The sequence below is a fragment of the Lygodium microphyllum genome, chromosome 22 (genome assembly GCF_053477565.2).
Source record: "Lygodium microphyllum isolate KBCC chromosome 22, Lygodium_microphyllum_v1.1.10, whole genome shotgun sequence".
In the NCBI taxonomy this organism is placed as follows: domain Eukaryota; kingdom Viridiplantae; phylum Streptophyta; class Polypodiopsida; order Schizaeales; family Lygodiaceae; genus Lygodium; species Lygodium microphyllum.
In genome coordinates this window covers 39,665,539-39,953,896 of record NC_141156.1, presented here as the reverse complement: position 1 = coordinate 39,953,896, position 288,358 = coordinate 39,665,539, and the positions used below count along the sequence as shown (strand labels likewise).

Sequence of the window (288,358 nt, the reverse complement as noted above, 5' to 3'; positions counted from 1 at the left end):
TGGTGGAGATCAATGAAGCATTCCACCAAATAGAAGTTCCAAGAAAACAATGTCTGCAACCACTGACCAATGGACTGCCCATTGTGGCTATTCTTATTACCCTTTGGGCAATTAGCCCTCATGTGCTTGTGAACCTATGTGTACATGGGGTCCTTTATCCCACATATGATGTCACTCCCAATTATGACATAATCACCCACAATGGCAAAGCAACAATGACCACTACCAAATGGCAAAAATCATAGTCATGTTTCAACAAAAAAAAAAAGCAAAAGTAGCAATCTTTTTGGCCATGTGTGTATCTGCTATCGTGCCTACACATTCATCAGTCAACAACCTTGCATCTATGAACAAGCCAGAAAAAATAGATAGTCAAACTCACAATGGAGATGCTCGATCACATGCAATGAAGTCATCCTCATCATTCATGTTGTTGGTCATATCATGTGAAACCCTCTTTGTATGACCACAATCTTATCATCTTGACACTCCTTCACATGCAGTGCAACATAACCCCAAAACCATAATAAGGATTCTTAATATGTCCTCCCAAAGCCAAATGACAACACACAGAAGCAACAACAAATTCAAGTTATCTCTCAAAGCTAAGGTCCTCTCCTCATTATCCACTCCACCATTGTCTTGTTGCACGTGTATGAAGTCATCATTCTCTCTCCAAAAACTGCCCTTTGCTCATATCAATCCACCATGGATAGTTCTCTAGCTCCCACTGTGAGAGAGACTACATAGCAAGAATGTAGATTGTTGTTGCTTCATTGACAAGTGACACTCGAGTCTTACATGCCACTAGAAAGCAAGGCAAGTGGCCATCTTCCCTCAAGAATGTGAAAGACCTACCACAAAGAAGGAGGTCTCAATAAAAACCAAGACCAAGTTACGACAACAAATATAACTCACCTATGTATAGCACTCTTTGGATAGCCATCTAAATAACATCAAACTTTTTCAAGTTCTTAATCTCATTACTCCTCACTCGTGCCCCAAGATGCACAAGGATAGGGAAAATATGTTTTTTCTTCTCATTACGAACCTCATCATAGGATATCCTCAGAATACTTAATGGGCACAATCATACCATTTGGTTGCTCAAAAAAAATCCTTGAGGACCTCAATAACCCTTAGAAGAACCCTCTCCATGATAGTCCCTCTTTGTAGCCAACTATTAGTACAAAGGGAACAATCATTCCAGCAAAGCATAGAAAACATAAACTAAACTTAGCAAGGCTATGCAATACCTGCCGTGAAAGTTGTGGTCCCCCCTTGGCACTCCATACACTGCTCTTGTCACCTGATTTTCCTCCAATAATGAAAACCAAAAAATCTTCATTTCCACAAGCACTTGATGGCAAAGAACAATTAGGTTCATCTTCTCCAACATCAAAGCTCTTAATAGTCCATCTCAATAACAGAACTTTTTGCCACCAACCATTACCATGACTTGGGTCCACAATATTTAGGATCTTCATTGTAGAACGGCAATATCCAAACATCAACATGGAAGGAAACGACAAGGATGCTTATTTTAGAAGCTAGTCTTATGCAGATTTATTGGTTGCAAGCTTCTTTCAAATCTAGTGCAAGTGCAGATTTATTGTGGTAGATACTCAAGTGAAAAGCAAGCCTAAAGGACAACACATCATCTCACCTTCTCAATTTTATCACTATATTTTGGAGACAACTCTTTTGTCTCTTTTACCTCCAATTTTTGAAATTCAGCAAGTGCTGTAGAGAAATAAAAGGGGATCCAACTTCTTTTGAAGCTCACTATCCATTTGGACCTGTAGATCAAATGGGGACTATGCCTTCACCACACATGCCATAAAAAGTCAAACATAATGTTAAAACTTAGAGCAAAGAAATCCACATCGTAAACCAATTTTGTTATGTACTTGTCAAGGGGAACCAAGTCTCAGCACCTTTTGTGTGCCTCATTCGATCTTGTTGAAATTCTATGGATTGATCACTATGGAGAGCACTCGCACATGCTTTTCTCTTCGTAGAAGGAATCGCTCAGAGAATGCCTACATCCAAGCAACCATGTAGTGATCTCCTTTCCACATATAAAGCATATTGTTAAACATATAATTCAAGGAAGGGTCTCTCAAAATCTCTTGCTCAAACTCCTTGTTCACTTCCTTCCAAATAGGATCCCATCCTACTACAACCTCATCAATCACCATGTTACCTCGCTAGCCTGGGTGAAAATGTAGACAGCGAACGCTCGCTTCTCAGGGACATAACCCTCCTTCCCAAAGACTCTCTTTAGTCTTGAAATGTCATCCCTTATATCACATACCTTGGTATAGGGAAGAAGTCTGTACCCTTAAGGGTACAGGAGGGCAATCATAACAACTAACTATCTCTGTCTTCTTCAGTATGTCCTCATCCTAGAACATACTCATACCATCATTGCTTTTCATGTTATCCTCATTTACCCCCTCAACATGCACCACCTATGGTACAATTTGTAGTTGTGAATCCAAGGCATCAACAATAGGATTTGCATGTACATGCTCCTCATCAGGATCCACTTGCTCAACCATCACATTAGTCTCATGCATATCCTCCAATATCATATCAAGGGAGGCTCTCCCTCCCCCCTTCTATTTTGCCCCCTACTCTTTGTAGCAAAGAGAGAGTCAAACTACAATAAGCCAAGACCCAAGCACATGAAGGATGGCTTAAAGTTTGTATTGATAAACATACTCAAAAAAGAAATATATACAGTCACCAAGTGGCACCTTCTTTGTGGAGTCATTGAACAATGAAACCCTTATGACTTGCAAATCAAGGAAAAAAGATATTGTCAACCTTTCCAAATCCACATCCTTGTCAAAAAAGAAATCTCAACAATTGACATTTGAATTATACTAACACAATAAAAGGATCTATGTTCATATTCCAATAATCGACAATCTCTCTCAAAAGGGTAAATCTCTCTCTCTCTCTCTCTCTCTCTCTCTCTCTCTCTCTCTCTCTCTCTCTCTCTCTCTCTCTCTCTCTCTCTCTCTCTCTCTCTCTCTCTCTCTCTCTCTCTCTCTCTCTCTCTCTCTCTCTCTCTCTCTCTCTCTCTCTCTCTCTCTCTCTCTCTCTCTCTCTCTCTCTCTCTCTCTCTCTCTCTCTCTCTCTCTCTCTCTCTCTCTCTCTCTCTCTCAAAAGAAGTCCATTGACATTCTAGTGATTGTAGGATTTCTAAAGGAGTCCATCGATGTTATAATAGGTAGAGGGGCCATTAGCAAAGAAGTTTAAAAAATCAAACACATTGTAGCTAGCACTATGGTTAGAATTTTATTGGTTTGTTGAAAGGTATCAAATTACTAGCCCACCCCCATATTGAAATATATATATTGGCCGAGAGAGGCTACATTCAAGAAGCCCAACAAATAATTATCATTTTTTCCATTAATTAGAATGAGATAATTGCAATGCATGCCTATCATTATTTCCCCTGATTGTACTAAGGGTGCAAATATTTAAGTGAATAGGGGTTGGTTTTTTTGCAATTGAAAGGCTCGCTTATGACTTGTTGCAAACTAATCTCTTTTTTCATTCCATTGTTCCCTAGCTTGCTACATACTTCTATGACCTTGCATCATCCTCTCTATCTCTTTGCAACCTTAAGGTTGCTATATACCTCATAGTCTGATCTTGCATTACTTTGAAAATATGTTTAAGAGTTAACTATATATGGCCCATCAATCGGTACTAGACTTGTCATTTGCTCCACTGATAGATTCATTGAAGTTGGAAGACATGAAAATATGTTTAAGAGTTAACTATACATGGTCCATCAATCGTACTAAACTTGTAATTTGCTCCACCAATAGATTGATTGAAGTTGGAAGACATGCTTAAGAGTTAACTATATATGGCTCATTAGTCGGTACTAAACTTGTCATTTTCTCCACTGATAGATTCATTGAAGTTGGAAGACATGAAATCATTGAGCACTTTGAGATTTCAGGGATTCCATTTTCTTTGCTTCCTATCACACCAAAATTGGAGTGTATCAAGCTAGAACCAATGACTCTAGAGGATGGTTTTGAGGGTTTTGTTATAGCCTCTAAAAGTACATCTTTCTATAAGATAAATTTGGCACCCACAAAAATATCCTAGTCATAGATAATAAGGATGTTGAACAAAGACTCAAAGCTACTCTACAAGAAGATGCCTACTTGATAGCTTCACAAAGAGTCTTTGACCTCATTCGGGTTAGCCAAAAGGCAGTAGTCTCCAATATACTAGGATTGGAACAGGCTTGAAAGAATTAAAAATTGCTTTCTCTCCAAAAAAGGGGAACCAGCTTTAACCAAGAAACTCATTGGCTTGACCCATAGTGCAATGAATGAGGTTGGAATTTCTAAATAGAGAACTGTTGAAGAGCAAAGGTTTGTAAGATGTAAGCATCGAATGCTTTAAATATGTGGAGTTGTGCTAGATGATGATAGTCGCAGAGACAAGGGTATGTAACAACCACAATGAGCAAGGAGAAAACAACAAGGCTAGTTGATGGACTAGCATCTTCAATACCAACCATCAAAGAAAGGGAGGGGACCAAGGCTATACATGCAATTAGAAGGATAAACCCAAAATTGAAAGTACTTGCCATGGGTTTCCTGAGGAGTCCAAACAACGATGTGGTGCTTTTATTAGTCCCCAAAATGATTCACAACAAACTGGGGTTCTTACACCATGTTTGTGGGGTCGACATGCCTTTCCACCATCTACAAATGTCCCTACGGGTGTTCGTGAGGGGCTCATAAGGTTTTGTGCTTATGTTGGTCTACATTGCTAGAGTGTAGACAACACTTGGGTAATTGGATCACCTGGGCTAGCTCCCGGTGTATGACTTGTTGCTACGGGTACACATCCATCATTGGAAGAGGCTGTAGATTTGTAGAGGATGGGATTCTTATTGGAGAGGGATATGGTGTCCCCTATGACATCTCCTACTACATTGGGGGTATGCCCTCCTTAGCAAGGCATAAGTTCTTCTAGGCCTAATTATCGAGGGGAAAATATAATTATTGGTGCTCTAAGCTAACCAAAGATTTTAGAGGAAATATAGATAAAGGTCACTCCATTATTGTATTTTTTCTAAGATTGGAGATTTCGCTTTGCTCTTGCCTAGATTTTTAGAAGAGAGAAGCAAAGCATGCAGTGTATCTCCCCTACAAACACATGCATTACATCTTCTTGCAAATTTTAAAGCTTGATGAGGTTGTCCATGATTTCGTGCACTAGCATAATCTGTCCTCTTCTAGAGCTATCGATATCATGCAAACTTACCAATGTCATGATGTTTTGTGAAGCTTTGCTACATTGTAGTAGCAAGGTTACCACTAGCATGTTACTTTTTGTTTCAGTTTTCTTGCATTTGAGAGTGCTCGTGTTGGTTTGAACCTTCTAGAGATATGGTTGCCTCCTTAACATAGATAAGATGTATGTGTGAGATTTTTTTTATCTACATCTAGGAGCAGACATCAACTATTTAGTGAGAAGAAAACTATCTACTTCTCAATGTGCTAATATATTCTAGTATTTTTCCTTCTGATACTTGTCCTATGTTTCTTCAATTCGTCGATTCAAGTTTGGATTTTTTGTGCATGGAGCACTTACTTTTTAGTGTGATTCTGGAGTTCCTTAGTTGATGTATTTGGTCTTATAGTTTCTATTCCTAGTTGTTCTCATTCTCTCTTGCTCATGAAATGGGAATTCTCTTAAAATTGAAAGCGGGAGTTGTGCAAAGCTAGGTTGCTTGAATTTCTCCTTGGACAAGTGGTCAATCAACAAGTTGGCATCACAAATCATAAATTTGTCAAGCCATAAACAACATACTCTAGGAAAATGAGTAGAATCCTTTCGTTCCAATAGTGCCATAAAAGATTAGCATCAAGAGGATGTCATTCATTCATGCCAATGGATTCCTCTCTAGAATCCAATTTGGAGAGGAGATAGTATAAGAGAGGTTGTAAACCTAGATTTTCAAACCATAATGAATTCCTAAAATAATAAATCATATGTGAGAGGCATTAGTGGTGGGATTTTTCCATTTGACTGAATAGAGGAGAGTGGAATAATCTACATGGAAGAAAAATGATTTGCCCAACTGATAGTGACAAAGTTTCTTGGATCAAATCAATTCGAGGTACTTATTGTGTGATAAAGTAGTCATTCTCTTCATTGGAGAGACACCTACTAGTATAGAAGATGGAGTGGCACTAGCTTGAATTGGTTTCCTATCTGAGCACATTTCCAATAGCAATTTTAGAACCGTTAACTAGTTGGTGCAAATCTTATCATAGTCATTGGTCATTCACATGTGCTAAGGATTGGAGATGTCAGGCATGCCATTGGGACTTGCCCTAGGGATTGGGAAACCATAGTTGGGGAGAATAGCCACTTTACTACTATACAAAAATACCATTCTTGGAAAGGATGTGGACGAGCAACATGTCACGTTTTACTGGGAAAAACTCTAAAGCCGATTTAGACTCAAATTGGCCTCCTCAAATTAAGAAATCATAGAGTTAGGAGCTCCAAATGTGTGAAATATCCCAAAAACCACTAAAATCATCCAATAATATCATAATAAAGTTGGTGAAATATGGTCAAAATTTTTAATTAGTCAACGAAAGGAAGATGATGCATATATAAGACCAAAGATGGTGCATATATAAGACCAAAACGTGTGGAAATGTAGAGAAAAGCACCCCATGCAGCGATAAAGATCATATTGGCATGATCTTTAGCCATGTGAGCCTAGTTAAAGCCATCAAGAAAGGAGTACATCTCATGGGTGGCAACCTCATCTAGGATTCCATTGAGCTAAGGCAAAGGAAAGGATTCAAGGATGGTTGTGTCATTTAGCTTGCAATACTTAACACTAATGAAGGGCTTCACATTTTTACTTGAAACATTCATAATGACATCAACATATAGTAATTGGTCTAAGTTTTGCTCTGTCAAGTACACCATATTTTAATTCATGTGGTATTGCTATTGCCAGCTCGACATGGCACCATCAAGCTTAAGAGGAATGCATTTCTTAGAAATTTTTTATTTGAAGCCTTTCATCTTAGAATAATCCTAGAAAAAGATGAATTTAAACTGCTTTGAGAGGCCTATTAATGCATCATTAAACTTAGAATCCAAATATGCACTCCCTTTTATTGGTATTAGATTGCCTTTGGGGGGCAAATTCATAGCATTGAATATGTCTCCTTTAAATTGAGTGACTCTTTAGAGATGGTGCTCATGTTTGCATCCTTGTGTAGTATAGTGGTGTGGATTTTGTGAATCGAATGTGGCCATGTGGTAATTCATGAGATATATGGATCCACTTTGACCATGTGCATCATGTGGTGGGATGGTCGACCCATGGGAGCTCATGTTTACAATCCATTTCTTCAAGAGTTGCTCACATGCTTTCTATAAGATACATTTGGCACCAAAAATATCATGGCCATAGAGGATAAGGATGTTGAACCACAACTCAAAGCTATTATGCAAGTAGAGGCCTACTCGATAATAGCTTCATTGAGTGTCTTTGACCTCATTTAGCTTAACCAAAAGGCAGTAGTCTCATGTTGCATTCCAAAGCGTGCAAAAAATTTTATGTTTGTTGTTGAGTTTTCGGCAATTTACGATGGTTACATTGCATTTGAGTTGCTACGTGATAGAAGCTTATCTTCAATTATTGAAATTGAGCATAGATATGATGGGCATGTTTGGGATGACTGTGTAACTTGTACTTATGATTGTTTTCTAGAAACAATATGTCTAAGTTGTTGTGCTAATCATTTTCACTCTTATATTTGGATTGTCCATATTTGGACATGGCTATCATGACCCACTTCCTCCATCTCCACCTTTGGTATCATATGGACCTATGTTTGTTTGGTACCTCTACATCAATCAACACTAATTGGACATTAATAGCCTATTTCTGCCTATCCACCATTACCCCCTCCTACTTGTTATCCACCACCATCTTATCCTCCACCCTACCCCACTTATCCATTTTCATTGACACCTCATGGTTCTAGCTCCCTTTCACCAAGCATGCTTTTAATGACAAAACTTGTTTCAATGGGTCAAACTACACCACTTGGTCAAATTTAATGAGGCATGTCTTAGACTTTCAAAACCTATGGGATTTAGTGTAGGGGTTGGAATCCTAACCTAATCTGGCACTTGTTCCATACAAGGTTGTCTAGTCATGGAAGGCACGTAATGCCTCTGCTATTGGCATGAGCTTATCCAAGGCTTATTGCTTGAATTTCACTCTTAGCTTCAACATTTTGACTTAGCATCCAAGAATTAGGCACACTTGACTGATCACTATGCTACTCAAGGTAGGACCTGTTGTATCAATTTGCATCATGAGCTCCAAAACTTTAAAATCCCACACAAGGATAGTATCAATGTCTCCTTGTTGTTGAGTTATCAACCACCAGGGCTCCTAAGTCCTCTAATTATCAATTTACATTGTTCCTTAACAAGCTATTGAGAAAATATTTTCATTTTTTGTAGTAGGTGATTTCACAACCTCAAATGCTCGCATTTTATGAGTTTGAGTGTCAGCTATTGCATTATGCACGATTTTTCAATCAATTTCATAATACATCTTTGATAGAGGGGGCTCTTGTTGCATCTTCTTAGAATGGACCACCACATGGAAATGACAAACAAATTTGAAATCAAAATCAAAATTCAAACAAGGATAGTGAATCCCAAGGAACTACATTATCAACTCTCAAACTAGGATGGTAGAAGTTACCTAAGAAGAATCAGTATTGTCAACATTGGTTGGTCATTACAATGATGAGTGTTGATCTAGAGCAAGAGAAAAATAACTAAAATTGAAGAATCGGACCCATTAGGGCCAAAAGCACTTCAAAAAAGGCACTTGTAAAAAAATGATTAAGTTACTAATTAGTTGAGTTTTGGATAACAAAATTGCCAAATTTGTTACTCAGATGTGATTAATGAGAGAATATTTAGTTCATTGAAGGGGTCGACTATTAATTTGCCCTTATCTTTTAATTTATATCAAGGTCACCTTTTTGGCCTTTTTTGGTCTTGAAACTTGGGAGGTTTTGTCTTTTTGAGATATATGCACCAAAATCACGTTCGTTTGCTCCCGCATTTTCTTTTCACACACCAACCACTCTTTCGCTAGTCTCTTTCACCATTCTCTTCTTTGTGCTCACTTCCTTATTACTATGAGATTCATTTGTGGTTGATCTGCTAAAATTTTTAGCAATGCCTCTTCAAGTAATACAAATGTGAGCACATGCAAGTACAAACTTACCATTCAACTTGATCCAATTTATACATCTTGGAGAAGTATACATTGTCAAGTACTAACAAATGAGATGGAGGTTAATAGATTATGAACACAAGGAAAGAAGCATATAGATTTATGGGTGGATAGAAATATTCATCCCAAGGATCCTTCCACAATTAAACCTCCTATTTTTTTTAATATTCATGACTACATAAGATATGTTGGTGAAGGTTATAATGGGATACTTGGCTATTATACAATGTTATGCTCTACATCTTGCATATACATGGCTCAAATGCATGAAATGAGAAAATTATTATTAATTGCACAGACAATCACTTTTTAGCTAACGAATAAGATAGACATTTTTAAAAATGCTAATAAGTCATTACAAGACAAGCTATTACACTTGAAGGAAACTCAAATAGAATTCAGAGAGAAGAAGAGACCATTTAAAAATATAACTAGCTTGTATGAGGGAGTAAAGAAAAGAAGACTAAATCTTGCAAAGAAATATGTCTCCAACATATCAAGCATTAATATTTGAGAGAGTGAGAAGAGAATCAATATTTTAAAAGAGACCATGAATAAGAAAGATATTTTAAAGATTCTTAAGTCACCTAAGAATTTGGATTTTAGAGGCCCAACTCTCAAAGAATTGATAAATGACTTAAAAGACATACTAAAACCACTTAAAGATACAATAAAACCACATGAAATTATAGAGACATGTGATAATGTGGGTATGTTAGTCAAAAAGGTTATTATGCTATCTCTAGATTATGGTTTAAATATCTTAAACATAATAGAATAAGTGCATTTGGGTTGCCTCAGGCCCTTGCAATATATGTTGCAAGGACTATTATGATTCGTATGATTCCACATGTTTTTGGGAACATGTTCATATTGAAGGGTCTATGCCATATGAAAAGGCAAAAAGAAAATATATTTTTTAATATAATGCATTTAATAATATATGGGTTAATCTAAGAAGATTGTGAATTGCAATGGTTCACATATATAGACTCGAAGCAGAGAAATGTCATGGTATTTTGAAGTTTGCCTTGAAGTGGTAGACATGAAGTTTAGCATAAAGCACATGGGTGAGTCTTTGGCTCTTATTCACTCAAATATATGTGGTCCCATGCCCTATCAATCACTAGGTGGTGCAAAGTACTTTTTCATATTCATCAATGATTACTCATATAAGGCCTAGGCTTATCCTATTAAGCAAAAATCAGATGTTTTATCTACCTTTCTATGTTAGCTTGCTCTTGTTGAGAACCATTTTAGGTATAGGCTAAAATGCCTAAGATCTAATAATGGGGGTAATCATGTCTTGAAATATTTTGAGTAATTTTGTGATGAGTAGGGTATTAAGCATTAGTTGACCACCCCCTACACTCCTCCCCAAAATGGTATGGCTTGCCAAATGCATGAACATGACAATTCAAGAGAGAGTTCGTAGTATACTTAGCCAAATAGGCTTATCCTAGTAATTTTGGACTAAGGTAGTTACTACTATGGTACGATTGATTAACAAGTCTCCTTGCATTGCTATTGAATGCCAGGTTACAGAGAGGAGGTATGGAGTAAAAAACCTCCATCATATATGCTCATCTGCACATCTTTCGTTGTGAGGTATTCTGCCATGTTTCCAAGGACAAGTGCAGTTAGCTGAATCCCAAGTTTGTAAAATGAATCTTTCTTGGTTATGGGAATGCACATGAGATGGGCTATTGCCTATGGAATCCGCATGCTCGCAAGGTTATCTACAACCATGATATCGTTTTCCATTATGAAAAGATATATAAGCATCTTGAGCAAGTGGTTGAGATACGTAGGGTGATCTTTCAGGAGGAGCCTCATGCCCCCATATAGCCAACTATATAGCCTATAGTAGAGTTGATGCTCCAGTGGCCCAAGCCCCACTTGTTGTGCAAGATTAGCTTGCTTTGAGACACTCTACTAAAGCTAGGTCTACCTCAATTCTTTACACCCTCCATGGATTATGGTATGGTGACAGATATTGGCAAGCCTCTCTCTTATGATGAAGCTATACACAAAGATTATAGCCACTCATGGGATAGGGCTATGCAGTCAAAGTTTGACTCCTTATAAACTAACCATACATGGGATTTGATCCCTTTTCCTAGTGGCAAAAAGGCATTGCCATACAAGTGGATATACAAGTTGAAAAGTATCCTTGGATGCCCCAAGCTTGCTTATACGGCTAGATTGGTAGCTAAGGGTTTCAAGCAGGAATATGGTATTGACTTTGATAAATTCTTTTCTCCTATGGTTAAAACGGTGAACCTATGCTTGATACTAGCACTTTTGCTTCGACCTTTATTAGATGGATATAAAGATGGCTTTTTCACATGAGGATTTTCATGATGAGATCTATATGCAACAGCCTAAGGGCTTTGAAGAAAAAGACAAGGAACACCTAGTGTGCAAGTCGAGAAAGAGTCTTTATGGCCTTAAGCAAGCACTTAGTGAATGGTACCACAAGTTTATGCTTTTATGTATTCGCAGGGATATAGTTGTAGTGCTATAGATCCGTATTTATACACAAAGAAGGCTCATGATGGCAACCTTATGGTTTTGGTACTCTATGTGGATAATATGTTTATTGTTAAAAGTGCTCATGATGAGTTGGATACCTTTAAAAATCATCTCAAGAAGAGCTTTGAGATGAAGGATATGGTACAAGCCTTGCATATTATTGGGATGTGCATCACATGTAATCGCTTTAAAGGGCTCCTTTATATACCATAAAAGGAGTATATCCAAAAAGTCATTTAGCAGTTTCATATGCAAGATGGTAAGCCTATTGGCTTTCCTTTACCTTCTCATGTGAAGATTAGTCGGGTTGATTGTCTGCAATTTGATGAGTAGAAGGCCGAGACGGCCAAGATCCCTTATGCATCCACCATGGGCAATTTGATGTATGCCATAATAGCCACTCATCTTGACATAGCATTTGTAGTGGGAGTTATAGAATACTATATGGCTATGATGCCATTAGGATACCATCAAGGGTATCATAAGGTACCTGAAGGACACATCATCTATGTGCATATGCTATGGTGGCCAAGATATAGGAGTCGTGGGGTATACTAACTCCGATTATATAAAACATGCAGATAGTACAAAGCCCACCTCTAGCTATGTCTTCACCTTTGTTAGAGGTGTTGTTTCTTGGATGTCTAGGGGGCAGAAATGCATGGCCCTCTCTACTATCAAGGCCAAATACGTTGTTGCCATATTAAGGCTTGCAATATGGCTCTCTGGCTAGTCCATCTAGTGGCAAACTTTGCTATTATTGATTTGGTCCTTGTCACGCGCAATTTCTTTAAGGGACTCCTTTATCTACCACAGAATGATTATATCCAAAAAGTCCTTGAGTGATTTCATATGTAGGATGATAAGTGTATTAGCTATCCTTTTCCTCTTCTCATGTGAAGACTAGTCATGCCAATTGGCTATAGTCTATGAGTAGAATGCCAAGATGGCCAATATCCCTTATGCATCTGCCATGGGTAGTTTGATGTATACCATGATAGCCACTCATCTTGACATGCATTTGTAGTGGGAGTTATGGTACACTATATGGCTACACCTAGCAAACAGTATTGGGATGCCATCAAGGGTATCATAAGGTACTTGAAGGGCATAGTATCTACGTTATATGTTATGGTGGCTAGGATACATGAGTTATAGGGTATACTAACTTTGATTATATAGGACATGCATATAGTAGGAAGTCCACCTCTTGCTATGTCTTTACCTTTGATGGAGGTGTTGTTTCTTGAATGTCCAAGATGCAAAAATGCATGGCCCTCTCTACTATCGAGTCCAAGTATATTGCAACCACCACTGAGGTTTACGAGGAGACTCTCTGGTTAGGCCATATGGTGGTAGACATTATTATTACTAATGTAGTCCCTACACTGCATTCAAATTCTATGAATGCCATCCAATTAGCTAAGAATTTGGTATTCCATGCAAAGACAAAACACATTCAGGTGTGTTATCACTTCATTAGAGAGGTTGTTGAGAATAAGGCCATTGATCTCAACTGACCAAAATCCTACAGAGCTACTCATGAAAAGTCTCTCGGCGAAGCATTTTGCCTTTCTTAGAAAGTTGATGGGTGTTGGATGAGATGACATCTTTTCTTAACCTGTTATACTTATGTACATTTGTAGTTTGTCGCTTTTTTCTTGTTCTCTCCTTACTAGGGGCACATTTTTCTTTAAGTGGGAGGTTGCTGGGGGTAAAGGCGCATGTGCCCAACCACCCACGTATTACTATACTAACAATACCTACAGACCTGTACATTGTAGGTGACGCTCATCAAACTATCACTTCATTCTTTATTCTTTCAATAATATTTTGAATAAAGGGAAGGACAACTCACACATTGTGATTGTTAGAGTTCCCACATCTTGTGTCTCTCTCTCTCTCTTTTTCTCTTTCTCCTTCTACCATAGCTCTTGCTTCCACTCCAAGCTCACTCCCTTCACTAACTCCCATGAGCTATCGATCCATTCCCCACCTTAAGGCTTTTGAAAACACCCTCTACACACACAATGCATCCTAGGTGATTGCAAATAAGCTAATGTCATGTAAAAGGGGACACTCAAGTTACCACACAAACATTGGGCCTAAGCTCCACTCACCTTCAAGAGGACCTTCCTTTATATGCTTGGATTGATTGGAGAGAAAAAGGACTTATCTACTCTTAACTGCAAATTATTAAGGGTTATCATAGTGAATGCCTCAAGTGCTCAACATCAAAACATGAAGGGAAGGGTCAAAATGGGCACATATGTAGAATCGCATGCAAATACCTCTTAAACCCTAATACTAGGTCTCATATAAATAGAGCTCTTTTAGTTCATTTCTTATTTCATACTTCTATTGTTGTCTTCTCTTCTCCTCTTCTAATCCACATCATGGCCCACACCAAGTAAACTACACAACAACATCCACTACTAGGCCAAGACGAAGGGCAAGTATTCACTTATCCACCATGGTAAGGCAAAAAGATTCCCAAGTTTAGCTAGCAAGATGACTCCAATAGTAGCACAACCTCGTCGTCTCCATATCCTCTCCCCCTCGCTAGGTCCATCCAATAGCTCGAAGACCCTCCCTAAATTAGCCGCCTTGGAGACATTGAAAAGAGCTCACAAGCAAGAAGACCATTTTGAAGAGCAAGAAGCAAATGAGGATGTGAAAGCTAACAACAACCAGCTAGAGAACAATGAGGGTGATGCTTCTACAAATGAAAAATGTGGAAACAATGATGACAAGGAAAACACTAATGACAAGAGACTCCACAACAACATAGAATGGCCTGAGACTAGTGTAGATGGAATCAAGGGGCACTCAATAAGTGGTAAGGCCCCATGAGATGCCCCAAGCTACCCAACAAATTGAGCCAAACCACTTCCTCCTCCTCATCCTCCAATAGCCCTGCTCCCTACTCCAGAACTAGACCCTACCAAAAAACCTGCACCCAAACCCCAACCTTAGCCCCAACAAGCATAAGGATGATAACCATAATGAGGTCCAACTAGAGGAGTCCCAGGTAAAAGGCTAAAGTGGAGAAAGAACTATCACTTGGTAGCTCTCATAGAGATCCTCAAGTAACAAAAGAGCATAAACTTACTTATCAGGAAATTGCCCTTTGTGCACTTAGCGAAGGAAATCCTTCACTCTTATGAATATCAATTCCCCATACAAGGGATTGCAATGGAGGCTATGTAGGAAGCTATAGAAGCATATCTTATCGCCCTTTTTAAGGACACATGTATGTGCGCAATGCATGCCAAGTGGGTGAGCATCAAGTAGAGAGTCATGCAATTAGTTAGATGGATAAGAGGAGAGAGAGATTAGAGATGCCAAGGGCCTAGAGCTTTTGCAATACATATTACAATGTAATGTACTTGTTAAACTTCGACATGTAATAAAAAGTCTTTGCTTTTAATTGTGCCTTAGATATCGTACTATACTTGTATATAATGGTCTAACAATTGAATTTATAATATCAATTGAAAACTCGACGATTAAGTAGAATGAGCAGTCAATTATCAAGGCAATCATCTAGTTAACCTTTCTACTTTGTCGAATGATAAGTTACCATGTGTCATACACGTGATGAAGTACATGGAAATTTTTAAATATTTTTAGTCAAATTTTATGTGGTTTGACAAGCCATATAGCTTGGTTTTGCCTCAAATTGCCAAAAAATAGTCAAATGATTTTAGCAATATGCTTTCAATGCTATTGTCATCCTACTCATTCACACAGTGTAGCATCTAGGGCATGCTACTTAGCTCATTTGACCATTTTTTGGCATTTTGAGGCAAAATTAAGCTATATGGTCTTTAAAACCACAATTTTTTAATTATATTTCTTATTCTTTTATACTCTGAAAATATTAATACCTATACCACGTAATTTTGGTTTGTAAAAGACTTCGATCTTATGATAGTTAAGCATTAAAAAATAGAAAATATGCTCAAGAGATAGATTGCAAGAAAAATATGTATTACAGTGAAAAGTACAAGGGGTTTTTTCTTTACAAGACTATACTTAAAATCCTGAGGCTCAATACAAGTTTTAGGCCATTTTTAGGTGCTTGTTTTTCTCATGGGCTTACTTAAAAGTCTCTTCTTGGCCTTTGGTAGCAAGCCAACCTTGACACTCTCCTACATGGTGGCCTTGTTGGCTCCTATGGCTTTGCAAATCCCATAGCCTATAGTACTCTTCTGCATAAGCATGTGTAGCAAAAACATGCTTCGCCAACTCCTTTTTAACAAGAATTATGTTATGTACATTCAGAGCAATGGTGGATGCACACAACACTTTTGATAAGGCCTTCAAGATAGAGAGTTGAGCCCACCCATCTGGGGTGAATATGGCATGGACAATGGTTGTATCACCAGTGGGGATCAAACCAATGTAGTTTCCTATCAAGACATCATTTTTTAACACTCCCCGACCCTTTGGTGACTTGCAAAATCATTGATGTCAAGCACAGCCTACATTGATATGAAGTTAGCTCAAAATAGTATCCATAGTAAAACAAAGTTTCTAGAGGGACTATTGATAGATACACTTACCTTCTACTCGGCAGCATCAATGGGGGCAATGTCTAATGGTTTGGTTGAGTCCACATGATTTAGACTCATCGATCGGGGGGGAGGGGGGTTGGGAGGAAGGGCTTGCTAATATTCTAAGGATACCTATCCTGCCATCAAGCTAGCCTTGAAGGGAGGTGAGCCTTGAAAAATGGAAGCACGAGCAAGAGCTTTAGTGGAAGAAGCAAGAGTAAGAGAGAGAGACACACACAATGTCGGAACTCCAACAGTCACAATGTGTGATCAGCCTTCCTTTATTCAAATGTCACTGAAAGAATAAAGAATGAAGTGGCAGTGATGGGCGTCTGCCACCTGTAGTGTGTGCAGGTGCGGGTACTGTCAATGTGTGTAGTAAGAGCCCCTTCACCACCAACAACCTCCCACTTAAAGGCAAATCTGCCTCCAGTGAGGAGTGAGAAGAAAAAAAGATAGTACAACATGTACATAGATACAAGAGGATGAGGAAATACATCATCTCATCCAACGCCCACCAATTCCTAAGGAAGGCAAAACGCTCTGTAGAGAGGCTTTTTGTGAGCAAGCCTGTAGCATTTGCAATACCAAGGTCAACAACCAAACGACCCAACCAAATGGCCTCCTTGCAAGCCTTAGTTGCTGTAACATACTTAGCCACTATAGTAGAAAGAGCCGTGTATTTCTGCACCCTAGACATCCATGAAACAGCACCTCCAACAAAATTGAACACATAGCCAGATATGGACTTCCTACTATCTGCATGTCCTGCATATTCAGAGTCAATGTATCCCACGACTCATGTATCCTGGCTGCCATAACATATGCACATATTAGCAGTGCCCTTCAAGTACCTCATGATACCCTTCACAGCATCCCAATGCCTCTTGCTAGGTGTAGCCATATAACGTGCTACAACACCAACTGCAAAAGCAATATCTGGATGGGTGGCTATCATGGCATAAGGCTGCCCAGTACAGATGCATAAGGAGTCTTGACCATGTTGGCCCTCTGCTCATCTGTCTGCGGGCAATCGGCCTGTGATACCTTCACATGAGAAGGCAATGGACAGCCATTAGGGTTTACATCCTGCATACGGAAGCGCTCAAGGACTTTATGAATGTACTCTCTCTATGATAGATAGAGTAGTCATTGATGCCTATCATACCAAGAATATGAGAGGCATGTCCTAGATCTTTCATCTTAAAGCTCTTCTTGAGCGAAGATTTAAGAGCATCTATCTCATCATGAGCTTTTCCTGCCATAAGCATGTCATCCACATAGAGTACCAAAATCAATAAAGATCCATCATGAGCTTTCTTCGTGTACAAGCATGGATCCATAGCACTATGGCTATAGCCCTATGACTGCATAAATGCATCGAACTTATGATACCATTCCCTAGGTGCCTACTTCAAGTCATAAAGACTTTTCCTCAATCTGCACACTAGGTGTTCCCTGCCAGGCTCTGCAAAGCCCTTAGACTACTCCATGTAAATCTCATCATGCAACTCCCCATGTCAGAAATCCATCTTGACATCCAACTGATACAAGTCCAAGTCAAGCTATGCAACCAAAGCCAAGACTAAGCATAGGGTGGTCATCTTAAACACAGGAGAGAAAACCTCATCAAAGTCAACACCATACTCCTGCTTAAAACCTTTTTCTACCAATCTCGCCTTGTATGCCGGCCTGGGGTGTCCAATGGTACTTTTCAACTTGTACACCCACTTGCAAGGCAAAGCCCTCTTGCCACTAGGCAAGGAAACCAAATCCCACATATGATTCTTATGCAACAAGTCAATTTCAAACTACATAGCCCTCTCCCTTGAGTGATTCTCACCCCTGCGCATAGCCTCATCATAGGTGAGAGGCTCTCTTGCATCTGTAACCAATACATAATTTATGGAGGGCTCATAGTGGTTAGGAGGTCATCTATCTCTAGTAGAATATCTCAATGCAGGCTATGCTATCTATCCAATATCCTGTCTAATATCCTGGCCATGACGATCAACTGGTGTAGTTGTCTAGCTAGCTGTGCAGGAGCAAGAGGCTCCTCTTGAAAGATAACCCTGCATATCTCAAAACCTTTCTCAAGTTGCATATGCATTCTGTCCTCATGGAACACAACATCATGGATGTGGATCACTTTCTAGGCCTCCAGATCCCAAAGATGATATCCCATCTCACCTGCATCTCCATAGCCAAGAAAAATGCATTTCACACTTTTAGGATCGAGATTATTTCATTTATCCTTGGGCACATGGCAAAAGGCCTCACATCCAAAGACACGCAAATGAGCATATGAGGGAGGCTTTCCTGTCCATACCTCCTCTGCAACCTGGAAGTAAATACCACTAGAAGGTGACCTATTAATGAGATGCACAGCAGTAGAGACTGCCTCAACCCAAAAATGATGTGGTAAGCTTGCTTGGCTAAACATAATGCGGACCCTCTCCTGGATAGTCCTATTCATACGCTCACCCATACCATTCTAGGGAGGGGTGCAAGGGGCGGTCAATTGACACTTAATGCCCCGCTCATCACTATCTATCCTTAGGCATTTCAACCTATGCCCCCAGGTAAAGCAAGCCAAGGTTGAAATACTATCAAGACATCAGACTTAAGCTTTATGGGATAATCCCAAACCTTACGTGAAAAGTCATTAATAAATGTAATGAAGTACTTCGCACCCCCTAGTGATTGACAAGGCATGGGTCCACAAACATCAGAATGCACAAGTGCCAATGGCTCACCTATGCGTGACATAACAGACTTCTTATGCGAGTTCCTAGTCTGCCTGCCATATAAACAATGATCACATGACGCAAAGTCAAAAGAGGCAAAAGGCGGGATATACTCCAAAGCACGAAGCATTTTCATTCCTTTAAGAGACATATGCCCCAAACGAGCATGCCAAAGAGATACATGTGGGATAGAACCCACTGCCAAAACATGATCAAGAGTAGAACCAGATACAAGCAAGGGGTACAGGTTTCCAGACTTGGCACCTCTTGCAAGAACAAGCCTACCACGAGTTATCTTCCATACAAAATCACCAAAGCATATATGATAACTTGCATCATCAAGCTGCCCATAAGACTTTTAGTCAATGCGGGTACATGACGTACATTATGTAGAATAAAAGTACTACCTGAGCGAAACTATAGAGTGACATCACCAATGCCAACAATAGCAAGAGATCGATCATCACCTAAGCGCACAGTACCGGATACACTACGATAGGTATGAAACCACTCACGATAGGGGGTCACATGAAAAGACACACCTAAATCCAAGAGCCAACATTGTGCATGTATAGACTGAGCCTCAGTCAACTGAGAGACATCACATGAAGAGGCTGCTAAGATGTAGTCACCATCGAACTCCTCAGGTTGCATGACATTTATCTCCTTAATCTTTACGTTGGACTTTGCAAGTGATCATTGGATTTCTCTTACACTTTTTCTACTCCCTTTTCTTTACACTTGTCATCATGCATCTTATGGCACTACGGACGTATATGTCCTACTTTCCCACAATAATGGCATGTAAGATCAGACTTACGTCCACGGGACTTGTTGCATCCACGTGACTTAGACCGGGACTTCTGAGAGTGCTTCCCATGACGATCATTATCTTTCTTGCCACTTCTGCCACCTCTAATGGATAAAGCATGTGAACTGCGAGAAGCATCATTATTTTTCCTATTAATTTATTTAGTCAAAAGAGCACTCTCTGCATCTTGCAATTTCAGCCCATCAAGTTTGTTAGTACAGATCGCAGTGCAAAATACATCCCAAGACTCAGGTAAAGTGCCAAGCAGAAACAAAGGGTGCAGATTATCCTGAAACTCAATACCGTGTTGAAGCAAATTCTTCATGATAGAATGAAACTGGCTAAAGTGAGCAGACAATGGGGTCCCCTCCTTCATGCGGAGATCCATCAACTATTTAAGCCACCATATCTGTGACGCAGGGCTCGGCTTTGCATAAAGTTCATGAATCTTTTTCCCACAGATTCCATGCACTCTAGTCTTCATCTTCAACAACATTATTATGGACCTCTTCAGAGAGTGATAAAATGATAGTGGACTTGCATATAGTGAATCTAAATTAGCCCAGCCACCATCATCCATATTCTCGAGTTTAATACCTTTCTTTCTTAGTGGCTTAATCTGCAATTTCTTCACCAAAACCTACCATATTTGAGACTTCTAGTAGCCATAGTTGGTGCCATCCAACTTGGCAATGCTAAACAAAGCCGTATCTTTGAGATGACTAGCCATAATTAGTCAAACAGAGGCAGACTATGCAAAAAATATCCTGCTGTAATTAGCAGTAAACAAGTTAAAACCACTGCCAAAACAAGATGATGAAAATAAAAGAAATTGCTAAAATAACTAGATGTCTACCAAATAGTACCAAAAGTACATCAAAAATACATGATTAAACTCAGTAAATTCATCACATCCCGCATAAAACAGCTTGATGTAATAAATAACAGCAGTGAGTAAATGAGAGAAAATAGTGAGCTAATAGAGATCCAATGATAATAGTGACTGCCGAGTCCAACCCTACATCAACCGGGCATAACAGAGGCACTATGACAGCCAATGAACATGAGCTAAACACCCAAATGTGTCAAGAGATTCCGTTAGTACAACCGATACATCCCTTGAGTAATAAGTAACATGTACACACCACAGGCAACTCCTGACAAAGGTCGGTGTATACTCAATGAAGACGGATCAAATCAGCTCATAAGCATTTAAGAGCACACATGGAAGCATCTACCAAGTAAATATCATAGTCAAGGATGTGTAAGAGATCCACGTCTCAAATCTCAAGTAATAGCTTAAATCCATAACCCGCAAGCTCTAGCTAAATCCAAGACCATAAGCATAAAGCTCCCACTGGCACAAAAGTCAATGGCAAATGAGCAACCAAGATTAGAAATAGCATGTAAATGCATAAGACATTCATAGCCAAGACCATACATCATGAGAGCACCAAGAGCATGTAAGCAATCAAGCATCTGATAGCATCCAAGTACATCATGTATGAACCCAAGTCAATCTCTAACAAGCCAAGAAACATCCAAAAGAGGTTCCAAAGTATCCAAGTACAAGCCCAACTGAAGCTCCAAGTGGCAAAGAAGCTCAAACAATATAGGTATCATGCATCACTGACATATGCTTCAAAGCATGTATCAACGGGTCATGCATAGACCATAGGTATAACCTCTATCACAAAGCATGCTAGTGTAGTCCAATGTCAAGTAAGTGCCAACCAATACGGAGCACAAACGAGGATCAAAATACATTCCATAACCATCCAAGACATTTTTCAACCTTCGTATACATCCATGTAGTCATATGAGTCACCTGGGAAGCACCGATGACCAATAGGTAGAGCATACACTGACCAGATAGGCTTCAGCCCCGGTTATTACAACAATAAATTCATTGTCAAAACTGAGTAAATCAGTCCTCAAATGAATCTCAAATCCACCTCAAATCATGGGCATATGATATGCCAATGTACTAGCATCAATAGTACATAGTAGGAGTGCATATAGAACACCCGAATCATGGCCAGAAGCAATAGGCACATAAAATCCCTATTAAAAGAGGTTCAGCCCTGCTTTATACAACAATGAATACACTGTCAAAGCAAGATATTTCATTACCAAAATCGGCTCCAAATCCAACCCATAACATGGGCATAGCATTCCCATACATGTAGACATCACTTCAGCATAACCGAGCATCATAAGACCAACAAAGCTGACCATAGATGCATCAAATAGAGGGTTGCCCTGTATTTCCAACCAAAAAACCTTAGCCAAAACAAAGTAAATCAAGTGGTTAAATCAGTCCAAAATCAACTCCAAGTAATGACATAGCATCCCCGAACATATAAGCATCAACAGGGCATAATCAACCAATGGCAATGAGTGTAGACATCAAAGATAAGTGTTGCCCTGTTTTATGGCAGTTTGTGGACTATTATACCAGTACAAAACTGAAGCTTATCGCTCAAATGGATACCAAGAGTGAAAAGATCAATGCCAAGCATCAAAACCAAGTGTATAGGTGCTTGTATAGCTACCCAATGAAGAAGATATGCTGTAGGAGATGAAAAACGTGAGCTGCTACTAAAAAAAGGGTCTGTTCTACACAATGTGATGCTACACCAACAAGGTGAGGGTTACAAGGTCATTTCTATGCAAATCTCACATCCACATTCTTCAAGCACCTTACTCCTCAATAAGCCAGGGAATATGATCAGCCTAGCACTACCTCCCTCTCCTAGATGGTCACTTTCATTTTGTTACTCAGTGAAGGACCCCCTTGCAATTACAATGGATACTAAATAACACATTGGAGGGTTGCTAAAAGATGTTCCCAACCCAAAGCCTTCACTAGTGGACAACACTAGAGAGGAAGCGAAGGCTATAAAAGAGGTAAAAGCTCTAGACCTTATGGTCTATAGAGCTATAGTTGTTGTGGACAACACCTTGGGAGGCTCAGGTGAGTAGGAGGACGCACCCTCTACTATGGATGCAGACGATCACACTGATAGCATGAGTGAAGTCTTCATTGATGATAATGAATTTGTGTTTCTCTATGATGTGGGAATTTTTTTGAAGGAAGGATGAGGTGTTGTCAATGCTAGCAATTGCCAATGAGTTCCCCCTCATGTCTGATAATCTACTTGTAAAGTACAGTGACCTAAAGCTAGAAGACATAGATGGCATGCTCAAAGCTCTTCGAGATGCCATGGACTTGGCAGAGCATGCCATGGTTGGCATCCAAGAGTTTGAGGTAGTGTAGGCTTGTTGGGATAAAGGCGTCTTTGCCTAGCCGCCCGTGTATTACTACACTGACAGTACCCGCACCTGCACACACTACAGGCGGCGGGTGCCCATCACTGTCACTTCATTTATTATTTCAATGGCATTTGAATAAAGGGAAGATCGGTCACACATTGTGACTGTTGAAGTTCCAACATTGTGTGTGTCTCTCTCTCTTGCTCTTGCTCCTTCCACCATAGCTCTTGCTCCTACTCGTGCTTCCACATCAGGGCTCACCTCCCTTCAACTGGTACCAAAACCTTCTTCTTCGAGCTTGAGCTTGGTCGGCACACTCTCAACTTTCATTCAAATCCTTTATACAATTGATGTACTTCAAGAGATTACACAACATCCATTCATTGATAGAATCCTCGAAGTCAACAGTATACTCTTAAAGGTATGTACTTATGTATTGATAAGGTATTGCAAGCTTGGACCATGCCACAATACCATATTGTAGTATTTGATATTGGGACAAAAGATCTAGTCGAGATCTAATCTTATGATGAATTCTTTTCCCTAAAGGAATTGCATGAAGTTATTAAAAGTGTGATCCATCATGGGAGGAGGGGTGTAGAAGGAAAGTGCAAGGGTACTTGAGACATGAGAAGTGGTTGGAGAGTTAGAAATTAAAAATAAGGCTAAGTGAATGGTTTTTATTGGCCATGGACTTTTTTTTTTAAATTAATCCATTAAATTTTTTAATAGAGTTTTGAAAAGTTAAAAAAATAATATCACAAAACAATCCAAAATATACAATGTTAGAATATCTAAAATGCATATAAAGAATTAAGAAATAAAATCCCTCTTTTTCTCCATTCTCTTACCTATCTAAAAGAGAAAAAAAATCATATAAGGTTTGAAATATTGTGTCTCAACCAAAATAAAATCATTTCAGCATTAAATAAGATCCCCTTTCTACCATTGATACAAAAGATAAAGCTCTCTATATGAATGCTTTCCATCAAGACAAGATGCTCCCATAGATTTAAAAGACTCCAACAATCACTCACTAAGATTGACTCAATCATTCCACCCATCATATAAATTTGAATATCAAATGCTTGTCCCATGTCTTCAATGGACTCCAAGAGAATCTATTGGCTTGCTTTCTTCATCCAACTTCAGTAATAGAAGTGCACATACAATTATGAATGTGCAATCAAGTAACAGAAGGTAACACTAGAGACCATCACTCTGCATGAAAACATGTCACCTTTATGCACCCAACCCACCTCATTTCATCCTTCTTCAAATTTGAAATTAAGAAAGTCATATATTATGTGTCTACAAATGAGCATGGAGGGACATTGATGTATATTAGTTCTTTTGAAGATATAAGAAAAAATGTCTATTGATATAAACCATGAAAGATCCATTGATCTCAATTGAAGCTTTTCAAAATTTTAGCAAACTATGAATGCCCATGTACAATCTTCAATTTTAATGTCTAAAGTGTCCACTTATCCAAAATAGGCCATTCCAATGAATTGAAAGATGGACAAGAAAGTAATTCAAGAGAACCATACTAATCAACTGGTGTATACATGAACTTATAGAAGAAAATCTTGCATGTAAAAGATATTGCGATGACTTTCCCATCGTCATTGTCTCATCCACATCCATATGTAGAGCTTTGTATGTCCCAATCAAGCTTCTCAAAGGCTAATCCTCAATAAGATTCAAAGGAAAAATGTCCAATATGAGAGAATATATTAAAGCCTCAAAAACATAAGAGAAGTTAAGAACATAAAAGCAATGACTTACAATTCAAGTGAAATAATTGTCAAGTAGTCCCAAGAGGTAGCTTCAAGTTCTTCCCACCATCTCAAGCCTTCTGAAACCCAAGCACTCTACCCTTCCAATGATTTTGCAATACACCACAACAATGAACATGATGAGGCCCTATTGTTGAAGGCTGGATGTAGGCCCATGAATCCTTCTTGAACAATGCTCTTTCCTATTTGCCATGCTCATCTTTTGTGTTGTATACATAGATAATAGATATGAAATCGTGGGGTCACCTTTACTGACATGTAGATGCCATTAGAATGAATTTGAGAAGAATATTACTTAGAAGGAGAGGAATGAAAGTAAGGAGTGTTGTGTGGCAATGGTTGTGTGAGTATAGAAAGATGGTAAGTTTTGTGTAATGGAAGAAAGAGAATGACCATGGAAGAAAAAGAAAAGTTGGGTTTGGGTGGCTATGGCTAGGAGAAACTAGGGGCTATGCAACTATGGTTGTGTGAGGATAGAAAGATGAGAAGATTTGTGGAATGGAGGTAAGAGAATGAACGTGGAAGAAAGAGAGAAGCTAGGTGTTGTGTGGCTATGGCAGCTAAGAGAAAATGGGTGATGTGTGGCTATGGCGGTTGAGAGAAACTGGGAGCATAGAAAGCTAAGAAGATTTGTGAAATGGAAGTGAGAGAAAGACTAAACTGCAAGCATATCTTGCAAAAAGACACCAAAAATACTTTTTTGACTATACATGATATAAAAAAAGGTTTTCGGGAGGAGAAAATCCATTTTTGGAAGGGGGAGCATTCTCAAATTTTATCTCACTTTTTTGGACACCCTGTGGAACCACCTGACATCGGGTGGTAAAAGTGGGGGGAGAGGGGGGATAAATGGGGACATGGTGGGACAAGCCTATAAGTGGTAGAGACAAGTGAAAAAAGGGAGTGAATAAAATGTGCACACCACCCCCTCTCCCATTGGTCCACCTCAAAACTCTTGTCATTAGGAGAGTCATTCACTCTTAAGCTAATGGACCCTTTTTAAGTCCATATTCCCCCTAATGAGTCCAAGTCTGGAACATGTATGGCTTCTTAAATGGAGCTTGAGGATGGGCTGGAAATAATGCAAAGTGTCAACACCATTAATAAGAATCGAACAAATATCACCAATAGTGACAAGTCTCTCAAATGGACAAAGATGCTATAGCAAATCATCTGTTGGAGTCATATGACTCAAAGCACCATTGTTGATAAGCAAAGGCCTCTCAAAATGCAAGGCATCTAGTGACGTAGGCTCCTCCAATGCATGGATATAAGGGAACATGCACTCATGGATAAAAGTTGGTGTAGAGGTAGAGGAAGACTTAGATGGTTGAGCTCCATCCTCATCCTTTGGTCCCAGACAAAGATGAGGATACTTCTTTCAATCCTTCTCCTTGGGATGTATCCCCATCCCACATTGTGGGCATCTAGGCTTCTTTGAATCTGTGTCAATGCCTAAAGAACTCTCATGTTTCTAGTTCTTGTGCTTGGTCTTTGATTTCTTATTCTTATTCTTTCCCCCCTTAGAGAGTATGAATAAACTCCTCATCTGAGTCATCAAAGCGTGACAACCAATGATAATTCATATATTTAGGCCTAGAAACACACTAAATTTGCTATGTTTAGTTGTCGAAGAGGTAGAACGAAGAGAGTAATCAACTACACCTGTAAGGAGACAATTATAGATGTCCCGCCTTTGTTGTAAGCACTTCTAAAATGCAAAAGATCTATGTTTTTTGCATTAAATAGTTGGCTGAAATTTTGTGTTTTTATTAGTAGGGTGGTCTTGTTTGAAGGAAACGTTTGTGTCCTCACTTGGGTGACAACAAAAGAGGACATGAACATGGAGAGAAAAGGAGAAGAGAGGATGATAAGAGTGAAAGAGAAATTTACACTAATTCTGGAAAGAATCTAGAATGCAATAATGGATTGTTCCGTCCTTGTACATAGCCCAAAGCATCAATGAGGGCAACAAATCAAGTTGGAAAATGATGGTAGCACCGAAGATGATGACGGTGCAATAAAGACGAAGTGTGCACCCAATAGTCCTCACACAAGACGGAGAAGAATACTGTAATTTGGTTGAAAACCTACATGAGTAAGAAAAGAATGATCTTTCCCAAGTGGAGGGCTAGCTATATATAGCCAAACTACCTTAATACTAGCTAATCTACCAAAAACACCTCCAAATATGCAACTGTCTAGTATAAAAACAATTTGATTAGCACATGCTTCTCATGCAAATGATCAACATGGGCTAGAAAGGAAAATTGCAATATGCAAGGGGTGCATAAGCTATTTAGCACTTAGTAGCACAAGGAAATGCACACTAGAAATGTGGTTGGTGAAAGGAATGCAAAGAAATGCATGCTCTATATAGACCTACCTCCCCCGTCAAAACATATGAGACATGTCAAAGCTCCTAATGTCCCCGTTTGACTCAAACTAAAACTCATAGGAAGGAGATGACAATGCATGACCAACATGAGTACTAGCAATGACTGTATAGGTTAGGCTAGTTGTACATGTACACATACGTAGGCATAGGTCGAGCCAGCTATAGACCACATCGTAGCGTAGGCATATGCTAGGCATATCTCTATGCTTTCCCTTGAAGCTAACGTTTAATAATCCAAGTACAAATTATATCCTGCAAAGAAGAGATGTCTTTGATGAGAGGAACACCATGCAACCTTCTACACCAATAGATCCCTCTACATCCATCTCTCTTAACTATAATTCCTAATATTGTGTCATGTGAGCGTAGTCTAGTCCTAGCTATTGACCTAGTTTGAGAGTCTTTGACTCTCAAGCCTCTTGCTATGGACCCATTACAATGTTCATACTAGTAGACCATGCAAGATTCGAGGATCCTTCCACAGAATGTTGTCTTGGAGGGACCTAGAAATCTGCTAAGCTTAGGTTTATACCGTCATCCACACCTATCTTTAAAACAAATTATACAACCCATTCTAAGCTAAATAGGTGGTTGGAGGTTCTAAAGGATCGAGAGTAGTGATCAACCATGGAGAAGGAGCTACATAGCATTGAACAAAATGGAACGTGGGCATTGGCGGAGCAGTCAAGCCACATGACGATCATTGGGACCAAATGGATCTTTTGCACTAACTTGAAAGCTAATGAACCTTTGGATAAACACAAGGCTCACCTTATAGTACAAGGTTTCTAACAAAAGCATGGCATTGATCATGAAGAAACCTTTGCATCAACCACATGGTTGACTTCATTTTGTATATTATTAGCACTGCCCTCTTACCATAGATGGCCTATATATTAGATGGATGTTAAAAGTGATTTTCTTTAATGGGTATTTATATGAGGAGATCTGCGTGGAGCAATCTCTTACATTTAAATAAGATATTTCATTTGTGAAAAGCTCATTATTAGCTAAAGCAAGCACCATGCTCCTAGTTCCATAGAATGGATGATTTTCTTAGGACACATAGCTTCCACTCTACCCCTTGTGACCCACATTTATACATCAAAACCACTCCAAAGAAGGCCATCTATGTGGTACTTCATGTTCATGATCTATTGATTATGGGCTCATGCCCCTATTAAAATCTTAAGATACTACTCTTCTCAACTTTTGAGATGACCAATCTTGGTCACTTATTATACTTTCTAGGCATGAAGGTCATCCACTAAGGTGGGAGAGGAGCTTTGTATCCCAAAAAAGTTATGTCCTTCAATCAATGGACATGTATTATTCACATGAGATGCAACAAGTGAACGCTTCTCTAAATCTCACAAGGGACTAACCCTACAAGGATACATTGTTTCTTACTATGCAAGAGACGTAGCCACTCAATATTCCCATGGTGGCTATATGTTTACCTTGGGCTTTACTTTGATTGTTTGGTCAAGCCATAAATATGACATAATTGTTACATCTTTATCCGAGGTTGAGTATTGGGCTCCCTATGATGGTACCATTAAGTCCATCTATCTAAGGAGTTTATTGATATAACTACAATTTCCACGTGTCATCTTGGAATCTATGATTCTATTGTGACAACGAGTGTCATAATACTTGTTGGCAACCCCATAAATAGTCAAGAACATTGAGGTCCACAATCATTTTATTGGAGAGCAAGTGGAGCTAGGCACCATTTGTCTAAATTTTGTGCCTTCATCTGTCAACTTCATCATCATACTGACTAAACCATAGTCAACTACCCAATCCTCTAGTACCTCCTTCCTCCTCAGACTAGCATTGGTACTTCCTTTCATCAACATGATGGGGAGAGGGAGTCCTCATAGCTTCCCCTTCCACCATTTGGTGGTAAGAGGGGGTGGCTATTTCTCTTGGTTCTTACAAGATTTTGGTCATCATCATTTCAATTCGATATACACTTGTAGCATTATCCATATGTGCCTTGATCATCAAACTTAAAAGGGTTCATGGACAAGCAAATGATTTTGCCATGAGGACACTATCCAAGTGGCACCACTACACTTTGCATAGCATTCTCTTTGAACATAGCACGTTGCATAAAATCATACATTGGCATAGTGTTTTTACACAAATGATGTGCTCGAGATGAGGAAATTTCATATTTGCATGTGCCTATCCGAGAGTGAAAACTCCTTGCGTCTGTGTAGCATGCTTCCCTACCATTCACAATTTACCCTTACCACTCCCCCTCACCATTTACCCTCATCACATACTTCTTCACTCATGCCTTTCCTTGCATGGCTTCTATTTATGGAGAATAAGAAATGTTCTAAGTCAATATAAATAGCAACAGATCTTAAGCAACACCATGATTACACAAATTTTTGTTACTTAAGCAATTTATATTAGTTGAAATATAAATATACCATATGGTCTAGTTAATGGTACTGATCATTTTGCAAATATGATATGAACATTGCAATCACATTGAAAGAATCAATCACTAGATGCCACTACAAAAAAATAACAAAAGGATTTCAGATTAGCTAGATAACAACAATAATGTTTCAAGAATATGATTCCTAATATAATCACATGTAGCTCATACAACACATAACCTTATCAATGATGGCATTCAATTCTTCTGACGTAAAAACCCATTGACTAATCTACACAGCACTATCTCAAACCCAACTAATTTATGCTTTCTAAAACCACTAGAAGCTAAACCCATACACAAGTAGTCATTATGAAAGCCAATAGATCAAACAATGAATCACCATTAGCACATTAGCAATGTTATAAAAGCAACAATAACTATTTTGTGTTTTCTAGAGACAATACAAAAAAAGCACAAACACTTCCTAATTTCAATGCCCATACTTTCCAAATAGTTATGGCTTCAAATAGTCATGGTATTACTCTATATTCCAACAAAGTACAAACATTAATCAACACAAAGCATGAACTCAATAATAACATCAATATACTTCCAACTACATCTCAAACAAACCTAATATTCATTTACAAATTACCAACTACACCATTATAGCCTTTACTACAAAGGAAAGCACTACAAAACATGCAAGCCATCAAGAATTCATTGTGGAGAAACCACCAATCATCAAAAAGTTTTTAGATATAGCTATTATACCTAAATATACTAGAGGAAAAGTAAATCCTTTCACACAACTCAACAAATTCCTCCTCAATCAACTAGACTTTAGCATCCAAGCATGGATGCTAGTGTTCTAATGGCATCTGGATCAAGAAATGGAGGGGAATTGGGAGTATGGAGCTAGTGATGGTTCACAACAAAGATCAACACCAAAAGGCTTGAGAAGCAACAACACCCAAATAAATCTAGTTCAAGGGACATGGTGTCATAGATAGTGGACAAAGGATATGAGAACTTGCAAAATACTTGAAAAGACAATGGTAATACATGGCCAACTAACGCTTGCTATATATAATATACAACGAATTAATGGCAACATCAAGAAAGCCCTATTTTAGTAATGAATGCAAGTCCAACATAGACTTTGTGTGTTCTTTTGTAGGTACTACTACTAGCACATCAAGATGCATGACAATAGTAAAATCATGCTGGAATACCAAGCTTAAGTACGAGTCAAAAAAAAAAAGAATTCTAATTATCTCAATGGATTGGGAAGCAAAGTCTTTTGATCTAGTCAACATACATGTGCATAATGATTCAAGAGGGAGAGACAATTATGGAGAGTCAACATACATATGCAACATTAGGGGGGAATTAAAGGATTGATGGAAGGTGATTTTAACACAATCCAACAAAAACATGACGCTTCCCCTTTCTACCTACTCAAGGAGGAGCTACAAGTGTGGGAAACACTATGAAAGAACTCGACTTAATAAACACGTACTACTTGCAAGAAGACAATCCCATGCTGGCCTTCCATTCTTTTAGTCATGGAGGTGCTTGGGCTTGGCTTGATAGATGGTATAGCACCCACTATGAAAGCCAACTCCCATAAATTATTTTGCAGCTAAAGATAAGACTTTAGTTGCCTCTTGTCTGACCGTTCATCATCTATCTATGCAACATTAAGGGGTTTAACGAATTGATGGGAGTGGTTTTAACATGGCCCAAGAGAAACATGATGCTTCCCACTCCTCTTCTTGCCTATTGGGGAGGAGCTAGAAGTGTGGAAAAACACTATGGAAGAACTAAACTTAATAAAGGACTACCTATAACACAACAAACCCATGCTACCTTTCATTCTATGAATCTCGCAAGCCATTGGGCCCAACTTGATGATGCTTAGAGCGATTGAGAGAAGATATAAGGGAGAGCAAAAGCTACTCATAGCAAACCCAAGGCACTTCAAGCAAGAGGCCTTTAAGTACATAGTTGGAGAAGCGCACAATCCAACAATCAAAAGTGGATATATATAAGGCAACCAGACCACTCATGGGAGCCGTTCATCAATACATCAATACAATGCAACAATGAATGCATGAATTACCTAACTCAAGAAAAGGAAAGCATTATTACTTTGGTTTTGAAGCAATAGCGAAGCACAAAATTAAACCATTGGTGGCCTATCTAGCTTTGGGGAAAGCATTATTATTTAGGTTTTGAAGCAATTGCAATGCACAAAATTAAACCATTGGTGACCTATCTTGCTCTAGGGACCCTCAACAAAAACATGGCAAAGGCAATTACTCTGAAGACATCATGCAAAAATGTGAAAGTAAATACTAATCCAGTTTCATTCAACCCTCAACAAAAACATGGCAAAGGTGATTACTTTGAAGTCAAATCTTGCAAAAACATATAAATGAACACCAATCCAGTTTCATTTAAGTAAAGACGTACTTCAATCTAACTATGGCAACAAAAAGGGCAAAAGAATCTAAGGCAATAAAACTGCTCTTCAACTAGACATTGAGAAGGCTTTAGACAAACTAAAATAGTCATATTTATATTCAAGTTGTAACAAATACGGGATTTAATATTAGATTTCCAAATAATCCTACATAAAGCTAGCTATAGAATCACAGGTCCCTGCTCACACCCTTCAAGTTATGCTGACGGGCCACGCAAGGGTGCCCTCTCAGTTCCCCTTTATTCACGACACTTACTCATCCATTGTTTTTATGATGGAGTCTAAAGGAGGGTTTACAGGTAATTAGGTATGGAGACAAAAAGCAATAGCAAGGCTTACCACTTGTATCTTGATGGCAAGAATCTAGATTGGGAAAACAAGCTGCTGAACCTCTATAAAGCTGTAGCCAATTTTACAATTGATTGAGTAATCCCTCATGAGTGAATCAAAGGAACCTTAGATGGAAAGGGAAAACGGTTGGCAGAGGCTGCCTTTATAGATAACTCAGAATGCCAATGGTAACTGATGTCTAGGAATCAGGTAGGTCTCGATGGGTCTCATACAACTTGAAGGTGTTAAACAACATGACCATGTTAAGCTCAAGCTTATGCTGCTATAAGATTTTACATCCAATATCTCACTACAATTGTAACAAGGGGCATCAAGACGTGTGCCGAGAGTCCCTTGAATGATAGATGTGCATGCATTTATTGAATCTGCAAGAGAGGAGTAAATTGCATGCCAAGCTTTTGGGACTAGGTAACTCCGAGGCTACAAGTTGACTGAATTTATTCATGGTGACAAGAATAGCAGGACTGTTCCCAAGGATGACATTTTAAGCCATGAAATTGTTACAAAGAAAAAGCAACCTCCATATTAGGTAGCATCATTGGCTTTTGGAAAAGAGCATTCGATGGTATACATTGGGATGAAGGTAGGAAAATATGGAAACCAAAGCATTCCAATAAAGTTTACTAGGAACTCATTACAGTTAGGCCTCACCTAGACCTCAAGAAGCAAAAGCAAGTTCCCTTGCTCTTAATTGCATAGCAGGGTCATTAGAAGTATGGTCTACAAGCAAAAGAAAAAAGTGAGGAAAGTATTTCCCCCTTGAAGGTATGTTCATTGCAGAATCACAATGGGCTCTATATTTATTGTGGACTAGGAAGAATTCCTTATGATTCAGAATACAATTTCCCATGGGAAAACTGTCAAATCCATTGGGTCTCTGAATCTGCCTTCTCAATAAAAAATTTGCATGAAACATCACATTCCCTCAACCCCATTTAAGAGTAGTACATCGCTTCCATCTCCAACAGAATCCTTTTGCTTGACCCACAATATTCTGGGAATTTCACCTCATCACAACGTCCATCAGTCTCCCTCTCTTACTTTTCAAACCCACAACAGGTCCTGGTTTGCCACACTAACAAGCAAGAGTTTCTCATATTTCAGATGCAACTTTCCAAAATATAACATCTAGTTCCCTTCAGTATCCACGTTATCATGAAAAAAAAAATCAATATGGGTGCATGAAATATCATGCTCCCTCAACCCTATGCAAGAGATACATCATCCCCTTCTCCATTTGAAGGCTTAGTGCCAAAATTCTCCATTTGAAGGCTTAGTGCCAAAATTCTCCATTTGAAGGCTTAGTGCATGAAATATCATGCTCCCTCAACCCTATGCAAGAGATACATCATCCCCTTCTCCATTTGAAGGCTTAGTGCCAAAATTCTACACGAGTAAATTCCATGTATGAAGATGCCTGAACCACAACATATCAGGAATTTGGCCTCATCACAAAGCCCAATCCACAGTAGTTCTGCTTTGCCACACTAACTGGTATTTCAAATGCATCATTACACAAGGTAAGCTGCCAATTGCACTTCCTGAACCAACTTTATCAGGAATGCTCTTGTCCAAAGGAGTAAATTCACTGAGAATGCATCATCCCCTTCCTCGATAGCTGGAAGCCAACTTTACACATGAATATAAAAATTTTGGAAATTTTATGACAAATCTCCATCTTTGAAGTTACTTCAACTGCAACATTCTGGAATTTTGCCTTACCTTTTAATGTTTATCTTATTTCCCCCCTGCCCTTAATATTATCATTGTTCATGGCAAGGCCATAGCAGCATAGCATCATTTTTTTTGCTTTCAATGGATATATCTGGCACACTGGCGGGGATCTTCCTGAACCTATGGTAAGCACAAGAAAGTAACAGCTTCCACCCAGCCATATGCAAGATCCAAGCCCACATGTAGAACCATCTGCACACATCTCACATAAGCTGCACATACTTCAGCATGCTATGACATCCCTCTACTGGCTGCAGAGGCTTGAGACTAGACCATCGAGCTCTCTTAAAAGCAGCTTGTTGGAGCTTATTGTCTACACAATCTCTCTGGTAAAACGCTATAAAAGGATGTATGGAATGTCATATGCTGTAGACTCCTTTAGCTAAGATAGCAGCAGAGCTTAAGACTCGCTTAGATAGTGGTGGAGATTAAGACTCGCTATAAAGCCTGTAACTTAGGGCTCCACAAGATGCAGGTTGAATTTCTCACCAACTTCTCAGCACATCGAATTACAAACTATCCAAGATACCTCAGTTTCAATTAGAAAGGCAAGTTGAAGAAAGGCCTAAGAAATTTACAAGTCAGTAAGGTGACCTGGAAAATGAAGAATGGCCCACCATCAATAAAGTAAAAACTATCAAAACCTTTGCAATCTACATGCCAAAACCAACAGTCACAATGAAGTAAAAGGACTGGCATGGAAAAAACAAGACTACTGTCATAAATATTAACAAGTTACACTCATCAGAATTACTAGTATCAGCCCACTAAAATTATCAAATCAAGATTAGTGTCAGTGCAAGAAATGGTAAAAACGCCCACGAAACTGCAAAAAAGTAACTCATGATGCGAATCCGAAAACTCCACAACTGTGTATCCATTATATGGCCATATAAAGCCTACACAGAGATTAATAACAGAAAACCATCACGAGCAGCTCCTACATCTGCCAAAAACTACCAAAATTGGTAACTGGTTGTCTTGGCATCAACAACCCACAGCACAAGGCCTTAACGGTTTGCCTTAGCAACTCTCTCAATTTCATCCTTCTTCTTGATGGCATAACTGCAGGAGAGCACAAAAAAACTTAACACTTAAGACTAAAGCCGCGACCTGAGGTGGCATTCAACTAAAACCAAGCCTTGAACAAATATAACTAAATACTTATACACAAAAAAGTAGCTCACCTATTTGAAGATCCTTTGGCTGCGTTGATAAGTTCATCAGCAAGACATTCTGCAATGGTCTTGATGTTTCTGAAAGCACTTTCACGAGCCCCAGTAGTCAACAAGTAAATTGCTTGATTGACTCTTCGCAGGGGTGAGATATCCACAGCCTGTCTTCTCACAACACCAGCTGACCCAATACGGGTAGCATCCTCACGGGGACCACTATACAGAAAATGTCAGCAGGCAAGAAATGATCAAAAAGTTACAATGATCATACAAAGACCAACGTCTATGACTGACTATTGTGCAAGCCATGCCTCAGAAATCAAAGCAAATCATTGGTGACCAGTACCTGTTGATGATAGCATCCACAATCACTTGAATAGGATTCTGGTCTGTAAGCAAGTGGATAATTTCCATTGCATGTTTGACAATTCGCACAGCCATTAACTTCTTCCCATTATTACGCCCATGCATCATGAGAGAGTTTGTCAACCTGACACTCAAAAACATTGTCGTCAGATAATTGATACCTATAAAATGCAAGCTTGACATAGTAAATTACATATATATTCTGACCTTTCCACAATTGGACATTGAGCCTTTCGAAAGCGCTTCACAGAGTAACGGCCTGCTGTATGTGGCACAAATGTAGCATGCTTGTCCACTGACACGGCAATGTAATCAGCCAGAGAGATGTCGTGGATCTGGTTCATTGTTCATAGGAAACAACTGAGAAGTTGAATGGGGCTATGTATGATGTAAATCTACTCCACTAGAATGTTTTTGAGATACTGAGTCTAGTCTGCCCATTTACAAAATAGATAGATGTCAAACACACCTCAACATCATCAAAACTCCAGCGGCCGAACAACTTAACTTCAGGATTGACAATGGCATCCACCACCGCCATGGTAATATCTACAAAAGAAAATACAAAATGTTCGTGTCAATGCAGAAATCTGCCTCTTGTAAAACTACCCAAGGAAAAACGGCTAGTCCAACATGCTTGCTTCAACACGGAAAAAGGTTTCTGTCCTGCGAAATCGAAACGCAAAAAGCATAGCAGGCCTCACAATGGTAGGATCCCCGCCTTGGCAACAAACATCTAGGCGTAACTCGTCCGTTCTATCACACGGAAGCATGTCGCAGAGAAGGGCTGCATTTGCACAGAGCACGGGAGAGGGAAAGCACCACATACCTCAAGCGATAGAAGACAGCCGCGCTGCTCTGCTGCTCCGATGGATTGCCGGCAATCTGAAAACCACCTGCTTGCAACCCTCGGGTAAAGAGGAAACAAGACGAGGGTCAAAGAACCCTAAAAAACCCTCTCACTCCATTTTTCCATCCGACGTATTTTAGTCTTTATTCTTGTTTTCTTTTCCGCTTTCACAAAATTGGCTTCATGTGTTAGGGTTTACATCTACCTACCATCTTTTGGGTTTTTTCTTGTGCTTCTAGCGGAGTGTTGTGACACCAATCTTGCACCCGTTAAATTTTCCCTTTCTCATGAGGAGTACTCTAGTCACCATAGCTCCTTGTTTAGGTCTTCATCTAGTTATCTTGATTGCCATCCGAGCTTCATTATGGAAGTGCATGGATGGACACAAGCATCATTATATGCTTTGTTTGCAAATAAATAAATATTAGTTCTGCTCTAATTTGTTGTATAATCCTTATTATTTGCTCAGATTTTGTTTATTGCATCATGGAATTTTACACAGTGATGTTCTTGAAGTGGAGAAGACAAAGTTGTTGAGCTAGGCATGTCTCTTGTGTTTGCTAGTCCTTCTTTGTTTATTAGGGCTACCATCTTCCTAAACCTCCTAATAGCAAGCATGTGATGATTATTCAAGAACTAGTAGCAAGCATAATGATGATGAGCTAGAATGGAAGATAAGAAGATGTTAGAAGGAAGCTAAAGTTCAAAGTTCATAAGTCCCATCTCAACTCTAAGTGAAGAGGACGATATGTTTTTGCTAATTCCTATCTACCATTGATATCACATAATACATCAACGATATTACTTTCTTCTACTAACACTCCATTGTTCTTTTTGCAACAATGAACCACACTTTCCACAATTGCTATCTAACACATGGACTACAAGTAGTAAGCCTTATAAGGCTTCACCCAAAAGGCAATTGTATTTTACAAGTCCTATCTTGAATTGAAGTCCTCCCTATCTTTGAGTGAAAGATAAGCCAAGGGAAAACCCCACAAAAAGGGCACATCACTAATCTTTGTTTAAAGGCTTAAAATGTTGCACAATGCTACCTTATTCACAAAATGAAACCAATCAAAATGAGGCCTCAATCTTGTTTCTTAAATAGAGCGTCAATTTGAGCAACTTTATTTCCATTGTCTTTGTACTCAAAACTACCCTATTGACACGAGCTCATTTTGGTTGGTATAATGTGCGTAAAATTCATCAATTTCGTTTCCATCTACTTTGAACTTAGGCCAATTGCACATAGGGACAAGTTCACACAAAAAAAAGTGTCCATAAGGCTACGTGCTATAGTATAATGGGCTTCTTAGTTCATGCTTGATGTACACTTCTAAGTGAGGGTTCTCCCCCACCCATAATATTGTTCGTGCCCATAGCACAAGAAGACAATATTTTTCTCTCAAAAAACCAATACATGTAGCAAGTAGGAGTTGAAACTCTGCCAACCAATTTCAAGACAATCTCAATAACCAATATGCCAAATCACCTTTTTCGCCAAGGGCGGACATGCTTGGTGCGTAATTCAATGAAAGTGCCATGTAATTTTGAGGGTGGATGGGAACTCTCGCTTGGTGTGTAGCTGGCCTTAAAACTACCCTATAAGGCCATATTAAGGGGACTCATTTTGGCATGTCTAATGTACCTAGCAATACAATGCTATTGTTGATTTAGGAGAGATGATGTTTTCAATCTCAACACCTCAAATAAGTCCTTGAGTTCATATGACCTATGTAATGTCCTCGTTACTCAGTTCACCTTAGTAAACAATGTGCATACACATTATATTAAGATAAAGCAAGGAGCAAAATATTTGCTTCAAAAAAATAAGTTATTTTATGTTGAAAAAGAAATTGTTACGTAAAGTTGTCACATTCACACACATCGTGCTTAGAAATATTAAATTGTAACATTAAATACATACATTTTAAACTAGCACTAATCACTTTTTAATAGCACTAACGAAGCCTTCGTAACCCGTTACCAAGTTTGCTAAAGTTTATGCATTGGTCGCCACAATGTGGTGCCCATGCCCTTACCTAACCATAAAATCTTTTCTTTTTCTCATAGAAAAAAAGAGGCCACATTCAAAAAATAGAACCCCTACCCTAACATCATTGATGATGCCAACTAAAATGTTAAAGGCGTACCCCCCTCCCTCCCCCTCAAATATTATATATATACATGGGTAGGGGGCACCTTGAAAACTAGTAACTCTTGTAGAGACTCCATCCTATTAAGTGTGACAAATATGCTCTCTCCTTTGCAATTACACAAAAAGCCATGCGTGAATCCTCCAAGCTCTTCCTCTCTTCTTCTCCATGATGTGGAATCTCTACTCAAATCCGTCAAGCTTCTTTGCTATGCTATGTAGGCTCCCATGCACAATAAAGGGGTCAATGGTGGTGATGTTCAACCTGAAGATGAAGCACACCCTAAAGTCGTTTCCAAACTTATCCAACCCATAGAACCGATCATCACATGGCAACCCAAAGTTGTGGTCATACCCCATAACAATGATGGCTAGCCTATGGAGAATAATCAAGTTTGGAAAATGAAAATAAAAGAGCTATCTTCAAATCCTTAAATTTACCTCAAAGAATTTCATAAATTCTTCAATCAACTTATGTGGTTACTTCATCATAATTAAAGAAGAAGCACTTGACATTAGAAAAGCATGAAGGACAAATTTTTTGCTTCATATTTGTGTATGGCTAGAATTACTTAAATTTACTACTAGGACATGGAAAAATATACAAGAATCATGGTGTGCTTTTAGGAAAGGGTGCAAGAACAATAATCGATGAAAGGATAGACTTTATGCATTGCATATGTTAAGAAGTATATTGAAAACAATGTTTCTATGGTTATGTCTAATTTTGGATTTGAGAATGATGAGATGTGACTCTTATGGGTCTTGCTTGTAATTAGACATGTTATGCAATATGGTGGTTCAAGATGTTGAGATCCCTAGCCCAATGCTCATTAGCACTCTGCTGAGTGTGGAAAAATTCACTTGTGTGGGAATCCTACGCTTCTTTTTGGAGCTAGGTGTTTGCTTTATTTTGATTGCTTGAGCACTTGAGAGGGCAAAAGGCCAAATGATAAATGCCCCTATTATGTAGGATGATTCTTGAGGCTCTAAGAAGCTTAGAGGGGATCTAAGCTAGTAAATTTCCTATTGACCATACGAAGTGTGATCACATATAGCCCAATCGTACAGGATTGGAAGGTCCTATCCTAGGCTAGATAGTGTCTTTATTTGAAAAGATAATTTTGTATCACTTTGTGGAGTGAAGGTTTTGATTACTTATGAAATAAAGTATTTGATTTTTGAATTGTTACCTTGTTTAATGAAATAATAAAGGAAGTTAATTTTATATATTCTCACAATGTAATAGTATACTCTACTAAAATATCAGCGAGGCTAGAGGTATTCTTCCTAGCTTGCCTAGAGGTTATTCTTAGCATATTTTCTCCATACCCCTTCAGAAAACATAGTCTTTTTGAATCCCTCATCATCTAAATGGCTCCAAGTGTCATCTTCTTGCTTAATGATGTAAGCAAGCTTGACAAAACACTATAATGCATGAAAGTTAAAGATGCAAACTTCATAAATGATTAAGAATATGTAGGAGATTGTTATAAGTGAAGAAGGAAGGCCAACTCATGTAGGTAAACAAAGAAATGATTGGGATAGAAGAGCAACCCAAGCTCAAGGCTTCATCAGCATGAATATAAGTAATAGCAAGGTTGGCTATATTTAGAATGCAACAAGTGCAAAAGAGGCATGGGACATCTTAGTAAAGATATTGAGAGTAAGAGAACCATTGGAGTAACACATTTGAAGTCTAAGCTAAATGAAACGACAAAAAACTTAAAATGAAAGTATGTATGATTACTTGCTTCAAGGTTACATACATTGAGGATGAACTAACTACATTGGGTGTGAATGTCAAAGAGGAAGAGATCTCACATGTTATTCTTGTGGATGTGAAGAAATATCATAATCACTTTGTCACAATCATTACTATAAGGGAAAACTTCCAAGTTGAAGATCTCAAAGCCCTTCTTATTCAAGAAGAATAAAGGTTCAAGAAAGCCACACCCATCTCCAACAAACAAGAGGTTAGCCCCTGCAATGCTATAGACATATGGGGGCTAGTCCAAACAAAATATTTCAAAGGTTATAAGTATGCTAGGTTCATGTGAAATGATGCTAAGCTTACAAATTCTTATTCGCTAAAGATGTGAATTCTTCAATGTATCTCACGAATAGAAGTCTTACAGAAGCACTTACTAACCTTTACTCCATAGGATGCATATACAAGTAGAAAACCAATTACATCTCATCTTGAACTGTTTGATTGTGCTGCATACATGCATATTGATGATGAGTTAAGAAGGAAAGTTGATCTTAAATCTAAAGGATGTATCTTTACTAGCTCAATTCAGTCCAAAGGCATCACAAATTGTATGATCCTAATTTTAAGTTTTTTGCCTCAAGAGATATTGCCGTTAATGAAGATGACAAAAAGTGGTATTTGACTGCATCAAGTTCCTATCACAAAGATGACCCACATGGCAAACAAGCATATTGCACATATCTTCTACTTTAGCTCATGAAAATGTTGATGTATGGTTAGAGGATGAATCATAGAATGCAACTAAAAGCTCAACACAACCAACCTATGGACAACAATATATGGGACCTTGTTGATATACAAAAGAGTAAAAAGGCCATTGGATGGGATTGACAAAGTTAAATTGATTGCTAATGGTACAATCAATAGATACAAATCAAGGTTATGTGCTAAAGGTATTGCTCAAATATATGGTAAGATTATGATGAAATCTTTTCTCCAATTGCAAAGATGACAAGTGTGAGACTCGCTATTGTTCTTCCTAGTCATTATGGATGGCATATACACTAAAAGGATGTAAGATTTTTTATTTTTTATTTTTTGAAATTTGCAAGAAGAAGTTTACATGCAACAACCACTAATATATGTAGATGTCAAATATCTACAAAAGGTATGTAGGTTAAAGAAGTCTCTATATGGGTTAAAGCAAGTCATTAGATCTTGGAACAATATTGTTGCCCACTCATAGATTTTGGAACAATAATGATCATTCTAATCTCTATGTAAAGTGGGAAGGTAAGGACACCACACTAGTTATTCTGTATATTGATGATCTCATACTTACCAGTAGTGGTCTTGCAAGCATGGATGCTATCAAACATCAATTGGAATGATCATTCTAATCTCTATGCAAAGTAGGAAGGTAAGGACACCACGCTAGTTATTCTCTATATTGATGAACTCATACTTACCGGTGGTAGTAGTCTTGCAAGCATGGACACTATCAAGCACCAATTGGAAATGAAAGATGATATGAAATATTTTGGTTAATTACAATATTTTCTTAGGCTTGAATTCTTAAGAGATACAAATCAAATTTTCATTTGCCAACATAAGTATGCTAATGATACCTTGAAGAGGTTTAACATGAAATCCTATAACCTAGCCTCTACTCCAATGGAAGTAGATCTCAAGTTTGTGAATGATGATGAATCCAAACTTGCATATGACAATCTATATAGGCAATTAGTTGGTTGCCTAATTATGTAAGTGTTGTCAATCAATTTATGCATGAAGTTGAGAAAAGTCACTAGATTGCAATCGAGTGGATTCTCAGATACGTTAGGGGCACTTCTAACTTTAGGTTATGTTACAAGCCCACTTCAAAATTTAAGTCATGTGGATACACAAATGCTAATTAGACTAGGAATATCGATGATAGAATGTCTATTTTAGGATATTGTTGCCCTTGGAAAGTATTATGACCCATTGGTCAAGTAAGAAGTAGCCCACAATTGCATTATCATTACTAAAGGTAAATATAGTTGATGTATATCTCTATTCATTGTAGTACTTATCTTCTACCAATACATCAGCTCTTTGAGTGTGCCCAATCTCCTATATTCCTATTACATTGTTTGCTTCTTCTACAATGTACTCGATTGTGAGTTCATTTCAATCAAATAACTATATTATGTCCTTATTATCTCCTTTCAATTGAGCTAGTTGAAGTGTTGGGCATCTCATACTCAAAAATTTATTACTCGCTACTTTTGAACATTTGATGAATAAAATGATTATTGATATATTTAAATTGTATCTTTTGATGACATTATGGTCTTTATAGAAAATTAGAAACAGAGCATAAAGAAGACATTGTACTATTTTTTTTATACCCCACAGCAATCATTTTAATGCTAACCTTGATAAAAGTTCATTTTTAAGGACCTAAACAGAGTACTTGGCTACATTCTCTCAAAATAGGAATTATGGTTGACCCAAAAAAATTTGGACTATAAATGAGTAGCCTAGCCCTAAAAATGTTCATGAACTTTGATCATTTCTTAATCTAGTTGGGATTTACTAAACGTTGCTCAATCCAAATGGTGTGAATGAGAACTCATAATAGCCATAGTGAGTATTGAAGGGCATCTTTGAAATATCTTGCTCCTTGGTTCTGATTGGACAGTATCTTACCATTTGATTTTGATTTGATAGTATATTGTCTCATGTGTATATTGGACAAGACTTTGGTCTCATGTAGTCCTAGGGTTCATCGATTCTAGGAATAGGACATCGATTCTTGATAATTAGCTACCTTAATCCTCCAAAGTTAGACTTGTTGGGCTAAAAAAGCACTCAACATATTTGGGACATTTGGACACACTCTTATTATTTCAAGAGCTTCAACCAACCACTTCATCAACGATTACCTCTCATGTAGCCTCTTACACATGAGCATGAGATCCATAACTAGTGAATGCACAAAGCATAACCTCAACAATGAAGGATGTTGTAGCACACTTCATGATCCAAGATGCACCTCCTAGATTTTCAAACCCTCTACGGCCTTCGTCATGCTAGAAGAGAGCATGCTAAGGCATGAGAGAGCATGAGAATAGATGGAGGATTCACCCTTTTAGATCCTCACCCTCACTCTTGCTCTTTTTCTCTTAAACTCACCTCTCTCTCTCTCTCTCTCTCTCTCTCTCTCTCTCTCTCTCTCTCTCTCTCTCTCTCTCTCTCTCTCTCTCTCTCTCTCTCTCTCTCTCTCTCTCTCTCTCTCTCTCTCTCTCTCTCTCTCTCTCTCTCTCTCTCTCTCTCTCTCTCTCAATGCAAACGTAAGAAGGCAAGAACCAAAAGTTCGCACACACATTATACAAAAAAGTAGGGTTAGGGTTTTTCCCTACTTGGGCATCCTGCTTATCTTTTGGACCAAAGAGATAGATCTTCTCCCTTTGCATGTACTTAAATCCATATTCCTATGTTGAGTGCTACCAATTTTATTACAACTTGCACAAGAGAGAGCTTGGATCTCATCTACAACAAATGATTTCTTTTATCAAAGCATAATAATTTCCAAAATTTTAAGGCTTCCATCTTCTTCTCTTTCATCACATCTTCAAATTGGTTAACATTTGCCTCCTCCTAGTGGAGTGCTAGTCCCATGGCACTTATGTTGAAGGTGCATGATGTGGTTGGCAAGAAGTGATGGGTTAGTCAATGAAGAAAACTTGGAGGGCCAAGTTTCTATGATAGTATAAGGGAAAAAGATACAATGTGTGGTGAAGAGAAAGATGGTGGTTACTAGAGGTGGAGGAAGTCATAGGAAGTAGGAAATATGGGCCACTAATGTCGATGGTTCTTCATGGACTTCATGTACCTATCATGGTGCTCTCCCTAAGAGCGTGACTACTGATCCTAGTGATATGAGTTGCTCGCGTAGTATAACTAGGAGATCGGTCGAGTTCCAAGTAAACTTGGAACATTGTCCCACACTTGAGGACCCAGTTTGTAGAGGCTAGTGTGATGTCCTATCCCAAGGTGAAAAGTCTACCAAGCAAGCTTGGGTTGTCCTACTCTTGACAGGCCCTAAGGTTGTGATGTGGGGGAGTGGGCTAGGGTGGCCCCTAGATGTTGTGAATGTGATATTGTGCTTCTCTTTTTTTCTTTTCTCACCTTTTTTTTGGGTGAATAGTTTTGACAAGCATTTCCACTACTCAAGGATTGGCTTGAGTGCATGATAAAGGCATCCTTTATTGATCATATACTCTTCTAGTGAGTTGCATAGTTGTAGGCATGATTCTCGATAGAGCAAATGTTTCAATTTTGGCTATCCTAGCAAGGCTTCTGAGGATTCATAGTGAGATATCTACTTGCATCCCCTTAATATGATGGATTCTTTGAAGGCATCATTGTCCACTTGGCTAATCCACTTCTTTGCTATGCTTCCGGTTGCTCCGATAAGTACTCTAACTTATTTGTCGGTTAAGAGCTTCTTGAATCTATTGACCTCATCACTCATAAAATAAAATACTACCTCGCTTGATTCTTCTTGTGTCATGTACCTCTAAAGTTTATCCTCTAACTTCTCTTCTGTATTTCCCTCCTTTTCATTCTTCATGAGCTCAAATAGAATGGGGTGATCTAACATTTTCTAGCATTGTGCCTTAAGCTCTTCTACCATGATATTGTAGTGTAGGCCTGTTTTTGCTCATCAATCTACTCTGCAATGGGTTTTGGTTTGAAGTAATTAAAAGGTGGTAGATCAAGAAGATCTATTGATAGTCTCATGTCAATAGGTGGTCGCAAATCAATAGGGAACCTAGGCAAGGAAGACTCATCTTCTAGAAGCCCCATTGCTTCTAACTTGCAATCCTCGTATCCTTTCTATTGTAGGTATCATATGAGGTCTTGCTTGGTTGCCTCAACTATCATTAAACATAGTTCCTTGATCTATTCCATGCTATCTAGATGCTACATATGGTTCCAAGCTATGCCTTAAAACTCATTCTGTCTTTTGTCTAGGTCGTTGGATAGCTTCAAGATTGTCTTTTCATTCAATCATTGTGCTTCCCTTTCCACAGATTTCACAACTTGGGCTAGTTGGTTGGCTAATGTCTGCTGTAGGGTATCAAATGTGATCTTCCGTTGTTCTCTCCCTTGCAGGTGCTGCTTGGAGCAAGAGAGAGAGAGAGTGTGTGTGTGAGAGAGAACGTGGAAACTTCAATAGTCACAAAGTGTGATGGGTGCTTGCCACCTCTCATATACAAGTGTGCGGGTATTATAAGTGTAGTCAAGTCTAGTGAATATACAAGCACCGTAAGCATAGGTGCCTTTACCCCCAACAGCCTCTACTTAAAGATGAATTTGACTCGAGTAAGAAGTGAAAAAAAAGAGGAGAAAAGTACAAATGTACACAAAGGATGAGGGATAGATGTCATCTCATGCAATGCCCATTATCTTCCTAAGGAAGGCAGAATGTTGCTCTAAGAGACTTTCAATGAGCTAATCTACATGATTTTGGTTAGTTGAGATCTTGATAAGCTCAATAAACTTATTCTCAATGACCTCTCTGATAAAGTGGTAATGCACCTCAATGTACTTGGTCTTCACATGGAAGACCAGATTCTTGGCTAGTTAAATATCATAGAATCCAAATGTAGCGTAGGGACCACGTTAGTAATACCAAGGTTTTTTGCCACTAGACGGCCTAACCAAAGAGCCTCCTTACAAGTCTTAGTGGCTGCAACATACTCTGCCTCTATACTAGATAGGGCCATGCATTTTTGTACCTTGGACATCCAAGCAACAACACCTCCAGCAAAGGTGAAGACATAGCGCCAGAGGTGGACTTCCTATTGTTTGCATGTCCTACATAATCAAAGTTAATGTACCCCATGACTCCTGTATCATGGCAACCATAACATATGCACATATCTATAGTTTCCTTGAGGTATCTCATGACACTCTTCACAACATTCAATGCCACTTGCTAGGTATAGCTATATAGCATGCCACAACTCCCACTATAAATGCAATGTCAGGACAAGTGACTATCATAGCATACATCAAACTACCCACTACAGATATATAAGGGATCTTGGCCATCTTGGCCTTTTGCTCATTAGACTATAGACAATTGACTTGATTAACCTTCACATGAGAAGGTAAAGGACAGGTAGTAGAGTTAATATATTGCATATGAAGCCACTCAAGGGCCTTTTGGATTTACTGCTTTTGTGACAAGTAAAAGAGCCCCTTAGAGCGATCATGTGTGATGCACATTCCAAGAATATATGAGGCTTTCCATGTCTTTCATCTCAAAACTATTCTTAAACTAACTTTTCAAGGCATGTAGCTCATCATGAGCTCTCGCAGCAATCAACATATCATCCACATAGAGTGTCAAAATCATAAGGGCTACCATCATGAGCCTTCTTTGTGCATAAACATGGATCCATATCATTGCATGGATATCCCTCTGAATGCATGAAAGTATTAGACTTGTGGTACCATTCCCTAGGTGCTTGCTTAAGGCCATAAAGGCTCTTTCTTAACTTGCATGCTACGTGTTTCTTACATTTGTCCTCAAAGCCTTTAGGCTACTGCATATAATTCTCATCCTATAAGTCTCTATGTAAGAAAGCTATCTTTACATCCATTTGATAAAGGTCCAGATTTAACTAGGCAACCAAAGTCAGTACCAAACCAAATACATGATAGTCATCTTTACTACATGAGAAAAGACCTCATCAAAGTCAACACCATGCTCCCACTTAAAATCCTTAGCAATTATTATGGCCTTATATGCCACCATGGGGAGTCCAAGGGTGCTTTTCAACTTGTGCACCCACTTGCATGGTAACATATACTTTTCATTAGGCAAAGGAACCAAATCCCACGTATGATTTTTTTGCAATGAGTCACACTCTAACTACATGGTCCTCTCCTAAGAGTGATTATTACCTCTACACATGGCCTCATCATAAGTAAGAAGCTCACCACAATCTGTCTCACCATAACATAGTCCATGGAGGGCTCAAACTGCCCAGGAGGATGCCTATCTCTAGTAGAATGTCTCAAAGCAAACCATGGAGCCTATACATACTATCTAACATCATGGTCATGGGCCACTAGAGTATAAGCTCTACAGGCTATCTAGCTAGTTGTATGGGAGCAAGAGACTCCTCTTGAGATATCACCTTGCATACCTCAACTACATGCTCATGCTTCTTATGCATTTTCTCTTCGTGGAAAAAACATCATAGTTTTGGATGACTTTATGAGCATGCATATCTTATAGGCGATAGACCATCTCACTTGCATCCTCATAACCAAGAAAGATACATTTCATTGACTTAAGATCTAGCTTATTGTGCTTGTCCTCAGGAACATGACAAAAAGTCTCACAATCAAACATAATAAATGAGCATATGATGGAGGTTTTCTAGAGCATACCCCCTTTGCAACCTAATAGACAATAGTAGCACATGGGGATCTATTAATCAAATATATGGCAACAGTGACTACCTTAGCCAAAAAATGATGCGGTAAGTCTACCTGGCTAAGTATACTACAGACTCTATCCTGAATTGACATGTTCATGTGCTCACCCATGCTATTCTAGGGTGGGGTATACAGGGTAATCAATTGAAGCTTAATGCCCTTTTCATGACAAAACTGCTCAAAGGCTTTAGATACATACTCACCCCCATTATCAGATCATAGGCATTTTAGCCTATATCCAAACTAGTTCTCAACAAGAATAAGTTAACACTAAAAGTAGCCAATATGTCCAATTTTTGCTTTATTGGATATACTTTGACCTTACGTGAGTAATCATAAATGAAAGTAACAAAATACTTAATGCCACCTAATGAATAACACGACATAGGTCCATAAACCTTAAAATGAATAAGAGCCAAAGGCTCACCCATGTGCATAATGCCAAGACTTTTTATGCGAACTATGTGTCTGCCTCTATTATAAATAAAAAATTCACAAGAATCAAAACAATTATAATTAAGGGGCAAAAGATAATGCAAACAAGTAAACATTTCATTTCCTTTAATGGCACGTGCCTAAGGTGACAATGCCACAATGATACATGTGGTAATGTAGCCATGGCCAAAACATGGTCAATACACCTAAATACAAGTAAGGGATAAAGAGTGTCAGCTTTAGCACCTCGTGCAAAGACAAGATTCTCACGAGTAATCTTCCATGAGGAATCACCAAAAGATACAAAGTAACTTGCATCATTCACTTGGCCAATAGAAACAAGACTTTTGGTTAAAGCTAGAACATGGCATACATCATGCAAAGTAAAGAAGTTGTTTGAAGCAAAGGGAAACCATAAATCTCCAATACCAATAATATCCAATATCAAGTCATTAACCAATCTGACAAATCTTGTCATGTTACGATAAGAGTGGAACCACTCTCGATTAGGGCTAACATGAAATGAAACCCCTGAATCGATCAACCAACACTGAACATAAGCAGACGAGGCATCAATCAACTACAAAACATTAAGAGAGAAAGTTCTAAGTATGTAATCATCATTCGAATCAAGCTACACTACATTAGTCTCTTCAATCTTGATGTTGGACTTACTAGGGACAATGTTGCGATCATAATTCTTTTCTTGCATTTTGCCCTTTCCTTTTTCCTTGACTTGTTATCACGCATTGTATGGCAATGTTGCCAAATTAAACTTGGCTTCCCAGACTAATGACAAGTCAAAGTGGACATATGGCTATAGGACTTACTACAAGATTGTCCATGTGACTAAGGATGAGACTTTTGAGAGTCTCTCCCATGGTGGTCATTATCTCTCTTAGTATCCTTATTGCCTTTAACTATTAAAGTACGAGAGTTGAAGGAAGAATCAATATTCTTTGTGTTAATTTCTTCATTCAATTGCATCCTCTATATCTTGCCATTTTAGCCCATCAGTAGGCATATTTGCACATATAGTAGTAAGGAACGTGTCAATAATGAAACCTTTGGTAAGGTCAAATAACTTCGAGATAGGACACTCCTTCAATTTGTCAAAGCCCTCTTGCTCTCAATTATTCCAAGTTATTTGAACCTACTTCTTGGAGTAGCTCGATAAGATGAGTTTTAATCAATGCATAATCCTTGGTGAAAATGTGGTACCATTTTGTAAGCCTAAGAAATCCTCAAATCTCCTTGAGGTTTTGAGGAGGTATCAATCTTGGACATCTTATATCTTGGCAAGATCAATAGGTATCCCTACCTCAAAGATAATGGAATCCGAATATTTGTTTTTTTTTTTGAAAGATGGTGCATTCGCTCTTTTTGGCATAGAGTTTGTGCACTCTTTCTAGGACAATTCAAACATGACATGGGTCTTCTTTCATTGATTTGAGTAGGCCAATATATTATCGAAGAATATAAGAACAAACTCGTCTAACTAAGGCTTGAAAATATATTGCACTTACCTATTAAAGGTAGCTAGAGCATTGGTTATACCAAAGGACATAATAAGAAATTGGTAATGTATGTGCCTTGTATTAAAGTTAGCTTCTAAAATATCTTCCTTACTTATTTGGCTTTGGTAACATCTAGATCTTAGACCAATTTTTGAGAAGACTTGGCACTTCTAGCCTATCTAGGAGCTTATCAATTAAAGGACTTAATTCAATCCTCAATAATCAATGCAGAGCCTTAAAGGATCAATACTTCTTTCACTAGAAGAGGACAAAGGCACCCCATAGTGAATTTTTGGGTTAGAGAAAGCCATGACCTAATAGTTCACTAAAGTTCTCATTTAATTTTAGGCTTTCTAATTTAACCATGGGTTTGGACTGTGCCTCTATATAGATTCTAAAAGTGCTTGGACCATCCCCACAATGTATATTAGCTTTCTTCATTACTAACAAGTCCATTCCTAGTAGGAAATCATATAGCCCAAGTGGCATGACCCTAAAGTTGGTTTTCATCAGCTTAGCTTCTACTTGAAATCCTACATTCTTAATAGTTTGAGTTGAGAGAACTTCCCTTTCTTAATTGTACTTGGAATTTTTTTAACTAGTTCTAATTTTAATTGGGGTCTTTTAGCATAGATGGGCAAGGCAAATAGATGAACACTCCCACAATCAGTTAAAATATGGATGGGTGCAACTTTGCACAGGTGGTAAGAAATGGGATAATAGAATAATTTTGGCCTACTTGCTGATTCTCAAAAAAAGCATGAAAAATGCCTATTTCAACCTCCTCTTTGAGAGAAGGGTCTATATTTTCATTGTTGATAGCACATGCATGATCTTCAACTACTCAACATGCTCCACATCCATAGCTATGGTCATTCAAATTTCCCCTCCTTTTCATTATTGGCAGCACAAGCATGAGCTTAAACAACTCAACCTACTCCACATTCACATCTATGGACATTCAAATTTCCCCTCCTTTTTAGGTTCTTAGGAGGATTCGCATTAGTGTTGACACCCCAAATTGGACATCAGGATTGGAAATGGCAAAGTTGGTTACATTGCAAGCATATCCTTTGATTAGCTTGAGTATTATTATTGTTGGTTTGGGTGGAAATAGTGTTGGCATAATTGTTGTAGCCTCTCTTGTGCTTGTAATTCTATTGATTAAGTTATGCCCTCTTACAAAATGCTTTTATATCCATTCTCTTTTAGGAGAAGCTGGAGTTCAAGTGGGAACTTCCTCTATTGATAACCTTAGCCAATAGTTTGGCCCTTATTAGAGCATCTTCTAAGTTTGTAGCCTTCATTGCTTTGATCTAAAAATCCAATGGAGGATTCAGCCCTTGGAAAAAATTGGGCTACCTATTATGGATTGACATGGGTGGAACACACTTTTTTAAGGGTCACAAAGGAAGAATACACTTTAAGGGGTAGTTTGAGGCTAAATAATTCATTCATATTTATAGACTCGAATGAGGGAGATAGATATTACTCTTGATAGCTCCCTTCATTTGCTAAAGTTTTGGATGCTTTTGTTACTACATTTTCATTTTCCTCTCTAGTTGAGTAGTTATGTGCTTTCATGGCATGATTATCGACATTAGTTCAAACCACTAAATGATGGTCTCCCATACTCTTGGCTGAAGCCTTTGCATCTATCTCATGGAGGTAGCTATAACATCAACTCTTTCAAAATTCGAACAAACAAGAAGTCAAAGTTCTTTTGTCTAATTCAAAAATTTACATAACAGGGGCTCAGAGAGCTAGTAGAGAAATTCATTTATTGGCTATTCAACCATGAAAGTCTAAAATATCAACCATCTGATGAGTAGCCAATTGTTGAAAAACTTTGAGCACCCTTGCAATGTAGGTAATTTAGGAAATCCGTGCATAACATAATTCTTTTGCCTACATCTTCCATACACAAATATCCCATCGAGGGGATAATATCTATTATGTGCTTATATAGAAGGTAGTCTTTGGGTATTAGGTTGGCTATTAATGCATAGTGTAGATTTGATTTTCTTTTCTTCAAATAGGAATACACACTAGTTTGAGCTCTTCCATCTAGCACATGTACATCAAATTTTTGTCTAGATAACCTAGCTTATCAGCATCAATGAGTTATATACTCTAGTTCAATTCCATCAATGCTCAACAAAAAGGGTCAATACAACTGATAGACTCCTTCAAGGATTTTCATGAAGGGGTCTCACTAGTTGTAGTGACACAAAACTAGCATGGATACATACATGAAGCAAAACATAAGAAAGAGTAGCCAACTAATTATTGTGGACTTAAATACAAATATATCATCATTCTAGTAAGTCATCTTTGGTTAAAGTAACATAAAAAAATCATTACCTTTTTATTCTAAATAACTTGTACAAGGGTAGGTAAGGGAAACAAAAAAGTATATCAAAATCAAGATAGTTCATAAATACAATTGTAGTTGACGATGGGATTGCATCAAGAATATGGTGAAGTAAGGTAGGGGGTTCTTATGGGCTTTTCAACCTAAGGTACTTATCAAGTGGATTTGGAAATTCATCAATCTAAAAGCTCTAAGAAGGTGACTGGTCTTCAATCTGATGTGTAAGATGACCTATGTAACTTAGTAATAGATCCATTAGTTTAAGGTGATGGATTTACCTTCATGGTCCACTATGGAATTCATGAGTGATCGATGAAAGATGAAGAGTCAACGGAGGTTGAGTTTCTCAACCCAATGCAATTTTCGTAGGTCGAATTCTATGTTTTTAATCATGTTGGCATGAATGTAATCATAGGATATTGACATATTTGGATAAACTATCATTAAAAAACCATTATATTTTTATAACAATATGTTTGTACAAGGGTAAGTAAAGGAAACAAAAAAGTACATCAAAATCATGATAGTTAATAAATACAAGCATAGTCAACCATGGAATCACACCAAGGATATGGTGAAGTAGATAGGGGTTCTTCTAGGCTTTTCAACTTAAGGTATTTATCAGGTGGATTTGGAATTTCATTGATCTAATAGCTATGAGAAGGTGAATGGTCTACAATTGCTATATCTAATTAATCATGGATATGGTGAAGTAGATAGGGGGTTCTTCTAGGCTTTTCAACCTAAGGTATTTATCAGGTGGATTTGGAATTTCATCAATCTAATAGCTATGAGAAGGTGAATGGTCGACAATTGCTATATTTAATGAAGTAAGATGACATGTGTAGCTCAGCAACATACCCATTAGTTTAAGGTGATGAATTTTCCTTTATGGTGTACTATGGGAGTGATCAATGAAAGACGAAGAGTCAAACAAGGTTGAACCTCTTAGCCCAATGTAATCTCCATAGGTCATATTCAATGCTTTTAATCATGTTGGCATGATTGTAATGATAGGATCTTGGCATCATCCTGCTCAACTAAGTCCATTGTTTCTCAAGGGAAGACTAGATGGTGATGAACATAGATACTAGGGGTTATTGTTAACTACTTGAGGATTTCTCTAGGGTTATTATAATGGAGAAACCTTACACATGACATATTAGTAAAGTTCAAAATAAGCAAGCTGAAGCCTAGAAATAGTTTAGTTGTTTGAATTGAACTCGTGAGATGAAATATTCATTGGCCTAAACTAGGAAGCTAAAGAGGAGGAAGTAATTTGATTTAGAAAGATTTTCCCTTCAATACATGAAGTGGTTAGAAGCTTGGGTAGCTATCTATTCCAAGAGGTAATCTTCAAGATTGTGAAAAAAATTTATATCCCTCCAACAATTTGTATGTCCCCCAAGAGGATATGATTAACCTAAGGTAACATAGTTGGACACATGTAGGAATCTATGCGAGCCAAACTTATTATCTCTAGTATGACTTGTGGAGAGTCCATTGGGATCCTAAGTTGAAGATAATAAGCTTCTTCTATCTCCATAATTCATATGAGAATTTGTTACTTGTCATTGACAATGAATTGCTACTCCATACTTCTGGGTCTATTAACTAACAATTAATGCCTTCATAGGATCTATCACTCCAGCTGCTCAATATTTACAAGCTCAAAACATTATCATAGTCATAGCCAGTACTTACTTTCTCTAGGAGCAAGTCATTTCATGCTTTGGATGCCCCATCGAGATCATTACTTATCAAGGGACACACAACAAAGTGATTTAACATCTATTGTCCACCTTCTTGGTTATCTATAGAAAGTCTAGTCCTTATCATCCTTAGGGAAACAACTAGCTAGAGGCTACAAAAAAAGTTACTGTTAGTGTCTTGACAAAAAACTATCAACATCATGCTTAGATTGGGATCACAAACTCATGGTAGGTTTTTGGGCTTATCCCACAACTTATAAGATTGCTATATGTCAAACTGCATTCTAACTTACCTATAGCACTAATGCCATCATGTTGATAGAATTTATTATCCCTAGTCTATGAATCACTCTCAAAGAATGTTGGGAAGGTATTAAGGCATGGCAACATTGCCCAATGAAACTAGAGCATTTAACAAAAACCTAGCTACTAGCTACTCATGGCCTACTTGCAAAGAAAGCTTGATGTTAGGCCCAGTTTGACAAGTATGTCAAATAAAGATCCTTCAATCAGGGGGATCTTTTTTACTCTTTAATTAAAGACAATTAGCAAATATTAAAGTTAAGAGGCCTCTAACAATCATGTGTCCTATCATTAGCATGATGGAGAATGTTGATTTAGAAACTTTGGATGACCAATCCATTAGCCGTTTCAATGGCAGGATTAAGAAATACTATCCATCTGGGCATCCCTCACCTGAACCACCCATGGGAAGTATAAATAGTCCCTTGCTACTATGAATAGAACAAAATTTCTACAAGTAGTCTAGGCAACAACAACATTGCCCTTCATTAGCACTTTTTAGAGCTTTTCCCACCACCATCCATGCCAGATTTGTTACTATTAGCATTTTTGAAATGGATGGCAAACTCATTATCCCAAATGCATACCTTTATCTTTGCCTCACCACAGCTAGAAACCTTATGGTTGATGCATTGATAGATGAGGGCTTCAATTACAACATTCTTCCTTATTGCTACTAGAGTAAGCTAGGGCAACCACAATTGCAAGCAATTGATGCAAAGTTGAGCCCAAATGGGGGATGCCCTTATTCCTTGTAAGGAAAATGTAAGTTGACAATCACTATTGAGAATGAGAGCACCTCACTCCTCTTCTAAGTTCTCTCAAACACTAAGGGCATTAGCATCGAAATCCTTTTAGGTTGAACATTCAAGTTTATCACCAACTACACTATCAACTATGTTGACAAATGTATCCGCCTCTGATTTGCATACACTTGTGTGATAACAACTTTTTGCTCCAAGAAGGCATTGTTTGCAAACCACCCATAACCCACAACCTTGCCCACCCCTTGTGACCACAATGCTTGTGACCCAGCTCTTGATAGATCACGCACATCCATTGCGACCACAATGCTTGTGACCTAGCTCTTGATAGATCAAGCACATCCCTTGCGGCCACAATGCTTGTGACCCAGCTCTTGATAGATCAAGCCCACCAAAAAACCCCTATCAATATACCATTAGAATGGGAGTGGAAGCTGAAAGCCCATTTGGATGCTTCTCAGTATCACACCCCTAGAGACCCATAGGCAAAGTCCCCAGAGACCCACAGACAAAGCCAATCATGCCGATGCCACTAGTCATGCTACCACTTGCACATCATATATTGTTGGGTCCCTAAAACATTGATAAAGACACAAGGCTATAATGAGGGTTGCTACAAGCTTTGGTTGCCTAAACTGCCCACATGCATCCCTAGAGTAACATTAGGGTGCATTCTAACTCAAGCAGGACATCTTGTAGCATACTAGTACCACTTGTAAGCAGGACATCTTGTAGCATACTATACCACTTGTAAGCTCAAACATTATGAGAAGAACTACAAATGTGTAAGTTGGAATTATTGGTGGCCATACATGCCCTAGAGCTCTTGAGACTTGGTAGTCATTTTACATTAGTAACTAATAAGAAAAACCTTAAAGTAGATATTCTCTCAACTTGACCTCAACATGAGGCAGAGAAGATGGATTGAAGTGCTGTAAGAGATAGACTTTGAAATCAAGTATCAACCATGCAAGGAGAATGTGGTTGTTGATGCTCTTAGTGGGAAGGCTATCTAAACTCTTTACTAATAGAAGAACCCCTTTCGCATACATTTCTTACCAACCTAATTTCCATGCACAACAATCCAATTCTGGGAGCAATAATTAAAGGAATACTTGAAAACCTATAAAATCTAAAGACGTTAGAGTTAGTCATGGTTGAAAGGAAGACCCCCAAGGAAAATGTAAGATTTAAAGGCTATTGCCTAAACAAGGAATGCCTATACTTCCACGGCAGATTGTGCATCCCTAGAATTCGAGAATTTAAGAGAAATATTTTATGAGAAGCACATGACATTCATGTCATTGGATACCCAAGTTATGCAAAGACCTTTAATGTGGTTAGAAATAGCTATTTCTAGCTACGTATGAAATTTTGCTTAGATAGTGTGCCTAAAGCTGCCAAAGAATCAGACCAAATGAATTAAGTTTCATGGAGAACTATACCCTCTTCATATCCCTAAGATAAAGTAGGAATATGTCAATGTGGATTTTATCATTAGCCTTCTCACTAGTGTAAGGAGGTTACAACTCCATACTGGTCATAGTGGATATGTGGACTAAAGTTTCCCACATCATTCTCATCAAGAAGAAAAATATGTTGGACATAGTCCACCTATTCATCAAGGAGAATTTTCAAATCACATGGGCTCCTTAATAGGATTGTTAGTGATACGAGCTACTTAAGAGGATTGTTAGTGTGATAGAGACACTCTCTTCACCACCAAAATTTGATATTAAACTTGTCTCTTCTAGGTTATTGACACGTAGTTATGCTTTAACATGGCCTATCACCCTAAACTTGTCTCTTCCAAGATATTGGCATAGAATTATGCTTTAGCACAACATATCATTCTCAAACTAATAGTAGGAGAGCCAAAATCAATTAAGTCCTCAAAGATATCCATAAGGTTAATATATTTGTGAACCTAAGAGGGGGATTGGATACCTTCCATTATTGGAGTTCTCATACAATGCATCCTATTGTCAAAGCATTGGAATGCACTCTTCTAGCCTTGCACTCGAACTTTTAAGAAAGAAGACATGGTTTTCTTGAGAGTCTAACCCAAGAAAAGTTTGTCGACTCTCAATCAAGAAGTTAAGGTTTGAGGTTAAGCTAGAGCTCCATGCGCATCTCAAGTTTCATGACATATTCCATGTAAGCTCAATCAATTATTATGACATTACCCCATTGATTATGTGTTAGATGATGAGCGGATTGTAATGCCTACGTAATGTTCCCTTTAGATGTAGCACAAAAGGGTACTAGATGTCAAGGAAAGCCACTCAATAATTGGACACTTGGAAATACTTAGCTTATTGAAAATGTTAGCTAGAAGAAGATGTCACATGAATCAAAGAATCTCCTTTACAAAATACCTTGACTTTTTCTCAAGATGAGAATATCTCTATTCCTCTAAGAGGGAGAGAATGTAATGTGCGCAACTTTTTCATCTCTTAAAATTATAATTTGGACATCTACAAGACTCCTAAGTTGAATTTTGGTGTACCCCAATTATCTTTCATAATGAATGGACCAATGTAACTATACACTCAATTTTAAGGTACAAATGACTTAATTAACTCTAACCTTGAGACATGCATTATGCTACTTTGGAAACAATGAGAACATGCCTCTAAGAAGGTACTTTTGTTAAGTTTAAGAGGGCATGTGAATCTTTGTAAGGCCCTATTTAATCATAATATGTCAATTGTTGGGGGGTAAAGGCGCCTCCGCCTAGCCGCTCGTGTATTACTACACTGCAGTACCCGCCACTGCACACTACAGGTGGTGGGCGCCCGTCATAGTCACTTATTCTTTATTCTTTTAGTGACAGTTTGAATAAAGGAAGGCTCGGCCACACATTGTGGTTGTTGGAGTTCCCACTTTTGAGTCTCTCTCTCTCTCTTGGCTCTTGCTCTCCATCCACCAGACCTCTCACCGCCAAGCTTCTTCCTCTTGGGTTCCACTTCCCTTTCAACTGGTATCAGAGCAAAGGCATCGGAGCTTGCCCAACATTCTCTTTAGCTCAGATTTGAAGAGCTTCAACCTGAGCTTCAATGGCAACCATGGCACCTTCATTTGTAGGTATGTTTTGATCTCCTGCTTCCTCCCCGAGCTTTCGGACCTTCATTCGCTACTTCCCGGGCTGCATTGGAGCCCCCTCGACATTGCCAAGTGCCCCCGAGGATTGTTGAAGACCCCCCAGCCCCTAGGAACAACCAATGCAAATTTCAACGCATTTTTAGGGGGCTGGGCTGATCTGCTCTTGGCATTTCCTTGCTCTTTCTTGGCTTCCCGGCACTCTTGGCAACCTTCCAAACCATTGTTGGACTCGTTGGCATTAGTGCTTGGATCTCGATGGTCAATTTGAGTGCTTCCCCCTTCAGCCCTTGTTTTATGCATAGTGCTAGGACTATCAAAATGGGGCAGCACTTGACATTTACTATTTGATGCTTCTTGGCATTGCCCGTTTGATGCCTATTGATGTTCAGTGATGCCCCGATGTTATGGGATGCCATGTCCATGCTTTGGACTGATTTGGAGCATATTTGAGCACCGTTTGAGCTTCATTTAACAGTAAATTGATTGTTGTAATACAGTGGGCTAAAGCTCATTTGCTTGGTGTATGCATTGGTTCATGGATACAGGGTGCTTACTGGAGGTTTGAATGATCATATCGATGTATTGGGAGGTTATCAAATGCTTCTTCTTGGTTTCGGAATGCTTTTACACTTGGAATAGGCTCCACCCTGGTCATCATCACTAGCATTTGGCTTCAGTTGGCATGCTTGGACCGGTTTATGCCTATTGTCACTACTTGACATTTAGGCTTCTTGCATTTATGCTTTGGTCAGATATGGATGCCACTTGGTTTGCCCATGCTTGAGAGTTACTTGGAGCTTCATCTTCAAATGTCTTTTAGCATTTTGGATCTATTGGGAATTACATTTGGTTGATAGTTACATGCTCTTTGAATGCTTTCAGGCTTATGCTTTACAGGTCTAAGATAGCTTGGGATTTATGCTTCGGATGTACCCTACTGGGATGTGGCACGTTTGATGCTATGTATTCGATGTACTAGAGCATTGCTTGCTCTCTTTGCATCTGACTTTACTTCCAGTGGGAGCCTCTTGGTATATTTGGATGTACACAGAGTCTTATTTACACTTGAGCTTGAGCTTGTGGGACAGTTACATGCATTTGCTCTCTTGAGAGCTTTATGTTTGTAGTTAGTCAGTAATGGGCTGATTTGATACGTCTATTGGGGCAGGCACCTATCTCTATCATAGGTTTATCAGTTTTGTATGCATCTTTGATGGTTATGTATTGACCTTCTTGCTCTATTAGTTGTGCTTGTGCTTGGTCTCTTCTCTTACCCCGAGACCCATTACATGCATGACTTCTAGACCTATGAGATGTCTCTTGCCTGACAGGTGATTGGTTTGATAGTTCTTGGTACCTTCTTGCCCCTGGACACTCACTGTTGGATGTATCTTGCTACCTGGCAGTTGCAGTGACATATGTATCAATGATTGCTTCATTTTGGGATAATTTTACATACTGCTGTCATTTATTACAGCAAGCTGAAATTTATAGATTTTGAGCACTTTTATGAGGGTAATGCTTACTATTTGATGTTATCTTGATCATATTTATTTGGTGGACAGGTGCTTCTCTTGGTGATATCCACCCTTTCAGCTAGTTTTAGCAGTGGTTTTAGTGCATTTTCTGCTAATTACAACAACATGCAATTTTGCTTTTTTGCTTTGATTTGGGACAGTATGGCTAGTCATCTGAAAGACAAAGCTCTCTTTAACATTGCCAAGTCAGATGGTACCAACTATGGGTATTGGAAGTCCCAAATATGGCATGTTTTGGTGCAAAAATTGCACATTAAACCCTTGCATTTCAAGGGCGTTAAACCTGAGGATATGGATAATGATGTTTGGATGGAAGTTGATGAGCTATGCAAGTCTACCATTATTTTATCACTCTTAGAAGAGGTCCATCATAATGTTGTTGAAGATGAGAATCAAAGTGCATGGGATTTATGGGAGAAGATTCAGGAGCTCTATGTGCAGTAGAGTCCTACGTCACATATGTATTGGCTGAAGTAGTTAATGGACCTTCGCATGAAGGAGGGGACCTCCCTTTCATCTCATTTTAGTCAGTTTCATGCTATCATGAAGAGTCTGTTGTCACAGGGTATTGAGTTCAAAGATAACTTGCACCCGTTATTTCTTCTTGGCACCTTGCCTGAATCATGGGATGTCTTCTGTACTGCCATATGCACAAACAAGCTTAATGGGCTGAAAATCAAAGATGTTGAGAGTGCTTTATTGACTGAGAAAATCAACAGGAGAAATGATGATGCTTCCCACTCTTCACATGCATTGACTATTAGAGGTGGCAAACATGGCAGGCATGATAATCCCAGAAGTCCAGGTCCAAGTCATGTGGTCGCAGTAAATCCCATGGATGGAAGTCTGATCTTACTTGTCATTATTGTGGAAAAGTAGGACATATTAGGCCACAGTGCCATAAAATGCACGATGATAAGTGCAAGGAAAAGGGTAAAGAAAAAGTGCAGGAAAAGTCTTCTGAGTGCAGTATTGTACCTGCAAAGTCCAGTGTGAAGATAAAAGAGGTTAATGTCATGTAGGCCATTGATTCAGATGATGATTACATACTTGGAGCTTCTTCATGCGATGCCTTACATGCTTCTGAGATACATTCTATGTATGCACAATGCTGGCTCTTGGATTCGGGTGCATCCTTTCATGTGACACCTTGTAGAGATTGGTTTCATACCTATCCTACCATGTCTGGTTCTATGCGTCTTGGTGATGACAGGTCTCTTGACATTGTGGGCATTGGAGATGTTAGGCTGCAGTTTCCTTCTAATAGTTCTTTTGTTTTGCATGATGTACGCCATGTACCTGCGTTGACTCGCAACCTTATGTCAACTGGATAGCTTGATGATGCAGGGTATTTTGTGTCTTTTGGAGACTTTGCATGGAAAATTACTCATGGCAGGCTTGTGCTTGCAAGAGGTGCAAAGTCTGGCAGCCTCTATCCCTTACTTGTATCTGGAGCTACATTGGATCGTGTTTAGTCTGTGGGTTCTATTCCCCATGTATCCCTTTGGCATGTTCATTTGGGGCATATGTCTCTTAAAGGTATGAAAATGCTTCGTGCTTTGCAATATCTTCCGCCTTTTGACTCTTTGCATTTTGATTCTTGTGATGATCATTGTTTGTATGGCAGGCAGACTAGAAATATGCATAAAAAGTCTAGTAAGAAATGCATGGGTGAGCCCTTGGCTCTTGTGCACTCAGATGTATGTGGGCCCATGCCCTGTCAGTCACTTGGTGGGGCAAAGTACTTTGTTACTTTCATAGATGATTACTCACGTAAGGTTTGGGCTTATCCCATAAAGACAAAATCTGATGTCTTAGACACATTTCAGCATTGGCTTGCATTGGTAGAGAACTAGTCTGGAAAAAGGCTAAAATGCCTAAGGTCAGATAATGGGGGTGAGTATGTATCACGTGCTTTTGAGCAATTTTGTGATGAGCGGGGTATTAAGCATCAGTTGATCTCCCCTTACACCCCTCCCCAGAATGGTATGGTTGAATGCATGAATAGGACCAATCAGGAAAGGGTCCATAGCATGCTTAGCCAACCTAGCTTATCGCAGCACTTTTGGGTTGAGGTAGTTACTATTGCAATGCATCTCATTAACAAGTCACCTAGTAGTGGCATTGACTTTCAGGTTGTAGAGGAGGTATAGGTAGGCAAGCCCCCCTCTTATGATCATTTGTGTGTCTTTGGATGTGAGGCATTCTGCCATGTGCCTAAGGACAAATGCAATAAGTTGGATCCTAAAAGTGTCAAATGCATTTTCATTGGCTAAGGAGATGTAGAAGAGACGGGTTACTGTCTATGAGATCCGCAGGCGCGAAAAGTGATCTACAGTCATGATGTCATATTTCATGAGGACAAAATGCATATGTAGCCTAAGAAAGTGGTTGAGGTACACAGAGTTATCTTTCATGAGGAGCCACCTGCTCCCGTTCAGCCCGCTCCATGACTAGCTAGATAGCGTGCAACATCACCTGATGCTCTTGGCCCAGATACTAGACATGTTGATGTTAGATAGGATGTCAGTCAGGCAGCAGAGCTTGGGTTGAGGCGTTCTACCAGAGATAGACGACCTCTTGACCATTTTGCACCCTCTATGGATTATGTACTTGTTACAAATGTAGGAGAGCCTCTCACTTATGATGAAATTATGCACAGGGGTGATTGTCACTCTTGGGAGAGGGCTATGTAGTCTAAGCTTGGGATTGACTCATTGCATAAGAATTAGACTTGGGATTTGGTTTCCTTGCCTTAGGGTAAGAAGGCTTTTCCATGCAAGTGGGTGTACTAGAGCTGAAAAGTACATATGGACACCCCAAGTCGGCATACAAGGCTCGATTGGTTGCTAAGGGTTTTAAGCAAGAGCATGGTGTTGACCTTGATGAATTCTTTTCTCCTGTGGTCAAGATGACCACCCTATGCTTAGTCTTGGCCTTGGTTGCACAGCTTGACCTAGACTTGTACCAGATGGATGTCAAGACAACTTTTTTACATGGGGACTTGCATGATGAGATTTACATGGAATAGCCTAAGGGCTTTGCAGACCCTAGCAGGGAACACCTAGTGTGCAAGCTAAAGAAGAGTCTATATGGCTTGAAGTAGGCACCTAGGAATGGTACCATAAGTTTGATGCATTCATACAGTCACAGGGCTACAGTCATAGTGCTATGGATCTGTGCTTGTACATGAAGAAAGCCCATGACGGTTCTTTACGGATTTTGGTACTATATGTGGATGACATGCTTTTAGCAGGGACAACTCATAAGGAGCTAGATGCTCTTAAGGCTCAGCTTAAGAAGAGCTTTGAGACGAAAGATCTGGGACATGCCTCTCATATACTTGGTATGCGGATTATGCGTGATAGATCTCAGGGACTACTCTATCTGTCAGAAGGAGTACATTCATAAAGTGCTCGAGCGCTTCCATATGCAGTATGTTAAGCCTATTGGCTGTCCATTACCTTCTCATGTGAAGGTTTCACATGCCGATTGTCTGTAGACAGATTGAGCAGAGGGCCGAGATGGCCAAGATTCCCTATGCATCCACCGTGGGCAGTCTTATGTATGCCATGATAGCCACCCATCCAGATATTGCTTTGGTAGTTGGGATTGTGGCATGTTATATGGCTACACATGGCAAGCAACATTGGGATGCCATGAAGGGTATCATGAGGTACCTGAAGGACACAGTAGATATATGTCTTTGTTATGGCAGCCAGGATACAGGAGTCGTGGGGTACATTGACTTTGATTATGTAGGATATGCAGATAGTAGGAAGTCCACTTCTAGCTAGGCGTTCACTTATGCTGGAGGGACTATCTCTTGGATGTCCAGGGCGCAAAAGTGTACAGCCCTTTCTACTACAAAGGTCGAGTATATTGCAACCACAGAGGCTTGCAAGGAGGCTATCTAGCTAGGCCGTTTGATTGTAGACCTTGGTATGACAAATGCTATGCCTACATTGCATTCAAATTCTATGAGTGCCATTCAATTGGCCAAGAACCTGGTCTTCCATGTGAAGACGAAACATATTGAGGTGAGGTATCACTTCATTCACGAGGTCGTTGAGGACAGGTCTGTTGACCTTGTCAAGATTCTGACTGAGTAGAATCCTGCAGACTTGCTCATGAAGAGCCTCACTACCGAGCGCTTTGCCTTCCTTAGGAGATTGATGGGCATTGGATGAGATGACGTCTTTTTCCTCATCCTGTTGTACATGTGCACATGTTGTATTGTCTTTTCTTTTTTATGACTCACTAGGGCAGATTCGCCTTTAAGTGGAAGATTGTTGGGGGTAAAGGCGCCTCTGCCTAGTTGCCCGTGTATTACTACACTGACAGTATCCGCCATTGCACACTGCAGGTGACGGGTGCCCGTCACAGTCACTTATTCTTTATTCTTTTAGTGACAATTTGAATAAAGGAAGGCCTACCACACATTGTGGTTGTTGGAGTTTCCACTTTTGACTCACTCTCTCACTCTCCTCTTGCTTTCCATCCGCCATAGCTCTAACCGCCAAGCTTCTTCCTCCTGGGTTCCACTTCCCTTTCATAAACATGCCCTAGAAGCATTCTAACATGATTGCATGCAAATAGACCTTGAGACATTGGGGCTAAGACCATAAAGTGATAATTAAATTAAGATGTTAAGATGAAGATGGCAGAGTGTAGACATGTGGAAGTTGTCAACCCATCCTCAACCACCAGTAGCAACTCAAGGGAGCCCCATGTTACCTAAGAGATCTCGATTCGAAAGTTGCAATTTAGCTAAATCACTTAGCAATAAGCATTTAGGCTCCACAATGGTTGATAAGTTTGAGTATAATTAATTCACAATCTTATTGTATGCTTAGTTCTAGTTTATCATCTACTTGAACCATGAAAAATATTTAAGTTGATTGTAATTGAATAGAAAAGTTAGAAAGCTCAAAAGGATTATTAAAGGTTAGGGCTTCCAAATTCATGCTCAAACATTAGTCATACATTATTGAAACCTATTAGGAAATTTAGTTGGAAAAATAATCAAAGAGATATTGTGGATAAAAATTAGGTAATCTACATGAATCAAGTTATGCAAGAAGACCTTAGAATTGAATGATTACTAGTCATGCTACACTTATCAATGCTTCATACTCTCCATCATTTGGTCAAGCCTTGAGATAAAACCTCTAGACTCAAATATGGAAATATTGATAAGCCAACTAACTATTTGAACCATAAAAGGGAAGCATAGGACAAGAGAAATTGGACAACAACATTGGCTATGATGCCATCTTATGGGTTAAATTTATAGAAACTTAGTAGCATTGCAAACTACTCAAGGGTGACTGTATGAAACTATTATAGGGAGAAATCTACTCAAGATACCCCACTAGTAAAGCCCTATAAAGATAAAGTTGTATTATAGTTTAAAATTTTGGATAAAAAAGACCACAAATTTCCTTATGGAAAGGGATTTTGGAAAATACATTAGGGGAAGGACAAGAAGCGAGTTTTTTGAGCAAGCTTTTGAGCGAGTTTTTTTTGGCAATCCCTCTATTCTTATTCCACATAGTTCACTTATTCCAACCTTAGATGTATCCACCACCACCGCCACCACCACCACCATTGCCGTTGTCGCCGCCACTACCGCTGTCACCATCACTGCTGCCATCGCTAGCTCTACCACCATCACTACCTTTTCCACCACCTTCACTCACTCACTCACTCACACACACACACACACACACACTCTCTCTCTCTCTCTCTCTCTCTCTCTCTCTCTACATGTAAGTAGTTCGTTCTCTTTCTCTCTCTCTCTCTCTCTCTCTCTCTCTTTGTGTCTCTGTGCCTCTCTGTCTCTCTGAAATTATGCCACCTATCTCGCCATCACCATCACCACTTCCTCCCTCCCTCCCCAGGGCCCCCTCCCTCCCCCTCCCCCTCCCCCTCCCCCTCCCCCTCCCCCCTCTCTCTCTCTCTCTCTCTCTCTCTCTCTCTCTCTCTCTCATGTTTGCAATATAGAAACATCATTGCAAGCAGTCCAAATCGATAGAACTTGTATTACATTATTGGATTGTTACATGTGTTCCAATGAACAATTCTCTCTTTACCGATATATAGCCCTCTCTCTCTCTCTGTCTCTTCTCTCTCTCTCCCTCTCCCTCCCTCCCTCTCTCTCTCTCTCTCTCTCTCTCTCTCTCTCTCTCTCTCTCTCTCTCTCTCTCTCACTCATTTGCAGTACAAAAGTATTTTTGCGGGTACTCTAGGTTTGATAGAATTTGTTTTACATTGGATTATGACATGTCTCGCAACAAATAGTTCATTTTTTACTTGTAAATAGTTTTCTCTTTCATATTTACAAAACAAAGCAATTTTTGCAATGTAGATTCATATTATGTTGATCTCTAGCAAGTGTACTATTGTTTCACAAATTGACAAATAATGACAGTATAAGATTATTATAAATTTAATCATAGCTAACCAAAGCAAGATATGTCTGTATTTTCTCAACAAAATAAAATTCATTTACTTTAATAATTGGCAAAGTCTTTATTTTGCTGGTCACACTATGGGCGACGTTGGAAAAGTTATTCTCTTTCCAAATATGAGATGTAAGTTTTCTTCGGTAAGCATAGGTTGATGTATAACATATCTTCATATGCATCCATTCTAAATACTCACTAAACATTTTTATTTATATATGGCTCTAGCAACCTTATTAAACGTTGGTTAAAAAATAAACACTCATTATTAAAGCTTGCACATTTTTGGATTATTTATTATGGTGGCAAGAAGGGATATTGGTTGGTGAAAACAAGTATAGATTTGATACTCAATCAATATGCTTAATGAGAGAGAGAGAGAGAGAGAGAGAGAGAGAGAGAGAGAGAGAGAGAGAGAGAGAGAGAGAGAGAGAGAGAGAGAGAGAGAGAGAGAGAGCATCATCTTGGTCTCTCATTGTGCATATCTTTGTTAAGTTGACATCATGTTGTTGAAATATTAATATTCATAGGTTATAAAATATAGTTATACTTCTTTGAACTAGTCATATGTGTGTATATGTGTGTGTGTGTGTGCGTGTGTGTTAAGACTTTTAATATACACATATAAATACATGCACACACACATATGTATATATATTAATGATAGAGATAGAAACAAGTTCTTAATGAGATACACACATACACACGTGCATGCATGCACACACACATACACATTGAGAGAACAAATAAGGTAGGTTTGTCTAGTGTATATTAGAGAACTAAAGACATAGCTTTAAAGATTATTGCTCATATAAACTCTAATCCACCTTAACTAAGTAATTCATCAATGATTTGCGTAGTCTTTAAAATAAAGAATATATTCTAGATACTTTGAATGTAAGGAATTTTAGTGGAAGGGCTTTAGGACTCAATGGAGAAGAGAGGGATGACAGAGAGATAAAAATAACTTTTGGATGAGAGAGAGAGAGAGAGAGAGAGAGAGAGAGAGAGAGAGAGAGAGAGAGAGTGTGTGTGTGTGTGCGCGTGTGTTTTTTTTTCTTTGGATAAAATCCAAAGCTATTAATATAGGAGAAGTTCAAAGGTAGTATTGTGATGTTATAGGAGAGAGTTGCTATAATTTTTTAAAGCCACATGAGAGAGAGAGAGAGAGAGAGAGAGAGAGAGAGAGAGAGAGAGAGAGAGAGAGAGAGAGAGAGAGAGAGAGAGAGAGATTCTGTGTGTATGTGTGTTTTGATAAAAATTCAAAGCTACTAATATGTAAGAAAAGTCCAAATATATTATTGTAGTATTGAGAGAGAAAGAGAGAGAGAGAGAGAGTGTGTGTGTGTGTAGGTGTGTAAAGATCCAAGGCTATTAATGTAGGAGAGGGTCTAATAGGAGAGAGTGCTAGAAAATTTGAAACCAAAGAACAAGGAGCTAGCACCCCCTTCTTTGGCTTCAAATTTTCTAGCACTCTCTCCTATAATACTACACTACTACCTTTGAACTTCTCCTACATTAATTTGAAAAAGGTACCTCTCTATCCAAACTACTTTTCACATTTCTTTCTCTTCTCTCTTATCAATGATTTTTAAAAAGACACATCTTTATTGTCTCTCATCAATAATTATTTTTATCTCCTCTCTCTCTCTCTCTCTCTCTCTCTCTCATCCAAAGTTATTTTTATCTCTGTGTCCTCCCTCTCTTCTCAATTGAGTCCTAAACCCCTTCCACTGAAATTCGTTACATTCAAAGTATCTAGAATATATTCTTTATTTTAAAGACTAGGCAAACCATTGATGAATTACTTAGGTAAGGTGGATTAGAGTTTATATGAGCAATAATCTTTAAAACTATGTCTTTAGTTCTCTAGTATACACTAGACAAACCTACCTTGATTCCTCTCTCTATGTGTATGTGTGTGTGCATGCATGCACGCGTGTATGTGTGTATGTCTCATTAAGAACTTGTTTTTATCTCTATCATTAATATATATACATATGTATGTGTGCATGTATTCATGTGTGTATATTAGAAGTCTTAACACATGCACACACACGTATACACACATATGATTAGTTCAAAGAAGTATAACTATATTTTATAGCCTATGATTATAATATTTCAACAACATGATGTTAGCAAAGACATGCACAATGAGAAACCAAGATGATGCTCTCTCTCTCTCTCTCTCTCTCTCTCTCTCTCTCTCTCTCTCTCTCTCTCATTAAGCATATTGATTGAGCATCGAATTTATACTTGTTTTAACCAATCAATATCCCTTCTTGCCACCATAATAAATAATCCAAAAATGTGCAAGCTTTAATAATGAGTTTTTATTTTTTAACCAACGTTTAATAAGGTTGCTAGAGCCATGTATAAAGAAAAATATTTAGTGAGTATTTGGAATGGATGCAAATGAAGATATGTTTATACATCAACCCATGCTTACTGAAGAAAACTTACATCTCATATTTGGAAAGAGAATAACTTTTCCAACTTTGCCCGGCAAAGCAAAGACTTTGCTAATTATTAGAAAATACAAATATATATTGCTTTGATTAGCTATGATTAAATTTATGATAATCTTTTACTGTCATTATCTGTCAATTTGTGAATAGTACACTTGCCAGAGATCACCATAATATGAATCTAGATCCAGATTGCTTGTAGAAATTGTTTTGTATTATAAATATGAGAGAGAGAGAGAGAGAGAGAGAGAGAGAGAGAGAGAGAGAGAGAGAGAGAGAGAGAGAGAGTGTGTGTCTGTGTATTATTGAGGGGAAGGAGGAGAGGGAGATGCATGTTGTGGGTCTCCAAGATACGAGAGAGAGAGAGAGAGAGAGAGAGAGAGAGAGAGAGAGAGAGAGAGAGAGAGAGAGAGAGAGAGGAGAATGAATTGTGGTTCTGATGAGGAGGAGGAGAGTAAGATGTGGTGGTGTAGTGGCGGGGCTAGTGATGGTAATGTTATTGAAGGGGAGTGAGATGTCGGTGGTTGGTCCCCAGTATATGAGGAGAGAGAGAGGAGAATTAGTTGTGGCTCTAATGAGGAGGGGGAGAGTAAGATGTGGTGGTAGTGGTGGTGGTGGCATCAACGGAGGAGCAGCATTGGTGCTTAATATATACCCAAAAGAAAAAGAGGACCAAGTGGACTATGTGGAATAAAAGTTGAGGTTGCTAAAATTTTTTTTGCTTAAAAGCTCGCTTCTCGTACACACTCATACAATAGGACCCCCTTAATATTACATCCACCTTGACCCTTAGAAAATGTAATCAAAAGGAAAAGGGGACATTGCGAGGAGTTGGGAAGCTCAATAATAGTCTATTAGCCATCTAGACTTTTAAAGAAACGAGATGGCTTAAACCCAAAGATAGGAATGAAGTATCCTAACTTAAGGAGAAGTAGTCAAGTAAATGGATGAAAATAATAGTTTTCTTTGTTAAGATGAGTGTTAAAGGCATTGTCTTCAAAGGATTGTATATCAAGGATCCTTGCTAGCATTGACTGCTACCTATTCTTGGTTGTTGAGACACTTTGTAATGGATATCTATGCATTCAATCTAGGTAAGCACTTTGATGTTGTGCCTCCTCAATGTTGCAGTCTTTACAAAAGTAATGTAGGGTACTCATTGAGTGGGTTTCTTCATAACTTGATTTTTATTCAGATATGCATTCCATCTAAGTAAGCACTTTGATGTTGTGCCTCCTCAATGAGATTTATTGATTATAGCATTGACTGATACTTGTGGTAGATAAGGCCTTCACAAGTGACAGATTCACTCCTATGATAGCTAGTGAACTAGTGGGGCTTTTTTCTTAATTGTAATGTCCCCATTACTTAGTTTATTTTAATAAATAATGTGCGTATACATTCTAAAAATTGATTTATGTTGAAAACAAAATGATAAAGATTGCATATTTTTAAAACTAGCTCTAACTATGAAGATAATTGTTATTATCAAATGAGGTATTATATGCCAGTTCACGGAAGGAAGGCTTGGGAAACCCTCCCAAGACAAGCATATTAAAACTATGTTTGTAGTATAGAACAACAAAAAGAACTAGCCTAGTGGATAGTTCACTTGGCAGTTAAGTGCACTTGGGTGACCACACTGTCAGGATGGGTGACCTCCTAGGAAGTTTTCCTACAAGCTAGTAGGAGCTTCTCGCACATGGCTAACAGCGTCAACGAAGCCTTCGTAGCCCGTTGCCAAGTATGCCAAGGCCAAGATGCCAAGGTCTATGCCTTGGAGTGACGCCCGCCCAACAATGCGATGCGTGGTGCTCGCCATATCTTTATCTCCATGTTATATTCCAAAAATGGAGCCCCTCTCTGACATCATCGATAATGTCATTGAAAATGCTAAAAGCAAGTGTTCTCTCTTTTACCCCCCCCCCCCCCCCCCCAATTACTATATAAATAGGGATAGAGCGTCACGTCAGAACAACAACCCATGCAGAAGTCTCTCTGCTCTATTGACGCGACGAAGCTCTGCTATAATCAGTCGAGCCTCTCTCTCTCCATAGCTACGCGGAAGCGTTGCTCAAATCCATCAAGCTTCTTCCATGGCTCCCAAGAGATGTCGAGATGCTGAGGGAGGTCATGCTTGGAGAGCTCCCCAATGCAAGGAAGTAGTCGCTTGAGGGAACTCAACACGAAGTTGAAGCGCAAGTGGAAGTTACCCCTGAATCCTTTCAACCCGAAGGACTAGTTATTCCACAACAAACCGAGGTTGCGGTCATATCCCGTAATCACAATGGATGACCGAATGGAGATAATTAGGTCATGCTCAGAGAGCTCCCCAATGCGCGGAAGTAGTTGTTGCTAAGGAAACTCAACATGAAGCTGAAGTGCACACGAAAGTTACCCTCGAATCCATTCAACTTGAAGGACCGGTTATTCCACAACAAACTGAGGTTGCAGTCATACCCCATAATCATGATGGATGGCCGAACGGAGATAGTCAGGTTTAGCACATAAGAAAATAATTACTTTTAAGCTATTAACTCTATAACTTTCTAATTTTTCTATTTTATGTTATTGCTTTTTTGCATCTTACGATAAAATGAGGGATAAGTTAGTGGAAAAGCCCATAAGATAAGTCTATTATATAGATTACGATTAGTTAGAATGTACTCAAACTTACAAAAACATGTTAGTATTATCAATTGCTTTTTAGGAAAGAATACGAGAATTGATGAGGGGGATAGATTCTATGCATCACATACATTGACAAGTGTGTTAAAAATATTTTATGGTTATGACTACTTTGGATTTGTGAATGATGAATTATGTATCTTATAATTCCATGCTTGTAACAGTTGGACGAGTTGTAGATTGTGGTGGTTTGGGACACTAGGGTCCCCAACCCAATGCTCCCTAACACTCTGCGGAGTGTGGAAAAACTCACATGCAGGGTGGGGGTCCTATGCTCATGAGGGAGGTAGGCGTTTTTGATTTTTGATCACTCTAGCACTTGAGAGGGCAAAGGGTCGAGTGATAAGTGCCCCTGCTATGTAGGATGACTCCTGAGGCTCAGGGAAGCTTAGAGGGGCTATGATCTAGTAAATTCCCTATTGACTGTGGACGGAGTGCGATCACATACAACCCAATCACGAGGGATTGGAAGGTCCTATCCTAGGTTAGACAATGTCTTTTTAGGGAAAGACAAGTTTGTACCACTCTGCGGAGTGATGGTTCTTCTTGTTATTATGAAATAAAGTATTTGATTTTCGAATTGTTTTTATGTGCTAAAGATTGAGTTTAGCAAACCCAGTTTAACTGAGTAAAAAAAAGAAGCTATTTTTAATGTGTCCAAACAACGTGGTTGTATGATTTGCTAATTAGAAAACTAAAGCAAACCCAATCAAGGAAAGTGGGGGGCTTCGATCCTGGCTAGGTGGACCTGATAAGTCAAAGAGCTGATTAAATCGCGACCCTCCCAATATTGGTAGGATTAATTACTAGGTTTAACATCATTTTAGGGGGCCAGAGCTAAGAGTTTACCTTATGGTTAGGGGGATCAAGTTACACTCTCCCCCGTCTCTCACTCTCTTTGAACCAAGTGCAGTGTTGACCTCACTTTTACCTTTGATTGATTACAAAGTGGTCTTCCTTAGGTGGGCGTTAGATTGCTGTTAGGGGTGACTTATCTAGGATTCCCATACAAAGTAAAAATGAGATTCCCATGCTCAACTACGTCCTAGGTTAGCCATGGGAGACTGGATGGTGATGTGCATGGATATGAATTTTGGTCGACTACTAAGAGGACTCCTCTAGGTTTGTTAAAGGAGGCACCTCACACGTGGTATCGGAGCCTAGGTTTCAAAAGAGATTTTAGTGTAAGGTTAAGTAGTCAACATATAAAAAGAATTAATAAAATAACCACACTTATTTGAAGAAAATTGTTGTTGATTATCTTGCACTAACACTAGCATACACATTGTGCCCACATGAACTTAGTGATGAGGAAGCTACGTGTTTGCGGGATATTTTTCCCATCATGTATCAAGTAGCCTTAGGGTCGAATAATTTCTCATACTGCAAGGCTATATTTGAGATAATGGAAATTATATTTATTCCTCAAATTATATTGCAACCTTATTCTAACTCTTGGTACATGAGAGATTTTTGGCCAAGGAATAGGTCACATATGGGGACATATTGTGGGCGTAACATCCTTCTTTATTACAAGCTATGGATGATTCGATGGGTTGAACAACTAAGGATAGTTAAGATATACCTTTTGTTTAGTGCCTTTGTTGAATGGCTACTAGACATTGGGAATGAGCTTATACCTGAAACCTTGTGGGTATATCAAAAAGTTCTACAAATAGTACCACCCACGAGAATTGTTGTAGTGCCAAGAAGGCCTTATTTTGGCACGGGATGCTTTGCTTACCCCCAAGAGCCACCATATTATGTTGTTTTCCATGTATATGAGAATCCACCAAGATATGAGAGTATAGACCCTGATACTTTTCATGAGGAAAGGATCCATGAGATGGCGTGTTGGTAGATCATAGTATGATCAATATATATTTGTAAATACTTTTCATAAATATAAAGTCTTGTTATTATTTTTAAAGAGCATGAGTTATGAGCTTATGCAATTGATTTTTGAGATCATGTATTCCACTGCTTGCCAGTCAAACATGTTGGAATTAAGAGAGAGTGTAATGGCTATCTTAGAGAAGACTCGTCTATGGAAGCTTATGAAGGGGCTACAACTGGAGCCCAAGACAACCCTTACTTTTACTTAGACTCAACTCTATACGAAGATATGAAAGTCTATCTCAAGTTTTTGAAATGGCTTGAAGAATTAAAACTAGTTTGATGTTTCTTATTTGAAGGGCAGAGGGTTAGTAATACTGTGACAATTAATGAGGAGACAATGAGCCTACATCATTGGGTGTATGAACAAGTCATCCACTTTATACCTCTTGACCGTATAGTAGTCCACGCGAGACATGCCCAAAATGGCTACTCTGTTAGAGGATACCCTCCTTTACCCTTAGTTTATAGAGCCTTAGAGACATATAAGAAACCCCCTTACTTTGTAAATGTATCATAACACAAAGTCCATGACTGGTCTCCATTGTATTTCTTCTATTGATAAATAAATATTATCATATTTTCTAAAGTTGATAAAGAGAGAGTAGGTACTTTAACTCTTGGAAAACCAAATCTAACATTCAGCCTGTGTGGTAATCAGAATCGCCAACTAGTGCGAATTGATGAAACATACAAGGAACTCAAAGAGAAGAAGTTTCTTCTCAAGTAGACACCACCACCTAGATTTAGTGGTGAAGGACCCAAGGTGGAGCAAGATGCAGAAGCTTGGATTGAGGCTATGGACGACTATTTCCTAGCCGCTAAAGCTACAGCTACAAATCAGTCCATGGCTGCTCGTGTTCATCTTGCTAGCGAAGCTAAGCTTTGGTGGAAATAATTTTACTGAGATAAAGGGGTAACATAAGCTTCCCAAACTTGGGAGCCAATCAAAGAAGTTGTGAAAGGACGTTATCTTACCCCATCTTTTGAATCAATCAAGATGAATGAATTCTACAACTTACAAAAATTAAACCTAACCTTGGAAGGATACTATTCTAAGTTTGTGAGTCTGTACAAATATGCACCCCCAATGACAGCATCTCAACAGATTGTTTTGCCAAGGACTAAATCCACCCTTGGACACTCACCTCGAAACAATGAGACCAATGACTCTCGAAGATGCTCTTATGCAAGCAAAGCCTATGGCTAAGGAAATCGCTCGAAATGGCCAAAGGAATTGCCCAATAAACAACTATGGAAGGGGCTACCCAAACCATGGTATCGACATGGCCAATGCCAAAGGGAATGGTAGAGCTAATGCAATGACCCAAGGCAAAATGGGAGCAATAGGCAATGGTACACCAGTGCAGAAGGATTGGACACCTAAGGGAAAATTGTCCTAATTGTCCTCAAAATCCGAACCCAAACTAGGTTGGTGGAAGAGGCCGAGGGAATGGCAACAACAACCTAGGCTGTGGATGTGGAAGTGTCATGAAGGAAAATACAACATTAATATTTGCACCTTGGATTAATTCCAACCTTTGTAAATTTAGCCCTAGCCTATGTGTACATGTGTGAACAGCCCTTAAGTTTGGAAAGAGGGTTAGAATAAAAAGGGACTAGAGGCCAAAGGCAAGACATCTTTTGATCATTCAATAATCTTGGCTTTACCATTTTTCTTGGAATTAGCTTCTTCTTAGCTTATGAAGCACTTAGCCATGGCCGTCATGTATTCTTGAATTCCCAACCATTAATACATGATGAGGATGTCTTGGTGCAATAGATTTGTTAATTCTTTGTTGTAGCTTAGTTAATTTTCAATTTCAGTTAGATTTCATTCCATGGTTGATTGCTTTCTTACATTGGTATCAGAGCAGTAGCTTAGATCCTTGCAGAAGTCATTTTCAAGTACTAGATTCAGTTTCTTAGGCTAGGGAGAGCAAACCATAGTTAGGAATTTGAGTGACAGGACTTGACAGGACATGAAGGCTTCAAACCGGAGTTACATGTGAAAGTCTGCTACAAACAGGGATGAAGATGGTGATTCTTGGCATTACTAATGGAAGAAATGGAGGGCTCTAGCCAAAATAGCAAGACGTGATCAAGATTTGAGCCAAAATTTGGGGTAAGTGGACAAACTAATGGTTACAGGATACTTTAACTGTGGTTACTTTTGAGAAGGAAGGGTTTCTTCTTCTCTTTCCTCATTCCTTCAAGCTTCCCTACAAACTGCCATGGACATTTCTTCTCAGATCTTCTTCCCATGACCTCTAGTGCTCAAATGGCTTATGTAAGAATTTTGTATGGGTCTCAAGCTACCTATTGAATACCTATATGCTTCATATCCATATCGTTTTCATCACGTGCTGTAAGAAGACGTATTGCAGCAGTTTGCGCTGTTTTTACAGCCCCCCCTCTTGATCAACAAAACGTGTTGCATTTGGAGGTTATACTCTTCATAGGATGATCAAATGGAGTGCAACTATGGAGTATACATCATCTTCTACTTGATCTTCCACTCTTTTTGAAGATGGGAGCTTTCTCAAACCCTAGGTATGGAGTTTTATGACAGTTTTGGACAGCACTAAAATTTCTCAAATTTCTTCATCAAGATCAAAGGGTTTTTGCTCTATTATACTCCCTGAGGCTTCTACATACATCCTAGTACCAACATTGATTGATCTTGAAGCTTGAAGCTTTGATGGAGCATGGATATGGAGATTGCAAACCCTATGCATAACAGTTTGGGACAGCATCAAAGATTCCTGAAATTTTTGAAGCAAATCATGGGGCTTTTGTGGGCAAAGCATCTTTGAAGCTTCCTCAACCATTTCCCCTCAAGAATCCATCAACATTGGACCGCCATTGAAGGAGATTGAAGCCAATGGAGGTCTAGGTATTCAATGGACAGCATGAAGCTTTTATGCCATTAAATTTTGGCATTCCCTCTCAAATTTCGGGATCTCTTGGATACATTGAAGCCTTCTCTATTACCTATTGCAACCTACTTCAAGTAGAGAAGGTAATCGGTCTTCATCAACCCTCATTTGGAGCATTCATGGAGTCATGGAGCTTTCATGGGATTAATGAAGCTGAAGCTTACCAAGGAAGGGATTATTCTTGAAGATTGAAGATCTCTTGGACTGATTTTAGAAGGATTATCAAGCTCAACTCACCTATGTCAAGCATTATGGATTGATGGTCATTCCATCAACAATGCTCTTCTCCAATCAATTAAATGAGGTACTCTAATCACTCTTAATTTCTCTTTACATCCAATTGCTGATCTCATTTCCAATTGTTGAAGAGAAATAAGAGGATTAATGAAGCTTTCATTCATAGCTTAATGCACTACATGAAGCCTATAGGTTATGTCAGTCATTGTCTTTACTAAACCTCTTCAATTTACTGAAATGGCCATCTCTAAATGTCTCAAACTCTTCCTTAAAGAATGAGCATTACCCATCTACTTCCATTCACTGAAATCAGTAATTTCTTGAGCTTCATTACTCAATCTTTATTGCCTAACCCTGACATCAAATTGATTGCCTATTTTGCCTCTTGATCATAAGAAAATAATTACCCAATTGGTAAGTGAGAAAAGCTTTGTAAGCAGTGAGTCACTGTTGAGGTAAATACCTCTCCATTTCTCATTTACATTTCAGCCTTTTCAATTCCAATCTTGCATACCATGAAAGGGAAAATGAAAGGCAATTGTATTTCCTTCCTATTCCATGCATATCATACTGATTTTTAGAGCTAGAATTCACTTGCCGTGTACATGCCCACGAGGAAAAGTGGATGCCGGGCGAGTCGGTAGGACAAAAGAGAGGTGACCCTCCCCTATCGATGATGACCCTGAAGGGGAGCGCAACCCGGCTCGAGAGGGAACTTTGCAAACCCCTCGGGTCTCGGATCCCACGCATTTTCAAATTTAGGTGCAGGTACAAATCTCAAAGGCACTTGAAATCAGCCTACAGCATGAGTTTATGGGCAGTGAGTTCTTGAGATATTGGCAAATGTATGGTACTCATGAATGTATGGCAAATGTATGAAGACATATGGCTACAGTAAAATGTATGCATCCTATGGTAAAGACACTATGGTTCAGCATTAAAGTTTGGGACATAGTATGTATGCATACCCTCATTAAAGATTGCAGTCTACATTGAGTTAGACAGCCATTTTACTAATTACAGAGGTCATTTTCAGTATGGGCAGATGTATGAGACTTTCCTATAGGGTTATGAAGTTGATACATGCTGGGTATTGATGGTACAAGTCATTAATTGACTAGAACAGGGTATTCACTGCCTGCATGAATTTTCTAGACAGCAACAGAAAATCCCTTACAGAAATTTCTGTACTCATTCATTTTCTACACTTGATAGCTCGTTGGATAGAGGACTCTTTAAACTTCGAATAGAGCCAAAGACTTCGTAATTTGGAGCTCTAGAAGTGAAGATAATCAAGTTTTTCTACTGCAGGAAATTCAGGACAGAAATCAACCCATGGCTAGGAATAAGAAGAGAGACCCTGTTTTGGATACTATCAATGAAGAATTGAAGGAATATCAACAGGAAAGGGGTGAACATCAACATGAAAGAGGTGAACATGACACTTCTCAAGATGCCATTTACCGAATGCATTATGAGAACGAAGAGGTCGATGCAAGTTCCACCCACTCCCCTACCAATCAACCCATAGAGATGTCTCATATCTCAATGAATTCAAACAGTTTTCAACAATTGTCAAATGACATAAAGGATATGAAATCAGGTTTCGAGGGTATGAGGTTGGGTATTGACAAGCTTGTAGCACTTCTTGGTGAGAAAATGTTGCCTACAGCTGGTCTTAATGTCCCACATCCTCATAGGGCTGAAGAACCACCTAAACCACCTACTCCTAAGGTGGTAGGTCAATTTGAAGTTGGAGAGTCATCTAAAGCTAAGGATTTTGTTCAGCCCACTTCACTTTAGCCACAATTCCATCAACAAAAGGGTCACTTTCAGCCACATGGGCAGGATCCTCAAGAGAGAGTGCAAACAAACTCAAAGCATGATGAAGACATCCATGGGTGTAACTCTTTCTACAAGCAATTTTACCCTCAAGCAAATGTTGGTGGCTATGAGCAAGGGCATGTTAATTCAGCCCCAAACTCTTATGGGCAGCCACATGGACATGTGAATTCAGCCCCAAATGCTTTTGGATAGCCACAACATAATTTCTCTACTCAAGTGCAGCCCAATAGGCTAAGTCCCATGTCAAATCATGGTTGGAATCAGCAAAATAATGGGCAGCAACCACCTTTCAACTCACCTATGCATGGACAACCTCAAGGGAACCATGGACAACCTCCCAATGTGAGCAACACATACTTTCAGCCTCAAGGACATTATTTCCAGCCACAAAGTCATGGTATGCATTATGGACAGCAAACTCCTTATGCACAAGGGCATGGAAATAATGAATATCCTAGGCAAGGACCTTTTGGCAATTCTTTTGGGCCACAACACCATAGTGGGCAGCAGCACCATAATGGACAACCTCCTTAATACGAGAGAGAGTACAAGGAGAAAATAATTATCTCAAACTTCAAGGGAGAGAACCCTTCACCCACGGAGTTGGAGGAGTGGTTTGACAAGTTAGAGATGTATTTTTCCCTTTACCCAAGGCCCGAGAATGCCAAAGTAAAATTTGCAGCCCTTCATCTAGAGGGCTATGCTCACACTTGGTGGAGATATATGGCGAGGATGGGACATGACTTCTTGTCTCGGGATGCATTGAAAAATGCTATGATTGAAGTCTTTGTTTCCCCTATTGAAAAAGAGCGGTTAGAGAAGAAGTGGTATGCACTTGAGCAACGTGGTCTCTCGGTTAGAGAGTACTCAAATCAGTTTTTGAACCTTTCGATGTATGTTCATGGGGTCTCCGATAGTGCCAAGTTGAATAAATACATATTTGGTTTGGAACCTATTCTTTCTTCCGAAGTTGGAGCCATGAATCCTACATCCCTACAAGCTGCCATTCAATTGGCTGAACGTTATGGGCAGAAATACAAGGGTTTTCAGCCAAAAACAGGGCATTCTTTTCAGCCTACGCAGCTCCCAAGGACATCAGGCCATTATGGGCATGCTAAAACTGATTTTCAGCATATTGGGAAGCCATCAAATACTTTTAGTAATATCTACAGCAAGATACCCACTTTTCCTACTGTTTTTGGGTCAAAACAAAGTAGTAATTTCAGACCTAATGCTGAAAATAGATTTGATGGAAAGAGGACTGATATAAGTGCCAAAACTTCAGCCCCTACTCAAGGCAAACATGTATCAAATGACAAGCTCAAAGATATGTATGCTAAAGGACTATGCTACAAATGTGGAGAGAAATGGTCACCCGATCATAAGTCCAAATGCAAGGCCAAAAAAATGAAGATTAGCATGATCATTGAGGATGATTCCGATGTTGAATCTATTGAAGGAAGCTTGGCTCAGCTTGATGTCACAACAACTCAAGAAGAGGCGCATGAAAATGAAGAGAATGTCCATGATGAGTTCTATGATCCGATGGATGGGTTTCCTTTCGACCCGGGCGGTCATTATTTGGATGATTCATGGACTGATTTACATTCATTGCTATGTGCCATATCAAGTGATGCATGGAGTGGTTCAAGAGGGGATAATACCCTACGCCTTAAAGGTCAAATCAAGGGAAGGACCGCTCATATACTAATTGATATGGGAAGTACACATAGCTTCATTAATGCTAAGTCACTCAATGAGCTGAAATTGGATACTCATGAAATGCCTACATCACTCAAAATCCAAGTGGCAAATGGAAAATTTGAGAAGAGCAATCAATGCTGTCCAAATGTACCTATCACCCTTTCCCCATTGTGCACTACATCGGTGAGCCTAATTGCATTAGAAATGGGTCCCATTGATATAATACTTGGCTGCAATTGGCTGAAATCTTTGGGCAGATTTACCATGGATCTCAACAACATGGAAATGGAGTTTAAATGGTGTGGAGAACAAGTAACACTACATGGATTTGAAAAGAAAAGAATGGAGATGATCAGCCCCAAGAAGGTTAAGAAAGAGATAAATGCAAAGGCATGTATGTTCACCATTCTTCTTTCCAAGATTGAAGAGGATCAGCCCTCTTCTCCTACCAACAATTTGGACCCATGTCTTTGTAAATTGTTGAAAGAATATGATGATATTTTTCAGCCACCTACCTCTCTTCCTCCCAAAAGAGAAGTGGATCATCCCATTGACTTGCTGCTCAATACAAAGCCCATCAACAAACCACCATATCGCCTCTCCAAAGTGGAAAGAGAAGAGGTAGAACACCAAGTCAAAGAGCTTTTGGAAATGGGTCTCATTAAGGCAAGCCAATCACCTTTTGCTTCTCCAGTCCTTCTTGTGAAGAAGAAAGATGGTTCCTTTCGAATGTGCATTGATTACTGCGATCTCAACCTTTCGAATGTGCATTGATTACCTTTCGAATGTGCATTGACAAGAGCTTTAATGAGCTGAAGCAATTGCTTGTTTCAGCACCCATACTAGTTTGCCCTGACTTCTCCAAGACTTTTACCATTTATGCAGATGCCAGTGGTAGAGGTTTGAGAGCAGTTTTGGTACAGGAGCATGGTGTCATCGCATTTGAGAGCAGAAAATTTGATGACAAAGAGAGAGAGATGCATGTTTATGAGCAGGAGATGCTTGCTATCTTACATGCAATCAAGAAATGGCACCACTACCTCTATGGGACACACTTCAAAGTCAAAAGCGATCATAGGGTCTTGAGATATTTTCTCTCGCAGCCCAATCTTTCTCCCAAGCAAAAGAGATGGTTGGCCACTTTGCAATCATATGATTTTGAAATATCATACATGGCTGGCAAGGATAATGTGGTGGCTGATGCGTTATCAAGAATGTGGGCATGCAGTCTATCTACTGTGTCTACCATCTATAAGGATTGGATTGAAGACATTCAAGAGGAATATGTGCTTGATGAGCATGCTGCCCATATTTTACAGAAATTACAGCAAGGGTGTGATGCTGAATTTCCTAATTTTAAAGTGCATAATGGCCTCTTATGGTTTAAAGGTAAAGTGTACTTGATTCCCAGCAGTAAATTCAAGCTGAAGGTGCTTCAAGAGATGCATTCATCGCCAATGGCTGGTCACTTGGGCCTTTTCAAGACGTTTGATAGAGTTCATCAAAGCTTCTATTGGAAAGGTCTATGGAAAGATGTTAAAGAGTATGTATCTCAGTGCTTGGAGTGTCAGCAAAATAAGGATTCCACTCTATTACCAGCCGGCTTACTTCAGCCTTTACCCATACCTACGGGCAAATGGACAGATATTTCCATGGATTTCATAACGGGATTGCCTACTACCAGTCATGGATGGAACAGTATCTATGTGGTAGTTGATAGATTGACCAAATTAGCCCACTTTATCCCAACTAAAGTCCAATATTCAGCAAGGCAAGTCGCCGAGCAATTTATGGAAGGTGTGTTCAAACTACATGGTATGCCTATGAGAATAGTATCAGACCGTGATTCGAAGTTTATGGGCAACTTCTGGAAAAGTCTATTCTCCTCTATGGGTACTTTCCTCACTCCTAGCACGGCCTATCACCCTCAGACTGATGGGCAAACTGAGAGAGTCAATCACTGGGTGGAAGTGTACCTTAGGCATTATTGTCACGACACACAAGCTTCATGGGATCGTTGGATCCACCTTGCTGAATTTTGCTATAATAACACGCATCACATGAGCATTTGGATGTCTCCATTTGAAGCTCTTTATGGGTATAAAGTCCAACTTCCATCAGTTTTATTCCATGAAGACATCAACCCACAAGTAAAGGAAGAGTTGGAAAGAATGGAGTTGCTCATGAGGCAATGCAAGGACAGCATAAGGAAAGCACAAGAGGTAATGAAGGTCTATGCAGATGAGAAAAGAAGACATTTAGACTTCAAGGTTGGAGATTGGGTATTTCTCAAAGTGCCCAAGACGCATTATGCTTCATTAAAGGGTGGGAACAATAAGCTTGCTCATAGATTTTATGGGCCATACTTGATCTTGGACAAAATTGGAGAGCTTGCTTATAAACTTCAGCTACCATCTTCCACTAGAATACATGATGTATTCCATGTTTCACAGCTGAAGAAGTATGTTGGGCCCGATGTACAAGTATTGGAAGAGTTACCACCATTGGATGAGGCAGGACTGATCATATATGAACCTGAAAGCATTATTGGAAAGAGAGAGAAAGTTCTCTGAAATCGTACTCTCATTGAGTATCTCATTAAGTGGAAGAATTTGCCCATTGAAGAGTCTTCTTGGCAACCATCCACTTATGTCAGTAACTTTCCTTGGTTATTACAGGATGATATTTGATGCAATATGCAGTGATTGTGCAGAGATAGCTTGCTGTATGAAATTTTTGCAGACAATAAAACTGTCCTGACTTCATCAAAATTTGATTCTGATGTTGTGGGGTGATGCTTGGGAGTGTATACTTCGTTTCTACACCTCATACGCCTCAGTTGGACCAATATATCAAAAGTTATGGCGGTTTTAGTGAATCAGCCCTGTTTGGACAGCAGCCAGTTTTCTCACAGTTTGGCATGCAAAAAGGTCTTCTTTTCATGGACAGTGCTTTCTTATCACTTGGAAGATGAATGGGCATGATTACTATCATCCTTGACTTGGATTTAGTCCATTACTTCTTGGTTTTGAGGACAAAACCATCTTCAGGATGGGATGGTTTGTCATGAAGGAAAATACAACATTAATATTTGCACCTTGGATTAATTCCAGCCTTTGTAAATTTAGCCCTAGCCTATGTGTACATGTGTGAACAGCCCTTAAGTTTGGAAAGAGGGTTAGAATAAAAAGGGACTAGAGGCCAAAGGCAAGACATCTTTTGATCATTCAATAATCTTGGCTTTACCATTTTTCTTGGAATTAGCTTTTTCTTAGCTTATGAAGCACTCAGCCATGGCCGTCATGTATTCTTGAATTCCCAACCATTAATACATGATGAGGATGTCTTGGTGCAATAGATTTGTTAATTCTTTGTTGTAGCTTAGTTAATTTTCAATTTTAGTTAGATTTCATTCCATGGTTGATTGCTTTCTTACAGGAAGAGCAATTGGTGCCTAGGTAAATACCATGATTGGATAGCTCAAGGAATGCACATTAGGTGAAGAAATTGAAATAGGATCCATTCATGCTGCCATGGAAAGGAAAGGAGTGGACCACCAATGTTCAGTAATTCAATCTCTAGCTACTTACAAGGGTACATCATTTATAATCTTGATTGGTTGTGGTAGCACTCATTCCTTTCTTACACCCAAAATAGTGAAAAGATTGCATCTAGAATCCAGGGGATAAGGAAAATGATAGTAGAATTGGCTAGCGGGAAGGAAATCATCTCAATTAAAACTGTAGAAGAACTTCAATTTGAGTTAAATAGCATACAACTAAAGCAGAATTCCGAATCCTACCACTAGGATGCTACGATTGCATTCTGGGAATGGGTTGGCTCAAGAAGAACAAAGCCCAATTTCTATGTGTTGAAGAGGAAATAATCTTTCAAGACTTGGAAGGAGAAACCATAAAGGCACATGGAAAAGGTAGAAGAACTAGAGTTCAACCAGCCAAGGCAAGCCGACTCAAGAAAGAATTGAAGAAAGGTCAACCAATCTACATGATCCGGTTGAATAAGGTCAAAAAGACTAATGAAGGCACCCTATCTTCCTGGATCAATGACTTCGAGGATGTCTTTCTAGAAAAACTGATTCAATTGCCTCCAAATTGTGAGGTTGATCATGAATAGAATTCGTTCCCGGAGCCGAACTAGTATCAAAATGACCGTACAAAATGTCCATTCCTGAAGCTATTGAGCTTAAGGAGCAACTTAGACAATTGATAGAGCAAGGATTTATCCGCCTAAGTAATTCACCTTGGGGAGCACCTATCCTCTTCCAGAAAAAGAAGGATGGAACACTTAGACTCTGCATTGACTTCAGAGGACTAAACTAGGTTACGGTCAAGAACAAGTACCCCATACCCAAGGTAGATGAACTTTTAGATTGCCTATGCAGAGCCAAGGTTTTTTCCAAGATTGATCTAAGGTTTGGATACTATCGAATCCGAATCAAGGAACATGATATCCCAAAGTCTGCCTTCAGCACTAGGTATGGTTATTATGAATTTTTGGTCATGCCATTTGGATTGACTAATGCCCCAGCCACATTCAACTGTCTAATGCAAGACATCTTTAAACCATATCTAGATGATTTTGTGCTAGTATTCTTTGATGATATACTAGTGTACTCTAAATCAATAGAGGAACATGAAGGTCACTTAAAGATCGCCCTAGTAACACTCCGTGAAAATCAGCTCTATGACAAGATGAGTAAATGCATATTTCTCACTGATGACAAGATTGAATATCTTGGATACATTGTTTCTGCTAATGGAACCTCAATAGATCCTGCCAAAGTAAAAGATATCCTAGAATGGCCAATACCTAAGACAATAAAAGAAATCCGAGGATTTTTGGGATTGACAGGATGGTACCGAATCTTCATCAAAGATTATTCTATCATTGCTGCACCCTTGACAAATCTTTTGAAGATAAATACAACAATCATTTGGATCATTGGGCATTAAGAAAGCTTTGATAAGCTTAAAGAAGTTGTAACCACTGCACCTGTACTACTAAAACTCCCTGACTTCAGTCAACCATTTGAGGTGATAACTGATGCAAGTGGACTTACAATCGGTGGGGTGCTAGTATAAGAAGGAAGACCAGTGGCCTATACTTCCAAAAAATTGAAGCCCTACGAGTCCAACTATGCCAGTCATGACCTTGAGTTACTTGTAGTAATCCATGCCTTGAAACTATGGAGACACTATCTATTGGGAAGGAAATTCACTTTAGTGACAGATCATAAAAGTCTTTGGTGGATCTTCACCCAAGTTGACCTAAACACGAGGCAAAGAAGATTGATAAAGATACTGCAAGAGTTTGATTTTGAAATCAAATATCGTCTAGGGAAGGACAACGTTGTTGTAGATGCCTTAAGCCGAAAAGCCTTTCTTAACAGCATTGTCGAAGTTCGAAGCTTAAGAATCGTATCCATACTTGATAACCCTGTACTCGAGCTTATACGCCAAGCTATTTCTCAAGAAGAGAAAAATAGACTTGTTTATGCAAAACCTAACATGTTTGAGGACAATTGTCCAAACTAAGCTTGATGCCAGGAGGTATATTCCACGGTGGATTCCGTGAGGTTTTGTGGTGGATTCCGTAAAATTTTATTTATTGTTGAGGCTCATACACAAGGTGGATTCCTTGTGCGAAAATTCGATGGGGACGCTTGTCCTTTTCGGGCATCCTGTTAATTTAATATTTAAAGTAATAGACATTTATGGGTTTAGAGTGCGCACTCGTAATAAATTAAGGTTAGGATTGAGTTCTAACTGATTTATTTATTTTGTAGCTGAAGACTGCTAGGTATTCACTTTTGTCGCTTTAATTTTATTATTTTCTAACAATTGTAAATGCTTCAGTTGATGTGTAGAGCAAGCAGCGGTGGAGTTGGGAAGCACTGGGTGATAGCGTGTATTCAAGTTATTTAGAAGAAATTATCATTTTTGATGGGTGCGCATATTAGGCGTGGCGCCAATATTTATTTTGACACGCTTATTTATTAAAGCGCTTGACATTTATTTATTATTTTGCATGCGCATGGATGCACGATTTAAATATTTGTATTGGACATTGTATTTGGGCACCGCCCGACTCTTTGGGCGCCCAATAGCTTTAATTCTTTAGTGGAACAAAAGCAAACACAAAAGCTAAAGCATGATAATTGTAAATTGGGCTATTTTTTTAGCTTGGAGATGAATAATATATCAAATACATGCTTTGTGGAGTGCTCACACAAGGCATGGGGCGAGATTGTATCCAATTAGTCTTTTGCTTCATGTCGTGCAAGCCTTCTCTCTTGTTTTTTGTGTAAAAGTAGAGTTATTTTGTTCTTGGGGACCTTCCGACACTCACTATGCGCGCATACAACATCCAATCTGTGCACCAAAGCTAGTGGAATAAGCAACACCGATAAAGTTGCCAAATGGCATGGTTCTCATCAGCAAAGAATCTTGAAGATTAACTTCATCAAGCTAGTGTTTGAATTTGGCCCATATTGGCCTAACATGGGGCATCCCCAAAATAAGTGGATGACTTCTTTGTGTTTTTTGCACCAAATACAAAGAGAGGAGACCTTGATAAACTTAGCCAACCTTCTTGTAGACTAGTAGTCTATTAAGGGTGAATCTCCAAAGGAGTGGATTCAACTTATGTGATTTCGTATCCTTCAAAGTTCTTATGACTCTCTTCCTCCAAGTAGAGGCCTTAGCTAAGGGATATCTCTTTTTCCAAGTGGCCCAAGTTTGAATGACTACCAAAGGTGACATGCCAAATATATATTAATTGCCTTCATTCAAAACCAAAGCTTCTTGCTTGTTTTAGTGATTAGCCTTCACAAGCTGCACTAGCTTAGGGATGAATGAGGAGGTCAACCACGGCCTTTTAAACCTACAACCAACATGGTTCAAACAATCTAGCTCCTTGTCAAAGAGTCCACAATTTTGCTTGACCCAGTCAAGATCCTTCTAGAAATTATTGTTGCTATCCCATAAGTTAAGTTAGTTTCTCAATCCTTTATTGTGGATAGCTTTAGACAACTTAGGACACTTGGTTTTCAGAGGGTATGACGAATTGTATGCAAAGGAAAAGAGCCAAATGTTTAAAGAGAGGGAGGGGTCACTACCTTACAGCAATTCTATGGGCCATTTAGATTCCTTCATTATCAAGCTCCATTCCTTCACTAAGCCTTGCGCCATGCGGGATTGTAGCAATTTAAGAGAGAGCCACCACACAACAAGTCGAAACAATTATGCAAGGCCAAATCCCACCAAAGTCAACTGTAGATTCCATTCAATACCCTAACAGGATAGCTTATGTTGGGTATCGTAACCCTTTTGAAGAGGCCGAGAAGAAATTTAGTAGACTATGCATGGATGTTTTCTAGACCAAACTCATCTTCCTTTGCTGGCCATCAAGGTAGGCCAAGCGAGTTGACTTATAGTCCTCTTTCTTGAGATAAAGGCTAATGCCCAATAACTAGGCAAGCACCTCTTGTATAAGTGCATGCACTATATAGTCATATATAAGTGAAAGTACACTCCATAGCTTCTACCTTGCATCCCATCATTGCTTCCCTAGTATTAGAATGATGTTTGTGGGAGCTTGTTCTTGGAGCGGGGAGTGTGAGGAATGAAGCTTTGTTAGGAAGATTGAGGATTTGAGCTTCTTATACAACGTCTATGCTTACTTTCCATATCTTAATAGAGGTATTATTCTCATAATTGAGTTTTACATCTAAGTTAAATATGTGTCCTAGCTTGAGGAGACATTGAGGCGCACTTGGAGCTTTGATAGCTTGATTTGGTTGCTTTTAGGTGGCCATTAGTGGTTGGAGTTGAAGTAGAATAACTTGGTTTTGAATGCTTAGGAAGAGGGTTTGGTACATGGTTTGATGTATGCAAGTACATGGCCTACTTAAGGAGGGGGACAAGCAAGGAGACTACTTGCCACATAGCTTAAGTAGGGGCCTTAAGCAAGGGGCCTACTACATTTTGTGTAATAGAGAAAAGGAAAGAGAGAGAGACTTGATGGTTATTGAGATAGCATTTTCTATGGGCTATGCTACTCATGCAAATGCTCAGCTATATCTTGGTTTCTTGATGTGCACTTGTCTCCGTTTTGGGTCTTCATGCTACTTTAGCCATTGTTTAGCTTTGCAAAGCACTCATATTGTTGTCAATTGATCTCTTTTGAGCTTACAGTTTTGCATATCTTGGTATTTTGATGTGTAGGATAGATTACAAAATGAGTATGGCTTCTTCATCCACTTTTGAAGATGCATTGTTTCATATTGAAAAATTGGATGGCACTAATTTTTCTTATTAAAAAGAGAAAATCTTATATATTGGTTCAAAAGAAGGAAAATCAAATTATGGTGTTAAGCCTAAGGGCATAAATATAGATGTGTGGGAAGAAATGGATGAGTTGACACATTCCACTATTATCTCAAAGTCTTTGTATTTTAATATAAAAGATATGATGGGTGGTGCATATACAATGTACGGAAAAAGCTTTGTGACTTGTATGAGAAAGAAACTATTGCTTTGCAACATGTATACTAATTGAAGAAACTCATTGATCTTTGCATGAAGGAGGGGACTCTGATGTCCAAACCATCTCAATGAGTTCAACACTATTTTTAGCTAGTAGGTCACAAAAGATCATTTTCCATGATTTGGTTAAGGCTGTGTTCTTGTTGGTCACCTTGCTTGAGAGTTGAGACACTTTCAAGACAACCACCATTTGTAACTCCTCACTTGCAAGTGGTCTTATGAGTGCTAATGTTTAGAACAGTTTGTTCACTAAGGAGGTGGCCTTATGAGTGCTAATGTCTAGAGCAATTTGTTTACTAAGGAGGCAAATAGAAAGAACAGTGTAGGGTCAATAAGCTCTAGTGCACTCATTGTGAGAGAAAGGTCAAATACTATTGGAAACTCTCGTGAGAGAGACAAGTCAAGGATGTCTTGTTAGAAGAGGAATGTGGAATGCTTATTTTGTAATAATAATAGGCATATAAAGAGGGATTGTTATAAGTGGAACAACAAGCAAAACGTGAAAAAGCATAATGAGGATGAGGACAAAAAGGAAGATAAGGGCAAGGCAAAGATAGAAAAAATTAATGCATGTAGTAGTGATGATGAAGATATCTCATATCTATTCTTTTTTGATGATGTATTCTTGGTTGCCATGGATAATGTTATGTTATTGAGCTGACTTTTGGATTATGGATCGTTATCCCATATTACTCCATATAGAGAATGGTTTTCCACTTATGATGCTAGGAGAAGAGGATGTGTTTGTCTTGTAATAACTATGCACATGACATTTTTGGTACATGGATACACATTTTTCATTATGTAATGGATCTTCTTTTGTCTTGTGAAATATGTAGCATGTTCTAGATTTAATGAGTAGTTTGATTAGTATTAGACAGCTTAATATTAGAGGTGGCGGTAGTAATAGCCTTCAAAGTCAAGAGCTACTAGCGGCGCATTAAGGAGCTAATGGGTGCAGAAACAATAAAGACTACCTAACACGACACATGGGTGGAGAGAATGTCTTGCTACAAGCAAGAGCCTATATAAAGGAAAAGATCAAATAATTGTTGTCATTGTTCAAGCATATGCACAGCCTTAGAGGTCAAGTATCAAAGGGTTCTCTTACTTCACTACCATATCCCTTCTGAGTTCCTTTCGTCGGTCTCTCTTGAGTAGTATTCTGAGTGCTCTCTATCAATAGAGCCTATATTGTTTTGTCAACAAGTCATTACATTCAAGAGAGTAGTACTACCTTGGTATTGTATCTTGCAATTGTTTAGTACTTATGATCCACCACTAGCTGCTCCCGAAGTCTTGTGTTGTGACCATATCTGTTCTTGATATTTATATTGTCCTTATTTCATCAATATGTTTTGGATTGAACTTTGAGTACATTTGGTATTTGATCTCTTTGTTGTGATTATGCCTCGTTCTGCAACTTAGATGTTGATTGTTGAAAGTAATGTCAATGTCAGCTTATGTTGGTTCTAAGTATGCTTGTCATCTGTCCTGTGGTGGAAGTGCTTGGGTAATCGATCAAACATGGCGACCACTATTACTTTTCCTTCATGTGCTACTCTGATTGCATACATGCTCACATGGTCCACCTATTGAGGTAGTATCAATGTTAGGCCCTACATGGTGGTCCATGTCTCAACAATGCCAAATGATATCACCTTTTGAGACTGTTTTGATTCTCAATGAGGCTGTATCCAAAGCACAACAAGCTTCTTCAAAATTTTTGAACCATTGTTCACGTTCCACTTCTCTTATTGGCAACAAACCTGACCTTTCTATCATTCCTCCCACTACACCCATAAACCTAATAAGTTGGTTCCTAGCTTCGCTCAACTCGATAGGTGTCCCAAAAATCACCCCGACTCCACCCTCACTTTCGATCTTAAAGGCACACCAACTAAGTGTATCCCTCCCCAAGTTCTCTGGATCTTTTAATGACGATCTAGATGCTTTTATCCGTTAGTTCAATGTGGCCTACATAGTCAGCTACCCTAGTTAGGTCAATGAAGCCCACAAGGTCGTCATATTCGAATCCTCAATGCAAAAAAAGGCTACAGCCTAGCTAGCAATAGAGCATGGTTGGCCATCATGACATGAAGCACTAAATGCCTTACATATCTCGTTCCAACTAGATTGAACATATGCACAGAAACTTTAAAGACTCTATCACCTTAAGCAGGGTGATAGATCTATCTAGGCGTATATTGCCAAGTTCACAATATTGAACATTCACATTGATCCCAATGCTCAACCAAAAGATAAAATGTTGAATACCCTTTATGTTCAAGGTTTTAATAAACCTATCCAAAAAGCATTTGTTGTTGATGATCTATCGGGTAACAACATTAACCCATTTTATAAGAAAGCTCTCATGTTAGAGCAGTTCTTGTCAAAAGAAAAGTCACAAAAAGAGAAGAAATCCACTAAGTCCACCCCAAAACATGAATGCGATGATGGCAATGCATCCACTTCTAATTTTGATCTAGAAGTAGAATCCAACAGTGTAGAATCTAACTCCAAAGAGGAAGAAGAAAAAAATCAACCTAAGAGTAAGAAGAAGGACAAATGAAAGAAAACAGTGAAAAACACCAAGAGGAATGAGGTTAAAAACCTTTGGTGCACATAATGCAATAAATTTCAGATATGTTTAGGTTGAATGCGGCCTAAACCAAATATGGTGCAACATTTGCAACATGGATGTGCACAACACTGAGTACTATCGGTACAATGGTAGGTACTAGATGGCTTATCTTGGAGGATGGTGAGGGACCGGAGCAAACACTTTAGCCCATGGACAAACATCCATGCCAATTTGGTTCCTACCTTGGCTGTGGCATATACCGATCAGGACTACGAGCAATCCGACAATGGCCGTGGTGGGCATGGTAGAGGTGGAGGAAGAGGGAAATTTTTGGCCCTTTGCTAAACATGTATTCTTTTGTATGCAACAAGGATACTAGCGATTTGAGTATTCGGACACCCAAGCCTATGATGCTTAGAAAAAACAGGGACAAGGCCTTGCACATATGCCCGATGCTAACATTGCGGAGATTAAGGAATTGTCCAAACCGGATGTGCATGTGATTATCTCATCTAAGAAACTTACAAGGATGTTGCACTACGACCTACGGGTACTCTAGGGATGCTTTCATCTAGAGGTTAAATCCAAAAATCGGTCTTGTCGCTCAAAGCAGCCATAGTCTACTCAGCATATCACACCTTGTTAGGGAATGCACCAGTTTATGAAGACTCATCACCACCTGGCATGGCAAAACCCAACCCCCAACTTGATCCAAAATTTGGAGATTGTGCAGCTCAAAGGACTTTGCCCAAAGACTAGCAAACCTGACAAAATAGAAAAACAAACAAGTTTCACGAGAAGATCCACAACCAAGTGGAGTGAAGAACCTCAGGAGTTGCCCTGGAGTTCAAATAGGAAAGCAGTCATAAGCTCATACTAGCAAGCAAAAAAGTCACATTTCGGATGCGAACACCGAAACTGTCATAAGAAGAATCCAATGAAAGGTGAGAAGGATCGAAGCTTGCTTGGAAGAGCTATGGCGGGAGAGCAAGAGCAAGAAAGAGAAAGACACAAAATGGAAACTCCAATAGTCACAATGTATGATCAGGCATTCCTTTATTCAAACTATCACTAAAAGAATAAAGAATAACGTGAGGGTAATGGGCGCCCGCCACCTGCAATGTGCAATGGCAGGTATTGTTAGTGTAATAATACACGGGCGGCTAGGCAGAGGTGCCTTTACCCCCAATAACCGTCCACTTAAAGGCGAATCTGTCTTAGTGAGGAGTGAAAAGAAAAAAGAAAAAAGATAGTACAATGTACAAATGTACAAGAGGATGAGGAAAAACGTAATCCCATCCAACACCCATCAATCTCCTAAGGAAGGCAAAGGGCTTAGTATAGTGAGGCCTTTCGTTAGCAGATCTGCACGATTTTCGTCAATGGAGATATTGACAAGGTCAACAAATATGTCCTCCACAACCCCACGTATGAAGTGATACCTCACCTCAATGTGTTTTGTCTTCGCATGGAAGATCAGATTCTTGGCTAGCTAAATAACACTCATAGAATTTGAATGCAACGTAGGTATAGCATCAATCCCAAGGTCATGAACCAAACAACCCAACCATATGGCTTCCTTGCAAGCCTTACTGGCTTCAACATACTTGGCCTCAGTGGTAGAGAGAGTCGTACACTTCTGAACCTTGGACATCCAAGAGACATCACCTTTAGCATGGGTGAATACATAGCAAGAAGTGGACTTCCTACTATCTGCATGTCCTGCATAATCGGAGTCTGTGTACCCCACAACTCCTGTATCCTAGCTACCATAGCAAATACACATATATTCTATGCCCTTCAGGTATCTCATGATACCCTTCACCGCATCCAATGCTTCTTGCCAGGCGTAGCCATATAGCATGCCACAATACCAACTGTAAAGGCAATATCTAGACGAGTGGCTATCTGGCATACATCAAACTGTCCATGGCTGATGCATAAGGGATCTTGACCATCTCAGCCCTTTGCTCATCTATCTGTGGACAATCGGCCTATGAGACCTTCACATAAGAAGGTAATGGACAAACAATAGGCTTCACATCCTGCATGTGGAAACGCTCAAGGACTTTATGAATGTACTCCCTTTGTGAGAGGTATAGTCCCAATGCATGTCGCGCTTAATGCGCATACCAAGAATGTGAGAGGCATGTCCCAAATCTTTCATCTCAAAGCTCTTCTTCAGCTGAGATTTAAGAGTATCCAGCTCATCATGAGCTTTCCTTGCCATTAGCATATCATCTACATAAAGTACCAAAATAAGCAATGAGCCATCATGGGCTGTCTTCGTGCAAAGACACGAATCCATAGCACTCTTGTTGTAGCCTTGTGACTGCATAAAGGCATCAAACTTATGATACCACTCTTTAGGTGCATGCTTCAAGCCATAAAGACTTTTCTTCAACTTGCACACTAAGTGCTCCTTGCCAAGTTCTGCAAAGCCCTTAGGCTGCTCCATGTAAATCTCATCATGCAAATCCCCATGCAAGAATGCAGTCTTGACATCCATTTGATACAGATCCAAGTCAAGCTGCGTGGCTAAGGCCAAAACCAAGTGTAGGGTGGTCATCTTGACCACATGAGAAAAGACTTCATCAAATTCAACTCCATGCTCCTGTTTAAAACCCTTAGCAACAAGTCTTGCCTTATAAGCCGGCTTGGGGTTTCCAAGGGTACTTTTCGGCTTGTACACCCATTTGCATGGCAAAGCCTTCTAGCCCTTAGACAATGCAACCAAATCCCAAGTCATATTCTTATGCAAGGAGTCTATCTCAGACTGCATAGCCCTCTCCCAGGAGTGATTGTCACCCTTGCGCATTGCCTTATCATAGGTGAGAGGCTTTCCTGCATCTGTTACCAAGACGTAATGCATCGAGGGCTCAAATTTATTAGGGGGACATCTATCTCTAGTAGACCGTCTCACTGCATGCTCTGCTACATTTCTAACATCGTGTCCAACCCTGTGTATCTCGACGACCTTCTTAGGTTGCCTATGCATCTTATCTTCATGAAAGACTACATCATGACTACAGATGACTTTCCGTGCCTACGAATCTTGAGGTAATAACCCATCTCGCCTGCATCTCCATAGCCAAGGAAAATGCATTTGACACTCTTAGGATCTACCTTACTACGCTTGTCCTTGGGCATATGGCGGTATGCCTCACATCCAAAGACACGTAGATGTGCATAAGATGGAGGTTTCCCAGTCCATACCTCCTCTACAACTTGGAAATCCAAACCACTGGAATGTGATCTATTTTATGATATGCACAGGTGTACTGACTGGCTCAACCCAAAAGCTCTGTGGTAGGCCTGCATGGCTAAGCATACTACATACATGCTCTTGGATGGTTCTATTCGTCTGCTAAGCCCAACCGTTTTGGGGTGGGGTATAGGGGGCGGTCAATTGATACTTAATACCCCTCTCATCACATAGCTACTCAAAGGTACGCGACACGTATTCTCCCCCATTGTTAGTCCTAAGGCATTTCTAGTTCTCAACTAATGCAAGGCATCTCTAAAACACAGCCAAGACATCCGACTTAAGATTAATGGGATAAGCCCAGACTTTATTTAGAAAAGCATCAATAAACATCACAAAATACTTTGCACCATCCATAGACTAACAGGGCATGGACCCACAAAAATCCAAATATACCAATGCCAAGGGTCACTCATGCGTGTCCTACCAAACTTCTTATGCATATTCCTAGTCTGTTTGCCATAAAGGCAATGCTCACATGAATCAAAACATGCATAGTCAAGGGGCGGTAAGTGTTGCAAGCTAGAAAGCATTCGTGGGAGCTTTCACTCAACCGCCAAGACCCACGGACCGCTTATTGTTTTAAGCGTTTCAAGCGAGCTTTAATGGCTATCTCTCACATAGCCGATGCACCATCCATATCTATGGGTGTAGTGAGCTTACCTCCATGCCGTTCAAGTTACCTCCTCTCCCGCACACTCCTGTAGCTCCACGATCCAAGTGCAAGCTTCAAGAAAGCTCCATCCTCAAGCTCCACGCTCCAAGCTCCATAGCCATGAGCAAGACAAGAGAAGAGAAGAGAAGAGAAGAGAAGAAGAAAGGAGAAGATGGAGTGCTTCTCCTCCTCGGTCCCTCACCCTCACTCCCTCACACTCTCACACTCCCTCTCTCAAGCACAAGCTCAAGCAAGCAAGAAGAAGAAGAAGAAGACAGCCACTTTTTGCCACACACAAGAATGAGCTTCTCATTCACTTTTCAACTTTATATACAAAACCCTAAATCCCTTTTGGGTGGTCATCCCCTTTTTTTTTACATGGCCAGCCGTAGCCTAGGCCCTTTTTCCCATTGTCCTTCTATCTTCCTAGCTTCCTTTTCCACCCATCTACATTTACAAATTGTACGGTGAGAGCCTAGTGCTCCTTGAATTAAACCATGATGCGCTTGCACTCTTTTACAAAAGTTTTGACTTGCGCTTTTCCTTGTGTGCCTTTGTCTTCTGTTTCTCTTTGCCTTGGCCTTGTCTTTGTCTTCTGTTTTAGCTTTTCAGATTTTCCATTGCCTGGCACTCTTTTACAAGATTTCAGGGTGCGCCTTTGTATTTTAAAATGCACCTTTCCCCTTTTGCATTTGCCTTGGGCTTTTTAAGGTTGCCCCTGCTCTTTTGGCATTTTCCCCTCTTCTTTCTTCTGTCGGGCTACCTTTTTTCCGCCTTTGCCCTGCGTTTTTTTTATTTCCTTTTACTTTCTTCGTGTTGGGGTTAACATTACCCCCCTCCTAGATGAGTGCCAGTCACTTTCACTCAACCGCCAAGACCCATGGACCGCTTATTGTTTCAAGCGTTTCAAGCAAGCTCTAATGGCTACCTCTCACATAGCCGACACGTCATCCATATCTACGGGTGTAGTGAGCTTACCTCCATGCCGTTCGAGTTACCTCCTCTCCTGCACACTCCGGTAGCTCCACGATCCAAGTGCAAGCTTCAAGAAAGCTCCATCCTCAAGCTCCACGCTCCAAGCTCCATTGCCGCGAGCAAGACAAGAGAAGAGAAGAGAAGAGAAGAAGAGAGGAGAAGATGGAGTGCTTCTCCTCCTCGGTCCCTCACCCTCACTCCCTCACTCCCTCACACTCTCACACTCCCTCTCTCAAGCACAAGCTCAAGCAAGCAAGAAGAAGAAGAAGAAGAAAAAGAAGAAGAAGAGAGCCACTTTTTGCCACACACAAGAATGAGCTTCTCATTCACTTTTCAACTTTATATACAAAACCCTAAATCCCTTTTGGGCGGTCATCCCCTTTTCCCCTTTTTTACATGGCCGACCGTAGCCTAGGCCCTTTTTCCCATTGTCTTTCTATCTTCCTAGCTTCCTTTCCACCGCCCATCTACATTTACAAATTGCACGGGTGAGAGCCTGGCACTCCTTGAATTAAACCATGATGCGCTTGCGCTCTTTTACAGAAGTTTTGACTTGCGCTTTTCCTTGTGCGCCTTGGTCTTCTGTTTCTCTTTGCCATGGCCTTGTCTTTGTCTTCTGTTTTAGCTTTTCGGATTTTCCACCGCCTGGCACTCTTTTACAAGATTTCAGGGTGCGCCTTTGTATTTTAAAATGCACCTTTCCCCTTTTGCATTTGCCTTGGGCTTTTTAAGGTTGCCCCTGCTCTTTTGGCATTTTCCCCTCTTCTTTCTTCTGTTAGGCTACCTTTTTTCCGCCTTTGCCCTGCGTCTTTTTTATTTCCTTTTGCTTTCTTCGTATTGGGATTAACATTACCCCCCTCCTAGACGAGTGCCAGTCCCATGGCACTCTTTATCAAAGGTAGCATGCGGAGCTTGCACCAAAGATGTGGGTGGAAGGGACTGTTGTGGTTTACCTAGGGGCTCCGAGTTCTGATGTTGGTGCTGATGAAGGTCGTTGGTGGCACTGTGCTGTTCCGATTGGCTGGTGATATGGTTGGTGCAGGTGGCGATAGGGCTACTCTTTGTTGGGAATGGCCACTCATAGCTGGCATGGAGGTTGGTGTTCATGGGATACTCATGGTGGATTCTGCTCGTGATGATTCTCTGGTGGTTTGCATGATGAAGGAAAGGACAAGAGGTCAGAATGGAGTGTTGATGTAGAGCTGACGGCGCGTTCGTTGGAGTCTTTAATACATGCAATTGGAAAACCTCTCAGGTGGTCTCTCCCTAAGAGGTAGTGCTAGTCTTCTTATTGTGCACAAGACAGATTTTCATTAGTTTGGGAGACAGGTCGATCTTGAAGCAAGCTTGGAGTATTGTCCTGCACTTGAGGACCCAAACTGTGTGTATACTTTGGTGCGGATATTATGTGAGTACCCGTGCATACTTAGATATTACGAAGGTAGAAGACCACGGGCTGGTTTCGCCTAACGACGTGTGGACTAAGCAAAGTTGTTCCGGATGGGAAGAAGTACACGTGGAGACGTATATGACATCCTGTACATTGTGATTGCACGACCTAACATAATAGAACACATGGATATTGCACTATCAGTAGCTTGTGGACATTGGGCTTGTGTGATGAGGATGGTGGACTTTTCATGGGCATTCGTGTAGGGCTTACCACAATGGATTGTAATGGTATTAAGGCAAAGTGCAAGAGGGGATTGTGTGAGTGGGTCAGGGTGACAGGTCTAACCATAGGCGAGATAGGATCCCTAGGTATGTCATGCCCTTGATGTGCCTTGAACTATTGTGGGGGATGCTAGGGGGCTAGGGGACTAGGGGCGGAGCCAGCCGACCAAGGGCATTGGACGCACCTAGTTTGAGGGCCCCTAGGTGCGGTGCTGTGATTGTGGGTGATGTTTATTTTTTCGTTCTTTTGTTTTCTTCTCTTTTCTTTTCTTTCCGTCCCTTTTTTTTTGCCTAAGTACAACCATTGCAATATGTTGAGGCTATAAGCCTTTCCATGGGTTGGGACATGTCAAGCTTTGAAGGCTCAGGAAATGGGCAGGATGGTGATGATTGTGCCCTAGCCCCGTTGTTGCGATATTGGTATGATTGAGGTGACACCCATCGTGAGCTCACTGTAGATCTTGACCCAAGAAGAGAGTGTAGCCCATGACTGTGCTTTGATTCGTGCGATGTGGGCACTCACAAGGGTGATTTTTCGCGTTCAATAGCGTGGCTTTGTTGTGGTTCTTGTGCGGTTGGTGGTCTTGCGAGGGCCTGGTCATTGAACACGTTTGCATGAAGACCTGTGTCATCCTGCATCCACTTGTCACTTCGTGAGAGTATATGCTTGCTTGTGTTAAGTACATCGAACAAATGCAATCATGTTAAGACATAATTTTTTTGAATGCCATGATGTCTATTGCGATGCCTATTCGATTACTTGTTAAGGTCGCATACATTAATGATAGGTCAAGGAAGTGTGTACAAGTGGGGAGCTTGCCCTTTTACTCATCAAAAGACAAAAAGTTATGGTATGATGACTTGTCAAGCTACTTGTACATCATAGGGCTTAGTCGATTTGCACTGGGCGGGGTGAGTCCGGGTGGTTAGGCGACTGGGGCTCTGCTGGTGTAGGGCTCCCGTGAGGTTGGGCAGGGCACATGTCGACCGTGACATGAATGGTGTAGTCCCGGGCCGCCACCGTTTCCAAAATGCCTTTAAATAATTCATTGAATTCTTCCCTGCCCCAAGCTGCCCTTTCTGCCCTTGAGCATCTGGTGCTTGAGCGTACGTTGGGGTTTGTGCAACTGGTGTTGCCACATCTTGCGTGCTTCTTTGAGCTTCGACTTTCCTGGCTCGAGGATTCTTTGGCCTTCGTCTGGGGCGGTGTTGCTTAGGGCCTCGTTTCTTTGCATATCTTTTGAGAGTGGGCACGTAGTGCACCGAGGCGGAGGGGCGTGTGCTGCATGTTCCCGTCGTCCGCAGAGAGCATCTCTGCAAGCCAGCTGCCCGAGGTTCTCCATGTTTTCCTCGTGGGGGGCCTGCAAGATGCAACCCAAGGGTTAGGCCTTGATACATAATAAGACCGTTCGCCTGGGAGGGATTACAGTGTGGGTTATCAAACACATATGACTAGAAGAGGCAGAGTAGGACATGCTGTGCTCGTTGTAGCAGGATGGCCCCTGTGATGATGTTGACTTAGTCTCCCGCCATTAGCAGTTGTTGGCTCACGCCGAGTTACATTGGCTGGTGGTCATGGATTTGGGGCAGGGCTCATCCTCGGAAGGATGGACCGGAAAGGGAAAGGTGTATAGAAAGGGACTGCATCCTGCTTACGTCATCAGAGATGTTGGTCAGGGCTTTTCATGGTGGCAATGCGGGGTGCATGCCCTTCGCCCGAAGGTGGAAATGGTCATGTGAGAGGGGGACCGGACGAGCCTAGCCTGTTGGCCCCAACTCTTCTGTCTGCGCTTGACTATTATTGCTTGTGTGTGTTGACAGTGTCTATACAGGGTGGCAAAATTTATTGTTTATTTATATACATATCCATGGATCCATGTTGCTTCATGAGGATAAAAACTAGCTATAGAACTCCGGACTGTACTGGAGCGTGGCACACGCATCCAGTACTCGTGGCCGCTTACTCAATACCGATAGATATTTTGCGACATCGAGTAACATGGAACCTTGTCTGAGTCTACTGGCAACATGTAGCTCCTCCTCAGTGAGAACCTTATCGAACAGCGAGTCCTCTTGGCTAGGTTCAGCTAAGTCTATACCCCGAATGGCAATCAGTACGAAGGGAGGTTCGTGCCACATAGGTGGGGTCTCTTTGAGATCGCTCGCCATTTGGCTAATCGCTCCTTAGAGACTGTCACGATCTGAGCTCCTAGTTCAGCCAATGCAATGTGGTTTTCACACCAACGTTGTTCAAACTGACTTCGGCCATCTGACAGTCGCTTTAGTTGCTCTATCTCTAAGAGATTTGGTTGGCAAATAGGCTGAGGTTCTTTCTTTCGAATACTCATGTCTGGTTTCTTGCCTCGAGTCCTAGAGTTTCTCTTAGATTTCCTCCTGTGCTTCATTGCTTTTGATGCCCTCTTGCCTTCAGCTAATAGAGATAATTTAGCAGGGGGTTTTGGCACCCAAATCCATCGGTTACCTGCGTAATACCCTTGAGCACATAGCAACGCTTTGGATATCCATCGCGGGATTGGGCTGACCCTCCATCGATGCATTCGTCTATAAGGCTTGGGCTTCTTTTGGGGTCTTCTACGATATTTGTAGGCCTAGAGCTCGTCCTTGGCATTGTCTCTTGACCTTCTTGTTTCAAGCATGGCCTTACTCATTGGTTCTCGTTGTTCGACCCATGCTTGTATCAGTTCTTCCACCAAGTCCTTGCTCTTGATAGTAGGCTCGATTGTTACGTCAGCACCTTCCTTGCCTTTCCCTCGAGGTTCGATGGGGTCACCCTTGCTAAAGGTTGTGACTATCCTCACACCCGGTAATGTCAGGTGTATCCTCTGTGCTACATAGTCAGCCTCACATTTGGTTACCCTTTTGAAGGGTCTTCCCAGGAGGGTTTCCTTACCATATTTAGCACTATTTGGACGAACATGAAATATGATAGGCAAGCTTTCAATTTCAATTGTTGCAAGGATATTGCACTTCCCTGTGAGTGCTTGTGGAGGTCCCCCATAAGGGCTAAGAGTTGCATTAGTCAGTGTCAGCTCTGGTTGGCCTAGTAGGATCCATGCCTCATAGGTCAAGACATTAAAATCAGCTCCTTCATCAATCAGAGCATCGATAGTATACTCTCTTTTCGCGGTGAGTTTGACCCTAAGATAAGCAGGTAGTACTATGTCTTCATCTTTCGGGTCTTGGCTTGTAAATTTAAGCCTTCTAACAAATGCCCTTGAGTCCCCAATTGCATGACCAGATGCGGATTCTCCACTAATGTCTAGGCTCGTCAATGCAGTGCTATTCAAGGAGCATCTATTGTCAGGATTGTCGTATCTAGTCATTCTCACTATTGTAGCTCGATGTTGTTGCTCTCCACTTTGACTAGATGCAGTTCGAATGCAACACGTATGTGTTTCTACAGTGTGGCCTTTTTGGCCTTGTTGGCTAGATTGGCCCATTGAGGTTCTAGGGTCTCTGTCTCTCTCGGTCCGGGCATGGGCTTTTGGTTGCTCTTTTGTCAGTGAGAATCCGTGTTCATGTAGAGCCATTACTACGCTAGGGTTGAATTTGGAGGACCTGTCACGGTGCACGTTTTCTCTCCAACCTACTTGGGGGAGGTGCAGAGGGGGCAGAGGCCTCTCTGTGGGGGTCCGGGGGGGTAGCCCCCCCGGCCCACAGGGCCGTTACGGTAAATGCCATACGTCATCTGAGAGATTGTTTACAACCAAATTTTGAACTACTTGCTCTAAGTTTTAGCCTAGTGTTCAACCTGTGATAGGGTTTCGGCTCTATGTGGTCTCTTGGTCAATTTTACCGTCTTCAGGTAAAATTTGAGGAAATCTAAATTTGGCCCAACAGGTCCAAATTACAGGGGCCGAATGCCCAATTTGGACCATCCGAGAGCCGAGTAGAAGGGGCCGTATGTAACTGCCCAAAATGCCAAATTCGGCCAGTCCGAATCTAGATGTCTGAGGGCCGAGTGGGCCGAGGTCGAGTCAGGAGGGCCGAGTGGGCCAAAGCAGAGTCACGAGGGCCGAGGGCCGAATTCTAAGTTAGTCCGCGTGCTCAATTTGGACGGGTCGAGCGATGGGTGTTCACGTGGTAGTGGGCCGAATGGTCTGAGGGCCGAGGACCGAGTCGGGTGGTTCGAAGGCCGAGTCGGGTGGTCCGAAGGCCGAGCCGAATGGTCCGAGGGCCGATTCTGGGACTCGGCCCAGAATTGCCATCACTCGGACACGGCGAGCGTGGCGCGTTTTTTTGCCGGACCTCACGAAATCTGCCGCACCGAGCGTTGGAGGCCTTCCCCCTAGTCAAACAGTTCCAAATCCATCCTACTTATGTAGGGGAAGGTGTAGAATTACCTAGGCTGGGCAAATATCTCCTGGATGACAAGATCGAAGTGGATCCACTCACGAAGCTTTCCTCTTCTCTCCTGCTCTCCTAAAACCCTACAATGCACAATGTGGTCTTTCTTGCCACTCTTGGCCCTTATACCCCTTCGTGGGCATAGTATTGGTACCCCCAATCACTCACTTGCCGATCCTAGGCATCACAAGCGAGCTTTTTACCATTTTTTGCACGATTTTTGCCATGTTTTTGCCCTGTTTTGCAACAGTAAACCCTAATGCTTATTTCCTTTGTTTTTCTTTGTTTTCTCCTACTCTAATGTATCCAAATCATAAAGTAAATACCTACACTACTCCATCTCACAACATAAATCTCAAAAAAGTAAAAAAAACCTACTTGCCAAGGAGATCGAATACCATCTTCAACCCCCTCACTTCCTACCTATCTCAAGCACCGGTTCAGGGAAAACCCTACTTCAATGCTTGATTCAAAGCGTGCAAGCGCTCAAGGCTTGAATCCGTTGGTCCCGGCAACAGAACCAAAATGTGGGAGCTTTCACTCAACTGCCAAGACCCACGGATCGCTTATTGTTTCAAGCGTTTCAAGCGAGCTCTAATGGCTACCTCTCACATAGTCGACAGGCCATCCATATCTACGGGTGTAGTGAGCTTACCTCCATGCCGTTCGAGTTACCTCCGCTCCCGCGCACTCCGGTAGCTCCACGATCCAAGTGCAAGCTTCAAGCAAGCTCCATCCTCAAGCTCCACGCTCCAAGCTCCATAGCCGTGAGCAAGACAAGAGAAGAGAAGAGAAGAGAAGAAGAGAGGAGAAGATGGAGTGCTTCTCCTCCTCGGTCCCTCACCCTCACTCCCTTACATTCTCACACTCCCTCTCTCAAGTACAAGCTCAAGCAAGCAAGAAGAAGAAGAAGAAAAGAGCCACTTTTTGCCACACACAAGAATGAGCTTCTCATTCACTTTTCAACTTTATATACAAAACCCTAAATCCCTTTTGGGCGGTCATCCCCTTTTTTACATGGCCGGCCGTAGCCTAGGCCCTTTTTCCCATTGTCCTTCTATCTTCCTAGCTTCCTTTCCACCGCCCATCTACATTTACAAATTGCACAGGTGAGAGCCCGGTGCTCCTTGAATTAAACCATGATGCACTTGCGCTCTTTTACAAAAGTTTTGACTTGTGCTTTTCCTTGTGCGCCTTTGTCTTTCGTTTCTCTTTGCCTTGGCCTTGTCTTAGTCTTCTGTTTTAGCTTTCCGGATTTTCCACTGCCTGGCACTCTTTTACAAGTTTTTAGGGTGCGCCTTTGTATTTTAAAATGCACATTTTTCCTTTTGCATTTGCCTTGGGCTTTTTAAGGTTGCCCCTGCTCTTTTGGCCTTTTTCCCTCTTCTTTCTTCTGTCGGGCTACCTTTTTTCCGCCTTTGCCTTGCGTCTTTTTTATTTCCTTTTGCTTTCTTCGTGTTGGGATTGACATCATTTTCATTCCCTTCAAGGGCATATGGCCCAAACAGGCATGCCAAAGAGATACATGTGGGGATGGAACCCACTAACAAAACATGATCAATAGAGGACCCATCAACTACAAGAGGATAGAGCCTGCTAGCCTTGGCATCTCTAGCAAGCACAAGTCTACCATGTGTGATCTTCCAGGTAGAATCTCCAAAAGAGACATGAAACCCAGCATCATCAAGTTGTCATGCAGACATAAAACTACGTGTAAGTGTAGGTACACGATGTACATCCTGTTTAACAAAAAAGTACTACTAGTAGAGAACTACAACTGTACATCCCCAATGCCAACAATAGCAAGTGACTTGCCATCACCCAAGAGAATTGAACTAGAGACAGTGCGGTAGGAGTGGAACCACTTATGGCATGGTGTAATATGAAATGAAGCACCAGAATCCAAAAGCCATCACTGCGCATACATAGAGTGAACCTTGGTTAATGGCATAGCATCACAAGAACTAGTTGCAAGTATGTACTCCCTATCGGAGTCCTCAGTCTGCATGACATTTATTTCCTCGATTTTCATGTTGGATTTCATAGGTACCATGCTATGATCAGAGGACTTTTCCTGTTTGTCTTTCCCCTTCTCTTTGCACTTCTCATTGCGCAACTCATGACATTGTGGGCATTGCTGCAATGATGACATGTCATATTAGCATTTCTCCCATGAGACTTGTTGCGTGACTTAGACCTAGACTTCTGTGAGTCTCTGCCACGGCCATTTCCACAATCATTCTTTCCATTACCATCTCTAACTCTAACAGTCAAAGCATGTGACACACGAGAGGCATCCAAGTTCTTACGGTTGATCTCTTCTTGCAGAAGAGCACTCTCTCCATTAGGCAAGTTCAAAATAGTAGTAGGAGCACATAAGGCAGTGCGAAATACATCCCATGACTCACTTAGAGTCCCAAGAAAAACAATGGAGTAACCTCATCATTGAAGGTAATGCCTTGCAAAGTCAAGTTCTTGAGAATAGTATGGAACTAGCTTAAATGAGTAGACATTGTCATATTCTCCTTCATGCACAGGTCCATAAGTTGTTTTAGCCACCAATACATTTGACTTGCTGAACTTTTCTTGTCATAGAGGTTCTTGATCTTATCCCAAAGTTGCCAAGCACTCTGTGCTTCCTCAACCATATTATAATGAACCTATTCAGTGAGAGACAATATGAGGGTGGACTTGCATAACTCATCAAGCTCCATCCATTCATCATCAATCATAGTTTCAGGTTTCTCTCCATGCAACCTTAGTGGTTTTATCTATGATTTCTACACCAACACCTGCCAAACTTGGCTCTTCCAATAGGCATAATTGGTACCATCAAGCTTAGTGATATTGAAGATAGCACTTTTAGTGGAAAAAGATGTCGTACTGTAGTCCAAAACAATGCAGACAATTCAAAACTGCTTGCTATTTCCTGCCTGTAAATAGCCAAAATACCACCAAAACCAAGGCAAAATGACCATGAACTGATAGCTAATGATGCTGCCCACAAGTACCATCAAAAGTACATAAAATCAGGATGATTCATTATGAAAAATACATCACAGTCCATGCATAACTGCTTGCTGTAATAAATTATAGCCATGTACAATGAGAGCAAACGGTAGGCAAAATGAATGCACCAAGTCAACCACTGACTGTCAAAGCATAACCGGCATTAAGCGGTCATAAATCAGCATGTGACAGTCATACGGACATCGAGCAAACACCCTAGCATGTCAAATGAATTTGTCACTAAGCCGACACACCCCCTGTGTGATAGGGCAAAGTGTACACAACACTGGCAAGACCTGACACAAATAGGTGTATGGTCAGGGAGTGCAAAGCCCAAATTAGCCCAAGTACGTCTGTGAGGACCATAGCAATCAACCATGCAACATCCAAGTGAAGATCCTAGTCTCAAGTGTCCGAATGCTCAAGTAGTATAAACTGCCTGCTCAATGTCTGTCAAGAATCCAAAGACGGAGTGCTCCCACTGACATAAAAGCTATAAATATCAAACAAAGATGCTCAACAAGGACATATGATAGCACCAGTGCTGCTAGAAGATCCAAGATCAAGCATCAATAAGACCTCATGAGCATATAGGCCGTGTAGCATCCGTACAAAGCATCCATAGACATCAAGTATATCCAAACTGTAACTCTAGCAAGCCAAGAAATAGCTAGCTCCAGACGATCAAATGCCAAGCCCAAGTAAGCCGTAGTAGCAAATCAACTCCAAGACAATGTAACTAGCATGTATAAGTGGCATAAGCCAAGCATGTCAAGACCGGTTAGACACAAGCAAAGTACATGCCATAAGTACATCAAAGATGGAGATCCAAATGCTATGTGAAGTGAGCTCAAGCTCAACCAATGATCCGAGAGCAAATCCAAGCTCTATGCCGATAACCGAGAGTCACTCTATCAATGTATACATCCAAGACATAGCCCGAAATCCAATAGGCATATCCAAACATAAGCAAATGAGCTTCAGCCCTGAATATTCCAGCAGTAAATAAATTTCCAAAATTGAGCAAACATTGGCTCAATCTAAGCTCAAAGCCATAGGCATACTTTCCCATATGTGTAGGCACAAAGCGGGCATAATCGGGCATCAAATGACCATGTAACATAAGCATAAAATGTAATGACAGGGGGATGCCCTGTTTTGGGCTGCATGTGGACTATGTAAAATAGTCAATGGTTGAGAAATTCAGTCCCTAAAGCATCTCACATCATAGGCATACATTCCCCTAGCATTCGGGACCAACCAGACAACTAATGTAAATGCCCAAGTGGTCCAGACATAAAATGCTAATGTAGCACTGATGTGGGCTACTTGTAGACTGTGTATAGCAGTCCCAAACTTGAAGTAAATCACATCAATGCTCAATGCCAAGGCTCGGGATCAAATGCTAAGCATAAACCAAGTGTATAGTGCCCAAATGAGGCTGCCAATGATGGGATGAGCTCCCGATGAGCTTTGTCCAGGGGCTTCCATAAATTGCTACAAATTCACACTAATTGTATGGGGTTGCTGCTCACGTTTTTATGCTAGTCAAGGTGGTAGGAAGCTCAAGGGGGTACCAAAGAAGGGGGTTGTCCAATTGAACTAGTAAGTGATCAGGGCACGCACTTCATTAATGAAGTGATATCCCACCTGCTCTCGACCTTCTTAATCATTCATAGAAGGTCCTTGCCCTACTACCCTCAAGCAAATGGCCAAGCAGAATCCATGAATAAAATCCTAGTCAACGTGCTTACGAAGGTGGTATTCACATCACGAAGTGACTGGGATAACAAATTGATGGCGGCCTTGTGGGCCTATCGTATAGCTTATAAGATGGTTGTAGGATAGACTCCCTTAGGCTGACTTATGGAATGGAGGCCATTCTACCCTTAGAGTTCTTTGTCCCTAGCTTAAGGATAGCATCCCAGGAGCATTGGGAGGGAAGAGAGGTTTGGACCAACCGCTTGGTGGAGTTACAGCATCTCACGGAGACTCAACTCTTAGCCACCCACGCTCTGATTTGTGAGAATGCACGAAGAAAGATGTGGTTTGACAAGTATGTGAAACAATGCAACTTTGATCAGGGGGACCTCGATCTACTATACTCTGTGAAGGGTCACAAACAGAAAATGAAATTTCAAGGACTAGGATCTTTCAGAGTACGTACAATTAGTAAAACAGGCAATGTTGAATTGGAGACGCTCGAAGGTGAAGGAATAGGCTTTTTCAATGGCAGTCGCATGAAAAAGTACTATCCTCCTTCCCATCCGTTGCACGAGCCACCTATGCTTGAAGCCCCTGTCAATGTCTGTGTGGCCACTATTACCGAACTGACAGATCAAGATGAAGAAGTAGTGGCACCCGCCTACCTACGAATCATGGTCACTGTAGAACGGACGTATTCTTTTGATGCCTTGATCGATGAAGGTGCCGACTATAATATCTTGACGCATGACCATTGCACATGCATTGGTCAACCTAAATTATAGCCCACAAACGCTAAACTTAGCCCATTTGGGGGCAACACTTACTCACTCTTAGGAAAATGCAAAGTGGTTGTCTCTATCGAGTCTGAAAGTATACCAGTCTTCTTTTATGTGTTGCCAAACACTAAAGGGGCCAGTAATAAGTCACTACTAGGCCGCACTTTTAAAAAGCAGATGAACTGCAATGTGGACTATAACCTAGATTGCATCCATCTTGCTATAGGCAATGTGCTACAATCATCCTTTCTTGTCATCCACACCTCTGAAGGCTCGGGCCGATATTAAAGAATATCTACAAAGTCGTGCATTCCTATCCCAATGCTTGCGACCGCCTTGTAATCCAGTTGAAGGTGATAGGCATTAGCCAGGACATCTTCCTTGTATGCAATTATTCAAAAAAAAAGAGAAGAAAAAGAAAATAAAAGAAAAGAAAAAAAGCACAAGGGCTCACTTCACTCACTACACCTAGGGTTTACACCTAGCCCCTCCCCCACTTCACGCTTAGGGCACATCAAGGGCAGGACTCCCAGACCTGTCACCCTAAGTTTTGCACTGCACCTCCAACAACACACGAACTGGGTCCTCAAGTGTGGAACATTACCAAGGGCTTACCCAAGGTTAGACCCATCTCCCAATTCCACTACACATGCACTTCCACCACACCGTGAGACAGACACACCCCTTAGGGAGTGCACAAATTTCTCTTGCAAGCTATGATCGTGACTCAGTGAATGGCTACCCAGCTAAAGAAGATCATCTAGGACATCCACTAATGACCATGAATTTTTCCCTGAGTCGGACAGGACACCACTACATCAGCTTCAGGAGCTTTTGCATACTCCGATGGTTGGATGGACCAACATGCTTGATGTAGCCGACCATCTGCCTGTTGATGGCTACCATGACTGAACCAAATCAAGCAGAAGGAAACCTCAATGATGGACCCACCATTGGCATAGATTTTGGAACCTCATATTCTCCAAATGATTAGAGATGCCCATGCAAAACCTTTATCAGCCCATGGTAGAATGGAAGCTACAACTATGTGAGAAATGCCGAGCATCTTCATGAAGTCTAAAGCACGCTAGAATCTCTCCCAGTCATCGTTAATCAAAATCCATCACCTCTCATTCACAACAGCACCTTTTGATTGCGGTCATCTACCCACCAGTTCCACTTAGCAACAACCCCAACTACCCCACTATTCCCCACCACAGCGCCATGGGACTGGCACTTAGCTAGGAGGGGGGTAATGTTTACCACAGCACAGAGGAGCAGGAAAATGGAGCAGAGGAGCAAAAAAATGGAAAAAGGAAATAACCGAAAGGGCACAGAACAAAGGAAGGAAAAGGTGCCCCCCGGATGGAAGTTAGACCCTGAAAAATTTGAATGATGACCTCTCCAGAAGGCCTCAATGTCGCCTCGAGAAAAGAAAAGAGTAAAATTACACCATTAATTGTGAAAGCGCTCCCGAATCCTTGTAAAAGAGTGCCAGGCTCACTCTTATGCAAATTGTATGCACTAGTTGGGAATGGGATAAGTTAGAACGGTGGGAAATAGGAAAAGAGGGCCTAGGCTAATGGCCTAGGCTAATGGCCGGCCATGTAAAAAGTGGGGATGACCGCCCAAAAAGTAGGGCATGTATATAAAGTTCAAAAGTGAATGAGAAGATCATTCTTGTGTGTGGCCAAAGCTTCTTCTTCTTCTCCTCTTGTTTCTTGCCTTCTTGCTTGTGCTTGAGTGAGGGATTGAGGGAGTGAGTGTGTGAGAGTGAGGGATCATGGAAAAGAAGCTCCCCATCTTCTCTCTTCATCTTCTCTTATTCTCTTCTCTTCTCTTTTCTCGTGTGGCTATGGAGGATGGAGCTTGACGAAGAGGGCTTGAGGTTGCTTGAGCTTGCGGCAAGGATTGTGGAGCTATCGGAGTGCAAGAGAGAGGAGGGAACTCGATTGAGCATCAAGGTAAGCTCACTACACACGTAAGGTAGGCATTGCACGTCGGCTATGTGAGAGGTAGCCATGGTTGCTCGGCTTGAAACGCTTGATCAATAAGCGGTCCGTAGGCCTCGGGGTAGAGCTCCGAAGCTCCCCTTCAAGCTGCCAGGAAGGAGACCCAATGAGTGTAGGGATTTGATAGGAAGTTGAAGACTCCATGAACCAAGTCGGAATGCTCAAGCAACTATGATCTGATACCAATTGAAAGGTGAGAAGGATCAAAGCTTGCTTGGAAGAGCTATGGCGGGAAAGCAAGAGCAAGAAAGAGAGAGACACAAAATGGAAACTCCAATAGTCAGAATGTTTGACCGGCCCTTCCTTTATTCAAAATTGTCACTAAAAGAATAAAGTGACGATGACGGACGCCCGCCACCTGCAGTGTGCAGTGGCGGATATTGTTAGTGTAGTAATACACTGGCGGCTAGGCAGAGGCATCTTTACCCCCAATATCCAAAAGATCATCCTAGACAATGCTAGAGTAAAACCTCAAATGCTAATCTTGAAGGAAGTAGAAGTCAACAAAATGAAAGCAAACCTACAAGAGCTAAAGGGAATATGCCAAGCATTTCGACTATTCTGAACTCATCCGAAGCATCTCCTAGATGGGGACCTGTCAACATTACCATCCTACTAGGTAATCTCCTAAATTTGGTCGTGGCTTACAAAGATTACCTCCTGAAAATGATTCAACCCAAGCACCCAATGAATTGAAAGTACTAGCCATAATGGCCCATGCTTTCCTTTTTTTTCAAAAGATCTAGCAAGATCCCATCCAAGCAAGTCCTAAAATTTGATTTGACCATTTCAATGATTCCTATTTGGTGCAAGGACCAGATCATCCCGAATGTCCTGCTCAACAACGGATTAGGGGTTAATATTATCACACTAGCGACTTGCCAATAATTGGGATTAATGAATCAGAAACCAACCCCCTTCCTAGTGAGAATGGCCAATTAGCAATGGGTAGGACCTCTCGACATCATCAGGTCTATACTTCTCGAAAACTCCATAGTTTAGTTTCTGGTTTCCCTAATAGTCTTGAATATGGGGCATACTAGTGAAGATTGCCACTTGCCATTGAGAAGACCTTGGATATGCTAAGCAAGAGTCAGTCATAACCGGGATACAAATAAACTAACAATCCATCAGAATTAGCACAATGTTATGGTCTTTTTGACCAATGTTGCCCCACCCGCTCTGCAATGTTGATCAACTATCCGCTGAAATAATCAATATGGTTAAGGGCTTAAGTGTCAATGAGAAAGAGGAGTTCTATAAGGCTAAGGTCGACCTACAATCCTGGTGTCTCATAAATGTTCTTTAAATTAGTAAACAATACATGCAACCCTAGAGTATGCAACCTCAAGTCTCGAAAGAGAAAGAAAAGGACAACAGTCCACTAGACGATTTCGGAACTCAGAACCCAAACTGCACAGAAGATAACACCAATATTGACCAGATGGGTGACACAATCTATCTTGGCTTGAAACCAATCAAGATTAGGGCCAAATTGCAACCCCCATTCCGTTAGCAACTCATAAGTTTGTTGGCCGAATTCAAAGATGTATTTGCTTGGAAATATTTGGACATGAAAGGGTTGGATCCTCATTTCTATCAGCATTGGATCATCTAAACCAAATGCTATCTGAGTTCGGATGCAACACTACAGAATGAACCCTCACATGACTAAGCAAGTCAAAAAGGAGTTGGATTGACTACTGAGAGTAGGTTTCATTGCTCCCGTAGATCGAGCAGATTGGATCTCCTCGATTATCATTGTTTCAAAGAAGAACAAGAAGTTGCGAATATGTGTGGGTTACATAATGCTTAATGTAGCCACAATGTTGGATCCCTTCCCTATCCCTTACCTGGATACCATCCTGGATGAAGTATTTGGCCATGAGATATACACTTTTCTTGATGGTTTCAACAGATACAATCAAGTGCGTTTGGCACCTGAAGACCAATATGAAATAGTTTCCATCATTGCATGGGGAGGATATGTTTGTACAATGATGTGGTTTGGTCTCAAGAATACTTTGGCCTCCTTTTAGAAAGACATGTAGGAGATTTTTGGGCCTTATTTGATTGATTTTATGAGGGTATTTTTGGATGATTTTGGTGTCTTTAGAAAGGCCAAATGGCACTTGACAACCTCTGACTCAGCACCATCTATCTAGAGAAAGCTAGCAATAGAGCTCATCTACCATAACATTCCATAGCCCCTCCTTTGGACTCAAATGGATCTATGTCTGTAGCAACACCACCTCTAGTACAAACCCCTCCTACCACTTTGCCACCCACCTCCTGGCCCAACAACACCTCAACTTTGGCCCCCACCCAATCCCAATCCACCTCACCCTCTACTACCTCCCCTTCCACCTCTAGCTCTTCTCTCCCCACCTCCACCACCGGACCAGTTCTAGGATGATGATGCACAACATAGATGATGACAGTGACATTAGTGACAATTGACTTCGTGGGTCCAGGTCCACCATGCGTGGCAATGGCAGTTAGTAGCCTTTAAAGCCAAGAGCCACCAATAGCACATTAAGGAGCTAATGGGTGCAAAAGTAGTAAAGACTACCTAGCACAACACATGGATGGAAAGAATGTCCCACTACAGGCACTAGCTTATATAAAGGAAGGGAGCGAATCATTATTGTTGTTGTTTGAGCATATGTATGGCCTTAGATGTCAAGTATCAAAGGGCTCTTTTACATCACTGCCATATCCCTCCTAAGTCCCTTTTGCCAATCTCTCTTGATTGGCATCCTAAGTGCTCTCTATTAGTAGAGCCTATATTGTATCATCCACAATCATTACATTCAATAGTAGTATTGCCTTGGTCTTGTATCTTGCAGTTGTTTAGTACTTATGATCTAGCACTAGCTATTTCCAAAGTCATGTGTTGTGATTGTATCGATTCCTAATATTTGTATTATCCTTATTTCACCAACATATTTTGGACTGAACTTTGAGTACATGTGGTGTTTGATATATTTGTTGTGATTATTCCTCGTTCCACAACCTAGATGACGCTGATTGTTGAAAGTGATGTCATTGTCCACTTGTGTTGGTTCTAAGTATGCTCGTCATCTATCCTGTGGGTGGTAGAAGTGTTTGGATAACCGATTACACATGATGATTGTGCTTACATGGTGATCTTTGGAGGTCATGTATGAAAAATTTGCCAAATGTCTCTTGTTATTGCTAAAGGGTATAAATTTATTTCTTTCTATCCTTGAAGAGCACCCTGCCACGACACAATAACCACGAATTGACCAAGAGAGGCTGCAAGCACACTTGTTGGCTACAAAAACCTGCATGGTATATATAACACATGTCCAAGGGCCCAAGCAACATGTTCCACCTCGCCACCATCAAGCCAAGGGGACAAGTCTATGAAAATGACCCATTCAAAATACTCATATTGCAAAACTCCTTTAGGACAGGAGGAAGACCAAGGCAATGTATAAACTAAGTTGCCTTCGTGTCGAATGGCTAAAGCGAACATCCAATCACGTTCCATACATGAACCCATGAGCATTAGATAAAACCGTTTTCTAATAAAGTGGAATTGAAGCAGGGAGGCTTTGCCTTGAAATATATTCTTGAATCACTTGGCAAAGTCATCCTCACTAGGAGGACAATTGAGAAAATTAATAAAAAGTTATTGTAGAGATTAGATCAACATATTTTTGTTTGACCATATCCAAGGACATCGTATAATAGATGCCTTGTACACCTTCTTCCCAGACTTAGCAATGGCAACCTTTCTTGCAACATTTTACCTCACCCGGTTGGACACAAGTTGTTACTCCAAAGCCACCATATTGACATCAGGAGTCTTCATTGCTTGAAGGTAATCCATGCATTCCACACCACCTTCGTTAGGCCCCTACGTAATGCCATTGCCCTCTGTTTGCTACCTCTTCCCAGCTAGATCCACACCTGCATGCATGCGACTAAGGAGAAATGTGTCACTATTGTTTGATAGGTGGCACACGTGAAGTAAATGGCATTAAAGGCTAGTTAATGCTCGTTCAGGCAATGCCAACAAATCTCAAGTGCACTTGCTATCTACATGTTAGGCTAAATTAAGATTCCAAATTATACTATCTTCTTAGTTACTATTTGCACCAATTTTGTTATGTCCAAAATATAATTTCACTTTTATTAATAAACTTCTAAAATTTCAGCAAGGCAGGTCTTGTTATATATATCATGACGTACATGTTAGCTAAGTTATTCGCTGCAGAGGTGTCATGGAGGTGGGTGGTTCCAGTTTTCTCAAGGACATTCGACAAATCGCCAATCCATCGAGCCGTCTTGGTATTACAATCGTTTTTTTAAAAAAATAATAGATTTATGCTATCCCGAACTGGAAATTGATACTGTTTATCGAGTTCATGAGGATACGCCTCGAACTATATTCTGTTATTGCGCGTTACTCGAGAAATGAAGCTTGGTACATTTTTTGAAACCTGAACAAATCGATACTGAAAGGCACACACTTCAAACAACATGCCAGTATCTTGCAGTAACGGGGGAGAGGAAGCCCGTTTGGGTGTTATAATCGGACTTTCTCATTATCCTTGACCAACGTTTATTGAAATCCAACTTATTGGTAAAGTTGAAATTGACACTATTTATTGAGCTCAAGAAGCCTGTGTAGTTCGCACCCCACCCCTAGAAGGCCCTGCATTCAGCTTATATGACGACATTGTTGGCATTAATTCTCGCACACATGATTAGAGGCTCCAATAGGAGATTGTCGTTGAAAGATTGGGCTTGTAGGTAGGACAAGCTATAAATCTTTTTATTGAGGAGATAAACAATCGCTTAGAAGAGAATTTGGAGGTACGTGAAAAGGAATTGCATGAGCAAAACATGCAAGTCCCATCAGAAGCTGATTAGTGTGGGCGGCCATTTAGAAGGGGTAGCATGCATTTTTTAGCTTGGTCAATCAACGTTAAGGACTCATCGCACTCCCTTTGAATTGTGAGTCTTTAAAACAAGTGGCCATGATCATTGACACTTTTGTGCACTAAATAGGGAATGCAACAATGACATGCACAATCAACATATTTTAAGAGTAATTTGTGACTTGAGAAGAGCTAGCATACATTTTGAGCTTGGATCAAGCAATGTAAGGGACTCATCTCACTACCTTGAAAGAGATTGTGAGTCATTAAGACAAGTGGCCATGATCATTGACACTTTTGTGCACTAAATAGGGAGTGCAATAATGACATGCATAATCGACATTTGTTTAGAGTAATTTGTGACTTGAGAAGGTGTAGCATGCATTTTTAAGCTTGGATCAAGTAGCACTAGGGACTCATCTCACTGCCTTTAAAGTAGCTGTGAGTCTTTCATTGGCACTTTTGTGCACTAAATAGGGAACTGTGCGACAATGATATATACAATCAACATTTTTGTAGAGTAATTTGTCTGTAGTTACCATTATTATTGCACTTTTATCCTTGTATACTTTTAAACAAGTGGGGTATATACTACATTCCATTTTAATATTTATTTACTACTTAGCATAGGTGTGAACTTGGAAGTTACTGTGAAGAAATTGCTAGGGTTTGCATTGAGGAAACACATTGTATGACCATGACAGACACAGAAAGACACATATAGTGATGTGCAAAACTCAAATCCTAAATGCAAAACACAAAACTCAAAAACGCAAAAATACAAACATATAAAGAGAGAGAAGAAGAACTCTGAAGTGAATGAATTGACTCAGTAAATGAATGTAAGAGTGTACAGAATGCGGGTAGAGTGGTGAGTTTCGGAGTGTGACGTCCATTGAAAAGCGAGTGTTATAACTACTAGTTGGAGTGTGTCAGAGGATGTAGAAGACCAAAAGACAGATCGCCGAAAGCAGTAGGATGCTTGGTGATAGTAGTGGAGATGCACGAGCATGCTGGCAATGGTTGAAACTGCCAAACGTAGTAGAAGAGGTGTGGATTGGGGCTGGCGATGGCTGTCCGCCAAACGCAGCAATGGAAGAAGCACCAGGTAGCAGGCGACAGTTGGAAGGATAGTCGCTTGGGGCTAGAGTAGCAAACGGAGTGGTGGCAATAGTCACAAAGGCTGGACAGCCACATGGAGGAAGGCTAATGGTGAAGATCTTCACGTGAATGCGAAAAATCTACATAGAAGGGATGAAGACTGAATGGGAGCAGCCTGCCTATTTATAAATGTGAATGGGCTGTAACAAACCTTTTGTATATCAATTATTATCAAGACATATTGACTCAATAATTTCAAATTAATTTGATGTTCATGTACTTTGAAATGTGATTTATATTATTTAATTGTTTTAAAATATAATTAAATATTCATATTTTTGTTTAAGGGTGGCCAATGGCTAGAATGCCCTATACTAAAGAAAAGAATCAACTTGTTCTCCGAGTTTGCAAAAATTAGAGTTTCAAAATCCTAGTTTTCAGAATTGCAGCAAATCAACCCTTTTGTATATGGTTTTGGCACTTTGTGCCCGTGGTTTTGTTTTAATAAATTTCTGAAAAGGTGGAGGGATCGGTTTGCCTCTCAAAGTGGCGTTAACTCTTCTCTCTCTCTCCATCTTCTAATTTTCATGGTGATAATTGATCAAGTTGGCTAAGTTCAAAGTATTGTTATCGTCACGTTCTTCCCCGCACTTACATTAGTATCAGAGCAAGGACTTATTCTTTGCAAGAACTTTTCTGGGTGACAAGATCTTTGGGCTCAACTTTCTCACCATGCAATAGGCAAAGAGAAGAATTTTGGTGAACAACTGGAAGGCTCCCGATACTTTGTATCTGTATGCTTCTCTGATTATAAGAAGATAAAAAGATACAAGTAGCTGGAAGCCGATCCAGAAATTCAAGCTTTGATGGAGAGAAGCGCTAAAGCACGGGTTGAAGTGAAGGTCTTTGAAGATTTTCTTATCGAGAAGGCTCTTGAGACAGATGGTATTATGGCCTCGAAGGCCTACCTCAGCATGAAAGGTATTAATGTTATTGCTGCAATTGAGTCTACGAAAGGTAGCATATCACCTATCGTTTGAGGATCCACCCAAGTGGTGACTTCAAAGTCTCATCATACACAAGTTTTCTCCTCTTGTCCCAAGAATCCCTCCATGGAGAAGGGCACGGAGAAAGTCAAAGAGCTGGCTATTTCCATGGTAGATGAATCTCCAAAGATGCTTTTAGCAAAGGAAAACAATGCTAAAAGAGACTTCAAGCCTGGAGAGAAGAGTGCTAAGTTTAACGTTTTCTATGGTAAGAGAGATTCTCAAAAAGCTGTGTCTTTTACTAGATAGTTTGATGTTGCTTTTGGTGGTGAAGATTATATAAACAAATAAAAATTAGAATGTTTAAACGCATTTAAAGGATGTCGCTTCAAATTGGTGGCTTAAAGTTGTTTAAGAGAAAACGGAACCCAAGTCTTGGAAAGATATTCAACAAGAAGTTTTTGCCTTTATCCTTTGAAGCGGATGTGCAACAAGAATGGAATGAGCTGAAGCAAAGCCACAGAGACAATGCTGAAACATATATCAACAGGTTTGTAGCCGTTTATTTTAAGTTTACATCTCTTAATGAAGTTCCTTTCAATATGGAGATGAGAAAGTTTATCCATGGATTATATCCTACGGTACGGCGAGTTGTCAAGATGACAAAGCTTGATACTTTGGAAGCAGCCCAAGGATGTAGCCTTAGGAGCTGAAGGATTGCATATGCCATGGATGCTTGGTAAAGGCTAAAAAGAAGAACCACAAAGGAAGAAGATGAAGATGTTTGACCAAAAGGAGGTAGATAAACAAGAATCAAAGTATAAGGATGGAGGTAAACTACCTTTGCCATCCAAAGAGAAGCTAACATATTAGTAGTAGTAGAATATATAAGAGAAGGATGATGTTTCTTTTGTGGAGAAAAAGGACACATGGCTGGTCAATGCCCTAATAAGGCAAAGAAGGAAAACCGGCCCCAAGATACCTCAAGAAAATGCTGTATCTAAGGATTGTAATAGGATGAAACTCAGTTAGAGAAAAGAAAGCTTTTTATGGCTTGGGGTAAGATTGCTAATCAACTTGTTCTTATTCATTTTGATATAGGGGCTACATATCATTATATCCATCCTTGGATTGTTGAAGCTCTATATTTACCAAAGGAGAGGTTTGAAACACCAGAAATGTTAGGTATTGCTTTTCAAGGAATGGAGTTTGCAGTTACTCCTATTCTTGGGAAATTACAAATTGAGATAGAAGATTATGTAGATCATGAGAGTTTTGTCATGGGAGATCTTGGTCATTGTGATGTTGTATTAGGAATGCCTTGTTATAGAAGAATAGATCCAGCCATTGATTAGAATCAAAATAAGTTTAGATTCCTTTTCAAGAGTAAAAATGTATCTTTTTATGTGGGGGTGGAAGGAAATTCTATTCCTATCTTATCCCATGTACAAATTTGTAAAGTCATGAAAAAGTCTATTTCCTCGTACTTGATTTTTATTAAAGATTCCAACAAAAGTCTAGAATTGAAGAGTCCATCTCAGATATGAACAAGGACCGAATGAGTTTCTTAAAGAAGTATGAAGATTGTTTTACAAACACTTTATCTGACGAGTTACCACTAGAGAGAGCAAAAGATCATCACATTGATCTCATTCTTAGGAGCTCACCTCCAAATAGACCACTCTATTGTATGAGTCCAACAAAAAAAGAGATCATGAAGTAATTGAATAAGCTCTTGGAGAAGGGTCTAATAAGATCCAGTTCCTTACCTTTTTGCTCTCCAGTCCTCTTAGTGCAGAAGAAAGATGGATCTTGGTGCATGTGTGTGGACTATAGAGCCCTCAACAAAATTACAATTTGGAATAGGTTTTCCATTCCAAGAATTGATGATATCTTGGATAGATTGGATGGATCCAAAGCGTTCAGCCGGATTTGACTTGAAGAGTGACTACCATCAGATAAGGATTGCTCCTCAAGATATTCATAAAATAGCATTCAAGACAACTTTTGGTTTGTATGAGTTTCTTGTGCTACCATTTGGTCTCACCAATGCAATGGTTTAGCAACCATTGCAAACCATTTAATGAATCTCTTGTAATAAGAGCATAATCCCAAGAAACTTTGAACTTCATGAACACTAGTCAATTCTGGCCATTCTACAATAGCCTTGACTTTTTCAGCATCCATCCGAATCCCATCTTTGGATACAATATGGCCTAAGTAAAGAATCTCTTCTAGGAAAAATTCACTCTTTTTGCCATTCATATGAAGTTTGTGTTTGTGGAGTTCTTGAAATGCTATTTTCAAGTGTTGCTTGTGCTTTTGTTTATCTTTTGAAAGAACCAAAATATCATCAAAGAAAGCATCTGTAAACTTCCGCTGATGAACCAAACTAAAAAAGGAAGCTTTTGAAGCTCTAAAGTTCTATATCAGCAAAGGACTTGTTTTGATTATACCTAATTTGTCGAAACCTTTCTTTGTGGAATGTGATACTTCAGGAGACTGCATCGGTGCAGTCTTAACTAGGAAGGGCATGTAATTGCTTATGCAAGTAGAGGGTTGTAAAATGCAGAAAGTAATGCTACTACCTATGAAAAGGAGTTAATGGCTATCATTCAAGCTTTAAAAGATTGGAGACACTATCTTTTAGGTAGAGAATTTCTCATCAAGACAGACTATGATAGTTTGAGACATTTTCTCAACCAACCAAAGATTTCTAAAAAGTATATTTGATGTGCTAATTATTTAGCTCAATTTAACTTTCAAATATTGTCTATTCATGGGAAGCAAAACAAGATAGTAGATATCAAGAAGACCTCAGATTCATATAGTGTCCATGATTTATTATACAGATTTCACTAGTATGAGGGATATGTATGCTTTTGATAAAGATTTTAAAATCATTTAGGAGAATTTACAACTTGGTAAAAGGGTAAAATCTTATGTTATGAAAGATGGATTTCTTATGATGGGGAATAAGTTATATATTACTAAAGATTTCAAGCTTAAAGTAATGGAAGAATGTCATGCGGCACTTTACATAGCTCATTATGGTATTTTGGCCACAACCAAGGTACTTGAAATGTATTTCTTTTGGCCAAGTCTTTGACGAGACATTGAGCAATTTATCAAAGAATATCTTGTGTGCCAAAAGGTTAAGTTTGATCGCCAAAAGCTTGCAGGGCTTTGTAACCATTACCAATTTTGAGCCAATCTTGGAAAAGCATTGCTATGGATTTTATTTTTGGCTTGCCAAAATCAGTAAATGGAAATGATAGCATATGGACTACTATTGACATGTTTAGCAAATAGACTGATTTTATTCCAGTCAAGAAGACTATTAAGTCTCAACATATGGCAATAATATTTATTCAACAAATCTTTAAGTATCATGGATTACCATAATCCATCATGGATGATAGAGATCCACGAATGACTAGTTTCTTTTGACGAGCTATTTTTGAAAATTTGGATACAAAGCCTATCTTTTCTTCTTCTTATCATCCTCAAACAGATGATCAAAGTGAGATAGCCAATCTCACAATATTGGATATGTTGAAGTGCTATTGCCATGAATCCAACCAACAATGGGAAAAATATTTGCCTTTGGTAGAATATGCCTATAACAACACAATTCATAATTCTATAGGTAAAGTACCATTTAAGATCATATATGAAAAACCACTTTTATTATCTATTCTCAAAACCAAGGAGAAGATATTTCATGCCAATGAGTTCGTGCGTGATATGAATATAGCTTTTGCCGAAGTTAGACGAGCTATCCAAAGATCTTAAGAAAAACAAAAGAAAGAAACAGATGAGCATCAAAGGTAGTTGGTTTTAGAAGAAGGAGATTGGATATGGCTGAAATTCGACAAAGCTCGTCTAAGAAGCTCTAACAGGCCTTCATTCCAAGTCACTAAGCTCAGAGCAAGAAATTATGGGTTATTTTAAGTCACTGAAAAGATTGATGATGTTTTTACATGTTACAACTTTCAAAGCATTGGAGAATTCACAGTGCTTTTCATATCCATTTTCCGATCGTCTATTACAGGTTTCACTATTGGAACCTGTAATAGAGGATCTACTTGAAGTAGATGAACAGGAGGAGATACTTCAACCAAAGGAAATAGTCTTTCATATGATTATAAAACAAGGAAGAAACATTTCTAGAAAATTCATTTTGAAATTTAAAAAATACTCTCATTTAGATTCTAAATGGATAGTATAAGAGTATTTTAAAGACTATCCAGAAATACTTGCAGCTTATGAAGAAGCTGTAAGATTAAAAATACTTCAAGCAACATCTCGAGGACAAGACTGATTTCAAGAGGGAGAGATATAACAAATCTTTTGTATATCAATTATTACCAAGATATATTGGCTCAATGATTCCAAATTAATTTGATACTCATGTACTTTGAAAGGCAATTTGTATCATTTAAGTGTTTTAAAACATGATTAAATGTTTATCTTTCTATTTAAGGGTGGCCAATGGCTAGAACACCCTATAATTATCCTTGGTTTGTCATTGATGAGATGTCCAAGAGAAATTAAAAGTTTAGTTGGGTAGTTGGATTGACCAGAAGGCTCAGATGAGTAAGACTCGTATACTCAGATAGTCACATTGACTAGAAGTCTATTAATGAGTGGTTTTAGAAAGTGAAACTAGATGCTCATGATTGAAGAAACAAACCATGAACCGGCGAACTTATATAATGAAGTTCTTCAAAAGCTAAATTGAGCAACTCCTAAAATTTAAGAGGTTACTATTTTTGAAAGTTGCTCAAATGGAAATTCTGTTCACGACAAAGGCTCCGGAATTTCGCAAGGAACAATTTTGTTCTCAACAACTATCTCAAATTTCTAACCATTTGAGAGATTTTTAGAGTAGAAAGTTTGGAAGCTTCTTTCTCTAGAAAAGTGACATATGGCATGGATACACACACATTCTTTATCTCTATCATTAATAATATGGATTAATACTAATTATCAATTTGTGTGGTTTTATATAAGTTGCCAACGACCACACAATCAAGCTTTCAAAGTTCAAGCAAGATAACTAGACTACTATTTGTTTCGGATACGCAAATGAACCTAATAGATTTTTTTCTTCAACTAGACTACTCTTTTTTAAAGGTACAAAAATCAACTCAATAGATTTCTTTTTTATTTGCAATTGATAATGCATCATAAATATTAAAATATTCAATTTACATTATATTTTGAAGAGACAAGTATTCCTACACGTATCATTTTCAGCAAATACTTGTCATTTGTAGCCTCTACTTTCCACTTTTGAGTAACCAAGCCCTACACTTATATATTGGAGATCTCTCTCTTTTTTTGAAACAAGCTTTTATGCTGAAATATCTGCTGTATGCTTTGTACTCTCCTATCTATCTCTCATCTAAGAAACACTTTTTACTTAGCTTGATCTAATCCAAGCACTAAAGAAGAGAATCAACTTGTTGCACGGAGTTTGCAGAAATTAGGATTTCAAAACCCTAGTTCTTAGAATTGCAGCAAAATAGCCCTTTTGTACATGGTTTAGATACTTGGTACTCGTGTTTTGTTTCAATAAATTCGTGAAAAGGGGAGGGGTTGATTCCTCTCTCAATGTGGTATCGACTCCTCTCTTTCTCTCTCTCTCTCTCTATCTTCTAATTTTCATGGTGATAATTGATCAAGTTGGTTAAGTTCAAAGTGTTGTCATTCTCACCTTCTTCCCTACACTTACATGGACCCTCCTAAATTAGGGTTTCATAAACTCTCTTGAATTGCGTAATGATTTTGCGTTATTCATTAAATAAGCATGTTTTGGGGCTGTTTAAGAGATAATCAACATGGAGTGCATTTCTTAGATCAAAACCCCCTCTCAAGCCTAAAATAAGACTAGAAAGGAAGGCCAACCTAGGGTTACCTAAGGTGTCCCACCCCAAAGCAACTGGGGTATCGGACAAAGGGTGCACAGTGAGTGCCCAGTGGCCTACCAAGACTACAGAGGCGATGGATATCTTACCAAGGGTGTCCAGGTAGTTAACCCAGAGAGGATAGGGCATTGGATAAAGGGTGCTTGTCGGCTGCCCAGTGGCCTACTAAGTCCTACAAATGTGGATGGTGAAACTAGCCTTCCTTCTTGGAGAGGGTGGTAATTCTCTAATCAAGCACTTAATTATAGCAATCAATAAATAAACTTAAATTAAAATACACAATTTACCTTAATAATCTTGGACAATAGACACTCTATTGGCCCCAAGACTGCTGCCCCTTTTGGATTTTTAAAACTTCAATTGCTAATGGATTGATTACAAGCCGAGATTCCATGATCTCCTTGGCTAATCCAAAAGTCCTATGCTGTTTCAACAGTTAGCAAACAAATTGGGCAATTTGCCCCATGAATTTCACTCAGGACTTGCTCTAATTGGACCCCAACTAGCCAAATGCTGCTCGAAATTTACAGTGGATGCTAGACATCTAAAATCCTTGATAATACCACAAGTTGCAGGTACTGATTTTAGTGTATGATGCTTTCTATTGATGGCATGGTTTCTAAGGTGGCTGCTAAACCCTATTGCAAATTTTAGGGTTAATGACAGAACTCCCTTTGCTGTCTAACCAAAATGGTTGAGATCTGCTCCAAATGGCTGCGAAATGCTAAGATCTCTTGGGTACTGATTGGAAAAGGTGAGAGAATGCTAGAGAAGAGAGAAATTCTTGATTTTCGTGTGGAAAATGACTGAAATCGACTGCTGCTTGCTCTAATCAGCCTAGATTGCTATTGGTTGTACAATTGTTGTTGCCTGTATTAAATGCTGTTGCTTGCATTTGTAGACATCATAAATGTTGTTGCTTGCATCACCAAGGTCTCCTGCAATGGTTGGCAGCCTTCTGAATGTCTCCATAGCAGCAAATTCTGATCATTAGCCTTCTCTCTCTCTCTCTCCCACCAGTTGAAAACTGATTGAATGGTTGGGATCCAACCCCTATATGTGATGCGCAAGTACTCTTTAAACTCCTCTTCTGTCATGAGATTGAAATCTAGAATAGGAGAAAACAAAGAAGGTGAATGCGAAGGTGGGGTTTCGTCTTCCTCACTGAGTCCATAATGCCTCCTTTGGGCCTCCAATGATGTAGAAGCCTGATAAGACATCATTTGACTGAGACATTGTGATTTGGTTATGAGTCGTTTATGTGCCTCGCACAAAACCTAGCACTCTACAATTTTTGTAGGATACTCTTTACAAGAGCATTGACTCTGATACCATATGAGGAAACTACTAGGGTTTGGACTAAGGAAACACAGAGTGTATGCCTATGACAGTGTAATATACCAAATCACGCTTGAACCACCTATTAAGGTTAATGGATTTTTTTTTTTCTTCTTCTTATCCTCCCGTCGGTCGTGTTGGAGGAGGGAGAGGGGAATGGAAGGGCCAGCAAGCTCCTCGCTGGAGCTTGCTCAACCTTAAGGCCATGCGATGCGACACATAGGAGAGGGAGGATCCCCCTCCTCTCCCCTATTTAAAAAGGAGGCGCTGCCATAGAGGACGGTTGGAATACGTGAGGAGTGAGGGCCGCCATTCTGAAACGCTGAGGGAGAGAGAGAAGGTTAAGCCAATGCCGCTGCCGCTCTGCAATAGTGAAGCAGGGAGGGCCGTCTCGTTGCCACTCTGCCCGGATGAGCACTCCACCGCTGCCGCCTGATTCTGCTGTCCACCTGCCTGTCCTCCCAGCACCGCCACCTGCAGTTGCAGGCCTCGCCGCCAGTCGCCGTTTAAGCTTCCCCCCCCCCCCTTGTGGCGGAAGCTTTAGAAGCTTCCTGGGGGGGAAGCTTCTAAAGGGATAAATAAGCCCCCCTTTCACCTCTGTGTCCTAAAATCTCCCAAGGCCCCCCTTCTTATGCTTTTTGAAACCACACCTCCCCCCCCCCCCTCCCCCCGCGTTTAAAGCTCATAAACCCTTTTTCCCCTTAGCCTTCCCATGCTTCCGGTGGGCTTTGAAAACCCCGTGCTTTATAAATTTCCTTAAGCCCTTTTCCTTGGACTTAGGGATTACTCAGCCTTAAGGCCATGCGATGCGACACATAGGAGAGGGAGGATCCCTCTCTCCTCCCCTATTTAAACAGGAGGAGGTGTTGCCATAGAGGACGGCTGGAATACGTGAGGAGTGAGGGCCGCCATTCTGAAACACTGAGGGAGAGAGAGAAGGTTAAGCCAATGCCGCTGCCGCCCTACAATAGTGAAGGAGGGAGAGCCGCCTTGTCGCCACTCTGTCCGGATGAGCACTCCGCCGCTGCCGCTTGATTCTGCTGTCCGCCTGCCTGTCCTCCCAGCGCTGTTAACCCTCAAACGAACGAAGGTGGAAAACTCGGAAAAGCTAAAGCAGAAGACAAAGATAAAGGCTAAGGCAAAGAGAAATGGAAGACAAAGACACGCAAGGAGAAGAGTCCTAAATAAGGGAGAAAGGCGCACAAGGAAAAGCGCAAGTCAAAACTTTTGTAAAAGAGCGCAAGCGCATCATGGTTTAATTCAAGGAGCGCCGGGCTCTCACCCGTGCAATTTGTAAATATAGACGGGCGGTGGAAAGGAATCTAGGAAGATAGAAGGACAATGGGAAAAAGGGTCTAGGCTACGGCCGGCCATGTAAAAAGGGGAAAAGGGGATGACCGCCCAAAAGGGATTTAGGGTTTTGTATATAAAGTGGAAAAGTGAATGAGAAGCTCATTCTTGTGTGTGGCCAAAAGTAGCTCTCCTCTTCTTCTTCTTCTTCTTGTTCTTGCTTGCTTGAGCTTGTGCTTGAGAGAGGGAGTGTGAGAGTGTGAGGGAGTGAGTGTGTGAGGGTGAGGGACCGAGGAGGAGAAGCTCTCCATCTTCTCCTCTCTTCTTCTCTTCTCTTCTCTTCTCTTGTCTTGCTCGCGGACATGGAGCTTGGAGTGTGGAGCTTGAGGATGGAGCTTGCTTGAAGCTTGCACTTGGATCGTGGAGCTACCGGAGTGTGCGGGAGAGGAGGTAACTCGAACGGCATCAAGGTAAGCTCACTACACCCGTAAGGTAGGCATTGCGCGTCGGCTATGTGAGAGGTAGCCATTAGTGCTCGGCTTGGAACGCTTGAAACAATAAGCGGTCCGAGGGTCTCGGCGGTTGAGTAAAAGCTCCCACATTTTGGTACCGTTGCCGGGACCAACGGATTCAAGCCTTGAGCGCTTGTGCGCTTCGAATCGAGCATTGGAGTAGGGTTTTCCCCGAACCGGTGCTTGAGGTAGATAGGTAGGAAGCGAGGGGGTTGAAGAGGGTATTCGATCTCCTTGGCAAGTAGGTTTTTTGCTTTCTTGAGATTTATGTTGTGGAATGGAGTAGTGTAGGTATTTATTTTGTGATTTGGATGCATTTAGGATAGGAAAAAACAAAGAAAAAACAAGCAAACAGTGGGGTTTTCTGTTGCTGTATAGCAGGCTAAAACAGGGGAACAGGGGACCAGATTCAAGTTTCTGGGTGAGACAGGGACAGGGAACTAGCTGTAAGGTTCTGCAGCGCTGGGAAAGGACCTTAAGAGGCCTGGGAGGCCAGGACAGACCACATTTCCTCGGCTGGGGGTGAGAGAGAGAGAGAGAGAGAGAGAGCTCCTGGTTCACAGGACGAGGAAGCGCTACTCCGATTTCTAGGCGCCAGCGATTCGTGCTGCTCCAGGTGAGTCTGGTGTTTGCCAATAAGTGCTCTAATCAGATCTAGGAAGTCTGTGGTGATTGTGTGCAGCAGACAGTAAGGAGGGGTCAAACGCGCCGGAATCGTGGCTCAAACGCGCGGGAATCGCGCCCGCCGCCGATGCAGTCGGACCAACTCGCAGTGGTCCGATTTCCAGAATCAGACCCCCCGAGTTCTAGAGTCGGACCGTCTGACTTTCAGAATCGGACCGTCCGACTGAGAAGGAGTCGGACCAGGCTGGTCCGATTCCCAGAATCGGACCAGCCCGATCGGACGTGCCACGTGGCACTCGGACCAACCAGAATCGGACCACCTAGAATCGGATTCGGACCAGGACGTCCGAATCTCAGAATCGGACCAGGCCGTTCGAGTCCCAGAATCGGACCACTTTGAAAATCGGACCACTTTTTGATCCGACTCCTAGAATCGGACTTGACTAAAATCGGACCACTGGTCCGATCGGATCTACCCAAAATCGGATGTCCGATTCTGATAATCGGACTTCTGAAAATCGGACATCCGAGAATCGAACAGAAAACTGTCAAAATCGGACAGGTATCTAGAACACGAATTCTGACGCATCTAAACCCCAAGATTGACCCCAAAGACCGCATAGAGCTAAAGGCACATCACAAATCCTCATTGGGCTGAAACTTAGAGCAAGTAGTTCAAAATTTGGCTATAAACGGTCATCCAAATTGCATATGGCGTCTACCGTAACGGCCCTGCGGGCCGGGGGGGACTGCCCCCCCCCGGACCTCCGCAGAGGGGGATCTGCCCCCTCCGCACCTCCCCAACGCGCGCCGTGACAGGTCTTCCAAATTGGACCCTAGTGAAGTAATGGCTCTACACGAGCATGGATTCTCACTTACAAAAGAGCAGCCAAAAGCCCATACCCGAATAGAGACAAACAGAGACCCTAGAACCTCAATGGGCCCATCTAGCCAACAAGGGCAAAAAGGCCACACCGCAAAAACACATATGTGTTTCATTCGGACTGCACCTAGTCAAAGCGAAAAGCAACAACATCAAGCTATAATAGCGAGAATGACTAGATATGACAGTCCCGACGATAGATGCTTCTTGAATAGCACTACACTGACGATCCAAGGCACCAGTGGAGAATCCACATCTGGTCGAGCAGTTGTAGACTTAAGGGCATTTGTCAAAAGGCTTAAATTTACAAGCCAAGACCCGGAAGATGAAGACATAGTACCACCTGCTTATCTTAGGGTCAAACTCACCGCGAAAAGAGAGCATACTATTGATGCTCTGATTGATGAAGGAGCAGATTTTAACATCTTGACCTATGAATCATGGACCCTACTAGGCCAGCCAGAGCTCACTCCGACTAGTGCAACTCTTAGCCCTTATGGGGGACACCCACAAGCACTCATAGGGAAGTGCAAAATCCTTGTGACAATTGAAACGGAAAGCTTGCCTATCCTATTTCATGTTCCTCCAAATAGTGCTAGCTGCGGGAAAGAAACCCTCCTAGGTAGACCCTTTAAAAGGGCGACCAAGTGTGAGGCCGACTATGTAGCACAGAGGATACACCTGACACTATCGGGTGTGAGGATAGTCACAACCTTTAGCAAGGGTGACCTCATCAAACCTTGAGGGAAAGGCAAGCAAGGTGCTGACGTAATAGTCAAGCCTACGAACGAGAGCAAGGACTTGTTGGAAAAATTGATACAAGCACAGGTCGAACAACAAGAACCACTGAGTGAGGCCAGACCTGAAAAGAGGTCAAGAGACAATGCCAAAGATGGGCTCTGGACTTACAAATATCGTAGAAGACCCCAAAAGAAGCCCAAGCCTTATAGACGCAGGCATCGATGGAAGGCCAATACAACACCGCGATGGATATCCAAGGCGTTGCTTCGTGCTCAAGGGTATTATGCAGGCAATCATTGGATTTGGGTACCCAAACTCCCTGCTAAGCCACCTCTATCCGAAGCCCAAATTATGTCCAAAGCAAAGAGGCGTAGGAGGAAAACTAAACGAAAGGCCAAGTTTCGAACCAAAAATATTGGAGTGATCGAGGCCCTCACTACTGAAATCAAGAAACCAAACATGGCCTATCAAAAAGTAGATCCTCAGCCTAGTGTGCTTGACAAGCGGACATCAGATGTAGCCATTGAGCATGCACAAAAATCATTAGTGCCCAAGGAGCCTTTGATTTCCCAAGGGGAGAGCAAGCATCATGGGCACAACATTGCTCAAGGCAAGGCTGGTCGCTCAACAAAGCAAATGGCACAATCGTCTAATAGCCTCGAGCAAATCATTCAGCCAGTGCCAAGTCCACCTAAGAGTCCTAGATCTCCTACATCCTCTTTTTCCAAAAGGACACAGGAAGCACAACAACGGTTGTCAAGGGAAACGGCTCAATTCCAATCTCTATCTCCATCTAAGTTTCCAAATGTCCAAGAGGTGGGACATGACGCCATCTATAGCTCTCAACCCAAGGATATACCTGAGCCACTTAATGCGACTAGATCAACTCATGTTCGATCTACACAGATGAGTGCTCAAAGGCCAACAAAAGACACAACTAGTTCTGATTGCCCTAGGGACTTGACACCACAATCCACCAAGGGTAGCCAGCCCACTAAACTAGTTGCTACTACTTCCAATCAGGGATCACAGCAGTCACAGCCCTTGGCCGTGACAATGCCCCTTGCGGAACATGTCCTTAGTGGTTTACCTGTGAAGGAGGTGTCGCAACCAACTTCATTGACAACTCCAGCCCTTTCAAAGTGCCTAGAGCCGAGGCTGGAGAAGTTATACACAAGGGAGTTGGCTGAAGAGCTAGACTCTCCGAAAAGGGAGGCAGTTGTGCTCTCACAACCTAGCGAGGCTGTTCCGCAGGCCGCAACTATGTCCCGTAAGGATACTCTAGAGAAGGAGAATGCTGAGGCCCAACCAAGCACATCAGCGGTCGATCTAGCCCAGGGTCCTGAACCATTAGATGCACCTGCGCTGACCAAGAAAAAGAGGAGAAAACAGCGAAAACAACAACTGTTGCAGGTAGTTGCGGACCCCAAGAACATTGGGACGAAGAGTGCTGGAGAGTTGATGAATAAAGCATCGAGTCCATCCACCAATCAACCCATAGATGTCTCCCCTAATAGCGGTGAAACCTCAGACACATCCGTGTGCTCTGAAAAATCAAAGCAGCTGTTGCCATCAACAGTTGCTTTCAACGCTCAATCCACTGACAATAGAACCCACATCAACCAATCAAGAGTGGATACAACACGGTCACAACAAGGTGACGAACTCACACTAGTCACATCCAAGAGGAACCATAACGCAACAACGAAGCCTCTAGAGAAACATGGAAACCCCAAGGGCATGAGCAATCCCAACGCTGACCAATCTTGCTCATCTAGGCCTGAGCCCCCAACTATGCTAAAGCCCAGGCAAACTCCTAGAACCTTGCATGAGATGGCAATCGAGCAAGCCCTCGCTGAACATAGAAGTGTCGCAGAATGCTTAATTGAGTTGGATGCTAAGCTCAAAGCGTTTGCACGTATCTACATCCTTGCAGACATGGGCGCATGCCCTAAGGAGCAGCTTGAAGAATACTTGCCATTCCCCTTATCTTGGGAAGAGCAAGAACATCTTGATGAGCACTATAACAAGCTCTTACATGAACGTATGCAACTCATCTCTGATGAGGAGGTTAACAAACTGCGCTTAACCGTCACGTTCAATGAAGTACTCTGCCGACCGAATCTCATAGACATAGAGCAACTAAAGTGACTAACAGAGGGCCGAAGTCAATTTGAGCAGCGTTGGTGTGAACGCCGCGTTGCAATGGCCGAACTAGGGGGCTCAGGTCATAACAGTCTTTGAGGAGCGATTGGCCAAATGGCGGTCTCAAAGAGACCCAACCTATGTGGCACCAACTTCCCTACGAGTGCTGACTACCATTCGGGGTAGGGACTTGGCTGAACCACCTAGCCAAGAAAACCCTCTGTTTGATAAGGTTCTCACAGAGGAGGAGTTACATGTTGCCAGTAGACTCGGACAAGGGTCCATGCTGCTTGATGTGGCAAAATATCTATTGGTACTAAGTAAGCTGCCACGAGTGCTGGATGCGTGTGCCACGCTCCAGTACAACCTCGAGTTCTACAATTGGTTCTTATCCTCGTGAAGTGACATTATGTATATAAATAAACACTGATTTTTGTGTCACCATGTATAAACAATATCAACACACACAAGCAATGATAGTCAAGCGCAGGGAGAAGAGTTGGGTCTGACAGGCCAAGCTCCTCAAGCCCTCCTCTCATCACACATTTAAAAGCCGTGTGACCATCCCCACCTCCAAGTGAAGGGCATGCAACCCACATTACCGCCATAGGAAGCCTTGACCAACAACAATGATGGTGTAGATAGGGTGTAGTCCCTTTCTAGACACCTTCTTCCCTTTTTGATCTATCCTTCCGAGGATGTGCCCTACCCCACTCCATGACAACCAGTCCACACAACTTAGCATAAGCCAATATCGGCTAATGGCTGGAGACAAAACAAACATCATCATGGGGGCCATCCCTTTACGACAAACACTGCATGCCTCACCCCTCCCCTTCTTGTCATATGCGCTTGATAAACCACACTAAAATCCCTTCCATGCGAACAGTTGTATCCTGTATCAAGGTCTAACCCTTGGATTGCATCTTGCAGGCTTCCAGACGGAACACATGGAGAACCATGGACATCTGGCATGCAAAGACGCTCTTCACAGACGACGGGAGCACGTGGCACGCGCCCCTCCACCGGAGCGCTATGTGCCCACCATCAAGAGGTATGCCAAGAAGCGAGGCCCTAAGCACCACTGTCCAGGGCGAAGGCCGAAGAATCCTCGAGTCAAGAAAGCCAAGACTCAAAACGCGCAACAGGTGGCAGCACTAGTGGCACGAACCCCCAGCTCACGCCCGGGCCCCAGATGCTCGAGGGCAGAAAGGGCAGCTCGGGAAAGGGAAGAATTCAATGAATTGTTTAAAGATATTCTGGAAACGGTAGCGGCCCGGGACTACACCATTCATGTCCCGGCCGACATGTTCCCTACCCAACCCCACAGGAGCCCCACACCAGCAGGGCCCCAATCAACCGGCCACCCAGACTCGCGCCGCTTCGTACAAATAGAGTAGCTCCATGTCGTATAAAGGGCTCATCAAATGCTACCTGGCCATAACTTTTTGTCTTTAAATGGTACGAAACTTTCATATCTGCGTTTAATGTATTTCACGTCTTTTGCAAAGAAAAAGCTAATTAAGCGCAGGTGACAAATGTCCAAATCAACACCATAGAATTCAGATAAGTGGTTCTCCTTACATTGCACTGGTTTATTATAGTTGCGACATATACCATGCATGTACTCTCATAAAGCGACAAGTGGACACAGGATCCGACATGTCTTTGGGCGAAAGTGCTCAATGCTCGATCGCCGCAAGACCATCAACCCCACAAGGAGCTGCGGCAAAGCCACGCTGCCGAAAGCACCCTTGCCAACCGCCCCCATCGCACGGTCCAAAGCACATTCATGGGCCACGCTCCCTTTCTGGGTCAAGCTCTATAGTTGGCTCACGGTAGTCGTCACCTCAATCATACCAACATCGCGTGGGTCGCAAGGAGATTTGCAATATCTCAAGTGTATCTCCCCATCTCAACAACTGCTTCTCTAACAACGAGGCTAGGGCGCAATCATCACTGTAATATCCATTTCTTGAGCCTTTGAAGCTTGACATTTTCCAACCCACTGAAAGGCTGATAGCCTCAACATATTGCAATGGTTGTACTCAGGTAAGTCAAAAAAAAAAAAAGAAAAAAGAAGAAGAAGAAGAAGAAGAAGAAAGAAAAGAAATGAACAAAAATAAGCACCCACAATCACAGCACAGCACCTAGGGGTCCTCAAATTAGGTACGCCCAGTGACCTTGATCGACTGGCTCCGTCCCTAGTCCCCTAGCCCTTTAGCATCCCCCACAATTGTTCAGGGCACATCAAGGGCAGGACATACCTAGGGAGCTTGTCTCGCCTATGGTTAGACCTGTCACCCTGATCCACTTGCACAATTCTCTCTTGCACTCTACCATAATACCATTGCAATCAATTGTGGTAAGCACCGCACGATTGGCCGTGAAACGTACACCGTCCTCATCAGGCAAGTCCAATAGCTTCTAGCTACCGAAAGTGCGGTGTCCCTGTATTCAATTATGCTCCTCGTGCAGTCACAATGCAAAAGATGTCTCATATACCTTCACGTGTTCTTATTCTCAATATGGACAACTTTGCTTCATCCACACATTGTTACGAGAAACTAGCCCATGGTCTTCTAACTACGTAATACCTAAGTATGCACGAGCATTCACCTAATATCTGCACCAAAGTATTACACAGTTTGGGTCCTCAAGTGCAGGGCAATACTCTCAGCTTGCTTAGAGTTCGACTTGTCTCCCAAACTAATCAAATATGTCTTGTGCACGATAAGAAGACTAGCACCACCCCTTAGGGAGAGACCACACGAGAGGTTTTCAAATTGCAGGTGTTGAAGACTTCAACGAAAGTGTCGTTCGATCTTCATCAAACACCCAACTCTGAATGCTTATCCTTTACCATCCGACAAGCCCGCAAAGGATCATCATGTGCAGAATCCCCAACAAACCAACACTTGTGTTGGCCATCAATGCAGTCCCCAACACAAAATAGCCCTACCGTCAACTCCAACAACCTTCCACCCGCCACCTTGGCCACCAACAGACCCCCAGGACCTTCTACCACACCACTACCAACACCCTCCACGGAAACCACAGGCGTCCTTGTCACCCACGTCTTCGGTGCATGCTACAGCTTGCTACCTACGATGGTGAGTGCCATGGGACTGGCACTCGTCTCGGAGGGGGGTAATGTTAACCCTCAAACGAACGAAGGTGGAAAACCCGGAAAAGCTAAAGCAGAAGACAAAGACAAAGGCCAAGGCAAAGAGAAATGGAAGACAAAGACACGCAAGGAGAAGAGTCCTAAATAAGGGAGAAAGGCGCACAAGGAAAAGTGCAAGTCAAAACTTTTGTAAAAGAGCGTAAGCGCATCATGGTTTAATTCAAGGAGCGCCGGGCTCTCACCCGTGCAATTTGTAAATATAGACGGGCGGTGGAAAGGAATCTAGGAAGATAGAAGGACAATGGGAAAAAGGGCCTAGGCTACGGCCGGCCATGTAAAAAGGGGAAAAGGGGATGACCGCCCAAAAGGGATTTAGGGTTTTGTATATAAAGTGGAAAAGTGAATGAGAAGCTCATTCTTGTGTGTGGCCAAAAGTAGCTCTTCTCTTCTTCTTCTTCTTGTTCTTGCTTGCTTGAGCTTGTGCTTGAGAGAGGGAGTGTGAGAGTGTGAGGGAGTGAGTGTGTGAGGGTGAGGGACCGAGGAGGAGAAGCTCTCCATCTTCTCCTCTCTTCTTCTCTTCTCTTCTCTTCTCTTGTCTTGCTCGCGGACATGGAGCTTGGAGTGTGGAGCTTGAGGATGGAGCTTGCTTGAAGCTTGCACTTGGATCGTGGAGCTACCGGAGTGTGCGGGAGAGGAGGTAACTCAAACGGCATCAAGGTAAGCTCACTACACCCGTAAGGTAGGCATTGCGCGTCGGCTATGTGAGAGATAGCCATTAGTGCTCGGCTTGGAACGCTTGAAACAATAAGCGGTCCGAGGGTCTCGGCGGTTGAGTGAAAGCTCCCACAAGCGCTGCCATCTACAGTCGCAGGCCTCGCCGCCTGTCCAACACGCCGCTAGTCGCCGTTTAAGCTCCCCCCCCCCCCCCCCCCCGGCGCGGTGGAAGCTTTAGAAGCTTCCTGGGGCTAAATAAGCCCCCCTTTCACCCCCGTGTTCTAAAATCTCCCAAGGCCCCCCTTCTTATGCTTTTTGGAAAACACCCCCCCCCCCCCCGTCCGTGTTTAAAGCTCATAAACCCTTTTTCCCCTTAGCCTTCCCATGCTTCTGGTGGGCTTTGAAAACCCCGTGCTTTATAAATTTCCTTAAGCCATTTTCCTTGGACTTAGGGATTACTCCCCATTTCCCCTCCCCCGGTTAAACCCCTTAGGCCGTTCCTTGCCCTATGCAAAATACCTTTGGGCCTTTGTTCTTTTTCCCAACTCGTAAAAGAGAAGAAGAGCATTGAAGGTTTTTTTTAACACCTCCCTTTCCCACTCAAAAACCCTCGTAAGGGATTCCACACTTTATTTATTTCCCGTTTGTGCGAGCCATTATAAGGCCATTAAGCCCCTCCCATGGCTTTAATGGGTCTTATCGGTAAAAGATTTTGAAACACCCCTTCGTTCGAAATTCCTACTTTAAGGAGGGAGCCTTCTAAAACTACTTTCGACGAACGGTGCAAGGGAGCGACGGTGGAATTCCAAAGAGGAGTTGTAAAGCTGCTTCCACGTCCGAAAAACTACAATTGCGATGCCTTTTAAGAAAGTCCAAGGCGTAGCCACGGGAGGGTCATCTCCGAGCATCCACGTGGACATCTCACCCCAAGCCCAGGTTTTCCTTCCTAATTTTTATTTGATATTGTTGTAATTCAATCATGCAAGGTTACTTATTAGAAATAGGATATATTTTCGTCCTAGTTGTGCACGACGAAGGAACTTAGTCATCAATACTTTTAAATGAAACATGCAAATTAAGAAAGTATAAACGCATTTCTAGCAAGTAGCTTATGCATTGAAATGAATTATAAGACTAGATTATTATCCATTAAAATAGTATACTTCGGTTAAGCCTAGAAGTTTAAACTGCATCTCGCACTATTAACCCATATCGCAATGAATCATCATGGAAAGTGCAAAGCATGAAACGATTCTTACAATGCATAAACTCTATGAAATTATCGTTGTCAACTGCATAAATTAGCAAGAAAAAGGTTGCTTATTCAGCATGAATTTTGTTCGCAAAGAAAAGGGAAGATTAGTTGAAATTAACCTAACCTATGCCTGACCTCAAACCGATAAGTTAGGGTTAAAAAAATCAATTTACGCATAGTCAATGAATCATGCGGAAGTAATCTCGAATTTTCTTCTAGAGTTAACCAAATTGGCATAAATAAAAAACACCTAAGCCGCGGAGTACTCGTTCAGAATAAGTTAAATTCCAAGAAACGCCTCTACCTTAAATACTTGCCCACATTCACTGAATGTAGAGACAGTGAAATGCAATCGTAAAGTGAGCTAGGGTTTGTTCCTAAGAATCTTACAAGATGAAACTTGGAAACCCTAGGTCTAACGACGCCAGCCTAGTAACCTGAAACAGACTGTTTCGTGACTCCATTGTCTCATAGTTTGAAGCGTCACTTGCGCAACAAATGCGGAGTCATATGATCTTGTGATTGGATCACAAGGGAATGGCCAAGTTCTCGCAATGAAGTTGGCAAGTCCTTATGCAAGTTATCTTGCAAGGGGATGAATAATCATCCCAATTTAGTATCTTTCTTGAGTAAAGAAGATTGATTGGAAACTAAAGACCAGCCGATAAACTGAAGTACCCAATGAACTTAAGGTTTGACCAAGTTGGGTTATTAGGGTACGCCCTAACCCAGGATATAGGGGATCTTGCCAAGTTGCAAGTCATCCCGGAACGAGTGCTGGATGCATTCGAAAGGAAGGATTCATTCCTTAGCAGTTTGCCAGCAAAAACGATCAATGGAAATGCTTGTGCTTGCTATAGATTTTAGAGCACTGTTTGGCTTTATTTGATTAATGAATTAAAAGATAAATGGATATCTATACTTCAGGTTGAAGTCCTGAAGGGAGAGGCAGTTTCAGTTACCCCCGACTGCCTGCCTAACCCTAACCAAGAGGGTTGATGACCGTGCCGGGTAAGTGGACCAAACCCGCCGCGAGAGGTCTCTTTGTTGAGTGCTACTTGGAGCAGGAGGACGCTTGGGTGCCAGGGGGGGCTCTGGCCGTAAATCCCTCGCCTTCCGGGCCCTGCACAAGAGGCTAACGTGACTCGGGATTGGATCTCGAGGCCCGCATACTAGTCTACGGACGGAAACTTGGATTAGTGATCCCTGTGGATTGCTGGATAGCCTTCGGGCGGATTGTGGATAAGCCTACGGACTGGATTCTTTGTAATTCAAAGATAAATATGATAACCTATTAATAAGTAACTTATCTGATATTGTTTTCTATGTCAAGTGATAAGATTACGTGAAGGAACCAGTGCCTAACAGGTTAGTTAAAGAAGCTGGTTGTTATATGTCCAACTAATGTGTTAGGTAATTAAATAACTAAAACAATCCGAGGAAAGTGCGGAGGATGGGCCATAGGTCCGTCCTACGGATGGGTGGTCCAGGTTGGCCGGGAACTTTTCTCAAATCACGATGGACAGCAGGAAAATCGTCAGAGAACACGAAAAAGCGTTGACCTAGAGTAATATTTGAAAATGATTTATGCTGTTTTAGGGGAACGGAATGGGACTATGCCCTATGGCAGAGAGGTTGAGCTTTGCATCCCTCTCGTTTCCCATTCTCCTTGAACCAAGTGCAGCGGAAATCAGCTTCGGACCTGGCGTTTCTGCGTAAAGTAGTTCGCTTGGGTCTGACGCTAGTTGCTGTTAGGAAATGACCAATCAGGAAAACCCTAATTCAGGTCGATCCTAAGTGGGAACGGCCGGAATACTTCCGCTACGTGGCAGACGCGGAAAGCCCTAGATCGCAAACCCCGTAACATTCCATAGGAGTGCCGAGCGAAGCTTTCTAGACATCCTTTCCGATGGACTGCTAAGACGTGTCCTGAAAATACAAGTGGACACGTTACAGACAGAAACACAAAGGCACAGATAGCAAGCCGTAAAAAGGAGATTAAGGCTGAGTTATAGATGGCTGGGCTCTCCCAAGTTAGGGTTTGGCTTATGGGACACAGACACTCTATAGGAACACACATCTTTTTAATGCAAGTTTGGTAAATTGATTAATTAAACTTGGGGCTGTTTAATGTGGCTAATCAGCATGTAATGCAGTTTTAGCTCAACAGTGGGCAGTTAGGAAGGGGAAGGTGGGGAGGGAGGTGACAATGATGGATGAGTCAGAGTGTGCTGGAAACAATATGTTTCTTTGTACAAGTTCATCAAGACTAAACATGTTAAAACAATGTTAATTTGAAATTGGAGAAGACTGCTCTAATAAAAAGCTGCTCAAGTGTTTGTAGGGAGCAATTTAGTAAGGGCATAGCATTTGACTAGTAATACAACAAAGGTGTGAGCCTTCATATTAAGGTCACTCAACTCTTTACACAGGGGAGAAACATGCTTTGAACAGATTGTTAGTACCCTCGTGTGAAATTTACAAAAACACTGATATCTCGCCTTTACTGTGGACTGTGAACATGCGGTTAGTGTTTGAAGTATTTACATAGTGTTTTTTAGTAGGTGCATATTGATTTCTACTTTTCTCCTTGCTGGATGTGGGGATCCATTACAGTGGAACTTACAGAATTCTAAACTGCTCGATAATAGCAGGACTTTCTCCCTCAAGTGCAAAGGTAGGCTCAACTGAGTCCAAAATGACTTGTCCAAGTGCCAGGGGGCAAGGTAATTTTAAAGTCTTTCGTGGAGTAAAAGGACTTTTGGAACTGGAGCATTACAAGGTATGCTCTCCTTCAGCCAGATGTTTAATGCAGTACAAGAAACAAGTGTGACAGGATGACTAGAAATTAAGTTGTACTTCATTATTTGATACTTTTGCAGTCTTTTCATATGCAGGATGGTACATAGTTTCAGTGCCATGAGTAAGAAGTAGATTTTGGTATGGGTGTCAGGTGCTAATTCAAGGAACAGTAAGACTGTTCTTACCAATGGAACCTGCATCTAGACTTCCATTATTGGTGAACTTTGTAGTATTAGTCTTTGAAACTGTGGTTCAGATTGACACATTGGTGACAATAAATCTTGGATACAGCATAAGTGGCACCAGCTGGAGCTTTGTATGACATACTCCATAATAAAACACGGAAAATGTTGTACAATGCTATGCTTGTTGGCAGCATACACCTGGCTTGAGCTCTTTCCGTTGTAAAAGGCAGCCACTTATTTGAAGGGCATCCCCATGACAAAACACCTTATCCATTACAGGAAGCATGGATGCCAATAGCCTACACCAGCTTTTAGAAACCTGAACTGCATAAGACCTTGAGTAAAATGGAAAGAATTACTCATACACTTGCATGAGATAGAAACCTGAACTGCATAAGAACTTGAGTAAAATGGAAAGAGTCACTTATACACTTGCACAAGATAGAATCTATCATAATTAGTACTATGTGAAGTGAAAGAAGGTGCTCTGGTAGGCAAACATTGTCACCCAAGAAATTGCACTAGATAGAATCTCTCATAATTAGTACTATGGAAGTAAAAGAAGGTGCTTTGGTAGGCAAACATTGTCACCCAGGAAATTGTAGAGTACGAAGACATTGGCAAGATGGATGACCCATTAAAAGAAGGTACATGTGCCCAACAAAATTTTGGGACATTCCAATGTCCAGGCTCAAGTCAAACTTTAGAGTGGCTTAAAAGGCTTCAAAGTCACATGGAATGGGATGTGGGATAGAAAGAAGCTATCATCTCCGAATCCTCAAGTCCAAAATGACCATCACTTGTGTGATTATGTCACATGTGGGCTCTAAAAATTGTATCTTGTGTATGACTCCCCTTGCAATGGTGAGCCCATGGTGTCAAAACACCAATGCTTAAAATGATTAGTCATCCCTTGGACTAGCATTTCTTAGGGCACAATTGGTGCAGTCAGTACTCTTGGAGGGACTTACTCAATTTCTGTCAGTCAATTGGGGATTCCTTTCAGCAGCTGTCAATATTTGGGCAGATTTGCCAGGCAGTTCAGTGCCATGTGGACAGGCTGGGTAGAGCACATTTATTGCAGCGTTTCCAGCAGCCGTTTTAGTGATTTGGCAGGTTGGCCAGATCTGGCAGCAGTTGGCGGCCAGATTTGGCTGGCCAACCTACATTATTTTATGCATTCTTTTTGTGCTATTCATAGCACCACTTCAGCCTGCCTTCCTCACTTTTGCTTATAGTTCTTAGTGAGAGAAATCCAGCTCAAGGAGATGCACCAACAAGGCTTGTACATCTGCCCTATTCATTTCAGCATTCATTGATTGCAGATTTCTGCGTTCTTCGGTCTCTTTTCTCTCTCCCTTTCTCTTGTGTTCACTGTTTTTCAGTCATATCCATATGCTTCCACATGCACTGTAGTTTGACATGGTATCAGAGCAGTGTAGAAGGGTTTATTGATTGTGGGAAAATGTAATGAGGACATGTATTTTTGAAACCTCATTTAATATATGGATTAATTTTTAAACACATGGTTAAGTAAATGTTGCACATGTAAGGTGTAATTGGAGTTAGAGTAAATTTAAGAGCTCAGGACCCAAGGAAATTACGGGATATCAAAGGCAAAAGTTGCTATAAGTTATGCCGCACAGGTACTTAGTGGTATCTAGTGCCAGTTGTTGGCCTAGGTTATTCATTTGGTTATAAGTGTCAATTGGTGACACCAGAGAGCTGGCATTTAATGGCACCTAAGGCCAATTTGATGGTCAAAGATGGCGTAGAGACACTCGAGAATGGAAGTTGCCTAGCCAATTTAATTATTGGCCAGTCAGATTATTTTTCAAGGCACCGAAATAATTATTAGATTAATTTTCAGTATTTAAAGATTGAAAACTAATATTTAATTATGGATAATGTTGGAAAAACCATTTGGGAAGGCTGCCACTTGTCAAAAATGCCCATGCAAGACTGAAAAACATCTTAAGAGGCTGGAGAGAGGCATTTTAGTGTATTCAACTTGCAAGAGAGAGAGAGGAGATACTGCTCGTCTGATTTGCAGCCATTGGAGGACTTTCTGAGGTAGTTAGGGGCAGGACAAGACCAATTAACAGCACAGCAGGTGACAGCATCTACAGGCTATAGAGAGAGGGTGCATCAGTAAATCATTGATTTTCTTCAGTTCTTTGCATCTACAAGTTGTTGAGACAGGGCAACAGTAGTAAATGACAGATTTTCTTTAGTTCTTTGTGAAGAAAGTTTGAATTTTCTCTCTCCTCAGCATTCTCTCTTATCTCTTTTACAGCCTTGCTTCGAAGATTATAGCATTGAGATCACCAAAGACTGAGAAATTTCAGATTTCTTTGTTGTAAACCCTAATTTGCAACAAAAATTAGGGTTTAGCAATAGCCTTGAGAAGCGTGCGAGAAATTGGAAGCTCCAAGACTTGGATTCAATAGGGCTGAAGCTATTTTTGGTCAAATTTAAGTGGAGGGACCAGCAAATCAATGAATTTGGAGCATTTTCCATCTCCATCAAAGTGGGTGAAGGCCAATTGACTGCCTGAATCAACGATCAAATCAGATTGAAGACTTGCTGGTCGTTTTGGATAGCAAGGGAAGTTGGAATATCAAAAGGGATTGGGTGAATCCCATTATACATCAACTTCTTGTTCGATTTAGTTAAATAAATACCGAAAGGGATGCCGGTTTTGGGGCCAATAGGGTGTCCAATGTCCAAGATTGTAAGTTAATTTGCATTTCTTAGTTTTGTAATACATGTTATTGCTATAACTAAGTTGTAATTAGGGAATTACCACTCATCCACGGAAGGAAGGCTGGTTTCATGGTTCCATTGCCGGGATACCACTCAATCCCTTGATTTGGTGCGTCCGAGGCACCTAATTGCAAGCCAAAGCTTTGTGCTAGAGCTGATTTTTACTCTCAACTGAGAAATTACAGCAATATATCTTCATACAGTGAAGATAGGTAGTGGAGTAGATAGCTAGATAGTTACCTGACTAGCTAGTTAGCTAATTTGTTAGTTAATAAGTTGGCTAGATAGTTAGCTAGTAATTAGATAGCTAGTTACTTTGTTGACTAGATAGTCAATTATTTGGATAATGGACTAGCTACTTAGCTAGTTAGCTAGACATATGCCATTTTTATTTTCTTTTCATTATTTTTTCCACTTGTAACTTTTGATTTATATGCTTCTTCTACACGAGAAATCATAGACTATGATTCAAAGCATAAGGATGTCAAGAATCGTGTGGTGGTGGGGGACTCTCTTGAGGATATGGACTTAAGCAGTGATGATGTCTCTCAGTATGACTATTCACATGGGAATGAAGGAAATGCAATTCCTCACCTTGGACAAGGCTTAGACCATGGACATCAAGTTGAAAGTGTTGCTGTTGGGCAAGATGCACGGCCGTCAGGGCATAAGGAGACTGATGACCAGCAAAGTGAAGAGGAATTTGATGACCATTTCAAAAATCGGATGAGGACATCGGCAAATCTCTTTGTTGAATTGGCAAAGGATCCTTAATTTACCCGATTTTTGAATGCTTCAAAGAAGGACAACAAAGTCAAGAAGAAGACGTCTTCTACACCTTTGGGACAGCAAGATGCACCAAAGATAATGCCAAACCCTTCATTTGAAGTTTCCAAAGATGCTAATAAAATAAAACAGTTGGTATCTACGGGGCAAGGAATGCAAATACAAGGCCATCACGGAAGTGTCGATCCAATGGATTTTAGACAGTTAGGCATGCATGCTATGATGGGGCAGCCAGGATATTTTGGTGGAAGTATAATTTTTCATGCTATGGTTGGACAAGGACCGCATATGGGAATGTATGGCACAAATCCCAATGGTATGCAGCAACCAATGCATGGTGTGCAAGGTCCAATGTGTTCAGGTATAGCTGGAAATATGCAAAACCCTATGTATGGCAGCATTAGCTTGATGCCTAGGGTACAAAGCAGCATGTTTGGTATTGCATCTGCATCCCTGAATGCTTATGGGGCTTAAGAAATGAATGCTGGTTATGCAAATGCTCCGTTTGGCATTGGTTGTGATGTAAATTCAGCAAATACACCCTTTTTGCAACAGCCAGTGTATGACTACTTCACACCCAAAGGGGTAGAAAAAGACTATGATGAGGGTGAAAAAGCAATGAAGTTTGAGTCCTTTAGTGGTGTACAAGATAGGCTTAAAGCTTTGACTTTCATTTAGTAGTTTTCAAGGGGGAACTTCACGGAGTCCTCGAAGATTCAAAAGGCAGCCGCTTTCTTGAAAGGAAATACATTACAATGGTGGTCCACTCTTTTAATACAAGGTAGAGCACCGTCAATGTGGATACAATTCACGCAAATGTTTGCATCGAATTGGTTGACAAGTACCTTTGAGGTGGACATCATGACAGCTTGAAATAAGCTGGATGCTAAGAAATGTAGGAATTTGGAGCAGTATGTTGCTGATTCAAACTTTGCTAATGTTTATGATCAGCTTTACAATGGCCAAAGGCATGAACACTTTGTGCTAAGAGATGGATTTCTGATGATACATGGACGACTGTGTGTCACAAAGCAATTAAGGCCTAGAGTTATCACTGAAAGTCATGCTTCTCCGTATGCAGGACACAGAGATATTGGTGCCACGATCAAGGCATAATATAGAACAGTTTGTTAAGACATTCATCGTATGCCAGAAGGTAAAGCATGATAGGCAAAAGATGCTAGGTTTGTTGCAACCCTTGCCTATTCCAGTTAGGCCTCGGCAGACCATTGCAATGGACTTTTTTGAGCTTCCCAAGACACCTACAGGGAAGAAAATAAAGGCTAATCATACGACACGATTGTTTTTGCAGCACATCTTTAAATATCATGGTATGCTAGTCGATCATTAGCGATCAAGACCCCCGGATGACCAATTTATTTTGGAAGGGGTTGTTTGAGAATATGGATATCACGTTGAAATTCTCATAATCTTTTCATCCGCAGGTAGATGGTCAGACCGAGGAAGTAAATTCCACAGTGTTAGATCTTTTGAGGTGCTATGTTTCAAACCACAAGACACAGTGGGAGTAGTATTTGCCCTTGGTTGAGTTTGCTTACAACAACACAGTGCATAGTTCCATGGGCAAAGCTCCATTTGAGGTGGTTGAGGGTGGTAAGAAGGTACCATCTATTCTGCAAACTAAGGATAAGATCTTTGAGGCTGATTGTTATGTGGAAAACTTGGATGTAGCCTATGCAAAGATAAAATATTCACTTTAGAGATCGCAAGAAAAGTAAAAGAGGATAGCTGATCACCACAGACGTACTTTGCAGTTTGCAAAGAGTGATTATGTATTGCTATGTTTTGAAAAGGCAAATTTGAAAAAAATGAAAGGAAGAGAAAGATTGCATTCAAAGTTGATTATGAGATGCTATGGGCCCTTTCAGATATTGGAGAAGATCAGTGATGTGGCGTAACGGCTGAAATTACCTCCACATTGGCGGATACACAATGCCTTTCATGTCAGTTTGTTGAGGCCTTTTTATGGTGATGTACCAGAGGATATGTTTGTTGAAATTCAGCTTGACGTTGAGAAGCTGGATGAGATTTTGATACCCGAGCAGATTTCGGCACATAAGGAAAGAAAGGCCAAAGGTAAAGTTTCCAGGAGATACTTGGTGAAATTTCAGAATTATTCACCAATGGATGCCAAATGGATGGAAGAGGATGACTTGGCAAACCATCCTTAGTTATTGTAGCTTTACCTAGATACCTTTCAGTTAAAGCCGACTTTAGTTTGGGCTCCGTCAAGTTCATCATAGCAAGGGTTCGGAGTATTGCCTAATGCTCAAGGGGGAGGTAGCACTTCCACTCCTCCAGTTATGGACAACTCTCATATGTAGTGGATCTCCGATGCATTCAACATGCATCCAAGGTACTACGCTGACAATATGTTTGCTATGATGTTACTACTTAGTGTACTAGTTACTGTGAGATGTATGTAGATGAGTATGAGTTTCATCCGGGCATTGGAACTATAGTTTTGCATCAGCTTATGATCAATTTGGTATGAATTTTGCCTTAATTTTGAGACAAAATTTCTGGTCAGTTTCAACTCAGTTTTTTATCAGCTCGAGAACCGTTTATGGTCACTTTTGGGATCAGTTTTTGCATTGATTGCTTGTTAGTTTTTTGCAATGAGTTTGTGATTAGTTTTGGGGTCACATTTGCAGTAGTTTGTGATGAGTTCTCAGATTAGTAAGTGATCAGTTTATGATCAGATTATGCTCAGTTTTCGATGGTTTACATTTGGTTTCATGGACAACAACATATGTTATGATGCCATTGATATTTTAGCTATGGTTTATGCTTGGTTATGCTATACTATGGTTTGGTTTTGCCAGATGAGTTGAGCTCATGAGAAATAGACATGTCACATGATAATTTGGCAATGTTTTTAAGGTTCTTTGTGAGTCTTATATTATGTTATCATTGGTTGGTAATTTTCAGCATGTGTTGGGCATATGAAATGGTTGAATAACGATGCGCAATGTTGTGTTAACTATCATGCCTTGTGGAAATTCCAATTTACTATTTTGCTTTTGATGCATTTGGCAGTGCCATCAAGGACGATTGTAAGGATTTTAAAGGGGAGGGCTGTCATGATGACATGTATTTTTGAAACCTCACGGTGGATTAATTTTTAACCACATGGTTAAGTAAATGTTGCATATGTGAGGTATAACTGGGGTTAGAGTAAATTTATGAGCCCGGGACCCGAGAAAATCACAGGATATCAAAGGTAAAAGTTGCTATAAGTTATGCTGCACAGGTACTTGGTGGTATTTGGTGCTAGTTGTTGGCTTGGGTCATTCATTTGGCCATAAGTGTCCGTTGGTGGCACTAGAGAACTGACATTTAATGGCACCTAATGCCAATCTGATGGCCAAAGATGGCGTAGAAACACTGGAGGATGGAAGTTGCCTAGCCAATTTAATTATTGGCCAGTGAGATTATTTTTCAAGGCTCTAAAATAATTATTAGATTAATTTTCAGTATTTAAAGACTGAAAATTAATATTTAATTATAGATAATGTTGGAAAAACCATTTGGGAATGTTGCCACTTGTCAAAAATGCCTATGCAAGTTTGGAAAACATCTTAAGAGGCTGGAGAGAGGCATTTTAGTGCATTCAGCTTGCAAGAGAGAGAGAGGAGATGTTGCTGGTCTGATTTGTAGCCATCGGAGGATCTTTTGAGGTAGTTAGGGGCAAGAAAAGACCAATTAATAGCAGGTGACAGCATCTACAGGCTGTTGAGACAAGACAATATCAGTAAATCATTGATTTTCTTCAGTTCTTTGTATCTACAAGCTGTTGAGACAGGGCAGCAGTAGTAAATGACAGATTTTCTTTAGTTCTTCGTGAATAAAGTTTGAAATTTCTCTCTCCTCAGCATTCTCTCTCATCTCCCAGTCTTTCTACAGTCTTGCTTCGAAGATTATAGCATTGAGATCACCAAAGATTAAGAAATTTCAGATTTCTTTGTTGTAAACTCTAATTTGCAACAAAAATTAGGGTTTAGCAATAGCATCGGGAAGCGTGCCAGAAATTGGAAACTTCAAGCCTTGGATTCAACAGGGTTGAAGGTGTTTTTGGTGAAATTAAAGTGGAGGGACCGACAAATCAATGAATGTGGAGCATTTTCCATCGCCATCAAAGTGGGTGAAGGCCAATTGATTGCCTAAATCAATGATCAAATCAGATTGTGAAGGAATCGATTAGACACGGAGATCGAGACAGACAATCATTACGTGCAGTGAGAGAGACAGGGAGAGTGCGAGAGAGCAGAGTGTAGAGTGAACACGTTTTTAGGTACAATGACAAGCGTACCACTTTAGGTTTTAGATAGATATATGCATGAAAGTACAATGTGCCTAAGGATGTGTTCACACCCGTGCACATATAAAAAGCATGATGGCCCTTTATTTCCAACAACCTCCCACCTAAAGGCAATGTGCTTTTAAGAGGGGGAAAAAAAAAGAATCAGCTAAGTCTAAGTATGTACAAAGCTGAAATAAATATATCTATCCAACTCCCATCATCTGTTGGCAATGAGCAAACCGCTCTACTGGAAGACCCTTCGTGAGAAGGTCTGCAGGATTATCATCTGTATGCACTTTGACAAGCTCAATGCTCTTGCTGTCAAGTACATCTCTAATGAAGTGATACTTCACCTGTATGTGCTTTGTCTTTGTATGAAAGACAGGATTTCGTGCTAGCATGATAGCACTCTGACTATCACAATGGAGAACATATAACTCCATGATTCCAAGCTCTCCCACCAGACGTGAAAGCCATAAAGCCTCCTTGCATGCCTCAGTGGCAGCTACATACTCTGCCTCTGTAGTAGATAATGCAACACACTTTTGTAGCCTGGAGATCTAAGAGACCGCTTCTCCTGTGAAAGTAAACACATACCTAGAAGTGGACTTCCTGTAGTCGGCATGACCAGCATAGTCTGCATCCGTAAAGCCAACAACAGATGCTTTCTGCTTTCCAAAGCAGATGCACAACTTCTTTGTGCCTTTGAGATATCTCATAATACCTTTCACTACATCCCAATGCTTCTTGCCAGGGGTTGCCATGTATCTGCTAACCACTCCCACTGCAAAAGCAATGTCAGGACGTGTAGCAACCATAGCATACATCAAACTGCCAACAGCTGAAGCATATGGTATCTTGGCCATTTCAGCCTTCTCATCATCAGATGTAGGGCTGTCCTCTGCACTGAGTTTCACATATGGAGGCAATGGAACCCTTCCCCCCCCCCCCCCCCCCCCCCTCCCCATATTGAAATGCTGCAAAACTTTGGAGATATACTCCTGCTGAGATAGATAGAGTAAACCTTTAGATCTATCTGTGAGTATTCACATGCCAAGAATGTGATTTGCATCACCTAGATCCTTCATGTCGAAGCTGCCATGAAGACTTTGCTTCAATGAATCCAAGGCATGAGTATCCCTGCCAGTAATCAGCATGTCATCAACATACAAAACCAAGATAATCAGACTGCCATTTGCTGCCTTCTTGGTGTACAAGCATGAATGTATCAAACTTATGATACCATTCTCTTGGTGCTTGTTTCAGCCCATACAAACTCCTTTTAAGTTTACATACCATTTGTTCTTTCCCTTGTTCAATAAACCCTTCAGGCTGTTGCATATATATGTCTTCATGCAGATCACCATGTAAAAACGCGGTCTTTACATCCATCTGTATGAGCTCCATATCCTCAACTACAACCAAGCCCAAAATGGTTCTCAATGTAGTCATCTTGACTACAGGAGAGAAAATCTCATTAAAGTCAATTCCATGCTCTTGCTTGTATCCCTTTGCAACCAATCTCGCTTTATACTTTGGTGAGGAACCAGAAGTGACTTTCATTTTGTAAACCCATTTTCATGGAAGGGTTTTCTGCCCTTTAGGCAACTGTACCAAGTCCCAAGTGCCATTTTTTTCAAGAGATTCCATCTCTGACAGCATGGCTTTATACCATTTCTTGCTGTCCTGTCTGTCCATTGCTTCCTTGAAGCAAGACTGTTCACCACAGTCTGTCAACATGACATACTCAGCCACATTAATTGCACAAGGAACAAATTTGTCAGGTTGTCTAGTAGCCCTAGACGATCTCCTAACCCAATGGTCATTGTTTGCTGGCTGTTCCTGCAAATTTCCATTTTCAGCAGCTGTCCTGGCATTTCAGCCTGCAAATCAGCATTTACAGCTTGCTGTCCTAGCTGTTCCTGCACATGTAATGGCTCATTTTCATGGGCAATAGCTGGCTGATCATTTCCAACATCATTTCCTACATTTACAGGTTTATTTACAGCAGGTATTTGCTGCTGTACAGCGGGCACATTTTGCTGTCCAAAAGGTATTTCTTCCTGGAATACAACCCTACGGACCTCCTCAGTCTTTTTGGGTTGTTTGTGCATGCGATCTTCCCAGAAGATAATGTCATTGCTTCGTACTATTTTCCTTTTCTCGGGATCCCACAATTTATACCCCATTTCACCCTCGTCACCATATCCTAGGAAAATGCATTTACAGGACTTTGGCTCAAGTTTGCTGCGTTTTTCTTTACGAATGTGCACAAAAGCCTCGCAGCCAAACACTTTCAAATGAGCATATGAAGGTGGCTTGCCCGACCACGCTTCTTGGGGAACTTTCCCCCCCAAAGTCCTGTTTGGTGATCGATTAATCAAGTGAATGACTGTCTTAACAGCCTCTGCCCAAAAACCATGGGGTAATGCAGCATGAGATAGCATCGTACGGACCTTATCCTGGATGGTCCGATTTATACGCTCTGCAACTCCATTTTGGGGTGAATTATGAGGGGCAGTGAGCTCCCTCTTTATCCCTTTGCTGTTACAAAATGCCTGAAAGGCTTTGGACACATATTCCCCACCATTGTTTGAGCAAAGACACTTAAGTGTCTTATCTTTCTAATTTTCAGCCAATGCCAAGAATTTTTTAAACTTGTCAAGCACTTCATCCTTGCTACGAATAGGGTAAACCCATACTTTCCGTGTAGCATCATCGACAAAGGTGACAAAATATTTCTTTCCCCCTAAAGATAATCCTGGCATTTGACATACATCTGAGTGTACTAACTCTAGAGGAGAAGATTTCAAAGAAAGAGACTTTTTGTGAGAAGTCCTTGCATGTTTGCCATAAATACAATGATCACAGTGCTCAAAATTAGCATAACGAAGACAAGGCAAGTAACCTAAACGAGAAAGCACTTTCATTCCTGTTTGACTCATGTGTCCCAACTGGCCATGCCACAAAGAAACACTTGGCTGCTCGGTCACGGCAACAACATGGTCACACACACTAGATACATGGAGTGGATACAATGTATCACTCTTGCAACCTCTGGCAATAACCCTAGATCCCTTATAGATCTTCCATTTTCCATCACCAAAGGTGGTATGAAAACCATCATCATCTAGCTGCCCTGTGCTGATCAAGCTCTTCTTGAGCTGAGGTAGATGCCGTACATACTGAAGTGTAAAGACAGAGCCATGCTGAAACTGTAACTGCACACTGCCAATACCTGCAATCTCACATGCATAGTTGTCACCAAGATGGACAACACCATGTCGACCCCCTGTATATGCGGCACTCACGATGAGGGGTGACATGAAAAGAAGCACCTGAATCAAGAATCCAGGTATGCATGACATCATCTGTATCTGCAAGTAGAGCATATGCACCAAAATGTGAAGAGACAAAGAGTACATCACTCCCACTGTCACTGTCATGAGTGACTACATTCACCTCTTCAATTTTTACACTGCTTTTCTTAGGCTGACTGTCCTTTTTCTCTTCCTTGAAATCATCTGTCTTCTTGCCTTTTCCTTTCTCTTTCTTCCATTTGTAGCAGTCACGTTTAAAGTTACCCTTCTTGCCACAATGATGGCATTCAACATCTTTGCCACGTGATTTGCTGCGTCCCTTGCCATCATATTTGCCCTTTTGCTATGATCTGCCCCTAGTATGCAAAGCACTGGAAGACTTGCTGGATGCATTGTTATGCCGATTCATCTCTTCCATAAGTAGAGCACTCTCTACATCAGTATACAAAAGGATCACATTAGAATTGCTCATAGCAATCCTGAATGTATCCCAACTCTCTGGTAGAGTGCAAAGCAAGAAAGTAGCCTTAAATTCCTCATCAATCATAAATTTCAAGGCAACCAGTTGGCTGAAAATGGAGTTAAACTCACTCAACTGAGTAGACATTGCTGTACCTTCTTTCATACACAAATCCATAAGCTTTTTTAGCCAATACACTTTACTTGCAGCGCTCTTCTGTGCATACAGTTCTTCCAGTCTAGTCCATATAGCATATGCAAAATCCAAACCTTCAATGTTGAAGAGCAAGGCATCAGAAATCGATAGCTCTATGGTTGAGCGTGCGAGCTCATTCAACTCATCCCAATTGTCCTGATCTATGTCCATAGGCTTTGCCCCTTTAGTTTTGATCGGCTTTGCGTGCTTCTTTTGTAACAGGATATTGTAGCACTGTTTTTGCCACACTGCAAAATTATGTGTGCCTTCAAGCTTCTTTATATGCATCAAATTACTGCTGTCATTGCTGCCAGCCATGGTTGTCAGCTCAAAAGTGACCAAAAAACCAATAAATGCAGGCCCAAATTGGCACCCAGGTGACCAAGGTACAAACAAGTACCAATCAGCAATAAATGACCACGCAGAAGTACAGATTTCCGATCTGCAATTCAGTTTTCAGAAGCACCAAACCAAGTGCTATAGAATTATCCAACTGATTACAGCTGTTCCAAAAGGCATGTACATCACTTTACATGAGAAATCCCAAAATTTCAGCTGCAGTTTTTGTTGTACGTGTACCCACAGGCATAAAATTTGACACGAACGGTCAAAAGCCCCAAAATTTTGTGCTCACAATTGTCAAACATACATCTGCATTTCCTCTGTCATGCATAGGACTGTTCAATTTTGCCAAAATAAAGCAATTTCAGCAAAACCTCCAAATTTTACCGAGTGTTGATGTCCAAATTGTGCGGAATTCGACCTGCATGTACATAAAATGACCAAATGCTGCACAAATTTTGCCCAAATCGCAAAAGCCCCAAATTGCACGGGGCCCAATGTGCCTCAATGTCGAGAAATTGGGTCAATTTCAGCCCAATTTGTGCATGTACATGAAAAGCCCCAAATGTCGGGGACAAAATGTCACAAATTCCCACAATTTCTGAGACAAATATCATTGTTGCATCTTGCGCGCATGAAATCTGGACAAATCCCCAAATTTTCCAAGTCTTGCGTGCACTAATTTCAATGAAATTGAAAAAATCTCACTAAAAATGTAAAAAGCCCGAAGATTTCCGGGCAGATGTGTACCGACTTTGCAATTTTTGAGTCAGATTATCCACTTTTGTGTTGAGATCCCCAGATTCGAGAAAAGTCCCAAATTTCTGAGCCAATTTTGCATAGATCTGAAGTCTTGTGCTTTTGCGCGCGAAGCCCCGTCAGTGGGTGAAGTAATTTTCAGAGAGAAAAAAAAAGTTGAATTTTGGGAAAGAAAAAAAATCTGATAGGTCAACGGACCCATAAGCCGTGCGATTCAATGCACGTCCGCTGGACACGGTGCCTGTTCGCCGTCCCGTGACCTCGTCGCTGGCGTGGCCTCTCGCTCGCGTGCCCTCCGTCTGTGACTCCTGGTCGCTGTTCCCTGTTGCGTCGCTTGTTGCGCAGCTCGACTAGTCACGCAGCAACAGCCTCTCGATCGTCAGCTCTACAGCCCGTCGCATGCTTGGTCCACGCCTGTCGCCGCAGAGTCACTGCCTGTAGCTTACACCTGTGACTCTCCTACTCGCCTTTGAGCTCTCGCTCAGCCTGACGACCGTCTGCAGCCCCTTATGCTCTGATACTAGTTTGAAAAAATCGATTAGGCACGGAGATCGAGACAGACAGTCATTACACGGAGTGAGAGAGATAGGGAGAGTGCGAGAGAGCAGAGTGTAGAGTGTACCACTTTAGGTTTTAGATAGATATATGTATGAAAGTACAATATGCCTAAGGATGTGTTCACACCCATGCACAAATAAAAGGCACGATGGCCCTTTATTCCCAACAGATTGAAGACTTGCTGGTCATTTTGGATAGCAAGGGAAGTTGGAATATCAAAAGGGATTGGGAGGATCCCATTATACATTAAACTTCTTGTTCGATTAAGTTAAATAAATACTGAAAGGGGTGCCATTTTTGGGGCCAACAAGGTATCCAATGTCCAAGATTATATGGTAAAGTGTACATTTCAGTTTTGTGAATTTGTTAATTGCTGTAAATAGTGCTTAATCAGGTTATTTACCACCCTATCTGAGGAGGAAGTTTGGTTTCACCAGACCTAATTAGGGGGATCCTTCACGACAAAAGTTTAAGTTTTCAAGCTTTGGAGGCTGCGGTGAATAGGTTATGCATGGAGAAGGAGCAAAGTTGCTGTTTTTTGCAGGTCCTTGCTGCTCATGAAGGAGGAAAGACTGTGTTTTCAGCCTTTTGCTATAGATTTTGAGTTTTCATCAAGCACTTGACCCTGGCTCAAGAGACGTAGCTCAAGCTTGATCAAGTGTACAATCGAATGACCGTGATGAAGAGGGTATCTTCGGAGGTTCAGATGAGGATTTTGATTCCTAACAAGTCTTCTTCTATGCAAGAGCATGTCAATTAGCTTTGGCAATTGCAGATGTAGGTCTAGAATGCAAGGAAGGCAATTACCTTGGAGGACATGGCGATAACTCTTCTTTCTCAGTTGCCGCCCCGATTCAGTGTATTTTACTCCGCCTTGATTGCTTCAAGGTGGACAGAGGTCCTTAAGTGGGAGGAGTTGGTTCCTATAGTCTTGGACCAAGAGGAATAACTCAAAGGTTAGAACACTCCCAAGTCGGAGGCTTTGATTGGTCAGTTTTCCCAACAGAAGGGGAAGAAGAAGGACGAGAAGTCCAATCAAGACAAAGCCAAGGAGGCTACTTGTCACATATGTGGCAAGACAGGTCATTAGAAGAAAGATTGCCCCGACAAGGACAAGAAGAATACCAAGAAGGAGAAGACTACAAAGGACTTAGGAGTGGTGGCTGCTCCTTCATCGGCCACCTTTCTCCATTTGGAGGTGGTAGAGGATGTTCCTGTGATGGCTATTGATGCAGTGATGATGGCCCCAAAATCGTATGAGTGGATTGTGGATAGTGGTGCTTCTTGCCACATGACTCCTCCTTTAGAAGGGATTGCCCGTATGTGTTGGATGCACGGGTAAATGAGTTCTTCGGTTTCCATCAAAGACAAGGGTGATATGCAACTGATTCTGAATAGGCAAGGTGGTGCCCACACATTAGAGGTGCTCTTTGTGCTGAGTCTAAGGTATCATCTCCTTTCAGTGCACAAAATCTGTGCTCTTGGTTTGATAGTCAAGTTTGATAAGGACCCCTTTTCGAGTTTTTGATGGTGTTTCTCGATAGGTTCTTTGTGCAGGACATGAGGAGAATGGAGTCTACAAGATGTGGGTCTTCTTTTTCCTTTTTTTCTCTTCTTTTTTCTTCACAGACTCAAACCAAGCTTTGGCATGCTCGGTTTGGCCACCTGAACTACTAGTATCCTTAGAAGGTAGCTTGTGGTTGGATGGTATTGAGGGCTGAAATGATGAACGGGTTGCCTCTTGCCCATCCAACCTCCAATCCTCACTAAGAGAACTAAAGAGGGGCACCACCTAGCCAAAGAGAGGATGGGCTAGGACATCCCTATTCTCAAAGAGAATCAAGAAAGCCAAGACACAAATTTACAAGAGAGAATATATGTACTAGACACCATATTGGAATATAAGAGAGAGAGATGAGAGGAGAGGGAGACAAGAGGAGAAGAGATAGAAGAAGCTTGCCATTATGCTACATGGAATGAGAAGATGAGAAGAGAGGGAGATAATAGGAGAAGAGGTAAAGGAAGCTTGCCATTATACTACATAATAAAAGAACTCACTCATAGCTTACCTCAAAGAGATGAGGGTATTGTAGAGTGCTCTCATGGACTTGTCATTCTCCCTCCTCCCCCTCCTCCTTCTTCATTCTCCATGGGCTCTTTATATAGCCTTCATGAGGGATTAGATTAAGCTAATCTTCTTGATTAACATAATCCTAGATGATGTATGGCATCTTTGAAAATATGGAGAGTAGTGGATGGGACAAGTCCCCACCTTGGTCATCATGCAAGAAGCCAAGGGTGATGGTAGACAAAATAGAGAAATGGAGCTAGATTACAAGAGGTGGATGCCCAAAGCACATTATTATAATATATTTACAAGAAGGATAGAGTGGAAAGTTGGTGTGGTGAAAGAGAGAAGAAAATTGCATATAGCCAGCAGTCTGCGCCTTCGTAACTTCAAATCCGTGAGGAATTTGGAAAAAGTTTCTTCTGCAACTTTGTAGACCAGATCGAAACCCATCGGCCTTCGCGAGAATTTTCTTGAAATTCGCTTTTTCTTGGGAGTTATTGAGATTATAAAAAAGGGCTTCCAAAAGCTGCTTTGACTTTAGTATCCCATATGTATATAAATACATATAAGCATGTGACAAAAGGGGTCCATGCTTGTAAGCTTTTGTGCAAGATCCAAATGACACCATGATGTGGATATTGACTTGTGTGCAAGGGTGAGGTGTCCTCTAATGATGGTGATAGATTCCAAATCTTAGTGATGCAGACGGAGCCCATATGTAGTTGGAGGCTAGTCCTTTGAAAAATCTATGCATTCACTCAACTCCTAGGTGTAATCCATTTTCATCTTCACTAAGATAACCATCCCATTTACCCTTTACATTGACATGCCTTCTAAGAACTTGTTCCCCCCATTTGCTAGAGTTATCATAATCGAGAAGCAATGTAGCATACCTAGTGCTTGAAGAGTAAACCTAAAGTGATATGGTAAGCTCTTGATAGGGGCCTTGGCCAAATTTTGTGGTAATAATCCGGGTTGTAAAAAACCCGGATCATTAGCCCTCCCCTTAGGCTAGAGGTATTCATGCCTCTAGCTTGATAATGATGGTCCAATAGAGCAAGGAGGACTGCACCCCCTCATTGGTGGCTCTTCATTGAATGACTGCTCCAAAGTGTTCATATTTCTTTGAAAATAAGGCTTCAGTCGCCATCCATTTACCCTTGTCTTGTGAACCTTCCCATCCATGTCACCTAGCTTATAGCTGCCATTTGGATATCTCCTTATGACCATGAATGGCCCTTCCCACTTGAACACAAGTTTAGCATCCTTTCTGTTATCGAAGCGGTTATCATAGCGTAGCACAAGTGATCCTTCCCTTATGTGTTTGCTAGCCAGCTTCTTATTAAAGGTCTTCCTCCTCTCTTCAGCCTGCATGGAATAGTGTTGGACTGCTGCTTCTCTATCTAACTCCAGCCTCTCTAGATCCAAGATCCTTTCCTCTAACTTCTTATCTTGATTCTTCTCTTGACTGGCTACTAAAACACGCAAACTGGCCAGTTCCACCTCTATAGGAAGCAAAGCTTCTTGGCCATAGACGAGGTGAAATGGAGTATAGCCAAGTGAGGTTCTGAATGAAGTCCTGTAGGCCCAAAGAGCTGCATTCAATTTTTTATCCCAGTGCTTGGGGTGCATGTGTACCTGCTTGGTAATTATCTTACAAATCAGCCCATTCACTTTTTCGACCAAACCATTACACTGTGGATAGTAGGGAGTAGAATGCCTGTGCTTGATTTTTAGCCTTTCCATTAGCTCCCCTACTAGGGTTGCCCTAAAACCAGGACCCCGATCAGAGATAATTTCCAAAGGTGTGCCAAACCTGCAACAAATATTTTCAAACACAAATTTTCCCACTTCTTGGGCTGTGATCCTACTAGTTGCTGAAGCCTCTGCCCACCTCGTCATGTAGTCCACTCCCATTATGACGTATTCCTTGCCAGATTGAGTTCGTGGGAGTGGCCCTATTGCATCAATCCCCCATTTCTCAAATGGGCCATATGTAGTTATGGGATTTTGTTCCTCATGCACTAGCTTCCTTGGTCCGGCCTTTTGGCAATCGTCACAAGTGCGGCACCAATGTTGCACATCTCGGTGTAGACTAGGCCACACAAAACCGGCTTGGAGAATCTTCCTACTGGTTATTTCTTGAGCAAAATGTCCGCCACAAACCCCTTCATGGCAGCTCTTAATCACATCTATAATCTCCTTTGCTGTTGGCACCCTTCTAAGCACTGCATCCTTTCCTTTGCAATACAACACATCATTTATCAAGCGGTATTTAGTGGCCTTAGTAGCTAGCCACCTTTTCTCACTTTTACTCATATGTGTAGGTACCTCACCTTGCTCGAGAAAATAAAGCACATCTTGTAGTTGAAACTTGCCTTGAAACAAGGGAAGCTTTACGGCAATGATGCCCACCATTACCTCTTTCAATTTTTCAGCTGCTAGAGCATCTGCCTCGCCATTTGCGCGCCTTGGCACAAAATAGATTTGGGCTTTCTGTAGCTTTCTCATGAGAGTTTTAGCTTCTCTCATTTTCACTGCTAAGTTATCATTTTTACAAGCCCAGATTCCTTTCATTTGCTTAACAATGAGCATAGAATCCCCAAAAACATTAAGCCGAGTGATACCATGTGAGAGACACCACTTCAAACCTAAAAGCAAGGCTTGATATTCTGCCTCATTGTTAGAATGGACATCCTCCAAGCTGATACCTTCTCCATAAAGTTTGTCACCTTCGGGACTGAATACCACTATTCCTGCTGCCGCTCTGTCTTTAATACGCTTGTAGGCCCCATCGAAGTAGAGGGCATGGGCATTCTCCACCCGTGGCGGCTCCTCAAGAGGAGGTGTCTCCTCTTTTACCTTTCCCTTCTCCTTTTCCTTCTTTTGATGGCATCTATGGGTCAACAAATCAGCTAGGCAAGCTCGAGTAGAATCCTCCACCTTGAAGGTGTAGTCAAACTCTTGGAGTTGTATCACCCACTTAGCGATTCTAGCTGAAACATCCATGTGCTGTAAGGCATAGGGAAAATGCTCTTCTGTCGTGATCACTGTGAATGGCCTAGGGAGAAGATAAGGACGAAACTTCCTTACAGCAAACATTAGAGACAAAACCATCACCTCGACCATCTTGTACCCTCGTTCTGATGCTGTCATTACTCTACTAGAAAAGTAAACCGGTCTCATTAGGCCAGTTTTAGCATCCTTTTGTATTAGTGCTGCCCCTAGAGCATCTTCCCCAAAACTCGGGTTGACAAAAAACTCTTGATCCCAACAAGGCTGTAAAATTATAGGAAGGGTGCTAAGAGCCTTCTTCACCTCGTGAAAGCACCTTTCACTTTCGTCACTCCACAAGAGCTCCTCGGAGTGGGTTAACTGTTGCAGTGGAAATATTAATTGGGAGAGGAGATGAATGAACCGCCCCATATATCGCACCTTCTGAATGAAAGAGGTTAGTTGCTTCACAGAAGATGGTGATGGCACCGCCAATAGGGCCTTAACTTTGTTTGGATCTGCTTCAATGCCCCTCTCACTTACGACATGCCCTAACAAAGTTACACTGCTTTCGCCAATGCGACACTTCTCATGGTTTAATTGCCCCCCCATTTGTGCAAGGCGGTTGAAAGCTTCATCCACCTTCCCTAGATGTAGAGCCTTAGAACTATAAATACAAAAATCATCAATAAAGACCCTGATGGATTTTCCAAAATATGGCTGGAAGACATAATTCATGAATCGCTGGAAGGTAGCTGGGGCATTTGTTAATCCAAATGGCATTACTTTGTAAGCAAAACAACCCCAAGGTGTAATGAAGGTGGTCTTCTGTTGATCCTCCTCAGCTATTCGGATCTGGAAATAACCTGAATACCCATCACAAACAGTGTATCTCTCATGCCCAGCCACCTCGTTGAGTATTTCATCCTGAAAGGGAAGAGGAAAGTGATCTCTCTTAGTTGCGGCATTTAGCGGCTTGTAATCCACACAAATCCTCCATTTTCCATTCTTCTTGGGTATCACCACCACAGGTGAAACCCACTCTGAATCCCCTATTGGATAGATAAAGCCTGCCTTTAAAAGTCGTTGCACCTCAGTGAGTAGAGCGTTTTGTTGAACTACTCCCAATCGTCGTAGTCGCTGCACCACTGGCCGTGCTCCCTCTTTTAGATTAATGTGATGTTGTACTGCTGTCACACCTGTGATGTGTTCATAATCAGAAATAAAAAGTGCAGAGTGTTTTATCACCACTTCCATGTAGGCTGCCTTCTCCTCAACTGATAGATCCTTAGCCAACATTTTTTCTAACCCCTCCTTCTCGACCTTTGGAAGCTGCTGCGGAATTTTACTACCAGAAGGCCCTTTTAATGTAATCCCCATCACTTCTAGAGAGCTTTCTTCCTCCTCATTAGAAGACTCTCCCTCTGTCATAGATGACCAACACTCGCTGGAACTCCATTCATCAGCGGTGGTTTCTAACACAAGATCCTCCTGTCGGCCCTCCTTCATGTTGTAGATAGTGCTCTTCCATTTTTTATGCAGCCCCTTTTGTGGCCTGAGCTCTAAAGCCCCTGTCTCCCAATCTTGTCTGGCTTTCATTCCCATTAGCCATGGTCGCCCAAGAATGAGCGGATAGCCATCCCCCTTCACTGGCATCACATACATGTCAAGCTCCAATTGCACTCCACACACCTTTACCTTGACTTTCTTTATAACTCCCAAACAATTTACTACCACATTGTTAGCCATTTTGGCCCCAAATTTAGTAGTTTCATTTACCTCTAATCCCAAACGATGCATCAACTTTTCCGTCATGACACAAATCTCTGCACCTCCATCCACATATGTCTTTGACACTCTCTGCCCATTGATTTCGGCTTCCACTAGAGGCACAATATCTTTCATCTTTCTAGCCTGGATTGCATTCACATGTCTATTCTTCATGGGTCTAATGCTTACCATCTTTGACCATTGTCGGCGCACTGTTGGAGATAGATGTAGTAATTGTGGCCATGAAATTTTTGGCCCTTGATTCCTCACATCAGCAAGCAAATCATAAGCTCTAGTACCTTTACCCAAGGGAAAATCATCTGGCTCAATGTGTCGGCGTGAGCGAGCCCTCCTCTTTTTACTGTTGCATGTCTTTGCAGCCAATGATGACTCTGCCTCCTCTTCCATATTTTCAACCTCCTTTGGTGGTGTAGGCTCCATTTTCTCAATTCTCCGGGCTTTCTTCACCGGCATTGCTTCAACCTCTACTACTTTGGCCTTCCCTTTGACATCACTCTCATCTAAACTAATTATCCTAACATCATGATTCTCTAGCGGTTGAACAGGCAAGGGCGGCACCTCTGCAAGTGGTCGAGGATGCTGGAGAACTTGAACCGGTGGTGGAGGCCTTGGATTCGGTGGAACAAACCTTTCCCTAGGTGGTGTCACTTGTTGTCCCCTCCTTCTTGGTTGGAACCCATTTCCTGGAAAACGCCTGGGATGAGGGCAAAAGTACATACCATGGCCAGTCTCCCCACAATTATAGCAAACATACTCTCTTTCTTGTCTTCTTGGACCTCGATTGCCTTCATTTATGAGGGGAGGGGGCCGCACTCCTTGCACCAAATTTAATGAAAGGCTTTCGAGTTGATTAGTAATGCGTTGTAGGAGCTCTTGCTGTGGTATCTCTGGTTCAGGTGGGGCCTCTGCTATTTCTCTAGGCCTTGGCATGGTTGGTAAAACCTGCATGGGCTCAACTCCCCCCTTTAACTGGGCTTGATACTTCAATTTTCTATCTTTCTCTCTCGCATAAGTGACTGATTCTTCATAGGATGTGGGAAACTTTCCTTTGACCTTCTCCCTTAGTAGAGGATGGAGTCCGGCTAGAAAACAATCTTTCTTAAGGCAATCAGGTACTCTTTCTCCCTCGGCTAAAGATGTTGTCCATTTATCCCACAATTTTATAAACATGCCTTCATAGGTTTGGTACTCCCCTGCTATGGTTTGGCGAAGATCTAAGAGTTGTCTCCAAATATCTTCAGGTGGCTCTGCATCTTGGTACTTGTGCATGAATGCGGTCTTGAGATTCTCCCAATTACCCCTTGTAGCCTCTGGGAGAGCTTGATACCACACTCGAGCATCACCCTTTAGAACTAAAGGGAAGGCCCGTACTTTGGTTGCTTCGTCATCCCGTCCTGTGACTAGGAAGGCCATTTCTAAGTCATCCAAAAAGTCCAGAGATTTCTCCCCTTTGTGCCCAAAAAAACTTGGAAAAGCCATGATAGGAAGATGTTGATCTAGCTCAATACAAAATAAAGATGAACACGTCTAGGCCCAAGTCATATCTTATTAAGGGTAGAATAAATGGATTTACAGATGCATTAATCTCAGCAAGACGACGAGGGCCCAATAAGACCCTTATAACATTTTGAAACCTGAGCTTTGTGCTAACAATTATATGCACGGTTTGTCTAGCAAGTGGACGGATAGGTCCATACAAGTCCCTATGGTTTATGGGATACACTTAGAGTAGAATGAATATGTGTACATTAAAGGAGATGTTATAATCCAAAATATGGAGTATTATGGGATCAGGTGACAACAAGATCTCTCTCAACCTCTCAGCTCCAAAATAAAAGACCAACCTTTGCTGAAAATGTATCTTTCTACTAATGCACACATCCACCCGAATGTTTTGAACCGATTGAAAGTTGTAGAAAGTAGGAGTAGTCATTTATGCATTAACTACAAATGTACACTACAAACTTTCATGAAGCGTGTCGTTGAAGCTATGGCCTCTTAGATCCCACCATTCGAGAGATGCGAAGGATTTGCTCACCACTGATTAGCGTAGCTTTTGTGTGACCATCATCAGCCTTGTAAAGTTTATAGGCTTCAATAGCTATCTTTTCAATTACTTTGAGTCTTCTTGCTAGTAGTAGTTGAAGCGCATCACCATATGTAGCCTCTCGCCAATACCGCACACCATTGATGTGTAACTCACCCTCCAAAAACTTGTTAATCCCCGAATTTGAAAGCGCCTTCACCACTTGAAGACGAAGCTCCGTAGGGAGTGTCTTTACACTAGACACCAAGCACTCAACACAATGCCTTGACGTAGAGACTTGATGAGAGCAAGATTTCTCATGAAGCAAATAAGGATGTGTGTAATTAACTTGCTTTACCCGCATACGTGCCGTTTGTCGATAAAGGTCCTTCTTCTCTTGAGCTTCTTTTGGAGACCATTGCGGTACTCTTGAGCAGCGAATCCCTTGAATAGGGTTTGATGAAGATTCCTCCTTAGTGATTTCTTGACAAACACTCGTTGAAGAAGAGGACAACTCCTTAGATGTTTCTTTCTTCATGGAAGTTGTAGAGCAAAGCTTGAGAACTCCTCAGCGGGGGCACCAAAAATGAGGGCTGAAATGATGAACGGGTTGCCTCTTACCCATCCAACCTCCAATCCTCACTAAGAGAACTAAAGAGGGGCACCACCTAGCCAAAGAGAGGATGGGCTAGGACATCCCTATTCTCAAAGAGAATCAAGAAAGCCAAGACACAAATTTACAAGAGAGAATATATGTACTAGACACCATATTGGAATATAAGAGAGAGAGATGAGAGGAGAGGGAGACAAGAGGAGAAGAGATAGAAGAAGCTTGCCATTATGCTACATGGAATGAGAAGATGAGAAGAGAGGGAGATAATAGGAGAAGAGGTAAAGGAAGCTTGCCATTATACTACATAATAAAAGAACTCACTCATAGCTTACCTCAAAGAGATGAGGGTATTGTAGAGTGCTCTCATGGACTTGTCATTCTCCCTCCTCTCCCTCCTCCTTCTTCATTCTCCATGGGCTCTTTATATAGCCTTCATGAGGGATTAGATTAAGCTAATCTTCTTGATTAACATAATCCTAGATGATGTATGGCATCTTTGAAAATATGGAGAGTAGTGGATGGGACAAGTCCCCACCTTGGTCATCATGCAAGAAGCCAAGGGTGGTGGTAGACAAAATAGAGAAATGGAGCTAGATTACAAGAGGTGGGTGCCCAAAGCACATTATTATAATATATTTACAAGAAGGATAGAGTGGAAAGTTGGTGTGGTGAAAGAGAGAAGAAAATTGCATATAGCCAGCAGTCTGCGCCTTCGTAACTTCAAATCCGTGAGGAATTTGGAAAAAGTTTCTTCTGCAACTTTGTAGACCAGATCGAAACCCATCGGCCTTCGCGAGAATTTTCTTGAAATTCGCTTTTTCTTGGAAGTTATTGAGATTATAAAAAAGGGCTTCCAAAAGCTGCTTTGACTTTAGTATCCCATATGTATATAAATACATATAAGCATGTGACAAAAGGGGTCCATGCTTGTAAGCTTTTGTGCAAGATCCAAATGACACCATGATGTGGATATTGACTTGTGTGCAAGGGTGAGGTGTCCTCTAATGATGGTGATAGATTCCAAATCTTAGTGATGCAGACGGAGCCCATATGTAGTTGGAGGCTAGTCCTTTGAAAAATCTATGCATTCACTCAACTCCTAGGTGTAATCCATTTTCATCTTCACTAAGATAACCATCCCATTTACCCTTTACATTGACATGCCTTCTAAGAACTTGTTCCCCCCATTTGCTAGAGTTATCATAATCGAGAAGCAATGTAGCATACCTAGTGCTTGAAGAGTAAACCTAAAGTGATATGGTAAGCTCTTGATAGGGGCCTTGGCCAAATTTTGTGGTAATAATCCGGGTTGTAAAAAACCCGGATCAGTATGTGGATCAATAGAGATAGGGGTGAGGCACCTGCCATGTGTATCTTGTATTTGTGGGAAGGAGTATAGAAATGCTATTTCTAACAAGGCTTCACAATGGGGCAAGGAGTCCTTGGAGCTTGTTTCGATGGACTTATGTGAACCCATCAAGATGGAGTTCCCTAAGGGGAGTTTGTATTTTATACTAACTGTTGATTTTAGCAGGATGACATGGGCATATTTCTTGGCCTTGAAGTCCGAAGCATCTTACATTAAGGATTGGTTGATCTTTGAAGAGAACGGGTTTGGCAAGAAACTCAAGACCTTGTGTTTCAACAAGGGCGGGGAATTTGTCTCCCATGAGCCAACTTGTTTTTGTGCAAATTGTGGCATTCACTAGGAGTTTGCCAACACGAGTACCCCTCATGAGAATGGTATATTGGAGGGGAAGAATCACAGTGTGATCGAGATGGGGTAGACTACGATGGAGTATCGACAAAGTTGGTATGATCCCTTTTGAGGCTTATTTTGGATAGAAGCCGAATGTCTCTCATTTACGAGTGTTTGGGTGTGATGCCTATGTTCACATCTTGAAGAAGAAAAGAGACAAGTTTGAGCTAGCTTCGAAGAGATAGGTGTTCATGGAATATAGCTTGCAGTCCCAAAGATACATGCTTTATGATTGCTTTTTGGGGGTGTACACGAGTCGAGATGTTTGGTTTGTGGAGTTTCCAACTACAGAGGGGGTGTTGAGCATTCCATTCTTGGAGATCCAGGTGACGGTTGGGCACCTGCTCTAGTGACTTTGGAGCCTTTGTTTGTTGAGGCTCCATCCTCAGTGGAAGAGAAGATTGTTCACCACTAGATTCACGTGTTGAGTCGGCCCGAGTGGATATTCCAAAGGCTTTGGCACTTGGAGAGCGGCGAGGGGAGTATCAGCCTCCTCTTGTTGGGCTCGAGACACACTCCATGATTCGGAGATTGAGGGAGTCCTTGAGGAGTGGCAGTCATAGGATGGTCTGTAGTGGTCTCAGAGAAACCAAACATATACCACCGAGCTTGTTTGTACTAACTATATTGTTTGATGACCCATGCCATACAGGATAGGGAGCCTACCTCCGTGAAGGAGGCTTTGCAGTCACAACATTGGAAGAAGGGCTATGGAGTAGGAGTTGGATTCTATTGAGTGGAATGGCACTTGGGATCTTGTGTCTAGGCCCGTTTATAGGAAGGTGATTGGTGTAAAATGGGTCTTTAAGGTCAAATGTCATAGTGATGGTACTTTGGATAAGCACAAGGTGCGGCTCGTTGCAAAGGGATTTGCACAGCGGAGGGGTGGATTTCCACGACACCTTTGTGTCTATAGCATGGATGGCTCCATTAGGGCCGTTTTTACCTTAGCTAGCCATAGGAGATGGTTGGTTTATTAGCTTGATATAAATTTTGCCTTTCTAAATGGTGATTTGGAGGAGGAGATCTATGTTGAGCAGCCTCCTTTTCCTCATCAAATGGACAGGTGTGCATATTGAAGAAGGCCCTTTATGGCCTCAAATAGGCTCCACGTGCTTGGAATGAGAAGATAGACTTGTTACTCCAAGGGAAGTTGGGGTATCGACATTCCTATTCCAATCCCTAGTTGTATGTCCACAGTTTAGCTGGAGGGCATGCGTTGTTTGTGCTTTATGTGGATGATCTTATTTTGACAGGTGACCATGCCTAGAAGGTCAAAGAGATGAAGGAGATACTACATGAGGTGCTCGAGATGACGGATATGGGCCTTCTCCATTTCTTTTTAGGCCATGAGATTTATTAGATTGAGGGGGATTTTCATCTCTCAACAGCAATACGTGCACGAGCTTTTGGCCACATTTGAGATGGAGGGCTGTAAGGCTATTTCTACTCCTATGGATCTAAACTGGAAGGCTACGACCATGCAGATGAGATTCATTGGTGGCGGATGCTTCCCGCTACAAGTAGTTGATTGGGTCCTTGATTTGGCTTCTTAACACTTGGGTCGATTTGTGCTTTCCTGTAGGTTTGTTGGCCGGGTTCATGAGTAAACCCAAGACAGTACATTGGTAGGCTGCTATGAGGATTTTGCGGTTCTTGAGGGGGACCCTCGATATTGGTATTCCTTATCTAGTAGGTACTAGAGATTTGCCTTTGGTTCTTATAGGCTAGATGGATTCACATTGAGCTAGAGATGTTAACCACCGGTGGTCAACAACAGGATATTGCTTTACTTTGGGGGCATTTGTTATCTCGTAGAGTAGCAAGCAGTCCACTGTTGCCCTTTCTTCCACCACAGAGGCGGAGTATAGAGTGGCGTCTTCTACCACATGTGAGTTAGTGTGGCTTCGAAGGTTGCTAGGAGAGCTTGGTTGTCCTTAGATAGGTCCTACGACATTTCATTGTGACAATGAGAGTTGCATTGTTTTGGCATGGAACCTAGTGTTTCATGCTAGGTTGAAGCACACTGAGATATAGTACTATTTCATTCGAGAGAAGATCTTGGATGAGACTATTGATGTGTTTTATTGCTAGATAGAGGATAATCTAGTAGATTTGTTTATGAAGACACTTCCTTAGGTTGTCCTCCGACAGCACTTCAAATCCCTAAGCCTTATGCCACGTCCAGGATATGAGGGGGTGTTAGAGATAAGTCATCCCTTGGACTAGCATTTCTCAGGACATAGTTGGTGCAGTCAGTAAACTCGGAGAGGGACTTACGCTTTTGGTGTCAGTTATTTAGGCATTCTTTTCAGCAATTGTAAGTCTCTGGGCAGGTTTGGCAGGCAGCTTAGTGCCATGTGGGCAGGCTGGGCAGAGTGCATTAACTGCAGTGTTTCCAGCAGCTGTTTTAGTGGTGTTTCAGCCAGATTTGGCAGGTCGGCCTGATCTGCCAGCAGTCAGCCAGATTTGGCTGGCTGACCTGCATTATTTTATGCATTCTTTTCGTGCTTTTTATAGCACCACTTCAGCCTGCCTTTCTCACGTTTGCTTTCAGGTCCTGATGAGAGAGTTCTGATTCAAGGAGATACACTGACAGCCCTTGTTCATCTACCCTCTTCATTTCAGCACAAATTTCTGGGTTCTTCTGCCTCTTTTCTCTCTCCCTTTCTCTCGTGTTCATTGTCTTTCAGTCTTGTCCATACATTTCCTCATTCGCTACACTTTGACATAAAATCCCCTTGTTGGAAGTTTTTGCATTGCTACTGTATATCTCAAGGGTGAGTGACCCCCCTATTCATCAACCAGTTACTAGAGTCTTAAATGATGGTTGGGTGGGCCATTGGCCTTGCATCTCCAGTGTGACAAGTCATTGTGGGAGTTGACACTAATAAGTCCTCATATTGTGGTATTGCATGAGCCTGTACTCTTTTAGAAAGAACACATTTCCAAATCAAACTTTAGCACCCCACAGCATCTTTGGTCATGTGTGAGTGCCATGGGGAACCAAGAGTCTGTGAGGGAAATAGAGAATGAACACAAAAGAACGCAAAACTTGTATTAAATCAATGTTGTAATGGGAGCTCACGCTCAACTGCCAAGACCCACGGACCGCTTATTCTTTCAAGCATTTCAAGTAAGCACAAATGGCTATTTATCACCTAGCCGACGCGCCTTTGATTCTATGGGGGTGTAGTGAGCTTATTTTAATGCCCGAATGAGTAGCCTTCTCCCTCAAGCAACCCGGTAGCTTCACGATTCTAGATGCGAGCTCAAGAAACCTCAAGCCTCCACCTTCGAGCGCCATCCTCTATAGCCACGCGTAAGACGAGAAGAGGAAAGAAGAGAAGAAGAGAGGAGACGATGGAGAGTTTCTTCTGATCGATCCCTTATTCTCACATCCTCACACACTCACTCCCTAACACTCTCACACTCCCTCTCTCAAGCACACACAAGTAAGCAAGGAGAAGAGAAGAAGAGATCACTTTTGCCACACACCAAAGAATGAGCTTCTCATTCACTTTTTGAGTTTATATACAAAACCCTAATCCCTTTTAGGCGGTCATCCCCTTTTTTATATTTCCGGTTGTGGCCTAGGCCCTCTTTCCTATCGTCGTCCTATCTTCTTATTTTCCTTTCTGTCGCCCGTCTACCCTTACAATTTGCACAGGAGGGAGCTTGATGCTCTTTTACAAAAGTTTCAGGGATGCCTTGCATTTAAAAATGTGCTTTTGTCTTTGACTTAGCTTTTGAGGCCATCCTTGCACTTTTGTCCGTTTCCCTTCCTGCTTCTTCCGTTGTGTCCGATTTTCTTATGGGTCGTGTCACCAGGTGGTGATATTTTTTACAATTTCTTTTCTTATTTAGTTATATAAATATTTTATTTTTTTTTTCTTTTGTTGTAGTTGCTTCTTACTCCCAGAGTTCTCTTGGAATAAGCCGGGATCTTTGCATGGTCAGAAGAGGCAGCCATTGGGACAAATTGGACTAATGGTTTGTCTGAGTCTTAGGACTGGTTCCGTTTTGAATGGGCATGGAATAATAGAATGGCAGTGGTTTGGGACTGTGTGCTTAGCCACTGGAGATAGTGCAAGACAATGAGCCTGGCCAAGACAAAAGATGCATATGTGAGAATGCTCACGGAATAAAAGTCACCGTAACTGAGCCACATTACACTTTTTTATATGGTCACAATGATAAAAGTTGCTCAGAACAACTTGAGGAATGTAGGGGCCACCATTCCTAAAATTTAGGAAGTTACTATTTTTGGACCCCAGAGTCTCTTCGCATCATTATCTTCGTTTTTGCACAAGGATTACTTCTCTAGTCTGTGCTGAGGTCAAATTTTTCACCGATCATGGAGAATTTTAGACCAGAAGGTTTAAACGGGAAAATTATTACTTGTATGTCATGTGGCACAAATTACCAAAAGAGAGAGAGAGAGAGAGAGAGAGAGAGAGAGAGAGAGCATAAAAAAAAAATGCAATAGGCATAAGGGACAGATGGGAGAATGAAGTTTTGAGGAGCTGAGGACAGATTGCTGCAAGAAAATCAGCCATGGAGAGTACTTCTACGTCTCTGACTCAAGTACGAGGTAGAGCTTGCTTCCTCTGATCAACTCTCTCTCTATTCTCAAAGGAAATGATTCCATGATGGGTTGATTCCATTGAAGGTACAATTCTGTGTTCTCTTTGAAATTTTGCACATGAATCATTGAGTATTGGTCACAGAAAATGATGCACATGCTGGACAGTAAGAACAATGAATTCAGAGATCTGTAGACTGTAATTGTGCAGATGAATCATTGAGTTTTGGTCACATGTTGAACAGTAAGATCAGTAAATTCTGGACATGCTGGACAGTAAGAACAGTGTGTTGGACAGTAAGATCAGTAAATTCTGGACATGCTGGATAGTAAGAACAATGAATTCAGAGATCTGCAGACTGCAATTCTGCACATGAATCATTGAGTTTTGGTCACAGAAAATGCTTTTCTAAAAAGGATGTTGATTTGGACATGTTGTATTGTTCTTATGCAGCTAGGATTTACTCTGGAGATGAAAACCCAACTGTTCACAGGTTATGTATTTTGGAACATTATCATTTTTGTAAATTTCGATCTTCTAATTGATAAAGAATTACCGAGAGGGGCACCGGTCTTCGGAGCCAATCTAGTGTTGAGCGAGGGAGTGAGGTCTTTGCTTATGTGTGTGTGTGTAAAGACTAGGTGTTAATTGAAGGAACTACCGCTTTAGGTGAGTCATAGATCGGTTTCCGGTCACCTCTTTCAACTCTCGACTTGCGCTTTTTCACTTTTTTCGTTTTTTCTTGTGCTGAGGTTAACATTACTCCCCTCCTAGCCGAGTGCGAGTCCCATGGCGTTGATGGGTAGTAGTTGGAAGGTGGGATGGGTGTAGCGAGATGGATTTTTGAGTTTGTATACAAGTCCTTGCTGAGAATGGTATTGGATGGATTTGCCCTTTAAATTGAAGATGAAGTTGGGGCGGTTCCCTCCTTGACACTGACGGTGGGTAGATATGTCTTTTGAAATTGTAGATGGTGTTGGATGGATCCCTCTTGGAGAATGGTGGGTGGGCGGATTTGTCCTTGAAATTGATGATGGTGTTGGACGGATCTCTCCTCTCGCCCTTCGAGGTCAATATGACGTGATCTTAACTTGGCTTTTCCCTATTTCCTTCAAGTTGCCTTATTCCTTCACCTATGTTCATTTAGGCTGTACAACTTGCATAGGAGGGAACCCGGCGCTCTTTTAAAATGAATTACATTTCACCCCACACTTTCCTTGCAAGAGCCCTCGAAGGTTCTCCCTCATCCTTGGGAGATCCTTGCTAGAATATTCGGTGCTTTCCTTCAGCCTTGAGAGAGCATCCTTCATCCTTGATAGGACCTCTCTCATCCTTGAGAGAGCCTCACCAAAATATTTGGAGCTCTCCCACATTTTTTTCCGAGCTTGCCTTCTCTTGCACTTTTCGTGTCTGAGCAGAACGAGCTTCTGTATTCACTTTTTGACTTGGGCTTTCTCTGCTTGTTTCGGCTGCATGGTGACATGTCGTGCAACAGCGGTTGTGTAAGTGGATGATGATTGGGTTTTGTAGGGATTGGTCTTGGGAAGAAATTGATCAACCGGTTGAGGTATTTGGAGGCCGAGAGTGAATTGAGTGGATGATGGGGCCTCCGAAGTTGATGGGTTGCAGCATTTGTATTTACTTGAAAAGAAAAGGTGCACTACTTGGGGATGTGTCTACCTTACCGTGTGGTGTATTGTGCTTGTGCTAGTGGAATTGGAAGTTGGGTTGAAGCAAGTGTAGGTGTTGTCTCACACTTGAGAACCCAGTTCATGCATCGTTGTATATGCGGTGCGTGGCTTAGGGAGACAGGTCTAGAAGTCCTGCCCTTGAGGTGCCCTAAGTGTGAAGTGGGGGATGGGGCTAGGTAAAAAGTCCTAGGTGCAGTGATTGTGCTCGTGCTAGTGGAACTAGGAGTTGCGTGTGGTGTATTGTGCTCGTGCTAGTGGAACTGGGAGTTGGGTTGAAGCAAGCCTTGGTGTTGTCTTACACTTGAGAACCCAGTTTGTGCATCGTTGTATGTGTGGTGCGCAGCTTAGGGAGACAGGTCTGGAAGTCCTGCCCTTGAGGTGCCCTAAGTGTGAAGTGGGAGATGGGGCTAGGTAAAAAATCCTAGGTGCAGTGATTGTGGCACTCCAATGATTTGAGGAACTTAGTCTTTTCATTTTCTTTCATTTTCTTTCATTTTCTTTTTTTTCTTTCTTTTTTTTTTCTTTTATTTCCTTTAAAAAAATAAATACATACACATGATGAGAAGCTAGTCTTCATCATCCGAGTCGTGAGAGGGTTGTTATGGGGGCTTAAGAGATCTTTCAAGAAATTTATAGCTATGCATGTACCCTTTGAGGTTCAGACGTCCTTGGAGAGGGGTGGCGGAAAGAAATGGATGATTGCAACGGGTGAAGCGGCTATCATTCATATATTCTAGGAGGGCTAGGCAAAATGAGGGGAGTAGAGTAGCTTGCATTATTAATCTAGCCATAGCGCAATTGTCTATGCCATTGGGATAAAAAAAGAGTGCTGGGAGGCGGTGCTCGTGGTATCAAGTCCTGCCTTAGTAGTATCCTAAGCAATCTAAGATAGTTACATGTGGTGATGAAGGCGGGATCCGGCAAGAAGAGAATTCGTCAATAAAGTGGACTATTGAGGTATAGAGGTCCTCTGACACGACGACTAGGGCTTCTTCGGGTTTAGTAGCATTTGCATTATAGATCAATGGAAAGTCATATCTACTGTGGATGCTTGGGTTGAAATCCACTCCTACCCTTCTTGGATATGACATGAAAGTCGGGTAATTCCTTTCGAAGGGTAGGGTGTTACAAAATGCCATCCAGGCGTCCATGTTTACATCCAAGATGTGCCTTCTCCACATCGATTGGCATTCATAGCCTTTCACTGCTCTGGCACTTCAAAAACTTTGTTCATCCAAAAGTCTGCATCCTCTATCCTCCATAAGGTAGGGTTCTGTCCCCTCTTGGATATCGATTTGTCTCCCAGCCTCATTTCGACATTAATTACCTCTTCCACCACCTTGATTGGCAGTACGCTGCACAAGTTGGTGGGAAATTGGAAATTAAAGTCAAAGGGCTTACGAGCAGTCTCTTGTTGTTCCCAGATTACGAGTTTAGCATTAAAGCTTGTTGGGAAGTCATCTTGGCTTGGTGGGATAGGTGGTGTTGGCACTATTGCTGGTTGAGCTTTCAGCCTCCTACGTGCTTGCTCTACCATCTGTTCTCTCTTCCTTTTAAGTGCAACTTTCCTTTTTGCAAAGGTGTCTACTTGCTGTTGCTTTTCTGGTCGAGGGGAAGGGGGCACTGGGACGAGTTCTTCCTCTTGAGGTCCCATCTCAAAACTTGTTTCTGCTTCTTCCTCTTGTTTGTTCTCCTATTGTACTTTCTCAGCAAACCCTAGGCCATCCACTTGCCCTAAGTAGATGACTTCTCTGTTCTTCGAGGCTGAGGCCGATATCCACTTGTTGCGCTGGCGACTCCTATCAAAGAGTATATCTAATAGAGATACTAAAATTATGGACAATTTTGGTGGAGTTTCTTTACTTGCATAGATTATATCCTCAAATGGATGGTCAAATTGAGCGCGTTAACCAATGGCTAGAATTCTATTTGTGATATTTTTGTATGACACTCAAACTTCATGGGATCAATGGTTGCACTTATTGCATTTTACTGTAGTAATAATTCCCATGTAAGCATTGGAATATCTCCATTGGAAGCGCTCTATGCATACAAGATACAAGTATCCTCAACCCTCTTCAATGAACATGTCAACTTAGAGCCCTACGAGTAATACCCAGCTTCCTCTTCAATCATTCAATGGTCTCCCCTTCTTCTCTTTGAGTGATATCCGGGATTGTGTGAAGGAAGGCACATTGTTGGGTCTCTAGGCTTACTTGAGTGGCCTCTGCCTTGCTCTCTGCTAACACTTTATTTCCTTCCACAAGGGCCAGATAGCGCGCCAGGTCCTTGACTCTTCTTTCATTCCGATTAGTCCATTCCTTTGCTCTTCTTTTCGTTTCTTCCAGACTCTCCCCTTGCCTTTGAACCAGGATTATGAGTCTTTGCTCTTGATTTTCAATTTCTCTCTCCAACCTCTTTTGCTCTTCCTGCCCCAAGGCTGCTTTTTAAAAAAAATTCTCTAACTCCACCTGATACCTGCTTGCCCTCTCCTCTCGTGCTGTCTCTTGCGTCTCTGTGGCGTCTTGGACATTCTTCATTTCTTCTTGCAACTCTTCATACAACCGTGCCACCTCCTCAACTGTCCTTCTTCATCCTCCTTAGCTCCGAGCTTTACCTTCAGCTCATGTATTTCTTTTTGATACATAGCAACTTGGCGGGTCTTCTCTAATTGGAGCGCCGCCATGGACTACTTTTGGGCTTCCAACTTAGCCCCATTGCTACCTTCTTATCCTCCTGTGCTTTCTCTAACTAGAAGAGAAGCTCTTGGACATACTCATCATAGTTTGCAGGTGGCGTTATTTTCGTGGGGATGGAGGTTGTGGAGGTCTCCACCCTCTGCTCTTAGAGTCCTGTCTCAACTTGGCATTTACTGCTGCTGGTCTCTTAGTTCTTGCCTTAGGAGTTCCTTCACCTACCCCTTGGGCCATTTCCTTATTCACTAAGAATTGCACCCAGGCCAAGACGTTGCTGGCATTGATTTTAGGTGTGGAGCCTTGGGTGGTTGTGGTTGTAGGGGTGGTGGTGGGCACTAGGAGAGTAGGGATGGGATCCATTGGGCCCTTGCCCTTGCCTTCATTCACTGGAGGCGGCGTGATCTCTGGAACTTGGGCACTTGAGCTTGGCCCTTTGTCTCATGGTAAGCTCATGTCACCTAGCTCATCCTGTCGGCACTGCTGTTCGATTGACATGTGCGTTGCTAGTGTGATGTCCTCTTCTTCCTTTCTTCTCAAATTTTCCTCTCTTTCAACTGCCTTCCTCCTCCTCTCCTGTTCGGTTCTCTTTGATTCTTCTTTTAACCTCTTTGACTCATTTTTTCTTTCTTCCTCCGCTTTCTTAGATTCTTTCTTAGTCTTTTCTAAGTCGGCCTTCTCCTTTTTCCTGCTTTCTTTTTCTTGTTTCACCTGTGCAATCTGTTTCTTTGCTTTCTTAGCCCTTCCACGGCTAGATTGTGTTTCCTTTTCCTCCTTTTTGTCACTTACTGTTCTTTCATTGGATTGCTCTCGTTCATGGTGGGGAGGCGACTTGTCTGCCATTTCATTGACTCCTTCTTCTTCTTCATTCTGTGCCTCTCAGTGCCTCTTGGATAAGAGCAGTCAGCACACCACCGTATTCAATGAACGAGGCTTTCGATGATGGTTTCTTTCTTTCAGCCCCAGCCTTTGACGCTGGGGATTCCCCGCCAGCTCGTTTGCTTCCTAGGGCTAGTGCCTTGGCTGATTGGTTGATCGTCTTTCTCATATACCCGTTTCAATCAATCGCATCCAATGAACAGGCTGCCACAGGCTCTCCAACATGGGCACATTGATTCTGTGCATAAGCCAACTATACCTTTGGCTAAAGAATAGGGAGTGGATGACTTTTGCCTGAAGCCTTACTTCTGGGTTTGGGATGCTGATGCCATCATTGGTCAGAATCTCGTCCTTCTTCATGCTCAATATGGCATAGACATCCCTTTTGGGCCTCCTTTCCACTTTGTGCTCCAGCCCTAGTGCCTTCTCCACCAAGGCTTTACTCAACTAGACCCATATCTGCTTGGCTCCTCCTCTTCTGACTGTCATAGTGCCACATTCTCTATCAAGATTGTAGGTTCTCAAGAACTCTACACACTTAGTGTGGTTGGTCTCCTGCCCAAATTTTTCGACATATTTAGCAAAATTGCACTGTTCCATAACTCTTTTGGCTGCCTCCTCCTTGGCCATGACTTCTCCAATGTTGTGGATGGTCCTAAAATTCAGCTGGTTATAGGCGCGGTTCTCGAGGGAGATGTGGTACCTTGCCCTTTCTTCTTCTGTGAATGGGAGCTGATGAGTTCAATGCTGTTGTGCTGCCATTTTTAGTTCCTGCCATGATACCGTAGTTCACCATGAGTGTCCTCAAGATTATTTCTAGGTGAAAGGTAAGCAGGAATTGATTATGCTTTTATGGAAAGAACAAATACTTAAGTACAAAAAGAGAATTTTTCCTTCAAGCAGTCTATTCATTCCAAAAAATTTACGAATCTTTTTCTCAATCACGAGTTGATTTTCAACCACTCTTTTCCGCTTTTGGACATTGATTGAGGCTTTTTCCTTGCATGTTCCATTCACCTTACATGTTCACATGTTTGGTTCACCTTACCACCTCCCCTTTGGAATTGAGAAAAATCCTTCCTAGGATTAAGGTTTGAGAGGTCAAGGACATTTAGCGCGTGCTTGCGGTATGTTACTTTCACATGAGCCAAGCATAGAAGTTTAGATTATATTCTAGATTAGCGTAGCAGTCCATGTCGAAAGGACGGATGCCTACTTGAGTGATGTCGGTGAGGACATCTGTGAGGAAGTCACCGGAGTCAATCTTGCTACCAATGTGTAGCTCCTCTTCCGTAAGGACTCAATCTAGGTAAGGATGGCTCATGACATGATCTTTCAATGATCAATTGCGAGTGATGGCCAATACCCTAAAAGAGGTAGGAGCTACGTAAGTGGGATCATACTCAGAGATCTTGATGGCGCGTCGTTGCTCAGCATTGGTCATGATTTGGCAGTCTTCTTGTTCCCATTGGAGTCGGAGAGCATATCACTTGCGTAAGAAGGATGAGTCATTATCGGCTAGCTTGTGGCTCGTGGCAGTAACTTTGCTCTTGCTATAGGAGACGATCAACCATTGTTTAAGAGCTTGGTCTCGAGATATCTCAGCGTTGGCGATCAATTCCTCTGCGACCGTGGGGGTTTTTACCATCACGAATTCGTATTCCTCCCAGGTGCATGGCAAGTAGCGGACATTTGACACTAAGGATGGATCAAGTAGACCCAAGTCTAAGTGCTCATAGCTTTTAGCAAGTAGGGTGAAAGTGACATCTAAGCGCTTGGTGCAGGTGATTAGATCATCTCCTGTGTTTTCAGCTAGGTCTTTAGTCAACGTGAGGATCGATCATTGTTCATAGGATGGCTTAAGACTTGCTGGCTGGTAGGGTCGAGATGAGCTAGACAAGGAAGCTTCTAGTGGCCGACCCTCAGGTGGGACCTAAGGAGTATTGGTATCCTTAGGGGTGGTCGAGTCAATGGAAGTCAACTGCCATTTTGGTCGATGGACTTGCTATAGTGCTGTCAGCTTAGTGATCTTAGGCTCTATAGGTTTAGTAGCTCTGGGCTTTGCAGGCTTGGGTATGAGGGTCTCTTGGGGCCTTGCTTCCTTAACTACTGTTCGATCTTTGCAAGCTTGGGTATGAGGGTCTCTTGGAGCCTTGCTTCCTTAACTGCTGTTCGATCTTGCATGGACGGGTTTGAGAGTAGCATTTGAGTAGTGCCCTTGACAGCTTTGGCTTTAGGCACCCATATCCAGGCATTGCCCTTGTAATAGCCTTGCGCTTGCAACAAGGTTTTGGGAACCCATCGCAGCTTGTCCGTTCGTCTTCGCGTGTATTGCCTGTTCTGCGGCCTCCTAGCTCTTGGATGCGAGCTTCTAGCGTTGCAGGTCGTGTGTGCTTGCTTCTAGGAGGTGAGCCCTTGTGCTTAGGCATCCATTTGAGTAGTGATTCTTAGGCCTTAACTTTGGTTTCTATGGTATGTTGGCATTGAGGTTTGGTGGGTTGTGACACATCACGACTTCCCTCCTTAGGTTGAGTGGTGGGTTGCTTTACCGGTGGCTTTGCAAGCTTTGGTGAAGCCGCAATGCCCTTGCTGAAAGCCGTGATTATTCGCATGTTGCTGATGGCTAGGTGAATGTGCTATGACTGGCAGTTGACATTGCACAGTGTTTGCTTTTTAAATGTACGTCGTAACACCGATTTTGTACCGGCATTCTCTGTATTTAGCAACACATAAAAGATCATGGGCAGGCTTTCAAACTTGATAGAGACTACAACCTTGCACTTTCCTAGAAGTGCATATGATCGGCCCCCATATGGGCCGAGTTTGGCATTAGTGGATTGCAATTGTGGTCTCCCAATTGGGATCCAATGATCGCGAGTCAAGACATTAAAGTCAGTACCCTCATTGATCAATGCATCAAACGTATGTGTTTGCTTGGCAGTGACAGTCATGCGCATGTCAGCCAGAGCTACGGTTTCCTCATCTTTATCTTCTATTTATGTGATAGTGGCTACTCCTACCTTGATAGGGTTGGGTTGTCTATGTGAACTTCTTGCCATTATGTAGATTGGTACTAAGGGTGTGTCACTAGGGTTACCAATTGCATTAGTAGCTTGCTCGTACTCCTCATTATCTGAGAATGGTAGATCGATCGTGGCTAGCATGTGCATCTAATCTTGCTCATCCTCTGGACAAGGGATATACTTGATGAGCGACCCGTATGATTTTCTAACTTACACATCACCCTTCAGCATGGCTGAAATGACATCTAAGTCGACTGGCGTAGTCTTTCAAGTATCCATCTCTACCCTTATCGCTTCCGTTCGATTGCCTAGGAAGATCAGACCGTTGCCCCAGTCTTCTATGACTTGTGCGTTGTGCATCAAGGATCGGCCTAACAAGATGTCGTAATCCACTCTCTTCATAACAATGAAGTTTATAGAAAATTGGACACCTATGATCTTCAACGACCAATTTTCAACACTCCAAATGGCCTAACTTTCATTCCATTGGCCAGTGTAACATTAAACTTAGCATTCTCAACAGGTGAGTTACCCCAAGCCTGGAGTACTGCATGGCTAAGCACACTAACTCCTACCCCTGTGTCCACGATCCCTTTTCGTGTGGCATCTCCTAATGCTAGGATCAGTAGGACTACATGCATCTCTGTGCCTTCCCAAAAAGCATGCAGATTAGCTATCCCTTGCTCCATTGGTCCTTAGATCCACTGCTTCAGTTCTTGCCATAGCGTCGGATGCTGCCTAAGCAGATCTCCTAAGCTTAGAGTCACTGGGGTGGTCACTAGCGTTGTAAGAAGATTGCTAGCTGCTTGCTCTTCTTCTAGTCATGCATTCCTTGGCCAATGGCCTTGACTGGTTTGCTGGCCCGTAGCGTTTAAACTCTGTCTAATTGGCACTGCTCGTGGTGTAGAAGTGTCTTTCGACTTTGGTCGTGGAGGTGAAGTTGGTGTGCTTATGCTTGAGAGATCATCGATCTCGTCCTCCAAGACGGCCTTAGTGTTCTTAAGGCGCTCTTGGACATCTCTCACCCACTCCTTGATCTTCTCTATGGCTTCGAGCTAGCGTTTTGGGTTGGGGTATTCCCCCACCCTAGCAGTCCCCTTCTCAGTAGTCCTTGGAGCAGATGTCTTTGCCTTTGCGTTGGTGACTTTCTTTCTTGTGGGTAGTATTGTAGCACTCTCCATTTTAAGCGTGACCTTGGCCTCCGTCCTCTTCTTTCTTCACCTACAGCTCTTTTTTCCTATCGAGACTGCGTCTAGATTGTTGGGTCCAGGCAGTGATATGCCGGCTTGCTTCGTCTGGAGTCATGACGTGTAACGGGATAGGTATGTTCTCTCTATCAAATGTCTCAACTCCAAACAGCCCCAATGGCACTGATGGCTTGTTCGTTGCACCAGAGGGTGGCTTTCGTCTAGGGCATTGGAAAAAAAGTAAGTAATTTCACACTCTGGGTATCTAAGATTAGCCTTTTTTTATTAGCCTGCTCTCGTTCAAGGCAACGCGAGGAGATGTATCCTGGGTGACCGCAAATCCGATAAGAAATCGGTTCATGGGTGTGCCCCCCTAAGCCTCTGCCTCTACCTCTACCTAGCGCCATCACCAGTATTGGTTGATAATCCATGAGAATTGGATTGCCCTCTTCATCGTACGAGACGTAAGGGTTTACATAGGGCTCGTTGTCATTCGGCTCCTCTACGTAGTGGACTGGAGCGTCGCTCGGTGGACGGGTTACGAAAGGTTCAGGTGGCCGGGTTATGCTTGCGGGATTTAATCCTAGGAATGGCTAGTTTAGCATCATTAGGTATCGAGAGAGCCAATGGGACTTCCCTTCTGAAGAAATTTAACAGCCTATTCCCTAGGTAAGGCTGGTTATAAGATTGCGAGTATGGGAGTCGTCCTGGTAGTCTGCAATGCATGGTATTGTGACCAAACCTATTGCAATTGGTGCAAGGTCGAGACCTAGTGTCTTGATACTCGGCTGGCAAGTGGTTTCCACCACGATACACGCATTGGATGTATGGGCGCGTTGGTCTTCTTACCATTTCTTATAGCCTTGCAATCTCCATCTTCATCTCCACTAGTTCCTGGTTCTGGTCAGGTATCTTTTCTTTATCTTGGCTATTTGGGACTAACCGTTCATTGGATGTCGTTGCTCTTTCTGAGGTTCTGGAGCTAGCCTCGTCTTGGTTTGAGCTCGTGGAGCTCCTCTCCTTGAGCTGGTTATCCACTCGAATGGCCCCTTCAAAGACCCTAGTTAGCGCTTCTCGCTACAAGCTTGAGTTGCCTGCCAAGGCCTTGTAGAGTTTCTCACTTAGTATTCCGTTGATGAAGACCGTAGACACCGCTCTTTCCGTGGATCGTTCGTTTGTCGGGATTCTCTTAAAGAGACTCCTCACATGGGTCACATAATCCTTGATATCTTCCCTTTCTCTTTGCTTCACATTCATGAGCCGTACGATTAGATTGTCTGAGTACCCAGCCTCCAAGAATCTCTTAATAAAGAGGCTCTTAGATGGTTGAAGTTGTTACGTTCTGCAACATCTAAGCTAGTGTACCAAGTCCTTCCTTTATCGCCTAAGCATAGGCCGAAGGCTTGCGAGCGCTGGGTGAGATCGGTGAGGCCGTTGACCTCATAGACTTGCTCGAACTGCTCTACGAAGCTGTAGGATCGTTATTTGGTTGATACTTGTCTAACTGCTTAGCAACAATAGGGATTTTTGATTGGCTCTTTGAGCCCTTGTTGACTTCTAGCCCTATGAACAATGAGGTCACAAGTGCTGTTATGCTCTGCTCAGCGGAGGTGTTGTCTAATAGTCACTTTATAAGAAGCTCGCTCAAGGTAAGGTCTCCTTCTAGCGATCTCTCTCTCTCCGCGTCAGGTCTTGATCAATTTCTGTTTTGCAAAGGCTCACACTCGCTGGATCTCTCGCATTTCTACGTTCTGTTGCAAGCTTCTAGCTTGTTGTTCCTAATTGTAAGCCACTATGCCTTGCAAAGCTTCCCGCGCTAGTCTCCTCTCCTCTTCAAGGTCAGCTATGATATCCTTGGATGGCCTACCGTGGTGGTCCATTCGGGTTTGCAAGTCATACTCGCTCACCATCTGTTGGATTTCATCTAAGAAATCCCCCAGATTGAGCTCTTCGTTGCATCTGTGGTTTGTGCTATCTCTGCCATATCCGCGGTCTCTTGTTCCACCAGGGTGTCGATGAGGTTGATTAAATAGGGTAGATTCACTCGTGCAATGATGTCGGACCTTCGATTTGTCTAGCTCCTCTTTCGCGTCTTTCTCTTGGTTCTTCTGCTTGGGATTCTCGGTTATCTAAGTTTTAGTTTCTTCTCCTACTGGTGGGTTCGTTCAGTTTATTAAGTTTGAGTGAGTTCCTTGATATTTGCAAACAATCTTCAATTCACTGTTACTCAGTGTGTATGTGTGTGCTCTTTTCTGTGCACTGTGCGAAATCAAGCTTTCAGTTTTTCTTCAGGTGCACTTTAAGTGTCGAAAAACAATGTCGGATGCAATGCAGAATGGTAAATGTAGCTTGAGCACACCCGTCTGTGTTCTTGGCCTAATAGGGCTCTTGCTGGTCTCTAGGGTTTGCACTGCGTCTTTCCGCTCAGTTAGGGTCCAGCTCAGGGTCTATGGTTCAGTTTGGCGCTCTTAGCGGGGTGGACAACTAGTAGGTCGGTTGGCATTGCTTCTATATCTACGACTCACCGGCTCTCTTATTTCTTGTGCCAGAAAGGTGTTATGTCCAATTCTGTCGGCATGTAAACATTGGCAACAAAAAAATCGATTCATGGCAACGATTTTGGCCACGCCCACAAGCAAGGTTCTCCAAAATCCAAGGATAAATACAAAGGAAGATTTCTACATACCTGATCCAAGCAAATAACTCCTAAGAACGCCGATTGATTTGCCGAAAGCTCTAAGTCTCACTCACTCACTCACTCTCTCTCTCTCTCTGTATTGCAGAACTGAAAATGAGCTTTCCAACCCCCTTCCTTGGGTCTTAAGCCCTTGTCCTAATGCCCAAGCGCTGTCCTGTTAATGCTCATGCCTTGTCAATGGATTACAAGCCCATTTTTTTTCCGATTTTGCCATGTTTTGGTTTGTTTTTCAGCAGAAACCCAAAAGCTTTTTCCTTCGATTTCTTAATCCTATCCGACTCTAAATGCAACAAAAATCAAAACACAAATACTGAAATGAATCCTCCTACTTGTCTGCTCATCAAAAACTGAAATACTTACTTGTTTCAAAGATTAAAAAGCCCAAATCTGGTAGCTATCTTAAGCTCCGGTTCAGGGATGAAACCCTTACTTTGTCGCTTGATTTGAGGCATGCAAGTGCTCAAGGTTGAATCCGTTGGTCCCGGCAATGGAACCAAAATGTAATGGGAGCTCATGCTCAACCGCCAAGACCCACGAACCGCTTATTCTTTCAAGCGAGCACAAATGGCTATCTCTTACCTAGCTGACGCACCTTTGATCATATGGAGGTGTAGTGAGCTTACCTTGATGCCCGAACGAGTAGCCTCCTCCCTCAAGCAACCCAGTAGCTCCACGATTCTAGATGCAAGCTCAAGCAACCTCAAGCCTCTACCTTTGAGCTTCATCCTCCATAGCCGTGTGCGAGACAAGAGAAGAGAAGAGGAGACGAGACGATGGAGAGCTTTTTCTCCTCATTCCCTCATTGTCACACACTCACTCTCTCACACTCTCACACTCCCTCTCTCAAGCACACACAAGCAAGCAAGGAGGAGAGAAAAAGAGAAGAAGAAGAGATCACTTTTGTCACACACCAAAGAGTGAGCTTCTCATTCGCTTTTTGAGTTTATATACAAAACGCTAATCCCTTTTGGGCGGTCATCCTCTTTTTTACATGGCCAGCTGGCCCTCTTTCCTGTTGTCCTTCTATCTTCTTAGCTTCCTTTCTACTACCCGTCTACCCTTACAATTTACAAAGGAGGGATCCTAGCGCTCTTTTACAAAAGTTTCAGGGGCGCCTTGCATTTGAAAATGTGCTTTTGCCTTTGATTTAGCTTTTGAGGCCGCCCTTGCGCTTTCGGCCGTTCCCCTTCCTGTTTCTTCCATTGTGTCCGATTTCCTTCTAGGTCACCTTTTTCAGCTCCCAACTTGCACTTTTCCACTTTTTCTGCTTTTTTTTGTGCTGAGGTTAACAAATGCTAAGGAAAATAGGAATGCATACAATGCCAAAGAAGAAGATGAACTGGGCCCCTGCACAAGATTAATCTGAGGGCAGGTAAGTGAGCGCGTCAAACAGAGGAAAAAGAAGATCTAACTGAGGAGAGAGAAGAGAAAGATGGCTGGATAACTTTGATAGCAGTCAGATGATACCACAAACAGAAGAAGCAGAGAATGACTTTGTATATAGCCTAATAGTCAGCATACTGGCTGACCTGTCTAAATGCAGGTCGTACCAGCCGCTGTCAGCTGACTGCCAAGGACGAAAGCTATAAGAACTGACTATCATAAACACTCAGAAATGCTTCCAACCTGCCAGGAATGAGATGTCTGCCCTGCCTGGGAAATGTCTTCCCAGATCTGAAATGTGTAGTGTGCAGCCAATAAATGGCCTTAAGTGCAGGAAAAGTGTGACACCTGCTGGTGAAGAGCTACGTGGGATGCTGGGCAGAGAGTGGGCAGGTTTGGACACGGACCATGGGCAGATCTAAGAACCTAGGATGAATGCTACTTATGCAAGCAAAGGATTGATGGACATGCAATGTGTGAGGCAATAGAAAGATGCTGAGGAGGACCTTGCTTGAAAGGAGGAGGAGAAACAAGGGAACAAACCTTAAAGCCAAAATGCCCTATAATTATATTGAAGTCGTCTCACTGACGAGATGTCCAAGAGGAATCAAAAAGTTTAGTTGGGATGTAAATTGACTAGAAAGCTCAGATGACTAATACTTCTTCACTTGGATGGTCACATTGACTAGAATACCACATAATGAGTAGTTTCAAAAAGTGAAATTAGATGCTCATGATCAATGAAACAAACCATGTACCGGTGAACCTATACAATTAAGCTGTCTTGAATCCAAATTTGGCGAATCCTAAAATTTTGGAGGCTGCTATTTTTGGAAGTTATTCAAATGGAAGTTTTGTTCACATCAAAGGCTTCGGAATTTTTTAGGGGAACTAGAAATTTGAGCTTTGATGGAGAGAAGGCCTAAAGCGCAAGCTAAAGCGAAGGTCTTTGAAGAGTTTCTTACTAAGAAGGCTTTTGAGATAGATGGTATTATGGTTGCAAAGGCCTAACTCGGCATGAAAGGTATCAATGTTATTGATGGAATAAAGTCAATGAAAGGTAACATATCACCTATCATTCAAGGATTCACCCAAGTGGTGACTTCAAAGTCTCATCATACAAAAGTTGTTTCCTCTTGTTCAAAAGATCTCTCCATGGAGAAGAGCAAGGAGAAAGTCAAAGAACTAGCTATTTCCATGGTAGCTGAACCTCCGAAGATATTCTTAGCAAAGGAAAACAATGCTGAAAGAGACTTCAAGCCTGGAGAGAAGAGTATTAAGTTTGATGTTTTTAATGATATGAGAGATTCTCACAAAGCAATGTTTTTTACTAGACAATTTGATCCTACTTTTGGAGGTGAAGATTATATAGAGAAATCAAAGATTAGAATGCTTAAAATGCATTTGAAGGATGCTGCTTTAAATTAGTGGCTCCAAGGTGTTCAAGAGAGAAAGGAACCGAAGTCTTGGAAAGAGTTTAAGGAGATATTCAACAAAAATTTTCTACCTTCATCCTTTGAAGCGGATATGCAACAAGAATGAGATGAGTTGAAGCAAAGCCAAGGAGAAAATGTTGAAACATACATCAATAGGTGTGCAGCTATTTTTCTCAAGTTTACATCTTATAATGAAGTTCTTTCCGATATGAACATAATAAAGTTTATCTATGGGCTACATGCAAGAGTGGCCAATAGCTAGAATGCCCTATAATTATATTTGGGTCACCATCAACGAGATGTTCAAGAGAAATAAAAAAAGTTTAGTTGGGCAGTCAGATTGACTAGAAGGCCTAGACGACTTAGACTTTTTCACTCGGGTGGTCACATGGACTAGAAGTGCGCATAATGAGTGGTTTCAGAAAGCGAAACCAGATGCTCATGATTAAAGAAATAAGCAACGAAGTATTGAACCTATACAATTAAGCTCTCCTAAATCCAAGAATTCGGATTTAGGGTTGCAAAAATACAAGTAAACAGCTAAGAGAAGAGGAAGCTCAAGAGATCATAACTTAAAAGTATATTGGGAGATGTGGAAGAAGATTTACAAGACTAAGTATGTCCTAAAGTGAATAGATATATATAAAAGGCTACGGAAAAAAACCCTCCTAAAGAGGAAAAAAAGTGCCCTAGCAGTCCTAAGTCTTTTTATACATCGCTATCCAAATATGGTAACAAATTTCACTTGGAAGTGATGCAATAAACAAGAGTTAGCACTCATGTATAGGGAAGTGTCAAGCCTAGTGGACTGGATCAATCCACAATGGGGAGTAAGCCCAAATCTTTGTAGAAAGCTTCTCACTTCTCACAAGGCAAAGCCTTTGTGAGAAGATCTACAAGGTTGTTCTATGTTGGCACATAGGCCAAGGTGATCTCTCTTGCAGAGAGTCTCTCCTTAACATATTGATAGTGCACCTCAATGTGCTTAGTATGTGCATGGAATATGGGATTCAGTGCAATTGCTAATGTGCTTTAACTATCAGTGAAGATGTTGATGATAGATGATTGTCCTTTCAAATTAGCCAAAAAGCATCTAAGCCGAACATACTCAATTGTAGTTGTAAAAGTTGCCTTGTACTCGGCTTCACAACTGGAAGTGACCATAGTGGCCTGCTTCTTACTTAACCATGATATGCATGAGCTACCAAGCATTAAGTAAAAACCACTTGTGGATACATGAGCATCATAACATCTAGCCTAGTCAAAATACGGAAAAGCATGTAAATTTGGTGGTAAGGATTCCCCTTGCTAAGTACCCCTTAAGTATCGAAAGGTCTGCTTCATTGCTTGATAATGCTTAGTGCCTAGGCTATGCATAAACTTGCTCATTTGTGAGATTTCAAACTAAATGTTAGGCCTCAGTAATGCATACATAAATCAAGCATTCAACAACCTATTGATAGAGAAAGACATCAAAACTATCTTCGGCATCATGAAGACTCAACTTCAAACTTGTCTCCATAGGAGTAGCAATAGGCATTGCAATCTTTGAAATAATGTCTACATACTTTGTTTAACACAAAGCAATACCTCCATCACATTGCTTGAATTGAATGCCCAAATAATGATCCAAGAGGCCCAAATCTGAACATTGAAAGCTGAATTCAACTTGGTCTTAAAATCAGCAATATGTTTCTCATTTGGAGCAGTAAACAGCATGTCGTTGATGTAAACCACCACAATCAAAGGCGCATCACCCACATGTCTGATATATAAGGCGCTCTTAGTTGGACTATTCTGAAAACCGTATGCAGTCAAGTATGCATGTGTCTTTCCATACCAAGCTCCAGGTGCTTGCTTTAGACCATACAATACCTTTTTCAATTTGCACACTTTGTTTTCTTGCCCCTTCTACACAAAACGACAAGGCTGGAAAACATACACTCCCTCATGTAAATCACCATTTAGAAATGCAGTTTTGATGTCCAACCGATGTGCATTCCAACTGGTATGAGTTGTTAATGCATAGATGCTATGAATAGTCGTTATACGACAAGTGGAAGTAAGGGTCTCATCAAAATCAATGCTTTTTTGCTAAGCATAACCCTTTGCCTAAAGTCTAGCTTTGTATCAATCAATACTACCATCAGCTTTGTATTTAACTTGTAAGCCCACTTGGTACCAATGGTCTTCTTGCCAGGGGGACAAATCATATAAGAAACAAATACCATATTTGACAATAGTATCATACTCAGATTGCATAGTAGCCATCCAATTGTTTTAAACTTTGTGCTTTTTCAAAAGACATGGGCGCATTCTCATCATACTGACTAGAAACAACCAATGTATAACAATCCAATACATAAGAGACACTATGAGAGCCTAAACGAGTACGACTAGCCAAAATGATGCATCCAACTTACTATCACTTAATGTTTGTAGCAGCCACTTTGGCATAGCCCTGGATTGCTCAATCTCTACTCTCTCATCAAGAAGTGCATCATTTACATCCGCATTGGATATAGGCTGATCTGTGCTTTCATGAGAAACTTGTATAGGTTGAAAAACTGCCTCATTTGATATTGCATGTGACTGTACACCACTAAAAAGAGGCAACAAAGTATCATAGATATCCTATGAGTGTACATCTATCTCTTTCATACATGAAAGTAAAGTCCGGACAACATCTTCCACAAAGACAATATCACGGGTGATTGAGATATACTTTGTGGATGATATAACTTATAACCTTTGCTTTTATTATTGTGCCCAATAAAAATACATTTTACAGTAAATCTTGACTCTTAATCATACATTATGCAATCTCCATGAGTGATCTATTTTTTCTCTGAGCTACACCATTTTATTGTGGTGTATACGGCATTGTACATTGGTGTTTTATCCCATGTTCAATGAGACATACCTTAATTTCCTTAGACATATACTGCTCCCCTTGATTTGAACGGGGAGTGTCCATATTACGTCCTTGGACATTCGAATGGGTGCTAGTAGCATTGGTCACAATGGTCATGAAGTGACTTAGTGTGAGTGCACTAAGGATACTTCGGGGTTAGTGAAATGTCCCCCTAGGATCCAACCTACACATGATATACAATGCAAGCCAAACTCACCATAAAAGGGACTAGACATCAAACTCACCTCCCATCCATAGAGCCAAACAAGCTCACCCCTAAGCTTGGGAGCTAGCAGCACTCTAGGTCACAACCACATTCGAGAGTTGGTGGCCCATACTACTAGTCCATACCATCCCAATGTATGGATGCGTCGATCAACAAGCGAAGAGTCCAAGAGTGGTGATCACACAATGAATTTTGCAATAGGACCAATAGGACTCCATTTCTCTAACCCTAAAGTGTCATTAGTACATTCGTACTAAGTCACTTCATGACCATTGTGACCAATGCTACTAGTGCCTATCCGGATGTCTCGGGACAACACTTCGAATTAGAGGATTGTAAAGGATGCAACATCCCTGTCTGTTTGTGTTGTCCAGCTTGTTAAGAAACCCTTCACCCATAGTTTTGTGTTTAGGGTTTCGTGTTTTGCGCTTAGGGTTTCACAGTGGACGGCTCCAAAAAGGGGTTGGGCGCCCACAGTGAGGCACCACCCTAGACACCCGGCGCCCTTCCTCTAGGCGCCACCCTAGACAATCTCTTGCCTATTTATAGGTTGCCTTTGTCACTCATTATTTACGGTTGATTCATTCAGTCCGTCACCTCTTCTCTCCAGCCTCTCCACTACCCTCACACCCCTTCAGGAGGACATTGCGGTTTGTGGTTCGTGGGTGTCTTTATCATCTTTCTTGTGCTACAACACCCTTGTTCCCTTGTATTACATTCACTCCATGATTCAGAACTTCATCATTCCATTCATCAGAGTTTCTTCTCTCTTCTCTTCTCTTCTCCATGTTTGCCGAGTTCACTTTGTGTTCCTCTCCGCAAACCCTGCTGTCTTGTTGATACGTCATCTTTTGACACAACTTTGTTAAACTGACATTGTGGGCATTGACTCATATAGAACTGAATCATAGTCTTAATATGTGGCCAATAAAAATAACGGGTGACCAAGGGCAAAGTCTGGTGTATACCAAGGTGTTTAGCGTGTAAAGAAATACTCTAACACAAAAACACAAATAACAATCGTATGACAAAGCACAGACTAATAAAAGAATACAATTAGGGTTAGGGTAACTCAGAGACAATGAACACATAAAATAAGTGAAGTGATATAATTGCTGAATATACAATGCTTATGCAGCAAACACACAATGTAGTGAATGAATACTGAACCTCGAACTCCTGTATCTCAAGGATCAAGGTAGGGGTAATGAGTTGGAGAGTGTGTCGTACTTTGAACGGATCCCGAATCGCAACAAGGCAGCCTCTGGATGTTGAACACCAGCAAACGCAATAGTGAGACGCTGGATCTGATGCAGACGGCAGTGAGGAGAGAGAAAGAATAAAAACGTAGGCAAGACAGCCTGTAGGAGAGAGAAAGACTAAAAACGCAGGTAGGACAGCCTGCAAGAGAGAGAAAACTACCAAACGTAGATTGGGACAACTTAGCGATAGCCTGCAGAAGCTGGGTGATAGCTGGTGGGTGACAGCTAGAGGAGAGAGAAAACTACCAAACGAAGGCTGTAGATGACGTAGCAGGCAGTACGGCAGCAGGTCTGTGCAAGAACAGTAGTCTCCTGACTGGGATCAGCTCCAAACTGCGAGAAGAGGGCTGGAAATCAGGCGCCAACTGATGTAGACAACAATGGACAACTTTGGCCGAGATGTCCTCCGTAAACGAGGTGTGGGCAGCAAGTTGAAACACTTGAAATCTGCTAAAACGAGATTGAGGGCTGAATGGAGGGTAGCATACGTATTTATAGAAAGTTTGGACCCTCCCAAGTGGGTTTGCGCTTATGGGACACAGAAACTCTCTAGGATGCCGTTTTTTTTAAATAAACAAGGTTTCTTCATTAATTAAGCAAGTTTTGGGGTTGTTTAAGTAAAGCTAATGCATTTTTAGCTCAACATCCCCTCTCAGGCCCAACAACGGTGCCACGAGAAAGATCTTTAACCCCAATGCGTCCCACCCCAAAGCAGCCAAAGCATCGGACAAAGGGTGTGCGTCGGCTGCCCAGTGACCTACTAAGACTATAGAGGCGATGGTTATCTTACCAAGGGAGCCCAAGTGACCACCCCAGAGAGGACAGGGCATCGCACAAAGGGTGCACGTCGGCTGCCCATTGGCCTACCAAGCTCTACAAAGGCAGATGGAATCAGCTATGGACTGTGTTTGTTTGTTTGTGTTTTTTTTATAAAAGAAATTTGATAGATGTATCATTTAGTGCGAATTCAAATTAGTTTTCGTCCTATTGAGTATTTGAAACCGGTCTATGACTCACATAAAGCGGTAGTCCCTTCAATTAATACTCGGTCTTTTCACACACACACACACACACACACACACACAAACACAAATAGAGACCTAACTCCCTTGCTCAACACTAGATTGGGCCCAAAGTTTGGCGCCCCTCTCAGTATTTCTTTATCAATTAAAAGATGAAAGGTTACCAAAAAAAAAAGTTCCAAAAGTACAAAACCTGTGAACAATTGGCTTTCATCTTTTTAGAGTAAATTTCAGCTACATAAGGACGATACAACATATCCAAAACATCCCAAGTAGGAAAACGCTTTCTGTGAGCATAACTTAATAATTCAAGTGTGGAATTGCAATATGCAGAACTTTGTATTTACTGTTTTTCACCTATTTCTTGACCTGTTCTCAGCCTTATTCCATTCCAGATCTGTTCCATGTTGGACTACAAACCCTTTGACCCTGGCATCATTCCAGCAGTAAAACAGTCCCACAAATAGCACTAAATCAGAGCTGAAAATCCATGTTCCCGTGTGGCGTGGTCATCACTTTCTTTAGTTCCTGCATTGGAGAAGCAATCAACCGTTCCTGAACCTGGACAATGAGACTCTTGCCTTAGTAGAAATGCAAAGAAAAACACAGAACTGTACATTTGATGAAATCATCCCATCATGTAGAGCATTTCCTCTGAGAATAGAGAGAGAGTTGACTAGAGGGAGCAAGCTCTACCTTCGTACATGAGTCAGAGACGAAGAAGTACTCTCCATAGCTGATGTACTTGCAACAATCTGCCCTTAGCCCCTAAAAACTTCACGCTCAAATTTGCTTCTCCTACCTATTACATTTTTTTTTAAAAATGCTCTCTCTCTCTCTTTTGGGAATTTGTGCCCAAATTGTGACACATGGCATACATGTAACAATTTTTCAGTTTAAACATTCTGGTTTAAAATTCTGCATGATTGGTGCAAAATTTGACCTCGGCACAGACTAGAGAATTAATCCTTGTGCAAAAACGAAGATAATGGCACGAACAAATTCTGGGGTCCAAAAATAGTAACTCTCTAAATTTTAGGGATGGTGACCCCTGCATTTCTTAAGTTGTTTTGAGCAACTTTTATCATTGCAACCACATCAAAAAGTGTAATGTGGCTCAGTTATACGATGACTTTTATTCCGTGAGCACTCTCACATGTGCATCTTCTATCTTGACCAAGCTCATTGTCCTGCACCATCTCCAGTGGCTAAGCACACAATCCCAAACCACTGGCATTCTATTCTTTAGTGCCCATTCAATATGGAACTGGTCCCAAGGCTCAGACAAACCATTAGTCTAATTTGTCCCAATGGCTGCCTCTTTTGGCCATGCAAAGATCCCGGCTTAATCCAAGAGAACTCTAGGGGTAAAAAGCAACAGCAACTAAAGAAAAGAAAAATAAAATATTTATATAAGTAAATAAGGAAAGCAACTGCAAAAAGTATCACCACTTGGTGACAGTATCCATGCCCCAAACGGGAGAATGATAAAGGATAGTTAGACCCAAGACCTTCACAAAACAAGCATACTATCCCTATCATTACTAGGTGTCGATGAAGAAGAATAAGGCTAAGGTGTGGATATAGCAAATAAGTGAAGCAAGCAAGACACGCAAAGCAAGCAAGCAAGCTAAGGAAAATTTGCCTTGGAGACTGCCATGGAAAATGCCACGAATATGGTGGATCCAGAGTCGACCACTCCAAAAGACCGAAAAGAAATAGATGCGCACAAATGCATGTGTACATGAACAAAATGCCAATGCATGGAGTAATACAAAGGGCGATGCAAAATGTCATACTCACACAAGATGCAATGCAACGATGCTACTTGGACAGTGCCCTCGAAGGGGAATTGTTCACTTGCCCAAGCGCTCTTTTACAATCATATCATCCTGATAGTGCGGATGAAGTTATAAATGTCCTTAATACAATACAAAAGAATAAATGAATGAATGTTGAAAAACTGTAAGTAGCATCACTGTCACTATTAAGAATAGAACCCCCCCCTCTCAAACTGGAAGGGAGAGCAAGAGGGAAGCACCCTCTCCCTGTCAAGCTGAAGAAGTAGGGGAGGGTGTACCCAAACCGATCCTGGGTAATAGGTACTGAAGAACCGGTCGGTTGACCGCTTTGGTTAAAATATCTGCAAAATTGTTAGATGTAGGCACAAACTCCAGGCAGATAGTGCCTACCTCAACCTGCTCTCCAGAAAAATGGAAGTGGACTCCCACATGCTGCGGCTGTAGTGTAAGGATCGGATTGGCCGCGAGGACAATGGCACTTTGGTTGTCGCAATAGACAATGGTGGGAGAGTCACATGGGAAATGAAGTGCCGCCAGTTAAACTCCTTAGGTAGATGGCCTCGGTGGTGCCATCGAAGAGAGCCCGGTACTCAGCCTCGACTGTGGAAGCCGCCATTGTCTCCTGCTTACAACTTGACCAAGAAATGGGAGCCGTGCCCAAGGTAAAGAGATAGCTGCGATGAGAACGTCGGGTGTTGGGATCTCCTGCCCAATCAGAATCAGTGTACCCCTGCAAACATAAACTAGAACCATAGGTGAGGCCCAAAGAATAAGTACACCGTAAATAATGCAACATAGGAAGACATGCAATCCAATGTGACATTCTAGGTGCTGTGAAATACTGACTGAGTAAGCTAAATCTATCCTAATGTGAATTAACCAAATAAGTTTTTCTATAACAGAGCGATAGGTATGTGCATGGACGGGCTGTCCTAGGATATCCTTCGACAAGTGGATAGTAGGATCAAGAGGTGTGGCCACTGGCCATGTCTAATCCGAAGCGTGTTGTTCCACTAACTGAAGTGCGTACTTCTACTATGATACAAAAATGCATCCCCCAAAACAAACTACCTCCATTCCCAAAAAATAAGACAACAAACCAAGGTCTATCATCTCAAAAGTAGCACTAAGCTTTGCCTTGATGTCTGCTATGGTAGCAGAATCTGAGCTTGTGATGAGTAAGTCGTCAACATATAGCAGGATATAGTTGACCCCCTCTATAGTAGATCGAACATGTAAGTTCGGGTCATAAGGGGTAGAATGGTATCCATGAGTTCATAAGAACTCATCCATCCTATGGAACCAAGATAGCGATGCTTGCTTCAACCCATAAAGAGCTTTTTGCAAGCGGAATATCTTATCCCTTGGGTTCCTTGAAGGAAAGCCCGGTGGTTGCTCCACATAGACTTCCTCCTCCAAATAACCATTCAGGAAGGCACTCTTGACATCCATTTGATATATCGGCTAACCATGGTGAGCGACTAGCGCGAGAAGCAACGGGAAAGATGTCAACTGCACGGTAGGAGCAAAGGTCTCTTCATAATCAATGCCATGCATCTGTCAAAACCCTTGCACAACAAGGCAAGCCTTGTACTTATCTGAAGGGGATGCAATGGCAGTGGAGAAGGAGAAGAGGAAGATGCGGGAGAGAAGAGCACACACAATGTAGGTGCTATCCAACTGAACTGACAGCCTTATTGTACTATCATATTATATATGAATAAAGAATGGGTAGTCACAGTATACACGGGTAGGCCTAGAGGCCTTTTACCCCAACAATCTCCCACTAAAAGGTCAATGTGGCTGGGTAGTGAAAACAAAGAAAAGAAAAGAAAGAAAGAAAAAAAGACAAGGTGAGGAATCATAACATCTCACCCAACGCCCAATCGGAAAGCGAGTTGTGCAAGAAGTGTCGGGAACCTCTGCAGAAGAAGAGTCAAGCATCCCCAAGTCCATGACATCCAGGAGATAAGCGATCCCGCAGCTCCATACAACGGAGCAATCCAAGAATGCTTCTCATGAAGCAAGCACAACTCATCAGTGCACAGCTGTAAAGCATCAGAGTCGCACATAGCATCAGCGTGGCGCATATAAGACAGCGGAGAGCAGTCAAACTCTCTAGAGTCAATCACTGAAAGAGGGCCAACATCCCGGATACTCGTCCAACGGGGTCTCAAGACTACATGTGGCCTCAGCAAAGCGGAAGACTGACATATGGCTGGCTGTCTAGCCTACAAAGCTACAAGAAAACGGCTCTCATGAGTCAAACTCTCTAGAGTCAATCACTGAAAGAGGGCCAACATCCCGGATACTCGTCCAACGGGGTCTCAAGACTACATGTGGCCTCAGCAAAGCGGAAGACTGACATATGGCTGGCTGTCTAGCCTACAAAGCTACAAGAAAACGGCTCTCATGAGTCTGCAAGGGGTCTAGCAACTGACCACCAACATTCTGACCCTGACTGCTATGCATAGCTACGTCATCTAGGCCAATAAGTGCCTCATTTTCAGCATAAACAGCTTGCTGTAATGGCACTGTAGCTGTTGTAAAATCAGCCATAAAGCGTACTGAACGCTCATCAAGAGGGCTAAAAGGTGTCTGCATCTCATAGAAGACAGCATGACAGTTGCATATGACCTGCTGGGCATCCAAATCCCATAATCTGTAGGTCTTAAAGTCACAATCTCCATAACCAAGGAGGATACATCTACGTGACATAGGTTCATGTGACATACGTACAGATGCTTGGCAGCCAAACATCCTCAAGTAATCATAGGAGGGTTGCATGCCACTCCATGCCTCGTGGGGTGTAATACCATCCAAGGTCAAGCACGGCGTCCTGTTAACCAAATAGACTGCTGTCATAAGGGCCTCAACCCAAAAGCCATAAGTCAACCCAGCTGTGGTAAGCATAGAAGCAACCTTTGCCTGTAAGGTCAGACACATGCCATGAGCAATCCCATAATACCATGGCACAAGAAATCAATGCCATACTGCTGACAAGAGGTCTGAAAGCTGGGAGAGAGAGCATGACTCTCATAATCCATCTGCAAGCACCTAGGCCTGCTACTAGCAGAATCCATAAACCTGTCAAGCATAACTGCAGCATCCTCAATTTGCACCAAGGGAAAAGCCCAAACACGATGGGTAGCATGATCAACAAAGGTCACAAAGTACGATGCTCCACCAAGTGACTGGGAAGGCATAGGTCCATATACTGCACAATCAACAAGATCTAGAGGAGCATGCCTCATACGATCGCCATAAGGCAAGGGGGCTCTGCAAGGACCAAGAGTACAATCAGGGCAAGCATCAAGATCTGTAAGTGACATAGGAGGCAACAATGAGTCTAAACGAGACAAGATCTCCATCTCTCTGTGGTGCGTATGGCCTAGGCGATAATGCCATAACAATGCATGTGGTATCCGGATAACTGCAACCATAGAATCTCCCACATGAGAGACATACACTGGGTAATGAGAACCAACTTGAGAACCTCTGGCCAAAACCAAGCAACCATGACAAATCTTCCATGACCTATCCTGAAGAGAAACAGAGCAACCTGCATCATGCAACTGATTGACAGAAATCAGGCTCTTACTGAGCATGGAAACATGTAGAATATCCCTGAGCATAAGAGAAGTCCCATTAGGCAAAGCTAGATATATATTCCCTGTACCAACAATAGCATAAGTCTGCTCAAGGCCCAGATCAATACATCCATCAACCTCCCTATAAGAAGAGAACCATGCTCTATGAGAGGTAACATGACAAGATGCCATAGAGTCGAAAAGCCAATCAAAGGCATGGGCCTGATCATTGAGCAAGTAAGCTGTAGGGAAACTAGATGACAGGAGGACATGCTCAACTGCATCATCATGGGCAACTGCATGTACCTCACCACTAGAAAGAGTGGTAATACCTGCTGCATCGCTGACTCTCTGCTCATGTCGAGTCCGTCTCTGTCTCTGCTGCTCTCTAATCCGTCTAAAGCATTTTCCTTGAACATGCCCAGGCTTCCCACAATAGAAGCAAACAACATCTGAAGTAGAAGAACCTGTAGAAGATGACAAGGAATCCAAGTCATCATGAATAGGGTTATCCATAGCATCCATGGAGCTCAAGCAGTCGAGGGCTGTCCCAACATAGAGAACCTGCTCATAAAGACAATTATCTGCTAGTACATCAGTGGTAGAAGCATGCTGCAAATGCTCATGAAACCTTAATCGATGGGAGGACATAAAGGCATCAATCAAGGATGCAAAAGCTCCCACATGAAGAAGAGTCATAGCCAACTGCATGACATAACCAACCACAGTACAGTAAAGCATAAGACATCTTTCATAAGAGCATATGATATTCAGCCATGAAATCAGCCCATAACCATATGCATACGCATAGCTCTACAGTACATCATGCTACCAAGGAACATCCAAGTCAAGTAAAGACCGACAAGTGGCAAAGCATCCTGCAAGAGTCAAGCTCTAGGTGAAGCCCAAACATCTATACAACAACATCCAAATAAGTGGCTCTGTAAGGTATACAACAGTAGATCATATGCATAGACGGGTAAGCATACATAGCATCTGCTCTCTAACATGGACGGGCAATAGGAGCCCAACTAGCATAGAAGCTAGACAATAGAGGAGCAAGAAAGCCATAACTGTAAATCCCAAGCACTATCCATGTCCACTGATCTGTAAGTATCCCGCATATCAAATGCAAACGAGCAATCACAGCTCAATAGGCAACTGCCAAAACAAGGGAGCAGTTCGCTGCTCAATACCTATAAGTACATCCAAGTAATAGCCAAGATCCATAATCGGAGCATAAAATCCCATATAGCATCCAAGGTCGTAACGGAAAAAGCCAAGTCAATGTCCAACTACTCAAGGGGATACTCAAATGAATGTCGAGAAGAGCTTAAACAACTGCCATTCATAGCCAAAGCATAAAGCATTCACCAAGACATCATAACCCGTGCTGGGTAGCCTAGGTATAAACCATGTCATAGATGAAATGCCAGCTGCAAAGAAGTGATAGTCAAACCCAAATCGAGCTCTAATCTCAGCTCAAAATCATTCCGGAGCATAAACAAGACATGTGGCATAGTCCAAATACATCATGACATCATATCGAGTAGCCGGGAGCACCCCGTAACCAATAGGCATAACCCAATTGTAGCATAAATAGCTTCAGCCCTAAAGTTTCCAGTAACATATAACCTCTGTAAACTAAGCAAATCAATGCTCAATCCAAGCTCAAATTCATAGGCAAACCATAGGCATACATTTCCGTATGTATAGGCACCAACCGGACATAATCGGGCATCAAATGCCAAGACCTGTAAGCATAAAATTGAAGTAACAGGTGGCTGCCCTGTTTTGGACAAATTTGGGATTGTTCAAAACAGTCAATGGCTGAGCTAAATCAGCTCCAAATGCGTCTCACATAAGAGGCATAACATCCGCAAGTGATCCGGTATCAATAGACATCAGTAGAAGCATCACATAAGCCGTAGGCATACAAATACATGCTGTCTCAGACCTGAAATCTGTTGCAGAATATTCTGTCATCAGAATTTGGCAAATCCGACATCACCATCGCGTCTGGAGCGTGCCAAAACCCCAACTTAGACTTTTACCTTGCCTGAATCAAGTTCTGAATGCCCAAGATATGACAAAAAGAGTGATTTTTTGAGCCAGATTTTGAAACAGGCGCAAAAAAAACATGAGCTGGCTGGGGGGGTCTGCTGTCCCACGTGTCAACAATGGGGCCCAAAGGGGGCACAAATGGGGGCCAAAGAAGGCCTACACCAAGCCTCAGCAAGCCTTGATAGGCTGGAAGCAAGATCCAAGTGAAGGAAGCTCCAAGAGGTGTGAGCTATGGCTGCCCACAACCTGTGAAAACCCTGTTTAGCTGAAAATTGAGTGAGAATGAAGATCTCATACCTCGTGTGGAAGACCGGGATGAGCTCTTGAAGACCGGCTCTGATACCAATTAAAGGGGATGCAATGGCAGTGGAGAAGGAGAAGAGGAAGATGCGGGAGAGAAGAGCATACACAATGTAGGTGCTGTCCAACTGAACTAATAGCCTTATTGCACTATCATATTATATATGAATAAAGAATGGGCGGTCACAATATACACGGGTAGGCCGAGAGGCCTTTTACCCCAACATTATCTAAAGTCCTATCAGCTTTTAGCTTGGTCCTGAAAATCCACTTTGTCCCGATGGCTTTGTTGCGGCTTGGACGATCCACCAATGTCCAAGTCTCATTTCGGTCAATACTCTCAAGCTCCTTCTCCATGGCCTCTCTCCATTGAGGGTGCTAAAGAGCCTCTTGCCATATATCTGGCTCAAAATGCGCTATGTAATCGGTTGTAAACAGTGATGCAAATGAAGTTTGAGGAGCAAACTGGGCAGATCTTCTAGGTCCCTCCGGAGTGGAAATCAGTGGTAGGATCCCCAAATCCCGCATGGTCTACTAGTACCAGCGAGGTAATGGATCTTGCGGAGTGGGCCTGGGAGATGAAGAATCTGTAGTAATGTCAAGAGTGGGAAGTAAATCAGGCTCAATAGGCACGATCTCCAATGATGTTGAAGGAGGAATAGGAGCAAAATCCTGTGCAGAGGATTGCACAATATCCCTCTCGTAAAAAACGACATCCCTCCTAATTATCACCTTGTTTGTCCGAGGATCGAACAAACGATAGGCTTTCGCTTCAGAGGAATATCCGACAAAATAAGGAGATCAGCTCGGGGAGTGAGCTTTCCTATCTTATCATTAGGCATAATTAACACACACTTTGTCAAAGCTGTCGAATGTACACTCTGTCCAATGCATAAATAGTGCTCAGCAGCACAAAAAATGCAAAAGCCCAAAAATTTGTTGTCCAGAATGCACTATGTCAGTCTATTTTAGACTGAACCTGATTTACATATACCAATGTCTGCACTAAACCAAAAAAAACCCCCAATTTTTGGCCCAAAATTCAAGAAAGTTCTGCAATAAATGTGTCCTAGACATGTGCAAGAGCAGAAGTAGCCTGCCTGGGCAAAAGCTTCTGTCTGAAATTCAAATTTGAAAAAAAATGAATAAATTTCTCCTTTTACCTTGTGGAGCTGGAGCAAAGATAGGTGGCGCTGGCGAAGGATTGGCCAGGCTGGTGGCGGCACCTCAGGACAGGGCACAGAGGGCGCTGACGACCAAGAAGCATAGGCAAAAGATGGGGGCTGGGGCGGTGCTACAGGCATTGGTGGCCAGTCGAGCTAGAGGAGGTGCTGTAGCAGAGCGCAAGGGTGCCAGGAAGTCGCTACCTGTTGGTGTCGCTTCTAATGGCGCTATTGGTGGCACTGTAGCTGCAGACAGTTGTGCCGGCAACTGAGGGCTATCCTGCAGGCGGAGGCAGCAGCTGACCAAGTTGGAACTGGAGGTGGGCAATCAAGTGCTGCTGGTACAAGACTGAGTGATATGAGAAGAGACTGAGCTGAACTCAGCTCTGATACCAAATGTGAGAGAGGGGACAGATCAAAGCTCAGCTGAGATTACACAGTCGATAGTGAAGAGAGTGTGAGAGTGAAGACATGACTCCCAATACAATAATCAAAGAGTAATGTGCAAGTACAAAGTGCAACCCTTAAACCTTAGGGTTGTTAATATGCATTCACACCCGAAAGGTGTAAAACACAATAAGTGCCCGAATTGTGTAATATAAGAATATAAAGCAAAGAAGAATATAAGTGGGGGAAAAAACCTCTCATAAGGAAAGTAAAAAGTGCCGTAGTGTCCTACTGAGGATCACCGACACTCCTCTGTAAGCATAGGTGTGAGTCAAACCCAACACACTCCTCCCATTATGGATAGCTCTCGTATGTAGTGGATCTTGGATGTATTCAGCATGCACCCAAGGTATTGTGCCAATAATATATCATCTACCATGGGGTCACTACTCACTATACTAGTCATTGTGAGATGCATGCATATGAGTATGGTTGTTACCACACCTCTAAGACTATACTTTTGCATTAATTTGGGATCAATTTCAGCTCAGTTAACAATCATTTAGAGATCAGTTTATGGTCACTTTTGGATCAATTATGCATCATTCAGTTTGTGATCAACTTGGAATAATGTTGCATTATGATCACATTTGCATCAATTTGTGGTCAGTTTTCAGATCAACATATGAGTAGTTTATAATCAAATCATGCTTAGTTTTCAATGGTTATCAGCTGGTTCCATGGACAACAACATGATTACTAAATGCCATTGACAGTTTTAGCCATAGATTATGATGAGTATATGCTTTATTATGATCATGAAGTCAAAATAGTTAAGAAACATGAGTCATGGATGCATCCAATGAGTTCCTAGTAACAGTTTTGAACTATTTTTCAGTTCTATGCTGACTGGAAAATTTCAGCAAGTGTTGGGCATATGGCATGGTTCTAATTGCGACGCCTTATGGAAATTCCAGTGCAGTATACTTGTGCTTTTGCACAATGTAGTGCTATTGGAAACAATTGCAAGGATTTCAATGGGAAAATCTATCACACGGACGTGAAATTTTGAGATGCTTTGCTCTTGCTAGTAACATTTGATTAATTTAATAATCAAAAGTGCAATGTTATAAGGCACATGTGATGCACATGGCAATCATTTCATGGTAACAAGCCAAGGACCTAAGTAAGCAGTGAGTATCCAAAGCAAAAGTTATGACAACTTATACCACTTGAGTTTTGGATGCTAGTTGGTGTTGGTTTTGGACCTAGGATAGTTAATTGGTCATTAAGTGTCAATGCTGACACTAATTAATTAATTTATGTCTACTCAAAGGTCAACCAAGGCAAGGGACCACTTCAAGTTGCAAATGGCCTAGTCAATCAAATTGTGGTGGGCACATCTAAATTTGTACAAGGTCAAAAGGGTTGAATTTAATTTTTAAAATTAATTAATTTTAAAAATTGATTAATTGGCTGAAAATTTTTGGAAAATAGGATTAGAAGGCTTCCACTTAGCAAAAATGCCCATGTAATGGAAAAGAAAGTTGTTTGGGGCTGGGAGGGACTAATTTAGTTGATTTAACTAGGGGGAGAGAGAGAGAGAGAAAAGGTGCCACAAACCGGTTTTCTTATCAGAATTCAGCCATTTGCTGCAAGCGACAGCAACCAAAGGCCATTGGAGATCATGCTGCAACATTTTGGTGACTCCCAAGGGTTGGTGAGAGTAGTTAAGAGCTCGCAACAGCATTTTGGTGCCTCCAAGCAGCAGACAACTTCATTTTTTGCAAGTTGAAGAAGGCAATAGGCAGATTGGAAGGGTTTCCCGCGAGGAAACTCTGATTTCTCTCTCTTCTCAGCATTCTCTCACCTTTTCTAGTCCATTCTCTGAAAATCTCAGCATTTCTCAGCCAATTGAAGGTGTTCTCAATCTAATTTGTGGAGAGCAATGACAATTGTGCTGTAAACCCTAATTTTCTGCAAAAATTAGGGTTTAGCAGCAGCCATGCTATGACTCGTGCCAGCAGATAAAGGCATTGTACACTGAATTCAACAACTGAAATTCAAGGAATTATCAAAGATTTCAAATACCAGTCCATTCCATTTGATTTGGGGTAGCTTTTAGCTAGTTTGTGGTCCAATTTGTATAAAACCTAGGTGAAGATTAAGGGGCAATTTGCCCGAATGGCTTGCTTGTTGATCAATTATGACAGCAAGGGGATTTTGGATCAAATATAGGAGATAATGACATCTCAGCTGTACTCCATCCATTAGCAATACAAATTAAAGAAATACCGCAAGGGGCACCAGTTTTGGGGCCAACAAGATATCTAATGTCCAAGAATGTTATGGTAAAGTATACATGCCAGTTCATGTTGATTTATTAATTGTTGTATGTAAGTGCTTGATGAGGTTTTACCACCCTCTTCGAGAAAGAAGGCTAGTTTAAATACTAGTGCTCCTTTTGTGCTTCATGATGTACATTCTGTCTCGGTTTTGACTAAAAGCCTTATTTCAGCTGGACAGTTGGATGATGACAAGCACCATGTATGTTTTGGTGATTTTACATGGAAGATCACTCATGGTAGTCTTATTTTTGCTAGAGGTGCCAAGATTGGCAGCCTCTATCCTTTGTTTGTCTCTAGGTCTATTGACCATGTTTTGGCTATAACTGATCTTTCACTTGTATCTTTATGGCATCTCACCCTAGGCACATGTCTTTGAAAGGATGAAAGTACTTACTCGTTTGCAATATCTTCTACCTCTTGATTACTCTTGTTTTGATTCATGTGATCATTGTCTTTATGATAAGCAGACATGTAACTCTCATAAAAAGTCTAGCTCTATCGATGTGGGTGAGCATTTGGCTGTTGTCCATTATTCCCATGCCTTATCAGTCATTAGGTGGCACGAAGTATTTTGTTAGATTCAAAGATGTTTAACTAGGATTGGCTATATTGTAATAGAAGACTCCTCCTAAAACATCACTTTGTATACCTCAATCACTTGTTTTGGTCTCATATGCATCTTTTTCTCATGGAATATAACATCATGGTTACGGATAATCTTTTGAGCTTACAAATTCCAAAGGTGATAACCCATCTCACTTGCATCACCATATTCAAGAAAGATGTATTTAACAAACTTCGAATCCAACTTATTGCGCTTGTCTTTGAAAATATAGCAGAAAGCCTCATATCCGAAGACTCGTGAGTGTACATATGAGGGAGGTTTACTAGACCATATCTCCTTTGTAACTCTATCACCAACAAGAGCAGAAAGCTTCATGTCTGAAGACTCATGAGTATGCATACAAGGAAGGCTTACTAGACCATACCTCCTCTGTAGCTCTCACCAAGAGTAGTGTACGGGGATTTATTAATGAGATGTATGGTATTAGTAACTGCCTCAGTCCAAAAGTACTGTGATGAGCTTACCTGACTAAGCATACTATAGAATCTTTTGTAAATAGTTCTATTTATGCACTCTATAATACCATTTTGAGGTGGGGTGTGTCATGAGGACATGTATTTTTGAAATCTCACTTAACATGTGTTTTAATTTTTAATTACATGGTTAAGTAAATGTTGCACATGTGAGGTGTAACTAGGGTTAGAGTAAATTTACGAGTCTAGGATCCGAGGAAATCATGGAATGTCAAAGGCAAAAGTTGCTATAAGTTATGATGCATAAGTACTTGGTAGTATCTGGTGCCAGTTATTGGCCTAGGTCATTCATTTGGCGTGTCAGTTTAGTGACACTAGAGAAGTGGCGTTTCATGGTATCTAATGCCAATCTAGTGGTCAAAGATGGCGTAGAGATATGGAGATTGCTTGGCCAATTTAATTATTGGCCAATCAGAAAAAAAATTTGGGCATCGAAATAATTATTAGATTAATTTTCAGTATTTAAAGACCAAAAATCAATATTTAATCATGGATAATGCCGGAAAAACCATTTGGAAAGGCTACCATTTGGCAAACTTGCCCATGAAGGTTGGTGGGAGATGGAAGAAGAGGAAAACGTGACCATTCGACTGCGGTGAATCGTGGGGAGCTATTGGAGCTAATTGGGATTGTTTTTTCTCAATTTTCTAGCAAGAAAGAGTAGTTTACACCTCCTGGGGACCCCCAAATTGCAAACGAGAGCATCTAGGCTGCTGGCTGTAACATTTATTGTAAGGTGATAGTAGGGAGTGTGAAGAAAACTACTAGGGTTTGCACTAAGGACACGCAGATTGTACGACCACGACAGAAATACAAAGAGACAAACACAGACACAGAGGGCAAAACTCAAACACAAACAAAAGAAGGGAGAGAGAGAACACAACTCTGAAGTGAATGAATGCTATAAATGAATGTAAGAGTGTACAGTGTGCTCAAGGGCAGAGCAGTATCGGAGTGTGACGTCCACCGGAGATGGATCCCAAGTATGTGACCACCAGTCGAAGTGTAGGAGAGAGGAAACTGCAAAACACTGACACCACGGGCTGCCAGAGACAGAGGTGGCAGTTGCAAAGGGAAGAGATGACACCAAGCGGCTCCAAAAGGATGCAAACGCAGGTTGTAGGATGTCACCTGATGTTGGAGATACTGGCGATGGCAGCTGGAGGCCAAATGCAGCCTAGGAGATGGTGCTTGACAGTGGGCGACAGCTAGAAGAAGGCGCCAAGGCACTGCGAGGTTGGAGGGAGAGGTGGCAGCAATCGGAGGGGACTGGACAGCCACGTGGAGATAGAATGATGGCTGAAATCTGCACTGGAGAGTGTAAAACCTGCACAAACGAGATATGGCTGAATGGAGGCAGCCTGTCTATTTATAGATGTGGAAGGGCGCCCCAAAAATTAAGGTTTCCATTGAAATCTCTCGAACCGCTCCCCATTTTATGGTTTTACTCTAAAAGAGCTTTTTTTAGTGTGTTTTGGAGCTATTTAAGAGGCTAATCAGCAAGTAATGGATATTTTAACTCAACAGGGAGAGGGTTCCCAACAACAAGCAACAACATCTATAGGTTGTTGAGATAGGGCAGCAACAGTAAGTGACTGATTTTCATCAGTTCTTTGTGAAGAAAGTCTGAATTTTCTCTCTCCTTAGCATTCTCTCTCATCTCCCAGCTTTTCTATAGCCTTGCTTTGAAGATTATAGCATTGAGATTACCAAAGGCTGAGAAATTTCAGATTTCTTTGCTGTAAACCCTAATCTGCACAGCAGAAATTAGGGTTTAGTAGCAGTCAGGAAGCACGCCAAAAATTGGAAGCTCCAAGACTTGGATTCAAGAAGACTGAAGCTATTTTCAGTCAAATTCAAAGTAGAGGGACCAACAAATCAAAGAATTTGGGGTGAAGGCCAATTGACTGCTCGAATCAAGGGGCAAATCAGATTGAAGACTTATTGGTCATTTTGGATATCAAGGGGAGTTGGAATATCGAAAGGGATTGGGAAAATCCTATTGTACATCAACTTCTTCTTCAATTAAGTTAAAGAAATACGGAAAGGGGCTCCAATTTTAGGGCCAACAGGGTATCCATTGTCCAAGATTATGAGTTAATTTACATTTCTTAGTTTTGTAATAAATGTTACTGCTATAACTAAGTTGTAATCAAGGAATTACCACCCATCATAGAAAAAAGGTTGGTTTTAGGGTGTTAGGGGCGGTCAACTGATGCTTAATACCCCTCTCATCACAAAGTTGCTCAAATGCCTTATAGACATATTTAGCCCCACTATCAGATCAAAAGCATTTCAACCTATTCCCAGAGTAGTTCTCAACCATAGCAAGAAAGTGCTGAAATGTAGGTGAAACATATGATTTCTACTTAATAAGATGTTGTAGTTGTTGATGATGTAGTGGTCCAAGATCTGCCTATTGTGTAGGATCATGATCTTGGACAAAGAGGACATGCCATATAGGCGCCACAACCAGCTTTGAGACACTCCATTGGAGCCTCACATCCTTCTGATTGTTTTGCACCCTCTATGCATTATGTCATAGTGACATATGCTAGTGAGCCCCTCGCTTAAGACGAGGCTATGTGTAGAGATAATAGTCACTCTTGGGAGAGGGCCATGTGTTCTGAGTATGATTCACTAGAGAAAAACCATACATGGGATTTGGTATCTTTGCCCAATGGGAAACATGCATGGCCAGGCCTATGGGAGAGAGAGAGAGAGAGAGAGAGAGAGAGAGAGAGAGAGAGAGAGAGAAGGTAATGCAGATCAATTTTCTAATCAAAATTCAACCATATGTTGCATGCGATAGTAGCCAGAGTCCATTGGAGATGCATTGGAGGTGACTTCCAGGGGCTAGGACAGCAATTGAGAGCTAGTGACAGCATTTTGGTGCCTCTAGGCAGCAAATAACTACATTTCTTGCTAGTTGGAGCAAGCGGCACATAGATTAGATGGTTTTTACACAAGGAAACTCTAATTTCTCTCTCCTCAACATCCTTTCGCCTTCTCCAGCCCATTCTCTGAAAGCCTCAATATTTCTTAGCCAATCAAAGGTGTTATTAGTCAGATTTCGTGCATAGCTCAATGTTTTCTATATTATCCTTGTACACTAAAGTCAACATCTGAAATTGAAGGAATTATCAAATATTTCAGATGTCAGCTCATCCCATTTGATTTGGGGTAGCATTAGGCCGATTTGTGGTCCAATTTGTACAAGTCCTAGGTGAAGATCGAGGGGTGCTTTGCCCGATTGCTTGCTGATCGGTTGTGACAGTAAGGGAATTTGGGATCAGTGGAGGAGATAGGAAAATCTCAATTATACTCCATCCAATAGCAATATAAATCAAAGAAATTCTGCATCAACATCCAAGAATACTATGGTAAAGTATGCATTTTAGTTTATGTTTATTTCTTAATTGCTGTAAGTGAGTGGTTGATCAGGTTTTACCACTTTCTCCGAGAAGGAAGGCTGGTTTGATGGTTCCATTGCAAGAATACCACTCAATCCTTTGATTTGGTGGGCCCAAGGCACTTGATTGCAAGCCAAATGTCGTTGCTTTTTTTATTTCTAAAATTGTAAGCTTTGTGCAAGTACTGAATTTTGTACTCAGCTGAGAAATTACAACAAGATGTCTATATACAGTGAGATAGAATCAAGCAATGATGAGGCCTCTTAGTATGGATGTTCACATGGGAAGAAGGAAATGCAATGGCTAATCTTGGACAAGGCTCACATAATGGATAGTAAGCTGAAAATGTGGAAAATGTGGAAAAGATGTAGGGCCTTTAAGTCAAAAAGAGAGAGAAGGATTTGATGATCTTTCAAGAATCAGATGAGGACAGCAGCAAATCCCTTTGCTGAATTGGCAATGGATCCTTAGTTTTTTTTATTTTTAAATGCTCCCATGAAGGATAGCAAGGGCCAAAAAAATAAGTTATCTTCTACACCTTAAGGGCTTTGTGGAAAAAGGCAAGGAGCACCTAGTGTGCAAGTTGAGGAAGAGTCTTTATGGACTTAAGCAAGCACTTAAGGAATGGTATTGTAAGTTTAATGCTTTTATACATCACAGGGTTCCTCCCATAGTGATATGGATCCGTGTCTTTATACGAAGAAGGTCCATGATGCTAGCCTTATCATTTTGGTGCTATATGTTGATGACATGCTTATTGCTGGGAGTGCTCATGATGAACTGGATGCTTTGAAGACTCAATTCAAGATAAGCTTTGAGATGAAGAACATGGAACGAAGCCTCACATATACTTGGTATGCGCATTACATACAATCGCTCTAAGAGACTTTTCTACTTGTTCCACAAGGAGTAATTTCACAGAGCGATTCCATATGCAAGATGGTAAGCCTATTGATTGTCCATTACCTTCTCATGTGAAGGTTGGTTAGGCAAATTGTCATTGGTCAGATGATGAGAAGGCCTAGATGTCCAAGATCCCATATGCATTCATTGTAGGTAGCTTGATGTATACCGTGATGGCCACTAAACCTGACATAGCATTTGCAGTGAAAGTTATGGCTGGCTCATTATATGGTGATACCTGGTAAGCAACATTGGAAGGCCGTAAAAGGTATCATGAGATACCTTAAGGCCACTGCAAATATGTGCATTTGTTACAATGGGCAGGATATTGGAGTCCTAGGCTACCAGGCTCTGATTATGCAAGACATGCAAATAGTGGAAAGCCTATCTTTAGCTATATCTTCATCTTTGTTGGAGGAGCTATTTCTTAGATGTCCAGGGTGCAAAAATGTATAGCCTTGTCTATTACTAAGGCTAAGTACATTGCAGCCACTAAGGCTTGCAAGGAGGCCCTATGATTAGGCCAGACCTTGATATGACTATGACTTCTACATTCCATTCAGACTCTATGAGTGCCATTCAATTAGTACATAATCCAGTCTTTCAGACAAAGACTAAGCATATTGAGGTCCATTATCATTTCATCAAAAGGTGATTGAGGATAAGGAGATAGAGCTTGGCAAAATCTCGACTACTGAGAATCGTGCAAATATTCTCACTAAAAGTCTCCGAATGGAACGTTAAGCCTTCCTTAGGAAGATGATAGATGTAGAATGAGATGACATCTATTCCTCATCGTGTTCTACTTATATGTATACTTTGTACTTTGCCACCTTTTTCTTGTTTTCTCCACACTCCAACACATTTGCCTTTAAGTGAGGTTGTTTGAGGTTAAAGGTTGCATGTGCCTAACTACCTATATTTACTTGTACTTACTACCAACACATCTATACATTGCATGTGGCAGCTGCTTGTCACTGTCACTTTATTCTTTACTCTTTACATGATAATAGAATAAGGAAAGGCAAGATACACATCATGATTACTAAAGTTTCCATATACCATCTTGCTCTCTCTTTCTTGAATCTCCATAGCTCTTTCTTCTCTCTTGCTTTCGCTTGTACTTCCACTCTTGCTCCACCCTTTATGAGAAAGAATACGAGAATGACAATACTTTGAACTTAACCAACTTGATCATTTATCACCATGAAAATTAGAAGACAAAGAGAGGGGGGGAAAGAGTGCGTATGTGAAACCAAACTTCCTTCTCGGAGAGGATAGTAAAACCTGATCAAGCACTTAGCTACAACAATTAAGAAATGAACATAAGTTGAAATGCATACTTTACCATAACATTCTTAGACATTGGACACCCTATTGGCCCCAAAACTTGCACCCCTTGTGGTATTTATTTAATTTGTATTGCTATTGGATTGAGTTCAACTAAGATTTCACTATCTTCTCCACTGATCCAAAAGCCCCTTGCTGTCACAGTCGATAAGGAAGCAATTCTGGGCAAATTGCCCCTTGATTTTCACACAAGATTTGTCCAAAGAGGAGCACAAACTGGCCAAATGCTACCCCAAATCAAATGGGATAGCCTGGCATTTGAAATCTGTGATAACTCCTTGAATTTTGGCAGCTTATCTCAATGTACAATGCCTTTATCTACTGGCACAAGTCCCAAGGTAGTTACTAAACCATAATTTCTGCAAAGAATTAGGGTTTACAGGAGAATTTTCACTTCTATCCACCAAATCTTACTAAGAACACCTTCAATTGGCTGAGAGATGTTGAAATTTTCAGAGGATGGGCTAGAGAAGGTGCCAGAGTGCAAAGGAGAGAGAGATTCCTGATTTTCCACATAAGAAAACGTCAAAATTAGCTGTTGCTTGCCTGAGTTAGACCCAAATGTTCACTTGTTGCCACAAGATGTATTAAATGCTGTCGCCAATCCCTTGTTGGTGTCACCTACTTCAGCAAGAGTCAAAACTGTTGTCACTTGCTGTTGGAGTAGTTGGCTACACCAAAAGGTCCTGTAATGGCAGAAAATCAAACCAGCAACCTCTCTTCACTCTCTCCCACAGCTTGCATACACTAAATGAGTCTCTTCAGTCCCCCAAACAGGCTTCTTTCCTATTGCATGGGCATTTTTGCCAAGTGATAGCCTTTTAATCCCATTTTTCAGCAATTTTCAACCAATTAATTAATTTCAACCCTTTTGACCTACTCAAAATTAAAAGTGCCCATCCACAATTTAATTGGCTATGCCATTTGCAACCCCAAGTGGTCGCGAGTCTTAATTGACCTGTAGATTGGCATTAATTAATTAATTAATGTCTAGTCCTTAGTTTCACCACTGATACTTAATGGCCAATTAACTATTCTAGGGTCAAAACTAACACCAACTGACATCCAAAACCTAGCTGGCATAACTTGTCACAACTTTTGCCTTTGGCATCCACTGCCTCCTTGGGGTCCTTGGCATGTTACCATGAGAAAATTGCCATGTGCCTTACAATCTTGCACATTTGATTATTAAATTAATCAAATCTTACTAGCTAGAGCCTAGAGCAAAGCATCTCAGAAGTTTCACGTCCTCGTGATAGACATCCCCCTTGAAATCCCTACAATTACCCTTGATTGCACTGCATCATGCCAAAGCAAAAGTATACTACACTAGAATTTCCATAAGGCATCACAATCAACACAACATTTGCTACTACTGTCTAACCATACCATATGCCCCCACACTTGGTGAAATTTTGCATCCAACATAAACATAACATAAAACTGAAAAATAGTCCAAAACTATTGCTAGAAACTCATTGGATGCATCCATTTCTCATGTTTTTGAATTGTTCTAACTGTACAACCATAATAAAGCATAAACTCAGCATAAACCATGGCTGAAACTGTCAATGAGATTCTCTAAACATGTTGTTGTCCATGGAACTAGCTAAAAACCATTGAAAATTGAGCATAATCTGATCATAAACTGATCATATGTTGATCTGAAAACTAATCACTAACTTGTGTAAATGTGATCCCAAACTGATCACAAACTAAATACAAAAATTGATCAAAGATTGATCCAAAAAGTGATACATAACTGATGCAAAAGTGACCAACAAACTCATCTCTAATTGATTATGAACCAAGCCCAAACTGATAAGAAATTGATCCCAAGCTAATACAAAAGTAATCATAAGTTTATGTAAATGTATAGTTACAGAGCCGCAATAACAATCATACTCATCTGCAAACATCTCATAGTGACTAGTACACTGAATAGTGATCTCATGGCAGATATATTGTCAACACAGTACCTTGGATGCATGCTGCATACATTCGAGATCCACTACAAACTGACATGGGAGGCATTGTGTATCTACCAATGTCAACACAGTACCTTGGATGCATGCTGTATACATTCGAGATCCACTACAAACTGACATGGGAGGCATTGTGTATCTACCAATGTCAAGGTAATTTCAGTCGATATGAAATATCGTTGATCCTCTCTAACACTTGGAAAGGCCCATAGTATCTACTATCTCATACTCAACTTCAGATACAACCTCTCTCTTGCTTTCATCTTTTTCAACCTCGCCTTTTTAAAATGCCATAATACAAAACATCCTCTACAAACTACAAAGCACGTCTATGGCGATTAGCTGCCTTCTTTTACTTTTTTTGTGATTTTTAAAGTGCATACTTTATCTTTGCATAGATTGTATCTAAGCTTTCCACATAGCAATCAACCTCAAAGATCGTATTCTTAGTGTGCAAAATAGGTGGTACCTTGTTGCCACCCTCAACAACCTCAAATGACGCTTTGCCAATGGAACTATGTACGGTGTTGCTATAAGCAAACTCAACCAATGGCAAGTACTACTCCTACTAAGGAAAAAGATAAAGGTTGATCATAAGGCACATTCCTTTTTGCATCACATCTTTGAGTATCATGGTATGCCAAAGTCGATTGTCAATGATTGAGATTCTCGAATAATTGGTTTATTTTGAAAAGGATTGTTTGAGAATATGGGTACTACGCTTCTCATCATCCTTTCATGTGCAGACAAATGGTCAGTTTGAAGAGGCAAATTCCATGTATTGGATCTTTTAAGATGCTATGTATCAGACTATAAGTCACATTGGAAGCAATATTTTCCATTGGTTGAGTTTGCTTACAATAACACGATGCATAGTTCCACTAGGCAAAGCTTCATTTGAGGTGGTTGAGGGTGGCAAGAAGGTACCACCTATCTTGCACACTAAGGATAAAATCTTTGAGACTGATCACTATATGGAAAACTTGAATACAATCTATGCAAAGATAAAGTATGCACTTCAGAGATCACAGAAAAAACAAAAGAAAGCAATTGATCGCCATAGATATGCTTTGCAATTTGTAGATGGTGATTATGAATTGCTACATTTTAAAAAGACAAGGCTAAAAAAGATAAAAGAAAGAGAGGCGTTGTATCTGAAGCTAACTATGAGATATTTTGGGCCCTTTCAAGTGTTGGAGAGGATCAGTGATGTTGCATATCGGCTGAAATTATCTCCACATTGGCGGATACACAAATCATGTCAGTTTGTTGACACCTTTTCGTAGTGATATGGTAGAGGATGTATCTGCTGAAATTTAGCCCGAGGTTGAGGAATTGGATGAGATCTTGGTATCCGAGAAGATTTTGGCACATAAGAAAAGAAAGATCAGAGATAAACTTTCCAGTAGATATTTGGTAAAGTTTCAAAACTATTCACCAATGGATGCAAAGAGTCCTTAGTTGTTGCAACTTTACATAGATGCCTTTCAGTTAGAGCTGACTTTGGTTCAAGCTCAGATAGGTTCAATAAAGCATGGGTCCAAAGCAGTATAGCTGATGCTCAAGGGGGGAGGTAGTACTTCCACTCCTCTAATTATGGATAGCTCTCATATTAATGGATCTTAGATGTATTCAGCATGCATCCAAGGTACTGTGCTAATAGTATGTTTGCCATGAGGTCACTACTTAGTGTACTGGTCACTATGAGATGTATGCAAATGAGTATGGAATTCATGGCGACACTAGAACTAAACATTTGCATCAGTTTGATATGAGTCTTTGCATCAATTTGGGGATCAATTGCTGATGAGTTTGAGCTCAATTCTTGTTCAGTGGAAAATCAGTTTACGGTCACTTTTGGATCAATTTTGCGTCAGTTTTTGCCATCAGCTTCTGATTAGTTTTTACACTCAGTTTGTTATCACATTTGCAACAGTTAGTGACTAGTTTTCAGATCAGTTTATGCTCACTTTAGATGGTTTTCAGCTGGTTCAATGGACAACAGCATGCTAGTGAATACCATTGACAATTTCAGCCATGGTTTATGTTAAGTATATGCTTTACTATGGTTGTGAAGTCAAAATAGTTGAGAAATATGAGTTATGGATGCATCCAATGGGTTTCTAGCAACAGTTCTGGACTATTTTTCAATTTTATATCATGTTTATGCTGACTGGAAATTTTCAAGAAGTTTTGGGATATATGGCATGGTTAGACAATAATGGCCAATGTTGTGACTATGATGGCCAATGCTGTGATTGTGATGCCTTATGGACGTTCCAGTGCAATATACTATGATGTCTTATGTTATGTTTATGTTGACTAGAAAGTTTCAACAAGTTTTGGGGTATATAACGTGGTTAGACAACAATGGCCAATGTTGTGACTGTGATGCCTTATGGGCATTCCAACACAGTATACTTTTGCTTTGGCACAATGCAATGCAATTAAGGATTGTAGGGATTCAAAGGGGAAGGTCCGTTATGGGAACGTGAAATTTTTGAGATGCTTTAATCTTGCTAATAACATTTTGATTAATTTAATAACCAAATGTGCAAGGTTACAAGGCACATGTGATGCACATGGCAATTATTTCATGGTAAACAAGCTTAAGGACCTGGAGGAAGTAATGGATGCCAAAGGTAAAAGTTGTGTCAAGTTTTGCCGACTAGGCTTTGGTTGTCAATTGGTGTCAATTTTGGCCCTAGGACAGTTAGTTGACCATTAAGTGTCAAGGGTTACCCTAGGGACTAGCATTAATTAATTAATTAATGCCTGTCGAAGGGTCAATTAAGATTGGAGACCACTCAGGGTTGCAAATGACCTAGTAAATTTAAATGTGGATGGGCAATTTTATTTTTGGGAGGATCAGAAGGGCTGAAATTAATTTTCAGACTTAATTCTGAATATCAATTAACTGGCTGAAAATTGCTAGAAAATGGGATTAGAGGGATACCACTTGGCAAAAATGCTCATGCAATGGGAAAGAAGGCTGTTTGGGGCTAATGAAGATTCATTTAATGCATTCTGGTCGAGAGAGAGAGAGGAAGAAGGAGCTATTGGTCTGATTTTCGGCCATTGGAGGAACTTCTGGTTTCAGCCATTGGAGGACCTTCTGGGGCAACAAACAGTGGGAGGAGATCAAGCAGGGGCAAGCGACAATAGTTTTAACCCTTCTAGGTAGAGGCAATAAGTAAAGGCAACAACAACCAGGGGCTGGCAATAGCATTTAATGCCCTCCCTAGCAATATGTGTGCAGCATTTGAGACTGATTCAAATAAACAACAGTCAATTTTGTGGTTTTCCCACATGGAAAATCAAGAAATTCTCTCTCTCCAACATTCTCTCACCTTCTTCGATGGATAGCAGTGAGAATTCTACTATAAACCCTAAATTTTTTTCAAAAATTAGGGTTTAGCAACCACCTTGGAACCCGTGCCATCAATAAATCCATTGTACACTGGAATTAGCATTTGAAATTCAAGGAATTATCAGAGATTTCAGATGCCAACCCATCCCATTTGATTTGGGACAACATTTGGCTAGTTTGTGGTCCAAATTGTACAAGTCCTGGGTGAAGATCAAGGGGCAATTTGCCTGCATTGCTTGTTTGGATCAGCAGAGGAGATTGTGAAATCTTAGCTTGTACTCCATCCACTAGCAATTTAAGTTAAAGAGAATATCACAAGGGACACAAGTTTTGGGACCAACAAGATGTCCAATGTCCAAGATTATGATGGTAATGTGTGCATTTCAATTTATGTTCATTTATTAATTGCTGCAATTAAGTGCTTGATGAGGTTTTGCCACCCTCTCCGAGAAGGAAAGCTGATTTCAGTTAATGCTCATCTCATCACATTCCTTCTCACCTTGAAAGGAATCAAGTTGGAATTGAAGATACAATGTCCTTATGGCTGCGGGCACAAACAGTAAATGTGGAGTGCACCACTCAACAAGTAGTTGTTGCCAAAGTAAGAAATAAACTTAAAGATTTAATTCAACTTTACGAAGATTTTTAATTAAAATGAACTCTAATTTTGGAACCCCTAGCTCTTGGCATGGTAACCATTGCACTGGTAGTAAAGGATTTAACACCGGGCATGCATTAGACAAGTGTACATACTATATGGTACAAAAGCAAGGCAAAAGTAACAAGGTGCAATATAAAGCTTTCATTAAATTGAATGGTTGTACCTTTGAATAGAGAATGGAATATGGAAGGTGAATGGCTTGAAAAAGAGGAGATTCGAATACCGCAAACCACCTCTAGACAAAGCTCAAAAAGATTCCAATGGATTTGAGGGTAGCAAAGAATCCAAGGGAAGACCAAACATTATTGATATTCTTCATCAAAGAGGAGATCAAGCAAGTAGTAGTAGACCCATGTGAGATGAAACTTTGATGAAATGGGTAGCCTAAACATACTAATGGGAGTGGAGAGGCCTCAAATAAGTAACACCAACTATTATTAGTCTAGAATAGATGAGCCGAATCACTAGACTGACTCGATAACAATAGCGAGAAGTTATGGTTCAATCAAATGACAATAATGAGAAGCTATCAAAAGTGTTGAAAAGCACTTCTACAAAGGATGGATATCAATGACCAAAGAGGTCTTCCCAAAAGATACAAACTCATCGTGAAACTCTATTATCTTGTTGATGTGATCCTTCAAGGTAGGGAAATCATAGACACAGAGCTGTCTCAACCCCATCTTGAGAGTCATTTGATCTTTGAAGCTCTTCACCTACTACAACTTTGCCAATCTAGTCCAAATCTTAGACGCTTCATAGATATGTGAATGTGTGTGAGAATTGCATCCTAGTTTAGGTGTCAATCCAACTTATATAGAAATGCTCCATTGGAAAGCTCACAAGGTTGTGCCTCAGTAGCTTAACTTTTTTGGATAGCATAGATTCTTCTTTTTGTTGGCAAAAACCATCATCTGGTACATACATACATACATTGGCTACATTGATAAATATTTAGTAATATGAGTTGATATTAGTTTCTCTACTGATAGATTTATATGTAAGCATACACACACAAACACATACACACAATCTCTCTTTATCTGTCTATTTTGGAAGGGGAGATAGAGAGAGGGGAAAGCAAATTCCAATTGTAGCACATGCTACCAATGTATCCCTTCTTACAACAGCTTCCTCCTAAGAGGCTCCTATCTTATCCCTTACTTTATCCTTCTTCAATTATGTTTAGCTAGAGCATCTGATGTAGGTTTCACCTTGGACCATTGAATAGGTAAATAAACAAATCCCCTAAAGGTCAAAAGTATTGAGAATGGTTTCAACCTTGCAGCTCCATAGGGAATAAGTACTTCTATCTAGCTCTTGGGCATGATAGGCACTTCAACAATGGATATCTATATGGGGGGAAGAGTAGGGGAATGGGAAGGCAGATGTTCTTGATGATCCATATTTAGATCCTGCTGATCATTGTGGTCTAACTAATCTCAATAATCTTACCAGTCTTGATGATCTATCATGAAAATCTTCGTAGAAGAAAAACAAGGAGATGTGGGTTACTAAAGGATGTGCCTCGCTGGGGGATGGAGAGATCCAAGCTTAAAGAACAAGTGTAGGCTAGAGAAAACCAATAGATAAAAACGCAAAGGGGAAACCATTGAATCTTGCTAGAGATATCACAAATGGAGTATTGTCTAGTTGCTTATTATGGGTATGATACATGGTCCTTCTCTTCCTCATCATCACCATCACTGTCCTCATCATCTTCATGTTCCTCCTTTTATCTATGTTATGGTGGATCCATGCAATCAATTAGAAGAAGTTTAGTATATACTTTCACCCATATGACATGATTCAGTGTCTATGAGATGGAAACTCAAGCATATCAGGGTCATACTCATATATAGAAAGGATTAATGCCTTGAAGTGTAGCCTAAATCGGCCAATGTAGATAGTTACACTCAGCAAGATGGCATGATCATGAAAAGTTTATATACAATGTGCAAATGTAGGCTAAAAGTTTGGAATGCACATATCTTTACATAGACAACTCATATGAAGATTCTAGCACTAATTTTATAATATACTCCAAAAAAACTTTCTCATGATACCCATATTTTTTGAAGTGGGGAGTTCTTAAATTTTAGGGATCCCTAAAATTTAGGATCGCTTGGTTGGCCTAAAAATACTAATTATAAAAAATAGGGATGACATTTTATCAATAGGAAGCTTGTGTTTTGATAGTGCTCACTAAATTTGATTATTTCTATTCTCTCAAAAAGGAAGGTAAGAAATAAGAGACAAGTGTCAAGACACTTCTCACACAAGCTTCCAAGTGTTCCATTATTTGTTTCACTTTGTGACATGTGGCTAGACACTTGTCTTATGTTACTCCACTTTCCCTCTTTGCACTAAGTCTCCCTTTCTCCTAATAAAAAAAGCTCATGTCCTCTCATTTTATGTTGATTTTCCTTGATGTAAACTCATATACAGCAGCTGAAGATATATACAAAGTTGGTTCGAGCCATCTCCATTATCATCCTTCACTCCATCATCAAATCCCTCAATTTTTGGAACTCTTCTCTCATGTTGTTTTATAGGAAAACAGATATGTAAATTCATTACAACACCCCTTTTAAGATTAAGAATAAAGCCATGTAATGTATAGCTGATCAACCACGAAGAAGGGATAATTTCCTCTCTCATCCTACTTTGTTTGTAAAGAATTAGTCGTTCTATTGCATAATAAATAAATGCATGTGTGCATGATGTAGTGAGAGTGAGAGATACTTCTCCTCACTTTGAAGCTGATTGTAACTGAGCTCATCCCCAAGGAACTTAAGTTGAGCAAAAATATGTTCATTACAGCGCTCCTATGGTGAGGTGGGGTGGGGTGGGGTGGTGGTGGTGGTGGTGAGTTACCCATCTTCAGCCCTCGACCCGTCTCCATTTTTTTATTTGTCCATGGTTGTGATCTCTAAATAATAGTTGTATTCAGCTTCAAGTATTCATTCTTTTTCTCTTGTCAATTGTTAAGTCTCAAAAATAAGCAATTGCGAGCATACTATGTTGTATAGGGTGTTTACAAGAAATATGAGAGGGAGGATGCATTGTCTTCCTCATTGAGAACAGAATGCCAGCTCGGAGTCCACATTGAAAAGGAAGGTCAAGAAGATGCAATGGGTTTCCAAGAAAGAGGTGTCTCAACCATTTTGAATTGGCACATCACTCATGTAACTCATACAACCCTAGCCTTCATGATACCCACAAGTTACTTTCAAAATACCAATGGCTCTAATACCATGTGAAGATATGCTAGGGTTTGCACTAAGAAAACATAAGAGTGTAGGAATGTGACTAAAATACAATAAACTTAGACAAGAATGCAAAACACAAAAGGGAAGGGAGGTTGTATCTGATTAATGGATGGATGAATGCTGAAAATGAATGAGTGAAGAAGATTATACAGATGTGAATGCTTGAGTAGAGATGTCCAACTGCCACCAACACTTATGGGAGCAGGATGAGGAAGAGTGTCAGAGAGTGATGTCCTCCATGTATAGATATGAGTGCAACACCACCACCAAAACTAGTGTAGATGTAATAGACTGGACCTGAGGATGATTTCATGCAGTAGCCAAGGGCCAGTCGGAGATGAAAATGACTGAAAATCTGATGTAGGGAATGCAAAGTCTGATGACATAGAACTATAGTAGCAAAATGCAGATCTGCCGGTGAGGAATCAGCAGTCGGAGCAGTCCAAAACCAAAACACAGCAGGCTGGATGTTTATAGAGCTGCAGCAACAGGTCACCTGCTGATTTGGAAGTAAAATGCAGTTGTAGGGCGGGTCATAGCAGGGCTGGGGACCACAACCGAACAGCAGCAACAGAAGTCAATGATTAGCTGGCCATCAAAATGCAGCAGTAGATGCTATGTGCAGGCCGGCAACAATTGAGGGGAGGCCACAAACAGTCTGGCAGCTTTTGGAGCCGGTGTAGATGGCTGGCAACAAGGGTAGCACCTCCATATGATGGTAGATGTGAGGGTAGACTGATGATGACAACTGTGAGTGATGGGGGGTGCATAATGCAAAGGATGAATCATGGTGTGTCCATTTTTTAAGAACATGTTGTAGACAAAAGAGGTCTCATGTCTTAACATGCACAATGGCAAAAATGCCTTCTTGGGGCTGTTTAATGAGCCAAAAATATGACAATTTAGGAGGCACATTTGGTTAGCTCAACATTGTCTCGGGACAAGGATGGGAAATCTGAATCAACTGAGGTGATTTAACAGTAGAATAAGAGCTTTGAAGGAAAGAGAAATGCCGCTGTAGCTTCTATTTGCAGCAATTCGCCTTGTAGACCTCAATTGCTCTATGGTGCTTGGCACTTGCCTTCATACAAGATGTCAAGTGAATGGAGGCCTAAGAGCTTAGCTCAGCTCTAATACCACTAATGTGTACACCGCATGTGAGATGGTAACGACCAATTCAAGCTCTCCTCTCTTGAGTAAATGCAGAAAGAAAAGATGAGGACAACATTTGTTACAATCTTCCCCCATGCATAGAGAGGAATCTATTTAAAATGTTATAGTTCTTTTGCCCAAAGCCCATCCTTTACAATTAGTCTTTTGCACAAGTTGATATCTTCATGCAATAGCACTTGTAATTTTTAATTTAAGTTTCTAGGAAAATACAAATATGAGATTTATAGAGCTTGTACATGTTGCCAAGGGGCACCTACACAAGGGGATGCGCACCTTAAATGGTTCTTCCTTTGAGTTATTGTTGAAGGGAATATAGCCTTAACTGGTTCTTTTGCAGCATGGGGCACATTCTTAAGACAATACGTGCCTTGAATAGTTCTTCCCCAAGCAAAAACTTGATGGAGATGCCCATCCTTTCTGATCATCAACGCTTATTGATGTGTACATGGGTAAAACACAAGCAGGTGTTTCTGTGGAATCCATATTAATTTTTTGAGTTGTCTATGTGATTTGGAATGTACATGCTCCCTTTGGAAAGCTTTTGAGTATTTTGGATTATTCATTTTCATGGCTAGGCTGTTTGTTTTCAGAATAATGGTTTTAGTGTGATAGAAATTATTTAATTACTGTATACCAACTTGTATTTGTGAATGATTCAGCCATTGTATAGAGGTGAGGCGTATCTCGGTGGTCCATAGTCACATGGAATAGAAAATGGGGACAAGTAATGGGAACACGAACAGGAACAGCCATGAATTGCCATTCCCTATGACTATATAGTCACATGGAAGAGGCATGGGAATAGAAGATGGGGAAAGGAAATGAGAATGGGTGACCCAAAATGGCCATTCCCTATGACTATGTATTGATCGCCAAGCCGAGATATTTATTCAGTGAGTTTTACTTGAGGGGCTGACTCTTTATTTGCTATATGGGGATCGTTGACTATTGGATTTAATAAGGTGCACCAATCATTTATCAAAGCTAGTGACTCAATGCTTTGAGAAGTCTTGACCAATATTCAGCATGTTCTTCAAAAGCTAGAAACACTAGCCTGACACCACAGACTTGACAGTTGTCTGCTTTCCTAGATATTTCATCTGAATGAGCAGCCCTTTTCTTGTGTGCTATAGGTCTGGCTACTGGATCAGTTTGGTGTACTCCATGACGGACAAAAACCTTACCCTGGGGCAGTGGATACTTGTAAATTTGGGGCCCTTTTTTTTTGGTAGATTGCAATTTTGGTTTTTTGCTGTCTATATCTCCCTACTGTCTTTCTAATTCAACTAATATGAACTGTGACACAGTGAGCCAAATTGCAAGGCTTGGTACAAAGTTAATTATAATAAGCAACTCATCAAGGCGATCAGCATCAACATTTGAAAGGATGGAGAAGCTAGGGTTTGATCCTTCTATATTTACAGGAGTAATTACCAGTGGGGAGCTCACCCATGAATATTTATTGCGGTTTGTACTCATAGATAAAGGAAGGATACATGTTATTTGTGAGCTCATCTACCTTGTTAGTTCGTATCTCTCTATTCTAGTTTTTGAGTACTCGTGTATTCATACTTCATGTGTGGAGCAGAAGGCATGACCCATGGTTTGCATCACTTGGACGGCGATGCATACATATTACATGGAATGACCGTAGCTTGATTTCTTTGGAGGTGACTTACTGCTACAGAGGCTGTTTTTTTGTGCTTAAATTTGTCTTCCCAGAGTGGTCAAGTTTCTCTTCCATGCAGGGTCTATGCTTAACTTTGTCTCCCACAGTGATAAGTTTCTCTTCCATGCAGGGTCTAGGCTTAGAAATTGTGGAGAAACCAGAGTATGGAGATTTTATTCTTGCACATGGAACTGAGGCTTTGGGAACACAAGACGGGAAAGTTAAGCCGTCAACAGTGGAGGAATTAGAACATGTATTGGAACTTGCTGTTAGCAGAGGGATTCCCATGGTGGTGGCCAATCCTGATCATGTAACAGTAGAGGCCAGAGACTTGAAGATAATGCCTGGTAATTGTCTTTCTTGCTCAGGAATTGCCTTTACAGAGTAACACATTTTGGGATAGCAAAATAGTTACTCTTCATAGAATGTAACTGTGCCATACCGTTAAGGAATTATGGGCAAGTCAAGCTGCTGATTATATAAATGGTTGCTGTTACCTTCATAGCTTGTGATTTGGCTGTGTGGTTGTGAAATCAAGTTTGATGTTACTGCAATGCATGAAAATTGCAAACTGGAGAGGCAAGGCAGTTTGTGACTATTGCATTACAGCTGAGTAAACGTTTCTGAAAGCTTCAGGTGTGTAACTTACTATTTATATCCAGCAAACATCTATACACAGAGTGGCATAGTGGAGTAGGAAACATCATCAAATAATGGTTGTCTGGAGTAATGATTTCGTGCTTCTAGTCTTCTATGCACGACCCCTATTTAGCTGCAAAATGTAGTACATACATACCCTACTTTAAAGCGTTATTAGGTTTAGAATGTGATTAAGCTTGTGGCTGCTATGGTTATTGCACATGTGCACAAAATCCTGGCAGCAGCTGTGCATGAGTTTGCAGCTGATTTCATGATATCATCTTCAAATTAGAGATGATAAGTTTGTTGACCAGAATCTTCTTTCTTAATAGTTGTGAAGTTCACAAACAACTTCTTTCCAGTCTATTGCTTTGTTTTGAAAGGCATAAGACTAGGTCATGGATGTGTAAATTCCGCAAAATTTTTGCACAAGTATCTTACAGCACTCACTGTGATTGGCAAGTTGTAGCTAGTGCTTTACCACTGAGCTATTGGGTCCCAGAATAAGCCACCCTCCTGTGTCCCTCTGCCATAAATGAACTTTGTCAGATATGAGGCTAGCACATGCAATCACAAGAAGAAAAAAAAATACTTGTCGGTCTGCATCTTGTTGGTGGCATAGGTAGCCAGATATGAATAGTGAGCACAACCAGACACTAGCACTGAAAGTGGACATATTTTTCCACTTGAAGAATTTCACAACCAACCAAGGGCCTGTAATATACGATAGTAGGTGCTGTAGCAGTCACTCCATAAAAAACAGAGCATTCGTGTGACTCACTTACAAGAACTAACACATATGGACTGTATAAACTAATCCTCAGAATTAGTATATCACCATTCTGGCTTGGGTGAATGCTTGCCTGTTTGTTAACATATCTTTTTTCTTATTAATTGTGCTAGTAGCTCACCATGCAGTGTTAGTACTTCCTAGAATGAAAATATTTTCTATAAAGGGCCTTCGTTGGAGACATGTCTTACTGTGAAGGACTCCAAGGTATAGACTGCATGTATGCTATGTGATGATAGCCAAAGTGGCCAGCAGCCTTGTGCTGAGACGTGCAGTAAAGCTATGTCAATCAGGTGGGTTGAGAACGAATCCCAATAACTTGCAATATGAAATTGTACACTGAAATTTATGTCTAAATATTGCAGGAACTTTGGGGTTGAAATATGAGAAGTTAGGAGGCCATGTTCAGTATATGGGCAAGCCAGACTGTGTAAGTACCTATTGCCTTTATTATTTGCTACCATCATTAACTGACAGTTATAGAGCCAAAATATGCTAGCCTGGCCTCAAAAGTACATATTCTCCTCCCTTGATGATTTTCAAACATATGCAAGCTTTCCTCAAGTGAACCGCAAATGGTTTTCTAAAACAAGTCTCTGCTTGTTGGAATCTGTACAGATAGTTTATCAGGCTGCTGCAAAGCTAGCAGGTGTTGGATTTAGTGAGATGATTGCTGTAGGGGATTCACTTCATCACGATATTCAAGGTGCTATGAGGAGTGGCATTGACTCTCTATTTGTAGCTGGTGGCATCCATGCAAAAGATCTTGGCATTGATGACATTGGCCAGGAACCTTCAGCAGAACACCTGGCATCTCTTTTTCAGGTCCAGAATATTTATCCACACTACGTTGTCCCTACCTTCAGATGGTAAGTGTCCTTTGGATTTGTGACTTCTTCTCTATTTGGAAAAGCCTCCACAAAATTATCCAGCTACAAGCAAGAGAGTACAGAGTGACATTGCCCTGTCTAATTGTGCTATACAATTATTGAAGGATTTATAATGCTAGTGGCATTGGGGGATTAGCAATAACTATAGTGAATTCATAAGCATTGTAAGGGTTAAAATAAGATTGATTCGAGCCAATGGGGTTATAGTGTAATGGTTTGAATGTGGGTTGGGTTATTTCGGTGCACGAATTCAAACCCTTTGCTCCACAGCCCTTCAGGCATATCTGTTTGCATCCAAAATAAGGTTGCATTGAACTTTCACAAAGAAAGGTATCGTATTTCTTTTCTGCATTTTCATGGCCCATGTTTTCACTAGCTTGATTAGAAATTTCTTTCAAAGGATGTATACACATGCCTCCAAGCACTTGGGACGAGTAGAATAGTGAGCAAACAACAAAATATGTTGTGGAACCCACAGTAGGTATGTAATGTATTTTTCATGTAAACAGCAATAGAATTTTCAAGTTGCTTGCTTTAGAGAGAGTTAACCCTAAGATTTTCCTCCATATTTTCATTGAAAAACATAATTTAACTTTGAGCAATGCACATTTATTAAATCAATTTGGATTGATTTACACAAGACAGTCTAAACTTGAATGATTCAAACATTCATTATGAGCTTTATACTTCAACAAATGGTGGGAGTTATTATAATGCATACAAATGCTAGTTATTATAACCTCATGCTTGGAGGGAGATTGTAGCCATCCTTGTCTCATACTCTCTCCGCCTAATTTCGTCTATTTTGGTACTTTGTTTCTTGTATAGAGGTTAGAACAACATATAAAGAGATTGCAAGTTATGGCACTTGTGAGGGTATTAAATTACAAGCTTTCAAATCAACTCATGATAACGCCTAGTGCTTTAAATATTTAATTGTTTGGGAGGAGAGTAAAGCCAATCTATCAAGAAGTAACTAATAAGCCTTCAAAAGTTCGAGTGCAAATGAGACTAGTCATCATGCAAAAAATGTGTGGTGTTTTTGTGACATGCCAACCTAGACTCAAATGAAAGTGTCCCAAAACTTTTTAAAAACATAATGAGTGAATTAGCAAGTGTAATCCAACGATTTACAATGACATAGGATGTTAATAATATACAATATTCATGGATGTTACCCAACCATATTGGATTGGATGTTCCTGGGAGATAGAATGATGAAGATTCCTCAAACTTGAAGCATGCATAATAAAGAAAATATCTCCCTCTTCCAAAAGTAGTAGCTCATGAATATTCTCTAGTTTTAGAAGAAAATTAAAGATCAACAAGTCAACTTTGACCAAAGGTCATGATTGATATATCATGACAAAAGTTGTCCAACAATAACAAAATCTAGAGTTGTGATCAATTTCTAAGCGCTAACATGAAGAGAAGCTAAACAAAGCACTCATTCAAATGTATTTGATGTTTCTAGTGTGGATATTGTCTCCTCTCAAATACTTCTCATAGGTTGCTCTTTGATTAGGTATTAGAATGTGTCTTCATGCTTAAGTCAATGGCCTTTTCATCATGATACTACTCATCGATTTCCAAGCGCCAATATGGAAAGGAGCTAAACAAAGCATGTGTTTAAATCTATTTGATATTTCTAGTTTGGGTTTTTCGCCTATTAAGCACTCCTCATAGGTTGCTCTTTGATCAAGTATTAGAAATTGTCTTCATGTCCAACCTAATGGCCCCTTCAACAATTCAATACGAAAGGTTGTTTTGTAGAAGACTTTAATGATAAGTATAGGTTGGTCGCAAAAGGAATTAGAGTTGTAAGCATGTTCACTTTAGATGTTGGAATTTTTGCAATGGATGCTATTATATATGCTAAAGGAAAATGAGTGGTTGTAGACATTGAAATATGGCATAAATGAATTGGACATGTAAATGTGCAAATGTTAAAATTAATGCAATCCAAAGGATTGGTTATAGGGTTGCTTTCTTTTAGAGTTGTAAAATTTTATAAAGTCTGTGAAGCATGCCAGTTTGGTAAGCAAGTAAAACGACCTTTCTCGCATGATAGAAAAGTGAGCAAAAATATACTTGATATAGTGCATACAGATGTTTGGGGGTCTATACAGAATGTATCTCTTGGTAGTAGCAAATACTTTGTCACATTTATTAATGAGATTGTTTACGAAAACTAGGGTATATTTCATGAAGGAAAAGAGTGATGTATTTGAGCACTTCAAATCTTTCAAGGCAGATATTACATCATGGATGTGTATTCCTTTCTAGTAGTTTCCAAGGTTCAAAAATTGGAGCATCTTATAGAGGTAGAGGATATTTAAATAACATATATCAGAACTAGTGTATATCATGTCATAACCTTATATTTTACATTTCTAAAAGATAAAGAAAATCACATTTGTCCAAGGGTGATGCAAGTATATGTCTTCACAACAAAGAATGATCATCCATCAAAGGTATATTGTTTATTTCTAATGATGGTCTAAAAACCATCAATGTTAGTTTTCATAAGCTTATAGAGACTCTTTTCTTGTACACATTTTCATAAGCTTATAGGGACTCTTGTGGTATACATTTCTCCTTTTTGTGATACCTTAGACTTGGGCCTTGTACTTGGAACAATGCTAAGGGACTCCACTTGGCCAAACCGTGTGATCAAGGTTAGAGAACCATAAGGATATTTATAGCAGCTACCATGAAGTAGATTGTAAGGATTTTCTTTAGTAAGAATACCAAACATTCGGACTCCAAGGTTTGTGGAGAAACTAGTATCATAACAAAAATAATAATCATGTTACAAGAAATGGAGATGATATAATAGCCCATGATGGGATCCAAAAGCACAATATGGGAAAAAGAGACAACCCGCAAAAATCCAAAATGCAATCTTGCACCACTCCACAATGCTAAAATGCTAAGGATACAAGTTAAATTAAGTCGCTACTCATTGGCTTGGATATTCAAACATTAAGAGTGTGTGCATAGAAGCATCAAAATGACCACTCTTTTCTATTTGTAAGAAGTGGGATGCCCTTTCCATCTTTGTTCCAAAGAATACATTCCCAATGTAAAATCCATTTAGGGAATTCAAGATTAGGGTTTCAAAGCCTAAAACATAAGCGTTGTATTAAAATGAAAAGTTATTAACATAGACAACACAATTTTGGGAACCATTAGCTTGTGCACAAGAAAAAGACTTATGACTAAAAGAAAAGCAAATGAAGGGCAAGAATAATGATGGAAAAATCAATGTTACCACTTCGTTCTAAAGTATGGTGGTGTCAAGAGAAGTTTGAGAGAGAGAGAAGATGAGAGAAAATGAAATGATGTATTAACATCAGTAAGAGGCCAAAATGACCAATGAGACCCTAAGTTACAAATGTCTACAAAATGATAAAAGTATCTAAAGATAAATAATACAACAAAAGAAATCTAAATTTAACTATTGGTAATAAGAGAAACTAGTTGGTAGTATGAGGGTACTCATCATCTAAGGAAATCCGTCATTGTCGAGCATAACCTAAATCTCCTCCCATGTAGAGAAGAACTTGGGTGGTCTTAGCTCTGGCTTGAGCAATGATCTATTGTATCCTCCTATGGATGTATCCTAGATGCATCTATTGAACATAGGTCCTCAACAAAAACTTGTGCTCTACCTTTGAGGATGGTCTCTCTCAATTCTTGTATATAGGAGAAAAAGACCAAGGCATCTTTGGTTAATGTAGTCCATGACTCTTGACAATGGTCCAAATCCATCCTTGAATAAACCATAAAAGTGCCCCAAATCTCATAAATATGCAAGGCATCAACAAATGTGATTCTCCTCTGTCTTTGGCTCTCATTTGTAGCTCTTACATATACACTTCACTATTGGGGGCATGGAAGTTACACACACACACACACATATATAGGCTTCTACGGGCCTAAACTGGCCTATGTGGATGGGGATTGTGTGTATGCACACTTGCATATGTGCATGCGTGCATGCATGCATGGGCATGTGTGTATATCTTCAAGGTATTGTTAGAGAACATATTTAAAGTAGAAGTAATTTTCTTATTATGATGGTTAACAAGGTTTTCTTGAAAGGTTGTGTTACTTATTGTAGTCTTATTGTGGTCCAAATAACCTACTTGTTTGATTCTTGAGCATCATTTAAATACTTTAGCTTTTCATGTGACTTTTGTTATAGTTTTAAGATTCAATGTTTTATTTATCCTTTCTCTAAATGATATTCTTTCTAATGGTATGTAGCAAAAGTAAGCCTAAAGGGGTGAGTTCTTTTGGTCTACCTTAGAAAGTCCTTTTGATATTCACTTTGATTTGGAAAATGTATTTTCAAAACCAAGCACCAAGATCACACATCATCTTCATTCTTTATTTTTAAGTCCTTACATATAATGCAATAGCGATAATGACTAGTTGGTTAAGTCCTTGCTCAACAGGATATTGCTTTGGTAGGTAGACGGGGCTTCAGCTCCCAACCAATGTTATCTGGACCATTCCAAGATACATAGACTTAGTTGACTTAGAACCCTAGTTTCTACCTCGTAAGAAAAAAGAGGGTCAATCCTTACACCATCTAACTCCAAACTTGAGTGAAACAATTAGCAACAAGAATCCTAAGGGTAAATCAAATGCTACAATTGGTTGATAATCAATGTTTTTTTCCTAAGGGTAAATCAAATGCTACAATTGGTTGATAATCAATGTTTTTTTCCTTGTCAAGGAAGGTAACCTTGATTCATTTCACTACAATAGTCCGATTGAGTTATTAACCAATAGTAGTGTAATCAAGTTCTATAAATTTTTTATTTACCTTCTATCTAGAAAGTTATTTGACTTATTGAAGCCAACCATGCTTAGATTAAGGCCATCTGGATCACCCACTTTCGACATGACACATGTGGCTAATTTTCATGGGTAAAATAGTTTATACTACCACATTGTGATGGCATATAAAAGTAGTTTGATTTCATTATTTTGTTGCATTGGATTTATTCGTATAATCCCTCAAGCAACTAACAATCGAAACAAGATCACATTCATTTCATTAAGCTTGAACATGTTTTAATCCTTATAGCTTTGTCTAGAATAGGCCTTCTAACCATGAAATGTAATTAAACAAATTAGTGGAAGTACACTTGTCCTACATAAGAGCATTTATGTACTTATAGCCCCACTAAGCTCCTTTAGGCATTGACTTACTAATCAACTCATGCTTAAGCTATTATATTGCTTTGGCCTATATCTTAGGTTACCAAGTAGTTTACAAAAACTCATGTCTTGGGTGATGAACTCTTGTGTGGCTAACAAGGAAACCCTCACCTTACCAATAAGTAAAATAATCCGATCCTAACCAACAATTATCTCACCTAACTACAATGAGCCAATACAATTGGCATGGGATAGCTAAAGGTTATTCTTGCTTTAGTCTCCTACTCTAGCTATGTGTGCATGGTTTAGTTATTAGGTTCTTTTTAAGAATATAATCATAGGTGGAAAAAGAAAATCAAACCCATGATATAATATTAAGAACCTTTTCAAAAGATATATCCTCTCCTTTAGACCATGTTAATTGCAAAACAATCGTTTCCTTAGTCAAAAAGCATACTTTGAATTAAGTTACACCATCACAATGTGGTAATATAAACCATTTCATTATGAAGGAGATATATGAAATGGTTTATATTACCACATTGTGATGGTGTATAATGATAAACTTATATCTCATTGTGATGGTAATATCCATTATTTTGAGATATAAGTTTATCATTTCCTTAGTCAAAAAGCATACTTTGAATTAAGTTACACCATCATTATGTGGTAATATATGAAGGAGATATGTGGCATGAAGATTACAACAAGATGACTAGCCAAATAATAATGGAAGAAAGGGAGTGTATCTCTAACAAAGATGAGGTAAGGGTATTTTTGGAGTTCTATGTGGATTATGGAATATTCTATTTAAAAGCTTTTGGGATTGGGGGAAATATATAAGATACAAGTTATGAGAGTATAATCTCTATGAAAATTGGAAGCCATGAATCCTAACTAGGACAAGGGGTAAAATATACTAGAATTTATGATACAAGAATGGCCTCTAAGGGTTTTAAATATTTATGTAATAATGGGGATGGGGGATTAAACTATAGAAAATGTAAGTGTGCCACATGCAATCAACAAAATGGTGATTTTATCTTCAATAGAATTTACAATATTATATTTACAAAAGGGGTTTTTAATTAGAAGCTAAAAAAAGAAATTGTAAGATTTTCAAGGAAAATGAGTTGTTTTATTGCCTTATAACATGTAAGCAAAGGGTGCTTTAATACCATGTGGATGTAGTTAATGGATGACTTCTTATAGGTGCACCCCCTAAGAATGGGGACTAAAGCTTATAAGCCTTGATATATAAAGCTTTATAAGCTTATGAACTTAATAGCTTATACCAAGATGACTAGCAAGTGATGATCAAATAGCTAGATAGAGAGAGGGATGATTATCATAATGATGAAGGTAATGGAGAGGAGGTTGAATCATGATGATCAAGCACACACACACTCTCTTTCTTTATCGCTCTCTCTCCCTTGAGGTAGGATGACAATGTCATGATCAAGTAGGGGAGGAAACGCAATGTATTTCTAAGAGGGAAGAAAGGGGTGCCTTCTCCTCTCTTTTCTCTTGCTTTCATTTTGTTATTATCTCATCCATGTCCTCTCTCAATCTATGTACACACAAAGTCTTGTTTTTATGTTACAAACACACATAATTCAAGATGAAAACTCTTTTTCTAGTTCTAATATTACCTTATTGCAATTTAATTTGTGGACATTACTAATGCAGGAAACAAGGACCTATCAAATGTAGATGGATATTACAATTGTGAGAAAACCAAAGTTTGAATGTGGGTGCATTACATCCTTTCCTCCTTTGTGAAATGAAGATGTCTTTATCTTAACAAGAATTGGGTGTATTCATTACAAATATTCAGGAACAAAAATTCAAAGAAGTTTAAATTTAGTGTCTAGGATTATCTTTAGTTGCATATCTTATATTCCTTTTATAGGCATTATAATTTGCATGCTGTTTAGATATGCTCAAGGTTAGGTACATAGACTTTAATAGGTGAAAACATACCATTCACTTTGAGAACGTTGCCTTATCTACCTAGTCCCATAAGGTCTTGTGTCAAATACTTAAGTCATGGCTCATAGGTCCCATGAGATGCCTCCATGCACCACATTGGATCTTGAACATGTAGTACAAACTATCTCACATGATAACATTGAGTAGGGTTGGCATCCCCCAACTTGACCATACCCACTTGGGGTTCTTGCCTTGATGCAATCCTTCATAGGGAGCCCCCACAAGGGCAACACCATATTTCAAGGGTCTCACACCTTGAATATCCCTCTCACACCATGGCTTCCTCATAGCCTATGAAACATGATTGTCATCTCACACTTAGTTTTGGCACTTGGACTTATTAGATCATGTCAAGAGACCACCTTTTTGGACTTGTACGATGCAAAAACTAGACTTAGCCTCATGGCTTCCAACTTCTTCTCTTAGTACCCAATGTCCTTTAAATGGCATCTAACTGCTTCTCTATTTGGGACTGGGGTTGAAAGATTAAGCACTTGGCCAAAATCCAGATTACTCAATGTTGCATTGTCCAAGCTCAATTCTATCTTCAATTCCACTATTTTATTAGTGCTAGGGGTGCAGATTGTATGGATTTTTTTTCTATAGAGTTCCTTTTGTTGTGATATTACAAATTTATACACATCTGCTTGCGCTTTAAGCTGACTTTCACTGCTTAGTGAATTGATGAGTTCATCCGTCAACTTTCTCAATGCTTTCCCTACTTTTTCCTTCACTTCATTCTCAATTCAAGTGATTGCATCAATTAAACTTGTGTCAATGGTCTATTGTAGACTATTGCAAGCTACCTTTAATTGTTCTTGACCCTATTGGTTCTCATGGATCTCTCTTTCATGTAGAGCTATCTTAGATTTCTCCCACTCTATTTGGATTGTCATGTTTACTACCTAAGCCTGCGCTTCTTTCTATTTCTTCTTTAGCTCTTCCAACTCCCTATTTTTTACTTCTAATGCTAGATATCCTACTATTAGTCATGCCTAGAGAACCTGAAATCAATGGTTAGTTTGAAGTATAGATATGATATAGGCCCCTTGGGTATCACCTAATCTATCCTCTTGAGCTCCTATTTATCTTGAAGTGCTTCCATTTTATCCTTTCAAAGTTCATCACATAGCAGCTCCAAGTTATCAAGATTTTGATCTATAGTTAATGCCACATTGCACTCTTGAGCCCAATGTGGACTCTTTATGGCATTGCCTATCACCTTGTGAAGTGAACATGACTTCTTTAGTGGGTTTTATTTTCTCCAAACTTGTGATTTTGTATTGTAGGCCTTGTATTCGTGTTGTGTGAGATCAAGTGTTTTTTTTTTTCATTTTTGTGAGATAGTAGGAGTTCTCATTAGTCCTTTATACTTCCCTTTAAACTAGGTTTTTATGTATATCTATCTCTTTTTTTTTGGTTGGGTGAATTGTTATATATTATTTGTATGTACAAGGGTTTAGCCTATTAAGGAGTGATTATTGACATTGTGGTTTGCAGTAGCCATTGTTCGAAAAATTTGGCATTAAATTAGAGCTTAGCAAACACATCCAAATGAAATGGCCAACAAGGAAGTTTGAAAAGATAGGTCACTATGTTTGTTTACAAGTTTAGGCCTTCAATGCAACTTGCCATATGAAGTTCTTCTTCGAGAAGGACTTTATCTAATAAAGGATAATGCTCCTATTTAAAGGGGTAAGGTAGATTGTGGGCAATGAGAATTGCATGAAGCAAAATTCCACTACAATGGGTTGGGTCATGCTGCAAGGTCTTTACAACACATCTTTGTTCCACATTGATCATTAATCGACTATCATTAGGGGCAATGTTGAGGCAATGATTATACCAACTTGTAAGGAAGGGAATTTTGCTTCACACTTTTGTCAAATCTCAACCACTTCAGAAGGGTTCTTTGCTTTCATTATTAATGCCCAATTTGGGACAAAACACATAGCTTTAGCACTTTTTTTGAGAAGTGTCATAAGATATCTTTTTGCATTGCTCCACTTTTGTAAAAAATGTGTTTGCTATCCTCCTAGGTAATTTTCCAACAGAAGCCAAGCTCTATCATCTCTTCATTGTTAATCCTAGATTGATCATTTCATATGTCTAAGCAAGTTTCTAAACGTATTGTTGAGTTGGGAGAAATACTCCACAATTGGAACATTGATCTTGCCAGTTAGTTTTGTGGCCATTTGATAGATCAACTGGCAAGTTGAAGAGGGCTTCAATCCAAGTGATGGTTGTGCTTTTGTAATGCTCATCAAGGGCATTACAATGATGAATACTAGTTTGCTCTTAGCATAACTTCCCTGTTTTAGGCTATGTGCATTTCACAGTCCTATTTTTTGCTTCATTTTATGTAGATTTTGTAGGTGATTTTTCCATGAGCATTTGTGCTTGAGGTGCATTATTTTTTTATATGAGTTCGGGCATTCATAACTATGCTTTGGGTAGCCTTAGACTTGTATACCAAGACAATTCTTTGAGGCAAAAATTTTGGTGGCATGGGTCCTAGGTTGTCAACTTGAATACCTTTATTTAGGCTACAAGCTATGGGGTTTTGTTGGACAATTTGAACAAGTGTAAGGGGCCCATTATGGAATCCAAATGAATCGTTTACCCTCATAGAGCCTTGTGCGGTTAGTAGAGCCTTAAGTACCGACATGGGACTAATGTGAGATTTAGAATTAATTTGTCATTAATTCTTCCATGGCTTATGGTAAGACCCTATTACCATTTTGTGTGCTTTATAGTAATCTTGTGCAACTCTTGAATTGCTAATTGGCAAGAGTTATTTGTCTTGGGCCAAGAAAATTTATTCCAACACACTTTTTTTTTCAATTGTGTGCACATCGCTACTTGGTCTAGTTTGGTTGGACATGATTGTTTATCATGTCTAGTCTGGTTGGACATGATCATTTATCATGATTTATAATCCTATACAGTGCAAATGGAGATTCAACATAATATCAACATTAGCATGTTGTAGCAAAAGGGGTAGGACATCAATGTGATTTTTGTGTTGAATTAGGCCCAAAGGGGAAGAGGGACATCCATGCAATTTTTGGATGGATAGGGCTAATTTACATCATCACAACATGATAAATTGAATCATAATCATAGGGCTAATATATGGTGGACAATAGAGGTAAGAAGGGAAGACTATAGGGAAACAAAAACTAATATATGAAGAGCTAAAAGGCATAGAAAGAAACAAGCACAAATAGGGTTGAATTAAATCATACAAGGCTTGTGAAGGTATGCTAAGGTTGGCATTAAGAAAACATAGAATGCACAAAAACACACAATAACTCAAACAGCAATATTGTCACATGGTTTTGTGTATGCAGGTTGAAAACTTACGGGATCTTTATTACACTATTAGTATTTCATTATGAGGCTATGAGATCAATCTGTCATTATTAATGTTATATTATCATGATGTTTGAAGTCTACTTCACACCTCATGTGTTTCAAGTGTCTAGGACCTTTTTTGGATAGTTAAGTGACCAATTTTTAATGATCTTGGACAAGGGGGAGAAGAGTTGGACCTATATGAAAGCCCTAGAGGCTTTTCCACGATTTATGGTGCATCCTTAGGGCTCCTATAGGGCTACCGATAGTTATTTGGGAAAAAAAGCATACTATGTAGCCCTCAAAGATAGGGGGAAAGTAAGACAAAAGCTAGAGCAAATAGGGAGTAGACAAGAGAAGACTTATTAACTCTTGTGGATGCATGAAAAAGGACAGATCTGTGTATCTTTGGACCACCGTGGATTGATCTAACTAGAGTAAATAGGCTATTCACTACTGTTCATAGCTTGCACATGCAATTCTACCTTGAATCAAGTGTAATCTATTGCTCTTGGCTATCCTAATTAGAGACATAATGTGGATATATTTGAGGTTTACCTATTTCACTACTATAGGCGAATCAAAAGAGGTATTCTAGGTTAAGAAGCTCTAGGAGAGGGTATTTTGATGTATGTGGGCTATTCATGGCCTAATTTTAAGCCATAGACAAATTGTTTTGTGCTTCAATTCTTGCGTAGCAAACATGAATCTTTTTGGTTGAATTAAATTGGATTTCTTTGAGCCATAGCCTTAGATCTATAGCTTATAAGTGGATGTATATGATGCACAAGGTTTGAGCCAAAACTCCTACATGATAAATGCAATCTACTTGATGAAACATGAAACTTGAATCATTGAATGTGAACGTACCATGCATCATCGATGTTGTAGCAAGAGAGTAATGTCACTCAACACTCGCTTTTGGCTCCACGTCCTGAACTCCTACTCCAACTACACAAGGACAAACTTCTTCAATGTGTTGTCATGATCTCTATATTTCATTGCAATGACATAAACAAAGCTATTATGTGTCTATGCCCACACCAAATGAACATGTGGCAAATAAAGGTTGGCAATGTCAGACATTCATCAAAACAAGATCAAGCCTCCTTCAAGCAGGATGAGGCTACCATCCTCGTCAATATATCACACATGACATTGTATGTCCCCATGCATGTGGTTTAACCTATAGAACAAAGGAATCTAAACATATAAATAAATATAAGAGACAAATTTAAAACACATGTAGAATACACTCAAAAGCTAGAAAAAAAGTACCTCAAGGAGTAGAGGCTCTTGCTCTTGGCATAGCCTCCATAACAACTCATGCTGCTGAAGACTTGGAAGTCTCACTAAATTTATGAATTGAACTGCTACACACAAACAAGAGAAGAACCAATGTTAAGAGTGCGTATAAGTCTAAGTTTCAATTACTTTGCAAAGTCCAATATGTGTTGGTTTATCCAATCCATACCTCAGTCCCTCTGCTTCAATGACATGACTCAAACCACGTGTGGCCTAAGGTGATGGAAGTGGAGTCCTATCATACATAATATTCAAGAAACTTGAGTGCATCATACTACAAAGCCCATTTTTTATGTACCTTTTATTTTAAAAATAGCCTACCTCATAGCTGTGGGGTGGTATCTCAAGGTGCCCTCTCCTGGACAGTGAGGCAACATCAAGGCAACTAGCCTCTCAATGGTCACCTCTAGTGCATCATTGAAGACCATCATGTAGCTCACATATCCTCATCGATCTCTAATGTCATTCGAGGGTGAGCGGGAGGGCTACACATCGACATAACGCTAAGGTAAGTAAAAAAGCACAAGAAAGGAGAAAAGTTGCTAAATTTTTTCTATTCGTGAAGAAGAAATGCTACATTTTAAGCCTTTTAGTATAAATTTTGCTTTCTCATTGCCTCTTATGGTTGAAGAAGGTGCAGGATGAGTGGAGGAAGCCCTAGTAGACTAGGTTTTTGAAGTCAAAGGGGGTTGCCCTTGTTTTTGCGCAAGGTCTTTAGGTCAAGATATCTTTGGAGGCCGATGAAATTTCATGCTATTATGGACCATAAGGTCCCAATGTTATTGGCTCTTCCACAAGATCAAAAACTTGATGGAGAGAACTAATGCATTTGACCATATGCAACCTTTGCATGGGCAAATACTCGTAGGAGACAACTCTTTTCCCGATCAAAGGCAAAGGTGATATGTAGCCGATTTCAAATGGGCATGGTGGTATTCACTCTTGCTATACTAGCAATAAACTTCATAGTATCTCACTATTGCTCTATTGACAATAATCTTCATTGCCTTGATTATCTCACATGCAGTGCTATCATGAATATATGGTTTGTGCTAAAGCAATTATGGTACATGGTGTATGGAGCTATTTTGCACCCTTGCATTCCCTATCCTATTTCATAGGATTGGGACCATGATAATTACAAGGAAGCTCTACTTACTTGGGAGCCAAATGATGCTTGTGCATATTCAACTCTATTATGGTGCAAATTGTATGAGGCTCCTTCCACCATATTTGCAATGACCCTCTATGGTCAACTACAATATATTAAGTTTGAACCTAAAGATACTATTCAATCTTTCTTGCTTTGTGTGAATGTCACTAACCCCCTCGCAGAAAATGTCATATAAGCATCATCCAAAATGAAAGGGTGGAGCCCGACTGGAAGCACACAAGCAAAAGCAAGAGCAAAGCAAAAGCTATAGCAGATGGAGCAAGAGAGCAAGAGAGAAAGACACCGTATGTGGAAACTCCAATAGTCACAATGTGTAGCTGTCGTTCCCTTATTCAAATGTCACTAAAAGAATAAAGAATGGAATGACAATGATGGGCATCCACCACTTGTAGTGTATAGGTGTACAGGTATTGTCAGTGTAATGAATACACAGATGGTTAAGCATGAGCACCTTTACCCCCAAGAACCTCCCACTTAAAGGCGAATGTGCCCCTAGTGAGAGGAGAGGACAAGAAAAAAGTAACAAAGTACAAATATACATAAAATACAGCAAGATGAGGAATAGATCTCATCTCATCCTATGTCTATCATCTTACTAAGGAAGGCAAAATGTTTTGCTAAGAGACTTTTAGTGAGCAGATCTACAAGATTCCCATCAATTGAGATCTTGATAAGCTCAATAGACTTGTCCTCTACCACCTCCCTGATGAAGTGATAGTGCACCTCAATCTGCTTTGTCTTTGCTTGGAAGACTGGATTCTTGGCCAATTGAATGGAGTGCGTGTGAGAAGCAAGCTTTTGGAGTGAGCTTTTGAGCGAGCTTTTTTTGGCAACCTCAAGTTTTATTCCACATAGTCCACTTGGTCCTCTTTTTCTTTTGGGCATATATCAAGCACCAATGCTGCTTCTCCATTGCCGCCAACACCACCACTAGCATTGCCACATCTTACTCTCCCCCTCCTCATTGAAGCCACAACCAATTCTCCTCTCTCTCTTCTCATATGTTGGGGACCAACCACCGACATCTCACTCCCCTTCCATAACATTACCACCACTAACACCGCCACTACACCACCACATCTTACTCTCATCCTCCTCATCAAAACCATAATTCATTCTCCTCTCTCTCTCTCTCTCTCTCTCTCTCTCTCTCTCTCTCTCTCATATCTTGGAGACCCACAACATGCATCTCCCTCTCCTCCTCCCCCTCAATAACACACACACACACACACACACTCTCTCTCTCTCTCTCTCTCTCTCTCTCTCTCTCTCTCTCTCTCTCTCTCTCTGTGAATTAGTAGTTCTCTCTCAACTTATTTACATCACTAGATTAATCTTATGTGCTTATCTTTGATAATATTATCACAATGTTAATAGTTCAATTACATATGCATATGAGATATCACACTACATATACATTCACATCCCCCCTCTCTTCTTTGCACATATTTTATAATTACATCTTGATATGTTGGTACTTTAGTTATGTACACACAAGCAAACTATAGGCACATCCACTTATACTTGCACATTGCTCTCTTTGTTCCTCATTTGATTAGGCTTACATATCAATTGAAGTTATATATTCGTTTCCAATAGACCCTTGCAAAAAATTGCTTCACAATCCTCGTAAAATATAGCTCTTTATTACTTGTAGATGTTATTCATTTCAAGAATTTTTCATTTTAAACTCCAAACTTCAACAATCAAATACTTTAATATACTGATATATTTTGCATTATACTGCATGAACTTACTACAAAAAAAATTTCTAAATCCACAAATGCATTTGCAAGTTAGTGAACTACTATATGCAAAGCAAATGAACATATTTATTGCAAACATTAAATATCAATCCAGCTCCATTGTAGGAGGGTGAAATGGATGTTCTCTAACAAACTCCTAGACTCCCCCGTGAAAACTTACTAGCTCACTCAAACATGAAAGAATGTATTTTAAGAGGATGATGGTATTCAGGGATTTTCCTCAGTCAAATAGGAAAGCATCTATTTGAAGAGGATAGTATCCATGGGATTTCTTGAAATGTAAATGGATATGTAAAGGAGTTAGGTGGGTTACATTGCATCTTCTTTATTCTATCATCCACAAATAGTATCATTGTAGGACTAAAGTGTGGCCAATTAATATTATCAAAACACTCTAGAAATTGTGGCTTCACCCTGACTCCTTACCGGAGAATGAGTTACAAGAACAAATGCACTATAGGTATCACTTTCCTACTATCAACCATATTCTCTTTTGAACAAGACATAAAAGTTGTGACATATTCTAAAGAATACATCTGGAATTACTTACCAGGAATCTAGATCCTTATGTCTCTTGCACTTTTTTTCTTCGAGTATTTTTTGTATAATGCATTCTCGTTGGAGGACATTCACCTTTACGTAGTCGAGGAAGATATGACATCTCCGGTACACCTCCTTGTTACACTACTGCTCAATCTAGTGATCCTTATATATGAGCTAGTCCTTCTTCAAGTGCACCTAATCCCTGTATTTCCTTGGCAAAGTTTGCAATATCCCCTTCTCCAATTGCCTATACATGAACCTACCATTCATAGTTGTATTACGTATAGAGAACACATTGACAAAATACCATTGTAAATATACTTCTATAGAAGGATACGGAGTTATGCTTGTAGAGAAGTCTCCATGCTACTAACTTGCATGTCTTCTGAGACTCAATATCATCATTTGGTTTGAAATTCTCTTTATCTCCTATGTGAACTAGAAGAACAAATATTTGTCTACTTGAATGTTGTAGTAGTTTCCTCATTGAGAAAGAGAGAGAGAGAGAAAGATTGAGAGATATTATGTGACTTTATTATCATCTCTCTAAGGGGACGTGATTTTTTTTTTGCCGAACAAGGGTTGCTAGCAACTTTTTCTCTGAGAGAGAGAGAGAGAGAGAGAGAGAGAGAGAGAGAGATTTGAATCACAACTCCCCTACATCATCTCTCTAAGGGGACATGAAATTTTTTATCACTAGACAGGGATTGTCGGCAACCCCTTCTTGGTGAAAAAAATTCAGAAGTTGCCTCCATCTCTCTAAGGGGACTTATGAAATTTTTTTGGCTAGGAAGGTTGTTGATAGCTCCATGTTTAGTGAAAAAAAAAATTAGAGAGGACTTATGGAAAAAACATTGCCGAAAAATGGTATAATTATTTTTATCTCCTCTCTCTCTCAACCCAAAAGTTATTTTTATCTCTCTCTCCTCACTTTCTTCTCCATTGAGTCCTAAAACCCTTCCATTGAAATTCCTTACATTCAAAGTATCTAGAATATATTTTTTATTTTAAAGACTAGGTAAATCATTGATGAATTACTTAGTTAAGGTGGATTAGAGTTTATATGAGCAACAATCTTTAAAGCTATGTCTTTAGTTCTCTAATATACACTAGACAAACCTACCTTGATTGTTCTCTCTATATGTATGTGTGTGTGCATGCATGCACACGTATATATGTGTGTGTGTCTCATTAAGAACTTGCTTCTGTCTCTCTAATTAATATATATACATATGTATGTGTGAATGTATTTATGTGTGTATATTAGAAGTCTTAACAAGTGCACACACACATATACACACATATGATTAGTTCAAAGAAGTATAACTATATTTTATAGCCTATGAATATTCATATTTCAACAACATGATGTCAACTTAGCAAAGACTTACACAATGAGAGACCAAGATGATGGTCTCTCTCTCTCTCTCTCTCTCTCTCTCTCTCTCTCTCTCTCTCTCTCTCTCTCTCTCTCTCAACTATTTGTTGACACACCTTTCATAATATAATATATTACATACTCTATCAATCCATAGTACTAGCACAAATTATTTTTGGGTTGCAAAAGAGAGAGAGAGAGAGAGAGAGAGAGAGAGAGACTAAAAATGTGTGTTGTGTGAGAGGAGAGAGAGAGAGAGAGAGAGAGAGACGAAGAGAATAAACTACTTACATGTAGAGAGAGAGAGAGAGAGAGAGTAAGAATGTGTGTTGTGTGAGAGGAGAGAAAGAAAGAGAGATAGACAAAGAGAATAAGCTACTTACATGTAGAGAGAGAGAGAGAGAGAGAGAGTGTGTGTGTGTGTGTGTGTGTATGAGTGAGTGAGTGAGTGAATGAAGGTGGTAGCAAAGGTAGTGATGGTGGTAGAGAGTGGTGACAGTGGTAGTAGTGACGGCGATCGCAATGGTGGTGGTGGTGGTGGTGGAAGTGGAGGTGGAGGTGGATATATCTAAGGCTGGAATAAGTAAACTATATGGAATAAGAATAGAGGGGTTGCCAAAAAAAGCTCACTCAAAAAACTTGCTTCTTGCCCCTCCCCAACTGAATGGCACTCATGGAATCCAAATGCAATGTAAGGACCACATTAGTAATACTAAGGTCTGTGCAACCAAACGACATAGCCTCCTTATAAGCCTCAATGGTTGCAACATATTTTATCTTTGTAGTAGATAGGGTTGTGCATTTCTATACCCTAGACATCCAAGAAACAACACCTCCAGCAAAGGTGAAGACATAACTAGAGATGGACTTTCTCAGTGTCTGCATGTCCTACATAATCAAAGTCAGTGTACCCCATGATTCCTGTATCTTGGCCACCATGACATATGCACATATTTGCAATGCTCTTAAGATACCTAATGTTACCTTTCATGGCATCCCAATGCCACCTACCAAGTGTAGCCATATAGCATGCCATAACTCCCATTGCAAATGCTATATTAGGACAAATGGCTATCATGACATATATCAAAAAGCCCACCACTACAAATGCATAAGGGATCTTGGCTATCTCATCCTTCTACTCATTGGCTTGACTAATCTTCACATGAGAAGGTAAAGAATAGCCAATAGGCTTAACATCTTGCACATGGAACTACTCAAGAACATTCTAGATGCACTCCTTTTATAACAAGCAAAGGAGACCCTTAAAGTGATCACTTGTGATACGCATCCCAAGAATGTATGATGCATGGTCCCATGTCCTTCGTTTCAAAGCTCTTCTTGAGTTGATTTTTCAAGGCATCTAGCTCATCAAGAGTGCTCTTAGCAATCAACATAGAGTCAAAATCGTAAGGCTGCCATTACGAGCCTTCTTCATGTATAAATATAGATCCATATCACTACGGGTATATCTTTGAGAATGCATAAAAGCATCAAAGTTACAATACCATTCTCCAGGTTCCTACTGAAGGCCATAAAGGCTCTTTCTCAACTTGTATACTGGGTGTTTCTTGTCAAGATTATGGGAGAGAAGGAAGGAGCCTCACTTGAAGCTTTCTTGCTTGCACAATGGGGGAATACACACAGAGATGGAGGCTGAAAACAGTTTTCCTCTTCTTAGTTGTATAAGCCAAAAGAACTCTCATACAAAGAAATAGAAGAACCCTATATACGGGTCTCAAACCAAACTCAAATAACTAAGGTGGCATACTAACTGAGCCACGAACTAGAGTAGATAAGGATAGCTGTCATCTAGCTATTATTCATGGGCGGTGTACCAACCGCATCTACAACTAACACGTCGGTGACATAAATGCACAACGGTCACCCTAGCATATCACGAGTGGAGCTCGATATCTCAACACTCCCCCTCGAGCTCAATCCCAATTCCTGCACACCAAGCAGGTCTCTGAACTTGCGCAGCTTCTCTGCGCCCAATGCCTTCGTGAATATGTCAGCTACCTGATCCTCTGTGCTGACATAAACTAGATCAATAAGACCTAGTAAAACCCTCTCCCGCACATAGTGATAATGCACCTCAATGTGCTTTGTTCTAGCATGATAGACTGGGTTATTTGCCAAGTGTATACTGCTCATGTTGTCACAATAAATGACAACTGGCCCATCTGTAGACTGATGCATATCATAAAGTAGCTTATGCAACCAAGCTACCTCACATGCAACCATTGTTGCACCCCTGTACTCGGCCTCTGTGCTCGACAAGGCAACTGTAGGCTGTTTCTTGCTGCTTCAAGTGACTGCAGCACTCCCAAAAGAGAACACATATCCACTGGTAGAGCGTCTATCAGAAATGCTACCAGCCCAATCAGCATCAGTGTATCCATGCAACTGTATCTGAACCCCAGTCTCATAAAATAGTCCATACTGCAATGTGGACTTCACATACCTGAGTATGCGTCTAGCCGCATCCAAATGCGGTTTCCTTGGAGCCTGCATAAACTGACTTACCAATCCAACAGCATAGCTCAAATCTGGCCTGGTAATAGTCATATAAATCAAGCTTCCTACTATGCGTCTCTACATAGTAGGGTCTTCCAAAAACTCACCTGCATCTGCGCTCAGCTTCACATTCTGCTCCAAAGGAACTGAAATAGGCTTACAGCCTGTCATCCCATATTTGGACAGCATGTCCAATCCATCCTGCCTCTGCAAGAGCTGTATCCCACTTGGTGATCTAATCACCTCAATGCCCAAGAAATAACGCAGCTCTCCCAAATCCTTCATCTCAAACTTTTGCTTCAATAGCATTTTCACATGAAGGATATCTTCATCACTATCACCTGTCATAATCAAATCAGCAGCATAATACCTTTCTCTGTTTTTCTCACATAAAGTGAGAAATCTGCCTTGGAAATCTGAAAGCCAATAGTGACAAGATACTGTCCTATCTTGTCAGACCATGCTCTAGGTGCTTGCTTCAAGCCATACAAGGCTTTCTTCAACCTGCAAACAAACTCAGGATGAACATCATGCACATAACCTGGTGGCTGCTCCATATAGACCTCTTCTTGCAAGTCACCATGCAAGAAGGCATTCTTTACATCCATCTGATGTAAAGACCATTCCTTTGATGCAGCCATAGCAATGACTGCTCTTACGGTTGCCATCCTTGTAACCGGACTGAATGTTTCTTCATAGTCAATGCCATATGTTTGTGCATACCCCTTGACTACTAATCTTGCCTTGTATCTGTTCACAGAACCATCTGCATTGTGCTTCACCTTATAGACCCACTTACAGCCAATTGCATTCTTACCTTTAGGCAAAGGTACTAACTCCCATGTAGCATTTGCTTCCAAGGCATCCATTTCTTCATCCATGGCTTTCTCCCATTTTTCTTTTCCCATGGCTTGCTCAAAAGAAGTGGGTTCTGGTTCCTGTATTACTTTGACCATATATGCATAGTGAATGGTTGTAAATCCATCATATTTCAGCCTATCCACAGGATACCTAGCTCTCGTAGACCTGCGCAAAATAGGTTCACTCCCAGGTGCTCTCAAAACATCCCTGGTCTTCCTTACTCCAGGTGTAACAATAGAAGGAATACCCAACTCATCATCAATGCTCTGTTCTGAGCCACTAGATTCACCATCCACATAAGAGTGACCTGCATTCACATCAAACATGGGCTGATCAACCTTCTCTTTTCCTTTTCGTGATACCTGCATACCACTATCTGCATTGCTTTGAGAAGATTCTCCTGATCTTAATCTGCCTGTTCATGGCGAAGAATGTGAACCACTGCTAGAGGACGCTCCAGGTCCACTAATATTTTGTGACTGCTGCTGTGAATTCTGTGCAGCATTACCATTTTGTGCATCTACATCATCAATCACATTTACTGGTTTATACCAGCTACTCATCTCATCAAAAACAACATCTCTGCTCACTGTAAACTTACGAGTAGAAGGGTTATAGCATCTATACCCTTTTTGCTCTGCAGAGAGTAACCAATAAAGATGCACTTCTCAGCTTTTGGATCCAACTTGGATCTCAACTCATCTGGCACATGTACATAGGCAATGCAACCAAAAATTTTCAAATGAGAAATATCTGGTTTCCTACCAGTATACCTCTCCTCTGGAGTCATCCCATGTATTGCTGCAGTGGGAGTCCTGTTCATTATGTAGACTGCTGTAGCAACTGCTTCAGCCCAATAAAAATCTGGCAGGTCTTTTTCATTGAGCATGGCACGAGACACCTCTCCAATATGTCTGTTTTTTCTTTCTGCAATTCCATTTTGCTGTGGGGTATGACTGCATGAATATTGCTGCTTTATGCCATGCTCTTGCAAGAATCTTGCAAACTCATTTGAGAGGTACTCTCCCCCTCCATCTGACCTTAGGCATTTTATTTGCAGGCCTGTTTCTTTTTCAACCATAGCTTTAAGAGTTTTGAAATGCCCAAAAACTTCACTTTTCTTTTTCATAAAATACACCCAAACTTTTCTGCTATAGTCATCAATAAAAGTAACAAAATAATGATAGCCTCCAAGAGATGCAGCTTTAGTAGTCCACACATCAGAGTGGATTAATTCCAATGGCTTCTTACTCTCTTGAACATGTCTAGGAAATGGTTTCCTTGCCTGTTTTCCAAACTGACAGGCTTCACATACCTTATGCATTTCTGCAACCTTGAATCTAGGCAATCCTGCAACAATATTTTGGGCCTGCATTGATTTAAGTCGCTGTACATTGACATGACCAATGCGTTTATGCCAGATATCAATATCTGCAACTACACCGGTCCCATGTGCAAACATTGCTGCACTCAATTCAGACATGTCTGCATCCAACGTAAACATTCTGCCCTTCTTCTTTCCTTTTGCTATCAAGCGACCTTTATTTTTCATATCCTCAACAAAGCATCCATGAGGATTAAATCTGACCTGCAGGCCCTGTTCAACCATTTGACCAACAGAAACCAGATTCTTGGTGATATTCGGGACATGAAATACATCGGACAGATATTTCTTTTTCCCATCCTGCATAGACAAAGGAATTTTTCCAATCTGCACAATCGAATGTGCAGTATCATCACCAGTCTCCACAAATCCTGGTTTTTCCATTTTCCTTGCATCCTCCATCCATTCTGCATGACCTGTCATGTGGTTTGATGCACCTGAGTCAACATACCACACATCATTGCTTTCTTCTGCACTTGCACAGAATTGTTCATGTGCTGCACCATAAACAAATGCTCATTTCTGTCATCACCCTGTCTACTAGAAGATGCATAATTTCCTTGTTGCAGTTTTCCATTCATGATGTCATTCTGCTTTTTATAGTAGTCTTTAGCCATATGACCCATTTTACCACAATAGTAGCATTCAACATTACTGTTTGCATTTTGGCCTCTTTGCCATCCACCACGACCTCTTTGGCTCCCCCTGCCTCTAGAGTTACCACGTCCTCCTCCATAGGACTGGTTTTCTTGAGTTTGCTGCATATTCTGATTTCTACCACGGCCTCCAAATCGGCCTCCTCTACCTCTGCCTCTACCTCTTCCAGCATTTGAGTAGAAGACAGTTTCTTTTGAAGTTCCTCCTGAAGAAGATGCACCACCATTTCTCTGCTCCTCAGAAATTAGAAGAGCAATCAACTCCTCAAAATCAGGAAATCTTTCACGAACTGAAATGGATGTCCGAAACTGTGCATAATCCTTTCCTAGACCATTCAAGGTTACAGAAACTAAATCATCATCTTCCACTGGCGACCCAATGGAAGCAAGTGCATCTGCAATCTTCTTCACCTTCATGTGGTAGTCATTGATGCTCATATTTTCTCTTTGCACATTGTGCAACTCTTGCTTGAGCTGCATTTTCCTGGCTTGCGTATTTGTGCTATACATCTTTGACAGAGTATCCCATGCCTCCTTTGGCGTACTTGCATCCTGAATATGCACAATCATAGAGTCTGAAATGCTGATAGACAGCCAGTACATAACTTTCCTGGCTCTCTCATGCCATGCTTTGAATGCCTACATTTGCTGTTGATTGGGAACATCAGGAAGAACTGGTTCTTCTTCATTTCCTGCAACAAATTCCCAATATCCTTTTCCCATAAGAAAATTGGTCATTCTAAACTTCCATGCCTGGAAGTTGTTCTTGTCAAGCTTTTCAGTTACAATCTGTGAAAGAGAATCAGACGCCATTACAGAACACTGCGAAAAATTCTGTCACTGCAAAAACTCAGCTTCACCCTCACAAGGGCAAATCTGCAAAACTGGCGAAAGTGGTATTTGACCACACAGTCTCTTCCTAGTGACGATTTTGCATAAACAGGAACCAAGGATGATTCTGAAACTCCCAATGTCTCTGCGCACAAGCATACGATGCAATTTCTACAATAACTTTTCACCGACCTGTAGAATAGTGGTCGCACAGCATAAAACAGGGCCTTTTCCTGAGTGCGTGCAGAAAACTTCCGCCTCCAAAACAGGCCCCGAAATGGCCTCAAATAAAAAAAACAGGGTCGCCGAGGGCTAAAGCCCTCGCCCGCAGCATATACTGCCCTCTTGCTTCACCGCGAAGGGCGTCTCAACCTGAGACAATGCACTCCTGCAATTTTCGGCTGTGCTACCTGCAGAGATGTGCTCCCAAAACAGAAAATGAAAGCAACACTGCTCCTCTTACCAGACCACCGCGAGCTTGGCTTGCTTTCTTAAGCTCCTTACCACGAACAAGGCTCTGATACCATGTCAAGATTATGGGAGAGAAGGAAGGAGTCTCACTTGAAGCTTTCTTGCTTACACAATGGGGGAATACACACAGAGATGGAGGCTGAAAACAGTTTTCCTCTTCTTAGTTGTGTAAGCCAAAAGAACTCTCATACAAAGAAATAGAAGAACCCTATATACGGGTCTCAAACCAAACTCAAATAACTAAGGTGGCATACTAACTGAGCCACAAACTAGAGTAGATAAGGATAGCTGTCATCTAGCTATTATTCATGGGCGGTGTACTAACCGCATCTGCAACTAACACGTCGGTGACATAAATGCACAACGGTCACCCTGGCATATCACGAGTGGAGCTCGATATCTCAACATTTCTTGCTTTTTTTCTCAAAGCCCTTAGGTTGCTGCATATAAATCTCATTATGCAAGTTTCCATATAAGAAAATCATCTTAACATTCATCTGATAGAGGTCCAGATCTAGCTGCGCAACAAAAGATAATACCAAGCATAGGGTTGTCACCTTGATGATAGAAGAAAATAATTTATTGAAGTTAACACCATGCTCTTGCTTAAAACCCTTAGCAACCAATCTGGCCTTACAGGCTGGTTTGGGGTGTCCAAGGGAACTCTTTAACTTATACATCCACTTTCATGGCATAGTACATTTTCCACTAGGTAAAGGAACCAAATCCCACATATGATTTTTCAATATTGAGTCATACTCTAATAACATGGCCCTCCCCTAGTAGTAACTATCACCTCTGCGCATGGCCTTATCATAGGTGAGAGACTCACCAGCATCTATCACCATAATATAATTCATAGAGAATGCAAACCAATTGTGCTAATGTATATTCCTAGTAGATTGCTACAAAATAGGTTATGGGGCATGTACCTCCTATATCTAACATCATGGTCTTGGGCCACTAGAGCATCAATTGCTGCAAGTTGGCTAAGCTAGATGAGAGTTGGCTGTACAATAACAAAAGGCTCCTCCTAAAATATCATTATGCATACCTCAACTACATGCTCAGGCTACTCATGCATTTTCTTCTCATGGAAAACAACACCATGGCTATGAATGACCTTTCAAGCTTGTGAATCCCATAGGAGATAGCCCATCTCACTTGCATGCCCATAACCAAGAAAGATACATTTCACAGACTTAAGATCCAACTTATTATGCTTGTCCTTGGAAACATGGTAGAAAGCCTCACAACCAAAGACATGCGAATGAGCATACAATGAAGGTTTTCCAGACCATGCCTCCTATGAACTTAATAGTCAAGAGTAGTACATGGGGATCGATTGATCAAATGTATAGCAGTGGTAATTACCTCAGCCCAAAAGTACTACAGTAAGCCTACCTACCTAAACATACTATGGACTCACTCTTGAATCGTTCTATTCATGCGCTTAGCCATACCATTTTGGGATGGGATGTCCCTAGTCAATAGATGCTTAATATCCCTCTTGTCACAAAATTGCTCAAAGGCTTTAGATACATACTCTCCCCCATTGTTAGATTGTAGGTATTTTAGCCTATATCCATACTAGTTCTCAACAAAAGCAAGCCAATGCTAAAATGTAGCCAAGCTTTTCGATTTCTGCTTTATGGGATGTGCCTAAACCTTATGTGAGCAATCATCAATGAAAGTAACAAAAAAACTCGTGCAACCTAAAGACTTCTAGGGTATAGGTCCATAAACATCAAAATGAACAAGAGCTAGAGGCTCACCCATGCGCATAATGCTAGACTTCTTATGCAAGCTACAGGTCTGCCTACCATAAAGACCATGATCAAAAGAATTAAAACACTTATAATCAAGGGGTGGAAGATACTACAAATGGATAAGCATTTTTATTTCCTTTAATGACATGTGTCCTAGGTGGCAATGCCATAATGAGACATGTGGCACTATAACCACTGCCAAAACATGGTTAATAGAGCCATATAAAAATGAGGGATAAAGAGTGCTAGACTTGGCACCTCGTGCCAATAGAAGATTCCCACGAGGAAGCTTCCATGAGAAATCCAACTATCTAGCTAAAAGTAGGCTTTTAGTCAAAGCTAGAATATGGCATACATCATGCAAAATGAATATACTACCTTTAAAAAACTATAGCTAGAGATCTCCAATACCAACAATATCTAATGTTATATCATCACCCAATCTGAGATATCCTATCATGTTGTGATAATACTGAAACCACTCTCAATGAAGGGTGACATGAAATGAAGCCCCTAAATCAAACAACCAACATTAAGCATTATAGGTTGACGAGGCATCAATCAACCACAAAACATCAAGAGAAGAAGCTGCAAGTATGTAATCATCACCAAAATCAATATGCACGACATTAATCCTAACACTAGACTTGCTAGGGACACTGTTGCAATCATCAAAATCAATCTCAACAACATTAATCTCTTCAATCTTAACACTGGACTTGCTAGGAACAATGTTACAAACATCATTCTTTTCATGTGCTTTATATTTTCCCTTTTCTTTGTACTTGTCATCATGCATTTTATGACACTATGACCAAATATAACCTAACTTCCTGCAATAGTGACAAGTGAATACAGACTTATGACCATGGGACTTAGTACAAGACATTCCACATGACTGAGGATGAGACTTCTGAGAGTCTCTCCCATGGCAACCATTACCACTCCTACCATTATTGCCTTTGACTATCAAAACATGAGATGTGTGGGAAGCATCTACATTCTTTTAGTTAATCTCTTCATTTAAGAAAGCACTCTCTACATCTTACAATTTCAGCCCATTAGCAAGCATATTTGCACACATAGCAATAGAGAATGTATCCCATGACTCAGGCAATGTAAGTAGCAAGAAAAAGGGAGGAAGATTGTCCTTAAATTCAATTCCCTATGAAGACAAGTTGCTGAAAATAGATTGAAACTCGTTTAAGTGGGCTAACATGAAAGTCTCCTCCTTCATATGAAGGGCCATGAGTTGCTTCAACCAATACATCTAAGAGGTAGGGCTCTACTTATCACAGGCATTATGAATCTGACCCCATAACACCCATGCAGTCTACTCATCAGAGACAACATTATAATAGACTTGCTTAGAGAGTGACAAAATGATTGTACATTTACATAGCTCATCTAGTTCATCCCAATCCTCTTCATCGAAGCGTTCGAGCTTTACAACCTCATGTCTTAATGGCCTAATCTAAAATTTTTGGGCTAGAACCTCCTAGATTTGTACCTTCCAATAGCTATAATTTGTGCCACAATGTTAAAGATAACATTTTCATTCAACCCACCAGCCATAATTCAAGAGATAAAAGCACAATCCAAGACAAACAAACTATTATAAATGACAACACATCAGCCCCAAAATCATAGCCAAATCAAGGGCTAAGCAAGAGAAACTGCCAAAATAGTGAGCTATCCACAAACTATAATCAAGTAATTATTAAATCCAAGTGACTACCCTAAGATAGAATGCATAAAATCGAAATGCCACATTGTTGTAATAAATTGTAACAATATGCCAACAACCAGGTGTGAGTAACCATGAAAGAAAGACTAGGAATAACTAGCACTAAAGGCTATCATAACTATAGTGTGTCAGAAACCATACATGTAGTAGCCATAAACATCATGCACATAGGAGATCTTATGGTAAAGAGAGGAGAGCTATCAAATGCATAACCCATTGAGCAAAGCTCAATACATAATCCAGAAGCATATAAATGTCACTAACAACACACCGACATACATAACTGCCAAGTCCAAAGTAAGTAATCAAATCAGCCCATTGTAGGATAATTGCATTCAATACATGAGATTGTATACATGAAGTAAGTGTCCCATGGTCTTGGTGAAAGTAAGCTCAAGCTCAGTTGCATAAATCCAAAGCTCTATGTAACATTCAAAGTAGTGTAGGTAACTCCCACTAGAACAAAATTGAATGCTAAATGAGCAATGCAAGCTCAAAACATCAAGTATATGACATTCGAGTATCCAAGATACATAAAGCATAAGGCCGAAGCATAAAACCCAATAGATTCTTCAAGCACATAAATGTGTAAGCCACTGAAGTAACCAAGGTATGTAATCATAGCCAAGATCGATGTAACAAAGCCCAAATCTCAACTCAAAAGCATGCCATAGTATATTGGGAAGTATATATAACAATCGAAGTAGCGGTACATCTATTGAGTATCCCGTAAAGCATCAATGAGCATTAGGCATAAGGAAGTATATTGAGAAGTATATATAACAATCAAAGCAGTGGTACATCTACTGAGTATCCCATAAAGCATCAATGAGCATTAGGCATAAGGTTTTCACTGATAAATGCTTGCTATCCTATTATTATATGAAATGACAATGAAATCTGAGCTATTTCAAGCTCACATTAGTTCCAAAAGCATAACCATACCATTTGAGCACCAGAATAGCATCCTAGAAGCATCGAACATGCATTATGGAATTTATTGTTTATTGTCCAAACCAGAACTATTTTGTTCTATGTGAAACAAAGAATAGAAAAATGCATAGAATCAACTTTGTGAGTGCCTAGATCTATAGCTCTCATCACACTCTTCATTTTTAGCTAAGAACGTCTAAATCCAATCTTGTGTGCAAAAGTTATGGCCAAAATACAACAATGATATCAAGCTGCCATAGTTATCTATGACTTCTACAATATGCTCTGTATCCATTCAAAATGGGTAAAATGGCTGCTCCTCAACCCAATAAGCACTTAACAAGGCTCAGCTAAGTCTTGGGAGCCCAATAAGCACACAGTAAGCTGAAGCAACCCAAAAGAAGGAAAGACTTACTGCGCACCTCGAGAGGAAGAAACAATGGCCACCATGAAATCTTGAGTTGAAGCTTTGAATCTAGGCTAAAGCAAAGGAGGAAGAAGCTCCTCAAATGATTGCTCAGATACTAGTTGAAAGGGTAGAGCCAGAGTGGAAGCACATAAGTGAAAGCCATAACCATAGTGGATGGAGCAAGAGAGCAAGAGAGAGTGACACTATATGTGGGAAATCTAACAGTCACATTGTGTGATCAACCTTCTCTTATTCAAATGTCACTAAAAGAATAAAGAATGAAGTGATAGTGATGGGTGCCCGCCACTTGTAGTGTACATGTGTGCAGGTATTGTTAGTGTAATGAATACATAGGCAATTAGGCACATGCGGCTTTACCCCCAACACAAAAAGTGTTTTTTATAAGACGCTATTTAGCATCCCACATGCGACACTTTTAATATGTGTTACATAAACCAATTTTATGGGCCCAATCGCTAATAGCCTAGCCCCTTGATTTCTTATAGTGTGGTCTCTCTAAAGTATCAAGCATTGATGGCCAACCATTTGTGTTCCATCTTAATTCTTTAGCAAATGAATGACCTCAAATTGAGCATTACTAGCACATGGTCTAAAAGGATGTAGGAGAACCCACCATCATCTCAATACTTTGGGGTAGCTATATACTCCACTTCAGTGTAGTACTATTTGTCAAGCCGTGCCCAATAGTTCGAGTGACTCAAGGAGTTATAGGTTTATTGACCTTCCTCTAATTGCATGTACTCTTTGATTTCCACTATCCACCACTACTTTCCAAGCCTTGGATTCTTCACCACTAATCCTTATAGATCCCATTGAAGCATCCTCTTCTTTTATTACTATGTTAAAATCTCCTACCACCACAAGCAGTTTCCTTAAATCCCTTTTAGTGAGTTGATTTTGTTGGTTTCTCCTATGGATGGCATCATTATAGGCATATATATTGACGAACTTCATCAAATCCCCTTTTCAATCCGTTTGAATGATTAGCATTTTCCCATCCACTATGTTGTAACTTACCTTGGGTTGCTACTTCTCCTTAACTTTTCTTATCCTATCTAGCAAGTCCCATTTCTATCCAACAATGAAGCAGATATAACCCCTATGATGGAAGACCTCTCCACTCTTGCGGTGAAGCTTGTGATCCCGCAAACAAACAATATCAAGGTTATTGGATAAAATCCATCTCCAAAGTATGCTTCACTGGGCATTGCCCATTGACTCCCTTAATGTTTAGTGTTGCATGGCTCCTCTATTGTTGTTAGCTTTGTTGTGATTATCTTCTTGAAGTCATTTTTCACTTCTCTTTAACACCTCTTGATTAGTGATCCAAGTGCTTCCATTATGCTTGTTTTCTGAGAGTGTGCAATGGAAGAGTAACAGGAACACGAAAAGAAAAGAAGAAGAGAGAAATCTGCACTAAATCTAGAAAGAATACTAAATACAATAATGGACTGATTGTATTCTACACGCAGCATTGGAGATGATGACGATGATAGAGATGGAGTGTGTAGCTCCAGTAGATGGTGAGACAAAGATGGAGTGTGTAGCCAGCAACCCTTGCAAATGATAGAGAATGACAAACTCCAAGTGTAGGCCTGTAAAGGAGGAGAAGGAAGAATAAATGATTTGACTCAAAGTGGGACTAGCCATATATAGTTGAAATGTCCCTAAACTAGTTGACCAAAAACCTAGGCCACTAAATGTGGTAGTCGGCCAGCTCAATTTGGCGAACTAGCACCAATAAATGTCAAAAATGCTAACAAGGCTAGGGAAAAAATGTCGACTGAGGAAAATAGGGTAAATCACATCTTGTAAGGGCTACAAAGGCTATGGCAAAACTAAGAAATGAACACTAATCCGACAGAGAAAAGAAATGCATGCTCAACAAAGTGGCCTCCTTCGTCAAAGCACTTGACAAACATGTCAAAGCTCCTAATATCCGCATTCAACTCAAACTAAGGCTCATAGGTAGGAGATGACAGTGCATGACAAACATAGCTTCTAATAGCCCCTCTCAAATGTTGGAGGTGGTGAAGGCCAAAGAAGATGTGGATTTGAGGCTAATAGGAAAAGTGCCAATGTTGATGAAGTCTGTCAATGTAGACCATCGATAAAGAAGGTCCTCATGATCCTAGGAATCCCCCTTTGAAACATTGGGTGTTAGAAAGCACATCCCTAATATCATCCCCTTATGAAAGAGGAGGAAAGTATGAGAGAATCATCAAAGGATTCTATGGGGGATGGGATGGAACTTGTGGGATAGATGGTACACAACTGGAAACTAGTGTAGCAATAAACAACTACCTATGAGGACCCTACATAAGAGAAGGGGAATGGAGCCTGTAGAGCTAGCTCTCCCACCAACTTACTACTAAAATAGCTCTTGAAGAAGAATCCTTAATAAGGATGGCTTGCTCAATGAAGACAACCTAGGTACCAAGTTAGTAAGGCCTTGAACAGAGAGGAGTGGAAAGTCTAAGTTTGAAACATGTAAGACTTCTGAATGGAGCTTCATGAATGGGCTAAAAATAATGGCAAAGTGCCAATACCACTAATAGGCACAAAATAAACATCAACAATAGTGATAAGACCCTTAGATGGAAAAAGGTCTCATAGCAATGGCCTCTTGGAAGATAAAGTATCAACTGAAGAAGGCTCCTCCAACACATGGATATGAAGGAACATCTATACTCATGGGTAACAACTAGTGTAGAGGTAGAGGAAGGCCCGAATGATTTAGCTCCATTTGTTTCTCCCAGACAAAGGCGAGGGTTCTTCTTCCAACATTTCTTCTCATAGTGTGTCCCCTTCCCATAGTGTGGGCATCTAGGCTTCTCTGACTTTGTGTTTGAGCCTAAAGAACTCTCATATTTCTTCTTCTTGTGCTTGGCGTTTGATTTAGTCTTTTTCTTCTTCCCCCCACTCATACCTACTGTAAAGGTATTTATAGAGTTGGATCCACAAGATCCAACCTCTTTGAGATGCTTGTCATGCTTTAAGACAAGTAGGGCTAGCTTCTCCCATAAAAGAGTCTCTCAAGTTTTTGATGTAAGAAGGCTAGTGTAGAAGACATTGTACTTTAGAGATGGTAGTTCAGCCAAGAGAATCATTGCCATATCCTCTAAAGATATCACCTTGCCAAGGGATGCAAGCTCATCCCTCATATCCTCCAACTTGTTGATGTGATCCTTTATGGAGGAGAGTCATCAATACTAGGTATTTGAAGTCCTTCTCCAAGGTGATTCAATGGGCACATGTCTTCTAATGATACAAAGAAGCAAGTTTTGTCCACACGCCTGTCACTGTCTACAAATCATTTGGGCTAGTTGGCCACAACTCTTCATCTATTCCCTTGTTTCTTTAGCATTTGTGCAAGTAGTGACTTTTCTCCTCTATTGTAGATGAGCTAATCTTCTAGTTGATGCTCTCATCGGTTGCTTCCTACATTTCATCATCTCTACATCTTCTCTGCTTGTTCTAGTTTAGGAGTTCGTTGGTGAGCTCCCATATAGAGTAGTGCATGGGAGATCCTTGCCATGTGGCACATCACTTGCTTATCTCAAATGTTGTGATTAATAATGTTACTTAGGATTTATTTTTCCACCATTACCCATGCATAGGATGATAGTTATCATGGCTACAATATTTCTAAACCAAACTTCCATGTGAATGTGAGTTATGCAAATTTCGCTCACAACATGCATCTATATTGCATTTTTGAATGTTGAAAATAATAATCACACTTGTTACTTGCTTACAGTGGACAAAAGCATGAAACCTTGGATGAAATCAAAGTCTAATTTCTAAATAGCTATGATTCAAGAAGTTATTACCTTCACTTTCAACTACTATAGTTCACCTTTGCTTTCAACTTTAGCTCACCTTCACTTTTAGCTTGTCACTTGTTGGTGCAAAAGCTATGAATCACCAAAGAAGCTCACCTTCACTTTTAGCTCATCACTTGTTGCTATAGGTACTTTGAATCAACAAAGAATAAGAACATGAACAATGAGTTGAGAAGCAAAGAATAAGAAGAACATGAACAATGAGTTGAGAAGCCTTCGATTTTAGGAAATAATTAGACTCATTGCTTAAGTTATTATTTATACATCATAAATTAGTTTGTAGATGTTGTAAATTGTGTCGTGAAATGCATCACATAAGAAACACTTTAAAATGTTGCTTACTAGATGCTTTTAGCAGGTGTCACATTGAGATGTTCGATAACTTTTTAGGCCCCATCGGTAACCCTAAACCCTCCCCCCTTGTTTTCTTATAGTGAACAAATGATCCATGCAAAATGATGCAATGCCAATCATAACAAATCTAGCATGTTTTCATGTGTCTTTCTCCTCCTCACACATTAGCTTTCACTATTTCCCAACTTGTCATGCATAAAAGCCAATCACATTAGAATCAAAATGAGGCAATTGATGATGAGGCCTCGTAGATCATAATTAGAAGCTCATCTCTCAAGTAGCTCATAGAAGCACACATGCCTAGAGAAATGTGTTGCTTACGTAAGCTGGCCTTGAAACACATGGGATGTGAATGTGTATGGTGCATGGACTTTCATTAATAGATGTCCACATTCCTAGTGGCTTCACTAATGGATCACTCTTTGAATGGGCCAGCCGGTAAGCTAAGTCTTTGACTCTATCCCCATTCTTGGCTGCCCATTCCTCTTCTTTTTCTTTCATATGCTCTAGCCCTTGATTGTGGTACTAGGCCATAGTGGCGATTATTAGCTCTTGCTCCCTCCACAATACATGCATTTGTTCTTTTTTCCGGTTTTGGCACTCTACTGGCTCCCTTAGTATTGTCTATTTGTTGAGAGCTACTTGAAGTTGGTTTTGCAGCTCTATTAGCTTCTTCATAGCCTCTTCATCTTTTTGTGCCTCTGCCGCATGTAGCTCTTTCCTTGCCTCCTCTCTTTGCCTCTTCAACTCCTCATTTTCTAGCTCTAGGCATTTGCTTTCCCTGGAGTTGTATGTGGCCTTCACTCTCTCTCCCATTTAACTATCAACAAATGAGTCCCTTTGGTGAATTGGGCAACTCTCTTATGGCCTTCACTCTCTCTCCTATTCAACTGTTAATAGATATAGCTATTTTTTGTGAGCACTATAGTAGTATGCAACATGTACTGTCTTCCATATTTGGGTACAACAAACTCATCGATTCATGCTTTTGCATTTATATTTGTAAATTCAAATGAACACTTTTTTGGTGTTATCGAGTCTTATTTTTTAGAGGTATTCTAAGTTTGGCTTTCACTGTACGATTGCCATGTAGGCTTGGAAGTAGTTACATTAGGTTTGGTTTTCGTCTTAGTAGATTATACAATAAAAGGTAATACAGAATAGATCATATAATAAAAAGTAATATAGATATAGATATAGATGTAGAAAAAAAGTAATTTCGGTGGTTTTTGGGCAAGAAGGATTCCTCGTATAGAAGGATTTTGGGCAGGAAGGATTCCTCGTACAGAAGAGCCTTTAAGGCTCTCATGGGAATATAGCTAAAGGCTTTGTGTCGTTTTTCCCCTTCGCCATGTGATATTGGGTCGATGTAAATATTACAGCATAATTTATTTTTCACATTGTGGAAAAGAACGTGGCGCTTAGGATGTTGGGTGTTGTAATAGGTATGCTAACTATCTATTCGGGTCCGAGATTAGGGGGTCAAGATATAATCAACAGATTAAAATTTATACTGCGATAGTGCTGGGGCCTACAAACGGGCGAGGCAAATCGAAAACCGACTTCACCGCCAACGCATGCCTACGGAATGCTGCCATAAACCGGCAAGCCCTTGACCTCACTGGCATTTAACGGATTAAATCACACGAGCAGTTTAGTCCAGGCCGCTCAGATGCTGATTATGCTTCTGCGACCTGCATCATCATAAGCAAGCTTCTAGTTCGTTAGTAGAAAGCGGCCATCGATCCCATCACCATGTGGAAGGATACCATTCCGAAGCGAGCTTCTCAAGTCTTCTTCGTCATAGTTCTACTGCAAGTGCCATTGTTCAGGTAACAAGCGCATCATCATCATCGTTATCGTCTTCTTCGTTTTCTTGTTTACCTCTTTGTGCAGGTAAACAAATTCGTCATGTACGTGATGTCCACTTTCTTTTGTTGTGCAGAGTGCCTTGCAAATCTGGGACATGCACCACGCCTTTGCAAGTCACAGCCACGCAGCTGGTCGCCAGCCGGATTTTTCCTCCTGCCGTGGTGAAGGCAATCCTTTATCCCGGCGCTTGCTTCCAGTCTCTGCTCATAGACTCCTCGCTTCCCTCTTGGACAGACGTGCTGCAAAGATATAACCTTACAGATGCATCTTCTCCGTCCGAACAGATCGAATTCAAGCGCTTTGAGGTAAGCGCCTCTCAGATCAGCACCCCCAATGTAGGATCCGAGTCCTCATGTGGTTTCTTGGGTCTATGAAAATAGCTCTAACAAGAATCCTAATTGAGAATGCTCAAACTGAGATGCACCCCTTCGAAGTCCTCAGAAAATCCTAGGAGCATCTATGCAAGTCAGTTTGGGTAGTACTGGTATGCGGGGATCTACAATCAGTTGTACCGGGTTATCAATATTTTGAAGCTGTTGCAGGAGGTTAAACATTTGGTTTGATATCTAAGCCTGGACTGGCAATCTAGAGTGTGGAACCACGTGCCAAAGTGGACATCAGATTGATTGGTTTTGATTTCCTACTGGCTTGGTAGATCATCACGAGAAGACTTCAAATACAGTTGAAATCCCGCAAGATAGGTTGGGTACCTTATTAGCTGCTATACATTTAAAGGAGTTAGGAAATTTGGATGCTCAACATACAACCTTAGCATCCCTGCTCGGATTATCACATGCAGGCAGCCACCCTTTCCTGGATTGCTTGCTTTTATGCTCTGTCCTTCATGGGTTAATCATTTTGGCAAAAAACTGCCTCATAATCAAAACTTAAGAGTTTACATTGCTGGCTAAAAACCAATTTGCCAGTAAGACTTATTGTGGTGTGGTGTGAGAACTTGAAAAGAGCTGGTGGCTGCCTTGAGAGCAGAAATGGAGAGGGACAAGAGTTTCTGGTGCTGGTAAAGAGGAATGTACTATTGGAGTATTGTTGTAACGTGTCCACCTGTTTCCTTCCAGGACACGTCTTAGTAGTCCATCGGGAAGAGAGTCTAGAAAGCTCCGCCCGGCACTCCCATGGAATGTTACGGGGTTTGCGATCTAGGACTTCCTGAGTCTGCCACGTAGCAGAAGTATTTCGGCCGTTTCCACTTAGGATCGGGACCTGAATCAGGATTTCCTCTAGTGGTCAATTTCCTAAAACGGCAGCTAGCGTCGAACCCCAGGCGAACTACTTTACGTAGAAACGTCAAGGTCGAAGCGGATTCATGCTGCACTTGGTTCAAGGAGAATGAGAAACGAGGGATACAAAACTCGATCTCTTTGCCCATAAGGCATAGTTCCATTCTGTTCCCCTAAAACAGCATAAATCGGAATTCTAGTAATCTAGACTTAACGCCAACGTTCCTTGCTGTCCATTTTCTTCGAGCAAAGTTTCCTGCTGTCGATTTCAAAGTTGTTTTAGTTGTCTAATTACCTACCACATTTAGTTAGACACGCATAAAACAGCTTCTTTAATTAGTCAGTTAGACACTGGTTCCTTCACGTAATCTTAGCACTTGACATAGAAAAACAGTGCCAAACAAGTTTCTTTTCAACATGTTATCTTACTTATCTTTGGAATACATTCATAAAATCCAGTCCGTAGGCTAATCCATAACCCGCCCGAAGGCTATCCAGCAATCCATAGGGATTACTAATCCAAGATTCCGCACGTAGACTAGTATGCGGGCCTCGAGATTCAATCTCGAGTCACGTTGGCCTCTTGTGCAGGGCCCGGAAGGCAAGGGATTTATGGCCAGAGCCCCCCCTGGTACCCAAGTGTCCTCTTGCTCCAAGTAGTGCCCAACGGAGAGACCTCACGCGGCGGGTTTGGTCCATGTTTCCGGCGCGGCTAACAATCCCCTTGGTTAGGGTTAGGCAGATAGTTGGGGGTAATTGATGCTGCCTCTCCCTTCAGGTCTTCAACCTGAAGCATTAATTAACTTTTTATCTTTTAGTTCCTTGAGCAAACAATGCAAACAGTGCTCCTAAATTGTTACAAGCACAATCAATCCAGTGGTCGTTTATTTGGCCAACTGCTAAGGAGTGAATCCTTCTCTCCGAATGCATCCAGCATTCGATCCGAGATCAATTGTGACTTGGTAAGATCCCCAAGGGTTTGTTTGTTCACCCTTTTGTCCTTGGGTTAGGGCCGTATCTTGCTAACCCAGCTTAACTAACATCTTAGGTTTCATAAATTAAGACAACGAATCCTGGCGACCATGTCTCTCTAACTTGATTGATCCTTTGCTTACGAGGCAAATACATAACTTCCCTTAACTTGGCAAATCAACCCAAGAAAGGTGATGTAACAGGATGTCTACTCATCCTCTTGCAAGTTAGACTTGCGCTAAAACCTGCCAACCTCATTCCAAGGAATGACAAATTTATCTTGTGGATAAACCGCAAAGCCGTGCAACGTTGCAACTTGTTGCACAAGTGTCGCACCTAACTCATGGGATCATCTCACCCATTGAACAACGTTTCTTGGTCAAGGACTTTTGTTTAGACAATATGCAGGGATTAGGGCGTCTTCTTACCTAACCCAATCCTAATTGTACTAGGCCGACAACGTTCGGTCCTAGGGTTTCCAAACTCAATCCGAGTTTTAGCATTAGGTCGAATGATCCTTAGGGTAGAAATCGTAGATCGTTATTTGCATGAGCGTCCAATTGACCCAACATTCAGCATAGACTGCTTGCTCAATGTCTGTTAAGCATCAAAAGATGCTCCCATTGGCACAAAGGCCGTAAATATCAAGCAACAAAGCTCGAACAAAGCATATATAAGCACCAATGACAAGTGTCTAAGATCAAGCATCAATGAGACATCCCGGACATGGAGGCGGTGTGACATCCATATGTAGCATCCATAGACATCAAGTACTTCCAAAATAAACTTTGGTAAGCCAATAAATCTCCAAAATATGCTTCAGACAATCGAATGTCAAGCCCAAGTAAAGCTCCAATAGCATCCAAGCTCAAACAATGTAATTGACATAGGTAGGTGACATGAGCATAAGTGCATGTCCAAAGCGGTCAAGCATAGACCGATAAGTGCCAAGATATATCCAAGATTAATATCCAAATGCTATGGAAAGCGGAGCTCAAGCTCAACCAATGATTAAGAAGCAATGTCGAACTCTTTTCCAATCCCCGATGGTCAATACATCAATGTACACCTCCAAGACATGACCCGAATAGCATAGGCATAAGCATACATGAGTAGAATAGCTTCAGTCCAACTGTTTACAGCAGACATTCACTGCTCCAGACTGAGTATTTCAAGCCTCAAATAAGTATCAAAATGATGGCAATCCATTAACATAGCATCTCCATACATGTGGACATCATTCGGCATCAATATGCATCAAGTGATCAATCCAGGTAAGGATAGACTTCAAGAGATAAGTGCTGTTCTATTTTGGTCAGATCTGGGACTATTCAAAACAGTCAATGGCTGAGCTAAATCAGCTCCAAATGCGTCTCACATAAGAGGCATAACATCCACAAGTGATCCGGTATCAATAGACATCAGTAGAAGCATCACATAAGCCATAGACATACAAATACATGCTGTCTCAAACCTGAAATCTGTTGCAGAATATTCTGTCATCAGAATTTGGCAAATCCGACATCACCATCGCATCCGAAGTGTGCCAAAAAACCCTAACTTAGACTCTTACCTTACTTGAATTGGGTTCCGAATGCCTGAGATATGACAAAAAGAGTGATTTTTGAGCCATTTTTGCAAACATGCGCAAATAAAACGTGAGCATGCTGCTGTACTTGAGGGGCCAAATTAGGGTGGGTAGGGGATAAGCAAGAGCCCAATGAAGGCCTACGATATGCCTACACAAGCTTAGTACAAGTCCAAGTAAGAGGTGAATAGAACAAGCTTCAATGATGGAAGCTATGGTTGCCTCTTCATGAAACCCTGCTGTTCGTGTCAGAGAATGGCTGAGAACTGAGTGAGAAGCAAGCTCTCATACCTCGTGTAGATGCTGGGGAAGGCCGGGAAGCGCTCGCGAAGGATCTGCTCTGATACTAGTTGAAAGGTGAGAATGATCGAAGCTTGCACGCGAGAGCTATGGTGGGATAGTAAGAGTAAGAAAGAGAGAGACAAGAAATGGGAACTCCAATAACCACAATGTATAGCCGGGCCTTTCTTTATTCGAACTGTCACCATAAGAATAAAGAATAGTGACTGTGACGGGCGCCCGCTACCTACAGTGTGCAGTGGCGGGTACTGTAAGTGTAGTAATACACGGGTGGCTAGGCGGAGGTGCCTTTACTCCCAACATTGCCCAGGATTGCTTTTTGGATGCATGTGAGAGAAACTGGAGTGTCTATTTTCTCATTCACACGAAGATTCGCAATTGGCTTAGCACACGACAGTTAGAGCGGCTAGTCTATTGCCGCACTCGATCGACTTAGCACATGACAATTAGAGCAGCTAGTCTATTGCCGCACTAACTTATGGATGATGAGGGCTATGATGAGTATGGGTAGTTTGAAGCAGGTAAAGTTTAAACACTTAACCATAAAATTTAAAATTTGTTGTTTTAAACTTTGAACTTTGAAGTTTATACTTTACAATCTAGACTTTAGCATTTGCAATCTTATGTGCATTGTGTAGGTGAATGTTGATACATTCAAGTTGATGGGCGACACTCTTTCGAGTATACATCAGGAGGTGAACAAGGAGGAAATGACTTTTGTAGAGATCTATAGAGAGCTTATAGCAGCAGATACTCGTGACACTCGTCGTCAGCGTGCTCGTGGGCGAGGAGTTCGAGTAGGTGGTAGTAGGGGCATAGTCATTCGGCACCCTCCAACATTGAGGAGGGGTGGTTCGAGTGGCTTGCAAACATATGTGAGGCGGGGCTCTAGTAGCTCATATCCTGTGCCTCATGATGATATCCCCTCTTTGCCTATCGGGGGCCTCTCCACTTCCCACCTTAGAGGGGGAACCTACTCCACATGAAGTTCTTCACCCATCCTGTACTTTCTTGGAGTGGCTATCTTCGACCAGTCATCTCTTCTACTGATACCCAAGATCTTGAGGTACCACCTAGATCGGGACCTCGGAGATTCAGCCGCGACTTGGTGACGAGGTCTTTATATTCCTTCCAGCATGGATGCACGGAGCTAGTGGCTTTTCTCCCGAGGTTGAGTTTCGGGTTCTCCAGCTCACTCTGTCTACTGTTCTTTACTGCAGGTTCCCTTTTCGGTGGAAATCTTGGATCTTCGGGATTCTCTACATCTTCTTCCTCCTCTTCTCTTCTTGCCTTGGTCACTTGGTTAGCATGGAGCCACCTCCTAAGATCGAGTATGGGCATATTCTTATGGTTCTCTGCACCACACAAAGTCCGACATTCCTATGCATTGCATGTTTTCATCATCTTTGTACTAGGGCGCTTGGGCAAGTGAACAATTTCCCATGAGGGACACGGTCCAAGTGGCACTTGTTGCATGAGCATTCTTCAGCATGTAGCATTGCATCTCCACCTCACTCTTCTCATTCCCTTTTTGGGCCTGAGAGGGGGTGTTGAGAAACCCTTCACGCTTCACTCCCAGTTTGCGTTTTTTACGTTTATGCGTTTTGCGTTTAGGGTTTGCAGCCTCAAAAAGGGGCGCCATCCTAGACTAACTGTGCCTAGTTATAGGCCACTCTCTCATTCATTTTTAACGGCTGATTCATTTAGTCCGTCACCTCTTCTCTCCAGCCTCTCCACTACCCTCACACCCCTTTAGGAGGACATTGCGGTTCGTGGTTCGTGGCTGTCTTCATCATCTTCCTTGTGCTACGCCACCCTTGGTCCCTTGTATCACATTTACTCCATTATTCAGAACTTCATCATTCCATTCATCAGAGTTTCTTCTCTCTTCTCTTCTCTTCTCCATGTTTGCCGAGTTCACTCCATGTTCCTCCCCACAAACCCTACTGTCTCGCTGGTATGTCATCTTTTGATAGGGTGTAAAGTCCCTTCGGGTGTAATTTGTAAAGTCCCTTAATCTTCGGATGTATAAACTTGAAGGTGTGAACATACCCTTATTTGTACCCTCACATATAAATACATTTTATTCTCTATGTACCATCACTTATTGGTACACTCGACTTGGAATTCTCTCACTCTCACTATCAACATTGCTCTTGCTCCATTTCTGTCTCGCACTTCATTGCACACTCATCCCAACAAACTTGTATAAGAGCTGTAGCAGGAGTGTGTGCGCTTTCCGAGGACAGTGCATTTAGTTTGCGTGTGTGAAGTAGTCAGGCAGTTCACCTTTCAACTAGTCGAGTGTGAGCAGGCATTTGTCTTGACCAGGCGACTGATCAATCCATTAGTTTTGTTAGTTGCATTGTTTAGCCAGTGTTGATAGGGGGTCAGCTGGTGACAGTTGATCTTGACCAAACATGGACAGGTGGAGACTAGGAGGCAATGTCGTGAATAGCACGCAGGTCAGGCGTCAGGCACAGGCCAGCAGGTGACGGCGTGACTCAACAGGCAGGTTGGCAGGCGATGGTGCAGGCCAGGTGTGAGGTGACAGGTCAACATTCACGTTTCGGCGGTTTTCTTTTGTCATTTTTTAAAATTAATTTCTGTAGACTATTCTCCTTCCCATGGAAGGGGTTCTCACATGCGTAAGCACAGCTCTCAGATTTGTGCATAATTATGTTTGAAAATTTGGCGTTTTTCCCAGATTTGATGCTGTCATACATAACAATGAAATTGGACCTGGAAATTGCAGAAATTGTGCACATCGGCCTTGATAAATTTGGGGCTTTTCATGTATTAGTGAAATTTTGTTCAGCTGAGCCGAATTTATTGACATTGGTGCACTTTTGGACCCGAAAGATTTGGGGCTTTTGTAAAATTCTGCAAAATTTTACTAAACTTTCATGTTTTATGCTCTCGGGAACACATATTAATGCAATTGGGGCAGATTGGTCAGTGGAATTTTGGGGCTTTTGCTGAAATTTGTGAATTTTTGCAAAGTTGATGTGTGAAATGCACATTGGGGACATTGTTGAAACAATCTTGGTGCTGTAAGTAATGAAATTTGAGTTTATTATCTCCCACTTCTGAGATTTTGAAGAAATTACAGAGAATTCTGGTGTTTCTGTGTATGAGAAGTGCTTTTGGGCACATATGTGCAGTGCACATATTTGGCAGCTCCCATTGAGTTGATATATTGCTGAATATTCATCGTGTAGCAGTCTTAGTGATCACTTGCAGATCTGGGATTGTTGCAAATGTATTTTTGGCGATATTGCTGAAGTGGAAGCCACTTTGCAGTGGTGTATGCATGGATTATATGCTGAAATCTGAGTTATATTGTTGAAAGTCATTCCTTGTACTGCTGTACGTGAACTTGGATCAAATCTTGCTCTTATCTCCTGAAATTTTGGGCTGAAATTAGCTGAATATTCAGCCTAATATTTATTGTCATAAAATATAGAATTGGTACTTGGTACTTTGTTGAATAATGGCCATTGATGCTTCTAGCAGCAGTGACACTAAATCTCTACTTGAAATCAAGAGGTTTGATCAGGATTGAGCTAGACTCAACAAGAAGGCCATTGCATACATTAAAATGGTTGTATTTGATGATGTACTTACAGACATTAAGCGTCTTGATATAGCTTATGCCATATGGAAAAAGTTGATGGACACTTATGAAAGTACAACTCCAATAAATCAAGTGCATCTCATGTGTAAGCTTGTGAACATGGAGTTGGCTGAGTCTAAGCTAGCATCAAAGCATTTAAGTGCTTTCGTAGGGATTTTGAGTCAGTTGCAGGACTCTGGTTTGTAGCTCTTCAATGATAAATGGAAGGCTATTTTCTTGTGGATGACTTTGCTTGATAGCTAGGAGTCTTTGGTTGTTTCACTAAGCAACAATCTTGCTTTAACCTTTGATGGTATTATGGGCTTTATTCTCAATGAGGAGATAGGAAGAAAGTCCAGTGGAGAAAGTAGTGGTTTAGTCTATTATCTTACAGGCAGATCAGAAAAGAGGGAAAATGCAGGAAATAAAGGGGAGAGTAGGAGTAAAAGTAAGGGCAAATAGCAAGATGTTACTTGCTACCAATGTGGGTGTAAAGGGCATAAAAAGCCCGATTGTCGGTACTACAAGAAAGAGCAAGAAGGATAATGACAACTCTTCCTCAAAAGAAGCTGCAAAGGCAAATGTTGCATCTAGTATGGTCATTGAAGAGCTCTCTAACATTGGAGAGATACTTGCTGCAGCCTCATGCATTGATATAGATGTTATGGCAGCAATAGGTGATATGCACATCACCAAAAAGGAGGTGATTGATGCCTTACTTTTAGCTCATGATGGGCTGTCTCTATCATGGATAGTGGACGACGACGCCTCTTTTCATGTTGCTCCCTCTTTGGAGTCATTTTTTGAATACATTGCAGGTTGCCTAGGCAAGGTTTACTTGGGCAACAATTATGCATGTGAAATAGAGGGTATAGGTACCATTCACTTGGCCCTTGAAAATGGCCAAGAGCTGATTTTACAGGATGCCAGATATGTACTCGGCATAAAGAAAAGTCTATTGTCAGTTGGGCAACTTGATGTAAGAGGATATTTTACTACCTTTGTTGGTGGATCTTGGAAGGTCCACAAGGGCTCTATGTTGATTGCTAAAGGCAATAAAAAGAGGAATTTGTATCTGCATTGTAAAGCATTACTTGGCAAGTTTTGGGTTGTGGTTGAAGTTCATTCACAGATGGAACTTTGGCATAAAAGACTTGGCCATATGAGCCAGAAAGGCCTTCAGGGTCTCTCCTCTTTAGGAAGTTTTGATGTAAAAGGCTTTGGTCTCGACTTTTGTAACGATTGCATATATGGAAAACATGTGAAGTCTCCTTATTACTCTGGTGTTGCTAAGAAGTCTAATGCTTTTGACTTAGTACATTTTGATGTGTGTACTATGCATGTTAATTCACATGGAGGTGCACGGTACTTTGTCACTTTTATTAATGATTTTAGTAGAAAGTCAGGAGTGTATGTGTCAAAGAGCAAAAAGGAAGTGTTGGATGCTTTTAAAAGGTTTCATGCCTTTGTTACCACATAGAAAAGGCTCAAGTTAAAAGCTATAAGAACGGATAATGGGGGTGAGTATGTTTCTAATGAGTTTAAAAGATTTTGTGAGATGCATGGCATTAAGAGGGAGTTGACAGCCCCTTACAATCTTGCATCAAATGGCGTGGCTGAAAGATATAATCGCACACTTTGTGAGAGAGTTAGATGTATGTTGTCCATAGCTAATCTCCTGCAGCAGTTCTAAGGAGAGGCTCTTAAAACTGTAGTTCATGTATACAATTGATCTTCCAATCGTTGCAGAGGTTTCGTCTAGCAAACTTGCTTCATATGACCATTTGCGTGTCTTTGGTTGTGATGTCTTTGTGCATGTTTTTGTAAATCAGAGGACTAAACTAGACATGAAATCCATCAAGGGTATCTTGATGGGATATGGAGATGAGGGAGAGATAGGTTATAAAGTTTGGCTTTCTTAGGACAGGAAGATAGTACACAGCAAAGATGTAATATTTAATGAGGCAAAGTTGCTGAAAAATGCTACACATGGTGACCTTGACAAAAAGAAGGTCAAAATTTAGTATGAACAGCCAGCCATTCAGTAACCATTAGCTGAAGATTCTGTTCCTTTTAATGGTGAAAATGAGTAGCAACCTATTGTGCTACAGCTAGAAGATAATTGACAATGAATAGATGCATAGGATGGAATAGGACAGCAAGAACATGCTGAAAACAGGTTACAGCAGCAAGAAAATGTTGAAAATCAGTCACTAGGTGATGGTGTGCACATACCTAAGGATGTAGGCCCATTGCCTAACAACACAGATCATTGGGTAAGGTCTACACGTATCAAAAGGTAACCACAGAGGTTTCAACCATCTTTGGATTGCATTTTATTGATTGATGAAGGTGAGTCTTTGACATTTAGAGAGGCACAATCATGTGTAAACAAGAGAAAGTGGGAGCAGGCTATCCCTAACAAATGGATTTACAAGGTGAAATGTATTGATGGGAAGCCCAAGTACAAGGCACGTTTGGTTGCTAAGGGCTATACACAAAAGGAAGGCATAGACTTCCAGGAGATTTTTTTAACTAGTGGTGAAGATGACTATGCTCCGTGTCTTGTTTGCTCTCATTGCATCCTTGGATTTAGAGTTGGATTAGATGGATGTGAAGACTGCTTTTCTTCATGGTGATCTGGATGAAGAGTTATACATGAAACAACCCAAAGGTTTTGCTATTCCAGGGAAAGAGCATTTAGTTTGTAAGCTGAAACGCAGCTTATATGGGTTGAAACAAGCCCCTAGACAGTGGTATAAAAAGTTTGATATTTTTATGCTCAAATAGATTTAAATGTAGTCATGCAGATCATTGCTTATACACTAAAAAGGCTGATGATGGAAGCCTTATTGTGCTGGTCTTATATGTGGATGGCATGCTGATTGTAGGAAAGCATGAGTACTTTAAATGCTTTTAAAAGGTAGCTTAGTTCAACCTTCTTAATGAAAGATTTAGGGGCAGCTAAACACATTTTAGGCATGCGTATTTAATATGGTTGATGCTAAGCCTCTTGGTGTGCTTTATTGCCACATACAAAGCTTAGCAAAGCTGATTGCCTAAAAGATGATGCAGCTACTACTGCTATGAAGGGCATACCCTATGCATAAGCTTGTGGTTCTTTGATGTATGCCATGGTTGCAACTTCTCCTGACATTGCTCATGCAGTGGGAGTTGTTAGTATATTCATGTTTAACCTTGGCAAGCCACATTGGGAAGTAGTAAAATGTATCTTTAGATACTTAAAAGGTACACAGGAAAAGTGTATATGATATGGAAAGGGTACACTAGAGCTGCAAGGATTGTGTGATTCAGACATGACAGGAGATCTTGACACTAGAAAATCTACCAGTGGGTATGTCTTCACTTTGGTTGGTGGGGTTATTTCTTGGTGTTCAAGGTTCAGAAAATTGTGGCATTGAGTATTACAAAGGCTGAATATATTTCAGCCATAAAAGCTTCTAAGGAAGCTATTTGGCTTGGCTGTTTGGTCAAGGATTTTGGTCTTTTTTCACATACTCCAGTGCTTGGTTGTGATAGCCAGAGTGCCGTATGTTTGGCTAAGAATGCTATGTTTCATGCACGTACCAAACACAAATGTTCAGTACCACTTCATTCGACAGGTCTTGTATAATGGTCTTGTCACACTGACTAAGGTCAAAACCCAAGATAACCCTGCAGATGTTTTCACTAAGAGTCTTGCAAAGGCTCAGCACAAGCATTGCACTCGATTAGTGGGAGTTGGCTAGCTTAAAGGTACTAACTTCGGGTCTTTAAGTGGAAGGTTGTTGGGTGTAAAGTCCCTTAATCTCCGTGTGTATAAACTTATGGGTGTGAACACATCCTTATTTGTACCCTAACATATAAATACATTTTATTTTTTGTGTATCATGACTTACTAGTAAACTCATCTTGTGATTCTCTCTCTCACACTCTCAACACTGCTCTTGCTCCATTTCTGTGTCTCACTTCATTGCGTACTCATCCCAACAGATATAGCTTTATGCCATTTCTTGCTGTCCTCTCTGTCCATTGCTTCCTTGAAGCATGACTGTTTACCATAGTTTGTCAACGTGACATAATCAACAACATAATTTGTACTAGGAACAAACCTATCCGGCTGTTTTGTATTTCTGGTTGATTTACGGACCCAATGATCAGTGTTTGTTGGTTGTTGAGCTTGCAAATCTATATTTACAGCTTGCTGTTCAAATGGTTCAACATACTGTCTTGCTTGTTCCAGCTGTTCTAATGGCACATTTTTTTGCTGAAGCTATGGTATATCATGGGCAACTTCTTGTTGATCAATTTCAGCATCATTCCCTGCATTTACAGGGTCATTTACAACAGGTATTTGCTACTGTACAGTGGGCATCTTTGCTGTCTTACAGGTATCTCTTTTCGGAACACAATCTTTTTGACTTCCTTAGTCTTTTCGGATTGTTTATGCATGCGAGCTTCTTGGAAGATAATGTCATTTCTGCATACAATTTTCCTTTTATCGAGATCCCATAATCTATATCCCATTTCACCGTCGTCACCATGTCCTAGGAATATGCAATTACAAGATTTTGGCTCCAATTTTTTGCATTGTTTCTTGCGTATGTGTACAAATGCCTCGCAACCAAACACTCTCAAGTGTGCATACGAAAGTGACTTGCTCGAACGCACTTCTTGAGGGACTCTCCCTCCCAAAGACGTGTTCGGTCTGATTTATCAAGTGTGCGGCTGTTAAGAGCCTTTGCCTAAAATCCATGGTGTAATGCAACATGAGGCAACATTGTATGGACCTTCTCGTGAATAGTCCTCTTCATATGCTCTACAACACCATTTTGGGGTAGATTATGAGGGGCAGTGAGCTCTTTATCCCTTGGTTGTCACAAAAGGCCTGGAAGGCTTTTGACACATATTCCCCACCATTGTTAGAGTGAGGACATTTTAATGTCTTGCTGATCATATTTTCAGTAAGTGCCAATAATTTTTATAACTTATCTAATGCCTTGTCTTTACAACGGATTGGATAAACCTATACTTTGCGTGTCGCATCATGAACAAACGTGATAAAATACTTCTTTCTCCCTAGAGACAACCTTGGCGTCTCATATATATTTGAATGTACCAACTCTAAGGGTGAAGACTTTAAGGAAAGAGACTTTTTAATGTGACTTTTGAGCATGCTTACCAAATATATAACAATCACAATAGTCAAAATCAACATACCTCAAACACGGAAAATAACTCAAATAAGAAAGTACTTTCATTTTAGTTTGACTTATGTGTCCCAACCGATTATGCCACAAAGACACACTTGGCTGCTTGGTTATGGCAACATGGTCACGCATACTAGATACATGTAATAGATACAGAGTGTCACTCTTAGAGGTTTTGAGAAGAATATTTAATGGACTGAACAAAGCCTTTAGCAACAATCCTAGATTCTGTACATATCTTTCATTTGCCATCCCCAATAGTGGTGTGATAGTCTTCATCATCTAGTTGCCCTGTGCTTATCAAGCTCTTCTTGAGCTAGGATATATGTCTCACATTATGCAAGGTGAACATTGAACCATGTTGAAATGCCAGCTGCACATTGCCAATCCTTGCAATGTCACATGTATAGTTGTCCCCCAAGTGGGCAATACCATGTCTACCACCATTGTAGTCAGAAAGCCACTCGCGATGTGGTGTCACATGGAATGAAGCACATGAATCAAGAATCCAAGTGTGCATGCCATCATCGGAATCCGCAATCAATGACTGTACACTAAAAGAAGAAACAAAGAGTATATCATTGCCACAGTCACTCTTGTGATTGACTACATTGATTTCCTCTATCTTCACACTGTTCTTCTTTTCATGTTGGCTATTCTTTTTCTCATCTTTGCTATCATCAGTGCTTTTGCCCTTGCCCTTCTCTTTCTTCCACTTAAAGCAATTCTGCTTGAAGTGCCTTTTCTTGACAAATGATAGCACTCTACATCTTTACCACAAGACTTGTTGTACACTTTGTTTTTAAACTTGCCTTTCTGCTGGCATCTGCCTCTAGTATGCAACGCATTGGAAGACTTGCTTGCTGAATTATTTTGCCTATTTATTTAGCTCTTCCATGAGTAAAGAGCTCTCCACATATGAATATAACATGGCATTGAAGTTACTCATTGCTGTCCTAAAAGTGTCCTAACTTTCAAACAATGTGTATAGCAAAAATATTGCCTTGAACTCTTCATCAATGTTAAGCTTCAAAGCAACCAAGTGGTTGAAACTAGAGTTAAACTTATTCAAATGTACAGACATGGCTGTACCTTCATATGAAGGCCCATCAATTTCTTCAACCAGTAAACCTTGCTCGTTGCACTTTTTTGAGCATATAACTGCTCAAGTCTTTGTTACATATCATACACAAAATTCAATTTCTCTATGTGAAATAGCAGAGTGTCTGACACTAAAAGCTCTATGGTAGACGTGCAAGCTCATCTAACTCATCCAACCACTCATCTTGATCCATGGTTGCTAGTTTTACCCCTTTTGTCTTTATGGACTTCACCCGTTTCTTTTGCACCAATAAATTATAGTACTGCTTTTGCCATATAGCAAAGTTATGTGCACTGCCAAGCTTCTTGTTGTGCAAACGATTGCTGCTATCACTGTTGCTAGCCATGATTTACAGCCCAAAATGACTCAAATGTCAACAAATACAAGTCCAATTGTCACACAAATGACCAAGGTGCGAAATTAGTACCAATTAGCAACGAAAAACCGAGTAATTGTAGAAATTTCAGATCTACAAATCAATTTTCAGAGTCACAAAATGTGTGCTACAACACACAAGTAATTGCAACTATTCTATGGACTAATACATTAAATTGCATGAGAAAGCCCAAATTTGAGTTGCAATTACAAGTGCTAGTTGCAATTACAAGTGCTAAGGGTGCGTTCACACCTATGCACATATAAAAGGCACGATGGCCCTTTATTTTCAACAGAAAAAAGGTGAGAATGACAATTCTTTGAACTAACCAACTTGATCAAATTTCACCATGAAAATGTGTGTGTGTGAGAGAGAGTCGACACCACGTTGAGAGGGGAACCGAGCAACGTGGTGAACTGGTCCCTCTTCCTTTTTAGGAGTTTATTGGAACAAACCATGTGCATTGAGTGCTTGAACCATATACAAAAGGGCTGATTTGCTGCAATTCTGAAAATTAGGGTTTTTGAAACCCTAATTTCTACAAACCCTAGGCAACAAGCTGATTTTCTTCCTTAATACTTGGATTAGATCAAGGTAAGTAGAAAGCCCTTCTTGGACGAGAGATAGATAGGAGAGTAAAAGCATGCGGTTGCAATTTCAGCATGAGAGCTTATTTCAAATGAAGAGAGAGACCTCCAATATATAGGTGTGGGGATTGGATGCTCAAAAGTGAAAAGTAGATGTTATAAGTGACAAGTGTTTATTGAAAATGACAAGTGTAGGGATACTTCTCTTCAAAATGAAACATGTCTTATTTTAGATGCCAGATGTCACTTTTCTAGAGAAAGAAGTTTCTAAACCTTTTACTCTAAAAATCTCTCAAATGGTTAAGAATTTGAGATAGCTGCTGAAGACAAAATTGTTTCTTTCAAAATTCCGGAGTCTTTGATGCGAATAAAATTTCCATTTGAGTAACTTCCAAAAATAGTAACATCTTAAATTTTAGGAGTTGCCAAATTTAAATTTCGGAGAGCTTCATTATATAGATTCTCCAGTTCATGGTTTGTTTCTTTGATCATAAAGCATCTAGTTTCACTTTCTAAAACCACTCATTATATGTGTTTCTAGTCAATTTGGCTATCTGAGTATAAAAGTCTTAGTCATTTTAAGCTTTTTGGTCAATTTGACCACCTGACTAAACTTTTAATTTCTCTTGGGCATCTCATCACTGAGGACCGAAGTATAATTACAGGGTATTTTGGCCATTGGCTATCTGAGTATAAAAGTCTTAGTCATTTTAAGCTTTTTGGTCAATTTGACCACTTGACTAAACTTTTAATTTCTCTTGGGCATCTCATCACTGAGGACCGAAGTATAATTATAGGGTATTTTGGCCATTGGCCACCCTTAAATAGAAAAATAAACATTTAATCATATTTTGAAATACTCACGTAATACAAATCATCTTTCAAAGTAGACGAGCATCAAATTAATTTGAATCATTGAGCCAATATGTCTTGGTACCAATTTATATACAAAGGGTTCGTCACACACACACACACACACACACACAGTGTGTGTGTGTGTGATTCTCTTTTGTTGTGCACTCTAACATGGTATCATCGCGAAATGTGAGGACACAACGTTTGTGATTCTCTTTTGTTGGGCACTCTAACATGGTATCATCGTGAAATGTGAGGACACAGCGGATCAGAGCAACTTCCTAGGCAGGAAACACAGCCTTCTACATCAGTGTTTTGCTACAAGCGTAAGTTTTTTTCTTGCAATCGGTTGATGATCTCCATTAGACAAACCATCTACATCGATTCTATCAGGAGTCTATAGTTGATTTCCACAGTTCGAGGGACTGTCTACAGCAAACACAGCTTTTTTGGGTATTTCGCAGACATCTTTTTTGGGTATTTTGCAAGTCAAAGAAGATGTCTTATCACCAATTTGCATGCTTTGATGATTTAGAGGAGGAGCATTCTCATCATTCCTTTGAAAGACGGTGAGATTTTTGCAAAGATAGAGAAGAATGAAGGTCACCAAGTCCATTTGTATGGTAGCTCTCTCCTCCTCCCTTCCTCCATGTTTTCCAAAAGACCTGTCATATTGGTCTAAAGATGTCCTTATGGCACCCTTAGTGAAGGTGCATGTACTCCCTTTTTTACCCAAAGAGGGTTGCTTGGATAGTTCAAACTATTCATTGTGTTTGTAGAAGGTGGAGTTCATTTTTGACACCTTCGACCTTTGAGAGTTTGTTTCTCATCCAATACCTTGTCTCGTGGAGGATCCCAAAATGGGATCCATGATGAACTGTGCACCCCTATGGAATCAACTCAACTCTCAGGCTAGATCCTTGCTTTTTATGAGCTTACAGGATTTTGTTCTAGTTTATGTTCTTTAGATTGAAGACTCCAACAGAGGTGTGGAAGAATCTAGTATCTTTGCACCATCAAAGGATGTTTGCCTACAACATATCTATTGAGAAGAATTTTTGGATGCTTAGCATCGATAATTCTCCTTCCATGAAGGACCCACATTGACAAATTGGAGGACATGAGAGAGAAGCTTGTAGCTCTCGAATAGACTATATCTTTTGAGGATATGACCATGATTCTTTTGACTTAGCTACCATCTCCAAAGTTCGATGTATTCTACACTAGTGTTCTGACTTCAAGGACCTGAGATACTCTTCTTTGGGAGGACCTTGCCGTGCTAGTCTTGGAGCATGAGGAGTGGCTTAGAGATGTAGGTGGTAGTGGATCCAGCTCCACGAAGGCTTTCATAACAGATTTAGGAGGGAAGAAGAAGGAGAATCCCAAGGCCAAGAAACAAGAGGATAAGAAGGATGATTCAAAGGATTCCAAGAAGAAGCCCAAGTGCCCTCATTGCAGAAAGGGCACTCATTAGAGGAGAAGTGCTAGTTGAAGTGCTCCATTTGAAGCCGAAGGAGGTGTCCAAGGATTTGAAGGCTATTTTTGGAGATGGCAGGAGAATCAAAAGAATCATGGCCATAGGATTTGATTCAGTTGTTAGCCTGTCTTGGCCAGTCGGTCAGCTCCTGGTGTAGGCAATCGGCCCATTTTATGGGCAGGTTGGACATTATGGGGTAGTCGGCCAGTTTTAGGCTAGGTCGGCCAGTTTTGAGGCTGGGGGGCTATATATAGCAGCCCCCCCATCAGTCCCTAACATTGTCTTGCAGATTTTAGCACACTCTCCCTCCATTCCCACTCCGGCATTGGTGTTGCCACAGTTTCCAGCCTGATTTGGTGCCCTCACTGATGCTTCGGGCTGTTGAGCTAAAATATGCATTAGTTGCTGATTAGCCTAATAAACAGCCCCAAAACACACTAAACAATGCTCTTTCAGAGTAAAAACCCTAAAACGGGAAGCGATTCGAGAGAGTTCAGTGGAAACCTAAAAAGGGGAGCGGTTCGAGAGAGTTTAGTGGAAACCCTAGTTTTTGGGGCGCCCTTCCACATCTATAAATAGACAGGCTGCCCCCATTCAGCCTTATTCTGTTTGTGCAGGTTTCTCACTCCACATGCACATTTCAGCCATTAGCCTCCTCCCACGTGGTTGTCCAGCCCTCGAGACGGCTGCTACTCCATCTATGTTTGCTCCTGTTGGTGGTGCCTTTATCCATGCTGACGTCAGCTCTGCCGGCGACATCATCATTTGCTGCGATTTGATCATCTAGTCATCGCCAACCACATAATCAACCTGCTGTTTACAACAGACTGTGCACAGTTTTTAGCCTCTGATCGGTGGTACATTGTTGGGTTAACTAGTTTCCAGCCTCCAGACTGCTGCGTTTTGGTGACCAGCCTGCTGCCATTCACTATTCAGCACTCCTACACTCCGATTGGTGGTTACAGACTTGGGATCCATCTCCGGTGGATGTCACACTCCGACATTGCTTTGCCCTTGAGCACACTGTACACTCTTACATTCATTTACAGCATTCGTTCACTTCAGAGTTGTGTTCTCTCTCTCCCTTCTTCTATTTGTGTTTGAGTTTTGAGTTTTGCATTTAGGGTTTGAGTTTTGCCCCCTGTGTCTGTGTCTGTGTCCATCTCTTTGTGTTTCTATCGTGGTCATACACTTTGTGTGTCCTCAGTGCAAACCCTAGCAGTTTTCTTCACACGGGCTGGGTGGAGGGACTGATTAGTCCACAACTTTGTATTCAGCATTCATTTCAGTCAGTGCAGATTTTCTTCCTTCACTTTTTGCTTTCTGTGTGTGTGTGTGTGTGTTCGTGTTTCCTTTTCCGTTGTGCACTCACATGGTATCATCGCCTAACTGAGAGCATGGAGGAGAGCTTCCATAGAGAGACACCATCCCCTTCTTCTGTTGCTTTCATACCCTCACCATCAGCAAGGCGGCTATCCCTGAAGGTCTCCCACATTGCGTTTGCTGTAGGCGATCCCTTCTGTGGCTGCCACGTCACTATCCTCTCCTTTCTGTTTGCATTTTCAGCAAGGTGGTCTCATTTATAGATAGCTGGGCGACACTCCTACTGGCGTTTTGCTATTCTGGCGGTATTCTCGACCACTGGCGGCCCTTTTCTTGCTAGCGATTGCATATCAGCTTGCGTTTTGGTATTTGGCAACCGCTTCTTAGGTGTTTGCATCATCAACAGTTGCGTTTGCAATATTTGGTGCTAGGCGACCTCAGTTTCTTGTGTTTGGTGGTCAGATCGGTGATTGGTGACTCCTTCGATGGTTATCCCTCGGCATTGGCAAACTTTGTTTGGTGTATTTGGTGTTTGCAGATTTGGAAGATTTCTTATCAGTTTTCAGGCTTTGATGACTCAGAGGATGAGCTTCTTTCTCATCATTCCTATGAGCGGAGACAGGATAATTAGGAGTTTCGTGATCGATGACGGGAGGAGTCTCCTCCTACCCGTCCTTCTTCAGTCCATGCATCTCAGAGAGTTCCATCTACCATGAAGGTTGGCGATCACTGCTTCAGATGTCCATATGCCTTCCTCGATTCCCTCGATTCAGGTGCCCATACTTCCTTCCTTTCCGAAGGAAGACAAGTTGGATGGTTCCAACTTCTCCCTTTGGTAGTGCAATGTGAATTGCATCCTCGACACATTCGACCTATGGGAGCTTGTTTTTTCACCCATCAATCGTCTCCCGGTGGATTCTTCTGATGGGGCCTCTATGGACTGTGCAGCCTTGTGGGATTGGCTCAACTCTAGAGCCCGTTCCTTTCTCTTTACGAGTCTTCACGACTCTATTCTTGTTCATGTTCACAGGTTGAAGACCGCGGCAGAAGTGTGGAAGAAGCTTGTGTCTTTGTACCAGCATAAGACGTTCGGCCACAAGATCTCTTTGGAGAAGAAATTGCGGATGCTCAGTCTTGATGATTCTTCTTCTAGAAGGAGCACATCACGAAGATGCAGGATATGCGAGGCGAGCTAGCCTCTCTTGGTCGGATGATCTCTTCCGATGATATGACAATGATTCTCTTGACTTAGCTACCATCACTCCGTTTTGATGTTTTCTATACTAGCCTCATCACCTCGAGGACCCGTGAGAAACTCCTATGGGAGGAACTTTCCCTGCTTGTCTTGGAGCATGACTAGCATCTCAGAGAGGTGGGTGCTAGTGGCTCCACCAAGGCTTTTACTGCAGGTACCAATGGAGGCAAGAAGAAGAAGCAACAGAAGGAGAAGGCCAAGGACAAGAAAGAGGAGGACAAGAAGGATGCGAAGGAGAAGCCGCTCAAGTGCCCACATTGTGGGAATGACACTCATCCCGAGGAGAAATGTTGGCAAAAGTACCCCCATCTGAAGCCAAGGAGAAGGACTCGAAGGCGGCCCCAGCCATGACCGAGTCTGGTTTTGTGCATGTCTTTGTTGAGGAGGATATAGCCCTAGCTTCTACCACTCAAGAGAAGCCTTGGCTCGTGGACAATGGAGCATCTTCTCATATGACCTTTAGGAAGGATTTACTTCAAGACATTCGTTTGAGAGGGGGCAGTGTCACCATTACTGACAACTCTACTGTTCTTGTTTGAGGCGTGGGGACTTTACCTATGTTTTCAGATAGGTGGTCTTGTTTCACCAAAGTTCTTTATGTACCTGATTTGGGCTTTAACCTATTGTCTGTGCATGGTTTTACTCAGCTAGATACTATGCAAGCAGAGCTCGATTCCATTGAGCGAAATCAGACTTGGGAGCTTGTATCGCGTCCTGCGAAACGGAAGGTGATAGGTGTGAAGGACAAGCATAAAGCTAGACTTGTTGCCAAGGGCTTTGCACAGCGGACAAGTTTGGATTACTTTGAGACCTTTGCTCCTACAGCTCAGATGTCCACCATTCGAGTTATTTTGGCTCTTGCAGCTCACCATTGTTGGCTTGTTTTCCAGATGGACGTCAAGTCAGCCTTCCTGAATGGCATCCTTGAGGAGGAGATCTATGTTTCCCAGCCTCCAGGTTTTCTTGTGTAGGGGAAGGAGGATCATGTCTATAGTTTGCGGAAGGCCCTTTATGGCCTGAAGCAGGCTCCTCGTGCTTGGTACTAGAGGATTGACCGCTTCTTTCTACAAAGTGGTTTTCAGCGCTCCGATCATGACCCCAACCTCTACTTTCGGGTTGTGGGTGACCTTTGTGTTTTGCTGAACTTATATGTGGATGATCTTATTCTTATAGGGAGCGACACTCAGTAGGTGGTGCACACTCGGTCTATTCTACGGCAAGAGTTTGACATGACGGATCTAGGGATCCTTCACTTCTTTCTTGGATTGGAGATCTATCAGATGGCACAGGGCATCTTTGTCTCGCAGCACAGGTATATCTCTGAGCTTCTTTCGAAGTTTGGTATGGCCGAGTGTCGGCCTATTTCATGCTCCATGGACTCTTGGGTGTAGGCAGTCCGCCCATTTTATGGGCAGGTTGGACATTATGGGGCAGTCGGCCAGGTTTAGGCCAGGTCAGCCAGTTTTGAGGCTTGGGGGCTATATATAGCAGCCCCCCATCAGTCCCTAACACTGTCTTGCAGATTTCAGCAGTCTCCCTCTGTTCCCACTCCGGCATTGGTGCTACCATTGTTTCCAGCTTGATCTGGTGCCCTCACCGACGCTCCGGGCTGCGTGCAGGGACTGATCAGTCCACAGCTTTGTATTCAGCATTCATTTCAGTAAGTGCAGATTTTCTTCCTTCACTTTCTGCTTTCTCTCTCTCTCTCTCTCTCTCTCTATGTGTTTGTGTTTCTTCTTCCGTTGCGCACTCTCACGTCAGCTACCATCTCGAAAGTGTTGGGAATAAAGGCTCATCGTGCCTTTTACAATGTTTGGGTGTGAACGCACCCTTACACTCTTGTACTTTATATATTATTTAAACCTAAAAAGTGGTACACTCATCTTTGTACCGAACGTCCATTGTGTTGTGCTCACACTCCTCTCTACTGCTCTCTACTCTCTCTGCAATATCTGGCACTCACCCCCTTAGCCCACTCAATCTCGATTGAACCGGTTGCAACAAACTGGTATCAAAGCCAGGGTAATTGGTGTGAGGTGACACTCTTGAGGTGACAAGAGAAAGTCAGGGCGTGTGACAATTAGGGCGAGTTGAGTAGGAGACAGACTCGTGCAAGTGCTAGGTTGCAGGCGGGTATGGCAGACAGGCGGACAGATAGATTGCAGAGGGACAGACAGACTGTAGGTGGGCACGTCATCAGGTAGTAGATAGTCGATGTGACAGACCGCAGCCCAAGCGGTAGGTTCGACAAGCAGACGACAGGTTGTAGGCACGTCGACAGGTAGCAAGATAGTCTGGTGATAGTTCGCAGGCGAGGCGGCTGATTTGACGGGTCTTGGTTAATGCCAGGACAGACTCGTCATGCTTTCTTTTCCTCTTAAAAAATTTCTCCTTAATTTCTGCCATTATTTTGCTGGGCATTCACACGCATAGGCACAACATGAAATTTTACCTAAGAAAATTTGGCCTTTTCTTTGATTTGGGGATTTTAGCAAAGTTATAAGACAATCGGACTCAGAAATTGCACATTTTTGTACCTGTGCGTGAGAAATTTTGGGGCTTTTCACATTTTAGTGGAATTTCTTTAATTTCACTGAAATTTGTGCACTCTGAATCCAAGAAAATTGGGGCTTTTGCAAAATCCCTTCAATTTGTGCAACAAATGTTTGGTATATGCACTTGGTGCGTGCATTGATGCAATCTGGATGGATTACCCTCTAAAAATTTGGGGCTTTTCATCAAAATTGTCAAATTTGTGTCTAGGAATGCCTTTGGAACAGAGATTGTAGTGAAATTTTGGGAATCTGAAATTTCTGCAATCTCGAGATTTTCGTTGCTAGTTGGTACTTTAGTGTATTGTGGTCACTTGTGCCACATTTGAGCTTGCCTTTGGTGACTGGTTAGTCAATTTGGGACTGCAAATTATGGCTGGAAACAGTGAGAGTAGTAATCTTTTGCACATTAAGAAGCTTGAGGGTCCACATAATTTTGCAATTCGGCAAAAACAATGCTACAATGTCTTGGTGCAGAAGAAACATGTAAAGCCCATCAAAACAAAGGGAATCAAACCAATGGACATGAAACAAGATGAGTGGGATGACTTGGATGAGCTTGCCTGCTCTACCATTGAGCTCTCAGTGCCAGACAACTTGCTCTTTAACATTGAGAAGTTGAATTCGGCATATGCAATGTGGCAACAACTTGGAGAATTGTATGCTTAGAAAAGTGCAGCTAGCAAGGTTTATTTGCTGAAAAAATTAATGGACTTTCGCATGAAAGAAGGTACAGACATGTTTGTACATTTGAATGAGTTTAACTCAATTTTCAGTTAGCTGATTGCTTTGGATTTCCATATTGATGATGAGTTCAAGGCTACTTTCTTGCTAAGCACTTTGTTTGAAAGTTGGGATACTTTCAGGACAGCTTTGAGTAACTCGAATGCTCAGTTGTTATACTTTGATGTGGAGAGTTCTTTGTTGATGGAAGAACTCAGTAGGCAAAATAACTTAGCAAACAAGTCTTCTAATGCATTGCACATTAGAGGCAGATTTCAGCAAAAGGACAGTCTAAAAATAGAGCACGTAAGTGACAAAAATGTGGAGTGCCATCATTGTGGCAAAAAAAGGCACTACAAACGGGATTGTTTTCAATTGAAGAAAGAGAAAGGCAAAAACAAAAACATTGAAGACGACAAGGCTGAAAAAAGAAGGATAGCTAGCTTGCAAAGAAGAGCAATGTGAAAATAGAAGAGGTTAATGTAGTCACTCATGATAATGACAGTGATGGTGATATACTTTTTGCTTCTTCTTTGAGTGCACATGCATTGATCGTAGATTTTGAGGATGATATGCACACTTGGATACTTGATTGAGGTGCGTCCTTTCATGTCACATCACATCATGAGTGGTTCTCTGACTACAATGGTGGTGTACGTGGTGTTGTCCACTTGGGGGATAACTATGAATGTTAAATTTGCAAGCATTGGCAGTGTGAAATTGGAATTTCAGCATGGCTCTGTGTTTGTTTTGCATAATGTGAGATATGTACCTCAGCTCAAGAAAAGCTTGATAAGCACAGGGCAACTAGATGATGAAGGCTATCACACCACCTTTGGGGATAGCACCAGGTAGTCTCCATAACCGAGCAGCCAAGTGTTTTTTTTATGGCATAGCTGGCCGGGACACATGAGTCAAACTAGAATGAATGTGCTTTCTCGCTTGGGTTATTTATCGTCTTTGAGGTATGCTAATTTTGAACAGTGCGATCATTGTATTTATGGTAAATATGCTCAAATGTCACATAAAAAATCTCTCTCTAAAGTCTTCACTCTTAGAGTTGGTACATTCAGATGTATGTCAAATGCTAGGATTATCTCTAGGGGGAAGAAGTACTTTATTACCTTTGTTGATGATGCCACACGCAAAGTATGGGTTTATCCAATCCGTCGCAAAGATGAGGCCTTGGATAAATTTAAGAAATTCTTGGCACTTGCTGAAAATCAGGCCAGCAAGACATGAAAATGCCTTTGCTCTGACAATGGTGGGGAATATGTGTTCAAAGCCTTTTAGGACTTTTGTGATAGCAAAGGGATTAAAAGGGAGCTCACTATCCCTCATAATTTGCCCCAAAATGGTGTTATAGAGTGTATAAACAGACCATTCAAGACTAGGTCCATACAATGCTGTCACATGTTGCTAGACCCCATGGATTTTGGATAGAGGCTGTTATGACAGCTGTACACTTGATTAATCGTTCACTAAACAAGTCTTTTGGGGGGGGGAGGGGGAGTCCCTCAAGAAGTGTGGTCGGTGGGCAAGCCACCTTTGTATGCTCACTTGAGAGTGTTTGGTTGCGAGGCATTTGTGCACATTCGCAAGGAAGAACACAACAAACTTGAGCTAGAATCCTATAAATGTATTTTCCTAGGATATGATGATGAAGGTGAGATGGGGTATTAATTATGGTGATGAAGATCACATGCACAAACAGTCCGAAAGGACAGAGGAGGTCAGAAGGGTTGTATTCTCGGAGGATGTATCAATAGGACAACAAAGAATGTGCGTTAGACAGCAGCAAATACCTATTGTAAATGTTCTTAAAAATACAAGGAATGATGCTGAAAATGATCAGTAGGATCTTACCCATGATGTCCCACAAATTCAGCAAGAGTATGTGCCTTTAGAACAGCCTGAACCAGCTGTACAGCACGCTGAACCTGCAGAACAGCAAGTTGGTAATGCAGATTTGCAGGCTGAACAGCCAGCAAATCTTGACCATTGGGTCCATAGGTCGACCAGAGTGCAAAGACAGTCAAATAGGTTTGTTCTTGGTGTAAACTATGTGGCTGATTATGTCATGTTGACAAATTGTGGTGAGTCATCATGCTTCCAGGAAGCAATAGACAAAAAAGATAGTAAGAAATGGCACAAAGCAATGCTGTCGGAGATGGAATCTCTCATGACAAATGGCACTTGAGATTTGGTGCATTTGCCTAAAGGGCAAAAAGTGCTACCATGCAAATGTGTTTACAAAATGAAAGTCACTTTTGGTTCTCTGCCAAAGTACAAGACACTCATGGTTGGTTAAGGGTACAAGCAAGAACATGGAATTGATTTTGATGAAATTTTCTCTCCTGTAGTCAAAATGACTATGCGAACCATCTTGGGCTTGGTTGCATCTGAAGACATGAAACTTATACAGATGGATGTAAAAACTACTTTCTTACATGGTGATCTGTATGAGGAGATCTATATGCAGTAGCTTGAGGGTTTTGTCGCAAAAGGGAAAGAGTACATGGTATATAAACTCAATAAGAGTTTGTATGGGCTGAAGCAGGCACCACGAGAATGGTATCATAAATTTGATACATTTATGCAATCTCAAGGATTTCATTGTTCTCAAGTTGATCACTGCTTATACACCAAGAAGGCAACAGATTGCAATCTTATTCTCTTGGTTTTGCATGTGGATGACATGCGGATTGTAGGCAAGGATGTTCATGCCTTGGACTCCTTGAAGCAGAGTTTACACAATAGCTTTGATATGAAGGACCTTGGTAAGGCCAATCACATTCTTAGCATGTGTATATTCAAAGACACATCAAAGGGTCTTCTTTATCTGTCACAGCAAGAGTATGTCACTAAGGTTTTGCAACGTTTCAATATTGGGGGGGGGGGGGGGGGGAAGCTATTAGTGTACCATTGCCTCCATATGTGAAACTTAGTACAAATGACAGCCCTACATTTGATGATGGAAAGGCTGAAACGGCCAAGATACCTTATGCTTCAGTTGTTGGTAGCTTGATGTATGCTATGGTTACTATACGTCCTGACATTGCGTTTGTGGTGGGAGTGGTTAGCAAATACATGGCATATCTTGGTAAAAAGCCTTGGGAAGCAATGAAGGGTATTATGAGATACCTTAAGGGCACAAAGGATTTGCGTATTTGCTTTGGTAAGTGGAAGTCATCTGTTGTTGGATTCACGGATGCAGACTATGCTGGCCATCTTGACTGTAAGAAGCCTACTTCAAGATGTGTTTATGTTCAGAGGTGGAGCTATCTCTTGGATATCTAGGCTGCGAAAGTGTGTTGCATTGTCTACTACAGAGGCAGAATATGTGGTTGCCACTGAGGCATGCAAAGAGGCTTTATGGCTTTCACGTTTGGTGAGAGAGCTTAGTATTACAGAGGTTCCTACCCTCCATTGTGACAGCTAGAGTACTATCATGCTAGCACGGAATCTTGTCTTTCATGCAAAGATAAAACACATACAAGTGAAGTATCACTTTATCAGGGATGTACTTGAAAGCAAGGGCATTGAGCTTGTCAAGGTACATATAGATGATAATCTTGCAGACCTTCTCACGAAGGGTTTTCCAGCCGAGCAGTTTGCTTATTGTCGCCAGATGATGGGGTTTGGATAATATATATGTATTTCAGCTTTGTATATACATAGACTTAGTTGATTCTTTTCTCTACCTTCAGGCACGTTGCCTTTAGGTGGGAGGTTGTTGGGAATAAAGGCTCACCGAGCCTTTTACAGTGTTCGGGTGTGAACACATTCTTATACTCTTATACTTTATATATTATCTAAACCTAAAAAGCGGTACACTTTTCTTTGTACCAAACATCCATTGTTTTGTGCTCACACTCCTCTCTACTACTCTCTACTCTTTGTGCAATATCCGACACTCTCACCCTCAACTTACTTAGTCTCGATTTAACCAGCTGTAACACAAAGTTCAATGTATTCTACACTAGTCTTCTGACTTGGAGAACCTAAGATACTCTTCTTTGGGAGGACTTTGCTTCGCTAGTCTTGAAGCATGACGAGTAGCTCAGAGATGTAGGTGCAAGTGGATCCGGCTTCTCCCAGGCTCTCATAGTAGGTTCGAGAGGAGTGAAGAAGAAAGAGAAGCCCAAGGCCAAGAAACAGGAGGACAAGAAGGATGATTCAAAGGATTCCAAGAAGAAGCCCAAGTGCCCCCATTGCGGAAAGGACATTCATTCGTCGGAGGAGTGTTGGTGGAAGTACCCCCATTTGAATCCCAAGGAGGGGTCCAAAGATTCGAAGGCTACCTCAACCACCGCTGAGTCCCCATCCTTGTCCATTTGTTTGAGGTGGAAGAACATTTTTGTCTCTTCCTCCGAGGAGAAGCCTTGGCTCATGGATAGTGGGGCCTCTTCCCATATGACTTGTTGCCAAGATCGGCTTTAGGATATGTGATCTAGAGGGGGATTTGTCACCATTGGTGACAACTCTTCTGTCCGTGTTTGTGGAGTGGGGACCATTTCCCTATTGCGAGATCGGCACACTTCTTTAGCGAAAGTCCTTTATGTACTAGATTTGGGCTTTAAGCTCTTGTAGTTTATAGTCTTACACAGCTAGGTACCCAAGTCATTTTCACCTAGGATCCAGTCATCGTGGAGGATGTGTCTACCGGACTTGCTCTTTGGACAAGTACATAGGAGGGTGGACTTTACACACTCACAGCCCTTGCTGCACAGTCTTCACACAAGCTTGGATTGCTTTGGCATGCTCGTTATGGGCATGTAAACTTTGAAGCTATTAGGTGGGCTTCTCAACAGAAGATGGTGGAGGGACTTCTCAAATTTCCTCTTGTTCACACTCTTTGCCCCAACTACTTGAGGGGCAAGCAGCATAGACAGCCTCATCTCTAGGTTGTGACTCGAAGGGCTTCTACACGACTCGAGTTGGTTCACACCGACCTTTGTGGACCTATGGGCACGGCCTCTCTTAGAAAGGCCAAGTATCTCATGTTGATTGTTGATGACGTTAGCCATTATGTATGGCTCTACTCCGGTCTTGAGGACCAGTGTTGAAATGAGGAGAGTCAAGTTGATAATGGGAGATAATTGCATTTAGTGACTAGATGGCATTACCTGTGTATGAGAATGCTCAATGGAGGGAGTGAAATGCAGTCCCTGGGGCAGGGGGATGTCCACGAAGACATTGGATGATGATTGACAGCAGTAGAGGGAGCGAAACACAGTCCCTAGGAGCTGTAGGTGATGTAATCTCTCTAGAATGATGCTGCTATCAAGACTACTGTTGAGCAGCCACATCGGAGGAGAAAATGCAAAGATGTGTGCTGCCAAAGAACAGCTGTCCACCAAATGCAGCACTAAGACGGCTGCAAGCTGGTCAAACACAATAAGAATGATGTTGCCAGCTGTCAGGGAGTCTCTATGATGTAGAACACAGGTGTAAACAGGCGGTAACAGGTCTCGGGCAGCTGGAGAATGAGTGTTGATAATTTATCTTCTGCATGCCCTCTGACACAGCAAAACGCAGGTATAAACTGGTTGGGACAGGTCGCAATCTGCATGATAGAGTCACCAATCTAGCAAATACAGAGCTGAAGCAGTGAGGATGTCGTGGACGACAAGGAAGCCTGCTAGAAACCCAGATGCGGCAGTAGGAGCTGAGACGATTAGTGTTTTGGCTTGTTGGAGAGAAGACACTTTATCTATGGGTCCTACCATGTGAAAGAAACGCCACTAAATAGAATTAAAGCCTTTTTGGAGCTGTTAATGGAGAATAAAATTAGGAATTAATGCAATACAATTAAATGCTAATGCATCTGACGACTTTGGTTGTTGAAACTTACTAGGATTACATGTGGGTATTATGTAGGTCACATGAAGTATCGATATGTATCACAAGTTCTTTGAATGCCATTGCAAGTGACCCTATTAGATAGGCCCAAGACTGGACTACATACACACCAATAAGAAGTCCTGATTAGAATACCATCAGCAGCTTTCATCTGTGGTAGCAAGATAACTAGCAAGCTCGATAACTAGCAAGCTCTTCCAGCTGTCTCAAGCATTGATAAGCAACAGTACAATGACCAGTTTAAACAGAGCTTAGTATATCCAAAAATGCAAGGGATGTGAATCTATAATGTTCCCTCTCAGAAGGACAAGTCTTCATGGATGCACACTACATAAGCCATGCAGGAGGCATTGCAATAAATTAAAGATTGTCTGGTAGCAACAGGATAAAGACTGTAAGATCCAATTTTGTCAGACTTGTATCAAGTGTCAATCAGGTTCTTGTGCTATATAGGAAGGCAAGGTAGTGCATCTACTGGTCCACTGCCCTCTGCTGAATCAATTACAAGAGATTGTCCTTATGTAGCACATTTATGAGGGCCTTAGTAGGATTAGTTGTAGGTATATTTGGTTGGTCATATTATGTATCAGTATTTGCCACAAGTTAAGTGCCATTGCAAGTCTTACCATATCTTGTCATTGACTCAAGAGAGGGTAGTGGATGAGTGGATGCATGACCTTGACTCTAGATAGCATAAGAACCTGATTGACACTTGAATCCTTGATACAAGTCTAATAAATTGGATCTTACGGTTTTTGTCCTGTTGCTAGCAGACAATCCTTGTGAAATTATCTTGGACACTTGCATGGACACCTTGCATATTGTGCATCCATTGAGAGTTCCTTCTGGACTGCTACATCATAAATTTACACTCGGGGCTTTTAGTTTCTTTTGGGTCATCTGTCCCCCTAGCGTTTTGGATATAACAAGCTTTCTTTTAGATTCATCATTGTCCTGTTTGCTTTGAGGAGTGCCCCCCTTTGCTATTTGCTAATTTTTGAAAGGACATTGTTATTTATTATGTTTCAGTTTGTTCTCTCCAACTAGAAGATGCAGAAGTGTGGTTTTGTATGACTGGATTGGTGCGATGTTACTGATGCTTTGCTGGACAGATCTTGGCAGGAAGCTACTTTACAGTGGCAGGGGCTTTAGCTGGATTAGCAAAGCCAAGAAGGATGAGCTTGTTTGGAATTCTTCTCGTGGTTTGGGGTCTCATTAGGGAAGGTGTTTTCAACAAATCTGCAACACAAAGTCCAGTTTACATGTCTCCAATCATGCTCTTTGCTGTGATATGTGCCTTCCTTTCGGTGAAGTATGATGCACAAAAAATGCGGAATCTAGCAAGGCCAGTGGCCAGACCGCTAAAAAGCTCAGCAAAATCAAAGCTCAAGTAGCGTCCCCCCTTGGGGCACATTTTGTCCTCAGGGTGGGCTCTATTTCTAGTTGCAAGGTTTTTGACTCTGTGCAAGAACCCCATATGCTTAGTCTTGCACTGATATGCCCCTGTATGGACATGAACCAATCACTGTTTCTGGAAGATTTGCATGTGCTGATTTAGGGTTCTGGCTTTGTATGTATTCATTTACATTACCAGCATCTACCAACTTTCATGCAAGTTTTACTGGAGTGGCTGGATAGAAGCTTCCCTTTCCACTTAAAGCAATGTCTCTTAATTTGCATGTGTGGGTCCCATAGACTGATTTACAGGCTAGGATGAATAGTCTTACAAGACAGTAATAGCATACTTAATGCCATGTGATTAGGGTTTTGAGCCTTAAAATATAAAGTTGCCATATGGTGAAAGGAGTCCAAGCCTAAATATCTGTTATTGTATCGGGCTGTTAAAGTAGCCAATGGGCTATTTTTTAAAATTCTCAGCATATTCAAAACTCGTGTACCTTCGGGTGTGATGATGATGACAAAACATGAATATTGTAATGTTGATCATTATATGGGAAAGAAAGCTAAAAGCCTTAGCACACTCGTCAATTGGTATTTTCATATCCATATTCCAATCTAACAAGAGGGACAAAGCACAATGATACTTGTTCTTATGTACTTTATGCACCACATGGACACTCAAATAGGTCTATACGCTCACACTTTGTGACGGGACAATGTTTCACTTTAAGTAGCATTGGCTTACAAGACACATGGGTTATCTTTTACTTTAGGGGTTTTCTTTGACCTAGTGTTTTTCTATGATTGGAAACAAAGAAGTGTTTTGCTATGACTTGGGCATGTGCATGGAGTAGATGTACATCTTTTATGTTTTTGCGATTTGTTCAATCTTGGATATTTCATTTCAATTAATATTATGATGGTCACATGCTAGAAGATTGTATTGCTTGATAGGCTGTAAACATGTTAATGGATTCAAGGTCCAAGGTAGGTAGCTATGTTTAAACCAAATCTCTCAATGAGTTAACGTGTCAATGTTGAAAAGTAGTATTTGTCATAACATTTAAGAAACTTGATAATGTATACTTACATATGGATCAATTTGGGTAAGATTGTATAGGTATTCATTGGTTTCTTTCTTTCACTCACTCATATACTCTTACTCTTTATGTTTTTTCATTTTTGCTATTTTACAATAGCATTTGATGTGAGTTTTAGTGTTAGATCAATTGTTGTACTTGTATTAATACAAGGTAGAGCAAATATTATATAGCTCAATTTACATATAAATTCACCATATTTTGTGGTGTTAAAATTTATGTATTTGATTCATTATTTTTTTCTTTGCTAATGTAAGTAGTTACTAGATATTTTTAGTTAAGAGAGATTCATTATTTGAATAATTTAGTCATTTTCTCATGCATATGATTTTCAGTAGGTTTTGATAGTCATAATTTTAGAATCAATTTTATTATAGTAATCAAGAGAGTAATGTAGATATTTTATCTTATGTGTACTTTTTTCTTTTTTATTGCGAGAATTCATAGTAATGATTAGTTACTTTGATTACTATTGAAGTGCTATGTTTCTATAATATATATGTATTGTGCAAGGTTTAGGTGAAACACGTAACTCTCGATCGACTTTTTTGCTTTGATAAGTAATCTCTTAGTGGTGGATGATATGGATCTGTTGGAAACCAAGGTTTATAAATCCTATGATGTGTTGGTTCTACATGCCCGTTTGAATCTACATGCTATTTGGCTATGATTCATGTAACTCTTGTATTATATCATCCATATAACACACAATGTGCGTCATAGAATATCTCAAATGTCAATCGAAAGTGCTTATTCGGATTTGTTTACCATGTGATTGTCATCCTCATAACTACTACTTTATAATACTACATATACATATAATATATCAAGTAAAAATAGATTGCTCATTATAATGAAACTTCTTTTTGCAAAATTCTTTGAGTAGTCTTGTAGAATTCTTTCCATTCTATTTTATGTAGATGGTATGATCAAAGTGACACCTTGAAATTGAATTTGTACTTTATGTTAATGTATATACATATATGCATTTTGATATTGATGTTTGTGATTAGTTACAAAAGTGTGAACATCACTTAATGCTATAGTTGATTTGTATGGTATATTAGTGATTACTGGTTGAACTTAAAAGGCTTATTGTTTAGGGTTTAACGCATACTTCTTTATATCTATTGCCTAGATTATAATGCACGAGAGAAGAATCAACATTCTTTGGATAGGAGTACGTTCTAGAAAAGATAAGGAAGGAAATTCGATCATTGATACATACCATTGCTCATCTTGGGTATAAATGCCTGAGAGAATCAGCTCTTAGACAAAGAAATGTTGATTCTCTTCTCATAATAAAGGTGTTGGTAAAACACATGTTCATGTAAAAACAAAACATATTGCATTGGTTGTAACTATTCAGTGAAACGATGTAAATATTAAGTCTTTGCAACACATTGAGGATAAGCAATTTCATTTACAAAAGTATATCCTTTTGATTGTTATGAATAGAAAAATGTTAAGA

The 288,358-nt window shown here is 40.9% G+C and overlaps 3 protein-coding genes across 6 annotated transcripts; 2 read left to right on the top strand and 1 right to left on the bottom strand.

Annotated features, from left to right (window-relative positions):
* Nucleotides 1–35,271: 35,271 nt before the first annotated feature.
* On the bottom strand, nucleotides 35,272–36,975 carry LOC148017056 (small ribosomal subunit protein uS7). The gene is made up of 6 exons (XM_087662649.1): nucleotides 36,819–36,975; nucleotides 36,459–36,538; nucleotides 36,197–36,324; nucleotides 35,970–36,113; nucleotides 35,636–35,839; nucleotides 35,272–35,513 (listed from the first exon to the last, which is right to left on the bottom strand). Exons 2-6 carry the CDS (start codon nucleotides 36,528–36,530, stop codon nucleotides 35,459–35,461), a joined length of 603 nt encoding a protein of 200 aa, XP_087518775.1. The 5' UTR covers nucleotides 36,531–36,538; nucleotides 36,819–36,975; the 3' UTR covers nucleotides 35,272–35,458.
* Nucleotides 36,976–114,009: 77,034 nt separating this feature from the next.
* On the top strand, nucleotides 114,010–221,328 carry LOC148017055 (Haloacid dehalogenase-like hydrolase (HAD) superfamily protein). Of its 4 annotated transcripts, XM_087662675.1 has the most exons (9): nucleotides 114,045–114,124; nucleotides 137,799–137,892; nucleotides 138,018–138,148; nucleotides 218,130–218,199; nucleotides 218,304–218,463; nucleotides 218,585–218,666; nucleotides 218,796–219,012; nucleotides 220,460–220,524; nucleotides 220,713–221,325. In XM_087662675.1, the coding sequence occupies exons 3-9, from the start codon at nucleotides 138,065–138,067 to the stop codon at nucleotides 220,965–220,967; spliced, it is 933 nt and encodes a 310-aa protein (XP_087518801.1). In that variant the 5' UTR covers nucleotides 114,045–114,124; nucleotides 137,799–137,892; nucleotides 138,018–138,064; the 3' UTR covers nucleotides 220,968–221,325. The 4 variants fall into 4 exon arrangements, with proteins under 4 accessions (XP_087518799.1, XP_087518798.1, XP_087518800.1 ...); XM_087662673.1 differs by lacking the exon at nucleotides 137,799–137,892 and having other exon boundaries at nucleotides 114,010–114,124; nucleotides 138,021–138,148; nucleotides 220,713–221,324; XM_087662672.1 differs by lacking the exon at nucleotides 137,799–137,892 and having other exon boundaries at nucleotides 114,016–114,124; nucleotides 220,713–221,324.
* Nucleotides 221,329–255,022: 33,694 nt separating this feature from the next.
* Nucleotides 255,023–286,344, top strand: LOC148017054 (tail fiber). The gene is made up of 3 exons (XM_087663218.1): nucleotides 255,023–255,307; nucleotides 255,421–255,652; nucleotides 285,499–286,344. The coding sequence occupies exons 1-3, from the start codon at nucleotides 255,231–255,233 to the stop codon at nucleotides 285,778–285,780; spliced, it is 591 nt and encodes a 196-aa protein (XP_087519344.1). The 5' UTR covers nucleotides 255,023–255,230; the 3' UTR covers nucleotides 285,781–286,344.
* The last annotated feature ends 2,014 nt before the right edge of the window (nucleotides 286,345–288,358 follow it).

Excerpts from the sequence above, each read along its gene's own strand:
- LOC148017056 (XM_087662649.1), bottom strand. The coding sequence starts at position 36,530 with ATGGCGGTGGTGGATGCCATTGTCAATCCTGAAGTTAAGTTGTTCGGC. Across the intron at positions 36,114-36,196 it reads CAATGTCCAATTGTGGAAAG|GTTGACAAACTCTCTCATGA; the intron begins GTCAGAATATAT and ends TTTGAGTGTCAG. Across the intron at positions 35,514-35,635 it reads GCCAAAGGATCTTCAAATAG|TTATGCCATCAAGAAGAAGG; the intron begins GTGAGCTACTTT and ends GCTCTCCTGCAG.
- LOC148017055 (XM_087662672.1), top strand. The coding sequence starts at position 114,058 with ATGGAGGTGGGTGGTTCCAGTTTTCTCAAGGACATTCGACAAATCGCC. Across the intron at positions 114,125-138,017 it reads CAATCCATCGAGCCGTCTTG|CAGGACTTTCTCCCTCAAGT; the intron begins GTATTACAATCG and ends GCTCGATAATAG. Across the intron at positions 138,149-218,129 it reads TGGAACTGGAGCATTACAAG|GTCTGGCTACTGGATCAGTT; the intron begins GTATGCTCTCCT and ends TGTGTGCTATAG.
- LOC148017054 (XM_087663218.1), top strand. The coding sequence starts at position 255,231 with ATGTGGAAGGATACCATTCCGAAGCGAGCTTCTCAAGTCTTCTTCGTC. Across the intron at positions 255,308-255,420 it reads CTGCAAGTGCCATTGTTCAG|AGTGCCTTGCAAATCTGGGA; the intron begins GTAACAAGCGCA and ends TTTGTTGTGCAG. Across the intron at positions 255,653-285,498 it reads TCGAATTCAAGCGCTTTGAG|ATCTTGGCAGGAAGCTACTT; the intron begins GTAAGCGCCTCT and ends TTTGCTGGACAG.